We start from the raw sequence: 233,803 nt of genomic DNA, 5'->3' as shown, positions 1-233,803 counted from the left end.
TTTAAAGTGCAGATGTGGCCAGCGGCACGCTGGGCCCCTCCACGTGACGCAGGCGTGCAGGGCCCGGGGGGTCGGGGGGTGGGGGGGTGGGGGGCGGGCAGCCAAGCCTTGGCCGCCGGGGCACCCGCGAGGCCTGGCCCCTGCAGGCGGGGCGGGGGCCGGGGCACTGGGTCGGCCTCAGGCCCACCCCGCCCCTTCCCCATCCTCCAGGAGTCCAGCAGCTGCGGCCCAGGCCTCCCGGTGTCCCGCCCCAGGAGACGGGGAGAGGACAGGTGAGTCAGCCCGAGCGCCCCGCAGGCGGGGCGTGCTGCATATGTCACATCAAAACCTCCCTAAAACTAAGAGCTGATGTTGTGAAGCTGGCGGGTGGGAAGCTCGAGGTGGAAGCGCAGAAAGAAAGAGCAAAGCCCTGTGAGAGGTCTTCACCCCTAACCGCTCGGGGGGGCATGGAAGAACCAAGTCCACGGCAACGGTGCCCTTCAACTTTAGGGATACCCTGAAATGCCTACTTTCCAGTGACAATTATCCAGCAGGAGACTTGTTCAAACTACGTTTCTTCCAGCTTGAAGTCCAGCATAAGCGGGTCCCTTCTCCCGGCCACACACCTTCCCTCCTCCTGCTGGGGCTCCCCCCTCCCCCACCCCCGCCCCCAGGGCTTTGGACTTCGGGACAGTCGGACAGTCAGTCACCAGAGCTGCTCCCGAGCCCCCTTCCTCCTGGCGAGCCAGCTGGGCTGTCATCATCCACACGGTTCTCACAGACGCTGCCCAGTGAGGACAGAGGAAAGGGCCCCAAGTGACGGTGACGGAGGCCTGTCCCCCCGTGGGATCAGCGCCCAGGGAGAAGCTTCTGGTGGGCAAAGGGCCGGAACGCCAGCACTCGGAATATTTTCATTTTCTGAAAGTTAACACGCCGGCAGCTCGTAACACGGCCAAGTGGTTATGAGCTCAAAAGCTTTGCGAGAGCTTTCTGCTGAGGGCTGGTTAATGCGGTCTTTTAGCGGAGCTCTCCCGAAGCTGAATCCCTAACTGGGGCTATAAATAGGTCTGATGAGTACCTGAGAGTAAAGCAGCCCCAGCTACAGGGCCCTCCTTGCCCAGGGGCTCCGCCTGCAAAGCCCACCGCAGGGGGTGGGGCGGGGAGGAGGGGGACAATAGGACAGTTTTGGGAAATGCGTTCCTCCGCAGGGGCGCAGGGCAGGGATAGTGCCATATCCCGAGGGGGCCCCGCGGAGTGGTTCCAAGCTCGTTCCAATTAACAGGCACCACGGAGCTGCCTCCCGCGCCGCTCACACCACCGCCACCCAAATCCAAGGCCCGAGGCTCTCAGGCGCGCTTGCCTGGTGACTCACGGTGGCCTCGCTGGCCTCCACCCTCCTGCCTATAGCCCTGCTTTGGGCGGCCTTCCTGAATGAAATATATATAGTTGAGGCAACTTGTAGGGATATTTTGGGGAGACAGCTGTTGGTGATTCTGGCCGAGAGTTATGGGTGGCACTGGCGGAGAGGGCTGGCCCGGGCAGCTGGAGCTGGGGAGTGTGGGCTGGGGAGCGGGAGATGCGGCGTCCCCAGCAGGATGCTGCCTAGAAGCCACTGAGGGAAGGGATGCATGAGCAAGTGAAGGATGGAGTCCCTACTGCCTTGGAGGGTGGAGCTGAGGTCAAGCGGATCCTAGTCAGATATTTCCTAGAGGAAATTTCAGACGCTAAATGAGGCATTCCTCTTCCCAGTGTTCAGTTATTCGCAAAGCAGCACGTGGGAGCTGCAGAGAGCGTGCCCAATGCAGGAACCACTGTTCTCATCTGTAAGATCTTGAAGCAACACCTGGAACCTTTGTCAGACGTGAACCTTCTTCCCAGTTTGGCTAAAGCATGTTTCCCACTTTATCCTGAAATGTTCATCAGTTTTACACACACACACACACACACACACACACACACACACACACAAACCCCAATGGGTAGAATCTTTGGTCAAACAAGGTTGGGAAATACTACGTACTAAATTTCTCTCTTGGGCTCTATAATGTACGTTAGGACATTAAAAACTCCAAAAATCCTGCAATAAAGAAACCTATTTAACTTTACTTAACCCAACATTTCCCAAATTTATTTGTTAAGAAAGAACATTTTTCATAGTGTAGACAGAACAATACCCTCTCAAGGATGTCCACATCCTAATTCCCAGAACCTGTGAATATGTAACCTCATGTGGAAAAAGGGATTTTGCTGAGACGATAAAGTTAAGGGTCTTGAGATGGGAAGATTTTCCTGGACTCTCCTGGTGGGCCTAATCTGATCACAAGGGTTTTTATGAGAGAGAGGAAGAAGGTCAAAGTCGAAAGGAGAAGGACCCTGGAAGCAGAAGCTGGGGGGATGCATTTGGAGATGGAGGAAGGGTACAAGTCAAGGAGTGTGGGCACCTCTGGAGGCTGGAAAAATCAGGCAAATGAATCTCCCCAGAACCTCCAGAGAGGACACAGCCCTGCCCATACTTTGAGTTTAGGACCCACGTTAGGGTTCTGACCTCCAGAACTGCAAGCAAATAAATTCGTGTTAAGCCACTGATTCTGTGGCAACTTGTTACAGCAGCAATAGGAAACCGATACACGGAGTATTAGTATCTCACGGTCGACTCGCAGAATTCGGGAAGCTGAGGACATCAGCTTGATTGTCGAGGACATCAGCTTGATTGTCAAGCACATCAGACCTCCCACCACATGCCCCCCAGGCCCTCCCTCCCTCTGCCACTTGGCTTCAGGTCCTCCTCAGTCTCGGTCTTGCGATGTGGTAGCAGCTATTGAAGGATCACATCCTCTGGTAAATCAGTACATGGGATTATCCATTTTTTTCAAACACTGACGATAGAACAGGTCCGAAGGGGTTGAGGTCTTGTTTCAGGGACTGGTCCAACACTGAGCTGCGAGAGGTCTGTCCGCCGGGAGCACATGCAAACGTTCTGCACACGAGCGATGACTCTTCGCAGCCAAGGATGCTGACATCCTTGCACTTCTTTCTGTTTCTCCAGCAGATCTCATTAAAGAGACTCTGTTCAACTTCTCAGGCTCCTCCATGAATACTCTGGGAAAGGGCCCGGTCAAGAAACCTTCAAAGTTTCCTTCCAGAACCAGTTCTAAGTCAGTGTTTGTTCGGGGCTAAGAGTCCAAATGCCTGAGATGCTGTGTAACGCGGCGCTACCGGATGTTTTGGTGTAAAGACAGGTCAGAGGGCTGGAAACAAAGTAAAAAAGCGTAAAACCACCCGGCTGAAAGTTTTGTGAAGGAGAACCAGATCAAAAATGAAATTACTGAAAGAGAAGAAGGCCTCCAATGCTTTGTTTTTCATACGGTGGGGCTTCAGGGCAGGAATTCAGTAGCGTGGCTGAAGCCTGGAGTTCAGTCACCGCCCCTCCCACCACAATGCGTCGCTGTTCCCGGGGGCCGTCCCGCCCCGGCAGCCAAGTGAAAGCGTCTGCAGTCCGGCTGCACACGGGCCCCAGGTGCGCCCACCGCCAAGGCCCCCGCACTCCTGGTTCCTCTGGAAGGCTCTCCCCGGCTCCGTGCAGACAAGTCCTAGTCTTCAAGGCGCCTCCATCCGGCCTGCCCCGACTCACCAGCCAGAAACAACCGTTCAGTCCCTGGGACAAGCAGTGTCACTGCCTACCTGCAGCTTTCTGATGGCCCTCCACCTCGTCCCGTGCCAGACGCGCATGCATGTCTCCTTCATGGGACCACAAGTTAGTTCATTGAGGGTCTGTCCTCGCCAGGGCTCCTTGCATGGAGGAAGGAGGAAGCAGAGGGGGAAGCCGCACCCCCTGGCTTGGTCAGTAAAGGAAATGAATTGTGAGAATGTTGCTGTATCTCGTGGAACGTGTCATCTGCCCCGTGTCCCTCAGCCTTATCTTGCTGGGGGATTAGTGCCCTAGGGCTGCTGTAGCAACGTGCACAGACGGGGCGAGGGGGGAGATCGAGGCATCGGCAGGGCTGCTTCCCGCTGAAAGCGTGGCGGAGCATGTGTTCCAGGCCCTCACCGGGCTCCGGTGGTGTGCCGGCCGTCTTTGTGCTGGTGCATAGCACCGTCACCGGGGTCCCTGCCTCTGTCTTCATGTGGCTTCTCCCCAAGCGTGTCTGTGTCCAAACATCCTTTTTTATTTTTTTTTTAAGATTTTTATGATGTGGACCATTTTTAAAGTCATTATTGAATTTGTTACAATATTGCTTCTGTTTTATGTTTTGGTTTTATGGCTACGAGGCATGTGGGATCTTAGCTCCCCCACCAGGGATCGAACCCACACCCCCTGCGTTGGAAGGCGAAGTCTTAACCACTGGACCGCCAGGGAAGTCCCCAAACGTCCTTTTTTATAAGGACACTGGCTATATCACATTAAGGGCCCACCCAAGGACCTCATTTTAGCTGAGTACACCTGCAACGGCTCTATTTCCAATAAGGTCACATTGGGAGGGGCTAGGGGTTAGGGCTTAGCATATGAACTGGAACTGGGGCGACTCAACTCAACCCCTAACACTTAGCGACAGAATCCTTGTTTTGACTGACATGGCAACGTGGCCAGTGAAAAATACTTCTCTCTCCACAAGTCCCTTTATCTGGAGGTGGCCACAACGCGACACCCAGCTCTGGCCAATGTAATGCAAATACAATTCTTTGGGGAGGGTTTCTGCAAAAGCCAGAGCAGTTCTTGTCCCTGTCCCCTCCTTCCTTCCTGAGCATGAGGTGACACAGCCATCCTGCTGCAGCCACGATAAAAGCCACGTACGGAAACGGTGGGCAAGGCTCAGAAAGAGCTGGGGTCCATGGTGGCTTTCCTGAGCCTCCACGCTCTCTCTGGATGCACTACTTGTCATATGAGAAGATAACTTCTCCTTGTTTAAGTAAGTCAGTGGTTCTCAACCAGGAGCAGTCTCCCTCCATCCGGGAGACGTATGGAGACATTTCTGGCTATCGTAGCTGGGAGAGTCCTACTAGCACCAGGGATGCTGCCGAACAGCCTGCAGTGCACAGGGCAGCCCCTGCCCCGCAGGAGGGCATTACCTGCCCCAGATGTCCCAGGGCGGAGATTTGAGAAAGCCTCGTTTAGGACACGGTAGGAGAGACAGGAAGAAGTTTCCCTAAAAAAAAAAGAAACGGGGCCACTGATTGGGAAGACTCGTCGGGTGTCCCCTTGGAAGGGGGGACACATCTTTCTCAGTTTTGCATCTTTCCTACCACGCAGCACAGTGCCTGCTTGCAGAAAATGCTCGATGGTCACGTAAGGAATGCTTCCCATTACCCAGAAACAGCAAGATGCTCTGTGACTAAGGACCCTTGTCACTATACTGTGTATGTAGGAGTCTCAGCACACAGCTGGGTGTTTAGGAAAGAACCTCTTCCCATTGATACACAAAAGATTAAAAGTAATGCCCTCCATCCACACTACCCCAGATATATTTACAAAACTTTTTTTTCCGGGTTTCCAGAATCCTTTGACACCGATAGTATGTATAGTGTACTTTTTTCAGGTTAACATTTGGACCCATCGCTTTAAATTTAAAGGTTCTTCACCTGGAGAAGTATCGAGGTTTGAATAACAATATAGTGATCATATCATCTGAAAACAACTAATATACTGTTTAAAAATAAAGGCGTCCTAACTAAGCCTCACAACCATTTGGACACTTCGTAATTCGTTCTTTAGGCCCCTCCCCCAGCCGCCATCGTCCAACTCAGCTCCTTTCTTCCTTCCCATACCCTGAACCATTGGCTCAGCTGTCCCCCTCCAGGGTCAGGACTCTTCCCTCGTTCCCTAAGGCCATTCTCACGCCACCCCTCCAAACTGGTCTGCCATTTGTCCAACTGTCAGGGCCCTGCTCATTAACTGACTGGTTAACCTAATGATCTCAGTTCAAACAAAGGTGTTTCCAGCTGGGAATGGGTTCCTTTCCCAGCCCCCTCCCCCCAGCCCCTGGAGTACGGTTTGTGTTTAAACAGGAGCCTTCAAAGGACACAGTCTCTCCCTGCAGTGGTGGCAGGAGTTTCATTCAGTGACACAGGTCAGTGAGGAAGATGATTCTGATTGAGGGGCCTTTTCCAGGACCCACCAAACCTTAATGACACCCCCATGTGTTAAGCACCTCAAAGTGCCAGACCCCAGGCCAGGCATTAACATGCAGTATCGCCTCCTCACACAGACCAGGAAGGGAGGACTGTGAGTGTCTGCATTTTGCAAATTTGGGGAAGAAGGTCACAGCGATTGACGCATTTTCTTTCGCAACAAACCCAGGTCTGTCTTTTACCCCATGTGACCACTCCAGCCTGCCTTGTGTACAGCTGGCTTCTTGGTGGGTTCTACAACAGCCCCTTTAGAAGTAAACAGGTATGTCCCCGTCCAGCCATCCAGCTGTCCAGCCGTCCAGCCCAGGCGGGGGTCACAGCATCTACTTCCGAGTTACAGAGGAGGCCTTGCTCAGCGGTGAGTCTTCTGTGGCGTCTCCCTGCTTGTGCCCCTCTGACCTGACCTCCGCTGCCGTCCTTCCCAGCTCTGCAGCTACTACGTGAAGACTTGTGAGATATTCAGGGGAGAAAGGAACAGATTCACCAGGGCCACGTCTCTTCTCCTAGGTCTACATCCTCATGTCCAAATATGAACCTGCTTCTGAGCTCTGCAGCCCAGAAAATACTCCACAAAGCTGGGGGCCACTGGGCCTGCAGGTTCCTGTTCTGTCACCACCACTCAGCCCTTCTAAGGAATTCCACACAGAGGGCATCCTCCAGCAATTGCATCAGCTAGCCCTTGCCCCCAGGGGGACCGTCAGAATCAAAACCCATGGTCAGGCTGAAATACCGCACTTCACCTTCTCCAGAAATACCTACCTTGAAAGAACTTTTACAAATCAAATCATAAGCGCATTAGAGTTAATTATAGACTATTAAATTCACTGCTGTGGCAAAGCCTTGGAAAATGAAGACTCTTTTTCTAATTAAACAAATGTCAGTTCACCTCTTTGCTTTACTTTTCTGTAACACCTTCTGAGTGAAAATGAGGCATGTTCACATACCAAAACATGTTGCCAAACAAAAGTAATAAATCTACGAAACATTTGGAAAGCCAGAACTCCTGACCCCTTTTAAACATCTTCAGTAATGAATTTCAGCCTGTACTTTTCCTATGGAAGAGCACAGTGTTTGGGGAGCAGGGGGCGGGGAGGACACAGAAAAGAGCTCACAACACACTCTCAGTCCTGGGGTTGGAACCATGGCAATAGTCGGAATATCTGAAGCGAGAATGAACCGAAGTCTTCACTGAGTCCAGTGGTGACAGGCTTGATAATAAAGCCTGCCCATTCAATTCTGCAACCGCGCATGCTTTTTATGCAATTTGCATAGGAATTTCGAGAATGTGAGGGTGTGAACTGTTAGCAACTCTGTCTATAATTATTGAGGGATTTTTTCTTTCAGAGTAAAAAATTGTTATGGAGCTTAAATACAAGCTGAGAGGAACACTGCATTAGTTTTGCTTTAAATTTCTTTCAGACCAGTGGGAATCAAAATTGATAATGATGGAGCTCCTCTTTGGTAAAGAATGATAAGGCTGAGGTTTCTGATTATAGCTGCAAATGCTTTAAATAGCTATCAAAATTAATTATTAAGAGAAGTAACGCTCTTTTACTCGTAGAAGACTAAACCTGTGAGAAAGGGGAAACTAGGAGATGTCAGTAGAGGATCTTTTAGGGCAGCAGGAACTTTAAACGAGATTCACATCTGTCAGCATTTCAGGACTGGAGATGTTACTTATGAGGAAGTGTCTCCAGGAGACATTTTGGGCCTCAGAAAGTCGTGAGAAAGAAAATGCTGTTCTTTCTTTCAACTGGGGCTGTTCAGCTCTGGAGGACAGGAGGGAAATCAGACCCTCGCTCTTGTGTTTCCTCCCTGTGGTTCTGAGACAACGATCTGCCTTACAGAAAACACATGCCAGACACAGGACCACTTGTCTGTCAGCCACATGGAAGGGTCTAGACGGTGCCCGGGGAGGGGGGTGGCACTCCAATGTGTGAAGGGGAGAAGAAAGCAACACAGCTAGCTAGATTCATTTCCTTTTTTGATTCTTGGAGGCCAGCTTTCATTTCCCCAAAGTACACGCCGAGTTGGCATGGAGCTCCCAGCCTGGCCACCCCTGGCAGAAGCTGTGGACAAAACCCCAAGATTTGGGACTAAGCCTTCAGAAGCACAAAATTCTGCAGACTCCTGCAGACGCGATGGCATTGCTGCCTTGTGGCCACACTTCCAGAAACGTGGCCGGACAGCGGAATCTGGGTGGGGCAGAGCTAGGGAAGCAGGTGTCCCAGGGCTTGGGTGTGTGCACGCACGTGTGCTGCTCTGCACATCCGTGTATGGCACGTGTGGTCTGGGCTTTGTTAGCAAGAATAAAAATCATGAAGGTATTCAGGGTCCCTTGGGCTTGAAGTGCAGCTCTTTTTTTTTTTTCCTGCTTGGCTACAGATGTGCAGAGGAAGTGAATCTCCACTACCAATGACCTCATTTCCACTGTTTCTCAACGAGGCGCTGGGCTGTCAGGAGGATGCTTACTCAGCCGGTCACTGGGCCAAGGGGAGTGGAGGGGCTGCAGGCACAGACGGTGGTGATGCTGCCCTGCGCTCTGCTGACCCCGGCCCGGCAGGCCCCTCCCCCCATGAGGGCAGTTGGCGGTCATTCCTGAGATGAAGAGTTGAAGGCCTAGCCGTTGCCAAATATCAAGAGCCCAGGTGGACAGGATCCAGCAGCCGGGGACGGAGCATTAGTTCTATGCAGAGAGACCAGAGCTGTGACGGTAACAGAGGTTTCCTGTGATTATGCCATGGAAATTAATCACCCAACAGAACCAGCCAAACATCCATTATTGATGACGTTGGCCAAACTGGAGATAAACTGAGTGCTTTATCCCGACCCAGTGACAAGGATAAATGACTTTTATTAAATCAATAGATCAATTCAAAGCCAATAAATCAAGACATCCAGAGGTCGATCAAAGCAAGGTTCTAGCGCAGGGAGCCCAGAGGTCAGCTCCGCACGAAACTGGAACTTTCCAACACACCAGGACAGCCTACAGGCGAGCAGAGAGTTAAAAACAACACCCTCCTAAATCAACTATATTTCAATAAAAATTTTTTAAATCAACTATATTTCAATAAAATTTTTTTTAAAAAAGCACTTTTTGCTTCTCTGCTTATTTCTTCAATTTTGAATTAAAATAGAAACAGGCACTATTTGCAGTTAGAGACGTTGTACACGCGATGCAAAGAGGTGATGTACACCGCAGAGCCCCAGGGAGAGAAATTCCCCGTGATGTTTCAGTGCTTTCCGCCAGCAAAGCCCCTTCCCTCACGCTCTGCATCTCCTCCAGTCCTCACTTAGCTTGTGCTCAGTTTGCAGTTGGTATTGTTGCCACTTCACATGTGAGAAAGTCACGGGTACTGGTGGGGTTAGGAGGCCCTGCCAGAGACGGGAGGGAGGGGGCGAGGCTCAGAATGTTGGATGTGGAGGCCAGATTCCCAGGCGGAAGGCCTCCGAGTGCAGAGCTGCCCCTGCTGCAGCCCAAGTCGGAGGAGGTCTGGACTCAGGACCGCAACCCCTCCCTTGGCCACGCCCCTGCCACGTGCCTCTGGGGCCTCCACAAAGCCGGTGGGTGAGTCTCTACACACCCACACACACACGGCCTCACACACATACACACACACACGGACAGGCACGCACACACTCACACGGCCTTACACACATACACACACACAGACAGGCACGCACACACTCACTCACACGTCCTCACACACGGACAGGCACGCACACACTCACATGGTCTCACACACATATGTACACCCAGACAGGCACACACACACACTCACACACATATACACACACATGGACAGGCACACAGACGCACACACACTCACACGGTCTCACACACATACACACACACAGGCACACACACACGCACTCACACACACACGCACTCACACGGTCTCATACACACACACACGCACACACACACATACACTCACACGGTCTCACACACATGCCCACATACTTACAAATGTGGACACACACACACAAGCACATGTACACCATTAAAACACACACTGTCACACCCCACATACACAAACACGTCCACGCTCTGTCACACAAACCAGGACACCAGGGCCGTCCAGTGAGGCCGGGAGGTGCTTTTCCCTTTTCTTCCCTCTCCCCCAACACTGACCTGCATTGTAGGCTCAGATGACAGGCAGAAGATTGAGAAATACCATTACTTTCTCACACAAACACTCAGAAAGAAAGAGATAATGCTGGCAGAGGCTCTACAGGGGCGATATTGAAATAAGAAGAAGGGACTGGATCCTGAGAAGAGCCCTTCGGTAAATTAAAGGGAGACAGATGTGTGCTGCAGGTTGGTGGAGCTTGGAGAGCTTGGTGACGGGCTGATCAAGAAAATGCTATGACAATTTCCTTTAAAGCTTACATCTGAGAAGAGCAGGTGTTTGAAGTACGGGTTGGGTTTTCCAAGTACAAACTGTGCTTGGGAAACTTAAAAGCTTTTTGGAGAATGTTAAGGAGCTCACATATCAGGCAGCAGTGTCTATGCGATGCTGTATTTTATATAGCAAAGCCTCTCACGAGGGGCTTTCTGGATCTCTATTTGCACACTTGATTCAAACCCTCCTGGGTAAGCCTCAGGCTGATGGATTAGGCCTTGGACGAGGCAGTGAGACGGAAGCCACGCGGTAAAGGAGAAGCCTCAACAAAGATTAGAGCAAAGGGGTCCTGTTGCAGGGAAAGGGCGGCGGGGGAGGCTTGAAACTGTTACCCATGTAAAGTTAAACTGCAGAAACTAACGTTGTTCTTTATTGGACACTCATATGTTCAATCAATACTTCACCAAGCTACACATACAGGGAAAAAGTTGCCCAAATACACTTTACCAAACCCATGTATGTAAGTAAAATAAGAAGTCCTCAAAGGACACAGAGCCTGAACCCAAAAAGCTTACACTCAAATAAAGTCCAGAAAACAAGAATTACAGAGACAGAAGAATACATATGTTCTTTATAGCTGTTCATAAATGTCAAGGACTCGCTGAAATAGCTGGAGTGTCTTGGAGTCCTGAGTCCCCTGAAGGGAATTTGGTTCCAAAGCTTCTTCAGGGAGTGTGATGAGATGTGGGATGAATGTGGGGGTTGGTGTCAGGGCGAGGCGGAAGGGCAGGCGTGCCCAGGAGAACACGCAGCACAGCATGAAGCAAGCCGGGAGGGAAAAGCGGCCGAATCCCAGGGATGGGCGAACCTGGGGAGGATCTAGAAGAGCTGGGTGGAGCCTCCTCTGTACCTTAGGTACAAGGGAACACCTGGGAAGATCATAATTAAGGAAAAAATAATGGCTGGTCTTGGGCTGGATAAACAGTGTGGAATGCAACAACCTTGGAAGTATAAGGTTCTGGAACTAGATACACCCAAATACTGTGGGGGAAAAGACCCAGCTTCAGGGACTGGAGGAAGTCCAGTTGGGCAACCATCAAACCCACGAGGAGGGAGCTTTGTGGCCATCCTGATGCAGTAGAAGAATGCTGATTACCAAACCGATACCAACCAGCAAGAGGTCACTGATGGAATATCCCAGACTCCTTGTTCTTCCTACTGAACATTATTTTAAAGTTCTGTATTTTCCTTTATTTTTATTTTAATAATTTGGAGGAGAAACCTTTTTAGACACAGAAAAGTTGTGTAGATGGTACATTTTGTTGTCGTATTTCCTTAGCCTCCTCTGCTCTGTGACAATTTCCCAGTCTTTCCTTGTTCTTGATGGCCTGACAATTTTGAAGTCATCTATTTTGTAGACTGTCCCTCAATTTTGTTTTTTTCTGATGTTTTCCTCATGGATAGACTGCAGTTAATGGATCTGGGGGAGAAGACCGCAGAGGTGAAGAGCCATTGTCATCACATCATGTCAGGAGTGCACGCTACCTACCTCACGTATAAATGATGACAGTAACGCGGTCACCTAACCACGGGAGCATTTGTCAGGCTTGTCCAGTGGGGAGTTACTTCGCCCCCTCTTGCAGACTCTGTTCTTTGGACGTCCTGCCATATTCAGGGGCAGAGAGCTGGGGAGGGGGGCATCTGCATAAATTATTTGGAGTTCTTCCGTAAGGATATGTGTCCCTTCCCTCCCATTTGCATATGTATTCAGTCATTTATTTGTGTCAGCACAGACTCGTGTAGATTTCTTTCGGACTTGGAGTTATAATACAGTACCATGTTATTTACTTTTGCGCCAGTCATGACAGCTTTGGCCATTCGAATGTCTTCAGGTTGGCGCTTGTATCCCTTTGGCATGCCCCCACCTTGGGGTTATTTGAGCACTTCCTCACTTTTTTGCTACGACAGGACGCTCAGGCTCATCTTATGTTTTCCCTGATCCAGTCTTGGAATGTGCCGTGTCTCCAAGAAGCCCTGGTGCCTTTTATTGGAGAACTGCGTTTAGAAACCAAGACACGGACCCTGCACTTGCTTCACGCTCCTGGAATGTTCCTGCTTCTAGGCCCCCTCAGCTGACAGAGCTAGGAAACGTGTGTACGGATGCTAATTCGCGTGTACACACAAATCTATCGTTACTCTGGTATCCGTCCGCCTGCATCTATACGACGCTAAACCTGAGTGCTCCCGGATGTCTCTGACCCTAGTCTAGCCTATCGCCTTGTGCATCCAAAACCTCCCCCTCCAGCAGGGGAAACATGCCTCCGTCATCCACCACCCATTACTTACTTGCTTGATACAAGTGCACATGTGAAACTGCGTCAGAGCTGTGAACCTGCACCCCTACTGAACACTTTCATCTATGCTTTTGAAGCAAACAATGTTCACATTTTAAGCTCGCGCACAATGAAAGCTTGGAAATGCAAAAGCACATGAAAGAATCGGGATTCACAAAGATATCAGGCAGCTAGAAGAAGGAATCCAAGTAAAATATGAATTAACAAAACGCACAAGAGTCTGAAAATAGATAAGCGAGGTAAGTAGAGAATAACAGGGACCAAGCTCACTGGCAGTTCGGATGAGACGGGAAGGGGTGGAAGTATTTGGCTGACTGCAAGCTCAGGGTGTGACGGTGCAGCTAAACAAAAGTCATGGCAAGAGTCGGCACTCGATGAAACAGCCTGTTCCAGCCAAGGCAGGAAAGCGCCCCTGGTCTGAGCTCAGGTCAGACACCATCTCTACACATGCAGGCGTTTATATCCACCCTTTAAAGAGTGCACAGGAGAGCGAGCAGAGCCACGCAAGGGGGGATGGGATCATGCTCCTAAAATACTAGCAGGGATTAGATGTACCCGGTGCCACTCCAGAGGACAGAACTGAGACCCGCGGGCCTGAGGATCGCTCCCAAACCGATGGCGCCCAACAGTGGTGGGGGGAGCCATCCACCGCATGCGCTCCTGACCTGGAGGGCAGCAAACTCAGCACCCTCGAGATCCAGGAGGCTGGGGGGCAAGGCTAGAGGACGTGTGCTAGAGAAAGGGTCCAGAAAAAGCTAGAAGGACAGTCCAACTGGGTTGTTGGCGACAAAGCTTCAGTGAAAAATGAAAATGGAACGAGGAATCACAGTGAGGGAGGTCGGGGGACAGGACAGCCAAGATCAAGGAGCAGGGGGAAGAGGGGCTGCGAAAGACTCCCAAGGGTCAGATCCCACCTTTGGTTCAGTCGCAGCCTACTGCCAGCTAGCAAAGTCTGCTCGGAGGCTACGGAGGAAGGTGGACCCAGTGAGGACAGTAGGAGGAAGACAGAGCTTGTGCGATTAGACAGAAACCTTTCCAACAATTAGAGTTGTCCAAAAATAAAACATAGTCCCCATCAAGAGAGTGATCCAAACAGACTCAGTCAGGCAGCATTAGCGAGCACGGCTGCCAATGAGAAACCACTGCAGACGCACCGTAATCGCGAGAGCTTAACAGATGCTGGGAAGAGAGACCCGGGTTCTACCGGGCTTGGAGGGCAGCTGAACCAGGGTGAGCTGGTGGGCTCCCCAGGAATCAAGCAATGCTCCTCAGAGGTTCAAGGTGCCTGGGATGAACAGCACATTAGGGGCCGCAGGGCACTGGAAATGCGTTTGAGTTGTGTGGTCTTGGGAGTGGCTTCTGTTCCTCCTTTTACATATATATCTTTGATTTTAAAAAGACAGTATTTAAAAGGGAACCCCGCAGACACGGAAATGAGTCAGGAGGCCAGGATTCTAATCCTGACTCAGCACACACTCCCCAAGGATGCTTGGGATTGGATGCGGTTTCTCAGGTCTCACCCAGCTCTAAACTTTTTACAAAAGAGATTCTGTCATTTAAGACAAGACTATCTAAATTGTTACTTCCCTAGAATGTAATTGAGCCTCTTTTCCAAGCCTGGGTATTGTTTCTTTAACATCTTTGTTAGCAGAAGGAAAATGGATTGAAAAACAAGCATCTGACTTCCTACCAGGGAAAAAATTCAAATCGTGGTGAGGAGAAAACATGTGAATGGATTCAAAGCTTACACATAAAGAAGCCAAAAAAATCAAACTTAGATCTATAACAGCACCTCACGATGTGTGCCAGAAAGTGACCAAAATGTGCAAGAGGCGAGACCAGACAGTATGTCAGGACAAGTTTAGAAAGGAATACAGCCGCACAAGAGCCAGTGCTATTTCGGTTTGCATATGGAGAGACCTCCTGTCATGGGGTATTATATTCTCTGTGGGCATCTCAGAGCGCAGTAACAAGAAGGACTCCCGAGAGATGAAAAGGAAGATGGAAAGCTGGGAATCAGCACACGCGCTAAGAGGCCTGTGGGGTTTAGCCCAGAGCCTGGCGCCTTGGAGGAGCTCGGCACATGTTAGTTGAATGAATAACTCACAACTCATGGTAGAATGGAGGGGTGGGCACGGGAGGAGATATTTTCTTTGTAAAATGTGAATAAATAAGCACATGTCCAGGGTGAGACTAACCCAATCGGATATTGATATTTATATCCATATGTGTTTGCAAGTCACTTGGGCAAAGGTCAGCACCTGAACCATGATCCTGAGCAAAAAAATGTGGATAAAAGTTAATGTAGGCAGAATCACAAACAGGAAATACACACTGGTTCCCAGAGAACAGAGAAGCTATTTCCCGAAAAGATTAGGGGCAGCCCAGAGCACACCGGAAAACCATCCTGGGGAATCAGCAGACCCACACGGTGGGCATCTGTCCTCACAGGAGGGTGCCCACAAGTCGGGCAGAGCGACTTCCTGGGTCATGTCTGCATCTCCATCAGTCGACATTTTCCTCTAGCCTTGATCATCCCTGTGGCCCTCCCAGACCTCGGAGGTCTCACCTGACCCTGCAATGCTGGGGTTTGGGGAAGACAGTGTGAGTAATTGAAGATGAAAGAGAAAGCTTGGATTTGGGATGTTCTGATCATTCTGTTAGTCTGTCAGCAAGCTTCCTGAGCTTCTAAGGTAGATGAAATATGGAACTGATAAGAGAGCTTGAAAAAGAAATACATGTCCTTTGGAAACTCAAATCACAATATAAGGGGAAAAAAAACAATACAAACAGAAAATTGATTACAAAAATTGGCAGCTTTAATAATTGTTTAAATAACAAGACAAAACAATAAAATGTTAAGAGAAAACAATAGAGAGATACACAAAATGTTTTGTGAATAAGATAAATGATTATTGGGCATTTGGGGATGACGAAGGTGAGATCAAACACAACTTGGGAGGAAGTTTGGAAGGCTGAGCGTGGAGGTGGCCTTGGGTGAACACCTCCCAGGACCCAACGCTCTGGGCTTGATCACCTCTAACCGCGATCTCCTGGGATCTGAGGTGGAGAGGCCACCTCTAGGGTTGCCCATGAGGAAACTGAGCCTCACATAAATGAGGTCACTCGCCCAAGTTCCCATGGCTACTAAGTGGAGGAGAGAGATTCAGCCCTACGTTGCCCTCACAGTGCACACCCTTCCCTCTCATCTCCAGGGCCATGTGATGGGCGAAATGATGGGGTAGGACAGAAATCATTTTTAACAGGTGTCAGCTTTGGTAACAACAAACGAGAGTGTGGGAGAGCCAGCCTTTGAGAGCTCTCCAGGGGAGATTACAAAGGCCATGCTTCCTCTGGGAATTCTGTTCATAGAGCCTGGATCCCTGTCAGTTCAGGGCCGATTTTTATTTTTATTATTTATTTATTTATTTTTGAAGTAGTTGATTTACAATGTTGCGTTAGTTTCTGGTGTAGTGATTCAGTTATACATACACACATACATATTCTTTTTCATATTCTTTTCCATTAGGGTTTATTACAAGACGTTGAATATAGTTCCCCATGTTATACAGTAGGTCCTTGTTTTTTTATCTATTTTATGTCAGGGTGTGTATCTGTTAATCCCCAACCCCTCATTTATCCCCCCCACTCCCTTCCACCTTTGGTAACCATAAATTTGTTTTCTATGCCTACGTGTCTGTTTCTGTTTTGTAAATAAGTTCAGTTTTTAGATTCCACATATGAGTGATATCATATATTTGTCTTTGTCTGACTTACTTAGTATAATCTCTAGGTCCATCCATGTTGCTGCAAATGGCATCTGTCATTCTTCTCTATGGCTGAGTAATAGTCCGCTGTATATATGTACCACATCTTCTTTATCCATTCATCTGAGGATGGACATTTAGGTTGCTTCCATGTCTTGGGCATTGTAAATAGTGCTACTATGAACACTGGGGAGCATGTATCTCTTTTTTTTTTAATTTTCAATAATTTTATTTTTTGTTTTTTCTCTTAAGTTTTTATTTACAAATGTTAACATTTTACCATGTGTGTTTTATCATATTCTGTTTGAGAGCAAGTTTTATACAAGATGTCCCTTTGTCCCTAAATTCTTTACTGCATATTTCCTAAAAAACAAAGGCATTCTCTTACATAATCACAGAATATCAAAACTCAGGCATTAGCTTTTTCTTAAATATTTATTTTGGCTGTGCCGGGTCTTAGTTGCGGCATGCAGACTCTTTGTTGTGGCATGCATGTGGGATCTAGTTCCCTGATCAGGGATCGAACCCATTTCCCCTGCATTGGGAGCTTGGGGTCTTACCTGCTGGACCACCAGGGAAGTCCTGAGGCATTAGTACTGATACAACACTGTTATCTGATTTATAGACCTTAGATAATTTTGCCAATTTTTTTTTTCTTTGCCACACTGCGGGGCATGCAGGATCTTAGTTCCCCGACCAGGGATCGAACCCAGGGCCCCTGCAGTGGAAGCGTGGAGTCTTAACCACTGGACCACCAGGGAAGTCCCACATGTATCTTTTTGAACTAGAGTCTTCTGCAGATATATATCAAGGCTAATTTTTAAAGAGCTTGCCTCTATCTTTCACACACTTCTCTTTCACTGCAACGTCGTGCTTAAGCAAGATCAGCCTTAGGATTCAGGGAAAGCCTCGTGTGAAATACCATAGGTGCTTCTGTCAGGCTGTGAATCAGTACATGGTGGACAGCATGCCTGTCACCCTAGATTCTACCTGCTGTGCTTTCCAAAGATTTGGCCTATAAATCAGAGACTGGGAGCCCGTGAGTAAAAATTTAAGAAAGGATTGTTTTTGTAAATTGTATGTAAATTGCTTTTTCTTTGTTGATTTAGGACGAAAAATGTCATCAGACCCCATGGACTACTTGAGCAGTATTCCCACTCACAGAGAGAGAAAAAGCGGGGCTGCTGGTAGGAGCTGTTTCCTCTCTCAGACTCCGTTGCCTTTCCTCTGTTCCCCATGGAGAACAGGGCCGCAGGGATGATTAATCCTAAAGATGGAAATTTTATCTTCTCCAAGTGGGAATTTGCTGCACGCCTAGGGTTGAGCTGAAGTCAGTTCTGAATGGGAATATCACGCTGAAGAGCCTCTCTGGTTCTGATAATACTATATACAATTTCTCCCTTGAAATACCAAGTTCTGAAAGTCAGAAGTAGGTCAAAATGCAGGTCTCCGTTACCACGGTTCCCAGGGTGATTCTACGCTTTAGGCCCTCAAACCTTCCAGACTCACTGGTCAGAGGCCTGGCCTGGGGAGTCAGATCCTATTTCCAGTCTTGACCACAGGAGGCAATGTCCCGGGGGACAAGTCACAGCTTCTCTCTGCCTCAGTTTCAGCTCTAAAACCTAGAAATTCCATGACTCAACCTCCAGGGGACTGACTACAGTACTCTAAATATCGCCCTTCTGCAGGAAACTTGGACACCGGCAATTAACTATCACCTGAAATATCTGTCAAATGAATGAATGATTGGACAAAACGAGTGCCACTCAGGGCTCTGAAACCATTTTCTTGAAAACTTTGAAGGAACCATCAAAGGCAAAGTTCAGCAACCAAAACCTGGAGACTGATTTATTGTCACCAAACAAGTTGAAAAATCTTAGTAAGAGACACTTGAACCTTTTAAGTATCATCTTATGGTAATAATGACCTCTCATGCATATTTATGCACTTAGCTCTATAATAACCACTTCAAAGTCTAGGTTGTTTTTTCCCCCTGGGGAATGAAGCTATGCGAAACATGACAAAATATTCCAAGTTCAAAGGTCCAAATATGTAACATACAAAAATGTTGGAATTTCTCCCACAGGTAGAAAACACCTGAGTGTTTATTGACTCAGGGAGCATTTGAACACTCAGCCCATCCTTGAAAATCCTCAGAAGCTTGCCTCTCCCTGCTCAGCATTCTTCCTGAGAACACAGGCTGACATCATTGAAGTGTAGGTAGGTTAGTCTGGGTCGAGACAGGTAAAGTTTGGAGATGGAGAAAACTGGTCAGCCGTCAGGTATTGAACAAAAATTCCAAAAGATCCCCACAGCCAGAGTTGCTTTGCAAAACCTTATTACCGTTACTCAATGTCATTCATTACCCTCGGAAAGTAAAATCATATGATGCCGTTTCCTCAGTAAGTTAATTATTCTGTTTCTTTGTATGAAGCAAAACACTACTTTTACTGTTAATTAATATGCTAAAATTAGGTTATACCATTCTGGACATGCGAAATTGAATTTAGTACTTTCAAACATGTTTTTTTAAAAGCCGGTCCAAAATAAATGCCTTCAACGTCTTTTCTTTTTCCAACTGAGCATAAATTTCCTTCCTATGAAATTTCATTTCTTCCTGCTATTCTAAATGACATAATGCCACTTATTTTCCAAAGGGAGGGAAAAAGAATAATAATGAGACATTCAGTTAGCATTTCGAAATTCAGATATTTAATAATAGAGCAAAAAAAAAAAAAAGAAAAAGAAAGAGAAGAAAAGCAAAAATACAACAAAAGAGATACAATCATCCATGAGTTTCGGGACCAAAATAATTAAATGGAAAAATGAGAAGCATTATTTATTTTTGGACTAATTTTGGGCACTTAAGATTTTTCTTTTCCCCATTGATTAAAATGAAGATAGGAAATTCAGAAATTTCTTTTCTTGCAGAGGAGCAGAAGTAACACGTCCACCCCAGAGAAAGGCAGCCTGAAAGTTCCATCGGATGCTGGGACACAAAGTGACTTGGTTACCTCCGTTCTTCTGCTTTAATGAAATTCCCTCTGATATATCTGCCATCACGCACTGTTAATTACTTTTCTATTTATTTAGTAGACTTACAAGTGGAAAGCAATCTATTGCCAGGGAATTGTTTGACTCCTATTCTAAGTAGACAGCATTCCGATCCAGTGAGGTTGACAGCAGCCACAGCAGACTTTTATCTCATCGCCACATTAAATTAGCACCCAGCAGGCCCTAGATACAAGAAGAGGTTTTTTTTTTTTTTTTTTCCTTCTCTGCAAAAGGTTAATAGTTCTTAGAAGTCAATAAACGGATCCTGGGCATTCTCTGTGGTCAGACCCTGCTTCCTTTTCCCTGGAAATGATAGGAAGGATTAAACGAAGAGTTTACATGGCTGGGGGTGGGGTGTTGTGGAGGATTCATGGGAAGGGTCTAACGGAGCACGTAGCCCTTTACATGCATCAGGTGAAATGACTCCGAGAGATGCACGGAAGAGCGGGTTCACGTCTAAAGAACAGGGATGCTCACAAGTCCACGATGTGGCTTTGTTCCTTTGCACCAGGTTTCACCAAGCAGATGTGTGAATTATGGGCGCATTAACATGGGCCTGACCTTCCTTCTTCACACCGTGGTCATCTGGTGGTCAGTTAAGGGGAAACAGAGGCAGAGATAAGACTAAGAGAGGAGCACAAACCCCATGAACAAATGGTGCATCCCGACTTCTCTCCAACAGCCGAGAGGTCCTCCCCATGCACGAGCAGGACATGAAGCCTCTCTCCAATTCAGTCTCCTCTCACTGCGTGCTCTGCTTGGCTTGTTTTGCTTCGTTTTGTTCTGTTTCAGTAAGACCGCAAGGGGCCTGGCCTCCTTCTGGAACATTAAAATAGTCAAAGGAGAGGCACAGTGAGGGAGAGCAGAAGTAGGATGAGCTAGCAATTAGAATTCCACTTCCTGTTTCCATCTTTTAGTGAGACTTCCTTCCTTCATTCAAGTCACCACTAAGTGGCTGACTGTTCTATTCCAATGACCGCCTATGCTTGAGGGACTGCATCACTTGGAGTCTAGACCTTGGAGTGTGTGACCTGAGAGGCTGACCCCATCCTGGCTGCTCCCAGGCTGCCTGGTCCAGGCACGTGTCCTTCCACGCAGGCGCGTCAGCTCTCCAGCCCCTGAGGCTGGCTCCAGCCTCCCCTCCGTGTCACGGCAGCTTCCTCCCCTGCCGCTCACCCAAGACCTTCATTTCCTTCGAGCTTCAACTCCAAGAAGCACTTCCTGACTCTGCGGGGCCCACACTGGTGACATCCTGGCTCTGAGACTTGGGAAGACTTGCCTTGTCATCCTCACCAACTTGTAGTTGCCTTGAAAGCGGGATTCCCGTGTCCTACAGGAAGGGTCCTTTCTACAGGTCCTGGGACCCCAGAAAGGAGCAAGAAGCTGCAGACATCCTTCTCCCTTAGGGCTCCACTGGCACCAGACTGGAAGCCCCAGGCGGTCCCCTGTGGATAGGCTGCCCTTTCCTTCCACTGCCTTCCTTGTTGGGACCCATCCTCCCTGGTGCCGCCTCCCAGCCCAGGCTGGGCCCCCTGCGGCAGCGCTGGCTCCGTTCCACGGGCTCTGCGATGAAGGCTATTTTCCACGATGTCCAATCAAGCCTCTATGAACAGGGAGCACCTGTGGACTCTTCCAGACCACCCTCCCCAGAGCAACCCTGCCCACCGGCATCCTTCCCCAGCCCCGGCCGACGTGGGTACAGACACCACCTCCTGATGGGAGGGCTACTTTCGTGAGGGTAGGATTGGATGCTCTCTCTTTTCTTCTCTGGTGGGAAAGTCAATTATGCATCAGAGTCTATTAATCTTATAAAGAGTTATGGAGCTGAAGAGGCTGAATCGAACAGCTGAGGTTTTAAAGAAGTTGGAGCACCGTAGCCATTATTATAATGAAGTTCTGTGATGTATAATCATGTCTCTGAGTGACCAGGCACAATTCTTTAAGTCTAAGAAATTGTAAGTGATGTGTAAGGGGTTTTTTATGTATACCAAGCAGCCTCCCAAAAGCTTGTGCTCACAGCCAACCGTCTTCAGGTCTTCCGTCTGGGGGGGACACCTACTCTTAGCCTGATCATCGGATTTTCAGCACCTTCTTTCCAAAGCTGGCAAGAAGGGACCTCCTCCTCCTGTCATCTGTGCACAGGCAAGAAGGGACCTCCTCCTCCTGTCGTCTGTGCACAGGGCCCAGGGAAGTGGACAGCTGGAAAGAGGAAGAGGGATGTGCAGCTGCCCCCTTCTATCAAGACCTGTTTGTTTGTCTGTCTCTTACATTTGGTTCAGTGGCATAAAAAAAAATAAAAAAAAGGAATTTATCTTTCTCCCCAGATGAAACAAACAGATGCTGGGGACCAGAGACCTTGCAGAGTCAATAAAAGATAAGTTATAAAATCCATAAAAGTGCTAAAAGGAATCAGAATTGCAGCAAATTCCAGGGTTTTTTTCAGACTGCTCTGTTTGATCAGCTATGGGGAGAGGGGGAAAAGCCAGCCGTGCATAAATTCCATCTGTTATCTCGCATGGGATACCTGTGGGTGGAAAAGGAGCAGAGGAGAGAGTGATACTGGAGCTGTGAAACTGACCAAGTGGGAATGGAGAATGGTGCTAGTGGTAAAGACAAAGCTGTCCTAATCAATTAGCATTTAACTTTTGTAAAGATCTTGGAGGAGATGGATTCTTTAGATTTTAATGTGCGTCTTCAAAGTAATTTTGTAAGCTATTTAAATGATGCTTCCCTTCTTTTTTTTTTTTACACGGGCCTCTCACTGCTGTGGCCTCTCCCGTTGCGGAGCACAGGCTCCGGACGCGCAGGCTCAGCGGCCATGGATCACGGGCCCAGCCGCTCCACGGCATGTGGGATCTTCCCGGACCGGGGCACGAACCCATGTCCCCTGCACCAGCAGGCGAACTCTCAACCACTGCGCCACCAGGGAAGCCCGATGCTCCCTTTCTACAACTCTACATAATTTGATTATACAAACCATCCTCCAATCCTTGGATATGCAAATGCAACATCAAAATGATTTTTTCCATATTTTGATAGAATTTGATGCTGGTTGCAGTGATAAGAAGCGACATAGGTTGCAGCAGGGCATGGGTAAGCTGCTCACCGGGCACACTGAGGCCGTTCAGATTTTAAGCAACCACTTCTTGAGAATCAGCCTTAAGAATAAAACTTTGAAAACCAAGCACAGGACAGTGATTGGGGTTTGGAGTCAAACTGCCTTATATCTAATCCCAGAGCCACCAGGATGCTGAATTTGTGAATTCAACTCTCAGACCCTCAGTTTTACCACCTATAACTTGGGGATAATAAGATGTAGCTCACAGAAATGTTATAAGGATTAGCAATTAGAGTGAAAACACCTAGCAGAACACAGAGAAGACACTCATGACACAGCTGCTGTCATTACTCTATTATTACTATGACTAGGAATATGGGTTATTCCTTCAGCAAAGTTAGTTTTCAAGCAGGCATCAAGTGATATAGTGATGCTGAGATTATGTCCATGGCTGGGCTATGCGGTGATCCTAGATGAGAGGATAATTGTGCTTCTTGGAGGGGTCCTCACCAAGGAGCACTAGCCTGGAATGGCAGATCACCCGTTCACTCAGCATTTCTTCAATTCCTTCTGTGGATCAGATTGTGCTAAATGTTGAGGATTGAAGCATATAGATTTGGAGCCATAATCCTCCTAAGCCATAAGCCAGCTAAGGATGCTGCTGCACTGTAGGGACAGCCCCTGCAGCAAAGAATCATCTAGCCCCAAACATCAAGAGTGCCCAGGGTGAGACACCCGGAGCTGAGAGCCCCACGTGAGCAAGCATTTGGGGCTGCAAGAGACACAGAGCATCTGGGGAGGCCAAGCGATTCAGCGTAGCCGCCCTTGGGGTGGAGGGAGGGCAGTTGGGATGTGCAGACAGGGGTCCAGTCAGGAAGGACCTGGCAGCCATCGTGAGCTAAGGTTTGCTCCTGTTTCTGTGCTCCTTGAACTTACCCTGAAGTAGCTCCCGCATTAGAGGAAAGTAAACTCAGTCCACCATATTGGAAAGCAACGGCCCAAAAGAGCCAGACTTCCTGTATTGTCCTGCAAAGTCGAGGAAACTTTGCTTCTTTTCACCATTAACATAAAAATGAATGACATGGTCTTTTTCTCTTACAAGTTTAACATCAGTGCTTCAGGAAGCCCAGCGCTGATGTGTAATCCAGGATGAGAAGTTTGAATGGGCAGGACAGGCCCTGGAGAATTTTGAACAAGGGAGTGACATGAGCAGATGCGTGGGTTAGGGTCCTTTCCTCACACAGGGCTGCACCAGAGCAGGCCAATTCAGCAGTGCTGACAAAACCCACCTCCCCAAAGGACCGATTCATGATCTCATGCCACTGAGATCTGAGGCCACACCTTGTTTTGAGCTGCCAGCAGCAGTGGGATGAGAGTCACAGGGTCCATTAACAGAAAGAACACTGCGCTGAGACCCTAAGAGCACCTGAAGGCTCTGGCTCTGCCACTCATTAGCTGTGTGACCTGAAGAAAACCACTTCCCCTCTCTGGCCGCAGGTGACAAGAGTAACCCGGGTGAGAAGAGCTTGCAGGCTCCCAGCCCTCACATCCCGGGCCTCTTAGCTGTGAGATGCGCCTTTCTGCCAGGTGCCCCCAGCATGGTGTGGTCTGGGAGGCCAGCTGAGACCTGGCTGACCCTTGCACGCCGGCAGCACCGTTACAGGCTTGGGGAAGGCCCCGTGGCATTTAGCAGCAGTGAGTTTAATTTTCCACTTTCATAACTTCATTCCTTTGAGTCTTGAGAACTCTTTGGCCTTCAAGAGTCCCTTATTATTATACAAATCTCCCGAATCCCTTATCAGCTGACTTCTTAGGCTGCAGAGAACCCTTCAGCAAGTATTAACAGGAACGAAACTTAGGAGAATGGGAGGGAGAAGCCAGCTTGCGTTACAAGAGTATAAATACCGTTAATGTTTTTTCAAACGCATTTCCTTCCCTGTTCATTTAGGTAAGGGTCTTTCTCTCTGGAGTCGCAAAGCAATTCACAAAACCAGAGATGGATGCTTTCCACCTGCCCAGCGGGCCATATTTGGACCGAAGGCATGTAGAGAGAGAGAGGAGAGTCGTGGAACCAGGGACCTTTGTCCGCACGTCCAGGCAGGTGGTCACGGGCTCGGAATACATCCTTAACTCCTCCAGTGCATCGCCTCATCTGTAAAATGAGTTGAAAGAGATGTCTCTGCAACTCTGGCAAGCTCTGCTCTCTTATGGCCATGAGCGGGGAGCCCGTAGCTCCAAGCTGGCTCTATGGGGCAAACTGGAAATGTAACCCTGCTGACAAAGAATGGCCTGGAGAGGCAGGGACGTGAAAGTGGGGGCTGCTCCGTGGGCACCTCTGGGTTGAAGCCGCTGCTTCTGCTCAATAAATATCGATAAGGAAGAAGAATGGCCCCCAATTAAAAGTTTCCCCATTGAAGGGAGGAAACCAGAGAGTGGGAGTGGGCATGACAGGGTCCCAGGAAGGGAGGAGGGGAGGAGGGGGCTGAAATGGGGGGTGGGGGTGGCACTGGGACCCCAGGCAGTGCATCCCCGTGTGGTTTGGGAAAACAAACTAATAACGGAGGGATTGCCCCTGGACTCACAAGCTCGAGCGAAACGCGTTCGTCCCTCTCATCCTCACTCTAAAAGTAAAGATCACACGGTCACAGTGCCAGGCAGTTTCCAAGGACAGTCCAGGAGCCTGAGCCCGCAGCTTTCGTGCCATCTGTGTGTGTGTCTCCTCCCGGCATCACCTCCTAGCCCCCTTCTTCCATCGGATCCATTCCCTGGTTTGTCCTGCATCCCCCTCCCAGAGTCACTCTCAATGGATGGTCCAGGAGCCTGGTTCTCGCTGGAAAGAAGCTGGAGTCCTGTATCCAGGGTGAGCAGGTCTGGAGGTGATGCAGGCACAGCCCATGGCAGAAGCCGCCTCCGAGGCCGGGCTCCAGCTGAGCTGACACCCTGAGAAGGACTCGGGAGGTCGGAGGCGTACTGACAGACTTTTTATCATTTTGAGGATTAAAACCCTAGGTTTGTTATATATAAAATATTCATAAATGGGCCCAATTTCACATTTTATTGATTGACGCAGAGAAATGCGGGTCTCAGCAACACAAGTCATGGAAACCATAAGAAAGAGATTTTTTGAGACTTGCCTTTGCTGGGGTATCAGGACACACCCAGCCAGGGCTGAGCCTCCTCTCGGGGTGGGAGCCTGGCACCAGAACCCCTCACAGAGCAGGCGCCCCAAGGCCAGTCCTCAGACCTGAGATCTGCTGCCCCATCAGAGCCACTGGCTGAGCCCACGTGCTGGCGCTGTGGACGCTCCCGGGAGCGCTGGGCGGGAGGCCCTGTGGTTCCCCAGCTTCAGAAGCGGACATGGAGCCCTGAGTGGGTGAGAAACTTGCCGAATCAGCCACAGCAGAGCCAAGATCCAAACTCGGGCAGGCTTGCTCTGGGACCCACATCCTGAACCACTAGGCCAGCCGTTCCCCAAGTGCGGAGGGGACTGAGCAGACTCCGGGGCCCTTTCAGAGCATCCCTGAGGTCAGAGCATCCCTGAGGTCAGAGCATCCCTGAGGTCAGAGCCAATTTCATAATGACACTAGGATGTCACTGACCGTCCTCCCTCTTACTCTCAGGAGTAGATAGTCAAGGCTTCCAGAGGCTGCCTGAGACGTGGTGATATCATCACTCTGACAAGTAACGTCCCGCGAGATTTTGTCCTTGTGTCTGAAAAACGTTTAATTTCTAATAAGGCCAATGTTGATAGATATTATAGCCCACCTATGTCTCTTTGGGATTCTCAATGATTTTTAAGACTGTAAAGTGGTCCTGAGACAACTCCTAAAGGGCACCTGCTCCAGGCCCCACCCAACCCACCCAGGCCCTGTACCCTGTGGCCATCGGCTGCCCACCTGTCCCAGACCCCAGCTGCGGTGACCTCCCCAGCCCACAGCCACCATGCTTACACCATGGCTGGTTGTTCTCACACTTCCTTGGGGCCACATTCTCCTTGGCGAAACTGAAACTTGAAAGTGGAGCGATCCTGGACGTTATCAGAGGAGCAGCAGCAATGACAGATTCTAGAAAATGGCAGCTCGATGATACCACCTGTGCTGGATTCCGTGTAGGTTCCTGAAGTGGACTGTTGGGCTGCTGTGTTCATTCCCCAAGCTACCCCAGGAGCTGTCAAATATCTTTTTCTCACTTAAGGTTGCTTGAAAAAAACAGAAGATTAACTAATAGGAAAAATTTACTATACCCTTCCTGGACTCCCCAGTCCCCCTGCTTATTATAATGTGCTAGTTTCCCTTTGGGCTCAGTCAACTGGCAGGTCTCTCACCTGCTGCCTGAAACTGCAGTGGGCCTTCCTTGCTGCGGACCACCCCCAGCCAGCCTCAGCACCACGTTCCTTGTCTGCCTCACAGCCCCTTGAAGGAAACACCATGCCTCCAGCTTCTGCGTTCAGATGGGACAAATGAGACCTGGGGTCTGACTGGCCTAGGCACCCTTTACGAGAATAAGACAAGAAGACCACATCTTATTCTCTGGGCTCAAAGCCCCACTGAGAAACTGGGTACCTTTTTCCCCTGAGCAACCCAATTGATGGGCGTAAAATCTTCCCCTAAATATAAACTGGCCAGTAGGTAGCAAGAGAAAATTCAACTAAAAGAAAATTAACAAACATTAACTATGATCTAACAGGAAAGATCTGTGAATTCCCTGTTCCACAGTGAGTTTTCCTTCTCTGCTCTTCACCATCGGTGGTTTGTTGAATAGCTCCCCCCCAAAAGACATGTCCACGCCCTAATCCCAGGAACCTGTGCATGTGACCTTATTGGGAAAAAGCGTCTTTCCAGATGCAATTAAATTAAGGATCTTGAGATGAGATCATCCTGGAATACACAGGTGGGCCCTAAATCCAATGACAAGTGTTCTTATAAGAGACACACAGAGGGGAGACAGAGAGAAGAGGGAAAGGCCATGTAAAGACGGAGGCAGAGATTGGAGTGATGTGGCCATAAGCCAACGACTGCCTGCAGCCCCCAGAAGCTGGAAGAGGCAAGGGACAGAATCTCTTTAGAGCCTCTGGAGGGAGTACAGCCCCGTCGATGCCTTGACTCTGGACTTCTGCCCTCCAGATCTGTGAGAGACTAGATTCCTGTTGTTTTAAGCCACGAAGATGTGGTAATTTGTTACAGCAGCCCCAGAAAATGAATCCATCACCTTAGATGAAAAGCCTCGTGATTTCAGGGACTCCCACCTCTGATTCTAGGAGGTGCCCCCGAGTGCTCCCGGCAGCCCTGGCTATTCCACCCTTGTATTCGTTCTCACCCTGTTCCCTACCTTCCCCCCAGCTTCTAGGTAGAGAAATGTCCTATGTGGTTGAGTCATCTTGTGTTGATGAACTTACATTCTGGAGTTGCCAGTGATGTCCACAGCTCTCCTTGGTTATTATGACTAGTAAACGTGTTTTATTGGTACATAGATCTTGACCCATATGAGTTTCAGCATAAAACAAAGAGGAGTTTCTTCTTTAGATAAACAGTGCCCAAGGGCCAGAAGCATAGTCAAGCCTTGCAAAGACCAAGAGCAGATGCTGATATGCCTTGAGACCCCAGGCAGTCACTGGATCACTTAAGTTTTTCCATCCTCTTCATTTTTCTCCCAGTAACCCAGCTCTCCTTGCCTTGGTCAGCTAACGATGGCCACCCACCCGAGTAACATCCATTCCAACTTCCTGATTTCCCTCACCTGAGTCCAAGTAAGCAGCAGAGAGATGACGCCACTAAATGCCAATTCCAAACGCTTGGGAGGAAGAAGCTGAATGGGAGAGACCCCTGGCTGAGACCAAGTGGGCAGAATCACGTAGTATAAGCACGGCTACTAGGGCCCATTGCGGGGAGAGATGGGTTCTCGGAGAAGGGGCCCATAGGTTTGTTCAACATAGCAAAGAAGCCCAAAAGGGACTGGCCAGCGATGGCCGCTCCTGGCAGAAGGCACAGCCCTTGAAATAAGGGGCCGTCTCAAGGGGGCAGCCTTGTCCGGCCCCTCTGCCCACACAGAAGGTTATCGTGCGGCTCTGCAACTTTCTTCCTACCTGTCCCCTAAATGGATTTATACGTTAGAACGTATTGTTAAAGGAACGACCTTGGCTTATTCAGCTCCCTCTGTCCCTGTGTGCTTCCAGCACCCCCGGCTGGATAGAGCATCTTTTAGGAAGAGTCTCCACTTGGTATTTGCCACACACCCTCCCTCCTGCCCCACTACCTTCTTCCCCATCTGTGCCCCATCAGACACAGGGACAAATGGGCACAATGCAAGTTGCTGCGCCTACCCCCGCACGCCTCTCTCATTGGGGTGCGGGGGTCATTCTAGGGTGAAGTCCAGGTATACATGCGTGGACGCTCACTTTCATATTTCCTCCATGTGCCACGAAGGAGGTCAGAACTCAGGTCTGTGCCCTAGCTGACCAGACGGGACATTCCGTGATGCCTGGGGACCCTTAAGAGAAACCATATCCGGTTTTGTGTATGGGCATATGTGTGTGGCTAAACATGAAGCAAGAAAATGAAATTCCAAGTTTCCAAGGAAGTGAGCGAAGCAAAAATAGTAAATGGGGAAAATGGGGAATATTGTGGCCGTGGCAGCTCAGGTGGGTCTTTGATTTCCTCTCTGCCCCCGCTGGCTTCATGGTTGGTTGCCCCTGGATAATAGAATTTGAAAGTGCCTCCCAAGCAAAGGGCAGAGGACCCTGTTAGGTCTGAAAATGAATGATGAACCCCAGGCTTAGTCGTGGTTGGATAAGGATAAATAAAATTTAAAATTGGAAATTTGTCTTAAATGGGTTGTTAATTGCCATTGAGCTTCAAATATTTGAGTTTATTAATTTCTCCCTCACCCCCTGAATTGTATTTCAGCAATATTCCCCTGTTATTAGGCTATTAAATCAGACATATCAAAAAGGAAGCATTTATTTATATCTTCAGAGACATGTACATCTAATAGTGTTACTGTACATATTTTATATTAGGCAAATGCCGCCTGTGATTTGTCTCATCAGCTCTGAAGGGCCTTATTTTAATAAGTGTTTGGAAGATTTGACTTGAGCCAAAAGAGGAAGATGCCCTATATCTGTTTGAGCAGTGATTTCTTAAGAACCTTCACCCTGAAAGAACTAGCTGTTTTTAGACGTTGTAAAATCCTTTCTTAAAGAACCCAAAATGGATAAATTAGGAGCTTGGAATTAACATAAACACGGACCTTGGGCTTCCCTGGTGGCGCAGCGGTTGAGAGTCACCTGCCAATGCAGGGGACGCGGGTTCGTGCCCCGGTCCGGGAAGATCCCACATGCTGCGGAGCGGCTGGGCCCGTGATCCATGGCCGCTGAGCCTGCGCGTCCGGAGCCTGTGCTCCGCAACGGGAGAGGCCACGGCAGTGAGAAGTCCGCGTACCGCAAAAAAACCCCAAACAAACAAACAAACAAAACCACGGACCTACGGTACAGCACAGGGAACTATACTCAATGTCTTGTAATAACCTATAATGGAAAAGAATCTGGAAAAGAATATATATATGTATACATATATGTATATATATACATATAACTGAATCACTTTGCTGTACACCTGAAGCTTACACAACATTGTAAATTAACTAAACTTCAAGTTTTAAAAAATGGTTATTGAAAATAAAAAAAAAGAATCCAAAATGGTAACCTCTAGAAAACAAGAGATTTGAAAATTGGCTGCAATGCCAGAATATCTCCACGTTAATAAATGTAATGAAACCAGTCAGCATCTGGAGAGCACCTAGTGCATGCCACAAGCTCTTTATGAATGCTCATCACCTCATGAAATCCTCACAACGACCCGAAGGGATGGAATATTTTTATCCCCATTTTACAGATGAGCAAAACAGAGGCTTAATGAGATGAAGTAATTTGCCCAAGAGGCAGAGCCAAGACTAAAACTAAAGCCTACCTGACTGGAGCCCATGCCTTTTCCACTTCGCCTCTCTTTGTTGCCAAGAAGAGTTAGTCCACTCTAGAACATCCTCAACCAAGGTGATATCACCCCTTCCCCCTACAAGATGATGGAAATTGACTCTTGGGGTGCAAGAAACCACATTCTTTTTACAGAAAAGCACAGATATCCATACAGCACATCATCAGGTAAACAGTACACCTGTGGAACTAAAACTTCACGGGAGAGGGCAAATAGGAAAAGAGATCTGAAAAGGCACCTTGGAGAGATGAAGATGAAAAAGGTAGAGAAAAGGCTGTTTTCAAGCATCTGCAGTAATTCACTGCCCCACTTGTCGTCCTTGTGCACAGCGATGGCTTGTCACTGTCCTGCATTCTGATTACTCCTGCTGTTTTGTTTTCACAGCTCAGATAAACCGGACATAAGCTAACTGTTAGCTCACTGTAATAGGAGGGCCCAAGCGCCAGTGTTGCACTGCAAATTCCCTTTGGCTGTGATAACTTTCTTATCTGATGAACTTTTGTTAAAAGACCACGAATTCCCATTTCTAAAGGAGGATCAAGTTTTCACGTGAAGCCCTCCCAAATCGCAGGAACGATACTTTGATGTCCCCATTTGTTTATGTTTTGGGGCTTCTTTAGCCCAAGATTCCTGATTCTTTTTTCTATAATGTACAGGAAGGTGGTGGAGAAAATATGAGTTTGGACTATATCAGAAAAACTCAGAATTGAATCATGGTCTACTCCTTCCAATTCATGAGTCCTTGGGCAAGATATTTAATCTCAAAGAGTCTCCCTTTTCTCATTAGTCATGTGTGGTCATTTAAAATTAAATTCATTAAAATTAAATAAAATGTAATATTTGGCTCTTCAGCCACACTGGCCACATTTCAAGGGCTCAGTAGCCACAGGTGGTTTACCAACTGGACAATGCAGATAAAGAACATTTCTATCCAACAGAAAGTTCTGTGGGACAGCCCTGCCCTAAAGACAGGAAACAGGTCGTTTCAGGCAACAAATTTTCATTGAGAACCAACTTTGTGCTGGCCCTTTTCTAATCACAAGAGATGATCAACCCAAAGCCCCTACACTTAAAGAAGTGTTGCTATTATTCTTACTACAGGCTTTTGTGGTTTCCTAAGGGGTGGGCAGTGGAGGTGTTTAAGAATACTAGTATAGCAGGGCAACATGGCCTTGAGTCTGAGCCGAGCGATATGGATACATTTACTAATTCTCTCAGTTTCATCATCCATAAAATGGGTCTACTAGTAACTCACAGGATTGTTGTGAAGATTAAATGAGGAAATGGATGTCTGGCACAGCCGGTGCTCACTACGTTACTGCTCCCCTAATTAAGATAAAAATCAGTCGGTTCCCCTAATGGCTAACTGGTTCATATAATAGGATATTTCTCCTGCTGTCTGGGATTTATTGGTTTGTTATGAAGGCCCTATCTCAGTATATTCCTAGAGGTTACTTGAGAAAATAATACTACAGTCATGCTTAAGTTGCCACAGGAATCCATCCTTTGATTCACATTCGAGAATTCATTACTTACATAATAATCTCAACAACGTTCTTGCTGGTATTGGTTGCTGTAATTACAGAAGGTTGGAACTTGAAGAGATATCAGAAAAAATAGCACGGAATTCACCTGTTGTAAAGGCAAGTGAAACCCAGGGGAAGGAGTGAGGTGCCCAAAGTCACAGCTATTTAGCGGGAAAACAAGGACAAGAAGGTAGGCGTCTAATCTTCCAAGACAGTGTGCTTAGCATTTCAGCACATTTCCTTCGCTCCCTATCGTTTTGGCAGGGCTCCACTCCCCAAAGAAAATTACAGTAACCTCTTGATCATCTGTCAGGCGAATAAGTCCTCCTCAGCTCTGGACACAGAAGTGGGTGTCCGGCCTTCAAAGCTGAGAGTACCGGGGTGTCCGTGGTGATCGGGGTAGCACAGCCCATGACAGCCAGGGTGGCCAGTGGCCGAGGGACCATTTGCCTCCCCTGTGTTAGGCGTCACCTCTCCACCACCTCTCCTGCAGACGACCAGCCTGGGAGGGGACTTGCTTTTCCCCCTTGATGTTTATTTTGTCCAGAGAGTGCTAGTTATCATCTAAAAGAAGACGTGCCGTTGTTACTCTTCTTTGCTGGTCACTGGATAGAAAAGAATCCTGTGCTTTTGAGCATTTTTTGTGACACACTCAAATTTTGATAGAAAGAGAATTAAATGTTAAGAGAAACTGCACATATAAATCGTTAGGCACAAAGAAGGGGCTATAACCCTCAGCCAGGTTTGCACTTTCCTACCAGAAAATGAAATGTTTTACAAAAGTGATCAATGTCACTCCATGGGCAGTGAGGTTGTGAATAAAGAAGGCTTTTTTTTTTTTTTAAATAAAAATGGCTTTTTCTTGTTTTCTTGTCCTCCAGAGTTCAGAACTTTTTTATATTCCCATCAGAAAGCCCCGAGGATGAACACTTCAGTCGACTCTGGATTATTCATGGGCCACCTGGATTGTTTCCATCTCCTACCACTGAGGTAGGTCTCCATCCAATTACACAGTCCAGGCAGTGAGGGAGGTGGGCTCCCCCTTCTCTTTCCTTCCTTCCCCTCCGGCAGTGAGAGAAAAGGAGGAAGAAAGAGCAGAGTAGAGAGACACACTTTCCCCTCAACTGGTGGAGAAGGGGATGCATCAGCATTTCAAAGCAGAATAACATAGGAAGAATAATTCAATCACCAAACAATTGGAATTGCTAATGCCTGCAAACTTCAGATAGCTATATGTATTGTTTGATTTTTTTTTTTTTTTGTCGTCAGAAATGTTTTTTAAAGAATTCAGCAATTTAATGTCTAAATAACAGGGACCAACATAGTTTTGCCTTTGTATGAGAAAAGTATGTAGTTATAACTCAATAGCAATGTAGAAGCAATTAGATTAGTCTTGGGGTTTGAAAAGCTTTCTTTTTTTAAGGCCTGTGGTTAGTTTTTATGATATGATTGAATTTGTAACAGAAAGCCTGGCCTTGCAATTGGACTCTGATTTAGACTATCATAAAGGGCTTGTATTTCCTTTGGAATCTTATGGCATTGGGCATGTATGAAAATGTCCCAACAGGAAGAGGAGGGAAGAGGAGGAAGTGTATGGATAGTTAGATAAAGTGTGGAAACTGTCACAAAACAGCGTCCATCCTGTCCCCTCCATACAGGCATGGAGCAAGCTAGCAATCACAGACTCATCTGTACAATGAGGTGCATTGGCTGTATAGCTGCCCCAGCTCCTTTGCACTAAAGGCCCCAGTATTCTGGATGCTCTGCAGGGCTACACAACAATGGGGATTGATTTCTATTTGGATGAAGGTAACGTGATTAAACCTGAAATTGGCTCTGCGTGTATCACGGCTTGTTTGGGATTAGAATAACAGGGAGAGTAGAATTTCCCACCCATCTGTGAAGAGCTTTAAATTAGAGATCAGAATTAACTTGGGGTCCCCGGGAGCACACGGAATGATCCAGTAACTGAGTAAGCAGGCCCTTGCCTGCCACGTCTGGGGGCCTGGAACCCTCCTGGACCCAGTGGGCCAGGGCAGAGACCCCTAACTGACCTTCCCCAGGGGGTCATGTCACCTTCTTCCCTCTCTTCATTCCTGGCTGCTCTGTGGCTCCGCACCACTCATTTTGGCTCCGTTAATTCAGCACCAGTTTTCCAACAGTTAGTTTAATTTATGATATGGTCTGGACATACTCGCTGGTCCTGACCTTGGCCCTCACCCCAGAATATTATTTTCAGCATTCGCCCTCTGGCTCTCCCACTGCAGCCATGGGCAGGAGGTGATCCATCCTGTCTGGTCCCACATCCCAGGCCCAGAGGGACAAAGGCCCAGGCAAAGGAGTCCAGTTCCCACCCTCAGCTCCCAGTCAGGTGGGGGGCCCACGCAGGGATGGGGCAGAGAGATGAAGTTGGCTATGCTTGTCTGCTGTGCTCCTACTTTGAGGACGACACGCGGAACACTTTTTTTCTGGCAGCACCAACGGTCGTTGCACTCCTCCTACGAACCTGGCATTCACTCGGGTCCCACCTTTGGAGGGACAAAACCCGCACACGAAGCTCTGCCTGAGAAGTCCCAATGGATACGCTCAGATCACACATTCACCCAAAGTAAAGCAGAGCTCCTAAAGAGAGAGGGTCAACAGAACAGGTGTCCATCCTGGAGTATGAAGTTTGCCCCAATCTTAAAGGATATGGTGGACATAGCCCATGACGGGCAGTGGGAAATAAACAGATGTACAACCCAGGTAGACAGTACCTACGTGACCCAACGCGGAGAAGCTGGGTCCAGCTGACACACCAAGTAACTGAGTATGGGATGGAAGTCCCCCAGGACAGGGCCACAAATAACTTCATACAATGGGCACAACTATTGCCAATCAGAACAGATTCCAGGGAATTCCCTGGTGGTCCAGTGGTTAGGGCTCTGCGCTTCCGCTGCAGGGGGCTCGGGTTTGATCCCTGGTTGGGGAACTATTGATAAAATCCCTTGTGCCATGCATCGCGGCCAAAAAATAAAGAGAGAGAACAGGTTCCACGGTAGACAAGAGTCACCAGAGAAAAACTGCTCAGGAATGGAAAAGCTCTACCGATAGATGTAAAAGGAACAGGAAGATCATTTAAGCCAGTGTGATATCAAAGAATCTATATTTGTGTTGTCATCCTACTGCTGTTTTCTCAGGTGATTCTCTAAAACATAGTCAACTACGTATAACATCATAAATAATGTATTTGTAATTTACATTTTTCTAATTGAAAAAATTTCAGCCATAGCCCCAAGTTACATGCATGATTTAACAGGAGATGAATAACATTTTAACTATGAAAAAAACCTCTGAAATAGTGCTGTTTCCTAACAAAATAGTGGTTTTAATCCTTGGTCCTGTACTTTCATAAGATTACAAACTGGAATGGTTTAGGTTACAGGCACCAGAATAAGTTAGTTGACTTTTTATTGCTATAGCACTTTCAACTTGGAAGGCACCTTTCAATCTATCCTGGCATTTGTTCCTCACGTCAGCCACAGAAGGCAGGCGTGGGTTTGACCGAGAGCTTCATCCTTTAGCCTAAGGTCCCCCTCACTGGGGAGCTGAGAAAGAAGGCTGACCCTCCGTGCTTTGACTGCCTCTGACCCTTACTCATATCTGGGGACACCCCTCTCTTCTTGGAGAAAACTGCTTCTCTCTCACTGCAACCATCTTCTTCCAGTAGGGACGAGACAATCAAGGACTTGCCCCCATCCAGGGCCCCTCACCCAACCTGAGCGCACGAGAGGCTTTTCCTGGGACTTTTCAACTGGCGTCAGGCTTGGGGCGAGGAGGTGGGAGACTTTAGTCACGTTTTGTTTTTCTTCTTGTAGCAAAATTGTGAGATGCGGGGCGCAGGAGTTGCTGGTGGCAGTGTGTCCAACCACGTGTAGGAAGTCTGTCTGAGAATAGAAAAACAATATTCAGTGAGAAAAGAGAGAGTCTTGCTAGCATTCAGATTTCTGGTTCCAGTGGCTTTTGAGGCTCAGTTGCTTCTTTTCCATGGTTACTTGAGACTGTCAGTAAACACTTTTTTTTTTTTTGCTTAAACTATTTCCAGTTGAATTTATGTTCCTTAAAAGACCAAAGGAGTCATAACTAATGTATCTGCCCACAACATTACACTGCATGAGTTTATCATAATCCACTCTCATATCTGAAGGAAAAGGACTCAGTGAAGTTAAATAACTTATCCCAAATCTTACATTGAGGTGTTGATATAATTATGTCACTCCCCAGTATATGCTATTAGGACCCTATACGTGTAATTAATAAAGGTTCACATACACCATCTCCCTTGTCTTCTATGACAAGCCCTTGAAATGGATTGGACTTGGATAAGCATTGTTAGCCTTAATTTTGGATGAGAAAACTGAGGTTCAGAGACAGTAGGTGATTCCTCTCCTGTCAAACAATCAGCAAGCGACGGACCCACGTCTTCTGACCTGATGTCCAATGGTCCCTCCAACCACACCTCATGGTACATCTGCACATGCATACAAAACACACATAGACAGGCATGCACACCCAGGTTCATTTCAATCAAAAATGAAAATCGAATTCAGCAAAATAACTGTTCTTCTTAGGAATATTTTAAAGTGTTTTAAGATATTGCTGCTCAAAATTATTTGTACTTTTATTTCCTGCCGAAACGTTGGTTTAGGAACCACCTAACTCTTCTGCAGATCTAACTGTGATAAAATATTTTCCATTATCTTGAGTCTTGATAACATATAAATAGCTTGTACTTTGTCTCTTTTGGTTTTGATACCTAATGAAATGTGAAAAAGCAAGATGACACATAAAAGAAAAGCAGGGACTTCCCTGGTGGCGCAGTGGTTAAGAATCCGCCTGCCAATGCAGGGGACACGGGTTTGATCCCTGGTCCGGGAGGATCCCACATGCCGCGGAGCAACTAAGCCCATGCGCCACAACTTCTGAGCCTGTGCTCTAGAGCTCGCAAGCCACAGCTACGGAAGCCTGTGCACCACAACTACTGATGCCTTTGTGCCTAGAGCCCATACTCCGCAACAAGAGAAGCCACCACAGTGAGAAGCCAACGGACCGCAACGTAGAGTGGCTCCCGCTCGCCACAACTAGAGAAAGCCCGCACGCAGCAATGAAGACCCATGGCAGCCAAAAAATAAATAAATATAAATAAATAAATTTATAAAAAAAAAAAGAAAAGCAAAAGATAACTAATTCAGAGATTAACTTTGGAAAAGCTCCAAAATTGGATCATGTAATTAGTTCACAGGCTTTGGTGGAATTAGATTTATTCAAACAAATTCCATTCACATAGTTTAGGAAGACTGAATGATTTGGTAGGTGAATTCTGCTTAAAATTAAGGATTCATAAGTCTTATTCCTCATTTTCTCTATATATCAACTGGTTTTAACAATCAAGAAAACCCAAGAACTGGCACTAAATTATTCACTGGAAAAACTGATGGTGGACACAAAAATGGTGGAAAAAAGGCCACAACAAAGCTAAATCACAGCCACTCTTCAAAAGACATGAACATTCCACGAAGGCAAGTAGCCAAGGATGGTAGGCTCCAAACTTGATCGCTTTGGTTGTCGTATCTTTGTGCAACACTGTACAGGGGTGAAATGAGCAAAAGGCTAGATAGGACCACTGGTTTTTACATTGTATTTTTTTGTTGTTGCAGGAAATCTAACATACAGAACCATCGAAGGTGAGATTGCTGTCATTGTAGGGGCGCGGGAAGGAGGCACAGAAGCCCAGGGCTCTGTCAGCCATTGGGCAAGACAAACTCTATGGGGCTTTCCCATTTGAAGCATTTATTCCTCAATATCAGCTGCATTTAACCATATGTTTAAACATTGATTACAGTAATTTGACCATATCTTAAGACATTACTCAATGGAAATTCTTCCTTAGATGATGAAAATTCAGACCTAAGATTCAACAATGTAGATAACAACTAATCAATATAAACAAACCATCCAGTTGGGTAAGTCACCTAATCAAATGTTAAAAAGAAAATGTTTGGGTTTTTTTTTTTCACTGAATTGACTGGTTGTCTGTCTATATGGACAAAATAAAATGATTGTTTCATTGTGCAAATATTTCTTGGACAGTTTCCCCCCTGTTTACAAACCAGCTATTTTCAGACTCGTCAGTACATGTACACACTTTCAGAGAACAGAGGGAGACAGGTCAGGGAAGTTTTGAATTTGGCATTTAGCCAGAACACTTTTAAATTCAATTTGGATTTAGGCTCAGCTGTGAAGTGTGTGCCTCCGTGTAGGGCAGTAACAGTTTTAGATTGGAAAAATATCATGATGTGTAACAGCTGCCACTCCCAGCGCTTCCATGAAAACAGACTGGGCTGGTCTGCCAGTTCACATAATGTTTGAGAACTGTGTGCAAACATTCTGAAACAGGCAGTGTCATTAAACTTTGCAATGAGTTGGGTGAAGGTTTCAAGGATCAAATATTTGAGAAACAAAAATCATACCATGAGATAAACCCTTGTGAAAAATGAAACTGAATGCAAAATTGTTGTTTTTAATATTTCAGCTCTGAGTTAAGACTTCATAGAGATATTTTCATTTATTCCTTGCTGTTTTAATACAAATTCAGATCAGTTCTGGTTTGAGAAAAGATGATGTTCTGCTATGCTTTTCTATTTGCATGAAACTCCATGGTAATGAAGCTGAACTAGAGAAAAACAGAGGTTGGATGAAAGAGGAGGTCTCCAAGGTTTTGAGAGTGTAATTGCTGAGTTGCCTGTATTTTGTGCGTATTTAGTTGTGTTTCAAAAAAGCAAATTAAAAATTATAAACTGTTTTCAAAATATATATACATATATATTTGAACTAATAAAAAATTCAAATGTTGTCTATATTTCTCCAAACATGACCATTTCTCTGACATTTTGCATGTTTTACTCTGATGTCAGGAGAGGTAGTGTCTCAAGACGATTTGCACACAGGTTTTCCATCCTTCCTTGGGCCTGAGCATTTCTGTGACCTTGGAGTAGTTTCCATGAAGTTCCTGTCAATCAGTAGACACCAAAGGACCTCCCTGACCAGGGACAAACTATTTTTCTTAACAGATTTTATTGCTGATTTCTTATTACATAATTAATTAATTTTATCATAGAAAATATAGCTCAGCAAAAATAATAAAGAAATAAATAATAACAAATAAAAATTCTTTCTTCTTAATCTTCCACACTAGAAATAATATTACTTTATCTTTGCCCATTTACGATTATTTATACAAAATAAATTCCCAGAAATTATAGCCCAAAGGCAAACAAAATTCTAAATCTCTCGAATATCTATTATTAAATGGCCTTGCAGAAATCTTCTATCAATTTATAGTATTATCATTAGATTATGAGACTGTTTCCTCGCTTTGATAACAGTGGCTTATATCATTAAGACATAGTTTTCAATTTTATAGCCAAAAAATAGTTTTTCTTTTCCTGGACAAACTTCTACACTGTACAGAGTTTGTCTTTGGCTTTCTCTACCCTGTTAGATGTTTCCTTTATGTGTTAGTGTCCTCTGCCACTGCAAAAATGTATCTCTGTTTCCCAGGGAACCCTGTTCTAGAACATTCTAGTGTATTCTAGTGTGTTCCTCTACAGGACACTGTTGCAAGGGCCTGAACAATAATTTCAGTCAGGACTTAACAACTGATAGCATCCTGCCATAATACATACATGTTTTTTAAAGGCTATAACCAATAGGAATTTTAAGAAGTAAAGTAGACTTGTGAGGAATGTATTTTTAGTCAAGGGAATCTTTCTTGGAGACCCTCAACTTACTGCAAGCAGCACATGGCCTTCTATGGTGGTTATATAAATGGCTGGCTCTCCTGTTTCCTGTTAAAGTGTTACTTAGATGCCAGTCTCAGCCTAGACCAGGTGCTGAGTGCCGGCCGGCTCCTTACACAAGGTCTCCCCAGAGCCTCTAGCAGCTTGAAGTATGGGCATTAGTTGGGCTTGAACCACATGCCATCAATAGGGGTAATAGTTCTGTATTTATTTATGCATAAATTGATGATGAAATTGATGTGTGTGTTTAACTTTTTTGATCAAAGCCATGCAGCATTCATTTTAAAACACTTACTGAATACTTACACTGCTTTCCTGAGCTTTATACAAAATGTCCTTCTGAAATACTTTCCAAGCAATGCTTTTTTCCCCCAGGGGGAATTTGGAACAATTTTGTGAACCTTTCACTAAATTTTTCTTTAAAACCTAGATACAGTTTCTTTAAACTTAGATATAGCCAAGTGCCTATTCATTCAGACAAGTAAGTAATAAATGACTATGAAATAATGCTGAGCTAATGCAATTCCCTGTCTTTGCATCAGGTGAAAGACAGTTAACAATTCCTGTGTGAACATTTTGTCTTCGTTTTTATTGATGAAACTGATTTAAAGACACTCTGGTTGTAAGCTAAGAATATGTAATGCTTAGATCATAACAATAGTTACATAAATAGACTACAGTCAATTATTATCTCGGCTTCTAATAACTAAGAATCAAGTAACTGGAGTTTTTTTTTTTTGGTATGGGAAATAGGAGACTATGTTCTGTAATTTACTCTAATGTGAAATAAACAGATAAATATTAACAATTAACAACTTGTTTTCAGTGTCAAAAAAAGGTGTAGGGAAGTCTCCTCTGTGTCGAAAGGGGAGCTGGAGATCCACACTCTGCTCTCTGTCCCTTCGGCTAGAGCCGCAGCGAGGGCTGTGAGGGGCCTGAGGTGGGATTTCTCAACCTTTTTTATACCCTATGAAGATAGGTGACAAGAGCCAGGCCGAGTATTTCTTGAATTTATCAAGAATTTTCAAAAATGGCAAACATGATCTTAATCTTTTTGTATATTATGACTTACAAATGAAAATAAATACCAGGTGAGGGGTAATATTCTTTAAAAAAGAAAAAAGAACACTTTTAAGCCTAATACCCTGATGTCATTAGCAGGGCTTTGACCCACTGCTCTGGCATCCTGTGTTCACAGGAGAACAGAACAGAAGAGGAGTAAAAATTGGAAAGATGACCGTTTCTGGCAGTGTGATATTAAGGCCATTAATATGTCTGCATTTCAGTTCCAGTGTGCCCATATATTTATCTATTAAAATATCATAAGGATTACCTATAATTAAAGACGATTTAGAGTCTAAGCCATAACTAGATATAATTTCATGCAAACACATTTAGTGTGAATTCCCTTTAAAGTGGACTTAGCTAGCCTAATGAAAACATTATCTACCAGGCACTGAAAAGACAAGGAAAAAAAAAAAAAAGACGCTATATATGGGCAATACAATAAAAACGGTGACAATCTTCTCATGGATTCATACCCAGATAATCTGTATTGAAGGAATAGGTATAGAGCACTGCCTAAAAGAAAATGTTGGCCAGTTCTTTGTTTTCTAATAAACGGTTTATTTCCAATATTGAAACTCTGTCCTTAATTTTCTTCATCGCTGGGAAGAGCCGGGCGAGACCGTTCTCATTTTTCAATCATGTTTGATTTCACATTTGTACCGACTTGACACATAGCTACATTTGCAACTCCAGACAGCAAAGATGAAACTTTGTTCCTGCTTTTGTGTTGAGCTGTACAATTTATTTCTCTGGCAACAGATCTTAAATCTCTCTTCCTCCCCCTCTCTCTTTTCTTCCTTTTCATGGGAACTGTTTGGTGAGCGCCGACAAAGCGCTGTGTGTGTTTTTTTCCCCTTTGCCTGGTTTCTGTGTCGGTGTGTGCAGGCACGCATTCATTAACGTAATGCCTCAACATCCAACAAGAGCGCATCATAAACCCGGGAGAAAAAGCCTCATAAATATTTAGATGCTCCTTCTACCTTCCAAACGAGAGTGAAAAAGAGTATTTCGTGAGGAGTTGGTCTGGGTTAATCTGCATGTGAATCAAGAAGAGGGACAAAAGGATGAAAAGGTGATGGAAACTCGAATACAAACCCTCTGGTCTCCAGGGGGTCATTCATCTTGTTCGTGTCAATACCACGGCGGGGCTTGGCTTTTTTCTGCGCATGAGCAAACAGAGCAGTTTCCAAAGACAGCGGGCAACGGCTGTGTGTGCTTTGTTCTACCTTGTAGTTTTCTAAGGAACGAAGTTGCTTTACACTTTATATTTGACTGATTTCTTCATTCTTCTTAGTTGCTGCTATACATAGGAACGATGCATCTCTATTTAGTGATGTATACAAATATACAAGACAGGAAGTATGGACAAGATTTTTTTGTGTGGCAAAATATACATAAAGCTTACCATTGTAACCATTTTTAAGTGTGCAAGCCAATGGCATTAACCACAATCACAGTGTTGTGTAACCGCCACCACTGTCTACTTCTAGAACTTTTTCAACACCCCAAACAGAAGTTCTGTACACATTAAACAACTCCAGACTCTCCCCTCCCCCAACATGAACAAGATTTTTTTTTCTTTTTAAATCCATCCCTAAAGTCCCACCGTGGCGTTAGAACTCCTGCCACTTGATTTTGGAAGGACTGGGGTGTGCACAGCAAGGGAGAGTGAAGGAAGGTAAAGATAAAGAAGTGAGATAAAGCTGGAAAAGTCTTTTCTTTTAAGTGAGATTTCACTGAGCCAATGAACTCAAAGCCTGGGAATGAAATGGGGAAAGAAAACTTGGTTGCCAAATGGCTAGTCTGGTTTTCACCAGAATGAAAGAAAATGACAGGGAAAAGTTTAGCAGCTTTTGAAAACTCTCCATTTTTATAAGGAATTGGTTTAAGTAAAATTTTCAAAATAAAATTTAAAGATAAAACCTCGTACTACCTGATATTATTCAAGACAAAAAAGTGGATTTTATATTTTATAGAACTATTCCACCAAATATTGGGGAATATACTGTATGTGACCAAAAAACTGAAGTGAAGGCCAGGAGGATAACCAAAAATTAATTTATATTGTTATTTCTCATTTTGCAAATCTCTGGGGTTGCAACTATGTTTTTTTAAATGAAAAACATATTTAGGTATTATTGGTCAAATTCCACTACAAGGCAACATATTATGCAGGAAATTTGCAATCCCAACCCCCAAATTCTCCACTTTAAGAAATTTTTAATATAACTTCAGTGCAATTTAAAAAATACAGTATCTTGTAATAACATATAATGGAAAAGAATCTGAAAAAGAATCTGTGTGTGTGTGTGTGTGTGTGTGTGTGTGTGTGTGTAAACTGAATCACTTTGCTCTACACCTGAAACTAACACAACATTGTAAGTCAACTATACGTCACTTAAAAAAAAAAAATTGGGCAGTCCTGTTGAGACCATATGTGAGTGACTAATATTCTTTCCTCAGTGGGCTCATGCCTGCTACTCTCACTGATTATTTAAGGAATTTTAATATTTGATATAATGTGAAGATAGGATTATCAAGAGGACTTCAAGGCAGGTGTTGGGGGAGGGGAGAAAGCCTGTAGAGCCAGCGGCCCAAGGGAACTGGGGGAAGGGGCAAAGCTGGTAAACTGGGAACTCTCAGTCATTCTTACTATTTAATGGCAAAACGGTTTCTAATTAGCCTAACCAAAAAGGAGGTTCACTGACCAAGGTGACTGGGAAATATAAATCAGACATTAGCGAATGCAGGAGCTCAAACGATGTAGTAAGGAGGCATGCTGCCGTACTGGCTCTGCTCTCCTCTGTGCGGGCATCTTTCTTCTGCGAGCTCTCTCCATGTAGCAATTACCACCATGACCACTGCATCCCTAAAATATCTTCACCAACAACCCACCAAGAAGAGAGATCCTGTTTTCCTGAAGTTTCGGTGGGCATGGTGGCAATGATTGATTAGCCTGCCTAGGGTCAGGTGGGTCTGTGGGAAGGGCGGGGAGTCCGGTGTGTCCTGCCCATGATGGCGGAGGTATTAAGCCACACCAAAATCACACTACATTTCCCACATAGTGAGAGGTTCTTTAGGGAAAAGAGGAGGGGGGAAGGGGAAATATGCTGAGTAGACAACTATAGCTCCAAGTGTTCACTACAAAATCGATCCTTCACTGAGCTCACTGTATCTGAGTTGTATTGGTAAGGACTAGTTAGGCTGCCAGCCAAATGCATATTAATTTAAATACAATAAAACTGTTTTTTTTTTTTTTTGCGGTACACGGGCCTCTCATTGTCGTGGCCTCTCCCGTTGCGGAGCACAGGCTCGGGACGCGCAGGCTCAGCGGTCAAGGCTCACGGGCCCAGCCGCTCCGCTGCATGCGGGATCTTCCCGGACCGGGGCACGAACCCGTGTCCCCTTCATTGGCAGGCGGACTCTCAACCATCGCGCCACCAGGGAAGCCCTGTTTCTTTTTTAGGTAACAGAATTGTGCAGGTGAAGAGGACCGTGACACGGCCTTTCTCCAGGCAGTGCTTTTGGGACCCACATCTTCAAGTCTCCATTCCTGCAGGCCCCAATGGGACAGATGATGGTGCAGGACATCCCTCAGCTCACATTCCAGCCACTAGAACTCAGTCATGGGGCCACACCTAACTTCAACAGTGGTGGGAAGTGTAGATTATCTGTGTGCCCAGGAAGAAGAGGAAATCATTTTAATGAACCACTACTGATCTTTGCCTCATCAGTCACCACCATCCTGCAAATGGGGTGCAAACCAGAGGCACTTGTAACGGCCTCATAATAGCAGTTATTTAGTTCTTACTACGTGCTCGGGGTTGTGTCAAGGGCTTTGCATATATCAACTCACACAGTCCCTCTCATCAACCTGAGAGTTGGGATGAGAATCCTGTTTGGAAGATGAAGAAGCAGAGGCACAGAGAGGTTGCAAAACTAGAAAGTGCTGGAGCCAAGATGTGATACAAACAGGTTAACGACCCAGGGGTGTTGGGGAGACTAACTGAGATGATGTTTGTAAAAGTCACACCCCGCACACAGGAAACAATCAGTGGAAGTCGTGAGGCTCCAGAAGGCTCTTTCCTACTGAGTCCACAGGACCTCTGCGGGGGCCTGGATCCCTTCATTAAATCAGAGCAATTGTTGAACCAACCAGGCTCGTGCCAGGGTGGGACCAGCCATCAAGGCTGCCTGCACACATCATCTTCCCAGCGGGACAGCCTCTCCCCAGTATCTGCACACCCTGCCCCTGTCCTTGGCCTCAGGCTGAGTTAGTAGCTCCCAGCTCCACATCCTGAAGGACTTCAAGCATAATCCCACTAAAAGCCCGTTACTTTGTAATTTTTAGTTTACTTGATCATTTTGCTACGGTGCAAACTTCTTGAATGCAGAGACAATCGCTCACTTTGTCTCAGAGACAATGCCTCACATCAATGCATGAAACAGAGTAAGGTGCCTACAAGTGGTAACTGGATATTGACAGTAATTCTAACTGCCAATGTGTATTGAGAAACTGCTATCTTCCCAGCATATTTTAAGGGCTTTATAATCATTGCCTCATTTTATCCTCACAGTAACACTCTAAAGTGGGTATTGTCAGGATCCCCGTTTCGCAGCCGAGGAGACTAAGCATTGCTTAGTCATGGTGTCTGCCCAGCTTCACAGCAGAGCTGGAGCATTCTATCACTGTATCACCTCACTGGGCCAGCTTTAATTTGGTGACGAAGAGACCCACAGCCTGCTCTATGCCAGAGTCGTGGAGACACCTGGGAGAAGCAGAGAAGCAATTGAAGAAGGTCGGGCAGGGAGTCCGGGGTGTGAGGGACAGTAAGGACAGACCCCAGGGCCTCAACCATGAGATGCTCCATTAGGGACTGTGGTGGCAAGTTGAAGGTCAGAACGAGCAGCCTCCAGCCTGGGAGAGAAGCTTTGGAGGGGAAGGAAGACAGGGCACCTTTGTCAGGGGGTCAGAGATCGGGCCTGGCCTCCCCAAGCGCTAGGGTAGCACCTCCACAACAGAGAAGGAGTCCCAGGGACCTGCACTTACCGGAGAGATTGATAAGAATGTTCGGGAAATATTCCAAATGGCTGACCCAGGTCTCCAGTGAAATGTAAATGAGGTCAGGCTCTGAATCCCTGCTGGATTTTTCTGAGATTCTCTGGCAACCTGTTAATTTTCAAAAATGACCTTTTGATAACGAAAACTCCTTTGTCCTTTTCCTAATTTGTGTTTGTTTTGGACGCAGCGGGTTTGAGAAGAGGTTGAGGGCTGCGCCATGCTGTGTGGCCCATGGGGGACAGGGTTGGTGGAGAACCACGGGAGGAGCTGGAGAGGAGAAGTGAGCAGCCTTAGTTCAGGGGCTTCCAAGGGGGAGGAAGGCAGGGGCTGGGGCTGAGGGGCTGCGGCCGGGCCGCTGGCTTGGGAGGCAGGGGGACGGAGGGAGCTGACAGTTCTTTGGCTACTTCTAGAACTTAACTCTCAGCCCAAGAAGCATCTGTGTGTCACACCCAACTTCACTTTGGCATTAGGGGAAACCAGTGCACACAACCTCTTTAGTACAAGTGCAGTTTACATTAAATCAGGAAGGAAAGACTATAAGCTTTGCAAATCTCCTTTGTGAGGATTTCGGGATCAGAGACACCCAACAGCTGGAATCACCTGAGGCTTAGCATCGCAAAGGGGGAGCACTGGCCCCTGGACTATTTGGTCAGAACTGTTGGGCCTTGGAAGCTTCTGGTTGCTGTGCAGATGAGGCACAGGTAGAATAAGGTGTGAGGTTTAATTAGCACGAAGATCTTCTCCCCAGATCCGGGGCTTCCTTTTGACTCTCAGGAGGGAAAACAGATAGTGAATGACAGACTTTTTTAGTCTTGTGAGGTTGGCCACGAATTTAATTAGATTCCCATAAGAAATGACAGGTCTGAGGATCCTTTTATTTTTTCTTCTCTGAAATGCTTTCTAGTATTTTCCTATGGTTAACGTTACATGGAAACCAGGACCTTTTCTTCAACAATGTAGATTTTGCAAACAGTTGCAATAACAGCACAAAATCTGAAAGCCCTCTTGAGCCACCTCCAACCAGCCTGAACTTGAGGGCACAGGGGAAGAGCAGAGCCACGTAAGCACTCTGGGGTTGAGAGAGAGCTGAGCTAAAGGCTGAGCTAGCAGGCGAGGAGTGGTACTTTTGTGTTTAGAACTTGAAAAATAGTGAGCTATTAAACTCACTTCCTAGGAAACTTGCCTTTTGGAAATTGTTTCCTTGTACTCTTTTCTTTCTTGTGCAATTCCCCTTTACTGCTTATAGAATGACATCGTTAATGAATGCTGTGCAAGCAAAGCTGAGACGACTGAAGACTGTCAAATGAAGGATAAATGACAATGACAAGTCTTATGTTAAGTATTTTTTTAAAAAGCTATATTTGCTGGAAACCCAGCAAAGTTTCCCATCCAGAAAGTGCAATGATAGACATTAAGGACAAAGTTATGGGATATGTGCATCATGGTGCTAATATGCATACATTATGTTATGAATAAAAAATTCTGTCACTTCGAACAAGCAAGTTTCAAGATTAAAGTAACTCATGGCACCTCCTAGACTCTGTGTGGAGAGGCTGTTGGGGGCATAGGAAGTGACCCTCTGACCAAGATGACAGAGAAAATGGGAGAAGGCAGAGGCAGAGAGGCAAGCTATTGAACTGGAGACTGAATGGGGGAGGGGAAACACCAGAGAGAGCCCCAAGCCCTGAGCCCAGATTTGTGTCATTTGCACGACAGCTCAGTGATATGGCCAAGGTTTTGCTTTGGGAGAATCTGGCCTGAATATAGGTGACTTAAGTTTTTTGCTGTGGTTTACAGCATGACCCTCACTTAGTGCATAATTGTTGTATACAAGTTACAACAAGCCAGTTTTGTAAAAATAGATATCCAGAGGAAAATTCTTATCAAGCCCTTATAACGTCAGGGATCCAGTTATAGTTCAGGTTGAATCACACCCCCTAGGAATCTATTGATAACTCTGGCCCTCTTGGTAACAAGAAAACATATGATGCAAATGTAAATTGTGTTCAACATTAGTATTACAACGGGTATGTGATTCACTGTGAAGCTAGACTCATAAAACTGTTTATTTGAAAGATTCTTTTTTCCTTTCAGCTGCCTTGATTTAATTGTGTGTCCTGGCCTTCACTCTGAAATGAGGTACTGAAAATCATTTGGCTACCTTGAAAACCTCTAAGAGAAAGTGTTGGCTCCATTGGTAAATTTTCTGGAGGCTATACACACAGCCTGGGGCTGGGTGGTGGTGACAGATCCCAGGGCAGTGGTCTCAGAGATCTAGGCTTGCTGAAGCTGAGGCTTCTGGGGGTTCCCTTGGAGAGATCAAGTTCACCTCAGGGAAGGCCCTGGGAACCCAGAGCTGTCACTGTCTTCTAGTTGCTTCATATGTGACCTAATAAACTGACTTGCAGGAGCCACTTGTGAGTATCCGAACACTGGACTCCTCCCACCCCACTTGGTGATTTTAAGTTCCTCAAAACATGAGCTATTTTTTCCCATGGTATCTGACTTTAAAAAAAAAAAAAAAAAAGGTGGGGGGATGTTCATTGCTTTTCTTACCAATGTCTGCTGGGACATAAGAAAGCATGGTTTTAGAAGAAGATATAACAATTATAAATATATATGCACCCAACATAGGAGCACCTCAATACATAAGGCAACTGCTAACAGCTCTAAAAGAGGAAATCGACAGTAACACAATAATAGTGGGGGACTTTAACACCTCACTTACACTAATGGACAGATCATCCAAAATGAAAATAAATAAACAGAAGCTTTAAATGACACAAGAGACCAGATAGATTTAATTGATATTTATAACACATTCCATCCAAAAACAGCAGATTACACTTTCTTCTCAAGGGCACATGGAACATTCTCCATGATAGATCACATCTTGGGTCACAAATCAAGCCTCAGTAAATTTAAGAAAACTGAAATCATATCAAGCATCTTTTCTGACCACAACGCTATGAGATTAGAAATCAATTACAGGGAAAAAAACGTAAAAAACACAAACACATGGAGGCTAAACAATACATTACTAAATAACGAAGAGATCACTGAAGAAATCAAAGAGGAAATCAAAAAATACCTAGAGACAAATGACAATGAAAACATGACGATCCGAAACCTATGGGATGCAGCAAAAGCAGTTCTAAGAGGGAAGTTTATAGCTATACAAACCTACCTCAAGAAACAAGAAAAATCTCAAATAAACAATCTAACCTTACACCTAAAGGAACCAGAGAAAGAAGAACAAACAAAACTCAATGTAAGCAGACGGAAAGAAATCATAAAGATCAGAGCAGAAATAAATGAAATAGAAACAAAGAAAACAATAGCAAAGATCAATAAAACTAAAAGCTGGTTCTTTGAGAAGATAAACAAAATTGATAAAGCTTTAGCCAGACTCATCAAGAAAAAGAGGGAGAGGACTCAAATCAATAAAATTAGAAATGAAAAAGGAGAAGTTACAACAGACACCACAGAAATACAAAGCATCATAAGACTCTACTACAAGCAACTCTATGCCAATAAAATGGACAACCTGGAAGAAATGGACAAATTCTTAGAAAGGTATAACCTTCCAAGAAGGAACCAGGAAGAAATAGAAAATATGAACAGACCAATCACAAGTAATGAAATTGAAACTGTGATTAAAAATATTCCAACAGGGGCTTCCCGGGTGGCACAGTGGTTGAGAGTCCACCTGCCGATGCAGGGGACACGGGTTCGTGCCCAGGTCCGGGAGGATCCCACATGCTGCGGAGTGGCTGGGCCCGTGAGCCATGGCCGCTGGGACTGTGCGTACGGAGCCTGTGCTCCGCAACGGGAGAGGCCACAGCAGTGAGAGGCCCGCATGCTGCAAAAAACAAAACAAAACAAACAAACAAACAAAAATATTCCAACAAACAAAAGTCCAGGACCAGATGGCTTCACAGGTGAATTCTATCAAACATTTAGAGAAGAGCTAACACCCATCTTTCTCAAACTCTTCCAAAAAATGGCAGAAGAAGGAACACTCTCAAACTCATTCTATGAGGCCACCGTCACCCTGATACCAAACCAGACAAAGATACTACAAAAAAAGAAAATTACATACCAATATCACTGATGAATATAGATGCAAAAATCCTCAACAAAATACTAGCAAACAGAATCCAACAACACATGAAAAGGATCATACACCGTGATCAAGTGGGATTTATCCCAGGGATGCAAGGATTCTTCAATATACGCAAATCAATCAATGTGATACACCATATTAAGAAATTGAAGAATAAAAACCATATGATCATCTCAATAGATGCAGAGAAAGATTTTGACAAAATTCAACACTGGTTTATGATAAAAACTCTCCAGAAAGTGGGCATAGAGGGAACCTACCTCAACATAATAAAGGCCATATACGACAAACCCACAGCAAACATCATTCTCAATGGTGAAAAACTGAAAGCATTTCCTCTAAGATCAGGAACAAGACAAGGATGTCCACTCTCACCACTATTATTCAACATAGTTTTGGAAGTCCTAGCCACAGCAATCAGAGAAGAAAAAGAAATAAAAGGAATACAAATTGGAAAAGAAGAAGTAAAACTGTCACTGTTTGCAGATGACATGATACTATACATAGAGAATCCTAAAAATGCCACCAGAAAACTACTAGAGCTAATCAATGAATTTGGTAAAGTTGCAGGATACAAAATTAATGCACAGAAATCTCTAGCATTCCTATACACTAATGATGGAAAATCTGAAAGAGAAATTAAGGAAACACTCCCATTTAACACTGCAACAAAAAGAATAAAATACCTAGAAATAAACCTACCTAGGGAGACAAAAGACTTGTATGCAGAAAACTATAAGACACTGATGGAAGAAATTAAAGATGATACCAACAGATGGAGAGATATACCATGTTCTTGGATTGGAAGAATCAATACTGTGAAAATGACTATACTACCCAAAGCAATGTACAGATTCAATGCAATCTCTATCAAATTACCAACGGCTATTTTTACGGAACCAGAACAAAAAATCTTAAAATTTGTATGGAGACACAAAAGACCCCAAATAGCCAAAGCAATCTTGAGGGAAAAAAATGGAGCTGGAGGAATCAGACTCCCTGACTTCAGACTATACTACAAAGCCACAGTATAATCGAGACAATATGGTACTGGCACAAAAACAGAAACATAGATCAATGGAACAAGATAGAAAGCCCAGAGATAAACCTACACACCTATGGTCAACTAATCTATGACAAAGGAGTCAAGGATATACAATGGAGAAAAGACAGTCTCTTCAATAAGTGGTGCTGGGAAAACTGGACAGCTACAGGTAAAAGAATGAAATTAGAACACTCCCTAACACCATATACAAAAATAAACTCAAAATGGATTAGAGACCTAAATATAAGACTGGACACTATAAAACTCTTAGAGGAAAACATAGGAAGAACACTCTTTGACATAAATCACAGCAAGATCTTTTTTGACCCACCTCCTAGAGTAATGGAAATAAAAACAAAAATGAACAACTGGGACCTAACGAAACTTAAAAGCTTTTGCACAGCAAAGGAAACCATAAACAAGATGAAAAGACAACCCTCAGGATGGGAGAAAATAGTTGCAAACGAATCAACGGACAAAGGGTTAATCTCCAAAATATATAAACAGTTCATGTAGCTCAGTATTAAAGAAACAAACAACCCAATCCAAAAATGGGCAGAAGACCTAAATAGACATTTCTCCCAAGAAGACATACAGATGGCCAAGAGGCACATGGAAAGCTGCTCAACATCACTAATTATTAGAGAAATGCAAATCAAAACTACAGTGAGGTATCACCTCACACCAGTTAGCATGGGCATCACCATAAAATCTACAAACAACAAATGCTGGAGAGGGTGTGGAGAATAGGGAACCCTTCTGCACTGTTGGTGGGAATGTAAACTGATTACAGCCACTATGGAGAACAGTATGGAGGTTCCTTAAAAAACTAAAAATAGAATTACCATATGATCCAGCAATCCCACTACTGGGTATATACCCAGAGAAAACCATAATTCAAAAAGACATATGCACCCCAATGTTCATTGCAGCACTATTTACAATAGCCAGGTCATGGAAGCAACCTAAATGCCTGTCGACAGACGAATGGATAAAGAAGTTGTGGTACATATATACAATGGACTATTACTCAGCCATAGAAAAGAACGAAATTGAGTCATTTGTTGAGATGGATCTAGAGACTGTAGGTGAAGTAAGTCAGAAAGAGAAAAACAAATACTGTATATTAACGCATGTATGTGGAACCTAGAAAAATGGTACAGATGAACCGGTTTGCAGGGCAGAAGTTGAGACACAGATGTAGAGAACCAACATATGGACACCAAGGGGGGAAAGCCGCGGTGGGGTGGGGATGGTGGTGTGCTGAATTGGGCAATTGGTATTGACATGTGTACACTGATGTGTATAAAACTGATGACTAATAAGAACTGCTGTATAAAAAAATAAATAAAATAAAATTCAAAAATTTTTTAAAAAATTAATAAACTGGCAAAAAAAACCAAGCATGGTTTTGCTGAGCAGGCAGGTGGGGCAGACGCCCCTGTCCCTTCACTCAGCTGTGCCTGCTGGTTGAGCCTCCCATGCTGGGGGCTGGAGAAAGCCCCTTACCTGGCATACCGCAGCCCAACAGCTGCCCAGACCTCACGTTTTAAACCCTGGGTCAGCCCTTAACTGTCAGTGTGAGAACGACGCAGGGAATCGTGGGAGCTCCTGCAGGTCTGGGAAGGCGGTGCCTGTCTGCCCCAGGCCTGGCCCCTCCAGAAGGCAGGATCTTCCCAGCTCCCTCCACTAACTGCTAGCTCAGGTGTTTATGAGACAGGGATGGGAGGGAGGCCGCCTCTCCTTTTCCACATTTGCCCCACTACTACAGAGCTGTTTCTACCGTCCGGCCGCTGAAAACTGGGTCTTGGAGAGCATGGAGGCCCCGCGCCAGCTTTGGATCAGCCGTTGCAGCTGACACCCCAGCCAGCCTGGGATCAAGGCTCCTTTTCATCAAGTTATTTGTCCTTTTACTTCCTAGTGTCAGCAGTCCTGGGAACAGGAAATGGTTTTGTGCAATAGGAAGTGGCAGGAAACTGATGACTAACTACTTTTGAGCATTGTGGATACAATTTCAACGTAAAGAGAGATATTTACACACATTCCAAGACACACGTGCATTGAAATGAGAGCTATATCCAGGCCTTACTCTTTTCAGTTTTTAAAATGATACTGTTTACTGACAGCTTACTGTGCTCCAGGGATTTTGCTAGGCACTTCATATTCATTCAGTCACATAATCGTGACCACATCCTTAGGTTGCATTGTCCCATTTTATAGCGGAGAAGAGAGAGTCAGAGGTAGTTGAAGTAGTTTCTGGTAACTGCCAGGTCTAGACTCTTGTGCTCAGCTGCCTCCTCTAAGGACCAGCAAACTCTTCAGGGTGAATATTTTAGGGCTTGTTTCATTGCTTGGGGTTTAAAGATAATTCATCTATGTCACCCGTGAGAAAAGCATTCCTATGGCTTGGCAGGTCGTAACGTAGCTGGGCAAGGTATTATGATTTCATATCTTCACTGTGCAGAGGGAAATACTTCTCAGACCCCCGTTGTCTGAGCCTAGAGATGAAAGGCCTCCTTCCCACACTAGGCTCAGCGCTAGCATCCCTGACAGCGACATGGCCAGCCCCTCCCATCCCACTTGGTATCCGCTCTGTGCTCTAGACTGGTTGATTAAGTGAAAGTGTGCCTTCATGAAATCAGGCACCGGACCAGCTGAAATGCTGAAACCTGAGGGAGAGGAGAAAGTCAGGTCTGGCTATTAGTCCCTAGAGGTAAAGGAACCTGGAGCAGAGAAGGGCCTGTTGCTTCTGCCCACCAGCAGCCAGGCCGCTGGAGAGGAAGCTGGTACTGGAGGGGGAGGTGGATTATTGCTGGCATGTCAGCTGATGGGACGGCTTACAAGACCACCTCTGAACTCCGTGAGCCCAAGTCTTTCTTCTCTTTCCTCATTTCACAATTTAACAGTTTAGTGTTCTTGATTCCCTCCTTATATTCTTTCTTCTCTTTTAATAGCTTTACCTGGACAGAGAGATGACACTAGCAGGAGAAAAGCCCCATCCCACTGTCTGCCACAGTGCCAGCATGCAACTTCCCACTACTACTTAATTCCAGGCTCACACTATAAATACAGGGCACCCGTTTTAGAACCACTGAACAAAAAGTGTTACTCATTTCACTATGCTACATTTTACTTCCACCTAAAAATGATGCTTACTGCCAACGGATATGGAGAAAATGTCAGTGTAATTAATGCTAGTTAATCAAGTTGGTGGCCCTTGAAGATCTATAAAAGGTAACTGTAACACATTTTTACAGATGGGCTTGGACAGAGTATTTAGGAAATAGTAAATGCTGGCATCATCAGTATGACCTGGACAGTTCAGCCAGGGAACGTGAATGGCTATATAGGACTGGGGAGAAAGCTGAGCAGGGGTACTTCTTCGATGTGAAATATAAAGAGTTTACCATAGAGAGGATGATTAATTATTTTTCAGTTCTGGCAACAACCTGTTTATTAAAACATTATTTGGTGGAAAATAGAAAGTAAAACTGAAGACTTTAGTATTTCACTGTAATCTGGTAAACATGATTTTCATAAAGCTTCCTTCTAAATTTGCATATGTGCTCAAAGAACTTATACATACTTTAGACAAAAAATTATCCACTTTAGCTGCAGTTAGTAAAAACTAGTAAACTCAAGTTTAAAATATGAAATAACCAACCTCCTAATACATAACTAAGCTGACACAAATAGAGGTAATATTGAAAATGTTAACAACTGGTATGGCAGATGCACAAATGACCCGAGAGCGTGCTGGCCGGGTGCGAACAGGATGCCAGGTGCCATGCCTTTGGTTGCTGGGTCAGGGGATTCTTGGGGGCTCTGGAGAAAGGGCTGGGAGGTGTGGCTAAGAGCTAACAGCGGTAACTATGCCCTAAGGGGTGTAGAGTATCAGTGCTGTGAATAAATTGCTTCTTTTTTAGTGTACTTAGAAAAATTTTTTTACTAATAATTGCTTTTACTCTTATGTCTAAATAAATAATAAAGTTAAAGTGATTCTGATCAAATATCATTGCTATACAAGCCCCTTCAATAGTAAATTAAGAGGTACTCATTTTCTGACCTGTTATAGATGCAGGGGACTACGGACGCTCTGGACCCATTGCCCCAAATAGTATGTTTCCTGCAGAGTAAGACCTATCTCACACTCCAGGAACCACTGCGTCACACTGCAAAAGCTCTTCACACAGGGACAGACACTGAGGCCCCTCCCTCCACTCCTGTTTTCCTGGTCACTGAGGGCAAGGATTTTCAGATGATACTATTTACTCAGGTTAGTATTCCAGGCTGTGAGGCGCTTACACAGCTGCCTGCCATGTCTAGAACCCAAATATGTCTGTGTTTCTTTTTTCTTTCATTCATTCAAACAAGTAATTATTGAAAGTAGATCACTTGTAAAGCATTTAAAGAGCAGAAAGAACAACAGGCCTGGATTCTACCCTCCAGGAATTTTTATGTTCTCCTAGTATAAGTTTTTCCACTGGGAACTCTAGATGCAATTTTTTAGTGCTCCACTTTTATTAAATTGTAATATGTTTTAAAAAAGGGACAAGATTTGGTTTTAACACTTTAGAAATTATGAAAATAAGATTTTCAAATGTATTATATTGTCTACGGGAAACAAAAATTCATATACAATTTTTTTTATTTTAATAAGGAGTGCAAAATTGGACACCTACGATTTTAGAATACATTTCTTATTGCCATTGCATGACCACCCATCTGTACACAGGGTTATCCTAAGCACAGAAATTAAATTCCAACAAAGTATTTGCAGATGTGGATGAAAACATTTTATTCAGAGTCACGGAATTTTAGAACTTCTAAAGACTTCCAAGATCACTCGGTTCAAATCTCAGAGACTGAGCTCCTTACTCAGTGTCACACAGCTCCTTAGGCTACAACTAATAAAGCTTTTCTATACCCAGCACAGCATTCTTTTCTCTACATGACACCAGCAGTGTTTCAATTAGATATGAGAGCTTAATGTTTGAAAAGATTCAACAACATCACTGGTTAGAAAAAGACAGACTTACAGATGACAGTATTTTAGCCATGAAAGGACACAGATCTCAGAGCACCCAAATTTAACTTACAGAGGGGCCAGCAGGGCTCCGTAAGTCACCCAGGACTTGGAAGGACTGGTCTGAACGTTGTCCCCAGCATTTACTAGCTGTGTGATGAGTCATGTCATTCTGTTAACTCTCTGAGCCTTCGGTTCTTCGCTGTGAAACGGGAATAAAAATGAACTCAGAGCTGCAGTGTACTCAGTGAGATAGTAACTGAAGTGCTTGACAGTTCCTAGGGGCTCGGTAAGTGTCAGTCCTCTGTCCCCCTGGTCCCACTGGGAACTTGGTTTAGAAAGCGTGAATAGAGAGAAAATGCTGGAAAAACAGAACATTTAGGCTATCAGTTGAATTTCAATAAAGGATAATGGCATTTGACTAAATGGCTGGGACATGGGTAGGCACTTCTCTTGCTCATAAATTGTTTACTCACATTAGTTATTTAAAAATAACGCATAGATTATGAATCAAACAGTATCTGTTTAATATGTCAAAAAAATCTAATCACAGACTCATCCTGAAGGAACCAGATCCTAAAGGAAAACAAACAAACAACAAATGAACCCAATCCAGGGAAACACTATGGAAACTGTTTTGCAATCCTAAAACCATGAATGTCTGCAAGGTGATCAAAACAAAATGCATATTTACTTGTCTCATATTCCTATAATTAACAGACAATTTTTTTAAGTTAAAGTTTCTGTTTAAATAAGGAATGAAGATTGGATTACATGGCACAGGGGCCTGCATCCTGGCTGAGAATGTTTTTGCCTCTAAAGGTTCATTTAGGGCCAAATGAGTAGAAACCTGACACCCTCGGTTAACATTTCACCCCAAGCAGTGGTTTAAACTCAATGTTAGTATTACATCTGCAACCATCATGTTAGTGGTTTAAAAAGGCAGCACAGTTACCATTAGATGCGAGCAGTGCCTTTCATTTTACAAATGCTGTATTTACACTAAGAGACATAGATATAGCCTCACGGAGGGGAATCCATGGTACTATTTTATTGATGCATTTCTTTGTATTAAAAACAATTCCCAAGGCTCTTCTCTATGAACACGTTAGCTTGACATTCAAGGCCAACCACAATCTGGCACCTCCTACTCTTTATGGAAACTCCTACCCTAAAGCCTATACTTTCCCACTTTCCAAGCTTTCCTTGGTGTCCTCCCTCAGCTCTGTTGCTCTTCCTCAAGCAGGAGAGCCGAGCCAGCTCTCCGTGCGGTCTTGCTTTGCTTTCCAGGCCTGGAAGCTAGTGCTCATTTCCATTCTTAAGGTCTTTTGTCTTAAGCATCTACTTTTATTAGTTAACTTTTCATATGTATGTGATATTAACTCCCAGCTTAGTCTGTATGTGCGTTAGGGTTAATGACAGGTATTTAGATATAACAGGGACTCAAGTATTTGTTGATTAAAATAGTCACACTTAAAATGTGTCATTTTCAACCTTTTAAACAGTACCTGATAAGCCATCTCACCAATTCAAAAGGGTACTCAAGAAATCTTTTCAGACAATAAACAAACATTTACTTCACAAGGATAACGGGAAAGGCCCATTCCCTTTCAGGAAAATCTAAGGATTAAGACTTTTAAAAAGAACATTTGGGACAAAAAGCCATCAAAGACTGATGCTTAAGTCCAAGAAATATTTTAGTTCCCGTAAGAACTCCATGGTGCTGAAGAAAAACATGTTTGGAATACTATAATTTTCTATTTTTAAATGTCAAGAATGGCAATAAACAAATGAAGCCAATCAAATTTAAGAGAACAGAAAGTGTATTTCCACTCGTGGTTAATTACTGATATTCGACATGGAACCATTTTTAGTGTAATATATTAGATGACAATTTCTCACAGTGAAAAAAGTTCTAAGGATCTTCAAATGGGAGCTAACCCATACATATATTGTAAGTCACTATGTAACTTATGAATACATTGTAACTTATGAATATCATAAAAATGACTTTTTTGTAATAATGTAAAGTCTTTCCACATTAATTTTTAGGTTTTTAAGCTCCTGGAAGGCAAGTGATGTATCCCAAGAATTTCTGTGTTCCTCACTGCACTTGTCATTTGTTGGGTAATTAATGGTGTGATATATGCCTAAAATGACCAAGGTAGGAGTTTGAGAGAGAAAAGGGAGAGATATTGTGGATACCTGCAGACAGGTGAGAAGCCTCGCCCTGTGCGGATCCAGTTCTGCCCTGTATAGGACCAGCTACTTACTATTCTCAAGCATCAGCCATCTCTCTTCTGAAATCTGGCTATTCATGCCCACCTCAAATGTTTGCTGTACAGATTAGAAGAAATAATGTAGGTAAGGGTTTTGCACAGTTCAAGTACTTAATACTTTTTTTGGAACATTTTTTTAACGTGCCTATATGTACCACGCACTCTTCTAGGTGTTGGGAATTCTAGATAGAACAAATTAAAGTATTTCCTCTCATGGAGCTTACAGTGTAGGGGGAGGGGACAGACAAATTTACCCATAGGTAGAACATGTCAGGTGGAAATACAAGCTATGAAAAAAAATTAAAAGCGGGGGTGGGTAAGCAGATAGAATATGGAAGGTGTGTGTTTCTACATACATGCATATGCTATTTTATACAGACGGTGGTTAGGGAAGCCTTCTCTGATTAAGACCTGAGAAAGAGTGGGAGCGGGCTTGCAGATGTGTGGGAAAAACTCAGCAAGGAGAGGCATCACCAAGGCAAAGTCCTGGAATAGAAGGCCTGCTTGGCCTGTCTAAGGGAAGGGAAGGGGGCGGGACGGGGGGGGGGCAGGGTGGGAAGAGCCCAGGCTAAGGTCATCCAGGCAGCACGGGCCAGAGCACCTGGGACCCACAGGCCTCTGTAGGGGTAAACCACTGAAGAACTGTGAGCAGAGAAGTTATCTATGTATATTTGAAAAGGCAAAAGATAGTAGCTATCATCAAATGCTATAACTGTAAGTGATTTAATACATGGGAAATGAATACTGTCTATCACTGTTCTTTATCTTTTACTTGGTTCACCTAGATTTTAAGAACCGGTGAGCCATATGAAACTGCAGTTTCTATGGGTCAAAAATGGTGGAACATCATCATAAGTTCCAACCTTACAGGATACGGTTAGTAAAGGGGCACAGAACATGGATTTTAGAATAAAATATAAGTGGATTTGAATCCCAGATCCAGGCCTCATGAGCTACAGTCTTGGGCAAGTTACTTAACCTCCTTCTCCTTGGGTTTCCCCTTATGTAAAATGGGAATAAAAGCATAAGGTTAAAGCCACAAGGTTGAACTAACAATTAAATGAGATATACATGTAAAGCACTTAGCACAGGGCTTAGGAGCTTAATAAACAAGTGAACAGATTAAGAAGGGAAACTGAATATTTTAAACTAGAGTCAAAAGAATCACTTAGTACCAAACCCCTTTACAACTACCTATCATTTAGCTAGGTAGGGAGGTAGCATACCTTACACTAGTTTTCGAAATGACAACAGCTTTTTGGTCAAATTACTATTCCCTGCATTTACAAAATTCACCCTTTAACAGGTAATTAGGTGAATACTCTATACCTCTGCTAACAGTGATGGATTTTGGTGAACTTAAAATATTTGAGTTAAATGTTTTTAACTTTGTCTAACAAAGCAATTCCATTTCCTCTATCAAAGCAGCTTAATTTTAAAAGCGAACTCACTTTCTGCTTTTTAAACGGACAGGCCAGTAGTTACTTGCCAGAGTTTTTGTTTGAAATTCATTTCGTAGTTTCAATACAACTCAAACTTAGAAGTGTTCTTCAGAATTTGTTTGAAGCAAAATTTCCGCCCCCCGCAAAAAACCCACTAAGTTCTCACTTAAGTTAAAACACAGTTGACATGATTATAGACATGAAATAGATATTTCAGCCACGTGTCACGCTTACAAGGGTCAGTTTGATGTTAAATAATTTTGTCTACATTAATTGAACATGTCATAAAGGGCTTGCAATAAAATACAGATACAGACTTGGTGGTTGACATTACATAACCCAAATTTTCTGAACTGCAACTGCATTGTTGCAGTTCAGAAAATTTCCCCAAGCAAACCTAAATGTTTGAAATCGATTGTATTGCATGAAAAACCTCGTGCCCAACGTATGATTACTTCTGCAAGTTTGCAAATATGAGTGTTGACTTTCGCTTTTCCAACTAGGTACATGCTCGGTGTTTCGTCTCTTTATCGCGGCTTCATTTTGTTGCTGGATACTGATGCCGTCACGAAGCGCTACATCACAAACAGCGTGCACGTTCCGCTCCCGACTTGGTACCGCCGGTGCTCACTCCTCACCGCAGCCTGGAAGAGCTGGATGCCGCAACAGAGCGGACCCGGGCCCGGAGCGCGCCCCCCAGCCCGGACCCACGACGCACGGCCACCGCCACAGCCACGCAGTCGGGGCGGCAAGGGGCGCCCACGCGAACCCGCTGCTCCTCCGGTTCCTTCCCGCCGCGTGGCTCTCGAAGCAGGACGAGACCGCTGGGACAGCGGGGGTCGTCGTGCGGGCCCACCAACGACACAGCGGCAGTCGGAGCCCATCGTGAACACGTCCTGCGCAGGAGGACCCAGGGCCGCAGACACGTTACAGCGCAGGGCCGAGAGCCAAGACTCCGCTACTTCCCGCCCCCCGGGGTTCGATGGCCCGGCCACCTCGCGCGGGGGTCCCCGCACCAGGACCCCTGCGCTCGGAACGCCCCTCCCCGTCCCCCGCCCGGGGCCGCGCCCCCTCCCCGGCCCCGCCCCACGCAGGCGCGCGCAGGCCCCGCACCTCCCCCTCTGCTCCCGGGGCCCCGGCGGGGGCGGAGCGACCCTCGGAAGGGGCGTGGCCTCCGGCCCCCACGCACGCACGCGCTCTCAGGCCTTACGGCTACGTGTCGGGCCACGTGACGCCCAGCCCGAAAGTCCCCCGTGAAGCAACAGGACGATAAAAAAATTTGTTTGGGTGGGGGCGGCGGGGAGGGTGGTGGAGAGGCTTTTAAAGAACTATAGTAACGGGGGTGAGGATAGGGCTGTGCGGCGGCGAGCGCAGCCCTGGCGCGCAGTAGCTCGTCCCGCTGGGAATCCCTCTCCCGTAACACTACAGCCAGACCGCGCCCGCCACATGAGCCGGCCCGGCGGCGGGGAGCGAGAGGCGGCGCCCCCCGCGCCCCCGCCCCAGTGGAAAGCACAGCCACCCAGCCCCCTCCCTCGTCTTTCGGCCCAGCACCGGCCCCTCCCTCCGCTCTCGCTCGCCCGGGGCGGCGACCCCGGCCCGGCGCCCAGGCCGGGCTCCTCGTGCGCCGCCTCCGTCACGCCGTGCGCCGCCGACCCTTCAGGCCGCCCACCCCGCCGGAGGGAGACGGCGCGGCGGCGACGGCGGCGGCGCCTGGGCCGGGGGGCTGCGGGGGGCAGCGGCGGCGGCGGCGGCGGCGGGAGGGGGAGGAGCGCGCCGGCCGGGCCCAGCTAACGGCCGCCCTGCTTGGCCCCGCCTGCCGCCCGCCCCCCGCCCCCGGCCCTCCCCGCGTCGCCGCCCCTCCCCCCGCGCCGCCGCCGCCGCCGCCGCCGTTGGCAGCGCCGCCTGAACTGAGGCGAACTCCGCCGCCAAGTGAGTGAGGAGGAGGAGGAGGCGGCGAGGAGGAGGAGGAAGAGGAGGAGCGGAGTCAGAGCGCGGCGGCAGCGGCAGAGGCGGCCGCGGCGGAGACCAGCCCAGAGAGACCCCGAGCCCGCGGCAGAGGCGGCGGCTGAACGGGCGCGACCAGCCGAGCGAGAGGCGGCGGCCCGGCTCCTCTTCGTCCGGCGCCGAGCGGCCCGCGCCCGCACTCGGCCCGCGGAGACCCGCCTCCCGCCCGCCGGCCTCGTGAGCGACGCGCCGAGCCGGCGGCCGAGGAGCGGCGGCGGGTCGGGAGCGCGTCGGGCCGCGGGCGGAAAGTGCCTGCGGGGGCGGGGAGAGCGCGGTGAGCGCGCGGTCCGGCCGCCCCGGCGCCCGGCGCGGGAGCGGAGCGGAGCGGGACGCCGAGTCCGGAGCGGCCGGCTGCCGGGGCTCCCCGCCCCTCCCTCCTCTCCGGCGGCGGCGGCGGCGGGCGGAGTGAGCTGAGGAGCCTGGAATATGGTCGGGGAAATGGAAACGAAGGAGAAGCCGAAGCCCACCCCAGATTACCTGATGCAGCTGATGAACGACAAGAAGCTCATGAGCAGCCTGCCCAACTTCTGCGGGATCTTCAACCACCTCGAGCGGCTGCTGGACGAAGGTGAGTCGCCTCGCCGGCCCCTCGCGGCCCGCGCCGGGGCGGCGGCCCCTCTTCCCGGGACCCGACGCCCGCCGGAGTATGGGGAGGGCGGGAAGGTGGCCGGTGGGGACCGTGCGCCTGGGGACGGCGAGGCCCGGGCGGGGCGCGAGGAGGCGGCGCCGAGCTGGGCTCGCGGGGTGCGGCGGGCGGGCCCCGCCGGCGGGACGCCCCCCCGGACGCGGGGCCCCGGCTCCGGGACCCCTCACCGCCGGCGCCCAAGCGGGTGCGCTGGGGGAGGCTGCAGGGCCCCCGGCTCCCGGCCCGGCCTCTAGCACCGCGACGGCCCCGAGCTGCGCGGGCCTCCCGGGGAGCAGCCCGGCCTCGCCCGCCCTGCGCCCCGGGGGCGCCTGAAGGACACCGGCCTCGGGGTCGCTCCCTGAGGGGGCCCTCCCAGAGGTCGCCGGCGGCTCCCGGAGTGGGAAGTCCAGTGTGGCTTGTGGTTTTTTTTGAAGTTTGTGTAGCTTGGAGTACTCGAGGGGAGTAGTGTGGGGCTGGTTAATTTAAAGGAATTTCAGAGCATACCGAAAGTACTGCTGATGCAGCCGAAGGCGAGGACAAAATGACAGCGGAAAGCACTTTTTATCCTTTTGTTTGGGGAAGCGAGAAGTGTTCGGGAGTTGAACTTCACTTTTGGGGGTGGGGGTGTGAACGCGAAATACCGCGAGGACACATGTAAACGTAATCCCGCGTCCGAAAGAACTTCGGCGGAGAGCCTTCTCCCGAGGGCGCCGCCGCCTCGGCTGCTAGGACGGGAAGCCAAGACGTTTGAAAGGGCCAAGATAAAAACGAGTAGAAGTTCGCAGCAAAGCTTTGTTGGCGGAGAGCTGTGGCGAGCGAAGAATGACGAGAAGATTAATTTTGGCCAACTTTGGGATTACTTTAACAAGGTCTTAAGCAGTGACCAGGACGATTCGCGTCTGGTGGCTGTGCATTTCGGGGGACGCCTAGGAAAAAACATGACCAACAAAAATGTTTATTTTGAAAATCAAGTAGCGAGGAGTTTCTTCTGCTTAGAAGCATCACCGGAGGACTGCTTAAAGAAAACGGAAAACTGTCCTTTATAGCGATGAGCAGGGGATTTTAGATTTTTTCGTAAGAATTTTGAGAGAGTTTTTACAATAGAGCTGGGGGAAAGGAATCTGCAGGTTAGAGTTGGAATGTCAGGAAAGAACAAAAGACCGGAAATGTCTCCGTGTTAAAAGGTGGTTCAAGAAGAATCCCAGAAGCTTTTGTTGTCAAGAAAGTCATAGAAACAACTTTAAAAGTACAAAACTGTTAGCTATTACTGCGTACTTGTTTTTTTGCCTACATATGTTAGAACATACAGCAGTAGCCCATATTGAAATGGACTTTTTCCGTAGTTGAAACGGCAAATCTGCTAACACGAAATTGTTCCGGAGAAAATCTGAGCTGTCCCTTTAAGGGGTTCTGCTTTTCCTATTTGTGTTGGCATTTGAAAGATTGTGGAGGCAGAAAACTTTCTGGAATGTCAAAAAAAAAAAAATTGCTGGAACTCTTAAATTGAGTATTTCCAAATGTGGGCGCTAAGGGGCGCCAGTTATTTTTTTTAAACGAGAAATGTTTGGAGCAAAATATGTAACATACTCAATTACCTGACCTATATTAAATTTAGTTGAAACTTAAATCATAGGTCATTTGTCGTTTTGTGTCCATATACGTATTTGAAAACTTTGAAAACACTTCCTTTCAAATTATTGGAACAATTTTATTACATTGCAGAAGTAATACGTTATATTTTCTTCTTGGCGTATTTTGGTGCAGTTAAAGTTTTGGTAGTATTAGCAAAAATTTTTGTTTTTTCTTTAAGCACAGTTGTACAGAAGGAATCCTTTATAACCATTAAAATGAAAACAGGTTTTGACAATATTAGGGTTAAAGTTAAATTGCATTCTTTGAATTAAAATGTTGAATTCAAACAGCGTAGGAGATTATTAAAAAGTTTGGAAATATTTTCTCATTTGCACTATTTGAAGTAAATAATTTGAGTTTCTCTGATTAGTTCTGAAAGGGTTCTCATTTGTACTTTTATGTTGGTCTGAAATCTCTCAATGATAATTTGGAGTTGGTTCTGTTAAAAAGTTTCTAACCTTTGATTTGGTAATTTTTAATCTTCTGAATTTAGAATTCCAGTTATGTCATTATTTCTAACAAAGGTTTGTTCGTTTCTCTTCGCCTGGAAATAGTAACCATTTGAGTTTTAAATGTTGGAGACCACTGGTTGAGGATGATATATTCTAAATAACATCTATTTTTTCCCTTTCATTATGGTTTACTCCATCTCTTGTCTCAGTTCTGTCTTGAGTTTTAGCCTTTTCAACTCCCCAGCGTAAAGATTGCTTCTGTATAATAGCTAGGATGTTTAAAAAGGGGCAGCATAATGACTAGGAAGTTTGATTGTTTTTTATCAGACCAGTACAAACACACAGGAAAAGGGGTTATTCCTTAGTGTGGAATAAGCTGCTTCCTGTAATTGTTAGCCTTATTATAAACGTATTTTGACTTAAGAAGAATATTGGTTTCTGAAGTGCATCACGTTTTATCCATGCTGGGTGACTTAATTCTGAAATTTGGCAAGTTGTGCTTTACCTCTTTGTGGCCTGTCATTGTCCCAAATAAATTAATCATGACTTCTGTTTGTGGTTAGGAATTCTAATTTCCTTTGTCCATATGATTGGCTGAAAAATTGTTTTTAAATTTAGTTAAAACTGTGAATTTTACTTTAGTGATTAGTTTAATCGAGTTAAGATACTGTACTTGGATACAGTAGATGCGTCTTCTGATAATTAGAAGTTTTGAATGAGTAGCAATTTTGAAATATTTTTCAAAAGTAAGCTTTTGAAAAATTTCCTTGTCAGTTTGAGAGTTTTTATTTGGCTGGTTACCCATTTGGGATTTCTGTGCTCTGGATTTTTTTGGTTGATTAAAACTTGAATGCTTTAGACTGAACATTTTAATTTTATGCCAAGTTAACCTTTAGCCTATATTTTAACTATGGACTGTGAACAATCTTTCTTTGTTTTCTGTTTTTTTGCGGGGTGGGGGAGGAGTTGTCAGCTTTTCTCCCAAGTAGCGTCAACCTGGTTGATTTTTTAGGTTGTGAATGCATTCTAGGTTGGGCCAGTCATATGAATGACATAAATTCAGTTTATAATTCCGATACTTAATCCTTCGTTGACAATAGAGACGATTACAGATAAAACCAAGGTTTAAAAGTGTTAAACTGCTCTGCCTTTAAAGAGGAGTTTTCCACTGAACCCTGGGACCATCCATCCATGGGAAAGAATAGCTATTACTAGGGTTTTTTTTTTTTTGGAAACCTTTCTTTGTCGTGAAAATGAAACTTAAGCAGGAACACAGGAACAGTATTTGAATGCAAATTGTTTAAATAAAGTATTGCAGTTTAGAATTGAGATGGTGTAAAAGTAAAAATAAAATCAGTTTGACTTAAAAATTCCAAATGGGGGAAATGGAGATCTAGGGATATTAAAATTAGATTCTGATTTTTCAGTCTTAGATACGAAAATTAACGAATATATAGTGTGGTTTATGAGGAAGGCTAGCCTAAATCTTTTTATTGTGAATAACTGAAAAATCAGTGTGTGGCTCAGAAAAAGTGAGCAAACGTGTTAGATTAGAGTCTGCATTACTGATTTGAAAAATTCACTTTTTCATGGTCTTTTTTGGAGTGAGGGAGGATGTAAGTTTTCTTTTTGACCTCAATTTATTTTCTCTCCCTGTTCCCTCTCCCTTGAAAATGAGGGCAAAAAGTATTTTAAATTAAAATTTGCTTTACTAGTGAACATTTTTCCATGTTAATTTCCATTTGTTATGCATTCATTATTGAATGTATCATTCTCAGTTTTCTTGCACTTCAATTTTCTTTCTTTTCTTTTTTTCTTTAGAAATGTTGATCAGTCTAAAAATTATATGGTTATTTCTTGGTATTGAGAGGAATTTTGCTGTATAAGTTTACTATAGTTTTGTGTCCCCCCCCCCCCCCCCGAAGAAGCCTTGTTGACAGTAACCAATATCTGTGACAAACAGATTTTATTTAAGTTGAAGTAATTAATCTGTTGTTTAGGAGCAAAAGGTTGTGTTTTTGTACACACAGTGCTTTGACTTATTAGTGATAAGAAGGAAGCCAGTATTTGTAATCAGTTCTTTACATTTTCCTTTTTGCTCCTCACCCAGGAGGTGTCAGCAGCTATAGTAAGGTAATAATGGAAATGAGAATTTGTATCACGGGTCATTTATTCAACATTTATTCTGAATTTTCGAAACTCTACTCCTGTGGGCCGGCTGTGTATTCAAAATGCATGTACATACTATGATGTAGGTGACTTCTCTTTCTTAACTTTATCTAGTTTACATGCTTTGTAGTAAATCTGTACTACCAAGGATATAACGTAATTGATTTAATGGAAATAGGTCTCTGCTAATCACATTTGCTACTGTGCTTGGTATGAGCACCTTTTCTTAAATGGCTTTGAGAAAATCAAGTGAAAACAAGTTAATTTTGCCTTTTCAGTGCTTTGTACGTATCTTATTTCTGTGATTATCCCCCTAGTAGTCACAGTCCTGAAGCTGATTGAAGTGCATCAGTTTCCATAAGAACAAATGGCTTTTGGTTTACTTCTTAAGAGAAATAGATTCCTGCAACAAAAGACATGAAGTGGATCCCTCCTTGCCTTTCCTGAGCATGATTCAGATGCTCGTTTTTTGAGGCCAGTGTAAGGTTTTTAATTTGTTTTTTGACTCTTTTGGTATTAAGAGAATTACACCAGTGTGATTATAAGGGCAGCTTTTTATAATCTGACTGGAACTACGTTTAAATTTACTTGAGAATTCAGTGCTGTTAATACACTGTTTGATTTATAGTGGTGCAGTTATAAGTAAGACTTGCTTTATTCAGTTGGAGATGTTGGAAGTGCTATGCCATTGTTGGGATTTATTTTTTGATTAAGGAGCCTACTGAGCGATTTTCTGTTACTTATATGTCAGCTGTTGTGAAGATATGCAAGGATCTATTTTAGGGTCAAGGGAAGGGGATAGTGCATGGGCCCATGCCAAGAAGTCATAATTAGAATTAGGTACCAATTTTTTATTTACATGATTGACAGGACTTAGTCATTTTCTCCAGCCCCTCCTTTTTTGACATTAAGACAGTTCAGTGTGAATTTTAAGTGCAATAATGTATTTTTTTTCTTAATGAGAACTTTTAGGAAATGCTTATATCCCTTTTATTTGAATTAGCATTTCAGTTTTAGGACTCAAAATAGCTAGATTGTTTGATGTCCAAGTAAGATTTTTACAGCTTTATTTTCATTTAACAGAAAGCAAAAATAGCATTAAACTTTTCATAGTGAGTACAGTTTGTTTTGTTAGTGTGGTTGTGTTACAAAATTTGACTATAAATATAGCCCCGGCCTGTGTTAGGTACTACTCTTTATGTAGTTACCATCATACTTAACATTGTAATATTATTATCTCTTTTTGTGTCTGTCTTCCCTGTTAGAATTAGTTCATTGAAGGTGGCCACCTTATAGCCTGGCACATGTATGATCTCAGATGTTTGTTGAATTAATAAATAGGTTCACACTTTAAATCCTTTTCTCATTTCTAATTTCTCTAAAACGTGGGATTAAGCAGATAGTTTTGGCAATTAGAAAAAAGGTACGTGTATTTTTTTCTTAAAGGTGGTATTTTTTAGAAATCTTACAATATTTTTTGCAGTACTTGCCCTCAAGGAGCCTAATCTTAATTTTACTTGACTACCATCGATATGACTGAGAATTAGAAAGATAAAATTGCTTTACTTACGCAGTAGTTTCTAGCCAGTCCTTATACAAAGTATATCAGTCCATAAGTATATCAGTGCTCGTCTCAGCTCTTGAAAGTTTTGGCATTTATGGAATTATATAGGTGAACCTTCCCCTAGTCAATTACCTATAAAAGTCAACATTCAATGGATATGTAGTTCTTGTACTCTGCAAAAAGCACAATAAATATGAAAGATTCCTTGTCCCTTAAGTGCTGCTTTGATGTGCTCAGGATAAATAAGGACTGTTTGAATTGTTTTCATTTAGAGGAAAGCTGAGTATAAACATAGGTGGCTGTTACAGTAATTTAACACAAATAGCAATTTTTAAACACAGGTGTTTCTTAAAGCTAATTTGAAACTGTGCCTTTACTTAGAAGACTGAAAAATTGACATTTTCAGTTAACTGAAATTTAACGCTCTTAAAAGTTTACTTTTCTGTTTTAGCCTTAACAGCCTTAACAGTGTTTTAAAATAAATCTGTCAAGAGTTTTTAACAAATATATAGCTTGTCGAAGTTAAGTGATTTATCCAGAATTCTTGTAATTAACGAGGCAGTGACTGTATTTAATGTATTCAACATTTCCTCAGTTTTCTAAAGCAGAAACTCTTAGTTTGAAAACCCAGCAATCCTATCAAGTCTAATAAAATAAACAAAATTGTGTTTATGTTCATAATGTTGCTTTATGTATTGATTCTAACCTACATATTTTATTAAACTAAATATTGAGACTGGTGAATCAGTTTACTGTAACATTTCTATCACATTACCTGTAAAACAGAATTTGTCAATTTGGATGCTTTTCAAGGGTGTTGAAGTCTCAGAAAAACATCAAAATGCCATTAAATCCATGAAGTGGTCCTATGCTGTATGGCCATGGTAATAAGGAAAGAGTGTGTGTGATCACATGTGTGCAAGCATGCATGTGTATAAAGGGAGCCATGCAGTGAATGTGAGCTGGCCTTGAAATCCTTGGGGGTTGGGTGCTAGGGATGGTGAAGTTCAGAGCAAGGAAGGTTTTCAAAGTAACATCTGCCTGGCCTCAGGATTGAAATGATTATATATCAACAGTGGAAAATGGAGTGGGTCTTAAATAAAACCCTGGCTTTTGGCTTTTGTGAAGGATGAGTTGTAAAGATTGGGCATGATCACCTGGTCAGTTGCAGATTATTGGAGGAACCCGTGGCTTTTAAGCTCATTTAATAGTTTAAAATATATAGGAGAAATTAAAAATGTATAACATACATATATTTATTACATTAAAGAGAAAGGAAAGCACTGGTAAAAAGCAAACTTTTAGGCAGATTTTATTTGGAACCTTGTTTTCGTTACTTCAGTGTCATACTATTTTACAGGGTCTCAAAATTCTTTTACAGAGAGTGTTTGAAGAGGTGTGTATGTGAAAAGAACTAGAAGAAATACAAAACATTTCTTCTTAGATGCAGTTGAGTATAAGGCATATTAAAGTAATACCAGAAGTTCATGGACTTTCAGAGCTACCCAGGGACCTGAGAGTTTGGGGGATGAGGTCTTCATTTTATAGGTGCAGAGACCGAGGTATGGAGAGGTTGTGACTTGTCCAGATCACAAAGCAAGGTGATCTGTTTGGTAAATGTGCCACTCCCTGAGCGGTACTAGAGAAGAAAAACGCAGCCAAGTACTAGAAAACTGCTGCTGTTGCCTCAGGTTGTGAACATGAAGGGGGAAAAAAAGCAAATGGGGGTTTTGCTAATTCTGTGATATGTTGGAGTTGAACAAAATGCTGGTCAAATTTTTGGAGCTAATATAAATATATATATACACACACATTTTTTACTGGTAAATCTTTATGATAGTTAAAGGGCTAAAAATAAGAAAGTAAAGGCGTTTTAAGAGACTTTCAACTCATTCACTTAAACTTCTTAGTAACCAAAAGATAGAGCTTTAGCTCTTAAAATAACATGGTACAAATAAATCTAGTGAATATTTAGTATTGTTGGTGTTCTTTTTATTACTATTTTTAATAACTACTCAAGAGGAAATATCATTTCTGACTGGAAGGTTTTATTTAGAGGTTTAATATTGCTAGGTGGTTGGAGTCAGGAATGTATACACTTGTATCAGTTTTAGATTAGCATAGGGCGGTTAAAAGCATAGGTAGGCAACTAAATAAAGCCAGCCAAGAGGTGGATGATGATGAATTGAATGGAAATAGTGCTGCACTGGGTAGCTCCTACATCCCATTCCCGATGCCCACATCTGGAGCATCCACTGTTTCTTTCAAGTATGTGCAAAAGAATTAAGTATAAACCACAGTTAACTTGTTTGCTGGGTTACAGTAATTGTATCATTCTGATAGAATTGATTAGAAGAAATAAAAAATTTCAAACCAAGGCCAAATATAAATTACTCTGAAATTAACTGCCCCTAATTCTTTATTAGTGTTGCTGCTGTCACCACTGTTGCAGTGATGCTTCCATTGTTATGACGTATTCAAGTGTTGACTCTGTGTGTGTGCATGTGTACACAAGTGAGCCAGCATAAAGATGAAAATTAATTCCAGTTTCTGTCCATATGCTAATGAGACTGTGTTGCAAAGTAGTAACAGTTCATTGACAAATAGGCATGGGATTTAATCATGACTTGCAGTTAACTGATTAGTGGTCTTGGACATATAGGTAACCTTTCTGAACCTCAGCTTCTTCATCTGTAAATTGAGTTATCAACTGCCTTGCCAAACTTTAAATCAAAATACTCAGAGGCTGGAGAATATTATATGCAAAAGAGCTTCGTAGACTCTAAGGCTGCATCATCTAACTTCTGTCAACATTTTAAGGTTGTTTTTGATAGGATGGACAAGCAGATAAGCAAAGCAGTTTGTAGAGTATGAGAGAAGAAGAGAAAAACGGAGAAAGGTAATTTATCCACATGTGCATCACCTAATTTTTGTGTGCAGGAGAATCATTCACTAGTAACATTCTGAAAGTTCAGAAGAAGTCACTTTGAGCTGAAGTGTCTAGTAAGGTTGTTTTGAGAAGTGGAACCTGGGTTGGTATTCATAGGTGAATGGTATTATTAATCGGTATTTAATGAGGTGAATGAGGGGGTGAAGGATGTTCCAGCAGAAGAGAAAAGTGCAGTGGTGTCAGAACAGTAGTGATGGGAGATTGAAAGACTTTCACAAAGTGTGTTTAGATGAAGTTACTTGGAATGGCAAATGCATATAGAGAACTAGTGAGAATTAGAAGAGCAGAGCCAGAAGACTAATTCAGGGCTATATTGTGATGGACCTTGAATGCCAGGGTGAATAGTTCAGCTTGTTTGGTAAGGAACCATCGATGGCTTGGGTTATATCAGGTTGCCATAATGAAATCTTTGGGGGTAAACTAAGAAGAGTGTATAGAATATATGGATTTAAGGAAGTAGAATTTGGATATAATGTGGAGAGTTAAGAGTTTAGGGAATTTTAAGAAATTGTTATATTTTCTCGAAATATTTAACAAAAATATATTTTGATCTTTCTGCATTTTAGATTTAAACTCTAGAGTTTTAAAAAAAAATGGTGTTTATCTAAAAATAAACATGCATACAAATTATTTTTTCTTTACCCATAAGGCCCTAGGTATCTCTTTAAAAACTAGCAGTATTCTACATAGTGACTTCACACTGAACAAAATGGATTAATCCTACAACTAATATAATAACCAGTCCACATTCAGATCTCTGTAGTTGTCCCCCAGATATTCTTTGTGACCGAACTGGCTTGTGCAAATCAGAATCTGACTCAGGACCATTCATTGAATCTGGTTGTTAGGACTTGAAGTCTTTTAAATCTAGAACCATCCCTTTTTTTTTTTATGACATTAATGTAACTTTCTTGTCACTGGGCTTGTTCCTTTATGTCATCGGTATCTATTACTTTGGCAGTTAGATCTAAAGAATTGGACAGGTTCCAGTATAATGTCATAGGGGATACTGTGTATTTAATGTTGCATTGCTCTGGGGGCACAGTTCTGGTTCTACTGTTAGTGAACCTAAAATTGATAATCTGGGTTAGAGTGGAGATAGACTGATCCTTCCACTGTAAAGTTAGGTGTTCTTTAAAAGGTAAAGCTTTCTTTCATCAGCAGGGAATATGACTATTATAAAATAAGTTCCTAATGGAAAAGTCAGATCGGTGATTATTCTTATTAATTATTGGTTGGTTGTCAAAGTAAAGTGTTGGTTTCCTAGCTGGCTCAAATGGTGACTAATGAATTTTTTCTGTTTCATGATAATCATTATGGGCTCATGGATCTTCATAGACTCACTGCAATTAATATTCTTTTTGATATTCAGGTTTTCACAATTTTGGCCTGTGATAATCTAACTGGCTCTTGTGTCTTTTGAAATCTTCCTTGCTTTTTGGGACAGTTTGATGCCCCAAGCTCACCTGCCCCACAGCTAGAATTAACCCTTTCTCCAAGGTCCTTTTTAATGGAAATGGTATTAGAGATGTGAATTTAGGCATTAAACATGTTGATTGCTGTCAGGGTGAGGTTACTTCCAGGCCATTGGCCATTTTCTGAGCTAGACAGTATCGTTTTTAAATTAATGAATTCATGTTTGTATTTTCAATTCTATTTTAACATTATATTTACTTTTATAATGATATCTTTCTTTTTCTGCCAACACCAAAATATCATGGTTTCTGACAATGACAGAATTACTTATTTACTTTATCCTACAATGTAGAGAACATACTTTCAAAATAATATTACTAATAATAGTAAAACTACTGAACATGTTTAAATGTTTTTTATACATTTTAGACACGTTACAGATGATAGGTAGAACCAGTAACCTCTTGTTCTTCTGATTGTGATTTTCTTCCTTCTTTCTTTGGCTTTATTCTATCTATAGGGTTTTTCTTTTTCCTACCAAATCTTGTTTTTGACCTTTTGATGATGTCATTTATTAGCTAAGTTCTTTTGTTGTTATACTGACTGTTTCTATTAGCTTTTACCCCATGTCTAGCAGAAATTAGAGGAGAATATATTTTATAATCAGGGGTTAGTGAGTATGTATATTTATGGAGGTAAGATCCAGAGAGATAGTTAACTTAAAAGGAGAAGGTTGTGCTGTTCAGGCTAGTGATTTGTATCTTAAGCCTGAAGGGCAGGAAGAGAAGAGAACATAGCAGGCAAAGTGTTTTAATTTAGTAAATTCTTCTGAATAATATCAGTAAAAGAATAAGGATAGCTCTTTAGGCTTTAAAGTTCCTGTGAGTTAGAGAAAACCCCTAGGTAGAACTTAAGTATTAAAATTCTATTTCTAAGTAGTTGCAAAATCTCTACTGTAAAGTTTTTGTCCTTAAGAACTTTTGGTAGTAAGGAAGTTATGTTCCAGCAGATGGAGATACTAGTACACAAAAGACAGTGTTTAGTGATTAAAATGTGTTGAGAAATAACCCTCTTGCCAGAATAGGCAATTTTTCTCCTTTAAATTGTAAGAGAAGAGTTGCTGAGGAATGTAACAAATATTGGTTATTGACTTTAATATTTGGGGTGGTATGTAAATCAGTTGTGGTATTTCTTTAAAGAATTTGTCTTTTTAAGAGACCGTGTGTTAGCTATAGAAAATATATAAAATATGACTGGTGTAGGACATTGGATTGATTACAGCAATTTTCTGAAATACAGTTTTTACCTTTACAGCTTCGTTGTTTGAAGAGTTTTTGTTTGTTTTGGAAGGGGACTAAGTCTGTTTAAAGGTATTCTGTTTGTATACTATCTTTGCAATTCTAAAATCTTTAACCAGGTAATTGATTCCTGTTTATTAATCTAAGTAAGAAAAAAAAAGTGTGCCATAGTTTACCATTGCATGATAAAGTTCTTTTGGAGATTATAGTTTTACTATAGTAATAAAAAATTATCAGCAGTAAAAAGGTAATCTTATCTCAGTTTATTATAGTTTATAGCATTCCTTGTCAGGTTTTTTTTTTTTTTTTTTGGTTAGGTAAATATTATATAATTTTGCTTTAAAAATGCCTTGCAATTGTTAAATAAATATTGCTTATTCAAGTTCCTTCTTATGAACTTTCTGATTTGTGGAAGTATGTGTTTCATTAATAATTAATGCATTTAAATTATATTTTTCTAGTTGCTATACTGAGGTATTTTTAAATTGCCAAGTCAATCGTAAAATACCATTTTTCCTTCCATCACTTGAAGTTGAAGTCAGACATGAGAGAAGAATAGATAATTATCTTTGTTTATATGTAGAGGACCAGGGAAGAAGAGATCTACTGTGGTACCTTTGTAGAACTGTTAATAACTTGCATTTTCCCCAGACTGCTCTTTCTCTCCATTTTGTTATTCTTGAAATGTAGAGAATTGAAGATGCCGACTTTTTTTTTTTTTGGCCACACTACATGGCTTGCAGGATCTTAGTTCCCTGACCAGGGATCGAACCCGGCAGTGAAAGCGCCTGGTCCTAACCACTGGGCGGCCGGGGATTCCCTGAAGATGCAAACATTCTAAATTTACCTTTCACAACAGGGTGGTTTGTGGTCTCTGAATCCTGGGAAACGTGGTGGTGTGAGGGCAGAGAGTTATCATAGCATACTGTCTTTGAATCTTAATGTGAATTTTTATTTTTCAGGGGAAGATTTTGTGCATACATTTTTCAGACAGTTTCTTATAGTCATTTGAGAGTTTATGAGACTCTTAAATATCTTCCTCCTAGTAATCATTAAAAATGTATTGTTATAAGGAATTAGACACATGTATTCTTATCATAACAAATAATCTTCATCTCATGGAAAAAAACCTAAAATGTATCAATGAAAAAATGAAAATCACCCATAAATCAGTGATAGTGACTCTTAACATTTTTGGTGAATTTCCTTCCATTCTTTTATTCCCCCCCCCTCATTTATGGATATGACAACATTGGGATCCTATTTTAGTAGTATCACTGAGTGTGTTTTTTTAAAAATAAATTACATCATGAGCATTTTCCCCTGCCATTTTATATCCTTTAACAATATAATTTTTATGGTAACATAGTCCGTCTTATAGAGGTCTGTTAAATTTATTAACTCTTCTCTATTGGACATATCATTTTGCTTTCAGGAAGTTGTGTGGTGATAATATCAGTGGTTTCAGAAGTTTATTACTTACTGTTTAAAAAGCCTTAAGTTACTGAGTGTTGTAACTGGGCCCTGTGAATACCTATTTCTGTAATGTGGTAATTGGAAATCAGCATTTGATGCTGCATTCCAGTAAAGTGATTGCTCTTATGTGACATGCAATTTTTGAGTAATGTCAGAGTTGCATATTTCACATATTAGCTTTTAATGACAACATATTTATTTGAAATTTTTTATTCTATTTGCAAATATTTGAATGCATACTATGTGTGGGATGTTAGGAGGAATACAACAGGGCTTCAGATTCATTCCATACCTTCAAGTTGTCTGAGTAGGGTAGATAGCATGAAATAAAAGTAATATAAACTAGAGGGGACTAAAGACTTGCTAAAGAGGTCACTTTAGGGTAGGGAGATTATGGAATGTTGCAGGAAAAGAGGTAAAAAACTTCACCTGGCTCTTGAAAGATAAGATTGAAGTGGTGAAAAGGTAAGGGAGTAGTGCTGTAGACAAAGGGAACGCTATCCTTGAATGTGAGAACATTTCGTAGGAGAAAGAAAGTAATTCTCTACTGTAGAAAAGCTTAAATGCCTGGATTTTAGATTCTGTCCTTTTGATAATGGGAGACCCATTTAAGGTTTTTCCTTTTATATCTTTCTCTTAGTTGATTTTTTCATTTATCTGCCTCCATATTTATGCTTAGTGTATATTAATGTGATGGATTGCTATGCTTGCTACAGATTTTCGTGACTTATTTACCGCCCCCCCCCCCCCCCCCCCCCAGTATTTTGCCACTTCAGTACTTCTTCTAATCTACACATACCTACTTTGGCTGGCTTTCTGTTCTGTTTTACTCGTACATTTGGATTTACTTAGCCCTTTATTACGATGCCTTTTGTTTTATTTTTTTTCTGTATTGTCTGTTGGTGATTGTGTTGGGTTTAGGTGCATGGGGGAAGAGGTACATCTGGATTAGTGAGTGTGATTTCTGGAATGGTGAGTCTAAGCTGTGTACTAAAGGTGAGTTGCTGGCATATCTTGGTCTGTATGTGTGGTATGGGTCTTTGTCTTATGCTTGCCTTTCATCATCCTCTCCATTTGCTTTTGCTCTAATGGCTTGAAAGACTGTGCTCTTAGGTTGGAGGGGAGAGATTGAAGATCTGCTAATTTAACTGTGGTTTGAGGGAGGCTTTAGGGAAGTGTTTTTGAAACTCATTCCATGTGATACTGGCTTCTTGAAGTGGTCTGAGAACAGAAGCGTTCTGTAGTCAAAGAAGTGCTGCGTATTCTTTTGTGTTGATACGTTAAATATCCAGGACCTGCAGTCAAGAATTTTCTGAAATTGCTTGGTAAAGGAATTCCTTTTTTTCTTTCCTTCTTGGAACTAGTGGTGTGAGGATATATTATGGGACATATTAGAGAGATGATTATAAAGACCTGTGGATCTAGAGAGAGGAAGGTTTAAATAATAATTGGGAATCTTAATTTTGAATGAGAATGCTGGTTCAAGTCAGTTCAAAGTACCCTTTGAAAAGATAGTTAAATTTCTTTTAGTTTGGGACTATTTCAAATTCCATCTTGAAGGAAGCAAGAAAAGTGTCCTTTCTGGCTTTATATTTAAGCAATTGACGCAAAGGGTTTCAATAGTGAACTTTATTTCAATTAGTGTATGTTATTTAAATAAAAATGTAGATGTGCTATTTTAAAAAGTATAATTCTCTAAGTAAAAACAGAATCTTCACAATTTAAACGTTAGAGTGAAACATGCTTTGAAATAGATAAGCACATAGAAATATGTTGATGTTCTAATATATGCCTGGTTTAAGTGTAAAATTTTTAAATTTGGGAACTGATGAATTGTAAGGCGAAGAGGAATTGTTAAATTTTGAAAAGAAAAATATTTGTCTTTGTTAGAGTGTTTAATAAACATTGAGATGCAGTGATGTAGTTTTGTGAGGTCTGTAAATCAGTAACCAGTTGAGTGTTTTCTGTGAACTTCTGTTTTAATCTATGCACATAAGATGTTAGCTCTCTTTGTTGTTACAGCAGTTATGCAGTCTTAATCATAAAATGAAATTTTGATGACGTTTATAATTTGCAGCAGCCTTTCAAAAGGGGGGGAGTACAAGGGTTGGATGGTAGAGTAGCATTTCACCTGGAAGGCCCAAAGGATTTTTATTAAAAATTTTGTCCTTGTTCAAAGAAAAACTCTGTAATTCAGATTTTAAAGCTGGAATGGATCTTAGAGATCACAGTTCCATCCTTTAATTGAATAGTATGTAAATGAAGTTCATTTACATGAAGTTTCATTTTCATGAAGTTTTACAGATTAGAAACTGCTGCTTTCAGAAATGGTAGCTCATTTGGCTCTTGTGACAGAAGTATATCTGTAAGTTATATTATTGGCCAGAGGGTACCTTTGGGCCTGATCCCCTCTTTGGAGAATTATGTCATGACTGATAATTTGCATAGTGTGACTACCTTCTGATATGAGTGGTCTTAATTATTTTAAATTTTATTTCATTGCTTGAAATATCTACCTAGGGTATTTTAACTTTTCCTCTAAATAAGAATAAAATTAAGCATTTAATTCACACAGTGATATTGTCATTAAACTGATGTTTCAGGTCAAAGACAGAGAAGGTTCTCCTAGGTTCTTGGTAGTCTCCATTAGCATTTTCCTGCAGGCTGAATCTAGGTCTAGGAACAACTTAGTGTATATTTGGATAAGAACTTTGACTGCCCATGTTCTATACAAATATTTTAAAGTCACTTGTTAGAGTAAACTATTCCTCTCCTCCTCCCCCCCACCAGCCTTTCCTTATATATCTAGGTCATGTGTCCTAGAACAATGTGATAAAAGTCCAAGATGAAGATAAGGGAAAGTGAGAAAGCCACTTGGTATCTTTTGAATACTCAGTTCAGATTCTCTGTTGTTGCTAGACTAATATTTAGACATGTTTATGTTTTGTACAGGTTTTAGTTTCATAGGCCAGATAGAGTAGACTTATCTAAAATTTGAAGGATGATTAATTTAGGAGAGGTGTCTTTAGAAAACACTATGTTCTTTTTTAAGTCTTGAATAAAAGAAAATATGAAAAGGGGAAGAGAGTAGAGGGATGGATAAATGGATCAGTTAGAGAAGGACGGTAATGAGGGAAGGTGAGAGTAAGATCTGAGTTAGAAAAATCCTAGGTTTGTTTTTAGGTTATAGGAAAATGTACAATTGACCCTTGAACAACACGGGTTTGAATTCCAGGGGTCCACTTATACGTGGACATTTTTCTTTTCTTTTTTTTTAAAAATAAATTTAGGGCTTCCCTGGTGGCGCAGTGGTTGAGAGTCCGCCTGCCGATGCAGGGGACGTAGGTTCGTGCCCCGGCCCCGGTCCGGGAAGATCCCACATGCCGTGGAGCGGCTGGGCCCGTGAGCCATGGCCGCTGGGCCTGCGCGTCCGGATCCACAACGGGAGAGGCCACAACAGTGAGAGGCCCACGTACCGCAAAAAAAAAAAAAATGTAAAAATAAATTTATTTTTTGGCTGCGTTGGGTCTTCGTTGCTGCGCGCGGGCTTTCTCTAGTTGCAGCGAGCGGGGGCTGCTCTTGGTTTCGGTGCGCGGGATTCTCATTGTGGTGGCTTCTTGTCTTGTTGCGGGGCATGGGCTCTAGGCACGAGGGCTTCTTCAGTAGTTGTGGCTCGCGGGCTTTAGAGCTCAGGCTCAGTAGTTGGTGGTGCATGGGCTTAGTTGTTCCTGCGGCATGTGGGATCTTCCCAGACCCAGTGCTTGAACCTGTGTCCCCTGCATTGGCAGGCGGATTCTTAACCACTGTGCCACCAGGGAAGTCCATACGTGGACATTTTTCAACAGTAATAAAACATGGACTACAAGGTCCATGTTTGGCTGGATCCATGGTTGCAGAGGAACTGTGGATGCGGAGGGTCGACATAAGTTATACCCGGATTATCTACCTCTTTGTTCAAGGGTCAATTTTGTTTATTTTACATGTGGTAAGGGATGTGAGAAGTGGAAGTCTTTCATTTTGTAAGTCAAGAATCTCCTTGATTGTTAACATTATTTATTGAATAACAAATATTTATTGGGTTGGCCAAATGGCCAAAAAGTTTGAACTTTTTGGCCAACCCATATATGCTGACAGTATAAAAGTGAATGAGAAAAATGGTATAAACATGAACCAGAAAGGTATATATCTTAAATTTTTAAATGCTACCTAAAAAGAGAAATACTTTGTTATGTACACATACATATATACTTATATAACAGCTGAAATGAAAGTTTCATGAAATAATAATTTGTATTACCTCTGATGTAATGTAGTATTTTTCTGTTCTATTCCATTTAAAAAATACTGGTTGTGACTAATACTATAGATTGAATGGATTGTGACCTGTGTGGTTTTAGGAAAACTGATGTTGACTCCTGCTATAATTTAGTTTTCAATAAAATTAAAAAAAAAAATCCAGCACTTTGCTGGGTGATGGAGTTACAAAGATGAATAAGGCATAGTCCAGTTTTTAAGGAGACATACAATGGAGTGGATAGAAATGAAATAAAAAACGCAGTACGGTGCTTATATTGCTGTGACAGAGGCATGCACAGGTTAAGATGGGAAGGGATCACATCATTTGCTAGCAGGAAAATGAAAATTTATTCCAGGTTCACATTGTATGATCTGATAATTCATCTTAATGTGAAATTTAAGTTCTCTTTTTTCCCCTGTAAATTCTAAAATGAATACAGTGAAGTTTACTTGAAAATAAGAGATATCTGAATTTTTGGTCTACAGACCAAGTTTGTAAAAGTAAATGTTAACTTTATAGATAATCTTTAAAAAAATCTAAATCTCACAAGTGAGTAGTATTGTCCTAAATACGACATGGTGACTAGCTTTAATGCCATTATTTGGGAAATATTTTTATTTCTTTTCTGACTTTTTTTCCTTTGAAGTTTATATTGTGACTTACTAAGACAGTAAAGTTAGATAGAAGTGTTATATAAACACATATATCTTTTAAAATTATCTTTGACCATTGGCTGTTTGCCCAGATAGTAAAAGTTAAGGTACAGTACAAACTGTGAACTTTTGAATGATAGGACAAAGGTGGATACTTAATTATCCAACACTGAAACATTATGTCTCTGTATTGGAATTTGGAAATATTCTGTATATTGACTTTTGTGGTTAACTGATTTGTTTGCAGTAACACTGAATGTGAAAATTAGGAAATTGGTTGCATTTTATCCTAAAAAAACTTAAAGCATGGCATTTCTATAGAATCTAATTTCATTTCTGTGGGTTACACAATTGTTACAGGTTTTTCCTGTGAGTGATAGGCTACTGCATCAGGTTGAGGAAGCTAATATCTGAGTGGATGTGGTGGTTGCCTTAGAATGATTTTGCTGTTAGCAGTGAAAAATGTTTTCCTTATAGTTCTTGTTCAGCAGGCCATGGAGTAAAGCACATTTTTATAATAAAGGTGATGAATTTAATCGCAAACTGGCAGCCAAATGGAAATTGCAGACCTTGATACTGGGAGAAAATTGCCAGTAAAGCAACTCTTGAGAGAACAAGCTTTAAATTTACCCACCCATTTCGACATTGAGGAGAACTTGGGGATCACAGGATATTTTGCTTGGTCTGTTTAGTTCAGATGAATAACACCTGAGTGTTCTATTTAAGAGTTAGAGATAGTTGGTTTAAAATTGCTTCTGCTTTGTACATAAAGCCTTTAACACATACATTTTTGTATTTTATTAAAATTCTAAAATACTGCTGCCTTTTTGTATTTCAGCACATTGGTATGCCTAATGAATTGAAATCCATTTACCACACTTAACGTTCATCTGCTATGTAATTCATGTTTCTGCCACTTATATGATGGACTACAATCTTAAAGGATGCAGAATAATCTGGGTTTATAAGCAACATTGAATTGATAGAATGTCATATAAACTATCAGTTTTTGCTGTTTTATATTTAAACAGTTTATATTATAAAATTTAAACAGAATAGTAGAATTTCTATTATGGGAAATCTGGACTTTGTCACTTTTTACTCTAAGTAACTAATGCTTGTTGTTGTTTATGAATAACTTAACCCTTGATCCAACATGCGGCATTTAGGGTGTTTAACCCTGAATCTTGGTTATATTGCTGCATGTATTTTGAGGTGTACTTTCCCCCCATGATATACGTATTTGTTAACAGATATGTGTCCAAGTTTAGAGAATTATTTGTGACTATTGGAAAGTGAGGCCTTTCGGAGGATGGTAAATGTTTAGAATGTAAAAAGACCAATGAAGGAGATAAAAATATTTCTTAGTATACTTACTGAAACTACTGGGTTCCAAAGGGAAATAAGGATTTCTTCTAGGAGGTTATCAGATTTTGTTTGGATATACAACCCTGATCTGATAGATTTTATTTTCTGGGCAGTATGGTACATTTTTAGAGTAGAGCTGTGACAAGTGTGTGTTCTCTTTAAGTATAGGATTATAGAAGTGTTTAGTTTTAAAATATGGGAATTTAAATTTGATGGTTGAGAAAGCAAGAATAGAAGGAAGAAAAAAGGCTTACAAATTAATTCTCTGTTTTTAGGAAACAGTTTATTGAGGTTGTGCACGTGAGAGTGAAGGTAAGAAATTAAGAAATAGGAGTATTAGTTTTTCTTATTAAAACAAGTACCAGCAATTGTATCTTTGCCATTGAAAGTGGTTTCATTTAAATTACTTTTAAGTGCCAGATTGTAATAACATCCATATGAGAAGTAAGCTTCTATGTAATGTTGGAGATAAATTAGAACGTTTAGCCATCTCTGAAATTTGCAGAGTTTAAAGTAAATCAACTTCTTTATTCTTTTGTCAGTGATACGTGCTTGGTCATTTGGTTTATTTGGCTTAAGTAAGCTGTGGCAAGTTTAGAATTCAGAGATAGACCCTAAAGATAATATTCTTTATGCTCGACCTTTGTGAGGGAAGTGAAGTATAATCATTTTAACTGAGGCTCCTGGTCCAGTAAATTAGTACGTTGAAAGCTTTATTTTCAGTTTCAGAAAAAACTAAAATTTCACGCACTTAACATACAAGATGAAGTTAGAATAAGGCATATGGAATCTATATAAATTGTATACATACATAATATGTATGTTAATAGATTTCAACAATATTTAATATATTTTATATGATATGCTTAGTATTTGTATATGCACACATACAATGTATATAACTTATATATAACTTTAATGATATGTAAGTATTGTGCGTGTATGTGTTTGCATGCATGTGTATATATGTGTACACATCTGTATACATATAGTACTTCATTAAAACTGTACTGCTTTTCTTTAGTAGGCTGAGTATAATTAGTTGTTTATAGGCTGATACTGAATTCAGTTTCCATAGATATTGGTGGTGGTTTACTTTTTAAAAAGGTTTTTTTTGTTTGTTTTAGTGATATGCTTCCATTCACATCCAAATTTATTATTGTGATAAAGGTGGCCACGATTTAGTTCAAGATTGTTTATGTCGGAGCCCGAAACACCTGATGCACCTAAGATTCTGAGTTCTGAAAGGGTTTTAGAATTACCTGTTTGAAAAGTCACATCACTGAATTAGCTCAAAATTACAGGATTGTCAGTGGAGTGAAGTAAGGGGAGTGTTCACAGTAATATTGCAGTTTCAAGGTGACAGTGTAAGATGTGATCCTTTTGTTTTGTTTGTTTTTGTTTAGATAACTATTTTAAGGTATTAAGTTGTAGTTACGTAAAGATATATTACAAGCCAGAATGTCTTCTCAACTTTCCTTCCCCCAAATGACTCATTTGAGGTTAAAATAATCTTAAAACTCCTGAAAAGTGGTTAAACCAAAACAGGTCAGATCCTGGAGCAAACACTTTAAAGAAGGTGTTGTGGGAAAGGTGCCAGAGAACATTTGCTCCAAGTATTTAAGAGTCATTTTTAATAAGCTGAGTGTACTGAGGGGTTTCTATTTGAGTAGTTTGTAAGGTTTTCTGGATTATATGTTTGAATATTTGAGGAAGAGCTTAGTAAAAATGAGTTGGAAAAATTAAGCTGTATCTTTATTACTTTCTGCCTCCTTTTGTCATTTATAGTGAATTTGTAAGGAGTCAATTGCAAACAGTATTTGGTAGGTGCCTTTTCTGAGTATCTTTTATGTCTATAGATTCTGCAAAAAGACTGATTATAGATTTTATGTAAGAGATATTCATCCGATCAGCAAATATTATCTTTCAGACCCACCTGTCAGTATACATAATTTTACAGAGTATATAATTTTACATCACAGTCATCATTAGTGATGATGATATGGACATAACTAATGTATCAGGCGCACACTCGCTCTCTCCATTATCTTGTTTAATCTTTCTATCAATCCCGTGAGCTGGAAATAACTCCATTTTATAGATGAAGAAATGGAGGCTGACTGAGACACTATAATGGGTTTTTTTCCAAAGACTGCACTTTCAACAGTTTATTCTTTATCACAGATTATTATTTACAGTTTTTCAGTCACCTGTAAATTTCTTAAAAAGTAAAATTGTACCTAACTTGTGAACTGATAGTTTATGTTAGTTCTGGACAAAGACCTGGAGAGGCAAAGTTTTTCTTTAAAGTTGTCTTCCGTTATATGCACAGTACATTAAATTAGCTACTGTAACCACCACTCTAAGGAAGGTGGTGGTGTGTTGACTGTGTAAATAGCTTGCTTGACTTGGAAGGGTCATTCTTTTCATAAGAGAAAAGATAGCACAGCATGTTCAGAATGTAGGAAGTATATTAAGTTTAATTCAAAACTTGTTCCATTTAATATTGACCTTCTGAAAGTGGGTTCACTTTTTCTTAAGTCTTGATACTCTGATGTCTTTCTGAAGGTTCCTGCTAATGCCCCCAGCCACCTATGAATTGGCCTGGCGTTGAACACTTTTATGGCCTTTTCCACTTAGCTGCTTTAAAAAAAGTATACTGAGGGGTTCTAATGTACATCTTATCCTTTTCTTGCCTATGAAATTATCTGACTAAAGCTGGCAGATCTTGCTATACTTAGTCTTCCTAGGGGTTTGGTTTCAAACTACTATTAGGGAGGGCCTCTAATGACTGGATTTCACTCATTTTTCAGTGTGATAAGGTTAGTACAGTGTTGTTTGAAATAAGGTTGTTTTTTAGATTTTGGTGTTTAAATCAGTAATTTTCTACTTGTCTTTATCAAGGCAGGCTTTGGTGAAGACAGAACTTTGTTCTTAGAAATTCTGTTTGTTACGAACTTTCCACTGGGAAAAATACATAACCGTTTTCAAGGAACAAATACCCAGTTTGAATGGTAACCTGAATGTCTTCAAACCTTAGCATGGCTGCTGTAAAATATTTGAGAAGTTTTTGAGTAAATGAAGAAATACCTTGAGCAAGAAAAACAGAACCACTTGCCTGGATAATCATAGACATTACTAAAAATAGACGGGATTAGAAGTCAGAAAACTAAGGTCTGGAAAAAAAATCCTTGAGTGGGACAGAAGAATATATTTTAAGCTTTTTTTCCCCATGTATCGGATCTATCAACATAATTATGTATCATAAGAGTGATAAATATATGTCTATGTTTTTCCATTTTTATTCTCCTTTTCTTCATCATAATTAAAGTGAGGGTTTATGTATCTAGAATCCAATTTTTCCCTAGCTTGGTCTTTTCCCACTATAGAACCAAATGAAACCATAGAGCTCTGGCTTACTCTTTAAAAATTGCTTTGTCTAGGGCTTCCCTGGTGGCGCAGTGGTTAAGAGTCCGCCTGCCGATGCAGGGGACACGGGTTCGTGCCCCTGTCCGGGAAGATCCCACATGCCGCGCGGCTGGGCCCGTGAGCCATGGCCGCTGAGCCTGCGCGTCCGGAGCCTGTGCTCCGCAACGGGAGAGGCCACAACAGTGAGAGGCTCGCGTACTGCAAAAAATAAAATTGCTTTGTTTAGTGTTCAGGCCCAGGTATTTATATCCCAGGACGCTCAGTCTCATCTGTCAATCACTTCTAGCACTCTGATCTATTTACATAGAAACCACTTCTCACTGCTAGAAGAATTATGATGGCAAGAACCATGTAGCTTACCAGTGTGTCCCTAGCACAGTGCCTGATACTGTAGAAAGATGGGTTGTTTTCAGTCAATAATAAGAGCTTTTTGAGCATCTGTTATGTGCCAGACACTACAGATATTTGTTAAGTGAAGTAATTTTTTCTGTATAACTCAGAAGCTTATTAGGTCTTGAGTTATCTTAGATGTGCTTGTAAATGAGAGTAGTCATAGACCGGCAGTCCCCAACCTTTTTTGGCACCAGGGACCGGTTTCATGGAAGACAGTTTTTCCACGGATGGGGCAGTGGTTCAGGTGGTAATGTGAGTGATGGGGAGCGACAGGGAGTGACAGATGAAGCTTCGCTCGATTCCTTGCCTGCCGCTCACCTCCTGCTGTGCAGCTCGGTTCCTAACAGGCTGCGGATTGGCACCGGGGGTTGGGGACCCCTGTCATACACCTTAAACGATTTGTTGAAGGATATGCAGCTAGTCCCTGGCAGAGCTTAAATGAGAATCTCTTCTTTGACTTTCATTCTACTTTTAATTTGGGTTGTACCATTCTTTCTTTCCTTCATTATTATTGTATATATATTATATATACAATAATATGTTTCCCTCTACTTTTCCCTCCTTTTTTCTTTATCCATATCTCCGATTTTTACCCTCTTCCCCATCTTTATTTCCTTTTCTGTCTGACTCTTAACTGTCTGCCATCACTGCTTTTCCCATCATCAGGACCACTTGTTCTCGTAGCAACCAAATTTAATTTTGGGAGTCGGAACAATAAAGTATGGAGTCAGACCTAGATTGGGATTCTGACTTTTTCACTTTCAAGTTATGTGATCTTTGGTGAAAGTACTTAATCCCCAAATTCCAGTCTTCTAACTATAAAGTGGCGATGAGAGTAGTACTTATCTGTACGGAAATCCATCTAAGCAGACTGTAATAATGAAGTGCTGTCCTCCAAGGCGGACTTTGAAGGGAGACTCATACCTTGGAAAGAAGTTTGACCTCGTTCGTCTAATCTGAGTTTAAGAGATACTTCTCCTCCTCACTGATTGTGTGGTACCCTCCCCACCATCAGTCAACTCTGTTTCATTCCCAGGACTTGCCATTTTGTGAGATCAGGAGGAAAAAGTTTGGGGTGGGGGCAGTTAAGGAGTGATTTTGAATGTGTCAGTGTTACATGTTTAAAAGGCAGTTGGATACAGGTGTTTGGAGTTCAAGGAGAGGGTTCATCTGGAATGTCCTTAACCAGGGTTCTTGTTGGATGGTATTGGTAAAACTTTTATGATAGCGCTTTAGTTTCCATTACAATGAGTTAAAGTTTTATGACCTCAAAAAGACTGCTGTATTCTGCATTTTAAAAGCTCACATTAAAAATGCTTTCCAAGAATATTAAGTGATAATAGAATTGAGTCAGTAAAAATATAGTACGTGTAGTTCTGCCAGTAGCATATGTAACATTAGATTTTCTGAATCCAGTTCTTTGTAAAGTAAAACGGCTTTGGTTTAATTAAAGAGAATCGTATTGTTTACCATATTAAAATAATGTTTTCAATACCCATTATGTTGACATCTGAGGGTACTGTATATGCTGTTCTTGTTACAGAGATGGAAGTTTTATTCTTTCCTAATTTCAGTTTTGATACTTGCTATAAAAGGACCTTTTTGAACGTGTGTGTAGTAGATTTTTTTTTATTATGCCTTAAAAAACTCTCCTTAACTTTTTCATAGTGTGAAAGATTTCTCTTGTATATGGGCTGCTGTAACACCTGTGAATGTCATTTGACGTTCATTTGCTTTAGTTCGTGGAATTAAGGTAATGTGCAGATGAACATGCTGCATGATTACAGATTTTAGGCTTTTCCTACATTGAGCTTAGATGGAGTTTGGAATACAATTAAAAAGGATAATTAAAAATCAAAGAAATTAATTGTTACCTAGGAAAAGCAATTCACCTCTCCCCCTTACACAGACATAATTCCTTCAGAATTTGGGGGTGTTCTGTTTCCTTTTCACTTTGGTTTACCAAGTTCCTTTTAAACCCCCCGGGGATTTGAAGTTTGAAGAGGATAAAATACATAGGGACAGACCCCTTCTCACCTCCCCAAATACAACTGTGTAGAGCCTGGTCACACAAGGATTTGGTGCTTTACAAGAGTGTCATTTAAACTGAGTCCTGGTGCCCAGCAGTTTAAGACATTTTGGAATGTGTAATTCTGACAAGAGTAGGGCGGTCTGTGCTTATCATTTGGTCATTGAGTTTATATTAGCCCTTTTTTTGTGGGGTATTGAAACAGAGTGGGCACAGACTGGGATTCTCTGAAGCAACAGGAGGGTGCACTCCTAATTGATAAAATTTTAGAGCTGCAAGAAACTATGCATGTGATCTGGTCTAACCTCATTTCACAGAGGAGGAAACAGGCCCATAGGGTTAAGTTCAGAGCCGCACAGCTAAATCTTGTAGAGAATCAAGTAAAATCCAGGTTGTATAAACTCAAGGCTGGTGCTTTTTTCCCTACTGCATGTAGTTCTTAGAAAGATTCCCTTTCTACACAGAAAGGTCATTGTTTATGGATTGTAGTGTTTTTCCTTGTTCTTAAGGAAGATATAAAAGTGCATGTGTTTTTTAAGCAGTACCTGTTAAAGAAAATTAAAGAGATTGTTGAAAATTTTTTTATTATTTTAAATTAAAGATTATTTTGAATGATTTTGACATCCTCAGTTTAATTGCTAAGCAGGCATTTTCTTTTTATTTTTTTTAAACACTAGAAAAGTAAGACATTTGCATGGCTTTCATTCTCTCCCACAACTATCCCCCTACTCCATTAGAATAAGTAACTCTGAAGGCTAAAGCAAACACTTCTGGTTTTTGTTTTTTTAAATGAATTTAGACTTATAGAGAAATTGCAAAAGTAGTGCCGAGGTTAGTGTTAACAACTCATCTGATTAGGAAATTAACATTGATTCAGTATTATTTACTCACTTGCCTATATCTATTCAGATTTCACTAGTGTTTCTACAAACATAGTTTTCCTGGTTCAGGATCCAATCCAAAATCCCACATTGCGTTTAGTGGTGATGTCTCTTTAGTTTCCTCCAGTCTGTGGCAGTGTCGCATTCGTTCATCATACTTTTCTTGACACTTTTGAAGATAACTGGTAGTTGTTGCATAGTGTAGAACATTCTTCAGTTTGGGTTTGTCTGATGTTTTCTCAGTATTAGATTGAGGTTAGGCGTTTCGGCAAGAAAACCACAGAAGTGCTGTTGGACCCTTCTCAGTGCATCATACCAGAGTACATGTCTTATTATTCTTAATATTAACTATCACGTGGTTAAGGTGGTATCTGCCAGCTTTTCTACTGTACAGTATTTTTTTCCTTTGTAATTAATAAATATCTTATGGGAAGATACTCTGAAACTGTACAGATATTCTGTTTCTCTTCATACTTTCGAATGGTTCTTAGCTTGCAGTAATTATTACTCTGGTGGTTTTCTAATGATGATTTTATTTATCCATTTTTCCTTCTATATTTATTTATTGGAATTCTACAAGGAAAGTCTGTCTTTTCTCTCATATGTATTTATTCAATTATATCATTATAGTCTCATGGATTATAATCCATTACTGTCATCGTATTGTAAGTAAAAGCTTCTTAAAAATGTATTTTTGAAAAGTTAATACATTGAGATGATTAAAAATTCAAAGGCCTGTTAGGAGCCTATATGGTGAAAAATCTCTTCCACTCCTATAACCTGGTTAGCCATTTTTATTCTTCCAGAGATATTAAAAGGGTTGGGAAAAGAGTCGTTAGTAAAAGTTGCTAGATTCTCAAGTGTTACTTTTTAGCTGGATTCTGGTGATATCTACCGTTTTACCGTTACATATTCTTCAGATATACATTGACAGATATGTCTTAACCAGATTTCTTAACCTTCAGATTTAAATTTTAATACAGCAGGTATTATATAGAGATAAGGACTGGTTTCCCCTGAGTATTCTAAAAAATTAAATGACCAGAAGGCAACATTTTATTAAATAATACTTGATACATAATATGTAAAGCTAACCAGGTTTAAAAGTAACCTCCAAACAAAATCCAATTTAAATGAGAAAGGATGCCTATTTCAATTAAATAATTAATTTTTATTCACCTAAAAAAAATGCTTTCCTCCACTCTGTTCTGTTTTTTCTAATAGCCTATTTTGCCATCTTTAGGAACCAAGGCCTAGATTTCTTCCCCCAAACTGCTTTCTGTTAGCATGGAGTGAAAGAGGAGGGCTGCAAAGACTTTTTTGGTAGTCACTAGTAACAGTACTGGACTGTACTTGTTACAGCATGGCTAGCAATAAACCAAAAGTTGGATTGTTCCACTTTTTTTTAAATTTAATTTTTATTGGAGTACAGTTGCTTTACAATGTTGTGTTAGTTTCTGCTGTACAGCAAAATGAATTAGTTACATATATACATATATCCCCTCTTCTTTTGATTTCCTTCCCATTTAGGTCACCACAGTGTGTTAAGTAGAGTTCTCTGTGCTATACAGCATGTTCTCATTAGTTATCTATTTTATACATAGTATCAATAGTGTATATGTGTCAATCCTAATCCCCAATCCCCCCCACCCCCTGTTGGTATCCGTACATTTGTTCTCTGCCTCTGTGTCTCTGTTTCTGCTTTGCAAATGAGATCATCTATACCATTTTTCTAGATTCCACGTGTATGTGTTAACATACGATACTTGTTTTTCTCTTTCTGACTCTTCACTCTGTATGACACTCTCTAGGTCCATCCACATATCTACAAATGACCCAGTTTCGTTCCTCTCTATGGCTGAGTAATATTCCATTGTATATATGTACCACATCTTCTTTATCCATTCCTCTGTTGATGGACATTTAGGTTGCTTCCATGTCCTGGCTATTGTAAATAGTGCTGCGGTGAACATTGGGGTGCATGTGTCTTTTTGAATTATGGTTTTCTCTGGGTATATGCCCAGTAGTGGGGTTGCTGGGTCATATTGTTCCACTTTCTTATTTTCCATCTCTAATTACCATCTCTTAAAGTGAGTTTCAAGGACTTCTTATTCCAGAATTCCTTTATGAAACCCTAAATGAAAGCTGGTTGCACTAGCTATGACCTTGGACAAATTCTTTACTCTCTGAACATTTCCTTCCTTCCTGCCTTCCTTCTTTTTGTAAAATGGGTATTATATACTACCTCACATTCTGTGAGGATCACATGAAAATTCATATACAGTATTTTTAGCATGGTGGAGGTCCTCATTTAAAAAAAATGATTAGATAGGTCTTTGTAGTTTGTTTTTAGACCTGAGAGTGAGTGATTTAGCCTTCATTATAGTTTTATATGGGAAATCCAATATTATATTCTGCATTTTGACTAGAATTCTTTCTACCATCCTAATGAGGATAACTTAATTAATTTTCTAAGTGTTATTATTGTAAAAAAAAAATATATTTCGTAATGTGAAAGCTAAACTGTCCTTGTAAATCCATCTCCCAGAGATGATTACTCTTAATAGTTGTTACATCCTTTTTTTTTGACTTCTCTGTGTCTATCTAAAAATTCACATAGTATAAGTTAGATCACATAATAGACATTCTTTTCTGTAACCTTTGAAAGAGCCTTTCCAGGGAAGTGCAGCTACTATTAAATACCTTTCATGTTACAAAACTGCTGCTGAGAACAGTCTTGGAACTAGGATGGACTATATCATATTTTTTATGTGAAATTTACCAACAACTTTGAAAAAATGTTAATTTTGGCAGTTTAAAGGAGGGCTGTTGAATTTAATTTTGTAGTTTTTCTTTTTGTGCTTATAGTCCTAAAATACAAAACGCAGTTTAACTGGAAAAAAAAAAAAAAGATCCTGTGTAGAGAATTGGCAGTAGCTTGATTTTTTTTTTTTTTTTCTTGCGAGTTTCAGTGTAGTTGCCTCAAAATTAAATCAGATTTCTTTGGTCAAGTAAGCAAAATATATTCCATTAAATAGTGCATATTCTCTAGTAACCTGCTTTTTAATTCATTGTTTTCTGTACCTTGTGGATGTGGCTTTTAAAAATGAGCACAATGAAGTTATATTATTCTGTGGGTTTTGCTCAGCTCAAAATATCTTTAAAACTTTCCCTGTATTTAGTAAACCCTGAGTTAGAGGTTCTTTTTTCAGAAGAGATCTTTGTTGCCCCTAAGTACATAAGGGCACATAACAGCCACCTCTTTGTATAGTAGCAGTTGTCCTTTGGTTATAAGTAGACTTAATGGTATTGCTATAAGATGTAATGAACTTCATGTAAATAGAGACTGGTGATTTGTTAATTAAGACCTAAAACAACTAAAATCTTACTTTGCTTTTTGTGTTAGTATACCAGGTTAGCGTTCAGTAAGAGATGGCCTGCAGATAGTGAGGAAATAATAGATCCCATTGAAATTCATTTAGAATGATGAAAGCTGTCATTTTAACTTTGTTTATAAAATGTATACTGTGTACATCAAAGCATATGTACATATTTATAAAGAGTTGGCTCTTTACTGAACAAATTAATGGAAAATGTTAAATTAAAAAAACGAGGCATTTATGGTCAAATGACACTGTAACCTTTTCACTTCTTCCTGTATTTTAGCTCCAGCTGTATTACAATGATAAGGTAATTTTTTTGATGAATTTAAATGTAAGGCTCGAAGAAAAGCCAGATAGATGCCCAAATAAAATGTATATGTCTATCATATCCGCATAGCTGGTTGAGCAGTTGGAATTAGCTACCACAACACTGAGTGTAAGGTGTGGTTTGCATGAAATTTTCTTCAGTGTTTTGAAAAGCCATCTTTTAATTTGCATTGTTACAAATTCTGAAAATAATTCTTTCATGCATTATTTTTAATATTACTTGTGTATCATTAGGTTTTTTTTGTTTACTACTGAGCTGGTAAATATTTTTTATATTTTATTTCCTAATTTTTATTTTCTTGGTTTTAATTTGTTGAAAAATTCTAAACCAGAAAGTAAAATAGGGCTATATTTTATTCTTTATCTAGCCTTCCAACTTTGCAGCATTAAATTTATACACAGGCATTTATCTATCTTCTGAAATGACTACTTAATTTTGTAAGTTAGATTTCTCAGCCTGTATTTTTCTGTTCTCCAGTATTTCCTCATGTTGTCCTAATTCTGACATTGTACTCTTCCACAGAGTGGTTGGTCTATTAGTTAATCTAATAGTTCAGATTTTAAACGAATGTGCAAAATTTTAAGGTGGCAGAGGATGGGATGCACATACAGTATAGTTCAGATATAGTAAAAGTGGTGGTAATGAAAAAGCTAAAAACCAAAGTGAGTTAAAGCTTATGAAACATAAGAATGAATTTAAAACAAACTTTTAGTTACATCCATAGTTAGGTGAATTAAGGGAAAAGACTTAAGGCTGTTGATGTAATATTAATAGGTTTCATAAAACAGAACTGTGCAATGATTGTTTTCCCTCTTAGGAGCAGAATTTACTGACTGATAATTGAGCTTTAGTTTGGAAAAGGAAAAAAATCAAGATAATTAAAGCAGAGAAGTGTGAGGAGACAAAGTAGCATAACCAAAGCAAATTTTCAGACCTAGACAAAAATGGTTTTCAGGGTATTGAAATTTGAAAAAAATGTGATCACTGAATATCAATTCAAGAAAACGTGGAAAATGAGAGGAGCCTGAATGCTGGAAAGGTTAATACTCTCAGAAGCTGAAAAGCTTACATTCTCAACTTGATGGCACAACTTGTAGATTCCAGAAGTGATTATTTCCTCTTTAACTCTGGTGGATCCAGAGGAAGGTTCCAGTTCTAGTGTAGCTTGAGATGTCATCAAATAGTTGATACGGTATGCTTGAATTTTATTATCCAGGTTAGAGAAACGTGTGTGCTATGAAATTGCAGTTAGTTGGATCCTTGACTCACAGAATAGTCATCCCTAAAGAATGTCAACTGATAGATTCACATCAGTCTGAAGGTATTAGTCTAGTAGAAAACAACCATGAAAAGAATTTTAATTTTCCACTGGAAGTATGGAATGGTGGAAGGTTGGCCTACTACCTCTACCATGTCAGCAGTGCACTGTGCTCATCAGAGAAGTAAGGGGATATTCTTAAACGTGCAGTGGAAGTGGAGTGTTTGGGACCGGAGGTAGGCAGCCTCAGTCTGCATACTCATAGGTGGTCAGGGAAGGATGTGTGTGCTACAGGGTTTTCCATTTTAAGAGAGACATAGACAAATGGATTATGTCTAAGTGAGTGGGAGGGTATAAAACTATGTCATATAGTTTAGAGAAGAGGACACTTAGATTACAGAACTTTTCAAGTATTTGTAGGACTGTCACATGAAGGAGGCATTTAACCTCTTTGATGAGCTTTGCAGTGTTGAGAGGGGGTGAGTGGGAGAAATTTCAGGGAAGGTAAAATTCAGTAAAATTTGTAACGTTTGAGAACAGTTCAGAGATGTCTAAAACAAATTGTGTTGATATTGGGGGTATTTTGGGGTTATTGTAATAGGAATTTGTCACTATGTGATTAAGCAAATGGTTCTGAACTTGTAGTTCTCTGAACCACTGCTGTAATTTGATGAAGGTAGTGTGGAGATGGGGACATTAGAGCATTATCATGTAATGTTTGATGCAACAAAAGAATATGTAAAACATACTAGTTTTGAAGCGCTCCTATGTTTCATAAACACACACCTGTGAGCCCCCACTCATGAAGGAATTGAGAGCATTGTGCGTGCCCATGCCTGTGACAGGTTTCTGTAATATTTTGGCTAGGATAACGTTAACAAAAGCTCTGATTGCCAGGCCTTAAAGAATAAAAAGCTTTGGAGACAAAACTTTCAAAAAACATTGGAGTTATGGGGAAAACAATAAATGAGTCTTTGCCTCCTAAGATTGGAAACCAGTGGATTCAGTGAAGTCATTCAGTAAGCAACCTTCAATCATATGAGGTTCAGGCACAGGGCGGGTAAATAGGAGACTTGTCTGAAATCACACAGTTACTGTTAGAACTGTAATCAGAACTTGTCCTGACTTTAGTGTCGTAAGTAACGTGCCAGGAAGTGCTAACGATTTGTTGGCTAGAAAGATGCTGTTGATAAAGGTAGTACTCAGCTGGTTAGAGTTTACAGTGAAAATTGTAAATTCCTTGAGAACTCAAACTGTCTTAGTCACCTTTTCATTCCCATCAGTACTGTCTTGTATGTAATTTGTTTTCTGTTATTAAATTGAGTGATATCTTAGAGACTGAAAGAAACACGGTAGAAGGATTTTTAAATTTTAAGTGGAATATATAATTACATTGTAATTTTACTTCACATACTCCTGTCATTAGAAAACAGGTCAGAGTTCCTGTCCTCTTGACTTTAATACCCTATCTGTGGCAGAGTTGATGATGCCTGCTTTCACATCTCTAATCCATACCTCTTACTGTTCTTCTGCCTTAGAGTAGCTAAGCTCATTCCTCTCTTCATTCACCCATCCATCTGTCCAATTTACTGAGTATTAGTTGAGGACCCACTGTATTCCCGGCACTATTGTAAGAGCTGGGGATACAGCAGGTAACAGAATTTCATGGAACTCTAAGCTACTAAGTAATCACAAAAATGTTTAGAGAAATACCACTTAAGTGGTAAATGTATCTTTTCTTCCATTATATCATCTAATTGGTTATATGAAGTTGTTGGGTTTTGTATATTATTATTATTATTATTTTTTTGCGGTACACGGGCCTCTCACTGTTGTGGCCTCTCCTGCTGCGGAGCACAGGCTCCAGACGTGCAGGCCCAGCGGCCATGGCTCACGGGCCCAGTCGCTCCACGGCATGTGGGATCCTCCTGGACTGGGACACGAACCCGTGTCCCCTGCATCGGCAGGCGGACTCCCAACCACTGCGCCACCAGGGAAGCCCTGTATATTATTTTTAAATCTAGTCATCTTACCTGAATTTTCTTATTTATAATGGATTTTCTTGGTTTTTCTAAGTTTGATAACTTTGTTTACCTGAAAATCATTTTTTCCTCTTCAACCTACTGTATTACTATGTTTAAAGATTTTTTTAAAATATTGAATTATTCTTGCATTCATGCTGTAAATTCCACTTTGTCTTGGTGCATTATTCTTTTAATGTGCTGATAGTGGAGCTTGTTCACTTAGGATATTTGCATCTCTATCTACAAGCAAATTTTATCTGTGGTTTTCTTTTATGCTATTGTCAGGTTTTTATATGAGTGTTATTAACTTCATAATAAGAATTGGGCAGTTTTTGAGGAGGAAATTTTAATGTAATAAACTAATGTTGAAAGTGCCTTTACATAGAGACCTTGACTAAAGGATATATGTGCAATTTTAATTAGATTAAATTTTTCTAATGCCCTCTGGTTAACTACTTGCTGTAATTACTTAATTATGTAAACAATCATTTATATTTAAATTGTAGGTCATTGGAAATTTGATTTGAGAATTGCTGTCATATGCTAATTTAAGATAAACACTAATTTGATACTGGACATCTTTGAGAAAGATTTTATTATGAGAGTAGAAGTATAAAAAAGAACTTAAAGAATCAACTCTTGTCCTTATAATGTAGTTAAATACAAGGTACCTTCTTTCGATTTTTTTAAAAAAGTTCACTTGCTATACAGAGATAAACATTTGGTAAACTTTGACAAGCAAATTGTTAGTTAGGAGATAAGATTCGTTATAACATGAGTATTGCCATCACTGAAGCAGAAAATGTAGTGCAGTATTTTCATTGACAGTCTTTATAACTGGGTGAGAACACCTTTGATCATGCCTTTTTACTGCAGTGGATTTTATTTAACTGAAAGTGATTTAGATAACTAGTTAAGAAAATTAAAGTGTGAAATTTGATAGTTCCTTAACAGCGATAAATTGAAATTCTGTGTTTGGAAGGCATACAAATACAACTTAAGTGGTAAATGTATCTTTTCTTCCATATGAAATTACTGGTTTTTGTATATTTATATATTCTTTAACCTAGTCATCTTACCTGAATTTTATTTATAATTAAATCTTCTGGAATTTTATTATTTGTTTATTTTAAAAATTAATTAATTAATTCATTTTTGGGCTGCATTGGGTCTTCGTTGCTGCATGCAGGCTTTTCTGTAGTTGCGGCCAGCGGGGACTACTCTTCGTTGTGGTTCACAGACTTCTTGTTGCAGTGGCTTCTCTTGTTGCAGAGCACGGGCTCTAGGCGTACGGGCTTCAGTAGTTGTGGCACGCGGGCTCAGTACTTGTGGCTTGTGGACTCTAGAGCGCAGGCTCAGTAGTTGTGGCACATGGGCTTAGTTGCTCCACGGCATGTGGGATCTTCCTGGACCAGGGATCAAATCCGTGTCCCCTGCATTGGCAGGCGGATTCTTAGCCGCTACGCCACCAGGGAAACCTGGAATTTTGTTTTTAAATACTAATGGACACAAGCTTTTTCCCCAAGGAGGACGTAATCCATAACATGGAGAGACGGTTACAGATACATTCAGCTAAATTAATAATGACAACCCTTATTAGACAGTGTATTCCTTTGGGCAAGGGCCTATCCTCTAGCACATCGTGGAAGCTTAATAAAGAACTCTTGAAGAATTAATTGATATCTTTGTATAGGACTTGATCAATTAAGATAGATTTCTCATAATTTTTTTTTTTAGAAGTGATATTCATACCTGGGAACTGTCAAAATTGTTTTAAAAGGTCATTGACTTTAGGTATCTCTGCTTTCATTAACTCATAGTTTGATCTCCATACCATCTTTTCCTCAAAACTTCTGGATCACCAATGGCTTAGTGGTCACATCCTAGGTACCCTCTTTTGCTCTTTACCTTACGGTACTTTTGTGGTATTTGACACTGTTGATCACCCTGTCCTTGAATCTGTCGTTTTTAGCTTCTTTGATGCTTCTCTTCCCTGGTTCTCCTGTCTACCTCCATTTCTTCTTATTTTGAATCTTCTTTTCCTCATCCCTTAAATGGTGCTTTTCCTATAGGGTCATTCAGTTCTTCCTTCTCCGTATACCCCCTCTAAGACATCTCTTCTATTCCTATAGCTTTAACCTATACATTTGGGTATCAGACTCAGACTTCTGCTGAACTTAAATTTTGTGTATCTCTTGGACATCTCTGTTTGGATATTCCAAAGATACCTAAAATATCTAAGGAAGTGGTCTGGTTTAAATCTCATTCAGTTAGGTTAGTTCTGAAGTATAAAGGAAGCCTTGGTATTAGTTTTGTCTTATAGGCATTCTTAGGATAGTTATTTGGCTGAAGCTATCATTTGGAATGACTGGGTTTTTTTAGGTATGGAGAAATTAGGTAAAATAACTGGTCTGTAACATAGTGAATAAAAGCTTGGGCTCTGAAGTTATTTTGGGGACTTCCTTGGCGGTCTAGTGGTTAAGACTCGGTGCTTCCAATGAAGTTATTTTTAATAAAATATATTATTTGGTATAAATTTGATTTCTGGTAGAAATTAATTAAGACTGTAGTTCTGTTAAATGTAGACTTAATCCAGAGAATGACAGACTAGGTCAACAGCTCTTCTTTGAGTTTTAACACTTTATCAATGAAATCCTCCCCTACCCTCTTATTTTTTTTTTTTTCCTGGGCTAGTAAGAATATTTTTTTGTCTAACACATTTAAAATTTTTACTTTTAACAGAAATTAGCAGAGTACGGAAAGACATGTACAATGACACATTAAATGGCAGTACAGAGAAAAGGAGTGCAGAATTGCCTGATGCTGTGGGACCTATTGTTCAGTTACAAGAGAAACTTTATGTGCCTGTAAAAGAATACCCAGATGTAAGTATATTTTGTTTATATTCAATGTTTTTTTCCTGCTTCACATACTTTGGGAAGAGATATATCTGATGGTAAATACTTAAGCATTGTCAGCTGCTTTTAAAAAAAATTTCATGTGAGGGACTAGAGGCATGAATACTTGGTGTGGATAATTTAATAAAAATTTTTTTTAAAAAATATGTTTTTATTTGAATGCTGCTGTGTCACTTTGGAAGTCTAGAACCAAGTAAAGACTTGGTTCTAGATTTCAAATTGAGGCAGGAATTATGGAAAGAGCTTTGGCCTGAATGTCAGAGAGCATCAGGTACAACTTTGTGCTTGTCTTTGATCTGACCTCAGCGAAGCTGTGTCATCCTTTCAGTAAAATGAGAGGCTAGACTTTATGACAGCTAAGGTTCCTTGCAGTGCTAAAATTTTTATCATAACCACTATTTATAATATTTTTTTCATCTTAGTTCCTTGTTCAGCTATTCTCCGCGTATCTTGTTGCAGATAGCCTCCTTATACTATACAATTAATTTATAAAAGGCTCCAACTCTTTGCCTTTTGTTACAAAGCCCTACATGATATGGTCTTTTTTATTTCTGACCTCATCTTAAATGATTTTCCCTCTTCCTCTACATACTGCAGTTAAATTGGCTGTTAAGTTAAGTCTGTTCCCAGCCCAGGTACCTTTATGTTTGCTGTGCATTGATCTTAACTGGCTGGCTTCTTCTTGTCATTAAGTTTTTAGCTTAAGTGTCACTTCAGAGAGGACTCCTGACCATTTTATCTAAAAGCAATCTGGTTACTCATTATTTCACTTAAGTCTCTTTATTTCTCTGCAACAGCACTTATTATTTGGTATTTTTCTTTTTTATTTTCTTATCTCTCCACAGCACAATATAAGGTACTTAAAACAAGAACCTGTTTTTGTTATTTACTGCTATATTCCCAGTGCACATAATATTGGCACATAATAGGTATCCAGTACCTACTGAATGTATAAAGGCAAATTGATGGCTTTTTGCTGTGTTTCAGAGGACTTTTCTGAAAGGAAATACAAGAAGGGGTTGGTATTGTAAGGTCAAAAATGTGATGTGTACTCTAAGTTGCATTGATTGTATGGATAGTATTATAGTTTGGAGATGGGAAGTAAATGGGGAAGTAAATGGGGAAAAAGATGGGAGTTAATGGGGAAAAAGTGTTGCTATTTCACAAGATGCGTTTCTAATATAGTTTTCTTACAAGCTAATACATTTACTCTTTTTATTAGTAAGTATTTTTGATTGCAAATATGTAAACAGTTCTGGATAACATAGGCAGAGAAAGAGTTTGTTGGAAGATAATTGGGTGTGGTACAGAGTGTTAAAGGAATAGCTGGAGAGCAAAGCTTCATATAAGACAGGAACCAGGGCAGTTCTGAGAGTCTCAGCAGTGGGAGTTTAGACCTTCCCTGTTGAGAGCCTTGCTCTTAACATAATTTGGCATCAGTGCCTCTCAGATTTTATCTTCAAACTTCAGATTCTTAGGAGAGAGAATGTATTTTGGACCAGTGTGCCACGAGTAAGGCCTGGGGTTAACTGACATAACCTAGACGTGACCACCCTGGACCTATTCTGGGTATTGGATGATTCCTTGGTGTGGTAAATTGTGATTTGGGCAGCTGTCCCAATTGGAGTCTACTACTTTTTGGTGTTTCATATCTCCTAAAAGATACCAGCCTTCTCATCTGCTTGTTTGAACTCTAAAGGATAAGGATTCAGCACAAGCCATTAACATAGAATAGGTAAGAGCATGAGACTGTGTTAGAGAATATAACCTTAATCTGCCTGGTCCCCATTCTTTAAAAAAAAATGCTATTCAGGAATGATGTTTATATTGCATTACTTAAAAGACACATGTTCTGTATAATCCTCTAAGTCAGAAGAGATGTCTTTTATATTGTGGGTCCAGGGGGAGGCACCTTTTTACTCTATTCCTGTCCTTTTTCCACCAGTTGAGATTCACTGTCATGGTCAACTACAGTTGTTGACACGTGTGTTGGAGCGAAACAGTGTCTACTTCAGTGGTTGTCAAAATGTGGTCCCAGGACTATAGTATCCACACCTCCTAGGAACTTGTAAAATGTTCAAGCCCCACCTCAGACTAGATGAGTCAGCAGCTCTGGGGCTAAAGCCCAGCAGTCTGCCTTCCAAGCCCTGTAGATGATATTGATGCATGCTAAAGTTTGAGAAGCACTGCTGTCGTTTGTTTACGTTGTCATCATAAGCTGGGCTAACAGGTAATCACGTAGGGTCCTTTTACCAGGCATTGTTTCAGAAGGCAGGTGGGGGTGGTGAACTGAATGTCTCTGCTCTTATGGAGCAGGCATTGCAATAGCAGAGACAGACAATAAACAAATGAATATTTTCTTTAGGATCAGTCAGTGCTGTGGGAAAAAAGGTGGAGTAAGCAGATAAACAGTAGCTATGTGTTTATAGTCAAGGAATCTCTTATAAGATGAAGGGAATGCAGAGACATGAATGGAGTGATGGGGAGGAAGAACATTCCAGGCAGAGTGGTCAGCAGTGCAGTGATTCTGAGGCATGAGCATGCTTGGGAAGTGTAGTAAGATGCGAGGTTAGAAAGTTAGCAGAGGGGCCCTATCCTCAAGGGGCTGTGGGTCCCGGTAGGGATTTCTGATATTGTTGAGTGAAATGGAAAGCCAGGGAGTGCTGTGGGCTCAGTTGGGTTTTAATAGATTCATTCTGGCTTCTGTGTGGAGAAAGGCTGTGGGTGATGGTGACAGCAGGGAGACCAGCTAGGGGGCAGAGGAGAAACTTGAATAAGCGGACTTAGAAATGCTTGGATCCTTCATAATTGATGACTTGGAGCCAACAGAATTTGCTGGTAGTTTGGATAATGGGGTGTGAGGGAAAATTAGGAATAGCTCAGAGGTTTCGATTGATTGGAGTAACAGAATCACCAGTTCTTGAGCTATGAAAGACTGAGGGAAGAGCAGGTTTGGGGGTGGGGCTTAGGTTCTGATTTAGAGGTGTTGAGCTTGAAGTCAGACATCCAGATGTGGGCATGTCAGATAGGCAGGTGGGTATATGAGTTGTGGATGATTCTTGGCACCCAAAAGTGTCTATTTTATCAAAGCTTTTTAAATGAGAAATTTAGTTATTCATAGGAGAGAAACAGGTATAAAGCCATTTTGGTCCTCCAGATCATTTTTTTAATACCTTGATTTTAAATTTCTGTTAAAAGAATTTGGCAAAATTGGGATCCGCATATAGTTTTTCTTTGAGGTTATCGATACATACCAAATGAATAGTAACTGTTTTGTAGTCTGTACTAGGAACTGTATCTCATCTTTAAAAAAAAAATTAAATAATGTTAAACAAAATAAAACAAGGGCATGTGTTGTGTGTCTGATTTTGGCAGTATGGAAAAGATTTTATTTCAGAATTATGAATTAGATATTGGCCACGATGAAACAAATATGCATTTTTATTACTCCCGTTTTTCTCAGTATGTCTTAGAGATCATTACGCATGCTTCTCTCTCACCTCCCCCTTTTGTATGTAGGCTCGATTTTGTGAGTGAATTCATCCTATTTGACTCAAAAATGCTTTATTAAAGCTTCAAAGGGGCAGTGTAGCACAGTGGGCAAAAGTAGGGACTCAGACTCCTGGCTGGCTCTGCTGCTTGTATTGTGACTTTGGGCAAGTCTGATCCTTAGTTTCCTCATCTCTGTAATGGAGATAGTCTCTCACAGGCTTATGAGGGGTTATAAGTGAGTTAATACATGTAAAGCACTTGGAAAATGCCATTATGCTGTGTAAGTATTACCAGAATGTAAGCTCCATGACGGTGGGGATTCTTCCCTTTTTTGTATTCTCACTGCCTAGGATAACGTCTAGTAAACAGTAGATGTATAATAAATATTTGTTGTGTGTATCTGTATGAAAGCTTCACTCTTTCAAATATTGCTGAAATTTAAAAAAAATATGTTGCCTTTTGAGTTTGCACGTAGCAACTTATTTATAAAAGTAAGTGTTAATTTGGAGGTATTGTTTTGGAGTTGGCTGTGTATAGCTCTGGGACTGATAAGAAAAGAAAGTCTTAGATCACGTGTTTGAGAAATTAGATAGTGCCGTATAGTATCCTTCGCAATGTTTTTGAATCAGTGGCTTAATGGTATGGGAATGAGAAGGTAATATGAGTAGCTTGTTGAAGATGTATTAAAAATATTACACATTTATTAATATTTATACTTATTAATAAACCAGACTTTTATTGCATCTGTACTGTGTACTAAGCACGTCCTGGAGGTGGGGATATTAATTTAGTAGAGAAAACTCTTTGACATAGTTGAGGTAATAGTGGGTTTTTGAGCCATTCAGGCCTAGGTTTTGAATCCTGGCTTAGTGCCTTCCTGGCTGTATTTGTCAACAGTCGCCACAGCAGTGCTCCATGTAAGCTATCCTAAAACTCAGTGGCATAAAATAACAAGCATTGATTTCTGTGCTCTTTATTTAGTCTACACTGTATGTTGGCTGCAGTTCTGCTGATTGGGCTTAGCCGAGGTTGGTCTAGGCCGGCTCTGGGTGGGTTTAGATTACCTTTATGTTCCTGCTGGGCTCAGCCCAAAGGGGCAGCAGCTACTTGGAGCAAGCTCTTTTCATGGCAGGTCACTGGAGTGTCAGAGCCAAGCCAAGCCAAATTGCTTAAACACATGTAAGACCTCTACCCTTCTTCCATCAGCTAACATTCCATTAGCTCAGTGGTTGTCAACTGGATGATTTTGCCCATCTGGGGCATTTGGCAATTTCTAGAGCTATTTTTGGTTGTCAAAACTTGGCGGGAGTACTAGTGGCCTCTAGTGGGTAGATGCCAGGGCTGCTTCTAAACATCCTACAATGCATAGGACAGCCCCGGCAACCAGGAATTAACCTGCTCCAAATGTCAGTAGTGCTGAGGTTGATAAACTGCATTATCAAGTCACTCCGTCCACATGAGAAGGGGACTAGAATAAATATTAGCAAAAAATAATTGAGACTATCACATTGGCTTTGAGCACATGTAAACTTTAGAATCTGTTTCCTTGCCTATAAGATCATAAGGTCTACGTCATAGAATTGTTTAGAGGAATGAAGATAACAAATATATGGTATCTGGATAGAGCACTCAGTACGGTTCTTATGATCATGACTAAGGAAAAAATTCCTATCCTTGAAGGAGCCCACAGTGTTATATGAAAGAGAAAAGCTATTGCATTATCATATAACACTATTTAAGTTTATCATACATTCATAAAATGACCGACATGGATGAAGACTAAAGTTAATGCATAGGCCATCGAAGTGTTGATTTGGCCAGTTATTAAGGACTTGTTTGAATCCATGAAGATCTTATAAACAGTATATGAATGGAGTTAACTCTGATTGATATAAGTAAAATATGTTATATTTTAATGAGTCAATAATAATTCTGTCATTAAATTTGCCTAGTTATTGTTTTTGGGTTCTGAGAAATTGTTTTATAGGATCTGCCAGAGTGGTAGAATAAGTTTCAAGTATTGGCAGGGTCTAGCTGTTAGGGATATTAGTTAGCCTGTATATACATGAACAGATTAGATTGCGAAGCTGTTAACTTGAGATATGTTAGGACTAAATTGTAGTGAGACTTTACCCAGAAATGTTATATGAAGATAACTTTGATTTTCTGATGTTTTTAAAATGGGTTTTAATTTTGAATGATTATAGTGTTAAAAGGTTTGTCTTGGGTCTAGGCTATTCGTGGTGACACATATTGTCAAAGGGTTGTACGATGGGTAAATGCCCTTTCAAATATTTTTTCCAGCTTGTAGGATTTCAACACGGCAACTATAAATAATAACGTAGATTTATAATGTTTTTCACAGTACACACTAGCTCATGATAATAGTCTATGTCAGTGGTGGAGCATGAGTTTTAAGTCACCTTTCAATTTATTTCTCTTGGGCTTGCAGATAAAATTTGGCTAGTCATAGCTTCAGAGTTAGTATGGAGTTATTCGTAAGTTTCACTTTCTCAAGATTGTCGTCTGCAGATTGCCTATTGAGCGGGCATTTGTTTTGGAGGAGTTATGAAAAGAGAAAAGGGGTCAATGCAGTTGGTTATCTTTACTTAAGCCTTTGTTCCTTTGACTCTTGTGGCTTTCTTATTGTGTTGAAAGACTGGATATAAACTACTTTCGTCTTTGATCTTCTGAGAAACAAATGGACGTTAAGTCAGAATTTAATGATCTACTAAGTCTCTCTTCTCAATACCAAGGTTAAGCCTTGATTTTTGGCAGGATATGATCTTAATTATAAGTGAAAATATTTTAAAACATCTGCACATCTCTCTTCTTTGGTAATTTATACAGGAAACTCTTAAGATAGACTGTTGATTTGAAGAAGGTTAGATACATATTTTTATTGAATGGAGTTGTGAAATGTTTCGGATTACATATTAACCTATTGGAGTTTTTAACTTAGCAGTACAATTTGATAATATAGAGCATGTCTAAGTTTCTAAGTTTTAGGTAGAGAAACTGTTATTGTTGACTTGTAACTTTAAACAGATCAATTTAGTGAAGGTCAATTTCATGACATTTGGTTTTGAAGTTTCATTTTTATTTCATTCTGCAAGGATATATTGAGGGCCTACTGTGTACCAAATATTTAATAGGCTCTTTGTGGTCTGAGATATACTAAATTTCTTAGGATGTTAATAGAAATTATTCCAAAAAGGATTTCAAGACAGTCTGAAAACGAATTTTGTTTAGTTCAGGTTTTTTCAAAATTTAATGGTTTTTAAAATAAGCCTTCTCAGAGTCTTAAAATGTGAATGCTTTCTTTTGTAAGTAATATATTTTGATATTAAAAAGGACTAGTGTCTAGAAGAACAAGTTAAAAGATGGAGTTTGTTTTTAGGGAAGAATTATTGCTTGTAAGCAAATGTTTTCCAGGCTCAGCTGAGATAGAAAGTTTTGTCTGTGATTTATCTTATCCAAAAAGAGTGTTAGGATCTGCTCTGTTAAAATTATTGTTACAAAGGACTTACGGAATTAGATGGAAACCTAATTACAGGCATCCACCTCCATATCTCTAAGATTCTCACTGAAATAATCAAAGGAATAAAATACAAAGGTTGGCGAGAAACCTGCCTCTCAGGGCTATTGGGTGTTTCTGTTAGATATTAAAGGAAAGCTCAAGGTGCTGATCTGCTCTTGGCCCATTTTGGGAAAGCAGTGTCTCCTGGAAGTGAGTGAAGCAGTCAGTAACAGAATCTTCCTAACCCTAACCCTCTCCCCTCCAAAGTTGGCAAATGAAAATGGAGTGTGGAGTAGTCCAAGGTTATACCACTTGAGCTTGGCCACCCGTTTTTGTGCCTGCTTATCATAGGTGACCTAAATTTATTTTGTGAGTAAATGAACTCATCATATGAGCAGAAAACTACTGTAGTTTTTGGTAGAACCTGCCTTAACTTTACCCCATGGACATTGAAATAGAACTTTTCAATGACTAGCCTTGGAACTAAATTTAACTATTTCATTGGGAAAGCATATTATATGTCTTAATAAACCCAGCCCTTTAGAACAAAATAGTTCATAATAAATTAAGGACTTCCTGAAATCTAATTTTTGACTTCACTAGAACACTGCTTTTCCTAAGTTCAAAAATAGTATCAGGGGCTTCCCTGGTGGCGCAGTGGTTGAGAGTCCGCCTGCCGATGCAGGGGACACGGGTTCGTGCCCTGGTCCGGGAAGATCCCACATGCTGTGGAGCGGCTGGGCCCGTGAGCCATGGCCGCTGAGCCGGCACGTCCGGAGCCTGTGCTCCGCAACGGGAGAGGCCGCAACAGTGAGAGGCCCGTGTACCGCAAAAAAAAAAAAAAAAAAAGTATCAGTAAGTAGCCTACCTAGCATGAACTTGGCCATCTCCGTGTTTCATATTGGTATGACAATTTTTTTCTTTATTGCTTGGTAAGGAATTGATTGAGTTTAAAAAATGTGTCTATGTTGTATTGTTTGGGGTTATAGAACAATGATTGATTACTTTCTTGCCTTTTTATTTGTAAGATTGTATAAAAGCAGTATAAATTTGCAGTTTTAAGGACAGACTAAAAAAAAAGAAAAACAAAATTTGAGAAGTAATTAGAAACATAAGGCCAAAGAGGAGATCTGAGTATAAACCAGTAAAATTTTGGTATCATTTCAGTAGCAAGAGCCTGAACGAAGGCAGTGGCAGTTGAAATGAACACAAGGGGACAGATTAAACAATGAAAATCTTAAGATTTCTTAGTCTGTTACATGTGGAGGATAATATTGTAGAGGAACCAAGAGTAAGAGATGATAAAAGTACTGTATTAATAGAATATAATAATTAAAAGTCACTGTAAACTGAGTTGTGCTTAACAATTTAGAAACATTGAAGCAGGGTAATATAAAAGAAGTTACCAGTAAGTCAAATGGAACTAAAATCTGTGCCAAAAAAGAGCAGGTCTCTTTAAGAGCTAAATTAGTTCTTTTGGAACAGTGTATGAGGCTGCTATTTTTTTTTTAACATCTTTATTGGGGTATAATTGCTTTACAATGGTGTGTTAGTTTCTGCTTTATAACAAAGTGAATCAGTTATGCATATACATATGTTCCCATATCTCTTCCCTCTTGCATCTCCCTCCCTCCCACCCTCCCTATCCCACCCCTCCAGGCGGTCACAAAGCACCGAGCCGATATCCCTGTGCCATGCGGCTGCTTCCCACTAGCTATCTACCTTACGTTTGGTAGTGTATATATGTCCATGACTCTCTCTCGCCCTGTCACAGCTCACCCTTCCCCCTCCCCATATCCTCAAGTCCGTTCTCCAGTAGGTCTGTGTCTTTATTCCTGTCTTACCCCTAGGTTCTTCATGACATTTTTTTTCTTAAATTCCATATATATGTGTTAGCATACGGTATTTGTCTTTCTCTTTCTGACTGACTTCACTCTGTATGACAGACTCTAGGTCTATCCACCTCATTACAAATAGCTCAATTTCGTTTCTTTTTATGGCTGAGTAATATTCCATTGTATATATGTGCCACATCTTCTTTATCCATTCATCTGATGATGGGCACTTAGGTTGTTTCCATCTCTGGGCTATTGTAAATAGAGCTGCAGTGAACATTTTGGTACATGACTCTTTTTGAATTATGGTTTTCTCAGGGTATATGCCCAGTAGTGGGATTGCTGGGTCATATGGTAGTTCTATTTGTAGTTCTTTAAGGAGGCTGCTATTTATGCAGCAAAACTTGAGAAAACAATTTCAAAGATCCTTAGACTGTATTCATAATCTGTGGTCAGAATTACTAAGTATTTGATCTCCTAGACTCATCTTCAGGGTATGAGGTAACACTTGTAAGCTCAGTCTTGACTCAAATAATCATACTCTTCTCTCTCGCTGTCTCTTTTTTGAAGTTATACGTATTTGTAGTTGAATTATGTGGATGAACTAATAATCACATAAGGGCTTTCATTCATGTAAAAGGTTTGATTAAGGTAAAAAGGATATGTATGTTGATTATTAAAGCAGTGATCCTAATCAGTAAAAGACAGATGACAATATTGAAAAGGCGAGGCCTGGTTATGTAAAAGTAGTATGGTAATTATATGCTTTGTGATGTAGGTGGAACTCATTCTGAAAGTAAATTTGAATCTGAAGAGGGTTTTTATAAACTTTGTACTAAACATTTTTTTGAATGATTAACAAGAATGAGAAAACTAAACATGAGTATCTGGTATGATCAGGGTGTATATGTTTAAGGTCTTTAGAAGAGAAGGCATTATGCCCTACTGTGTCCAAGCTCTGTAGTCAACCTAGGTGTTCTAGGATTTGGACTACTTTTGTAACCTCTCATGTATTAAATGTAGGTGATAGTGGTAACTGTCTTCTGGTGTTGTTGTGAGGATTAAGTGACTTATTGCATGTAAAGTGCCAAGCATCGAAGTTGGCTTTTACTGGAACACTCATAGTAGAACATATTTCAGCGTACTCAACACCTAAGAAATGTTGAGTGACATAATCCTAGCACTCATGATACTTCCGTATTGAAATGGAAAGTGGAAATAATAGTTGTTTTGTTTCTGTGACATCATTGACTCTGTCATTTGGAATTTATCCTTAGATCAGTCAGGCTTACCATTTAAAAAGTTTCTGAAATGTGTAAGAGTTCCTGTGCTGCCTATAACTTATTTAGTGATTTTACTGAGAGTGAAAAATCATTGTGTGATTTCTGTGAACCCTTTTAAATTGTATTATCCAACAATCTGAACAAATACTAGTTTCTTCTGAGTGCTGTATATTGTGTGAGGCACTGTGGATTAAAACACACACACGCACTGTGGATTAACACATACACACTTGTGTGAGGCACTGTGGATTAAAACACACAAACACACACACACACACACACGCCCACCCCATTGCTGGTTTCTGACTTCAAGGAATGCCCTGCGAAAGACATGCAGATCGTTGCATACTGTGTGACAGAAGGGCTGTAAGAGGTGGGTACACAGTGTTCTGAGATCCTCACTTAGGAGGAGAAAACATCTGTCTCTGGGAGTCAAAGAACACATAAGGAAATCACAGAAGGAACACTTGAGCTCAATACTATGTGATGAGGATTTGACATGTTTGGTGGGAAGGAAGGAGGAAGAAAGGTGTTAACAGGGAACAAAAATTGAACGTACCTGCTGTTTTAGAGAACAACATGTGTCTGAACAGAGGATAATAGCAAAAATAAAGGTTCAAAAAGTAGTTAGGGATCTCTTAAAGGGCCTTGTTGTACGAGTTTTGACCTTACACCGTGAAAAATATTGTCATCTATTTGTGTCGTAAAACCCTTGTTGGCTTTCATTGCCTTTATATTTTTATTTTAATTGGTTAAATAATTTTTTGTTTTTCTAAGTACTTGTTGTTTAGCTTCCACAACGACAATCATCATCTTATTCACCTGAGTTTGTTTGTATGGTTTCAGCCTCTTTCCCAATTATATCTATACTCAAGGGATAAAGATTTGACATAATTAGGATATCCAAATTTATATGCTATAGATTTCATATTTTGGTTATTATTGGTTACCGGTTTTCACTTTTACATCTGTTGGTGTAAATGCTTCTTCTTAACATAGCCCTGTGCCACTAACAGAAGATGTGTAGAAAGGCCTAATATATGAAAGGTTTTGCAAAATGGTTCCTATAGTAATTATTATATAGCTTAAGAAGACATATTTGGCTGCTCATCTAGAATTACTATGAACATAGAGAAGGGATAAGACATCTGTCTCCCCAAAAAGTACGAGGCATTTAGATACATTCATTGTTTGTTTGTTTTTTTAAACAGAAGACTTTCCTTGATATTCTTCCCCCCTGCCCCGAACTCTTGTATCCATGACCAAACTGATTTCAGTTGATGAATGAATATAGTTCTGACGTGAATATTGGTTGATATTTTCATTTACATTAATGAGTAGCTGAAAGTGAAAATCATGAACACATATGCTGAAACTTTGTTCATAAATGACAAGAGCAGTTTATTTGCTGAATTGGATAATGGTTTCAGATATTGGAAGAACATTGTGCTATTCACAATGAGTGACTTTAGATGCAGCAAACTTTTAAATTTAATCTGCATTGTTAACAGTTTCTCCTTTGTTGTTATAAGTCGAGTTAATAAAACAGTAAATCAAGTCAAACAAAATATTCTGGTACTTTTAATTAAAAACAGTTGTATTGCTAAGTAGTCACGACTCTAGTCTCATCTTACACATTTGTATAAGATGGCTTACTAGTGTTGACTACCACTTGAGGTGGTCCATTTTTGGTCATCTGCTAAGCAGAAGACTTTATCAATACATATACATTTGTGTGTGTGTGTGTGTTTGATACCTACTAACTTGCTTATGTGATCTGATGTAAGGTTTGTAAGATATATAACTAAAATCACCTTACAGATACTAGACAAAATACTTAAAAACAGATTATCAATTTATTGTATGAAAAGCAATCCAAAGAAATACATCTTCTTTTTAAAATTGTTTTTCCAAAATTTTAAGCAGAAATTACTGTTTAACACTTCTTAGAAGTGTTTCACTGAAATGCTTTTAGAAATCCATTTTTTATTCTCTCTTTTGATAGTGTGCCACAGAAGGTTTTATCTTTAATTGTACATTTTTAAAAAGGTTAATGGAAAGATTTGCTATAATACTTTATATTTTGTCATTGGGAGAACTCTGTCATGTCTATTTAAAATTAAGTCAGCAGCAACAAATAGCATTAGACATGACTGTTGTTAACCTCTTCTTTAGAAATTAACATGGCACTGGCAGAGATATAATTGGTAAGCCACAGAGAAGGTCTGTACTTAAACAGTAGAGTTAATGAATGTCTCTTTTTTCTTCTTTCAGCCTTTAAAGTTGTAGTTAGCTTAGGCTGTTTGAAATGATTTTCTTTGAATGTGTTGTGACATTGGTTTAATTGAATGAAGCTGCAAAACTAGCATGATAAATCAACACAGAATGAAGTTTAATGCAAGGCAAATGATATTAACTTGGAAATTGGTTGCAGTAGACAAAGCAGCTGCTATGATTAATTTTTTTTCATTCTCTACTTACACCACTTTGAGAAGGATGACCTTGATGGTTTCAGTTGTATTAGAACCCCAGTGGTATGCACTTTAACACATTTGAGCTGTTTTTTGCTGGTTGTGGTGCAGTAGAGATTGGTTAATTTATAAGGTTAGGAAAATTTTGTTACAGATTTAATATGTTGGTTTTGACTGGCTTTAAAACATTTTTTATTTAGTAAATAATAATTGGGAGGATTACTTAGCTATGGTAGAAGTCTTTTTCTATGTAATCTTAATGCTGTGGTTTCAGCAAAAGAGATTTAATACGTGAAAATAATAGAATGTGCCAAAGAGGGTCTTCTTTTTTTTTCTTTTTTTAAAATAAATTTATTTATTTTTATTTTTGGCTGTGTTGGGTCTTCGTTGCTGTGCACAGGATTTCTCTAGTTGTGGTGAGCAGGGCCTACTCTTCGTTATGGTGCATGGGCTTCTCATTGCGGTGGCTTCTCTTATTGCGGAGCCTGGGCTCTAGGCGTGCGGGCTTCAGTAGTTGTGGCACATGGGCTCAGTAGTTGTGGCACATGGGCTCAGTAGTTGTGGCTCGTGGGCTCTAGAGCACAGGCTCAGTAGTTGTGTCACGTGGGCTTAGTTGTTCCACGGCATGTGGGATCTTCCCGGACCAGGGCTCGAAGCCATGTCACCTGAATTGGCAGGTGGATTCTTAACCACTGTGCCACCAGGGAAGCCCCACAGAGGGTCTTCTAGGTGTTTGTATGTCATGAAGTGGAGGCTGACCACTTTGACAGAGGACACAAATATAAAACAATTACATATTAGTTATTTGAAGTGCTAAAGTACCTCCATTCGTAATGCATTTTTCCAGACATTCTTTGCCATGTTTGAGATATATAATGTATATCAACTATATGAGTTACTTTGGAAAAAGATCTGTATAGAGCACAACTATTATTGAGGAAGAGCTGGCAAAGACTACTTATTTTAAGAAGCAGTCAAGGTAGAAATAGAGTAAAGGCATTTTCACAGGTTTCTTGAGAGCAAGGAGAATTTCTCCTCTTCCTCTCCTCCCCTTCCTCCTCTTTAAAAAAAATTCCTAGCATCTATTTCACTCTTTGCCACATAGGAAGCCTTGAATACATGTTTCATTAAGTTGAATTTGAAAATGAAAGGTTGTTTCCTATTCTACTGAAAAATACTCAAACTAAACAAAATTACACATAATAAGCATAATGCTTATAAAGTCTGGGTCGATTAATTCTAATATCTAGAGACCTGGTGGATTTGTTTCTTTTGTCTTGTCGTTTCTTCAGATTTTTGTTAATGTCATTTTACGTTCTTGTGTATTTGGTTGTTTTCTAGTGTGTGCCAGATAATGTATTTACTGAATAGCTTACAAAAATAATATAAGGCCTAAGATGATGTTGTCTTCCTCCAGAGAGAATATATGTCAGCTTCTGACAGGTACCTACTGTTAACTGGCAACCCAAGATCACCTCGGTACAATTTTGCTTATTGAGGTTGAGACAGTTTTGATGTTCATATGCAGAGTCTGTAAGGGCCTGGGAAATTAGGGTTCACTTTTACCCCCAGAATGCACACCCATCAGATCCCTCCCCAAAGCAAAGACCGGGGACGGGGAGGCGCTCACATTGGTAGTTACACACTCCAGACCACGTCCCTTGAAGTTCAGGCTCTCAGCTGTCCTCTCCGGATTCAGCAAACATACCTAGAGGACAAGGAGTTCCCCAAAGCCAGGCTAACATCCTCTTGATTCTGTGTCCTCCCTACGATCCTGAATTAGCAATTCTTCACAGTCTTGCTGGATCTCTCATGCATTCAAGCAGATGTTTTTTCCTTCTGTGTCCTATTTTACTGGAATTGCTCAGCTGGTCTGAATTACCCTTAGTACTTAACAGAAAATTCCATGAAATTTTTTAAGAGGTTGCCTTTAAATCCAAGTACATCTAGAATTGACCAACTTCACGCAGTACAGAGTAAAAATATATTAAAACGAGGGTCTGAGAAAGGGAAAAAACACACATATCACAGAAAATCTATCAACAGGCCTGGCTCTCTGTTCATTTAGAGCAGACTCTTCCTACTTTTCGGCAACTTGCCAACCCCACCTTTATATGTAGTCACAGATTCTATAAAACTTCATTCCCTCTCCTCAGCTTGGGATGGAAAAACTTATATCGTAATCCCCGGAGGGAAGAGGGCTTTCTTCCATCCTTACACGTGTACTACCCGTCTTTCATTTGGGAATCACTTTTGTAAGATGTGGCGGTGCTGGTGAGCAGCTAAGGCAAAGTAAGAAGCCATTGGAGTACAGAAGATTGAAGAACTTCCCTGGCTGCTTAAGCCTTGACAGCAGTAAATTCTGGCATATTAGTGTTACTAACGATACATTAACAGTAGGATTAAAATGCAAGAAAAAAATAGGAAGCATAAGAATCAGTAACTTAATTGATTGAATAAGTTAATAGAAACCACCCATCAGTCTTTGTGGAACTGATAGTAAACCACCCATCAGTCTTTGTGGAACGTTCATTTTTTTTGTGTCTTTTATGCAGATGACATGTGAATGAGGAAAATTTACTTTTCAATATTCAGAGTCAATCTGTTCTTCCCATTGGACTTTTTAAAAAAATTAACTTCTGTGAATGAATACTTGACATTTCTGTGGAGGGATGATAATTACTTATTTATATAATTATTTTTGTCACTGTCCTATTCGTGATAAGAGTTAAGGTTCTTTGTCAAAGTAGTAATATAAGCTAAAGGTAGAAATGGAAAATAGAAAGGAAAATAAGGATGCAGAGATAAAATTGTGCAAGGAGTGTGGTGAAAAATGTAGACTCTCATGACTTAAATATTTAGTATAGGGTGGAATCCAAATTTGGCCATCAGTGTTCTGGCAGCCAACCGCAGAATACAGTTCTCTCTGAACAGTTGCTTTGGAGAAAGTATAACTTAGATAAATAAGACAGGAGTTCTCCCCCAAGGATTTCTGTAGAAAAGGCCACCACTATTTAACATAATGAACAGTTCCCTGAACCCTGTCATAAAGGATTTTGTAGAAGGGAATTGCATTCTTGGGTGGCACCTAAGATTTTGTCTAACTCTTTAATATACTCTGGTTTAGATTACATGTTGATGGGCAATTGAGTATAGTACCTGTTTTAGTTAGATACTGTTGTTCCTAATCCATAATTTGTATTAATACATACGAAAATTTCAAGCTAAACATGAGCTGCTGTAATTTCACCCCCAGACTTGTCAAGAAATTCATAAGATTTTATTTCAACTTAATATTTTTTAAAAATCTAACTGAAGGAAGTAAATTTATACTTTAAAATAACTTTAAGTGAATAATGTATGGTGATTTTTTTTTCCCCCAGTTTAATTTCGTTGGGAGAATCCTTGGACCTAGAGGACTTACTGCTAAACAGCTTGAAGCAGAAACAGGATGTAAGATAATGGTCCGAGGCAAAGGCTCAATGAGGGATAAAAAGAAGGTAAGTCCTTGAAAATGGGGCAGGTCTTTATGTGAATAATTTACTTATACTTTCGAATTTTAGTAACAAAATATCTAGACCCTAAAACACTATACATTATTTGATGTCTGAAACTTTTGAACTTTTTAAAGGTGTTGTCATGATTTTCCCTTTTTGATTATCATTTTTCATTTAGCCAGCTAATATCAGTCTATGATATTACCTTTGGTTTTTACACTTGAGAAACGCCAGTTTGGCAATTAGTCAGACTATAATGTTGTATATATAAAAGATGTAACTAAAACTTTGAAAAATCTAAAATGTTTCTTTTGATGAGATTTAAATGAGGACCAAACGAATAACTTTGGATGTATGTCATCTCATCAGGAGAGTTAGTAAACATAGGAAAAAAAGGCTTATAACTAGCCATATGAGAGTCATTTTGGTTTTTACCAACATTTTATGTTGATTTTAAGTTTTCTAGACATTTTACTTTAAAGTGTATTGTTCCTGCTTTCTGCTTTTTTCTTTTGCCACTCTTGTTTTTCTAGTATAATAAACACCTAACTACCTACTTTAAACATTGTTTTTAGGAAGGTTTTTTTGCCTTGTTTCCTTTTATCCAGTAAGAGGCAGAATACTTTTGAAATTTCTGCCTGTGTGAAAAATGTTTGACTGATTTTAAAAAATAACCTAGATTTTGATTGCCAAAGATTAGATTTATTGTTAGGAAGGGTTTGTTGTTTGTTTGTTTTTTTTAAATACATTGCCTTGAAAGGGATATCAAATGATAGATCTGTTATGTTACGTTATGTTATTGTTATGTTAGAGCGTGTGCATTGAATCACTTTGTGGAGCTTACGGAAAGACCACCAGACCGATAAGGTATTCTGACTTCATTCTGATATGCATCTTTTTGAGCTTCTCACTTCATTTCATTTAAGCTCTCCCATAAGCTGACTGGATCTCAATCATTTTCTCTCCTTACAGACAAATAATGACTTAGTAGTTAAGTTGGAGGGAGAGGCCGTCAATGATATTGATTATCTTTAGATCTTATTATAAGCTGTTCTTGTCAGCTGAGTATAAAGATACTTTGAGGCAAGCATGTGAGTTCTCCCTAAGCATATTTAGCTGTTGTATTTAAAACAACTTTTTTTAATTAGAATATTAAAAAAATTTAAGCATATTGTGAATCAGCTGAGTGGCAATCTCATATCACCATGCAGTTTTGGTTCCCCTGTTTGCACTTATGGTTGCGTTGCATTAAATAATGCTAATTTAATAGCCTAGGGACAATGAGATGAACTCTCAACAACTGAAGGACAAATAAATCTTCACCAAAAGATTAGTGTATCCATCAGTTAAACAAGTTATTAATATCGGTCAGTTAACAAAACGTGTTTTGCCCTCTCCTCAGCCTCTCTTAGTTCTGTAGTAATGGCTCTCCACTTACTCCACTCACACACTCACAGGCACTGAGGATTAGAGCTTGGAACTGTATTGAGACATGGTGAGTTCTGTTTTCAGTCAAGTTGAACTTTGTAGCCTGAAGAACATTTTTCTGCTATCATTTTTGACAGAAGATTAGAGTGGTTAAGAGAGTATGCTCTATAATCATCTTGCTTTTGTTTGAATCTTGGTTCTATCACTTAGCAGCTTTGTGATTTTAGCAAATTACTCCATCTCTTTGTGCCATATAATGTAGTGAGGGAGTAGTGATGTCACTTCTCTCTTATGATGGTTGTGAGGATTAAATCAGTTGTAAAGCACTTAGAATAGTGTTTTGACACATAGTAATCAATCAATTAATGTTAATGATTGTTCTTAATAAATTTTATATTAACATTAGTACATTTTATGTTTAAACTCATATTGTATCATGGGGGAATACTACAGTATTTTACGCTTTGGAAATGACAGTACTTTTGTTGTTGCTTTGTGACCTTTGAATATCCCATATTCTGATGGCTTTTCCGTTTTGTTTCTCTGGTGGTTGGTGTGTCCATATTCTGTCTTGTCCACTTTGTTCTTAAGCATAAATAGAAGCAGTTCGCACATTTTATTTTTGTTTTAATATGTACTGTTGTCTAATGAAATAAAAAATGTTTACAGATTAATGCATGAAAACAGTAATAAATTAAGACACCAACAAAATTTTGACTGCAGATTATATTTTTAGTTTTATTAAAGTGCTACAGATGAACATACTTAGGGGATATCAAGTTAATTTGAATGGCTGTCATATGTTTGATATTATGGTGAAGAATTTATATGTAGATATATAATGCCAAGAGTGTTTTCTGTAATCTTAATTTAAATCTGCCCATAATTGTCAACCAACTCATTTTGGTTTATGCTGTAGTAACTCTGCCCGTTGAGTTCTTAAAAGTGCTAGTAAAAGTTAGATCAAAATGGAAGGTACTATCGTTCATTGCTTGGCTGTTATTTTTATGTATTTTTTTATTTTTTGGCTGTTATTTTTAGAAAGAACATGACAAATAGATGGAGGCAAAAAGAAATATAGTAATAAGGCCGATTGAGGTATATTTCATGTATTTAAAGGAAAACTTTAAACTTTTCTGCAGAGTTGTCAGTTTATGTAAAAGCTAGAAAATAAACCTTAATTTACTGACTGTCCAAGGTATTATGACGGAATACTGTTTGCTGATTTGTATCCTTCACTGCTAGTCTGATAAACCCAGTGAGGGCATACCATGTCTGTTTTATGGAGTACTTCCCTTGTGTTTGATCAGTACCTGGCACAGAGCAGGAACTGGAAAAAATTATCTGGGAAAGGAGTGAATGTTTAGGTAATAAATGAAAGGCATAGATGCTCCCCTATCTCCGCCCCATAAAAGATTTTATAAATAGAGATAATTATAAATCCTATGTGCTTTTAATTCTTTTGGGAAGATAGGCAGTGCCGTATCATTCTAAGCTGTTGGTTTTAAGTAAGGGAATGAATGTGCCACTTTAATTTTCATTCTCTTAGATTGGTATTACTTCAGCATTATTGAAGGGCACAACAGTATTGTCATTGTATAAAAATACCCCAGGGGAATGGTACTGGGTAAACTCATGGAGCCTAAGAGCAAGAACTGCACTCAGACTTCGTAGGAGACTAAGGAGCCATGCTTGTATTTCTGCTCCCCACTCCCACCCAGAAATGTTGACCGGTGAAATGTCTACAGTTGATCAAAGCAGGGTTAGTCAAATGTTGTGTCTTCTGGAAATTTCCAGTAAGACTCAGCAATTCTAGTTAGAGCTCTTTACTTGAAATGAAGGGATGTACACTCAGGGAATCAGATGACCTTCTAGGGCTGCAAATAGCAGTGGCCAGATGGTATTAACCACTTTAATGATCTGTGCAGTGTCTTACTCAGACCATTCAACAATCTCAAAAGATAGTTTTTACTCTTCTAACAGGAATGGAGGCTTAAAGAGGTCAAATAACTTATCCAGTCCCTCATTTCTAAGTAGTAACTACACTCAGTATAAACATATATCTTGCTGGACATTGAAATTCAGCTCTGCAATTCATTCTCTTCAGAACATGGGCTTTGAATTTAAAATTAGATCAATCTGTAATAAAGTTTTAATTCAGTTTTTAACTTTGTTTCCCAAATATATTTGACCACAGCCTCTCCTTTCCAAGAGCTATCCCTGTAACTTCTTGAGGAACTGCAGTGTTGTATGGACCATGATCTATGAAATGTTATTAGAGAGGCATATTGTGTAATTGCAAACATAGGTAGAATTTCATAACTGTTTTTACATGTCACTTTTCATACACGTTATAAATTTTTCTTAAATGTCTCTTATAGTCCTATTAATTTCTTATGGTGCATATATATTTTAACTAGTTAATATGTGATATTTTTAGAAAAGTTTAAAAGTGTATATGGTCTGGGAAAAAGTATAGGTACCTGATTCTATCACTCTAGAGACTTATTGACAATTTTGGTATGTTTTCTTGTAGATTGTTCTCTCTGCAGTTATGTACACTTTTACATGTGTTATAGAAAGTGAATCTTTTACTATTCATGATGCTTTATAATTGGCATTTTCTCCTGCAACCTTGTACCCTGTCCTATGTCAGTTTAATTGGCAAGTAACTGAGCTTTATAATGTCTAAGACTTTGTGCTGGCTGATAAGAAAGCACACTTAAAAGATGTTTCAAGGCGATATTGATAGTATATGCAAAAATAAATTTGCTTGATATGTGGGGGCAGCTTAGACTTTTATTTTTATGAAAGATGTTGTTGCTCTCTCAACACTTGGAAAATAATCAGATTAATACAGTTTTTTGTTTGACATACTAAAGTGGCTGTGATAGCCAGTGATATAACATCACGTACAAACATGGTCCAAACAGCCTGCTTTATTGATCTTGTTGAGTACTAGGCTTTCTCACAACCTCGAGCGTGGGTATAGTTTATTTAAAAAAAGAAAAAAAAACACAACCAGAAAAACCACCTTTCATCGTGGCACATTTTGAACAACGTTTATTCATCACCCAGTGTCAGCATTGTCCGTCTCCTTCCATGTGTGCCCACATTCCCCGTTACCCTTCCTCCCCCTCCGCCTACCAGATGATTTGGGGAGCAAATTCCAGACATAATTTCAGCTGTAAACATTTTATTAGGTGTTTCTAAAATAGAAGGACTCTTTAATGCTATCATGTTTATGTTTTTTTTAAATCACCAAAACAATTTCTTTGTGTCGCTATGTATCTTGTCATTGTTCACAGTTCCCTTCTTGTCTCATAAATGTGCTTTGAAAAAACATTTTCATGGTATCCAAGTGAGGGCCGTATATCAATACCTTGCTTAAGAGATTGATAGATCTCTTAAGCCATTCTCACCCTCGCCCCCATTTCTCCTTGTAACTTATTTGTAAAAGGACTGAGTTATTTGTACCGAAGATTTCCCGTGGCTTGTGCTGATTGCACTTTCATGGTGGTGTTTAACACTTATCTCTGTCCCCTGTATTTTTGGTAAATTGGTGGTGAGAAAGGTTTAATCAGATTTAGATCTCCTGCCCTCCCTTCCTCATTTCCTTTCTTCCTTTTGAAAGAAACTTTCACAAGCAGTGTTGTGGTTGTGGTACCTAAAATCTAGTTTCCTCCTGATTTCAGCAGTTAACTGTTGATTGTTTTTTAGGCCCTTTATTTCAGTAGGAACTCCAAAATAGTTATTATCCTGTTTCTTTGCTGTTATTAGCTAGGTTTACTTTTTATAGGAGAGGCGGGATAAATGCTCAGTTCTTCACTTACTAGGTTTAAAATAGTGAGTTGTTTCCTAGCAATCCTCCAGAGGTGAAGAGTGAGTTTTTTTGTTTTAATTTGAGTATCATTATGAATGCATTTAAACAGTTTTAATGCATTTCAGTTCATGGCACTTAAGTGTTTTTAACTGATGATCACGTGGTTTGACCAGTGGGGGGCCTTTTCAAATTCACTTCCAAGTCCCTTTAACACAATCCTAGTAGTTTGGGGCTAGTAACTTTGTTTTCTGGTGTATATAATAGTCCATGCTCATTGTAAGATTTCCTCCCCAGACTTGAGATCAGCCACTTCTTTAAGGAACCCTGATTACTATTAGTGAAAAATAGTATTTGGAAACTGCATTATGGGCTCTAGTGTCACTCATTATTTGTAGACCTTTTCAGGACAGAGCTAGGAGATACATAGGTACACACACACACACACACACACACACACACACACTCAGGAATATAAGTATCTTTACAAAGTTCATTCTCATTTAAAATGAAAACTACAGTGTTTTATTTAATTGATCTTGTATCTATATTTTGTTTCCCACTGAAAATGCCGGTTCCTAATGACACAAAATGATTGATTTTCTTTATTCTAAAATATACAAAACAGTCTCAGAATAACAATACAAACACTACTACCAACAGTATAGTCAGTGAAAATTTTTCACCAGTTCTTACTGTTTTTAGGGTATGTTTCACTAGAGAGAGAAGTTACTTTTAAAACACTCAATAGTTTTTCAGTATATATCAGTTATGCCATCATACGGATGAACAGTTAAGGTCATTTGTTACACTTGGTTTTCTAGTTTTACGAATTTCTTATTTTTCTGTTACTTGTAAAATATTTACATGGTTCCAAAATCAAATCTACAAAGTAGGAAATTTTCAGAGAAGTCCTGCTTTTATCCCTGTCTCTTTTATCTATCCCCCATCTTGCAGTTTGGGTAAATTTTTTATTTTGGTATTTGGCTTATCCTTCCATTTCTTTGTTTTACATGAAGAGTTACATGAGCGCGCGCGTGTGTGTGTGTGTGTGTGTGTGTGTGTGTAATTTCTCACTCCCTTCATAGATAATTGTATACTCTACACTTTTCTATGCCTTGCCTTGTTTTTTTTGTTTGTTTGTTTTTTACTTAATAGTGTATCATTAAGTCACTTACTGGCAGTACATAGAGACAGTCTTTATTCCTTTTAATAACTTCATCATATTCCATTGTGTCTGTGTACCGTAAATTATTCCAGCATTCCCCTATTAATGGACATTTAGATTGCTTCTAGGCTTTTGCTGTAACACATAGGAAGAGTGCTGTATTGAATAGCTTTTATATACATCTTTACGTGTACTTGCTAGTTTATCTTTGGAATAGAATTCCAGAAGTGGTATCACAATATATAGTTTTGCTAGCTAGTGCTAAATTCTTCTCTTTAGGGATTATTGTTTTGCATTACTTCAGCAATGTATGTGAGAACCAGTTTCCCAACAGATTCACCAACAGAGTTAAACTTTCATGTAAGGCGCTGTTAAAGGAGCTGTTCCATAAGTATATATTTCTCTGTGTCTTTAAAAGGTCCTTGCTGTTATGAGCAATGCAGCCATCTCTGATTTCCCAGTTAGACAATTGTTTGAAATATATTTCTTATTTTGTCATTGAACCCATTTATGAATAATGGTTAGACATAGTTGAAATGGTATTACCATAACTGGTCTTAAGGTCCATTATATTGTAATAAACTTCTGGTTGGGCCCAAGAAACTAATTACTGTTTTAAATGTTTTCAAGAGGAAAAGTGCTGTAATTTTCTATTAGTTCACACAGCCCTTCTCAGCTAGTGCTCCTCATCTTAGAAGTTCTTCAGTTTCACTGAGAGTGGTTCATAACAAGCACCACTATAGATAGGAGAGGTTAATTATATGTAATTTATGCCTTGGGCCAGGCATTAAATACTTGATTCCCTGTGAAATCAGTTGAGAAAGGCTGTACCCTGTGAGGAATGGGTTTTTTCTCTGTACTTTATATCCCTGGCTTAATATCCCCCACCCTGACCCATGCCATTGGTACCTTTGACTCATTGCATCATAGAGTAGGAATTTTTATGCATTCTCTCTTAAAAATGTTAATTTTAGGGCTTCCCTGGCGCAGTGGTTGAGAGTCCACCTGCCGATGCAGGGGACACGGGTTCGTGCCCTGGTCCGGGAGGATCCCATGTGCCACGGAGCGGCTAGGCCCGTGAGCCATGGCCGCTGAGCCTGCACGTCCGGAGCCTGTGCTCCGCAGCAGGAGAGGCCACAACAGTGAGAGGCCCGCGTACCACCAAAAAAAAAAAAAATGTTAATTTTATAAATTACATGCTTAGAAAATTCCATGTATCTGATTTGAATAGTAGTATTTAGCTATAAAAACAGGTCAGTTGCTTTAGAAGAGTGATTATGAAAATTATAGTAAGGTATAATCTGGTTTGGAAGGAACCTTATTAAAGCCATGAAGTCTAACACTTGTTATATCTAATGCTATCATATTTTAGTTTCTGTACTGCACATGGTTGTTACTCTGTTTTCACCACCTCCTGTCATAGTTAATTTAATACCTTTTTAGGCAGCAAGTATTTTTTGAATGCCTATGAATTTTTGTCTTCAAGTGTCTTTTACCCCCAAGATACTGATAAATTTGACAGTGGGCTAATGCACAGTGTGGTAGATAACCACAACAGGTGTTATACATTGTGCTGTGGGACGCCAAGGAAGTGATGAGTTCTTTTACAGGTTGAGGGTTTCAGGGAAAGCTAGAGAAGATGGGACTGGAGTAGGAACTTACAGGGCAAATGAGTGGAATGGTATTCTAGAAATCAGAGGTAGGATCAACCAGTATGTGTCCTTACGCTAATGCTTGACATATTGCAGTGGAAGTTATAAGGTATAGTGGGAGAAGTGGTATTGGAGACAAGGTTGGGATCTGAGGATAATAGGACCTTGAATATGATTTTAAACTTTTTCTTTTTATTCTAAAAGCAGTGCATTGGCACTTATGTTTTTAAAGTAAGGAGTTATATGATATGGCAGTCGAAGGGATGGATGGAAGGGAGAAGAGACCAAAGGCCACAAACAAATAACCAAGTCTTAGAACACTTTACTTAGAAAGTTCTTCCCTATGTTCAGAAAATCTGTCTTTGGAACTTAGATCCTCTGATCCTAATTCTACTTTGAATTTAAAACAAAATAATCTCTTAACCTTAGGGCCTTTGACATACTTAATGACAGTCCTGTGTCTCAGAGGTGTCGTTCTCTAGCTATAAACTAATTCCCTAGTAACTTAAGTCCTCCTCTGCTTTTTTTCTTTCTTTCTCTCTTTTTCTTCTTTTTTAATGTCATGGGACATAGCATTGAATTCAGCCTCAAAAGTGATCGATTGGGGCTTCCCTGGTGGCGCAGTGGTTGGGAGTCCGCCTGCCGATGCGGGGGACACGGGTTCATGCCCCGGTCCGGGAGGATCCGCATGCTGCGGAGCGGCTGGGCCCGTGAGCCATGGCCGCTGAGCCTGCGCCCGGAGCCTGTGCTCCGCGACGGGAGGGGCCGCAGCGGTGAGGGGCCTGCGTAGCGCAAAAAAAAAAAAAAAAAAAAAAAAAAGTGATCGATTGGTTTCTTTTTAAAGAGAAAGGAAGGCCTGCCTTTCTGGAAGAGTTTTAAATCTACTTTTCAAATTATCTGCCACAAAAGAACATTACAACAAAATTCTAATTCGTCGTAGACCAATTCTTTTGTAAAATATAATGAAATTATTAGAGAAACAGAATTTTTAAAAGGTAATTTTAATCCTATTTAAAACTTTTTGTATCAACAGACAAAACTCTCCAGTCAGAATGCTGTAAAAGTTCCTAAACGCTTGATTTCTGTACTGGCAGGCTACCTTTGGCAGCAGCTCTGGCTGAAACACCAGCTTGCTGTATGATCCGCTGGTTTTTTCAGGACTGGAAACTAGCCCTGTGGTGTCCTCTCCTCCCCACTTTTCTTCTTTCTTCTCATACCCTCATTTTTCCTCTTGAGTGTTTTCAAAATATTCAATTTTTTAGTTCTGTTTCTGGTTACACGTTCATTTTGGAGTCAAGTGACTTAGCTTTGTTTTAAGATGGAAGAATATAAAGCAGTGCAATACAAATTAAATGTTTAATTCAGATTGGATAGTATTTCAGTACATTTTTATAGAAAAGAGTCATTGCTTTGCCTGTATTAAGTACTAAGAAAGACTGGGGAGATTTGAAATAAAAATTCTGCTACTATTTATTTAAAGTATAGTTTTTTTTTTAATTTGTAAGACACTGCAAGGGATAAAAAGATGGATCCAATGAGAATAACCTGTTTTCATTACTAAAGTAGCTCTTTGAGTAACCTGTGAAACTTAAGCTAATTACTCTGCCGTAGATCTAATAATACCAAGATGAGTTAATTGTCCACGTCTAATGAAATGAGACATGAGTTTCAGTGAAAAGGGAGAGTCCATTTTATCACTAGATGCTGTTAATGAGCCTTTTAAAATTCAGTCTTGATTGGATAGCAGTCAGTTTAGTTAAGGAATCTTTGAGCACCTTATAATGTGTTGTATATATAACAGATTTTCTTTCAGAAGGTTCAGTTCTCTGTGGACAGGATTAGTAGCGGAATGTTGCTTATGTGTTTATCATTATGCTGCATCAGTTGATTTTCTTTTTCAAAATCCTTTAACAAGAACTTCGATGGAAATTTTTTTTCTGTTATATTAGTGACAAATTATTAGACAGTTTCATAAGCCTAGTGAGCCATCCTATTCTATCCTACTACTTTTATTTTTCTCCTTCAGTTATGAAAGATAACAATTTAAAGAAATTATATTGTTGCTCTTTGAATTTTAAAACATGCTATTCTTTTATTTTAAATCATGTATAATTGTTAACTCTTTGACTTTTAAAGACATGTATAGTTATTTTTTTAAATCAGGAATTGTCATAGGACCGGGATGATATCACAGTCTTTGGGTCCAAAAAAGTCAAAACTGTGATTCTTCATTTTGTAAATTATATGTTACTTAGAAAAGAGCAAATAGAAATTATAGCAGGTTAGGACTGCTCCTAACAACTTGGCCAGTTGATTAATTAAGACCTTAAAAGGTCTTAATAAGTTTTCAACTTAAGCTTTTGCTGAATTCAGATACCTATAAAGTATTCTAAATATAGATTACTAATCACTTCACATAGAAAATACTATTATTTTTCATATTCTGATGTGAAGGAAGTTCTGTATCATTTCACCTTTGTAACTAATAAGATTAATTTCTGACTAGTAACTTGTTTTCGTTCTTGCATTTTTGGCAAGGATTTTTTGTTTTGTTCGTTGGGGGGTTTTTTGTTTGTTTTTTTAAATGTTGTGTCCTCAGCACATAATATTAGTTTGCCCCATATTGATGATATTAAGTTTCATCCTTTGGTTAAAATGGCATCAATCATATTTTTTCATTGTAGAGATACTTTTCCCCCATTTAAATTAATAACTAATCTAAGGGGAATACTTTGCAACTTTGTAAATATCCTGTTGCCAACAAAATTTTGCCCCCCCCCCCCCCATACTCTTCCCCACTACTCCCCGTGTGGAGTTAGGCTAAACTCTCCACTGAATTCCCGACTGCCTACTTACCATTTGGACTGGGTTGAATGGGCCGGGGTGGCTGGTGACAGCAGTGCTGAGTTGGTGGTGGTGGTGAGGGTGCAGCACGCTGAGCACCTATGGTGACTTAGGTCTGCTCTTTCATCGCTCCTCGGGAATTCACTCATTAATTCCTAAACAGCCCTATGAGGTAGCTACTGTTGTTTTTCTAATTTTATCGGCGAGGAAGTGGAGACATAGAGGACGTTCTCTTCACCTCCATAGTGAGTTGCTTACTCAGGATTTGAACCCAGGCTGAGTGCAAGAGTTTCATTATTACATTGTGATTTTCCTCAATAGTCTTTTGATCTCCTTATCTCCACTCTTCCTCTCTGGCTCCCTCTGGCAACCAGAGTGATTTTTAAAGAATAATCCTGCAATATATGTTTATGTGTTCAGTAAGAGTCAGCTCTTTACTGTGGCTAACAAGGCCCTGCTTGGTCTTGTGTCTAGCTGCCTTACAGGCTTCTTTTTGCCACCTCTGTGACTGAGGTCCCACCTTTCCATTCCTTCAGCATACTGATGCTCTCCTTGTAGGGCTTTGGTCTTGCTGGTCCCTCACCTGGAATCCACTTCCCCTGGTATCTTTTTGTAACTCAGTCTCCACTTTTCAGATTTCTGTTCAATTTCACATTTTCAGAGAAACCTTCGGTAGTCACTCTGCCCCCAAACAGCAAACCCTGATGCCTTGCCACACTGCTCTCTTACCCTTTTGCTCCTTGTATCCATTATCACTCCGGACATGCTTTACCTGTTTATTATTATTTATCTTCCCCCATTAAGGGTGTGTGTGTTTGGTGATGAGAGCAGAGAGCTGTCTGTTTTGTTCACTGCCCTGTCCTCAGTTTGTTCACTGCCCTGTCCTCAGTGGTAGAGCTGTAAGTGTCTGCCACGTAGTTGGTACCAAGAAAATATGTGTTGAAGGAAGGAATGGTCTGCCTTTTAATTTTGCTTATAATTATTTTACATAAAGAAATTATGACCTGAACAGTCAAACTATATTTTATGGTTTTTTGGATTCTTCTTTAGTATCAGAGGCGTTTACATTCCTCAGTAGTTTGTATAGATATTTGCTATTTTCTGTTATCATTATGGTTTTATTTATTCAGTTAAATCTTACATTCTTTTATAAATTATTTCATTCTGCAGGGTAAGATTGCAAATTCCACATTTTCAGTTATTTTGCTTTTAAAATAATTTTAATGACTTACATTTTAATCGCTTTTGACAGTTGTCTGTTTTTTTTCAATATGTGAAAAACGTAAAATTAGAATTTTTGAAGTTCTTAATTGAGTAGCAAATATTCTTTTTAACTTTCTGAGGAATTTTTTTGTCCAGTGGTTTAGTTTTTGGAAGAATTTGCTCCGATTGTATAGGTAAGAATTTGCCTAGGCAATTAGTTCTGATTTGTCCAGGTGTGCTATATTTGTTACCAAATGATCTAGGAAAAGTAAGAGTAAATAATGTTTGTTTTGCTAAGAAAAGGTACAGTGTTTCTAAACCATAATTACCTTCATATTTTGAAGTTTTTCTTCTCAGTATAGCTCTTTGGAAGGGCGACACTAAGGTTTGGTTTGCCCAGTACAGTTTCAGCTGTACTTACTGTCTAGGCATAATTATTAGTATATCCTTTCACTTTCAAATTATCCTGATTTGGATGACAAATTACATAGTCCCCCTTAGTTTTGGGGCATTGTTTTGGTGTTTGTTCAGCTTTCTTCCACAAAGCATTAGCACTGTTCTTAAATCTCCTTGTATGCTGGCTGTCTGAGATTTGTTGTTATGGAATGATACTGTGGCCTTATGAAAATTTTGATAGAAAATTAAAATGTTGCTTTTAGTATGTCTGTTTCAAAGTGCTGCCCTTAGAGTGAGAAGTGATTTATGTTTATTTGGAGAAAATAAATTGTGGAAGATGTGTACATCAGAGGATCATTCTGTCCTCTGGTACTTGATCCCTTGCTTGTTTATAGGATTTGATTCTTGTTCTTTATTAGTTTACTCTTACCAGCAGCTGTGGTTAAAAGAAACAAAACAAAACCACTTGGGAGATATCCTTGAGTCCTTTCTACCCTCAGTCAATCATTTAACAGATTTGCACAATTGTGCAGCTCAGTATCTTCTGAGTTCCCACAGGGCCTCCCCACCACCATTGTCTAAATCTGTGCTCTCATTATTTTTTGCCTAGACCTCTGCAGTCATCTCTTAACTGTTCTTTTTCCCCTCAGGTAATATGCATAATATCTACTAAAGTCAATTTTTTTGTTGTTACTGATATCTTGTTAGTATGTTTATATATATGTGTGTCTTTCCGTCTAGGTATATGCAAGGTTGTAGTACTCTTTGTCACGAAATAAGATAAAGTTCTTCTCACCCATTGCCAAGCAGTTAAATGTCCTGTTTCCATTCCTGATTTACCTTTAGTTACTATAAACTTTTTTATTTGATTATTTAAGCTGTGTAGATAATTTATACAAAAAAATAATTTTACCTATTAACTTTTAGAATTCCCATTGTGTACAGGGCACTTTTCTTTTTGCTTGTTGATAAAAGAGAGCATAAGATTTTTGTGTCGAGGCTGTCTTAAGCATTTGTTCAGATTTTTCGTATATCTTAAAAACCTCAGGAGGTAATCGTAGTTGTTCAGAAGCATCTCACATCACAAATGTGATGGTTTAGGACTTAAGGTTTTTAAAAATGTAGTTTTTATAGCAAGTTATAATTATCACAAGAAAATAATGAAGTCACCATGGAAAACAGTACATGAATTTTTGTTTAGAACATTATACATGTGTAGAACTAACTGGTAGAAGAGTTCTAAATTAAAAAAAAAACAAAAACATTTTATATGTTTGGCATGAGGGCAGAAATCATTTGGCAGGAAATAAATGTTATCCTGATCAGATCTCTCTGATAGAGGCTTTTTTCACAGTGGAGTGTTTTGTTGTAGTCAAGGTTGAGGTGCATGGAAATACCCCAAGATGATCTTTCACGTCCTCCGTCACCACCAGGTAGAGGATACCTTACGGGAGTTTCTGTGATTGAGTTTAGGATGCTTGCCATCCCTAATCTCCCTTGCTTGCCCCAGGCTTGTTTAATTAGAACTTGCTTTAAGGTATAACCAAAAGTATATCATCATTTCTCACTAAACTAGCCTTAGTCTGTACATTTCTTTTCAAGTGAAATGCCTAGACCTGTGCTCTGTCCAGTAGGGTAGCCATTGGCTGTATACGGAGATTGAAATGAAAACTGAACAAGAGAGCAGTTGAGCTGCTTAGTCACACAGTCACGTTGAAGTGCTCAGGAGGGCCTGTGACAAGTGGCCCCCCTTTTGGACAGCGGATGCAAGCCACTGTTATTGTTACTCAGAGTTCTGTCGGGTAATGCTGCCTTAGGCAGAGCAAACTTATATAGAAAATGTGGAGAAGTAAGCAGTTAGGAACAAATTATTCCTGTTTCTAGCTTTGTATTTTGCAGTAACTAAATTTACAGAAGAACTGCAAAAAGAATATAAAGAACCCTCCCCACACCCCATGTGCCTTTCACCTCATTTGCCAATTTTTGACATTTACCACTTTAGTGCTCTCGGTCTTCTTTGTTTCTGTCCAACACTTCCCTTCCCTCTTTTCCCCTTTTAATTTGGAATACTTCTTTTTTTGTTTTTTCCTGTCATTGATTTTTGGGGGAAATAAATTTCCATTATTAAAAGTACTTAAGAGATGATTGTGAATGTTTGGCAGGTTTTGTACATTTATCTCTTGGAACATAAACCAGATTCTAAGGGTGCTCATTTTGTTTTTTTAGGTCTTTCCTTCCATTGCCATTGATACAGCATGTATTTAGTTATACTCATTCACTCAGGAGTCACTGATTTCAGTGCTTTTCCCCTTTCTGAAAAACTCTTTAAACTCATTATAGGAAGAATTAAAAATAATCTAGAAATGTGCTAGTGACCAAGCTCTTAACTTTTTCCCATGGTACCTAGATACATGATTTATTTTGGACCAATTTGCAGTATATGAATAGGCCAATAATAAGTAAAACCTAATCTGGACATAGAAAGTGAGTTTTATTGGCAGTAAAGATATGAATACTGTCAGTGACCATTTTTGAGCAATTCTCCTTTGATGGAGTGATTATATGAAAAACAATTCAAGCTCTCAAGGAAGACCAGGACCCATTGTGACATAAGTGCCAGGCTTGATGAAAAGTCTGAGAAGCAGTGGTAGTGGCATCACCAAGCTCAAACATATGGTCTTGTTTCATTACCATCACCAACAGTGTACATTTAATTTAACCTTAAATGGCAGTGTAATACAACCAAGTCCATTAACTCCTTCACACAATGTTATTTTCCAGTCTCTTCTATGTTTTCAGTTCCATCCCTTAACCTTCTGAACAACCAGACCATTCCTAATTGCCCCTACATAACATTTATTCACATGTTTTTTTCTGTCTAGAATATTATTTCTTCTACCTTTCAAAATTTATAACATAATTTAATAAGTATTTTTTGATTCCCTACTCTGGGCCACACACAAAACTGGGAGGTTGTTCCCGTGGAGCACAACTAGAGAGGAAGACAGAAAATAAACAAGTAAGTAAATGAACACTACAGTATGAGATGGTGATAACTGCCATGAGGAGAATAGCATCAAATGGTGTAATAAGTATGATCAGTGTGGAATGCTTCTAACTTGGGCGTCCAAGTCAGGGCTGTGGGCAGAGGTGACATCTATCGTGTGACAAGAGGGTAAAATGAGAGGAAGTGTAAAGCACTCAGAGAGGAACGACGTTAGATTGTCTGAGGAATAGCAAGATCAGCATGGTGGAAAAGAGTGGGAGATATCCTTCCATGCAGGCAGGGGAAGGAGTCTGGATTTTATTGCAAGAGCAGCTGGAAGGCAATGGAGGGTTTTAAGCAGACTGGCATGACCTGAAGCCGTTAGAGAGTGGGTTGTAAAGGGATGTGATAAGAGTTGAAGCAAGGAACTCGAAGGTGGGCTACTGCAGTTATATTTCTGATTTCCTCAGTGAAGTGTGGACATAATTAATGCCCATTAAAAAATTATGTTGTTCTGGGCTTCCCTGGTGGCGCAGTAGTTGAGAGTCCGCCTGCCGATGCAGGGGACGCTGGTTCGTGCCCCGGTCTGGGTAGATCCCACATGCCGCGGAGCGGCTGGGCCCGTAAGCCGTGGCTGCTGAGCCTGCGCGTCTGGAGCCTGTGCTCCGCAACGGGAGAGGCCACAGCACTGAGAGGCCCGCATACCGCAAAAAAAAAAAAAAAAATTATTTTGTTCTTACCACAGAATTTTAGTCAGCCAGTTTCTTGAAATTTCCGAAGTACAGGAGCATCAAATAGAAAATGCAGAAGAAACACTTAAAAAATTTACTTAAATATAAACAACTGACACATGACTTAAATTACAAAATAGAGAAAAAAAGAGAAAGACAGCCAACAAGCACTTTATGTTAGTTAAATAGGACTTAAGGTTAAGAAGCAAAATAGTAGTTTAAAACCTGTAAGTAAAATTAATTGCCTGGGTAGAGAGAATATGTGAGTATATTTTGCAAGAACATCAGTGGCCATTTTACTTTTTCAAGTCACACCGAGACATAGGTAACAATTTCTGATCTTCTTGAGGTGTAAATGTTTCCCCTCTCCCCAATATACATGATTCTTCTCCATACTAACACTTGCGTATAGCTTATAATGTAAACCTACTAAGTAAGATGAAAATAGTTTCTCAATCAAGTGGTTGGAATATTTAGGAATAATAGGTGTCATTTAACAGAAAGTTTTAAATTGTATATTCGAAAATTTTTCTTGACAAGTCTTGAAGTAACTGTAAACAGACAATGTGAATTAGGGTATGTTCTTTCCTTTGGTCACTTACCGTGCTTTCCCACCCAGCTCTGGCATATATACACACGAATTACGTTGCCGAGAGAGATTTATTCCAAGGATATGTTTTGAATGATTTTAACATTAAAAAAAAAACAAACCCCAAGGCATTTGAGGCAGAGATGTTTTTTAGACAATAGTTGTTTAATGAGCTGCTTGTATATACAAGGGAAGAGAATAGGCCTGATTGCTCACAATCTGATGTTTGAAGAAGTATTTTCCTGGATCTTATGTATTTGCATATCTAATTGCTATGTAATCAAAACCAAGTGAACTGTAGCTACTTGAAACTCTAAAATGAAAGGCAATCATCTGTATGGGGAGTGGGGGGGAACCCCTAACATGCAGGCTAGCCTGAATATTAGCATTATAGGCTTCTTGTGTTTAATTATAGGTGTCTCACTGAGCAGTAAATGTATGCTTGTGTAATAAAAAAGCGAATATGACCCCGAAACACCAGCTCTGCTTTTTGGTAACAGAGCATTGACTTTGAGAGAATTTAGCATCCTTTGTGTATTTTGGTGATAAGGGATTGTGCCAGAATGGCTGTTAATTACTTGCTTTGTTTGATATGGAAAGCACTGGTTCCACACTTTTCTTCCTACCAGTGACAGCACCCAATTAAAATGTGTATTAAAGCAGCTATAATGCCCTCGGTTATCTGTTGGGAAGACACGAGGTAAAGAAAATTAATTTGACTTTTTCTAGCTGCTTGTTGGCAGCTTTGTGTTTGGTAAATGGAAAATAAATAGAATAAAAAACTATTTACTCCAAGATGTACCGTATATCCTTTTATAGACTTTAACATCTTATTTTATGATTTCTTGCTGCCTCATAAATGGATTATTAAATTAAGAGAGATGTTCTTAATATTCTTAATTTGGAAGTTTAGTAGCCACTGATTATCAGTTAAAGCTCTCTGTATATTTTAACTTGTTTGAACTTCTAAATCTAACACAAGTTTAAAACTCTGTTTTTTTTTTAGTTTCCTTATCATCAGATCAGTAAATTACCTGTTAGTTTGGTATCAATTCACGTTCCTAACTTGAGTTAGGAACTCTTGAGTTAGGAACTCTTTGATCAGTGTAATTTGGATAATTAATAACTACTAAGGACCGCTGTAGGGAGATTACAGGTAATGCATGTAAAGGATGTGCAAGCCTGTGTACATCCTGTGTATGCTGTTTGATGCTGCTCTACTCAGTGTCATTTCTTTTAATGTTGTTTGTCTCTGAAATATTTTTCTTTTAAAAAATTATTTATAAATATATTACAGTAAACTTCCAGTTTATGTTTTTCTGTGCTCTGCCTGCTGTCATGTACTCTCAGCCAATGAATGCTAGTATGGTGGAACACACGCTTACATATGCCTTTCTCAATTATCATAACACTGTATCGAAGTACTCTCAGCCAGTTGAGTGTTCTACATTATATGTGGTTCACTCTTCTGTGAGAAGGAATCCCAAATTCTAGCTGACCCCTGAAACACACATGTGCAAAACAGACTTAAAGGATCTCAGCTAAAGATCTGAACTGGGACCAGACTTGGCACCTAAGAAAGTTTGCAGTTCTGAATTATCAGCCACCTTGGCCTCATTGGTGTTTATAAAACACTACCCGTGACAACTGAAGAATTCACATTTTTTTTTCAAGTGCACATGTGCATTCACCAGCATAAAACATATGGTAAGCCATAAGGTGGAAAAGATTGAAATTATATAGGGGATGAGCTCTGACCAAAATGGAATTAAATCCCAAATATTTGGATATTGAAAGCATGTCTTTATATTCCATTGGTCAAGAGATGTCACAAGAGAAACTAGAAAAAATTTTTAACTAAATGATAATGAAAATACAACATAAAATTTGTGATATAAAACTAAAGCAGTGTTTACAGGGAATTTATATCTATAAAAGTTTGTATTTTAAAAACTTCAGTTATCTCATTTTCTACCTCATTAAAATTTAAAAAATACAGCAAACTAAACCCAAGGTAGGTAAAAGAAGACAATAAAAGTAAGAAGATAAATTACTGAAATAGAAAATTGGCAATAGAGAAAAACAAACTAAAACATGTGTTTTTTAAAAATAAAATGAAGATTGATAAAATAGAACTATAGCTAGACTGATCCAGAACAAAAGAGAAGACACTAACTACCAGTGTCTGTAATAAAACAGGGGATATCACTAAAGATCCTACAAATATTAGGAAACTTTTAAGGGAATATTATGAGCAACTTTCAGCCAATAAATTTGACAACTGAAACGAAAAGTCTTTGAAAAACACAAATTATTACCAAGAAGTGACAGAAATTTGGATAGCCCTATACTGATTAAAGAGGCTGAATTTATAATTTAAAATTTCCCCACAAAGAAAATGTAAAGCCTAGGTACTCACACAAATGAATTTTATCAAACTTTAAGAAAGAAATAGTATTAATCCTATATGAAGTCTTTTCATAAAAGATATGAGAAGGGAATACTTCATTTTAACTTTACCATAAATTGGTAATTACTAGCGTACTATGATACCACCACAAAAAGAAAATAAAGATCAATATTCCTCATAGACGCAGAAATTCTAAATAAAATTTTAGCATGTTGAATTCAGTGATATATGGGGTATATCTTGGCAATGCAAGATTAGTTTAACATCTGTGAATAACATCTGTGAATTGATCAGTGTAATTCATCGTATCAGTAAATATAGTAAAAAGCTATATGATTATTTCAAGAGATGCATTAAAAATATTGAACAAAAGTCAATACACTTTCATGATAAAACCACATAGCAAACTAAAAATAGAAGGGAACTTCCTCAATTTGATAAAGACCAAATGTGAAAATACTTATAGCAACATCATACTCAACATGAAGACTCAATGCATTTCTCCTAAGATCATAGACAAGGCAAAGATGTTTGCTCTCATTACTTCTATTCCAGGTTGTAAAGAAGGATGGTCTTAGCAAGTGCAGTAAGACAAGAAAAAGAAATTAAAAGACAGACTGGGAAGAGAGATGTGAAACTCTGTGTCCATTACTTTCTGATTGCTTATATAGAAAATTTTAAGTTATATGAAAGGTGAGTCTAACAAGAAGAGATCGTGATCTTAAATTTGCATATACCAAGTAGCATAGCTTGAAAATATATAAAGTAAAAATGACCAGAACTGAAAGAAAAACACAAACCCACAATCATAATTTTAGCATAACTCTAAATAACTGATAGAATAAGGAAACTCAATTAAGAATATAGAGGATCTGAACAACACAGCTAGCAGACTTGACCTAATTAACAAAAAAAGAACATTGCCCCCAACAGTGCCATAATTCATTCCTTTAAAGTGCATGTGGAACATTTTGCCGAATAACTGTGTGTTGGGCCAATAAAGAAAGCCTCAGCAAAGTTTGGAAGTCTGAAGTTATTCACAGTATGTTCTTTAATCACAGTGGAATTGAGCCCTGGGAATCAGCCAGAAATTAAAACTAAGGGTTGGCCGTAGATATGAGGTACATTTAGACTTAAGGATCTAGAAGTAACAGTGAAGTGGGTCAAAGCAAAATTTAATAAATAGAAAATGTACTGAATATTACTTTGATGATTAAAATAAAAGACGTTTCTTTGAAAATTCATGGGAGATTGGCTCAAGATGGCGGAGTAGAAGGACGTGTGCTCACTCCCTCTTGCGAGAGCACCAAATCACAACTAACTGCTGAATGATCATTGACAGGAAGACACTGGAACTCACCAGAAAACTCACTGGCACATCCAGAGACAAAGGAGAAGCCACAATGAGATGGTAGGAGGGGTGCAATCACAGTAAAAATCAAATCCCGTAACTGCTGGGTGGGTGACTCACAAACTGGAGAACACTTACACCACAGAAGTCCACCCACTAGAGTGAAGGTTCTGAGCCCGTCAGGCTTCCCAACCTGGGGGTCTGGCAATGGGAGGAGGAATTCCTAGAGAATCAGACTTTGAAGGCTAGTGGGATTTGATTGCAAGACTTCGACAGGACTTGGGGGAAACGGAGACTCCACTCTTGGAGGGCACACACAAAGTAGCGCGCGCATCGGAACCCAGGGGAAGGAGCAGTGACCCCATAGGAGACTGAAGCAGACCTACCTGCTAGTGTTGGAGGGTTTCCTGCAGAGGCAGGGGGTGGCTGTGGCTCACTGTGGGGACATGGACACTGGCAGCAGAAGTTCTGGGAGGTACTCCTTGGTGTGAGCCCTCCCAGAGTCCACCATTAGCCCCACCAAAGAGCCCAGGTAGGCTTCAGTGTTGGGTCTTCTCAGGCCAAACAACCAACAGGGAGGGAACACAGCCCCACCCATCAGCAGACAAGAGGATTAAAGTTTTACTGAGCTCTGCCCACCAGGGAAACACCCAGCTCTGCCCACCTCCAGTCCCTCCCATCAGGAAGCTTGCACAAGCCTCTTAGATAGCCTCATCCACCAGAGGGCAGACAGCAGAAGCAAGAAAAACTACAGTCTTGTATCATGTGGAAGGAAAACCACATTCACAGAAAGATAGACAAAAAGAAAAGTCAGAGGACTATGTACCAGATGAAGGAACAAGATAAAACCCCAGAAAAACAACTAAATGAAGTGGAAGTAGGCAACCTTCCAGAAAAAGAACTCAGAATAATGATACTGAAGATGATCTAGGACCTCGGAAAAGGAATGGAGGCAAAGATCGAGAAGATGCAAGAAATGTTTAACAAAGACCTAGAAGAACTAAAGAACAAACACCTAGATGAATTAAAGAACAAAGAAACAGAGATGAACAATACAGTAACTGAAATGAAAAATATGTAGAAGGAATCAATAGCAGAATAACTGAGTCAGAAGAACGGATAAGTGACCTGGAAGAATGGTGGAATTCACTGCTGGGGAACAGAATAAAGAAAGAAGAATGAAAAGAAATGAAGACAGACTAAGAGACCTCTGGGACAACATTAAATGCAACAACTTTAGCATTACAGGGCTCCCAGAAGGAAAAGAGAGAGAAAGGACCCAAGAAAATATTTGAAGAGATTAGAGTCGAAACTTCCCTAACATGGGAAAGGAAATAGACACCCAAGTCCAGGAAGCGCAGAGAGTCGCAGGCAGGAGAAACCGAAGGAGAAACATGCTGGGACACATACCAATCAAAATGACAAAAATTAAAGTCAAAGAAAAATTATTGAAAGGAATGAGGGAAAAATGACAAATAACATACAAGGGAACTCCCATAAGTTTCACAGCTGATTTCTCAGCAGAAACTCTATAAGCCAGAAGGGAGTGGCATGATATATTTAAAGCAATGAAAGGGAAGAATCTACAACCAAGATTATTCTACCTGGCAAGGATCTCATTTAGATTTGATGAAGAAATCAAAAGCTTTACAGACAAGCAAAAGCTAAGAGAATTCAGCACCACCAACCCAGCTCTACAGCAAATGCTAAAGGAACTTCTCTAAGTGGGAAACACAAGAGAAGAAAAGGACCTACCAAAAAAAACCCCATAACAATTAAGAAAATGGTCATAGGAACATACATATTGATAATTACCTTAAATGTGAATGGATTAAATGCTCCAACCAAAAGACACAGGCTCACTGAATGGATACAAAAGCAAGACCCATATATATGCTGTCTGTAAGAGACCCATTTCAGACCTAGGAACACATACAGACTGAAAGTGAGGGGATGGAAAAAGATATTCCATGCAAATGGAAATCAAAAGAAAGCTGGAGTAGCAGTACTTATATCAGATAAAATAGACTTTAAATAAAGAATGTTACAAGAGACAAGGAAGGATACTACATAATGATCAAGGGATCAATCCAAGAAGAAGACATAACAATTATATATGCACCCAACATAGAAGCACTTCAATACATAAGGCAACTGCTAATAGCTCTAAGAGAGGAAATGGACAGTAACACAGTAATAGTGGGGGAGTTTAACACCTTACTTACAGCAATGGACAGATCATCCAAACAGAAAATTAATAAGGAAACACAAGCTTTAAATGACACAGTAGACCAGATAGATTTAATTGATATTTGTAGGACATTCCATCCGAAAACAGCAGATTGCACTTTCTTCTCAAGTGCGCATGAAACATTCTCCAGGATAGATCACATCTTGGGTCACAAATCAAGCCTCAGTAAATTTAAGAAAATTGAAGTCATATCAAGCATCTTTTCTGACCACAACGCTATGAGATTAGAAATCAATTACAGGGAAAAAAACGTAAAAAACACAAACACATGGAGGCTAAACAACACGTTACTAAATAACCAAGAGATCACTGAAGAAATCAAACAGGAAATCAAAAAATACCTAGAGACAAATGACAATGAAAACACGACAATCCAAAGCCTATGGGATGCAGCAAAAGCAGTTCTAAGAGGGAAGTTTATAGCTATACAAACCTACCTCAAGAAACAAGAAAAATCTCAAGTAAACAATCTAACTTACACCTAAAGGCACTAGAGAAAGAAGAACAAACAAAACCCAAAGTTAGCAGAAGGAAAGAAATCATAAAGGTCAGAGCAGAAATAAATGAAATAGAAACAAAGAAAACAATAGCAAAGATCAATAAAACTAAAAGCTGGTTCTCTGAAAAAATAAACAAAATTGATAAACCATTAGCCAGACTCATCAAGAAAAAGAGGGAGAGGACTCAAATCAATAAAATTAGAAATGAAACAGGAGAAGTTACAATGGACACTGCAGAAATACAAAGCATCCTAAGAGACTACTACAAGCAACTCTATGCCCATAAAATGGACAACCTGGAAGCAATGGACAGATTCTTAGAATGGTATAATCTTAGAATGGTATAACCTTCCAAGACTGAACCAGGAAAAATAGAAAATATGAACAGACCAATCACAAGTAATGAAATTGAAACTGTGATTATAAATCTTCCAACAAAAGTCCAGGACCAGATGGCTTCATAGGTGAATACTATGAAACATTTAGAGAAGAGCCAACACCAATCCTTCTCAAACTCTGTTCCAAAAAATTGCAGAGGAAGGAACACTCCCAAACTCATTGTATGAGGCCACCATCACCCTGGTACCAAAACCAGACAGATATACTACAAAAAATGAAAACTACAGACCCAATGTCACTGATGAATATAGATGCAGAAATCCTCAACAGAATATTAGCAAACAGAATCCAGCAACACATTAAAAGGATGATACACCATGATCGAGTGGGATTTATCCCAGGGATGCAAGGATTCTTAAGTATACGCATATCAGTGTGATAGAGCACATTAACAAAGTGAAGAATAAAAGCCATATGATCATCTCAATAGATGCAGAAAAAGCTTTCAACAAAATTCAACACCGATTTATGATAAAAACTCTCCAGAAAGTTGGCATAGAGGCAGCCTGCCTCAACATAACAAAGGCCATATACGACAAACCCATAGCAAACATTATTCTCCGTGTTGAAAAACTGAAGGCATTTCCGCTAAGGTCAGGAACAAGACAAGGATGTCCACTCTTGCCACCGTTATTTGACATAGTTTTGGAAGTCCTAGCCACGGCAATCAGAAGAAAAAGAAATAAAAGGAATACAAATTGGAAAAAGGAAAACTGTCACTGTTTGCCCATGACATGATACTATACATAGAGAATCCTAAAGATGCCACCAGAAAACTACTAGAGCTCATCAACGATTTGGGTAAAGTTGCAGGATACAAAATTAATGCACAGAAATCTCTTGTATTCCTATACAGTAACAACGAAAGATCAGAAAGAGAAATTAAGGAAAAAAATCCCATTCACTTGCAACAAAAAGAATAAAATACCTAGGAATAAACCTACCTAAGGAGGTAAAAGACTTGTACTCAGAACACTATAAGCCGCTGATGAAACAAATCAAAGATGACACAAACAGATGGAGAGATATACCATGTTCTTGGATTGGAAGAATCAATATTGTGAAAATGACTGTACTACCCAATGCAGTGTACAGATTCAGTGCAATCCCTATCAAATTACCAGGGGCATTTTTTATAGAACTAGAATAAAAATTCTTAAAAAAATTTGTATGGAGACACAAAAGACCCCGAATAGCCAAAGCAGTCTTGAGGGGAACAAACTGAGCTGGAGGAATCAGACTCCCTGACTTCAGACTGTACTACAAAGCTACAGTATAATCGAGACAACATGGTACTGGCACAAAAACAGAAACACAGATCAATGGAACAAGATAGAAAGCCCAGAGATAAACCCACACACCTATGGTCAACTAATGTATGACAAAGGAGTGAAGGATATACAATGGAAAAAAGACAGTCTGCTGCTGGGAAAACTGGACAGCTACATTTAAAAGAATGAAACTAGAACACTCCCTAACACCATACACAAAAATAAACTCAAAATGGATTAGAGAGCTAGTAAGGCCAGCCACCATAAAACTCTTAGTGGAAAACATAGGCAGAACACTCTATGACTTAAATCACAGCAAGATCCTTTTTGACCCACCTCCTAGAGAAATGGAAATAAAATAAAAAATAAACAAGTGAGACCCAATGAAACTTAAAAGCTTTTGCACAGCAAAGGAAACCATAAATAAGACGAAGAGACAACCCTCAGAATGGGAGAAAATATTTGCAAACACAGCAACTGACAAAGAATTAATCTCCAAAATATACAAACAGTTAGTTCATGCAGTTCAATATCAAAAAAACCCAAACAACCCAATCCAGAAACGGGCAGAAGACCTAAGTAGACGTTTCTCCAAAGAAGATACACAGATTGCCAACAAACACATGAAAGGATGCTCAACATCACTAATCATTAGAGAAATGCAAATCCAAACTACAATGAGGTTATCACCTCTCACTGGTCGGAATGGCCATCATGAAAAAATCTACAAACAGTAAATGTTGGAGAGCGTGTGGAGAAAAGGGAACCCTCTTGCACTGTTGGTGGGAATGTAAATTGATACAGCTCTATGGAGAACAGTATGGAGGTTCCTGAAAAACCAAAAACAGAACTACCATATGACCCAGCAATCCCACTACTGGGCATATGCCCTGAGAAAACCATAATTCAAAGAGTCATATACCACAATGTTCACTGCAGCACTATTTACAATAGCCAGAACATGGTAGCAACCATGTTGATGTCTATCAACAGATGAATGGATAAAGAAGATGTGGCACATGTATACAATGGAGTATTACTCAACCATAAAAACTAATAAGAGCCTGCTGTATGAAAAATAAATAAAATTAAAAAATTTAAAAAAATTCATGAAGTAGATAAACTTGTATAAAACTGATTAAGAAAAAAAAAAGCAGAACTACATTTGATGTCATTAACTGTAGCACTGTTATTTTCTGTACCAGCAAGGGAAAAAAGGCAACCAAATAACCTGAAAGAAAGCTTGTTGTTCATGTAGAAGTTGTTTTGTGTAGACTTACTTAGTCCTGTCTTTTTAATTATATTCGTTGGTATATCTTAAAAGGAAAGTATAAGTGAAATTATTTAATACTTTTCTAAGACCATCTCAGAGAGTTCTATTTCACCTTTTTACTCAGTCATACTGTATAGCAGGCTAGTCCAGGAATGTTGATGATGCAGCCTTTTTAAAGGAGTGCTTCATTATTCTTCCTTATAGTTTTCCCCATACTATTGCAAGTTTTAATACACGTTCTTGTCAAGAGAAGTAAGGGGTCTGAGGTTTTTATCCTACTTGTAAGCTAATAAGTTAACTTGCTGCCATGTTTTTGAGGATTCTGGCAGAAGAACAAGACTCCTGAATCAGAGACCAGACTTTATTACTCACAGCAAAAGCAGTAACAGGCTATCGGCTTATCTGCACTGATTCCCTGAGCCTCAGTTCCCAGCCTGACATCTGTACACTTAGTGTGCTGCATTGCTGAAGAGGAACCAAGGCCAAGGTCCCAGCACTTGTGAACAAGCAGCAGACCATAGTCTCCTATGCCAGTATTCTCAAGATGGGGTCTCCTTGTCTTGCTTAGTTATCTATGTGACTACAGAAACTGCTCAGTTTGAGGAGATAGTTAAGCTTGCACACCCTGTTAGAACATACAGGGATGCTCCAGGCTTGTGGGAAACTGCCTCTCCCACGAGTGATCAGGCAGGGACAGATGTGTCCTACTGCTTCCGGTATTAGTAAGACACTACAGGTTTCAAAGATGTTAAAATATTTTTAAAAGAAATTTCTTACTATGGGTGATTTGCTGTAAATAAATATTAATAATGGAAGTGAGGGTCCAATTGGAAATATTGGAGATATTTTTTAAATCATGGAAAATCCAGTGAACAACTTCAGAGTTATAAATTTGAAAACTCATTAACGGGAATTCTATATTTTATAGATCTGTTTCTGAATCAATTTTAATAGTAAAATCTAATAAATTCTTTTTGCTTATTAGAAAATATTGTAACATTTTGTATGTGTGTGGGACTGAATTGAGTGGTTTCAAAGTTCTGAAGATACAGTCAAACTGACTGTTGGTAATTGGGATAATTCTAAAAGTAAAACGAAATGGAGGAGTGCGTTGAGTACGTTTCATTCTCACCATTTTATTAATTGTGTATATTACTGAGGGACAGTGGGTAGGCCAGTGGAATTAGAATAAAAACTATTTTAGTGTAATATATAATGTGTATATTGTGGAAAGGAGGAGTAGATGCAGAGGAATGGCAATTGAGAAGTGGAGACGTGGTTATTCAACAAATGATGTTAGGAGAGTTGGGTTTGCATAGGCAAAAAGAAGTTCCAGATGAATTAAACACAAAGTTTAAGAGCAAAATGGTTAACTCTTGCATGAAACTGTAGGAGAATGTATTTGTGACTTCAAAGTACGGAAGGGTTACTGAGAAGAAAACTCATAAAGGAAGATGGATAGATACGACTACATTGGCAAAAAAAAAAAAAACCTTGTTATGCAAAAGACATAAGGAACCATTAAAGGACAGCTACAAAAGTATTTATATTCAGAGTATATGAAGAATTCATTCAAAAACAAAAATAAGACCACAAATCCAGTAGAAAACTGGGTACAGTATGTGAAAGGACAACACAAAGAACAGGAAACTAGAATAAACAATGAACACATGGAAATATGTTTTACTTTATTAATACTCAGAGGAATGCACATTTTAACGAGAGTGATATACCATTTGATACCCACTGGGTTGTCAAAAATAAAAATACTACCTGGGTCTGGAATGTGGAGAAACATAAACTCCCATGCAGTGAGGGAGTGTGGGGAGTGTATATTGATACTGCCACCTTGGATAGCAATTTGGCAGTGTCTGTTAATAGTAGGTGTTTATTTTTAAGACCTTGTCTGTGGAAATTCCACTATTTATCAGTTCCTTAAGAAAATCCTGCACATGTATTCTGGAAGGTGGATATGAGGGTGTTTACTGCAGCATTTTTTATAATAATAAAAAATTGGAAACAGCATAAATGGCCGTTAATGGGGAGATGGAAATACCGGTCTCTTCATGTAATAGAATATTACATGGTAATGAAAAGGATCAAATACACTTGATTTGACATATACTCAGTCTTGAAATTGTGATGTTTAAGAAAAGGGCAGAGTTTAAAATTTTTATTCTAGGTACTTTTCTGTTTAGTGTTAGAAGTATATATTGATGTGTTCTTTATGCATTGAACAATTCGGAAAGGGAACCATATCACATGGTGATATGATAACATGTTATTCCATATGTGAGATGGAATTGCGAGAGAGTTTATGTCTCATTTATTAAACTATTAAGAGATACTTTATTGAATACTTGACATGTTTTTGTGGGTGGGGGCGGATAGGTAATTAGCTACTGTTTCTATTTAAGATATAAAATTAGTCTAGCAATTGATGGTTAATAAGTGACCAAAGCTTGTCACTTTTCTTTTTAATCTCTCTCAAATCTGTTACCTCATTGCAACATAATCTGTGCATTTATGTAGGAAATTATTTTCAAAGACTATCTTCTCATGATTAAATACCAGCAAACTAAATTCAGCATATTCAGGGATGTTAAGGTAAAAATGAGATTAGTATCTCTCTGTGGGTTATTAATGTCTTGAGTACAGGCTCTTTGTAGAAAGTTAAAAATATGTATGCATATACACATACAGTCTACTCTTTCTGTTGCTTGAAGGTCTTTTTTGGGTAAAGTGGAGAATTTCTAAAAATTCATCTTAAATTGTTATATTTAGTTAAAAGGGGGAGGAGGTTGTGGCCTTTTCAATATGCCTTTAATGCCTTGATAACTTACTTCAAGAAGTCTTTTCATTTTCCCTGTCTTAACTCCTCTCTATCATGTTTATTGAGTAAAGATTAATCCAACATGTTTAGTAAAGAAATTACTTTTTCACACCAAAAATAATTCTTTTTTTCGTAGCAGTGTGGGTTACCAAACACAAGTTCGTGTGGCTGTTGCACACGGAGGCCAGATAAACTGAAACGTCAGAGTTTGGAGCAGAGAAAGGTTTATTGCAGGGCCAAGCAAGGAGAATGGGTGGGTCGTGCTCAAAAACCCCGAACTCCCTGATGGTTTTGGGGGAGAAGTTTTATAGGCAAATTTTGGGGTTGTGTGACTTTCTTCTGGTTGGTTGGTGGTGAGGTAACAGGGCGGGGCTCCAGCAGTCTTCTGCTTAGCCTGGAGTTGGCATCCCCCACCTGGATGGGGGCCTTAGTTCCTGAAGAGGACCTCAAAGATATTGTTATGTATACTCCTTAAGGAGGAATCAGGATGCTGCCCCAAGGCTGCACTGTTGTTCCTTGACTGCTCCTGCCTTGTCTCTGCATCACCTCTGCTCCCTGAGTAATTGTTTGAACCTGCCATTTGGAACGCTTGGAAAGTCAAGGAGGCTGATTGAAGCCTGTTTCCTACAGGCAAGAAACAGGGGACATGGAAAGGCTTTTGTGCCCAGGAGGGACCCCTCAGGGTCCTGCTAGGTTTCAGGTTTGGTCCAGATTCTAGAATAGACTTCAATTTTTTCAGCTTAAAAATACTTCTTAAACATATTTTGACTGCTGTGAAACACATGTTGACAAATGGTTAGCCTCTTTCCATTCATGCCATAATTATGGCCTTGGTCGCTTAATGGGGTACTTTAAATTTTATTGTATAATTTTTATGAAGGTGAAACTTTAATGATAAGAGTATAAGTTAGGGGTTAACCAGAGAAGCAGCAGGACACACACACACACACACACACACACACACACTCACACACACACACACACACACACACACACACACTTATTATGAGGAGTTGGCATATACACCTGTGTTGGTTCCTAGTCGAGGGTCCAGAGCAGGCAATCAGGAAGGACGATCCATGGGGAAGGGAGAACAATTGTAGACCCATTTGGTGTTTGGAGTAGCTTGAGCTTAGAAAAGGCCTAATCCCAAAACGTTTCCAACTGAAAAACGTAGGCCCACCCAGGATAATCTCCCTTTTGAATAAAGTCAACTGGCTAGTGACTTAAATTACATGTACAAAATTCTTTCACAGCAGCGCAGATTAATGCTTGGTTGAATAGCTGAGAGGAGATGTATATATTCTACAAAATGGCCATTGCCTCACTTTTGTCCTCCATGCTCTTGGGAAGGAATACACTTTATTGCTCACCCTAACTGGAAACACACTAGAATGGAATTCTGGCAACTGTAGTTCACACATCCAGATAACTTAACTATTCTTAAATAGTAGCTTTCTTTATTTAGTTATTGATATTAAAGATTAGTTTCATAAATGAGCAAGGGATATAAATTTAGATGTTATTAGAAGATATGTAGAAGATACACAGCTATTTCTAGGTAGCTACTATCAATCAGGAGTCACCTGGTCCACTTTTGGCCTGTATTTAGGTTATACTTAATAGATGGGTTTACTGGCCCCTGCTAACTTTTTTCCTCCCTGGCATTGATTTTATATGTTCAATGTACAGGCTCCTTTTAATATTTAATGTGAAGGAAAGTGGTAATTCAGAAGGTTTTTATCTAAGCAAGATTTCAGTTTATTAGAATTCAAGTAATCTAGAAAGATGTCTGATTCTTACCTTAAATCGAAATAGAACTATAGAAGCTGACTAGGAAAATCCCATTTCCAGGAAAACAGGTCACATCAACTGAAAATTAATTAATTCATTTCTTGATTCCTTTATTTAACAGACTTAATAATTTTGTGTGTGTGTTTGTGGTAGGCTGTATGCTAAGTGCCGAAGATACACAAGATACAGTGCCTGTCCTTTTATAGGCAGGATGGACAAGTATAGCTTTTAATTAGAAGGGGCTCAGAGAAGCATGGTTGGAAAATAATGTTTTACATAGAAATAATTTTCCATTGGTCGTAGTTTTTTAGTTTTAGTCCAGTAGTGGGCATAACTGAGGGGAGCTACAGACTTACGAAGTCTTCGGGTTTCCTGGGTATATTTTTCAAAATGGTTTCAAACTACTTGAATATGTTAAGGAAGAGAGTATTTTATACTTTATTGGGAGGAAGGCCTTTGTTATTGTTGTTGGCATTAAAGCATATGAGCAAGGGATATAAATTTAGGTTGTTAACTGTTAACATTAAGGTTAAATTTGTACATGTAGATAAATTGTTTGCAATTTATGAGCTGCAGACTCAGACTTTGAAGGTTAGGGTTCCATTTGTTGTGTAGTAGTTTCTGTTATCTGCTGAAAATAAAATCAGTTGTTCTTGTAACATGGAACAATTAGGAAAAAACACTCTGTTTTTCAAGGAAAATCGAGTTAAATCGATTTGTAAATCATTTTGTCTTCATAGAATGTTAATTTTGTACTTTGGCAAGAAGACCCAACGAGGTAAGCCTGGGGAGGCCACAACAATTCAGCCATTTCCAGCTCTCCAAAATACAATAGGTGTTTACAGAGGCTTGCATTTTTAATGGCTGTGTAAATTTATTTATTTATTTAGTATTTAGTATTTATTTTTAGAGTAGCATGAAAGTAGTCATCGGATTGTCTGTTCAGTGTGAAGATCTATTGGTACGTGTTCTGCTCTGTAGATAAACTTAGCTGAACTAGCATTGTTATATAGAGTTGGCGTTTACTGAACTTCATATTTTCTGTCCCATTTCCCACCAGATTAATTTTTATTTCAGTAACTAAACATTTGAATGTGAAGAATATTCTTAAGACGTGTCAGGCAGGAATCCTAATCCTAAGTAGAATCCTCACCCATAGTAGAAATAAAAAGATGAGATACATAGAGATATGGAGTTGCCTTATCAAAATGTGTCAGTAATAAGAATCAGATGACTAGGACAGCTAGAGGACTGCTAGAGAAGTTCAGATGAAAGAGTTCTTGAGACAGCTTGACAAAAAGGGGGCCTTGGAGATAATGTCACATTTCATGTGGACCTAAGAAGAGAATGGGTTCAGTGATGATGCTTCCAGTATGGCACAGTGGAGAGGGGACATGAGAGAAAGAGTCAGATTTGTGTTCAGTTTTGGGTCTTTTACTTACTTCTGTGGTCATTTTCAAAAACATGTTTTCTCTGGTTGTAATGATTACTATTAGTATTATTTAAGTTGAACTTTGTTCTCAAACTTAACCATAGTAATTGTTAATGGTAAGCTTAATTCATAAGCTTTACAGTGATTCATATGGTTGTTACAAAGTTTGTCTTAGACCTGAGCAAGTGTTTTCCACTGCATTCATATTTCACTTAGATGGTGAATAACATTTGTTACATCTGTTCCTTAATTAAGAGGAACTGGAGCCAAGGATATTCTGAAAGAGAGTGGACTTGGGTGTCCTGTGCAAGCACATCTTACTGTCTTTAATCACTAGTGGACAAGTAATGTATTCTTCCTTGGTCACTGAAAAATATTTGCTTGGTCACTGATGAAACACACACACACACACACATATATATTCTTTTTAATTGAAGTATAGTTGATTTACAATGTTGTGTTAGTTTCAGGTGTACAGCAAAGTGCTCAGTTATAATTATTCTTTTTCACATTCTTTTCCATTATAGGTTATTACAAGATATTGAATATAGTTCTCTGTGCTATACAGTCAGTCCTTGTTGTTTATTTTATATACAGTAATGTGTATCTGTTTGTCCCTCCCCCACCCCTTTCCCCTTTGGTAACCATAAGTTTGTTTTCTATGTCTGTGAGTCTGTTTCTGTTTTGTAAGTAAGTTCGTTTGTATCTTTTTTTAGATTTCACAAGTGATATCATACTATATTTATCTTTCTCCGACTTACTTCATTTAGTATGATAATCTCTACATCCATCCATGTTGCTTCAAATGGCAATATATCATTCTTTTTTATGGCTGAGTAATATTCCATTGTGTGTGTGTGTCCCACATCGTCTTTATCCATTCATCTGTCGATGGACACTTAGGTTGCTTCCACGTCTTGGGTATTGTAAATAGTGCTTCTGTGAACATTGGGGTGCATGTATCTTTTCAAATTAGAGTTTTCATCTTTTCCAGATATATGCCCAGGAGTGGGGTTGCTTGATAAATATTGATAGTAACTCTATTTTTAGTTTTTAAGGAACCTCCATACTGTCATCCATAGTGGCTGCTCCAATTTACATTCCCACTAGCAGTATAGGAGGGTTCCCTTTTCTCCACACCCTCTCTAGTATTTATTATACGTATTCTTTTTGATAATGGCCATTCTGACCGGTGTGAGGTGATATCTCCTTGTGGTTTTTGATTTGCGTTTCTCTAATAATTAGTAATGTTGAGCATCTTTTCATGTGCCTGTCGGCCATCTGGATGTCTTTTTTGGAGAAATGTCTATTTTGATCTTCTGCCCATCTTTTGATTGGGTTGTTCGGTTTTTTTTATTTTGAGCTATATGAGCTGTCTGTATATTTTGGAAATTAAGCTCTTGTTGGTTGCATCATTTGCAAATATTTTCTCCCATTCCGTAGGTTATCTTTTCATTTTGTTTATGGTTTCCTTTGCGGAGCAAAAGCTTATAGGTTTGGTTAGGTCCCATTTGTTTATTTTTGCTTTTATTCCACTGGAGCATTTTTAAGCTGTTATTAAGACTTTGAAGCAAATAGTTTCTGATTATACACTTACATGGATGTCAGTTGATAACAAGGAGAGGAATTTAAGAATTTCACTTTAGTTCCATATCTCTGAAACTTGAGCATGCTTGAAATGATTTCTAATAAGAAAATAAAACATCTGAAGTTTTATTTTTTATTCTGCTGAGAGATTATTCCTTTCTTGGCTGATATAGTTGAATTTTCAGGTAATTAGCTCAAATTGTAAAAATAGCAATAAAATCGTTAACCTTTAACTTGAGCATTAACTGTTATAACATTGGATAATTTATAAAATATATAAAAAGTGACAGTTTGTAACAATAAAAAGTCTTAAGTGTAACAGGCCAGGTTTTAGTTGGCAAAAGTTTAGGATTTTTTTAAAAACAGGGTTTAGGGAAATTATAAATGTTCGATGCATAACTGTAATTCATGAAGGAAAGCATTCATTTAGTTATTTTTGCCTATTAAAATCCCTGTAGAGTGGGGAAAAAAGGTAAGAGACAATTCTAAAAGCTACCCTCTTTTAGCTTGACTACCAGCTATTAGATGCAAGTGTTTGAAATGGTACTCTTAGTTGTGTTCATACTTGCTTGTATTCAGACTCTGTTGAAACCCATTCAAGTCATGCTAACAACATCATTGAAGAGTAATCTTGATATTTTTCAATTTATTAACATCTTTGACATGTCAGAGTCTTACTCTGGATTGGTTATATTTCAGAAGTACCCACAGGAAGTGAAAGTATTTGGTATCTTTAAAAGGAAAATTGCATTACATAACATACTGTTCTGCATTAATTAACCATATGACTTTTATGCTTATGTCTTGCTAATAGAATTATACTGAAGGGTTATAAGAAAGATATCATTTCTTATATCTTGGTAGCCAAATTTTAATAAAAGAAGAAAAGTCTTGGATTTTTATAGGTTTTGGATGATAGGCAGTATGATATAGGAAAAACATGAAACCCTGGATTCACCTAGTTCTTCCAGTTAAGTAAAGTTATCTTTGCTTTTTATCCACTGAGAAGTATGGATATGTGAAATATGTATTAACACTTCGGAATATTAGGAGAAGAAAGAACTTTGCTCATAATACATTAACCATTTGGATAATTCAGAATTGAATTTTTGCTCACCGTCAGACATTGTATCATCCAAATTGCTATCCAAGAAGTGTAGAGGTATGCTATTCACAGTAATTATACCTACTGCTATCTGGCGGTGTATTAGAACTCTTTGTAGAGCTTTTTAAAATGTGGATGTTTCCGACACATCCCTCCTATAATTTCTGGGGTGTGTGGTGGGTTCCCATCTACATCTATTTTAGTTGAAATAGGATAAACTTAAGATACTTAAATATGCCAGATAATTTTAAATGTTACAGATATTTTAGATAAACACACAAAGACTGTTAACCATGGGTTTTATTTACTTTTATCATTCTAATCTTAATTCTAAAACTTCTCAAGGTTGATGGTCACTACCAAGAAAAGAATTATGACATTCCAGGTATTTGGGGGTGGGTACCTGTATTTTTTAATCTAGAGGAATTGTTGATTAATTCCTAATTTATTTTATCTTATTATTATAATTTTTTCTGTTTTTTACTGTGGCTTTAATTTTGAGGCTCTGTATTTGAGGAACTGTGACTTTCCTGATGGTTATTTATGTTAACATAATATCAGGAAGGAAGTCCCGCAGTGGATTTAAGGGAAATCCCTGTTAGCTGGAAAGCCATCTTTTAAGAAGACTTAGGAAAGGAGTAGGGGTAGTAGGAGTTACACAGCTTACACAGCAGAAGTATTAGGTACTGTGAGATAGTCACTGTCTTAAACACCCTTTCATTCATTTAATCCTTGCAACCCTGTAAGCTTTACAAATGAGGAAATAGAATTTCATGAGATATCATCAGTCAGGCTTAGTATGCTGTTTTATAGCACAGTGAACTTTGATGTCTGTCACTCATCTCAAGTGTAAGTAGTTACTCTGTTATTACTTATTTTATGTTTGTCTTCCTTCCTAGTCTCTAAGCTCTTCAAGAGCTTTCATGTTTGTCCGTTACCTGTCATAAACCTTGTTCACTAGGAAAGTATCTTCTGTATAGTAGAAAAAGTTGATAAATATTTATTGAAAAAATCAATATATGAATGAGTTAGTCAAGGTTATTACTGAGATAACTGAAATATGGTACTGAAATAAGGCTGGCATTCAAGTTTGTGTTCTTTCCTCACTATATTATGTACCTTGTTCACTTTTGGGGGGTAGGGAATATTTAATTCCAGATATTTCTGTGGTGCTTACTATATACAAAACATTTTGCCAGATAAGTTAGGGAAATGGTTTCTAACATATAAGGACAGTAGTTTACCATGTGTTGAGTAAAGAAAATGCATAATGATGTTAAAAAAGCCTACTGTGGGGACTTCCCTGCTAGCGCAGTGGTTAAGAATCCGCCTGCCAGTGCAGGGGACATGGGTTCGAGCGCTGGTCCGGGAAGATCCCACCGGAGCAACTAAGCCCATGAGCCACAACTACTGAGCTCGAGTGTCACAAATACTGGAGCCTGTGCTCTGCAACAGGAGAAGCCACTGCAGTGAGAAGCACGCACACTGCAACGAAGAGTAGCCCCCACTCGCTGCAACTAGAGAAAGCCTGCGCACAGCGATGGAGACCCAACACAGCCAAAAACAAATAACTTTATTAAAAATAAAAAGCCTACTATGAATTTAATAATGCATTTTAAATGACTTTGTACTGTGTTTATTATGGTAGCATGCATATATGTTGAGAAACTAATAGTATGTTTGTATATGACACAGCATTTAGTTTATAGAATATATACATATAAAATAAGACAAATACACAGATAAATATTTGAAAGAAACTGATAAAAATATCATAAAAGAAGTGCAAGTCCGGATCTGTGTAGGGTGGAAGAACAGAAGAATATTAAGCTACTGGTTAGATACCAAACTCTTACTTAGGCACTTTTAAATGCATTGTGAGTAATTCAGAAAAGAAAAAGAACTGTCTTGCTGTCTTGAGGCTTATTATTCTATATCGGATGCAGAAGACTATATTATAGTATTAAGTATATTATAAAGCCATAAAATTCTATGGAAGGAAGCAAAGTGGGGGAGAGATGAATTCTCATAGAGGGGGTGACTTGGGAAAATATTATGGAAGAAGTATTTGAACTTTTCAATTTCATTAAATTTTTATAAATTCTTTTTACTACCCTTAGTCTGTTTTCTGTAGAGCTCGTGGAATAATCATGGCTTATTCCTCTTTCTGGGAAGCTGTGGTCATCCTTCTTTACATGTTGTTTCAATTCCAAACCCTATATAGAAGGCAGTCCAGTGCTTTGATCAGCTGAGTTCTTCAGTCTGAAACCTCAGAGATTACAGGTGGATCTTTATTAAGCTTCTGTATCCTAAAAATTATATTTTGAAATAATTTTGTTTTAATATGTTTAATATATTTTTATTGACTAAGTTAATTTAAAAAATAGATTTCTTAAGCTAGTACTCTTTATCCCCAAAGTACTTTTCCAATTTTTTTCTAAATTACAACTTCTAGTCATGTTATTTTATTTGCTATTGTTCAGTCTTCCTTTTCCCATATTCCTACTTATGTCATTTCCTGTAATCTTCTATTACTCTTTGATTTTAAATAGAAGCCTGTTCAAACCATGCTGACATCAATTATGAGATGGTAGCTACTCTTCTGTGTGCTATACAAACATAACACTTTTAGAACTTCTGTTTTACAGATGAGGAGACCAAGGTTCAGATACTTTGCCTGAGATTAAACAGCTAGTAAGTGGCTAGTAAGTGTAATATCATAAATTCCTTAGACTATCATCAAATGGATGTTAAAAATCATATTTAAAAATGGTATTCTAGGGCTTCCCGGGTGGCGCAGTTGTTAAGAATCCGCCTGCCAATGCAAGGGACACAGGTTTGAGCCCTGGTCCAGGAAGATCCCACATGCCGCGGAGCAACTAAGCCTGTGCGCCACAGCTACTGAGCCTGCGCTCTAGATCCCGCGAGCCACAACTACTGAGCCTGCGCTCTAGAGCCCGCGAGCCACAACTACTGAAGCCCGTGCACCTAGAGCCTGTGCTTTGCAACAAGAGAAGCCACCGTAATGAGAAGCCTGCGCATTGGAACCAAGAGCAGCCCCCACTTGCCGCAACTAGAGAAAGCCCGTGTGCAGCAACGAAGACCCAACACAGCCAAAAATAAATAGATAAGAAAATAGATTTTTTAAAAAAGGTGTTCTAAAACAAATAATTGTTTTGTTTTGGATATCTATAGATTTTACTTTCTGAATAAATTCCCTCAGGAGAAAGTTTGTGACAGTGAACTACGCGCTGCCATTCACTTACTGTCTCCTTAAAGTTACCATGCCTAGACCTGGTGATGATTTTTGCTCGAGGCAGCAAGTTACCCTGTAGGTAGATTTGTCAAAATGTTCATCTTGTTTCTTGTTACGGTTTTGAGTGAAATAATTGTAATCTTTTTGGGTTTTTTGTTTTTTAAATATTTAACCTTTCTTGTCTTCTTAACATACTGTTAGTTGTAAAGTCTTTAAGGCAGAAGTGTATAATCTGAAGTCAGTATAGCTGAGTGACATTGAGTAAGTCAGGTTTCTGCCCATTAGTTTGTCATTTTTGAATGAGAAATAGGTATTATAATAATATCTACCTCTAAGGTTTAAAAAGGATTAACTTTATGGATATAAAATGCTGAGTACAAAGCCCTATATATGTTCTTTTTTGTTAATAATAATATTAGCTGTGGCTTCATTTTTGTATCTCATGCTGTACTCTATCTAGTAAATATTGAATAGTTATGGGGAACTTATTGTGGTCAGTGCAAAGAGAGGGGAGGTGAGTGATTCCAGACTTCTTGGAGCTTTTTAGATAGTAATGTACATAAGACTTAAGTCAAAAGAACAAATGATAGAATGGGAATCTAGGAAACATCCTGTCTGAGAGAACCTGGAGAAATTTTCATTGAGGTGATTTCTGAAATTGGATTTTTGATGACTTGGGAAAGAAAACGGGCACAAGTAGAAATGGTAGTCCTTTTTATTTTTAATCTTCTTTCCTAAGTGTGCTGTCAACAAGTAAATGTTTCAATTTAATACTTTAAAACATCACATTTTAAAACAAATGGTTGTTTTTCTATGCCTTTAATAATTTTTATGTCTGCTAGATGGGGGAATGAATAAGATCCAGTACAAGGTTTCACATATGAATAGTGAAATGATTCTATTAATGCTATATGTGGAAGCATTTCATGCTTCCATGGACAGTAACTGCTTTTATATGAGTGATGGTTAGCGACAGAAACGCAGCCCAGAGTTGCCAGAGGATTTCATGCCAGTTCTTCTTACTCTCGCTCTTTTTCTTTTTTTTTTTTTAACATCTTTATTGGGGTATAATTGCTTTACAATGGTGTGTTAGTTTCTGCTTCATAACAAAGTGAATCAGTTGTACATATACATATGTTCCCATATCTCTTCCCTCTTGCATCTCCCTCCCTCCCACCCTCCCTATCCCACCCCTCCAGGTGGTCACAAAGCACCGAGCCGATATCCCTGTGCCATGCGGCTGCTTCCCACTAACTATCTACCTTACGTTTGGTAGTGTATATATGTCCATGACTCTCTCTCGCCCTGTCACAGCTCACCCTTCCCCCTCCCCATATCCTCAAGTCCGTTCTCCAGTAGGTCTGTGTCTTTATTCCTGTCTTACCCCTAGGTTCTTCATGACATTTTTTTCCTTAAATTCCATATATATGTGTTAGCATACGGTATTTGTCTTTCTCTTTCTGACTGACTTCACTCTGTATGACAGACTCTAGGTCTATCCACCTCATTACAAATAGCTCAATTTCATCTCTTTTTATGGCTGAATAATATTCCATTGTATATATGTGCCACATCTTCTTTATCCATTCATCTGATGATGGGCACTTAGGTTGTTTCCATCTCTGGGCTATTGTAAATAGAGCTGCAGTGAACATTTTGGTACATGACTCTTTGAATTTTGGTTTTCTCAGGGTATATGCCCAGTAGTGGGATTGCTGGGTCATATGGTAGTTCTATTTGTCGTTTTTTAAGGAACCTCCATACTGTTCTCCATAGTGGCTGAACCAATTCACATTCCCACCAGCAGTGCAAGAGTGTTCCCTTTTCTCCACACCCTCTCCAGCATTTACTGTTTCTAGATTTTTTGATGATGGCCATTCTGACTGGTGTGAGATGATATCTCATTGTAGTTTTGATTTGCATTTCTCTAATGATTAATGATGTTGAGCTTTCTTTCATGTGTTTGTTGGCAGTCTGTATATCTTCTTTGGAGAAATGTCTATTCAGGTCTTCTGCCCATTTTTGGATTGGGTTGTTTGTTTTTTTGTTATTGAGCTGCATGAGCTGCTTGTAAATTTTGGAGATTAATCCTTTGTCAGTTGCTTCATTTGCAAATATTTTCTCCCATTCTGAGGGTTGTCTTTTGGTCTTGTTTATGGTTTCCTTTGCTGTGCAAAAGCTTTGAAGTTTCATTAGGTTCCATTTGTTTATTTTTGTTTTTATTTCCATTTCTCTAGGAGGTGGGTCAGAAAGGATCTTGCTGTGATTTATGTCACAGAGTGTTCACTCTTTTTCTTTTTAAGCATTAGGCAGCCATTGGTATTTGAACTTGCTGGGAAATGCAATTAGAAATCACTTGATCATTTTTGTCCTTTTATGGGAAACTGTTTGCATATATTTAGTTCAGTCTTTTCAGCCTTAACTATGGCATTATGAAGATCATATTTAGCTTCCCAAATGGTCATGGGTACTGTAAGTGGCTCTGCTCTAGTGAAAGTTTACTAATTTTGGTCATGATTGGGACAGACCAATATTATTTGGCCATAGTTTGGCCATAACTTGTGATACATAAGTTGAGTTTCAAAATACAGTAATTATAATTAAATTAGTGGAATTAATATATGAAAATTGGAATGAGGACTTAACGTGACAGTTTTTCAATATTTGTAGGAGTTAGGTGTTTCTTATGAAGGAAGAATATTGAGAATAGTCCTTTTGTTATTAACTTGGAAAATGTTTGACATAAAACTTTAAAAGTTCTTTGAATTTAGCAAATATTTCATTGTGCTAATAAGCATTTGTTGAATGCTTGCTGCCTATAAAGACATTCCTAGATGATGATTTCCACAAACTGAATGTAAAAGTGTTCTAATTTTTATATATTATTAGAAAATAACTTGCTCTGAAAACATGATGGTTGACGGACTCAAGTTCAAGTTGAAATTTTTTCTGAAGTCAACTTTATAACTAGAGTCAGTGAGCAATTTAATTATGTATAATCTCTTTTAAGAAATGTTCCTCAATGTACGTTTCTTAAACTAATTTAAGATTGTATGTACAACTGGGGATAGTTATATGTTAGGCTTTATCACTTGGCTTAAGATGTATATATTCATAAGTGTGTTATTGGAACCTTGGTTTGCTTAAATATATAACACTTTAGAATTCCTTTCTAGGTGGTTTTGGATTATGAACTTTCACATTAAGAGCACAGTAGGGGAAGAAGTCTTGTGCTCATTTGCCTGACTACAAATGTATAATTAAAAGAGTCTGTCAGCAGGGGTTGGGGCAATCAGTGTGCTCTGATGCTTCATGTTATAATTACTTTGTTGTTCAAACAGATATTGTAATGAGAGCATAATTTTAAATTTCAGAGGTCAGTGACTCGAGGTTTTTGTTGTTGTTTTGGTTTTAATCAAAAACAAAGGTAGTTTCTCAAATTTTGAGAATTTTTTTTACTTAATATTTGTATATCGCTGTGTACAGCAAATGAAATGGATGTTTTTTTTTTAAGGTTTATTATTATTATTTTTTTGGCTGCATTGGGTTTTCGTTGCTGCACGCGGGCTTTCTCTAGTTGCGGCGAGCAGGGGCTACTCTTCGTTGCTGTGCACGGGCTTCTCATTGCGGTGGCTTCTCATTGCAGAGCACGGGCTCTAGGCACGTGGGCTTCAGTAGTTGTGGTGCACGAGCTTAGTTGCTCCGCGACATGTGGGATCTTCCCAGACCAAGGCTCGAACCTGTGTCCCCTGCACTGGCAGGCTGATTCTTAACCACTGTGCCACCGGCGAAGTCCCCTGAAATGGATGTATGTATTGTGTATTAAGACAAGATTTTCGTTTTCCCCTATTGAAAATTTTAGTGAGTGGAGGAATTGTGTATTAAGTGGCCACAGGTTTATCATTTTTGTGTCATTGACATTTGATAGGCATTTCTCTCATTTAGGGTAAAAAGTGTATTTGTAGGTGTGAGAAATCTGTTTTACCAGGTACTTCTCTGCCAGTTGTTGATACTGTTCTTCATGTGACTTTATCAGGAATTCATTGACAGAGAAAGAGAACATGACGTGGAATTAGGGGAAAAAAACCACTAAATAAATTTACCAGATAATTAATCTGTTTCTTTATCTGCATCCAAATTCCCTACCAGCTCTAAAATTCTATGAGAACAAGATGTGCTTAAAATTCCACATAAAAAAATGTTTAAAGGTAAAATGGTGAAGTAGAAAAACTTCTAGAGAGTCAAGACTTCAGTGTTCTGTTTCTGGCCCTTTCACTAATTTATTATGCTATTTTAAGGCAATTTACTTAATTTTAGGGCTCTCATGTAGGTGATGTCATGTTTTAGGAATTGGTTGTTGAGAGTTGCAGGCTCTAATGTTCTCCCTGATAGAACACTTCCTGTCTGTATGACTTAGGCAAACCTTATGGGCCTTAACCTCCTCATTAACATGTTAGTGAGAATTATAGGACCTCAGTCTTATGGCTGTTAGGATGACTGAGTGAGGTGATGTGTTTATATTGCTTAGTGTGGTACTCGACAAACAGTAAGTGTTTAATGAAAGCTTGGGTAGTATCAGCATCATTTTCATTTCTGAATTTCTTTATCATCACGTGAGAGACTAAGAGCTACTTGACATTTATTTCTCTATAGTACATTTGCCAAGAATATAGACCATAATAAAGTATTATTGGTAAATGTGTCTATCTGTTTCATAATCAGTTATGAATGGTATTATAGAGCTGTTTTATATGCTACTAAACTTTAACTTATTATATAAATAAAGATACATTCCATTTCCTTGAATGCTGTCTTGTCATTTCAGACTCCCTTAAATAAAAAAAACACCAAGGTCATCAGTTTTGAGCTTTGAACTTTTTTTAAACACAGGAATTATTTATGAATAACTTGTCTTTGCTATCATTTTGCTATATTATATCATTTGTTATATTAAGATACAACTTTAGTCTTGCAGTTTTAAAAAGACTGACCCTTATTTACTCCGTTCTTCTGATATATTGAAACAAGGTAATATTGAGCTGATAGAATAAAGGAACAGCACTGTCTTGTGGGATATGAAAATCAGCGCTCATGAGCATTATGCTAGAGAGTCTGAGTGAGTTGACTAGAGGAGAAGTAAGAGAACAAGAATAAAAGATAAGGGGTAAGGATTTTCAAATGTAACTGGCAACTTAAATAGGAGGTCAAAAAGAAGCAGGCCCAGAAACAAGGATAAATGATCAAGGGAGACTGGAGGCTTATATAGGCAGACACAGTAATAATGAATACAGGAGAGCACTGTGGGGAAACAGTTTGGTGTTTGATTTCAGTGATGCTCCCCAATAATAAAAGCACAGTCGTTCAATTCAGTAAATCTGATAGCTAAAGACAATGCACAGATAGCTATCAGTTATAGTATGACACACTTAGAGCAAAGGATAAATAAAAGTAAATATTAAAGAAAGCATTCTGGACGTAAGTGATAAATTGCATGAAGTTGTGGGTATCAGGATCCATGTTTGTGAATAGGCCGATTTATTGACAGCGTGGAGTGAATGTAAGCGAGAAATGGCACCTGAAGTTAGTATGGATTGAAATGAATGGGTGAATGTACAGCAGCCTCTCTGTCAAGGCAAAAGAAAGCTGATAACTGTATTTCAGACTTTCTTCAAAACCAATTGGTCTTTGTCCTCAAGTATTAAAACTTCACACTGACTCAGAAAACTCATTCAGGGTCAATAATAGCTGAGACATAATTGGGGACTAGTTTGCAGAAGGGAGGTAATGAGCTGAACATGGTGAGTTGAGAGTGCTTTGGAGACAGTGACACACACATGTCAAGTTGGCAGTTGAATTTGGAGGTCTAGAAATAAGGACTGTGCTGGAAATGTAAATTTGCGAATAAGTGGATACAAAAAAACCCGTATTATTATTTATTGCTGAAGATTTGGTGGCACATTATATAAAATGCTTTTGGTGACTGTAAAACAGAAATTAAAATAATTTGTAATGAGCTGTTTTTTCCACATCAGTTTCTCAGCTGTTTATTCCTGAAATACTATTTGAAATATGACAGTAAAAATAAATTAATGCCTCAACCACAGTTTCTAGGAGATAGACCATATTTGGTGTATCTCCATTTTGCCGTCAGTCCTCTCTGCTTCATTTCATCCTTTTCTTTGTCCCAAATTATTTATTAAAGTGAGAAATTTGGGGAGTAGATTCTTACTGCAGGTATTCTGGGATATAGAAGTAGACACCCTATAATCTTACTCTATCTCTTGTTTGTTTATAGCTGAAAGAGAACCTTTATGGATATGTTTTATTGATTTCTGTAGTGTTTGCCAATTCCAGGTTGCCTTTATTATCTGTTTAAGAAACAGAAAGAAAATACAGGGAGAACTTATGTTTGTAGTGAATAATTACTAGGCTCAAACTCACTGTTAAAGGCATTAACTCTTCCTGAGTTAGAATGGTCCACAGTTGTATAAAAGTGGCTTCTGAGTGGAATGATCTTAAAACCTTTTTTAAAATGAAGTTTAATATGCTCATAGATTAAAAATATGTAATTCTGTAGAGCCTGATGTAGAAAGCATCCTCTGCTAACAGCCAGCACCACCCACAGTCACTTCTTACTCTTGAAGAGATTCTTTAGGTATTTATTCTCTATTGCTGCATTTTGTGCTTACCTTGCTACTAGTTAACTTTTAGTTTTCATCTCACTCTTTCATTGTGTGAGAACTCATGGGGCCCTTTCCATTTGGAAGCTCTTATCATTCAGTTTTGTTTTAAAAGTATGTGATACGTTGATGATTTTTCTCCTATCTGCTTCCTTTTTCTTGGTGAGACATCAGTAATTCAGTTTTTGGACCTCTTGGACTAGTTCTTCAATTTTTATACTCTTTCTCCCTGTTTTCCATCTCTGTCTTTGCTGCTACGTGGAGGGAGAATTCAGTTTTTATCTTCAAACCCCTCTATCAACGTTTTTTATTTTTACTATCATATTTAAGTTTCAAGAGTTCCTTTTTATGTTTTGAATTCTTTTCATAGCATTTTTTACTTGTTTCAGGGATGCAGTATCTTCTCTTAACTCTCTGAGTCTTTTTGAGTTTTTCTTCTCACTGCCCAGTGATTGTTTTCTTCAGGTGGTTTCCTGTTGTTGGGTTGGCCAGGCTTTCCAGAGAAAGGTCTTCCAGTTTCTTGCCCCCAGTGTGTGGGCTGGCTGTCCTCATTCTGGGTGTGGAGTGGGAGAAAAGACTGGATACCTCAGCCTTCACTGTGTAAATGATCCTGTCAGCTGCCCATCAAAACCCAGTTCTAGAAAGTGGAACTCTTTAGGAATACATTTCTAGCCTTTTGCTAGAAATTAGGGAGTGCTAGATAGCCAGCTTTAGTTTAAGGATAGGGGATGCGGAGATTCAGCTGTTCCTTCAGTTTTCCAGTCTTAGCCCCACCCTCACCCCCAGACTTTTACTGCTGCCAATTTCCTAAGCCTTTATGGAGGCTCTAAGTATAAGTTGGTTTCTTCTTGCCTGGGTTAGCTAAGTCCCTGACTACTTAGCCATCTGCTTTCTAGTTTCCAAATTGTTTCCTTTCCCATTTTCTTCTTCCTTATGATTTTGTGCATTTTAAACTGTACAGTGTTTTAGAAGAATTTTAGGAAGGAGTGAAAATTACATTAGATACATTATTAGTTATACTAGATACTACATTAGTAGTATCTATACTAGATACTACATTAGATATTAGTGATACTAGATACTAGATACTATTAGATACTACGTTAGTTTCACCTTTTTTGTCTATAAGTGTTTTCGAAACCATAAGCAAAACTGTTTGTTTTGAAGCAAACATTAGGGTAGGTATAATTTTCTTCTATTTTTGTATTTTTAACAGGCACCTAAGTTGATGAATTTATTAAGAGTATCATTTACTAAGGTGTTGTACAACTCAAAAATTTATTCCTCCGATAAAGCACAATTCAAATTATACTGCAGCTTTATTCTTTGTTCCTGTCATGCAAATAATATCCGTTCCTTTTTAAATCCTCTGACTTTTGTCTTCCCCATGTATAAAAATTTCTGTGGCAAGTCACTTAAGATTTTAATTTTCATTCTTAGGCCTTTCTAAAATATTTTGGATTATAAATGTTCCTCAGTTGTCCTTGTATTAGTATCTGTATGCATTAATAATACCACAAACACATGCTTTTTAGTGTCTTTGTCTACTAATTATAACATCTGTGTCAGTTTTAGGTTGATTTCGATTGATTGATTTTTCTTATATGTGTTTCATTTTTCTCCTCCTTTGCCTGTTAATTTTTTTTTAAGTTTTTTTTTTTTTTTTTGATGAGGACCATTTTTAAAGTCTTATTGAATTTGATACAATATTGCTTCTGTTTTATGTTTTGGTATTTTGGCCCCTAGGCATGTGGGATCTTAGCTACCCAACCAGGGATTGAACCTGCACCCTGGGCATTGGAAGGCAAAGTCTTAACCACTGGACCGCCAGGGAAGTCCCTGCCTGTTAATTTCTGATTAGATGCCAGATAGTGTGAATTTTACCTTGTTGGGGGGACATATTCCTGTAGTTATTCTTGGGCTTTGTTCTGGGACACAGTTAAATTGGAAACAGTTTGATCCTTTTAGATCTTGCTTTTAAGATTTATTTAGGCAGTATTTGGAACAGTGTTCGGACTACTGACTAATTATTTTCCACTACTGAGGCAAGACCTCTGTGCACTTTACCCAGTGTCTGTATATCATGAAGTCTTTCCCGTCTGGATCTGTGTGAGAACCTGGCACTTTTACCTTGAATCCTTTGGCTAGTTGTTTCTCTGGCCTCTGGTATTTCTTCCCACATAGGCGCTGATCAGTGTTCAGTTGAATACTTGAGTCAACTTTGTGCAGATCTCCAGAGTTTTCTTTCTGTGCAGCTCTTTCCAGTATTCTTTTTGGTGAGCTCTAGCTGCTTTGGTCTCCCAAGACGCTAAGCTTAGTCGTCTCAACTCAGAGAGGCAGCCTGGCACTGTTCCCATGGCTGCAGCCTAGAGATTCCCAGGCCAGGGAGCTGGGACAGTAATGGGTCTTACTTCATTGATTTCCCATCTCTCAGCCTCACTGTCCTATTGCCTGAGGTCCAGAGACTTGAGGACTGATGTTTCTTTTGTTTTGCCTGGTTTATTTTTTTTGATTGTTTCAGGCAAGAGAGTCTTGTTCGTGTCACTTTATCTTGGCCTGAAGCAGACGTCCCTTATTTGTACAGATGTAGAGACACTTATAGGTTCATTAAAATACAAACATACACACACAAGGAACTTTATAAAATTTATCTATAAAAAATTGATAAAATACAAATTTTAGTGAGAAAATATCGTCAACAGTTTTCAACATAAAAATTAAACTCTGGATTTTAAAATTGGTTTTTACAGCCACAGTAGAGGTACATCTACACATTTTATATTTGGCACACAGATAACCCTGACTGACGTTCCCAGTTTCTTGACTCATTGACTCCTCAGGTCTGTCAGTTTTTTATGGTGTCCCCTAGGTGAAAAGAAATACTTCGTAGTTTTTCTTGTTATTATTAAATAGTTACTTCCAAACAACTTAGTTTATCAAAACAACTTAAACTGAAAAAATTTATTTTATTTATAAATAGCCACATTATTTATTAATGGGATTTGTTTTCCCTTGGGCACTGTTCACATTCTCAAACCTGGGAATCAGATTGGACACTACCACCCTGTTTTCCTGTTCCACATTGAGTTTTGCATGGACTTGGCTTTTTATTACAGCAACCACTGAAAACCTAGCATCACAAAGATAAGACATCATCACAAGGAATATAGCGTGATCTAATATTGATAAAGTCCAGTATTTTGAGCTAGAAGTTTGCATGGTATCTGACAGACATCAACTATTGCTGTTTCCCTTGAAATTTCAAGTACCCCCGTGGTACCCCTGTGAGCATACTGTGGTATCTCTGAGTTTACTCCTTGGGAACACATAGATGGCCTACCATAGGTTGGTGTGCTTTGTTTTGTTTCTCGTTTCCCCTCACAACATTTGGGTGCATTTTCATACTAATGATATTAACAGAAAATAGAGGCAGAAGCGTATACTTTAAGAACTTATTTCTATCCCTATTGGCTGAGTTCCATAGATTTTTTCCTAGTATGGCATCTGCAAATATATGAGTTGTAGTAGAAAGCTGTTTTTTTATACCAGTTTTATTTTCTTTGATTGGAATCTCACCGTTCAGTAAATAGTAATCTTTAAAGATGAAAGTTCAACAACAGGTATTGTTTATGTATGGTACCTGGCACTGAACCATATGCATTTATTTATACTATTCTTATATTTATTTATAAATTTATATTGTTTTTAATTTTTAAAGAATTCATATTTGTGAAATATTTATAAATATATTTGTATATTATCTCTAAAGCTTAAAGCAAAAAATGGTTCTGAAGTTATTATATCTTAGGTGAAAGGGAAGTATGGCCAACTCTACTTCTAAACCTCCCTTGGCAGTGTTTTCAGCCTGGGGCTCACTAAGTCAGTTGAAGATACCAAGGAAATGAAACGTAGATGTTCTCTACTAAAACTAGTATTTAAGATGGTATGGTTAAAGAGTAACTGTACAGTTCACTGTTTTCAAAGTAAGGTCTGTTAGAAATACAGTTAAGACTATTCTCGCATTTATTCCTTGTTGTGATTATTTTTACAATGAAATGGTTCTATGATTACTACTTGAAATGCTTAAAACAAATGGCATCTGTCTTATACAGTAGTGTCTGTTGGCAAAATACTTTTCCTAATCTTGAGTTCAGCCAGTGTTATTAAAAGTAGTTGTAACGATATGGAAAAATTGGTGAATTTTAGAATGAAAATATTGGTTCAGTTCCTGAATTGGCAAGGTGTTCGTCAGTTGACCTTGACAGGTGACTTGCTTAAATTAGCCTCGATGACCTTGTATTTACTCATAAGTAAAATATAGGAATGATAACACGCTTTTCATGATAACCTGAGGATGACACTATACATAAGTTTCTTGGTACATAAGAGCACTGCAGGGGTTGTGATTGCCTTGTTCACTCTTATACTCTTAGTATCTGGCTCCATGCTTTTGGTACATAGTAGGTGCTCAACAAATATTTGTTGAATTAGCTATCAATACCCAGTAGTCTCACACTCAGGCTTTTTGCCAAGAGAAGAATTTAAAAGGTTTATAATGTCATAGCAAAACAATGCGAGCATAGCTTAATAATTGCAACAGGTTATTATCATGAAAGATGTGCTCTCTCTTTGAAAAGAAAAATTTGTAATAGTATGCTTTGTAAATTTTTTAGGAGGAGCAAAATCGAGGCAAGCCTAATTGGGAGCATCTCAATGAAGATTTACATGTACTGATCACTGTGGAAGATGCTCAAAACAGAGCAGAGATCAAACTGAAGAGAGCCGTTGAGGAGGTGAAGAAATTACTGGTACCTGCAGTAAGTAATAATTTCCAAATCATTTACTATAGAATAATAGACAAACAGACATTGCTCCAGTCCTTAAATGGGAAAATCTGTTCCCTGTTTATTTTTTGTGAAGGGAATCTTGTGAGGGGAGCAAACTCAATTAGTGGCCTGTTTTTTCAAAAGTATTATTACCTTTGCATCACTCTATTATAGGGTAGGAATGTAGGTGCGTCATCAGTAAGTAGGGTGATGAAAGCTTTCTCTCTTTTTTTGGATCAGTTTCTCATTGCAAGCAAGTAATGGGTGTACAGAAGTCTGTACAAATTAATACTTATGTTGGGTGAGCTGTGTTAGTGGGAGCACATTATTTGAGTTGTCTGTGGGTTCCACGTACTCTCCTGGCATATATCATTGTTTACCACATAAAGGCTAATGTTTCATAGTGAAATTTTCCCATAATATGGTAAGATTTTCTTTTAGAAAAATAAGAGCTAACTTTTACTAATGTACCAAGCACCATTCTGAGCACTTTTCACACTGTTAACTCACTTAATATTTCTAAGATAATAAAAACTATTGAAGTTCATACTTAGGGATTGTAGATAAGACACCAAAAGGAATTTTGGAGGGTGACATAAGAAAAGACCCCAAGGAGAGGAGTCACTGAGGCTGGAGAAAAACCAGGAGTGTGGAGTCCTGGAAGCCAAGAGAAGTTTGTTGCTGAAGATTGTTCAATTAAGATAAGAATGGGGAGTTAACCATTGGATTTAGCAAGTAGTAGTCATTGGTGACCTTGCCAAACAGATTTTTGGATGGTGGATTTAAAAGCCTGATTAGCTCAAGTTCAAGAAAGAATGGGACGACAGAAAAAGGAGTTGAAATTTTTTCCCCTAAGATTTCATTATTTATGTAAATGATCCTTTCAGTACTCTTGGCCTCTCAGTTCTTTTATTGCTTCATCTTCAGTGATCTTATCCTCCACTCCATATAAAGTGCATTTTAAATTTTAGTACTTTACTCATATTAAAGTTTCTAAGTTGCCTTCCAGAAAATTTGTACCAATTTGTAGTCCTGCCAGTGTTATCTGAAAATACCTGTTTCTCAACACAGTCTCAAACCCTGGGTGTTACTAAATTTTTTAATCTTTAATCACAAAAATGTGAATATAATAATTCTCATGGTTCTTAAAAATATTTATATTAGATGAGTTTTTACATTAGCTTTTTGTAACAAAAATTCTAAATCTTCATGATCACATTTTGAACAGGTACACAATCCCTGGTTTCATATTGTTTCTGTGGGGAATATTGATTCAGTTTACATATCATTTACAGAATGAATTTATAGCTGAAGTATGGGATTACCTTTGTATTATTTCAGTATAAATGTTTCTTACCTATCCATGTAGAATAAATTCTTTTCTGGAAAGAGGTAGAAAGAGAGTCATGTGTAGTTTAATGTTTTTGTGCCTATTATGTTTAATGTTATATAGCAAAAGATCTAATCCTGGCTTAAGGGACCTGGGGGTGTGGAGGGGAGAGTTGGTAGACTTTGTGCTTGATTTAAAATTTTATAATTAAATGTAATAAATATTCCATTTTGTATTTTACATCTGGAGATAAGGCTAATCTCGGTTAAGGTTGTAGCTGTGCTCCTTGTGACATAATTCTAATTTTTCTAATAATTTTGATGATTTGAATGTGTCTCCATCAGTTTACGTAACACCACACATAACTTAATGTTTAGAGTTCAAACTTTTAAAATTCAAATTAGGCTTTCAAAACAACCTTACAAAGTAAGTTCTTTTCCCCCCATTTTTCCAGCAAGCACAAGAACTCAGAGAAACCTTAGCATTTTCTAATTTCACTGCAAAAGTAATAGGGATTTTGAGATGATCACACTTCATTCATTTGTAGAGTCATAATGTTTTACCTAATGAACTTGTTTACCCTGGATAATACCATTTTTATTTCAGATGTTTCTTTGATTTCAGTAATCCGTTTATTTTAATCTCTTTTGTTTCTTAAATCACAGAATAAACCATGCATAACTAGAGAAGAGTCATTTCTTTAGTTACATATAGTATAACTAGTCTGGCAAGTCTAAATCTGTTACCATCAAGTATCTACTAAAAATATCCTTTTCATTGTAGGTACAGTTAATCAGTTGTTTAATCTCATTTCCATAAATCTGAACCATACCTCCTTACATTCTTGAGATCTTCAATATACTCTCATAAGTACAGTGAAACATTTTGTGAAAATCAAATCATACTCACTGATAGAAAAGGACTATTGAGCAGTGCCCTGATTTTGCTCATCTTTGGGGACTTAGGTCATCCTTGGCAGAGACCAACTGCTGAGGTATTGATAAGTCTATCTCCAAAAGTATTTCTTGAAGACATATATTCTTGCCAACCCAGTTAAAATAACCTGTCTTTTCACTTTTAGTCTTAACCCATTCAGTTCATTCTCTCATAAGTTAGTACGAGTGATTTTTTTTTTTCTTTAAATAAATCATATAAAGATTATCAGTGACTTGCCATTTCACTCCTCTGGAAGTGGGGTAACAAGTGAGTTATCTGCTCTGAAATTCCTTATTGTATATTGAAGAAATGGCTCTTAATTGTAAACAAAGTATGGGTAGTTGTAAAAATTTTAAAGTCAGAGAAGGAAAATGTTTATGAAATAATTAATTTTAGGACTTTTGATGGCTTCATATAAGTATAAAGTAAAATTTCACATGTTTTGTAAGTATTGGTTCTCTCCAAGTTAGCTTATAAATGGGAGAAAGACTTTTGAAGTACTGGGATGCAGTATAAGGAAATGAGTGAAAAAACATTATTCCTCCTAAAAAGATTATGGGGAAATCCTCAAACTGGTAGAATTTTACTGAGTATATAGGTAGAACATTAAGCAAAGGTTATATAGGAAGAAACAATCATGTCAAGATTTGATACGGTAATAGCCTTCTCATTTTAAGTGAACCCCATAAGGAAATTAGTGTTACTTGGAATTATTAGGGATTTGTGATTCTGCATTTGTGATTTCTGGTTTTATGTAACTGCTTTGTTCTAAAAGTTAATTGGGTGGAAAAACTAGCTTTTATGATATTTATGGAGTTTTACAATATCGACTATTTCCTAATTTTAGCTAAATATTTAAGACAGGATATGTTGATCATTTTTGTTTGTTATTAGGCCGAATTGCAATGTGCTGCTATATGCTTTCCTATAAATTTTTGTTTCTTTAATTAAACTTATATGATGCAGTTACTAATTTTATATAACCCTATGATAAATTACTTCATAATTAGACAAATGGTATTTTTAGTAGATTATTTAATTACTAATTTTATATATCTAAACCTTAGGCTTTTAGACATGTGTGTTGAACTGGTTTATTATAATTAGAAAACTTCCTTCAGATGACATTTTAATGCTTGTTCTTATTCACATCATAATTCTCACACTTTTCCTGTGAGCCTTTCAAAATAAACTGGGCTGTTAAATTTCTTGGCTGAACTTCTTACAGTCTTTGCTTAGCATTTACCTAATGTGCTTACAAATATACAGAATTTTGGGAAATTATGACTTCTTATCTTTGTATATTCAAATCACTTTAACATAGATTTGATCCGTACAGAGAGCTTGTATATTAAATTAATTTACTCATTTGCCAATTCTGTCATCAGATGTTTTTGTTTCCTTTATTCTTGCTATACTGATACTGTAATATGCTATAAATTCCCATTTCTTTTGCCTTTTGTAACAGAGTATCTAAATCTGCTTTTAATTAATTTGGTCTTAATATTCTCATGTACATATTAGGACAATTGATTAGTTATTGTGCAGGCCCTTGTTAACCATTTTAAGGACTTCAGCTTTTAGTCTAGAATGGGTGAAACCATTGGAGTGCTTAAGGAGAGGGGAATGAATGACATAATCTGATTAATATTCTATAAGGATTGCTGGCCTGCTCTGTTTAAAACAGAATAAAGAACACAAGGTGAAAGAAAGGAAGCTCTTGTAGGAGTCTGCAAATTATGGCCCATGGGCCAAATCCAGCCTCCCACCTGTGTTTGAATAGCCCATGAGCTAAGAATGGTTTTTACATTTTTTAATGGCTGGGGAAAAAAATCAGAAGAATAATATTTGGAGAAGAAGAATATATCATGAAATGTGAAAATTATATGAAATTCAAATTGCATTGTCTGACAAGTTTTATTGAAACACAGCCATGCTTATGCTTATTCATTTACGTGTTGTCTGTGGCTGCTTCTGCGCTCCAGTGGTGAGTTGAGTAACTGCCACAGAGACCATATGCCCAGAAAAGCCATTTACTGTCTGGCTTATTACAGAAGAAGTTTGCCAATTCCTGGACCATTGCATTAATTCAGACGAGAGGTGATGATGGGTTGGGCCAGTGTAGCCATAGCGGTGAGTCATGGTCTGGTTGTGAGCATATTTTTACAGTGAAACTGGCAGGTTTTGCTAATGGATTGTCTGTGGGATGTTAGAAAGCAAGGCATCAAGGATGACACCAAGATTTTTAGCCTGAACAACTGGAAGGATATAATTGCTGTTACCTTGATGAAGGATATGTTAGGAACAGATTTTGAAGAGATTACTTGGAACTCAGTTTTGGACCTAGTAAATTTGAGATGCCTGTTGGCTATCCAAGTGTAGCTATTCTAGTGTTCTGTTCAGATTAACAAATACTTATTCCAGGTTGGCTGTATTTTAGAACACTAGGGATACAGAAAATTATTTACGGCAAGATCTTTAATATTTAGGCAATGACATTTCCCTAACTGTATTTCATGAGATACTTTTCATAGGTATTTGGGGTAAAGGAAGCCTTTAATATGCTAGTAAGTATTGTGAACCTCTGGTAGAAACCATTTCCAAATTTAATTGACCATCAGAATTTTTGTTCTGAGAGTGTATTCACATCTAGCGTTATAGAGATACCTGTTTGAGAAATAATCTGGAAACTCATGATTTAAATACATAGGAGCTGTCTTTTTAATGCTGAAGAATAGTCATTTGAAGACAAGAAGGAAGAAGAGGTGCTTCTTGAGGAATTTTTTCCTTTTTTTTTACACATAAAATAAAAACTCATTCATTTGAAATGTACAGTTTGGCCCTTGACAACTGTATACACTAACAGCCACTTCCACAGTCAAGATTTCCATCATGCCAAAAAGTTTTCTCTTACCCCTTTGCTATCAATTAACTACCCCCCCCACGCCCCCAGGCAACAACTGGGGTTAGTTTTGCCTTTTTTTCTATTATGATCTAAAAACTTTGTTTTTTCCCCCCAGCCTTATTGGTATAAGATTGACAAATAAAAATTGTTTATATTTAGGATGTACAAGTGCTTTTTTTTAAGGTGTACAATGTGATGATTTGATATACATCTATACATTGTGAAATGATTATCACAATCAAGTTAAACACATTCATCATCCCACAGTTAGTTTTTTTATTTGTATGATCTATTCTCTTAGTAAATTTCAAGTGTACAGTGTTATTAACTGTAACCACCACGCTGTACCTTTGACCCCCAGAACTTACTCATCTCATAACTGAGAGTTTGTACCTTTTTATGGACATCACCCCATTTCCCCTACCGCCCCTCCCTTCCCCCAGCACCTGACAACCACCATTCTACTCTCTGGTTTTATGAATTTACCTATTTTAGATGAGTTTGCCTTTTCTAGATTTCATTTTTTGTGCCTGTCTTTCATGTGGCGTGGCTTTTTTGAGGTTCCTCCATGCTGTTATATGTGTCAGTGAGTTGTTCCTTTTTATTGATAATTAGTATTCCATTTGAATACATAAGCCACAGTTTGTTTATCCTTTCACCTGTTGAAGTTTTAATTTTTATTTCTCTGAATACAAGTGATGTCGAGCATCTTTTCATGTGCTGCTTGAGAAATCATATATCTTCTTTGATGAAGTATCTTTAAATCTTTCTATCATTCTTTATTGTCTTTTCTTTTTTTTTTTTACTATTAAAACAGTTCTTTATATATATTGGGAATACATCCATTATTGGACAGATATTCTAATCTGTGGCTTGCCTTTGTCTTGTGGTTTTGTGGGAAGGCTTTTAATTACAAATCCCATTTCATTCATAAATATAGAACTTAAATTTTTTTCTTTTTTTTGTATTTTTCAAGGAATTTGTCTTTGTCATCTAAGTTAAACTTTTTATCATGAAGTTGATCATAATATTCCCTTTTTATCTTTTTAAGGTATGTAGGATCTGTAGTAGTGTCCTTGCTTTCATTCATTATGTTAGTAATTTGTGACTTCCTTTTTTTTTTTGATCAGTCCAGCTCTAGAGCTTTATTAATTTTAATCATCTTTTACTGCTACATACCAGTTTTTGGTTTTGTTGATTTTTCTCTATTTATTCCTTTTCTGTTTCATTGATTTCTGCTTTTATATATTCTTTCTTTAGGGTTTAACCTTATTTTCGCAGCTTCTTAAAGGTGGAAGATTAGTGACTTAAGACCTTTTGTTTATACTAAAAATTTTCTCTCTGAATAATGCTTTACCTGCATCTCAAATATAATATTATGCTGTATTTTTATTACTATTCACTTCACAGTATTTTCTAATTTTTTTCATGATTTCTTCTTTGACCTATGGGTTATTTCCAGATGTTTCCAAATATTTGGGACTTTTAAATTTATCTTATTGTGACTGATTTCTAACTTAATTCTGTTCTTCTCAGAAAATGTTTTCTATAAGATTTCACTCTCTTTGCATCTAATTAGGACTTTTTATATTGCATCACATTGTCTGTTTTGGTGAATATCCCTTTTACACTTAAAAGCACATGTATTCTACAGTAGTTGGATATGTGTTTTATAAATGTCATTTAGATGAAGGTGGTTGAAAATGTTCAGTTCTTCTGTCCTTATCCATTTTCCCCCTATTTTTGTTAATTACTGAAAGAGATGTGTAAAGATCTCCATTCATTCGTTGTAATAATATTTATGCATACTAGTGTGTTCTCCTTGAAGGCACTGAAATGGCAGACTAATTTGATGTGTGCACATGTGTACATGTATGTATGTATAGCTTACATAACCTATATGAACAGTTTGGCATCATTAAAAGATTTCACTCTTCATTTTATGTAATGGCAACTTTCCCCTTGTTTTAATTTTGAAGTCTTTGTCTCCCCCTCCCCCCCAAATGCCAATTATTTAATGCAGCACATTTTCTAGAGCGATAGTAACAAGCAGTATATAGGTGGCAATCAGTGTTCAAGAAGATGTTATAGAGGTTTACAGGAAGATGTCACAGTGGACTGGGGTATTTAGGGGAGAAGATTTCACATAGGTGGGTGAGACTTGAGCTGGAACTTCAAGGTACAAAGTTCCTAGAGACAGAGGGGATTAGTGTATATGCATTTTAGAGGTGGAGAGTTGTGCATTTCAAGTCATTAGAGTGGTAACAAATGCAGTAGGATTGCACAAATCATGCATGGTCAGGGACTGTCACTTAAACTTAGAACTTTTATTTCCTTATATGTAAAATTGGGTTATTGTTGCTTACTTGCCTTAGAAGGACTTTGTAAAGGTAAAAATTATTATCTTAGTTATGTGAAAGTGCAAGACACATGTTCCCTCATTTCTTCTCTTTTTCTTTATGTTGTATGGATTGATTACCTTAGCTACATCATTGGCCATGCCAGTTACAAGCTCATTCCTGGTCACAGGAGGCACCATGCCAAAAGAAAGTGATTCTGTCCCTAACTGCAAAAGGCGCCCTAATTGCTAGTCCATGATCTCACCAATATACCTTTTTGCTTACAGCGGCATAATAAATAAGAAAATCGTAAACCACTTAATGTTACTTAAAAAAATAACGTGTATACAAGTATCTCCGTCCCCCCACCCCCCCTCACTCACTCACTGTGGGAGTACATCTACCGTCTCCGGTATCAGGTGCCATCCCTCTTTCAATTAATTCTCATTCTGTTTCGTTGGAAAAGAATACTGTTTCATCATTAACTAAGACATATAGATGCATATCCTATGATCTTTTCTAATCTTCTCTGAAGGGACATAAAAAACACTAGAACAGGGGCTTCCCTGGTGGCTCAGTGGTTAAGAGTCCGCCTGCCGATGCAGGGGACCACGGGTTCGTGCCCCGGTCGGGGAAGATCCCACGTGCTGCGGAGTGGCTGCGCCCGTGAGCCATGGCCGCTGAGCCTGCGGGTCCGGAGCCTGTGCTGCGCAGCGGCAGAGGCCACAGCAGTGAGAGGCCCGCATACCGCAAAAACAAAACAAAACACTAGAACAGTGGAAGTTGGGGAATATTACTGATATAAAGACTGGGAAAGTAGAAGTGAGGGATACCTGCTCAAATGTCTTCTTTCTCACTATAATTTTTCCTTTCTTTCAATAAGAATGGGGGTAAAAGATTTCTGTTGGGGAGATGGAATACTAAACTGAAAAGACGAAATGAGTCACCATAGCCTGTATTAGAGAAATGAAGTGATTTCAGGCAGTTGAAGTTTACACTGTCTGATAATTTAAGACCAGCTTTGGTACACAAGATGCCACTAGTCCCAGACAATTCATAAAGTGTTTGTTTCACTTTCTTACTTTATGGGGGGAATAAGCGTGTCTTTTTTTTTTTTTTTTTTTGCCTCTTTAAGTTTGTTTAATAGGTATTTGAGGAGTTGAACGTGAGTTGGTTTTGAGTATATAGCTGATCTCTTTATGAAAGCATTTATAAACATAGAGCTCAGTAATATTAACCTAAGTAATTGATCTAGTAGATTCTGAGGAATTTCCAGCTGAGGATTTTTAAAGTTGCCAGTTATTTCAAGAATATTATGAAATTTGAAAAAGATGATTAAAAAAAAGTAACTTAAATTCACTTCTTAAAAAAAACTATAGGTGTCAATGTCATCATTATTTGGGAGAGTAGTGAAAAGTGAAGGGTCCTTCACAAAATAATTTTTTATTAAGTTTGCTTTTCATGTTTCCCAGAGATTTGTTTCTTCTAGTACTATCACCGTTTGACTCATAGGTAACTGTGTATTAATTATCACCAGAAAATAAATGAAAAGAATTAAAGAGTAAGATAGGAAGAGAGGTAATGACTCTGGAGATAGTGTAGTCTCATCTTGGAGTTCAAGTATTAAACTGGATTGTTAATGAACTGATGGCCCTGCATTTAGTTCTTGACCAAGGGATCAGTAATTGAAATCTGTGGTATGATTTCCCTCCTTTTCATGTTATTGGGAAAGAAGGTAAGGTATTAAAAGATACATTAAAAGACATCTAGCTGTAATGCACTTGCCCCTTGATAGAGCTGTAATGTGAGAGAGCATCTCTCTTATGTAAAGAGGGTGTTGCTACCATTTTCTGCCTTGCACAACTATTTTAATCTGGATGGGAGAACTGTCTAGGGACCCAGAGTACAGTAATTAGCAGTCTCTTCAGAGTGTCAGAGCAGAATTACCATTGTAATGGTTTAGCTGCAGGATAAAAGGATTGAATTTGGGTCTTCCTGTCTGCCAAACTAAATGAGTTGCCATGGGAATTTTTAAATGTGAGAGGCGTTTACGTAAAGCAATTTGGCGGGTTTGAATAAACTCATAAATTACAGGTTTGAAAGCAGCCAGTCCTTGCTTCCTCTCATACAGGCAGGACTGTATAGAAGGCTGATAGCTTCTTACATTCTTCATGTGAATAAGCTGATCCATGCTTCCACGCAGATGATCCGATTACTATGGCTTGTCTTTTCACTAAATATAGTACAGTAAGCACATTTAAGAAAAGACATATTCTTCCAGATCTCTGGAGGAAAAAAAGTGACAACTCTAGACATAAATTTGCCTTCCTAAATTAAGTGTATCTTCAAATAATGCTATTAAAGTGATTGTTTTGTTTTAATAAACATTAACTTAAGATTAATTTTGCTTAGTGCACATAATATATATCTTACACTTGTCACATTTGTCTCACAGAGGTGAACATTTAAAGCTTTTTGGAAAACAAGTAAGGTACTTATACTCGTAAACTGGATTATTCAGGTTGCATGTAAATACTTGGCAGAGAGAGCTTCGGCTTTCCCTGTCTCTCAGAAGAACTGGGTTTTTAGTGGAATGACTTTTTAGTGAGAAAATGCTGCTGTAAATGCCTCCGGTGATGAACATCACTTATGCTTCCTCAAGTTATCAGTAATAATAATAGTTCTTGCATTGGCGGTTTATATCCACCCTCCAGAAAAAACTTAGTGAAATTTAGGTATTAAAATTTTTGAGACTGTAAAATATTCTCACGTAATGAATAAGTTCTTTGGGGGGAAGTCTGTTAACATTTTCAAGTCACTAGATTAAAGTTTTGTAAGGAAAGTGAAAAATTGGTTGTTGCTAACCTTAGTAGCCTGTAAATGTAGATGAATTTTTCAAAAATGTTTCACAAGGAGATGCAGGAATGCGGAATGATTGTTCAATTCCGATGAGAAAGTATAAAATAAATATTTTTAAAGTACAATAAATAAATTTTAATGTATTACTACTTAAGGTATAATTATCAAAGTAGTAGTCTGATTCAAATTCTGTATTTCTAAGATTATTGTTGAACCTTAATAAATCAATAAAACTAGACCCAGTGACAGGGAAGACTTTGTAAAAATCACATTTAAATTTAGAATACAAAGACCATCATAGAAGTCCAGAACTCCTGGAATCAAAATGGCGTTAGCATGTTACATGCTTAAGTGTAAGGTACTCTGATGGGAGTGGGTGTATACTGCTTGATAAACATGATGAGAAAGAAAAGTATTTGCAGAAATTGAAATGTGCCGATTAATTTTTTCTTCCAGAGTGGGACAATTTAATTCAATTTTACATCAGTTTCTTTGTATACCTCACCAGAATTGTAGCTGTGTCATTTATTCTGCATTAGGCCAGTCACAGGAACATTGTTCCAACTAGAATTTTCACAAATAACTAAAAGCGCTGTATCTTTGGATAGACAGCAATCCATACAGACAGGTTAAATTAAGAAAGTGTGACAAAGTGTAGATTTTAAGACTTCACTCACTATCAAACCAAAATTTTGTGAATCACTGAGCAGCTCTATGAGCTCTCTTTACTACCGTTCAGCCATAATGTTGTCTGGAGGTGGGTCAGGCTTTTTAAAACGATCAGAGAGGCTTTTCCCCAAACTTGAGGCTTCAGTTTAATGAAGTTTCTTGGTGATAATAATAAAATATGTCTTATCTACAAGTTCTCATAAATAAAGGCTTTGAGAAACATCTTCCTTTTTGTTCGTATAAGGATTCATTGAGGGGTAGCTTTTCTAAATACAGTATTTTGTGGGGGTCGGCAGTGTAGATGGCTTACAACTCGGAATGTGAGGTGTTGCAAACATAAAACAGGGGATCTGGGCTTAGAATAATAGGGCAACGTATGTTTATTCCTGAAGAAATATTTTTGCAGTTTATATAGGAAGTTCTTCCATTTTAATCTTGTATTCCATGCATCCCTCAGAATTTGCATGTTGAATTTGTTATATAACATTTTATTCTTGCTTGTACCTGTTTGTTCTTAAATATTAATGTTTCTATTCCATGATCAAATATGCTGCTCACTGGCTGGGATAATGCAGTTTAGTTTTTTCTCTATTTCCCTATTAAGTGTATGGTATTCTACACAAATCTCTAAAATTAATTTAAAATATAAATATTTTTATTAAAGAATTCAAGTTGTTTAATAGAAAAAAATAGGTGGGTGATTGCTCAGTGTGTCTTCTTCAGTTCAATTATTTTCATGCACCCCTTTAATTTGTTTGCATGCCCTTCTGATGGTTGGTAAGTAGCATCATGTTCCTTCTATATAGGTGAAACATTTGTAATCCATTCACTTTGTATTAATGTACTTTGAAATTGGATTGACAAAAAAAGTTAAGAAAACCAAATGCCCCATATTTTATTTAACTTGCTCTTATTTTTTGACCCTTATACTCAATTTTTCTTGACATTTCAAATGTTTTAGTGTTACATTTATAAGTAGAATTCAGATTAACTACCACTATGAGATTTTAGTAGTATATTAATGATTCAGATGAGCATTTTAGTATTAAGACTGTCTCAGGTAAACTTATTTGGTAGCTCATCTCATGGCTTGAATTTTCTTCTGTATTTTTGATAGCTGAATTTTGAACATTTAATTTCAAAAGTGATACTTATTAATAATAAGACTTCTCCTTTATGGGAATTACTCTGAAGCCTATATTGCAGGATTATGTAAGTAGATGTCTTTTGTTTTTTATTCTCTTAACCTTTAATGCCTTTGTGGAGAAAAAATAATCTTTAATGTATAAATTAAATATAAATTGATTTGTTTTTAAAGTTATGCCATTAAACTGTCATGGCATCAGTATTTTTGCTCAACTTCTTTGTAGAATATAATATCTCCGAGCAAGTTATCAGATTCATGAATTCACTTACTTTGTGGTATTATTTTATGAATTCTGTGAATGGTGGCAATATGCTCTGTTTAAATAAAATACCTTGATTACTGAGTGTAGCACCTGTGGAATTATAACGTACGTGTAGAAATTAAAAGACGCACTTAGTGACTGTCAGAAGCAGTTCAGTTCCCAAACTTCTACTGAGAAACTGCTGTTTACCAGGCTAGAAACCAAGACTTCAATACACAGAAAGATTTAGATTTAGTAATATAAATGAGAATAGGACAAAACTAATGAGTTTCCCTATTACTTATTTGATCACTTGATACTTGTTCTTCAGAAATGTCATGCTCTCACTAAAGGTGGATACTTCCCAGAGTGATCTCTCTAATTTGTTTTTCTTGGGCAGTCTCATCAGTAACCATACCTCCAAGGACCACTGCCATAGTGATCATTTTTTATTATGCTTTTAATCTTGAACTCCAGATCACCAGTCTTTTCAGCACCTCCCTATGGATGACATATAGGCATCTCAAACATAACATTTCCAAAAGTAAAATCACATCCTTCCCTGTCTTCCTCATACAGTGATTGCTACATTGTGTTCTCTGTGTGGATGACATTAGTTGCCTGGAAGTCATATGTCCTTCATTCCACCTCTGCTTTCCCCCAGGCCCCCACTCCTTTCCACATACTTCCTCATCAAGTTCGGCTTCTGCCTCTTAATAGCACGTGACTCTTAACCTTTTCTGTTTTCACTATTGGGCTAGATCCACTGGTACTCCCTCCTAGTTGCAGCTAGAGCTCACTCTCTTTTTTCCTGTCCTTTTCTTCTTCTTTCAGTTTTGTTGAGATATAATTGACATACAGCACTGTAAGGTGTACACATAATGATTTGACTTACATCATGAAATGATTATCACAATAAGTTTAGTGAACACCCATTGTCTCATACGGATACAGAATTAAATAAACAGGAAAATATATTTCCTTGTGATGAAGAACTCTTAGGATTTTCTCTTTTAACAATTTTCATATATAACATACAGCAGTATTTATATTTTTCATGTTGTACATTACATCCCTAGTACTTATTTATCTTATAGCAGGAGGTTTGTACCTTTTGACTGCCTTCATCCAGTTCCCCCTTCCCCTACACCCCGCCTCTGATCTCTTTTTCCATGAGTTTTTTTTTTTTTATGAGTTTGTTTTTTGAAGTATAAGTGACCTACCATCTTATATTAGTTCCTGTTACACGACATAATGATTTGATATTTCTATACATTTCGAAATGTTCACCACAATAAGTCTAGTTACCATCTGTCACCACACAAAGACATTACATAGTTATTGACTGTATTCCCCATACTGTACATTTCATACCTGGGACTCATTTATTTTGCAGCTCAAAGTTTGTACCTCTTAATCGCCCTCACCTATTTCTTTCTGCCACTGCATCGCCTGTTTGTTCTCAGTATCTGTAACTCTCTTTCTGTTTTGTTATGTTTGTTCATTTGTTTTGTTTTTTAGATTCCACAGAGCTCTCTTTTTAATATATAGAAGCACCGTCACACTCCCTGTTACACGTTTGCAGTGGCTTTCTGTCACTGCATGGTAAAAATGAAAACTGTTTAGCATGGCATTCATAGCTCATCTCCAGCTGGTGTGTACCTAACTTTGTTTCATGTTGTTTCTCCTTTACCCACTTATAGTCCCCCCTATATTAAATAACTTAAAGGTCCCAGAACATTCTTTGTTTATTTGGTGTATTATAGTGATCTCTGGATTGGAAGTGGAGGAAGTGGATAGTAGGTTTCATAGTAGAAACTACGATGGGAAAAGGCTCAGGAAAAAACCACAAGAAAGTTTTCTCTTAAATACTCCACGATTTAAAACTTCCAGTGAAAGACCAGCAAATAGGAAACTTTTTCCCTGAAAACACTACACAGTACTTGTCAGGTTTTTTAAACAAGTACATATTAATATGCAATAGTAGTAGTGTTTCGCTTTGTTATTCATAACCTCTTAAAGAAAAAGTTCTATTCTTCTTTAATCTCTAACACATTACTGTTTTGACAGGTGTGTTAAGCATCTGCTTATGTTCATTGAACAAATGTTTATTAGTATTATAGATACTAGGAACCTAATAATATAGTTGTTTTTTGAAATTAAGGTATGCAGTCTAGTCTGTTCTGCAACAAATGAAGAGGTGTGCTCCAAATAATAAACAATCAAAACTTTGGTTATAAAAAAAACCTTTGATTTATAAAGGGTTTTTCATGGGAAATTAGGAGAATTTCAAACTTGCAATAACAAAGTTATTTTTTCCTGTGAGAATTTCAGTAATCAAAAGATTTTTGAAAAAGCTATAAATCTGGTACTGTAGACCCAAATTATAACAGGACAGATCCAGAGTTGATTTACTTCTAACTCTGGAACCAGAGCCATTGCCTTTTTACAATTAGCAAATTATTCCTTAAGTATTTATACCAAATATTTAAAGCATTGAGCATCCCAACATAAAGTTCCTTTTGCCTATGGAACGTCGATCAAATTTTTACCAATAGCGGCTTTGTCTGTATGTATGTTATTCTCTAATTCATTGCTTTCTATTTTCATTTCTTATCATGAAAACTCATGTTAGAAAAAATACCATTTTCTGTCTGTATATTAATACCAGTGGTAAGAATTGTGCCATCCCTCAAAATAATCATACAAAACTGAAGCACTAGAGCTTGTTGAGGAGAAGAAATACTTCTGTAGTTTAAAAACCAAGTAAAGCAGTGATTCTTAGATTTGATCATGACTATAGTTACAAGCCAATTAAAGTGTATTTGAACCACTCAGTCCTTTGTGGGTATTCCTAAATTAAAGAAATGCATTACAGCAAATTCTTTATAAAGCATACATCTTTTACATGAACCCAATTTTAGGTACTGATTTTTGTAAATTAGAAGTATTTGAAATATAAAATCTGCTAATGGAATCTAACATATTTAAGAGTATACTAATTTTATATATGTCTGGTATTTTCCATACTAAAAGAAAGAAAACTTAAAGTACAAGTAACTTTTAAGAACTATATATTGTACATACATGTGATACATACATATATATTTTACATGCACATGCGCGCACACACACACACATATACACACACAAAAGCAATCAAAACAAGCAATATTCGTACTCCCTCATCTTTCTTTGTTGTTACTGGGCTAGCTTGTCAGGTGAATGCTGCCAGGCACAGAAAAAGTGATCATCAAGTTTACCTTATACATAACCTTTTTAGTGAACTGCAATATTTTTGTAACAATCTTAGCAGATGGTCAGTTTTCATGGGAAAAAAAGTGGGGAAATCACAGCTCTCTAATGCCTGAGAAAAAGCCCAATTTGAAGGAATTGTTCAAGGAACTCAGTGGCATTATTCCCATTTGGTTAGCAGTTGTTTTGTTTAGATATTCTAAAAAATAAAACCAGGTTATTGAAGGTTCCATAAAATGAATACCCATACCTTTGTGTAACCATGTACATTAGAAAAGCCTTTTTAGGACATAGTTTAACGTTGTGTGCATCTTCTGGAATGAAGAGGGGATTAAATAAATGCAATTCATCTTCATGGTATTTATTCAAAAGAAGTAGTCCCCCATCAGGAGAGCAATTTATAACAGTTTTCTTTTTTTCTTTTTGAATTTTATTTTTTTATATACAGCAGGTTCTTATTAGTTATCTATTTTATTATAACAGAATTCTTTATAAAACAGAAGGTTAATGTTGAGCGCTAGGGAACCGTTAAACACCACCTGACCACACATACAGTTGGTTTTACCCTCTCACCATCTCTCACTTCTGTTCTTGTCTCTCCATCCCCGCTGGAATTACCTCAGTTCAGATAGCGTTATGTGTTGCCTGGATTAGGAACCTATAATTGCCTCTTAATCTTGATGATCTTGCTGTATTTTTCCAAATATTCTCCTTATTGAAGCTAGGGTGATGCTTCTAAAATAGAAATCTAATCATGATTCTCCTTAGGTTAAAACACTTGGATGACTTCTAATTACTCCCAAGAAGTACGTCCAGTTGCTTGAGCATGACTTATTACCTTACTAGGTTTACTATTTATTTCATACTCTTGATTCTAAATTTTTGAACATGTTCTTTTTTTCAGAACCAACTTCATTCTTTCTCCCCTCTAACTCTCACTCATCATTTAGGTCTCAAATTGTTATATTATTATGTAACGATACCCCAAAGCCTTCCCTCCCTGTTCATCACCAGCCCAAACTTCATTCAGCACCGTTGCAGTGTGTTTCTGGAAGGTCCTTATTGTCAGTCAGTTCTCACTGCTTAATATTCTGCTTCCAGTTCCTTTCCCCAGTCCCCCTGCCCCCGCGCCCACCACCAGTTTCCAAGAGGGCAAACTATTCGTTAGTTAATAAAACCTGTCCAAGAGATAGTGTTTCAGTAAACATTTATATAATGAATATAATGTTTTAGAATTTCAAGGACTATAATACAAAAAATGTTGGTAGAATATTTCATAAAAGTAGTAAGATATAAAATTGAATAACAAATATTAAAGGAAAAATTCCATTCATAATAAGACATGTGGGAATAAAAATGCTGTTTTCCTAGAGCGGTAGATTATGGGTAATTTTAAAATACAATTTTAAAGCAACATAGAAGCACCTAGATTTGAAAAGACAATACCTAAGTCAATTTGTTTGTAAGTCCCAGTGACTTCAGTGTTTTCTGCTTTCAGTTCCTGGGTATATCCTACTAAACAGTTTAGACTAATGATTCTGTCCTTGGTAGCTTAAGATGGTACTGTTTTCTCCCTCCTTGGTGGTATATCATTGGTACCTTTTACAAAATAGATCAGTTTAGTGTGTTTGGAAAGAAATCTATTGAGGCAGGTGCCTCCCTTCCCTGTTTTTTTGTGTGTTTTTTTTTCCTCTTTTCTTTTCTTTTTTTTTTTTTTTTTTTTGGCTACACCGTGCCACATATAGGATCTTAGTTCCCTGACCAGGGATGGAACCCATGCCCCCCTGCATTGGAAGCACAGAGTCTTAACCACTGAACCAACAGGGAAGTCAGTGCCTCCCTTCCTTGATGAACTCATCAGGTGTTACAGGGAATTCCTTGGCAGCCTGAACATACCTGTTCCATTCCCAGCACATCTGTTGACACTATGTACATTTAAACATTCAGCCAAGACTGGAGGTCGCAGCACACAACTGTCATCTATGACTTACAGTAAGTTCCATCTGCTCTTTGAAGAAAGAACTCTTGGGTTTTTTACAATGCTTTCTGGCATTTATATTTTTTTCACCACTTTTCAGTTTTGTTTCTATTGATAATTTTATGTTACTAAACGTTTATGGGTTCATTATTGGATACGGTGTGATTTTTACTGTTCATAAAACGCCTCAAAATACAGGGTAAACATAGCAGCCACAAAGAATACAGGAAGAGCCCAAACCCAAAATGACCATGCATAATCAGCTTGCTTAAGGAGAGTGGTTTTATTGGTTTACTGTAAAAGTTAATAAGGTTCAAATCTCTTAAGTAGAGGAACTTCCTAGATTGCTTTCCTCTAAGGTATGGTGTACTCTAGCACAACAGCTGTTCCACTCACAATTGGTCTTGCTATAGAAGAAAAGTTTTCTAAGGCAAGTTCAGTCAACTGCTGTACTTAACTTTCCCTGATTTATTTTATGCCTGCTTTAAAATGAGGTTTTTAGATTGCTATGTAGATAGCTTCCCACTTAAGAAATAGGAGAGTATTTGCAATTTACTTCAGAGGTAAAATATTTTTCATCCCTAAAGGAATGTGTTGTTTACATTCCAAATTCTATTTATTGTTATTTGGTTCTTCAAGTGTGACTAAAGCGAACATGGCTTTCTCACTCTCACGGGATGGCTGAGCATAAGAAGTATTCAAGTGCTTTTTTCACATGGCAGCTGAATTCCTATCTGTTGTTTAATTTTACCCTAAAGTGCAGCCAGTGGAAGAGATAATACTTGTGTTATATACCTTACAGAGTTATCAAGAGGATTAAATGAGATAAGGAAGGTTAAATTCTTTATAAACAGATAAAATAGAAACTGTTACTCAAATCCCAGGGGGAAAAAAGTCTTTTAAAAAATGACTTAATTAGCTTAATTATTTTTTTCCGACCAAGGAAAACTGATAAATGTCTCGACAATCTGCAACAAAAATTATAGTGCAAAAGACAGTCTGATCTGCCTTCACTGCCTTTGCTGCTCCTGTGCGTCAGAGAGGTCAGATGCTGCCAGCTGGCATTTGAAGAAATTACCAACCTTTCTGCCTTCCCTGCTTTGTTTTCCCTTGGCCTTAATTTAGTTCAAAGTTTTAGTCAACTATTTATAATGAAGGTATACCTTTAGATAGCTTATGAAGCAACAAAGAAAAAAAGTTAAGGTGGGAGTCGACCAAAATTAAAGGCCTCAGGTGTGTCACCATAATGATTATATCCAAAAATAGTTTGAATATAAGGAAAACTGGCAGCGGTGACTTCAGATTGCTCTAAGGACCAAGTAGCTTTCTGCCTCTGCTCTCCTTTGAGGTCATTAGACTGTGCTTGATGGCTCAGAAATATAATGAATATCTCCTAGTGAAAAATGGGTTACTTTAAAGAGTCCCTGTAGAAGATTGACATTATACTGGAAGTCTTTCAAGACCATTTGGGGTGAATTAGTAGTTCTAACACAGATACTCATAGGTGAGTTTAGTTCTCATGGTTAACCCCCTACAATTGTGCATCACATTTTGTCTGTATACCATTGTATGTATTCTAGACAGTCCGTGGTTATCATCAGATCCTTAAAGTGATTTGTGATTCTCTCCCCATACTTTTTCATCTGGTCTTCCACTACACCCTGTGTCAGCTTCTGTCATAGTATATTTTTGCCTACTCCTCTTGTATACCTCTCACAGCAAATAGATTTTTAGACCCTGTCTTCAGGTTCTCACTCTTCATCTTCTGCTATAGGATAAGGCTCTCTTAAGCTCACAATTTGTAGATATCCTTTCTTCTATTGCCCCAGCCATACAGTTTGATAAAGTCCACCTACAATACAGTCAACTTTAGAGGTCTTTTGTTTTTTCCTATAAAATAATGATGTGGCTCTATCATTATTTATGTTTATTTTTATATCTGCTATCATTATTTATATCTACTATCATTATTTATTTATTACTAATACTAGTATGTAGCCTGAGTTGTGGATCATAGAAATCTTTCAAAAGTTTGTCATTTCTATTAAGCTTACTATAGAAAATATTTCAAATTGTATCATACTATATTTCACATAGAAAGGAATAAATGCTTTCTAGTAGACGTGGCTTTTCTTTTCCGAGATCATCACTGCTTTGAGATGAATCTGTTTATAGCTTGTCAAAAAAAGACAGAATGTATTACCCTAAGGTAAAAGTGTTTGTTAGTTTTATAAAATGTAGTTTATGTAGTGTATGGAGCTTTGTATATGTGTTTGTCAGTGAGTGTGTGTGTTTGAGTGTTTTAAGCTTTTCTGATTAAATAAAATGCCTCATGCTTTTTCTCTGCGTTACCTTGCTTTATCTGTGTTAAGTTGTTGCTGCTGAACCAGGTATTGTGATTAAATCGGAGTATATTGCATAGTGTAATTAATGGGAAATAGAAAAATACGTGACAAGATTTCTTTCCCCTTTACTGTGTCTCTAACATTTTGACCCACGGATTTTTCAGTGAAACGGCCTTTTTTGCATACTATTTGAACTAAGGGCTTGCTTTGTAAAAGATGAGCAGGCTCGATTGCCCAAGTGAAGTAATGACGTTAATTTGACTTTGCCTCTCCACCTAAGTATAGCAGTTCCGATACATCTTTTCGATATTGAATTTCTGTAACGATTCTGGGAATTTCTCTAATGTACTTCGATCTGTGAATATCAGTTTTTTGGTGTGTTGGACTCATTAGCAGAGTATCTGCATCATAGTAGGTGCTCATTAGCCTCTGTTAACTGAACAGTGAAGACTGGGAAAAGGAAGGAACATGAATCAAGGAAACTTTAAATAATCTAAAGAAATAACAGATCATCATAGAGTGTACTTAGATTTTTGACACAGAATGAAGTTGGTGATATAAAAGGAGAGGAAGCTGATGTGGCCATAAATGCCAGGCGGGGAAATTCAGATTCTGATGAAGCAGTGCTGGGGAGCCAATTCTTTATCAGGAAAACAGAAACCACACTAGGTATTTCAACAGAGAATTAATAAAGTTATTGGTTAAGTGGGTGTTGAGAACTAAAAACGGAGAAAGGAGATAAGAGTGTAATTCAGATTTAGAAACTCCGGGAAGCAGCTATTATACCAGGGCTGGGAGATAAGAGAGAAAATGGTACTGTTATTAGATCTTAAGACATTTTGAGAAAGTTCTGTGCAGAGGGAGAACCTCTGACAAAGTGGTGCCACTTGGCTGGTGATAGAATCTCAGTAGCTCAGAAGAGTGGCTACACTGGTTGTGGCTGAGGGCTGGGGATGCTCGGCGAAGCTGGTTCTAGAAGCACCGGGAGAGGAGTGTGGGGCCTGCAAACAGCTGCCCCTGGCAAGGTAGGTGCAGAGCTGAGAACAGCTGGTGCCGGAGGGAGCGGCGTTCCTTCTCCCCTCAGCCAGCTCTTCATTCTCACTTTAATGCCCCTCACTTGGATAGAGCCTAACAAACCAGCTGGCCTAGAAGATATAGAACTATATAGAGTTCTAGACCCAGCATTTGAAAGCATATAGCAGGTCAGCTTGAAATTTAATAATTGCTGTATCATCTTGGAGAAAAATGTTCTGAAAATGGTGTGGGAGATAATTTTTCTACTCGCTTTTTATAGGCTAAGTTGAAAAGTAGACCTCAGATTCTTATTCAGCTGTCTCCCTGACATCTCCACTGGGGTGTTTAAAATAAGCATTTCAAGCATAATATTTTCAACCAGAACTTTTGGAAGTTCACTCAGCCTTTGTCTTCTCATTAAATGGAGTCACTATCTCCTTTATTGCTTGATCCAAAAATCTCATCATTCTTTAATGTCTCCTTTTTCCTCGCCCCCTATATCTAGTCAGTCATCAGGTCCTGTCAAGTTAACTTACTTTTTCTGTCTGTGTTACTTCCACCCCAGTCCAGTTCTTCTTCTGTCACCTGGACTGGATTAAAGCTTGTGACTGGGTCTCTTTAATCATACTTGAGCCCCCAACAGTCCATTCACAAAATACCAGAATAAGCCTTTAAAGACATGCTGTTATGTCACTGTCCTGTATAAAACCCTGTATTTAAGTGTAAGTCCTTAAGTTCTTTGTCAGAGTTTTCTTTAGTTGACAGGGCAGATGCAGGCGATGATTGGTATTAAAACTGTTTATAAACTGTGGTCACTCTTTGTTTTCTCTTTACTGTTTGCTCAGCCCTGTTCTCCAAGTGAATTAAGTCATGTACTTTAATGTTGGAAAACCTTTTCTACTCATTACTTCAAATTTATAGAAAAGTAAGAATCCATTTTTTTTAAATGTATTGAGTAAGTTCATGTTTGCAAGGTATTGGAGGCAAAAAGAAGACTGGTGTATTGGTTATTAGTTGATTCATGCCTACAGGTCACGTAAGAAATTTCCTAAAAACAACATGAAAAAATAGAAAAGAAGAGATAACACATGGCTCTATATGATTGATTTCCCCAAAAGGAGTAGCATAAATTTAGGAAAGTGATATCATTATCTGTGGGAATGATTAGCAAAGGCTACTCTGGAGAGGCCAGTGATCTATCTCTGGGCTCTCAAAAGAGGCATACGCAGCATGCTGCTAGAAAAGATCTTGTCTAACTTAGAGGCAGAAAAGCACAAAGTATATATTCTAGGGGACAGTGGACAGATGATTTTGACTAGTGCAAAACATTTGCAAATAGGGCTGCATAGGAGTTGTTCAGCACCTTGAATGCTAAGCTGGAAAGTTTGGGCTTTTATTACAGGCAGTGGTTCAGATTATTGTGTTAGTTGACATTTTAATTATTTGGAAATAAACATTTGTTTTAGCTCCGTTGTACTTAATTACACTGTTGTAGTGGGGTTTTTTTTAATGTGTACTTTATAGATTTTAAAATACCAAATAAACGTAATTTTCTTCATTTCTTACGTGAATTCTTTGATGAATTCAAAAAGTGCTTCCACTTTAAGTCACCGTGCATGACATTCGAGAAGGTAATGAGGACTTTGGATCAGGTACTCTGGTTTGAAAGCTGGTTTTGCATTGTGACCTTGTATAACCTTGGGTGAGCTACCTAATCTTTTTGAGCCTCCGAGATAATAAAGTACCAATGCCATAGATCTGTTATGCAGTATAAATGCTTAAATGATGAAGATCTAATATCTAATTCTAATAAGGTAGTAGAACAGTATATAAATTGTTCTACTTTAAAACATTAAAACCATGTTACTCTGATCCAATATTAACCATGATCTATTTCTATCACTTTTAACATAGCTGTTAAATATAGCTGATAACATAGCTGTATATTAAGTAATACATGCATAAATTATATATATTTATACAGATCCATAATTTGTCATCCATAATTGCAAACCCCAAAAAGTCCAGAAAAGTGTGTTTACAGTCTTTTTAATCGCACTTAGTTTAAGTACTTTTATGTTTGTTATAGTTTGGATTACTGAAGTATTCCACCAGACCCATTGGGAATGTTATGTAATCATTGGTATATTATTTTTCTACAAATCTGAAAAGTTCTCAAAACACTTCTGATGTCACAGGTTTTAGGTGCAGGGCAGTGGACCTGTAGAGACGTTATCAATGTTTGTTATATTTTTAAACTTATATTTCAAAGATAAATGTGTTACAGTGTTTTGATAATCTTCACGTAATGTTTTCCATGCAAAATACATTTACCTCATGACCCAGCAGTTCCACCGCTAGGTAATTATCCAAGAAAAATAAAAACTTATGTTCACAAAAAAAGCCTTGTAGGAGAATTTTCATAGCAGCATTATTCACAATATCCCAAAACTAGAGCCACCCAAATGTCCATAGTTGTCTCTTGAGACACATAACGTCATGCCCTGTGAGTGCAGAGTGGGTAGGAGTGGTGAGGATGGAAGAGAGAAGCTTGTTCTGGAGTGAGACCACCAGGTTCAAATTCCAGCTTTGCCGACTAAATTCTGTGTTCTGCTAGGAGATACTAGTATAGCCTGCCATAATGTGATATAATTCAGTGTACATACTGTAATTCGTAACTTGTAAGTCTTGGTGGCCTCCAGCAACTGTGTCATTATGACACACTTCACTGACACCACCTAGTGAAAGCTGTGCTGCTCTGGTTTTTATCCTCCTCTGTTGATGTCACTAGATCAGTTTTTCATTTCCTGTACCCTGCAAAAGGCACACACATGTATGCACAGGCCCTGCACATGCACACATGTATTTCTTCCATCATCTTCTTTGCCTTCCTCCCAAGTTTTACTGCATCACCAGCTAATGAGTGTGGTTATTTTGTTATCCGAAAGAAGCTGTTCAGTGAAAACGTGTTCTAGCTCCTCTTCTTTGTACAGCACTGTGTATGAGGCATTGTGTCACCTCACTTCTTCTTTCATCTTTATTTCTTCTTACTTTTCTGACGTTTTCAAATGTGTACCACTTTCTTGTGGAAGGTGACTGAAGGTATACCTGTTGCTTTTCTTTCTGTTTATATAGAGTATAGTTTATATACTTACTTTGGTATTCTGTTACACATAGATTTGGGTTTGAAACGATGTGGCAAATTTTAATTTTTAGTATCACTAGTTTTCAGTGGACAAGTTTATGCAGTTTTATCCTAATAGATTTCTTTTTATAAATTTATTTTATTTATTTTTGGCTGCATTGGGTCTTTGTTGCTGCACACAGGCTTTCTCTAGTTGCAGCGAGCGGGGGCTACTCTTCGTTGAGGTGCGCGGGCTTCTCATTGCGGTGGCTTCTCTTGTTGCAGAGCACGGGCTCTAGGCACATGGGCTTCAGTAGTTGCAGCATGCAGGCTCAGTAGTTGTGGCTCACGGGCTTAGTTGTTCCGCAGCATGTGGGATCTTCCCGGACCAGGGCTCGAACCCGTGTCCCCTGCATTGGCAGGCGGATTCTTAACCACTGCACCACCAGGGAAGCCCCATAATAGATTTCTAATTCTTCTCTTCCAGTGACATTGCTTACTTATTTTTATCATTAGCAAGTAATGTGTCTTTCAAATAAATAATATTACTTCTTTTTTTTTCATTCATCTGTACATGTTCATAGGGATCAAGGAATAGCAATTCCACAGAGTGCGAGTATCTTCTCCATTTTCTGCTACTGCAGAGTAGGTTACCGAAAAGTCGGCAGTGGAACATGCCGACAGTGGCACATCAGCCTTCATGATGTTTTCACTTACCTTAAAAAAAATTCTTTGTAGTTAGTTAGAAGTCCACTTCGCAGTTCTCTTTGTTACAAACTGTAGTGCCCCATGTGCTGTTACAGTGCCAGGGATAGAGTTTTGTGTAATAGGAAAGGACTGAGAAGTTTGTCACCTGCTCCTTTCTTGAATCAAGAAGGACCAATGTTATATCAGAAAAATGTATTATTGGGTTACTTTCCTTTGAAATATTAAGTCCCGAGGCTTAGATAATGCATAAAATATGTGAACAGCACATAGTTCCATTTCTGCCACCGTCTTCAGGGATGAACCTCATCTTTCTGTTCCTGAAGTTTATCCTGCAGGATTTAGACATTTGAGATTTGTAAATACAGTTAAAGATTTCTCATACCAGTCATTTAAAAACTAAATCCTAGCAAATGACTTGGGGAGATGGGATGAGTGGGAAGATAGGCAGTGATAAATAGGAAATAGGCTCTGTTCTCTAGGAGCTTGTTCTTTGCTTGGTAGTTGTGATATACAACAAACTAATTCAGGGCAGAAAAATACGATCTAGGGATAGCCCTTTGAGAAGGTAGCACTTAGGTTGAAGTCTGCAGGGATGAAGTAGGATTTGGAAAGAAGGATGAAGGGTAGAATGGAGTGCAGAGAAGCATTCAAGATGGAGGAAATAGGAATATGCACAGAGATGAATAACGGAGTGATTTGGCTTGATTTATAATATAAGATATGTGTAAAGAACATAGATTGATTTAACTTGAGAAGATAGTTTGGGGCCAGGCCATAGGTAATTTAAATGTATTATTATTTTTTTAGATGGCAAGAGACCATGAAGGGTTTTAAGACATGAGAATGTTAAGAAACATTAAGATGAAAGTTTTGTTTTGGGCAGTTAATCTGGCCATTGTGCATAGATTGATTGGAGAACAGATACTATTAACACATTATTGTAGTAGTTTTGGTAATATACCAATAATGACAAGAGCAAGGGTGACAACAGTAAATGGAGAGGGTGTGGGGCAAATCCAAGGTAAATGAAATGGCCATTTTGATGATCAGAGGCATCCCTGGGTTTTGCCTGTTGCATAATTACTAATAGTGCCCCATTTCACTACTAAGTTTTTCTTGGCTTGGACAGTGTATCAGATGCCCCTAAAGATGGATTTGCTTTAGAATTGATAGCATTTGCTAATTGAGGGGAGAGCGGGATGTTGGCATAAGAAACGAGAATATATACACAAATTATAGAAATTCTTATGATTATGATTTTATTAAATTTTCCTTTTTGGGAGAATTAAACAAATTTCCTTACCTGCATACCACAGTCAAATCTTACATGTTTAAAATCCCAGTTTGTTTTTTGTCTTTTAATGAATACATTTGAGTTTTAGACTCTTCAACAGAGTGATAGGTACTGTAGAGACTATACTGTATTTAATTTACCTAATATTTCCATTGATTCCATTTAAAAGTAAAGCTTTTTAGAAGAACATTAATAAATCAGTGTAGCTTACCTTAGGAATGTAGCTGGTAGCAGTTGAGAGTATCCTGTGTATCAACATCCCATTACTGAGAATGGGCTTCAGCATGTAGCACCTTTTGGTTCCCTGATCTTTCTTCCCTGATTGAAACAGATGGCTATAGTCACATGATACCTATTTTAAGGTTTGTGCATAGATATGGCTGTGATGTGTATGGACCATTTCAAGTGCTTAGTGCTCTTGTATTTTCCATGTATAGGCGGAGGGAGAAGACAGCCTGAAGAAGATGCAGCTGATGGAGCTTGCGATTCTCAATGGCACCTACAGAGATGCCAACATTAAATCACGTAAGAATGAGACTGAGGCTCAGAGCTACAGCTGTTTCAGCTGTTTTGTCCCCAGACCTCTCCCCTTTTGGCAGCACAATACGTGAACAGTTAAAGTGAAGAGTTGAAATAACTGTCACTTGATATGGGACTAACTGTCCCATTTTTACTGCTTTCAAGAATTGAGGGCACTCTCTTGATTTTTATTTTATGCCAGCATGCCTAAGTTTTGAGTTTACAAACTTTTCTTTTATTCTTTTGATGAAATTTCAACTTCTAAATTCAAGAGTTTCGGGAAATTTTCTGTTAACTTACAGATTTAAGACTTCTAGTTTGTTACATTTATGCAAAGGACGAAATTTTTAAAAAAATAAAAGCTAATTTGGAATATATCTGAATGCAGTGTTGTTACATTTATGCAAAGGACAAAATTTAAAAAAAAATAAAAGCTAATTTGGAATATATCTGAATGCAGTGATTCTTCTGTTGATTTCTATTCTTTCCCCTTGCTTGCACATTTTTCCTCCAGTATTTTTTTCTCTGTTGATTTTATGTGTGAGTTCACAGAGAGCAGTAGATGATACTATTTTTTAATCCTATTTTCCCCTTTATATGTATTGTGCATGCTTTCATAAACTGTAAGAGGATTGCTTTTTTATATTTAAAAATGAAATAATGTGAAATTTATATTTTGAGACAATCTGAGTTTTACACATCATTCATATGAACATGATGTCATTTAAATTACTAATTTTTTTTAAAGAAATAGAATTTTAAAGACATAGCCAACTTTCCCAAATATAGGCACCCTAGTGTGTTTAGAGTGGTTACTTTTACAAATGGTTGGCTTTAATTTACTCATGAAACGGAGTATATCATTAATAGTCATGTGTTTAGGAATGTAACATTTTTTTGTATTGTTTTTTCTATAAAGAAGTTAATTCCTACAGATGCAGGAAATTAATAACTGTTGGTTATTTGACTAAGTTAATACAATGAAAATTATGCTTTCCTTCATTTGTAACTGAAGCTACTCTTTAGAAATATACCAAAACTGTATTTCTGTGGACTCCAATTACCAAGTATTTTTTAACATCTTTTAATGCAAGTGTTTTTTTGTGCTTCTGCATGCACCATTAGGCTCATGAAATCTTAAAAACATAGATATATCCGATATATGAAGTAAATATAACCTGTTTTAATGGTCTCATTCTTTTTTTCCCCAGTGGCTTTTTAATGTTTGCACATTTATTCTCAATCACGTTGGGGAAGGGGAAGCTGTTTTGCATTTGGTTGGTGTGCTTTGGCATTTCTGTGTGACCAGCGCATGTACTAACGATTTCCTTTTATTTTTCTTCTTCTCTGCTCTCTCCTTCCCTTCCCTGCCCTCTCGTTTCCCACGTCTCGCCTTCGGCTGTCCCTGTGCCTCCTTCTCAATCTCTTCGCTTTCACTGTAGCAGCCCTTGCCTTTTCTCTTGCAGCCACAGCCCAGGCCGCTCCAAGGGTTATCACGGGGCCTGCGCCCGTTCTCCCGCCAGCTGCCCTGCGCACCCCTACGCCAGCTGGCCCTACCATAATGCCTTTGATCAGACAGATACAGACCGCTGTCATGCCAAACGGAACTCCTCACCCAGCTGCTGCGATAGTCCCTCCAGGGCCCGAAGCTGGTTTAATCTACACGCCCTACGAATACCCCTACACGTTGGCGCCAGCTACATCGATCCTTGAGTACCCTATTGAACCTAGCGGTGTATTAGGTAAGTTGTTCTCCCTGTATGGTTAATGACATTTTTCTTCATAACTTCTGCTGCCCCAGACTTTGAAATGATATATCCATTTTAGAGAGACAAGTTTACATTAGAAAGACTGAAAACTAAATTTTGTTCTATTTCAGCCTCTTATAAGGGTTTCCTCCTGTAAATAATTGTACCTTAAATTTATTCAGATTCACTTTGGTGCCTGAAATTCACTTTGGTTGGGTAAATTTGAGATGAACATTTTAAACAGAAAATACTTTTCACATTTTTGACATCATTGCAGTCAATTCTGAGTTTTAGATCCCACCTATTGGCCTATCCTCTTCATCAGCTCCACCACCCAGTTTTTAGATTCCTTTTGTGTCGGAGATTTATTTGTCAGCTAAATTTTAAACTTCTATGTGAAAGTTTTTTGAGATATTTTTAAAACTGATGTGTGTTTTCTAATATTTGTGATCACTTAAAATATGAAAGGGACCAATAGTTGCATTCTTCAGTTTTCTTCAGCTTTTCTCTTTTGAAGTCCTAGTTAATATTAAACATAAGAGACACTCTTAATTTCAGTAGTACAGTATGGAATGAAGTAAATACCAAGTCACTGAATTAGAATCACATTTGAGACGAAAATTAAGATCATGCTATAAATGCTCGGTTTTACATGAACAAAAAGTGGTGTGCTTGAAAAAGACATTACTGATGCCTTTTTTTTATAGAGTGGATTGAAATGCCAGTCATGCCTGATATTTCAGCCCATTGACTTGCTGGATGAAGGACTAGAGTACAGCAGCTGTTCTAACACGACCAGTCAATGTGGAACAAACTGTTTCCGGGCTGCCCCTTTGTTTTACCAGACAGAATTTGAATTCTTTTTTCTTGAATTGTATATGACCTTGGTGCTGCATGCATGTTGTTGACTTTTAGGACTTTGATCTTTTAAGTTCTTTTTTTCCCAGCATTAATATTGATTTCTAAAAATATGAAAGTCTTTAATGAACCCGGACACTAAGATTTAAACTTGAAAATTCATTGTTCAATTAAAAAAAGCCACGATGCTCTGTATGTTATCTGTGTGTGTGCATGCACTCAGGTGCCTTTTGTTTCATGAGCAGATACATTTTATTGTACATGTTTTCTGTTTATCTCTAAATCATTGTAAAAAGTATTATAGGTCAGAATTATACAATAGAACTGTTTATGAGAGGCCTGTTTCTGTTGCATATTTCTCAAAGCATTTTTAAAATAACATGTAACCTATAACCCCTTTACGTTTTCCTTTCTGTTAACGCTCTGTCCTGTGGCCCCATGCCTGCTCCTTTCCCCCAGAGCTCCTCTCTGCTGCACGCACAGCGTCTGTTCGAGGAGTTTGACTGTTGCTTCCTGCAGGGCTGGCACTCTTAGCCACCAGCTGCTGTTCCAGCACTCTGAATGCAAGATCTCACTGATTTTGCCTCGTGGAATTATACTTACATAAGATTAGTTTTTCTAAAATGAAAAAAGGGGTGATGGACCAGTTTACTGCTTAGAAACAGCAAGAGGCACTGCAGTAAAATTTCTCATTTTAAAGCAATGTGCTTTTGTTGTGTTGGAAAATTTTTATTTATAATACTTAATTATTAGACTGACAAAATTGAAAGCAAAATATACAGATACCTATTGACATTCATAAGATGAATAATAATGAGTACTAAATGACAAGATTCCATTATCAATTTTATTTCTCGCTTTGCCACCTAAGCAGTAAAACATGATATTGACCACTTGGAGAACTGAGAAAATATTTCAAATTGCTGTGTTATAATAAATTTGCACACAGATAACATGCATGCTATATATCAAGTCTCATCATATTATTTTAAAATGAGCAGTGCCCTTCAAAACGGATGCAGACATGTGTGTTGGTGGTAGTGAGGAGATTGGTATTAGCATCAGATCTTCATTGATGACTAATTTTTAATTCCCTTCCTTTTATCTTTAGGTATGGCTTTCCCAACGAAAGGCTAAGAATTCAAGAACGGTCTTAACTGAACCCTCATCAGATCTGAATTTAACAAATGCTTAGTCTCAGCAGCCTCCAGGGGGTGGGAGGGACGCTTAGCCTAGCAGTCAGTGACTGACTTGCACTTTTGCACACTGATAGAAAGGAAAAGTATGTTATTAATTGGTTTAGGCTGTAATCTTACAAAGTAACGGTAATTTATAAAGGAGTGTATAGTAGTATACTGACTGCTAAGTGTACTATACTGTTTGCTTTACTAATCACCTAATTCATTGCAGTTCATACTTATTGACTCAAAGTTTAGAACCACAATCTGTAGGCTTTAAGAATTGCTTTTAAACCTTCTTAAGTGATAGACTCTGGAAGTGGTCTTAAGGTTAGCAAATAATTGTCAGTATTAAACATGGCATTATTTAAGTAGTCCTGCTGCAAGAAAGGCACTTCAGTGAATATGTGACTAGTAAAGCTTAACTATGTTTGGATCTAATAGAGTTCATGAAATCTGTAACTTGGGATTGTAAATGAATGGATAAAATAGGTTAAGGCCAAGATTATTGAAATGAATGCAATATTAATAGATGCATATATACGCAACATATTATGGTTAATTTTAAGACTACTGTGCCTTAACATGTTTCCTAAAAGAAAACTTTTGTAGTAAACAAACATTTGAAATCCATTTTGATAAACCTGCTGTTAATGTTTGTTATCTTTTCCCTTGTGAATGTTCTCTAACTTTGTCTTGGTAATTGCAATTTAACTAGGTGCGGTGGCTACTAAAGTTCGAAGGCACGATATGCGTGTCCATCCTTACCAAAGGATTGTGACCGCAGACCGAGGTTAGTTTAGTTCTGCAGTTCTTGTTTATGAGAAATGCGTTGGGTGTCCATAAGATTTGTTACACCACACCTGATGGAAGAGATATCACTGCTTGCCTGCACATCGTTTCTTTTCTTTTTCTAAATTAATTTGTAATAATTGACAGGTTTAAGGGTTGGGTTTTTTGGGGTGTTTTTTTTCCTCCCTTCATATTTTAACTTATTAAATTCTATATTAGTATGTACAATGATTTATTTCTACTAAAACGTAAATTAGTCCCTTTGGGGAGCTATTAAATTTTCATGTTGCCTTAGTTATTTTTCAGGAATAATTTTTGCTAAAATTTACCTTTTAATTGTTCTGAAATTTTGGGTTGGTTTTGCAAAATGAACTAAGCGGATGGTGCTTTAACGAGAGAAGTAAAGGAGTATATGCCTCCTGTGTCCTTTTGGAGAAAACTGAAGATTTAGTTTCCATTTTCCTTTTTAATAAGATACTTGAACCACTGTATACACAAGGGTATACATGTCAAGTACTTAGCTGAAATCAACAAAGTAAGGACTGTGAAGATAACTTTGATGAAGTTGGATTTTTTTTATAAATCAGAAAATCAGTTCCCTTTTATTCTTACATTCTCTTACCAAAATGGATCCTTTGATTTTTGTTATTTGCTGCTAAAATATATTATCTGAACGTAAACTATCTCTTGAAGCTCTGTGGTGACATGAATCCAGCTGTTTGAAAATCCTTTTTGACTAACCTGTGACTGGGAAATAAGTCTTCATTTTTCTCCTTTTCAACATTTGTAATTTGTGTCCTATATATGCCCTTGGACCCTTTTATAAAATTATTTATGTTTATTGAGGAGTGACGGTTTCGGTTTATTGACATTGTTTTCTAAGTTTGTCATTACAAGGTAGGAATCCAAAGCAAGATAAAAAAGGATTTTTCACAAGCTTCTATTATGGTACATCTATTACCTACTAATTAATTTGATCAGAGTCTCTAATATTAGTGGTGGAAGGTGATGTATTTATACCCCAATCCTACATTTTCTATGAACTTAAGAAAGACCTACCTGTTCTACATGGTTATCTTGAATACTGATGATAAATATTGGATACAGGTGTTGTCCACATGAGAATAAAATCTTCCCAGAGACACTGATGATAGCATCATACATAATTAGTTTGAAGACTTTTAACTAATACATATATTACTTGTAGAGATTATTCAATAAATAGACCCCCAAGCTCAATGATTATTTATGAAGATAATGTTAAGTGTCAGTGTGTCATGCACAAGTAAACCACCCTTTGTGTATCAGAAAAAGTCTCCTAGTGAAGGAGGAAATTTTTTAAAAAATGTTTTTTTTAAGTAACTTGCCATTTAAGGAAACCAAATAATTCCTTGAATAATCAGAGCTTTTTTCCCCCCACATTGTTCATGTCTAAAACAGTTCTAAAGAGTATTTAAAAGTAGTTTTTCTTCTGTTAACCTTTCCCTACATGCCCCTTTTAGGAGATTTCTCATAATTTTGTTTTAACACAATAATTACTGGTCTACTTAATACTCCAGTGCCTTGAGATAGTTGAAAATATTAGGAAGATTTTACTGTATTTGGAAATGACAGCACATTCCATGTGAGGCTCTTTTGTAGTTATATGTGTTTGGATTAGTCCTGTCACTGTTTTTATTAAAAATGCAATGTCAGCAAACCGAAATGCTACCTTTTTTTTTTTTTTTTTTTTTAAATAACAAATACTCATATACTGCTGTTACTATCACTGTATGCACTCACTGGGTCTAAGGGAGAGGTCTGAAATCCTTAACTTAAATTATTTTATGATACTACTGTTTTCTCTATTTTTGAGGTTTTTTTTTTAATTATTATTTTTTAATCTTTTGAAGGGAAGATTAGTGTAAGTATTCATTTAATGCAAGGAAACTCAGCCCTTAGACATATAACCATGTAATTCTATATGAGCATTTAGAGTACTACATGGTTGAGAAATACCTAGTTCTTTACTAAAAGTAAACCCACCTCTACACATAATTTGAAAACTGAATTTGAAGCCTATAAAAGACCAACTGACTTTGTAGTTGTGATGAACCATAAGTGCTTTTGCACGGTTGATACACCTGTGTGTACTGTAGGAGGCCAGGACTTGGCAGAGGATATAGTCTAGGTTTACTGGTATATATGTAAATGGTAGTTTGTTTATGTATTCCACACGCAAAAAAACATAATCAGAATTTTTCTAAATAATTTTACAAAAACCATCATTTATATAATTTGTTATAAGAAACTTAATACAATTTTAATCAAAATTTTAAGTGATTTCAAAAATGCTTTAAGATTCTATATTTCTGGAGTACCTATGAAGTGGTATGACTACATCATGTTAAATATTTATTTTCTTCTTTGATTTTGGAATAGCAGTTTTTAAATAAAATTCCACTTATTTTTAAGAAATTCAGGGAAGATTTGGTCACACTGAAGATACAGTATTTTTGTAGTATTTATAAGGTATCCTAAATGATAGACTATAGAAAGCATTTTTGTTATATGAAGGTAAACCAGTCCATTATATAGATCATTTACACTCTGTGAAATTACACCTACTGGGTTTTGATTTATGAAGTGGCACAGAATCTGCCTTTGCACTGAATATCTTTTCATTTACATCTCCTCTGCCTTAGTCACAGTGGCAACAGTACAGAAAATTCTCTCAAACCTCAGAATATAGTAGAAATAATTAAGCTATTGAATGAGTCTTAAAAATCATACTACTGTTAAGTGGACCAAGTTTGGTGAAGCAGAATGTGACAGAGGTTGATTAAGGAAGGAGCAACTCAAGGACATTGGGAATGATAACTTTTCCACTTGAGAACTACTTTATGTTTTACTGTAATTTTTTTAATTTTTTTTGTTCTGTTTGTTACTTTGCAAAAGAAAATAGTATTTACAGGTGGCTTCTTTTAAAATATAAAATATAAAGCAGGAATGTATATGAAATGTCAGATTTTATTGTTATTTGCAGAGTATTAGCTTTGAAATTGAATAAAGAAAGCTGTTTGTAGTTTTAAAATGCCTTATTGGTATCAATTAGAAATTTCTTCTATTTTTTGATGTACTTAGAGCTTTTTGAGTATAGAATTTTAAATGGCAGGATTTTACAGTGTTTACATGCAAGTGCATTTTATAAGTGTTCTATATGTGTAAAATAGTATTTTCAACTGGAAAGTGTTGGCTAGTGCAGAAGGCCTGGCCTTTTTCTGGTTCCCATGTTTCCTACACTGCTAGACTACAGTTTAGTATTGCATTGTGTCATGAGGCCAAGAAATTCCATGTTGTTTGTAAATAGAATAATTGAAAAAGCAATAAACATTTATTGAACAAAAGAAACCTTGTTTGGCCCAGAGTTTATGTTGAACCAAATTATTCATAAAAATTTAAATTTCTTTAGATTCATTTCTGTTGATCATCAGTTATTAATAATCACATCCATCATTAATAGTTGCTTTAATGCTTGCATCTGAGAGAATACTAATGCTTAATAGCAGTCAGATACTGATAACTGCACTGACTGTTTCAGAATTCTGTATACCAAACCTATTCATTGTTGTTGTTTTCCAGTTTTCTTCATTGACTGCTACTAACTATTAGTTGTTAGTTGTATTTTATTTCTATTTTTTCCTGTTAACAGTTTTTGGTTTTTTTTTATTTTGTTTTTTTGTGGGAGTGGGCTCTCCTTCATTTGTTCAAATCATGATATGAAATTGTCATGATTTTTATTGTATTCTGTAGATGGTGTCAATCAGTTTGTCAGAATTAAACATGCTTTTTTTTATTAGTTGTGATTAGTTTTTCATGTTGTCATTAAGCCGTCACTAGCTGAAACTAATCTCTTCTCTATCTTTTCTTTTCTTTTTTTTTTTTTGTTTTTTGTTTTTTGTTTCTAACCACCCAGCCGCCACCGGCAACTAACCTATGACCTTCTGACCTCTGAACTCTTCACCCAATGATGACCTGACCATGCCTGCCTGCTGATCAGTTAACTGGTAATCGCCTTTGCTTGCCTGTCGTCAGTGCAGCGAGCTGAGGCACTTGTCCGTTCGTCTTACCATCTAACCAAACAAAAGACAAAGAAATTGTCCTCCAACTCAGCTTTTGTTCTTTTTCGGTTTTTTTTTTTTTTTTCTTTTTTCTGTTTGGGTGAAAGTGGTTCTAGAACCTGCACTGAATAGTAGTAAAGCAATAAGGCCCAATTCATCCCACAGCACTGATCATCTTTTAATGTCCCACCCTAAGCGAACGGTAAGAAGGCCTCACTTCAGAAGGGGAGACAGATGGCCCTTAACTACTCAGTGACAGAGGCAGTTACTGTGAGAGACTTCTAGGAATCTTTTCTTCTCATAGCGAGTCAAAGCTCTCTGAATGTACTGTGTGATGATGCATCATGCATGAACCTTTGGTCAGGGATGTCATTGGTGAAGTGATTTCAAAAAGTATTCAAAATTTGATATGCTCTTTAGTCACTACAGTGCCCTCAAAGGGCAGAAGTTGCAGCCTTTTTTATATTGCCTGCCAAAATTTGAAGTATTAGAAGTGTGCCATGAGAGAAAAACTTAAGGAATTTTGAAAAGTAATGCAAAGAACAAAACTGCAACACTATTTTTAAAAAGATAAATATCTGAGTTAAAATGACTGAACCTTTATTTTACACCTCCTTTAAAAAATACACAAGAACAAGGTACATGCATTATGTGTCACATTACTGGGCAAACTGTTCAAATATTTTTTTTAAACCTCCCTGTATAGAAAAAAATCATTAAGGATGTAAAAGCCATGCTTGCCTATTTGCTGTATACATGTAATGAAATTGTAGATAAAGTGTAGTGCATTGAAACAAATGAACAAAAAGTAGATACTTTTACTATACAAGGGTGCTGGTGCAGAAAAAAATATATATTTTTGGAAATGTAGCATTTTATACTTTCAAGTGTTATAAAAAAAAAAAGAACAAAGAAACCCTTTATTTCATGAAATGATTTTTTCTGGTGGTTGTCAAGAAACAAAAGACCAAAAGAGCCTTTTTGTCTTTTTTTTATTTTTTAAGTATTGGAATAAGTCAGTCTAAAGAAAAGAAAGTGCCTTATTTTCCTTCATGGTCATTTAGTCAACTGTCCTGTAAGATCAGCTCCTCCCTCAGAATACAAGTTAATGCATGTTACTCAGTCGCCCAGTATGTGAAAGAAGATGTGAGGGGAGACAAATGAGTTGATGGTTTGAATTATATGATTTTTGCCACGTTACCTTGATATAAATTTGCCAAATCTGATACTGTGAAAAAATTTGATAACTTTTCTGATGCCTAGCAAGTAAGGTTTAAAGCATTCTTTTAAAATCATAATTGCGTGCTTTTGGTTATTGCGATATTTAATGTTAGTCCAAAGGATTCTGAAATAAAAATTATGTGTGATCTGAACACCACTTTACAGACAAAATTAGAGCTCTATTTTGTTGGGGGGGAGGGGTATTGGATTTTGTATTATTAATTGGAGGCAATAATATTATATTAGCAACCTTTTTCACAAAAACGAATCTTTCTGCTTTTCACTCTGGAAAACAAGGTTTTTAAATGAACCAAATTTAATCGGACTTGTTTCTACCAAAGCAGATCACTGGGTAGTCCATCTCTGCTGGTTTTAGTAACCTAAGCCAACAACGCCCCCTTTTTAACTTTAAAAGAATGTGAAAAACTAGCATCATTGTGCATATAATACTCAACTACATGTGAGTTTAAACTTCCAGTTTCTTACGAAGTTCAGTTTTGTAGTTGAAGCGATTTGTGCACAAAGCCGACATCTAAACTCTTAAGTAATCATTAACTGCTCAGTACCAGACGTGGCAGATATCAGGTGGCGGTGGCTCCCCAGCTCGTCAGCTCCTTCCCTCTTACACACCTTCACAGCTTCACAGTCAAAGGTCAGCAGTAAGCTCAGTAAGCACCTTTGTGGTGACCTCCTCCATCATCTTGTCTCACTTGGAAACCGTTTTCAGTTTATTTACTATGCAATAGACATTCATTGTTCTGTATTCAGCTAGCTTTAGTTTAACATGCCACTGCTTTGTCTTTCTGTTACACATACAGTTGTTTTGATTTATTTACAATATATGCTGTGCCATTTTGATTTTTATTTTGTTTGGTTGGTTGAATAAATTTGCGACACTCAAACACTTGAGGTGATAGTTTAAAAATGATACCAGTATTTGATCTAGTTTCATCTCAACTATGTTATTATACCTGGACATTTTAGATGTTTATCAAAGGTCTTTTATGGGGAAGAAAGTAAATGTTTGAAATAAACGTGTGACATTTATGAGTAATGTTGGCTCTGAACAAACGTTTGAAAACTTAGTTGACAAAATTTTGGATCAACTGAAAAAAAGCATGACTTTTGAAATCTCTGAATGCCTTGGTTCTCAGTATTATCATTCTTTATTGAATTTATTTCTTATTAAAATATGTAGTTTTTAAGACTTTTTTTTTCTGACAGTATTATGTAATTTTTTAGTGCGGGTAGATGGGAGTGTCGCTTGTATGTTACCGTACAGCTGACATGTATTTTTGTCTATTCTTTATTATCTCAGTAGTTTCATGCTATCTATGTATCATAACCAACCTATTGCCTATGAGAAACATGTAAGATAATGTATTTACAGCCATTGTTACAAGTTTATAATGTATTTTTCTATCTTGTTTTATATGTATGTTATATAACATTCAAAAAGAATTTTTTTCTTGATTGAGAAAAGGATACAAAAATGCAAAATCCACAATTTTGATAACTGAAAATTGCCAATTGTTTTGCAGTACTTTATTATATTGGGTGTCTTGTCTTTCTTGGGCTTTTAGTTAGCTAATGAATGAATACATTAGACACTTTCGGGTTTTAGTTGGGATTTTACATAGCTTGCATTTTAATTCTTTGGTTCTTTGCTGTTTCTATTAACCCATAGCATTATTTTAATAAATGTTATAATACCAACCTACTAACTCTGGACTATGTCTGTTTATTAACCTTTACGTGTTTAATTAAAATAAACAAATAAAGACAAAGGAATGTAAAGTCTTGAATTCCTGGACTAACCCTGAAGAACGTGACCACAGATAACATAGTCATAACGTGACTTGTTTTTATGTTGTTTGTCAGCTGACAATTCCGCACACTACTGTTAAAATGGCTTTGGTTATTCTGGGCTTTTACTTCGGGGTGGGGGGGTAGGTAGGTGCCAATAGAGATGGGAACAAAGTAGTGTTGGTTTGAGGCGTTCTTCTAGTCTTGCCACTTGCCTTTCAACCTCTGCATTACTAATTCCACAATTTCTTATTTTTCCTTCTCCAAAATAATCACTGTCTGCTCACAGCATAAAGAGTAAAGAGATTCGTCATAATGATATACCCAAGAAACCAGTTTGATTCTTTGTTGAACCATTTTTTGAAATTTCTATAAGTAGATAATTTTATGGTCACATAAAGCAAGGAATCTGATGTCTTACCTTTATTCAGATTTGTGTTTTAATTGGACATTTTTCCTTTATAAAGACGTTTTGAACTGTTTTAGCCAGCTGCTCCTGTTAGAGGGGCTAAACACAGGTAAAGCCAAAGGTAGAGTGGCTCTGTGTCTCAGGACAGTCCAGAGTAAGCCGTTCACAACAACCACAAACCCGCCTCTCCTCGTGGAACCCTCAGCAGGAGGTCAAACAGCGTCACTCAGCTTTATGTCTCACCCTGTTAAAAATACAGTCAGAATACATTAATATAAGAAGTTTAAGGGAGAAGAAATAGCATTTGAAAAGTTATATATATCATGATTTTGCATGCAGGTCAATTTAAGAAGATCTATTAAATATCTTCATGCTTTCCTTGGCTGCAACCTAGGTAAATTGACCTCTACTTATCAATTCTTTAGTGTAACTCTTGAGGTGCATTTTTATTTCACAGATATTGGTATTTCCTGTTCTGTGAAATAGTTCTCCTGGATAATAAAATTTCTCAGGATGAATTTTTGCATTTGTAAATAATGCTTATTTTTGTAAATTACATTTTATTTATTTTAAAGTTCTAAAATTTGGGGCTAAAATGAGTCACATGTTACAGAAGACATAACACCAATATGCTATTAACCAATCAAAGTACTACCATAGTATATATACATACATGAAATACATAGAATAGCGAGAGCATCTGATTTAATCATAGTTGAGATGGTTCTTTGGATCAAACAAATATATTGTTTCTCCAGTGGGGGGGGGGATGCATTATTATTAGGTAGAGCTTTACTATGCTACTCTGTAAAAGTTCACATTGCCATACAGCTAATATATATTCTGTAAAAATCTGAAGATGTCATTCAAGCTGCTAATATGCAAGTCATCATGGCACCATGTCACTGAAATTGAAGAAGAATTTCTATACAGTTTATTCCACATTTTCTGAAGCCTGTGAATGCAGTCTCATCTCATTTTCAGTTAAGAGTACTACTTTTATGTATAATTATGTCACATTGCCACCTTTTATGTTGTAAAAGTCCATTTTTAAAAGACAGAAATAACATTACAAAACCCACTTTTATACAGGCTGTAATAGTATAAAAAATGGAATCACCGAGTTGTTAGAATGATAAAATGCCAGAGGCAGTTTATTGTTTTATGCTACTAGTACTTGACGAAGCAATTGAAAGTTAAGCTTTCAGTCGAGAAGTTGGTGAAATTAATGTACTTAGTAGTCAAGCATTTTTTTCTTAGGCAAAATGTCAGGAAAAATGTAGTATGAAAGTCGATATTCACATACACCTACTCTGTAGGGCAGAGTCCACCTAAAAGGGCAGTTGAAGCACCCTGTCCATAAAGCCAAGATGTGCATATGTTTACACAAGATAGGAGGTGGTTAAGTTTCTAAAATACTGGATAAATATGAAGGATCTAAATTTTCTAGTACACCAAAAGCGGACAACAGGTTTAAATTGCTCATTACCAAATCAATCTTTTTTTTTTTACCAGCTAAGTCTAACACTTTTATAAATGGCAGTCTAAGGCTTCTCCAGTTTGGGGGGAGGGGGAGGGGTTTGTTTGTGTGTTTGGAATAAGATGTCTGTCATTCCTTGATAACAATTAGCAATTGTAGCATTTCCAGCAAGTCATTTTTAGTAGAAAGAAATGTATTGCTAAATTACAATCCATTATTTAATAGCAGAAATCACCCAGAAAACTTTTTGGACTCAAACTTTCTAAGTACATAAGGTAATTGTTAAACATTGTCACAAGTTTCTTAATACCTTTATTTAAAATGGAAAAATAATTCATATTATAGACAATTTTACTTTTAGAAATATTCATTTGGTACACACATGTAATTTTATCTGTGGTTTTTTTTAACATAACATTATCTAAGTTGAACTGCCTTTGCTATGAAGAGATGTAACAAAATTATATGCCTACCTGGTACTCAATGCTGAATCAAACTGGTTCACCTAAGCGTAGTACTCTCCTTTCTGTGTTTCTGCTGCACTAATTGCAGGGGGTGGGAGAGGAGGAGGAAGAATTAATTCTCAGGAGAAGTAGTTGGTAGGTGCAGCAGATAGCAACACAACGTGGATTTCTCATTGCTTACAGTTTTGCTGTCCCTTCGTGGCAAAAGACACCACATTGTGGGGAAAAGCACAGCTCCCATGGTAAAAAATTTATACCTTTTTTAAAAATGCTATTATCGAGAAATTTTGATTACCAAATATATCTTTTGTGGTTTATATTGTAGTGGTGTGTATAAAACACTTAGAATTTTATTTGTGGAAATTGTACATAGAAAAGTTGAAATAGGTCTTCCCAAATCCTATGTGAATGGAGAACCACGTTAAGACTGTACATGACGTGCAATAAACCAACTGGAAAAAGTGCATGTGCTTCATCCTCTCAAGCCAGCTGCAGCTGAAAATGCTGCTTATGCCTACCCCCCCCCAAAAAACCCCCACACACACCACACTTATAAACATCAGAATAAAGAATGTACATTTCACTTTCAGTTTCTATTGGTGCTTTTAACACTGTTTAAAAGAAAGCAGAAGAATGTGACATCCTGGAGCTCTAATTCACTTCACTACAAGCTGATCATAACATTTTCCCTGATTTCCAGTGATTAGAAAAGGAAATCAGTAAACAGACTCACTACAATGTTTCTCAGTTGGATGTGCATCCCAAATACTTGTTTCTAATTAGGAAACTTCAGGTACAATTCTCATATAGTTTTTAGATGTAAGAAAAAAGAAAGGAGTGCTGACCAAATTTTGATCCAGTAGGCTATGTGAAAAGGAGTAGTGTCATCAATTTTTTGAACAAAGAAGAATTGGTAAAAATACCAGTGGTTTGAAACCTTTTCTCAAAGATTTTATCTTGACATCTAAGTTTTAGGGCTCCTTTGCACCTGAAATTCCCCAGTCCTTACTTAGTCATAAATCCATTCTCCAGGTTTCTTTTCCTCCTTTCTGATCATGCACTAGAACCTTTGTTTTCCTGAGCAGTATTCTCCCCACATGCTTCTAAAAGCCGACAGAAGCTGGGTCCAGAGCATGGGTACAAGCTAGCTGCCCACAGATGGCGTTTGGTTTGGCCTCTACAGTATTGCTGTTGCTTTAATTACCTGCCAGCATTTAAAGTCTCAGTAGACTTTTTAAAATCTATTCATAAAGTCTACACTTCTTCAAAGAGCAAGTTATCTAGAAAACCAGCCTGCATGTGCCTGAGGTAGCCGTCAGCTGAAACCGATGAATTCCACTATCCCTTTTAAACCAAGAGCTCCCAGTTACACACTGCCCCACTACTCCTTACTGCCCCAGTATCACACCTGGATTGTTGATTTCCATTCTTCTAACTTGGTTTCGTTTTTTCGTCCCCTCCCTGGTTCCTGTAGACATCTGTGCTTGCCTCTTCAGATTCAGAATGGTGATTTTGACTCTTCAGACACCAAACTAGCTTCTCAAAGGGTATAATGTAAAACAGGTTTTAATGTTTCTCCTTCTGAAAAATCAGATGAGTATCATTTCTATATAAAAATTAGTCTGATAATTCATACATTTCTTAATATTTAGGGAGGAATTTCTGTTGTATGGAAGGATTGGATGACATTTGGGTTTCCTTCCAAATGTCATTTTTTTATAATTATCTGCTCCTTCTTTGTAGGAGCTCTTTGTGGTCTTGTTAGAAAGCAGTTAAGCTAATTGAACATTTAAAAAATATCCCACATCTAAAAATATATATATATTAGTGATAGTAAGTTGGGGATCATGTTTTTCCAGAAAATGTACATTAAAATTAGATTCTCCAGTTAAGTACTATTTTGTGAAGTACAGAGGGAGTGCTTATTTTTATGTGCTGTACAGCAGTTCCAGTTTGAGAGCGCATCTCAAAATTAGGATGAAAATTTAACTCCTGTGGTTCTGCTTTCTTAATGTATGCACTGGTTACTTAACCGAATACTAAGAAAAACTAGGGGGAAGTGGTTAAAAGTAAAATATTAGGAAAACATTTGCGAATTAATCCACAAGTATTTTCTTATGGAACTATTTGAGTTGATACTAAAAATTCCATAAGCACTCATTTAACTTCAAACTTTATCAAGGTCAAGAATGAATAAGGTACCTTGCCTAAGCTTGAAACCTGAATTTTAAAACCCCTTGTCACAGTGTTTTAAGTGATTTGGCCTATAAAATTAGAATAGACTAATAGTGCAGGTGAGAAGCCATCTTGAACACATTTTAATTATTTATGTTAATGATGCTTTTGCCCATTGTTTTCTCACTGAGGTAAAAGAGCACTGAAAAATTGTTCAGAGGTTAAACTTATTCTAGATTTCTAGATGGTGGGAAAATGGAAAACTTAAAGTTAGTGGATGGAGCATATGAAAACACCAAAGCTAAGAATCTGAGAAGCTAAGATCTAAACTGGTATGCCAGGGAAGAAAACTAGATCAACAAATCAAACGTACGAATGCCCCACCTTAAACTATTATTCAAGCATCAGTCTGTGGGGCTATTAGCAGGAAAATCGGTTTTGAAGTCAAAGGAAAAAATTAAGAAAACTGGGAAAGTTTGATATCACATCTGAGAGCAGTCAGTCTGTCATCACTAAGTATCCGTGTTGGTTTTAAAATGAATTAAGTCTCTCTCATTGTTCTTGGAGCTTATAATAAAAGCAACCTGGCGTGGCGGGACACAAAAGAAAAAAATGCCATATAAGTTTTACTTCCATGTCTTCCAAAGGGCATTGCATTTTCACTGAATTCTACATGAGTCTATTTGACAAAGAGATTTTGTGCTCTTCAAGGAAGACATCACAGATGTGAACTCGGTCAATTACCTGTACTAATAAATACCAAGAAAGCCTTGTCAATACCTTGACTCCTTCAAAGAGGTGTTAACCCAAACTTTTCTTTTTTTTATAAGTTTAATTAATTAATTTATTTTTGGCTGTGTTGGGTCTTTGTTGCTGCGCGCCGGCTTTCTCTAGTTGCGGCCAGCAGGGGCTACTCTTCGTTGCGGTGCGCAGGCTTCTCATTGCGGTGGCTTCTCTTGTTGCGGAGCACGGGCTCTAGAGCGCATGGGCTTCAGTAGTTGTGGCTCGTGGACTCTAGAGCGCAGGCTCAGTAGTTGTGGCTCACGGGCTCAGTTGCTCCGCGGCATGTGGGATCTTCCCAGACCAGGGCTTGAACCCGTGTCCCCTGCATTGGCAGGTGGATTCTTAACCACTGTGCCACCAGGGAAGCCCCCAAATTTTTCTAAATTGCTTGTTATCCTCTACTAAAGATTCTCCACCTCCAGCCTTAAACTCCATCCTAGAGAATTTATAGCAAAAAAAAGTTATTGAATCAAAGTATAGATTGTATCTGAACTAAAACTAATGAGAAGTCATAGCCAGGAGGTATAACTTGTTTTAATTATTGAAATACACATGTAATATTTTTATGTACGGAACTCCACATGTGAGTAAATGTGCAACGAGTTGTGGCCAGAAAGAGTATTATTAAGGGCAATATTGGGAAGTTCATTCTTTCCTTACCACTGTATCCTCTAAATTCAAAGAGAAGTACTACTTTCTTCAAGACCCCATTGGACAGAGCTAATGGAAAGGAAAAATAGGACAGAAAAATGTAAACTTAACTAAATAATACAAACTTGAAAAATGGAGTTGGTTACCACACCAACTCCCATTTCTTAAGTATTTTTTCATATGTGATCCTACTAGACCCAAAGGTGATGATGAGAACAACGCACACTGTGAGATCTATATCCTAGCAGGTTCCTAGCTGAGAATTTGGTAGTAGTGTCAAAATGAGCCACCTGGCAGACAGTCTTCAGCAGGTGGTGGGGAACGCCTCACGTTTTGATGCACAATAGGCCCTTCTGCCTCTCCTTTTCCATCTGAATTACCACCTACCCTCCCTATGAACATTTCTTAAGAGTAGGATCTCTTTGTAGAATTGCTGTAATGAAATTAAAATACAGAAATAGCGGGGTGGGGTAAGCTGTCGGGCTACGTGTTAGAAAGGGGTTGTTGCAGTACCAAATCGTCTACCGATGGCTTTAAAAAGTAACTGTCAGATAAAAGACACTAGGAAGTATCCCATCAGGAATCAGTCATGTCTGTCTTGTACTTGGTGTTACTCATTGATGAATTATGAGCACCACAGTCAACTTTTGAGCCCTTAACTGGATTGGACGCATGGTGTTAAATCAGAGGCAACAATCAGTACATGATTCACTAAACTCAGTAACATACAATGAATAAAAATAACCATTTCTCTGTATATCGAAATGCATTAAAACCAAATGGCTGTGTATCCAACTTATGTTGCCCAAATATGGTAAAGCCATGTAATAAGACAGACTAATGGTTTAAAGTCAAACCAAGAGGAACTCACCCACTTCGGGATCCATGTCCTTTCAAAAATGCTCCTTGGTGACCAGTATGGGAGATTTTGCTATTGGTATTCTTGTTACTCAGAGGCCTCGAATATGTGGTCTGCGTAGACAACAAAAATAGGAAGTTTCAATAGAAGACATCATTTATTGCACAAGTAATTTTCAGCCTCTTTTTGAAACAAAAGTTATCGATTTTTTCTACCACCCTTAAGTTACACTCTTCAAACAAAGCAGCTCTAAGAAATTTTTAAAATATTTATGAAGCCACAAATTAAAAACCATAGAGTATACACTGATGTGTATAAAATGGATGACTAATAAGAAAATAAATATTTTTTAAAAAGAGACAAATGTATAATGTGTATATTGTGCATTTACTTTTTGTTTCTCAGAGCTATATAAGCTTGCTTTCCACAGTTGCACTGTGGACTTATTTTGCCGAAAGCATCCAAATATCTAAAAACCTGGTGTACTGCAAAGCCAATTAGAAACGTGTAACCGGCTCCTCAGGAGTTTGTGTGCTTTGTCAAAAGGAATATAAAAACTGCATGTCCATTATCCAAATAAAGATTTCAATTCTACATGTACATTATAATACGCCAAGTTAATTTGGAATATGTGTGTTTACAGAGATAATTAACTATCTTTATTGAGGCTGCTTGATCATAGTTATTTTTTCATGGTTTCTTCCATCACAGAAAATGTCACAAATAGACGTATTTTATTTTGTTAATTTAATGCCCCGGTGATTCTGGCAAAGGTTTTGTTTTTTAGAGCAGGCTTTAGCTTCACAGCAAAATTGTGCAGACGGTTCAGAGGTTTCCCAAATCCCCCCTGCCCCTCACGTGCACAGCCTACCCCACTACCAACATCTTGCACCACAGGAAGCATTCGTTACAACCGGTGAACCTACGACGACACATCTTAATCACCCAAAGTCCATGGCTTACACTACAGTTTACTCTTGTTTGGACAAATGTTTCAGGGCATGTATAAATCATTAAGGTATCGCGCAGAGTAGTTTCACTGCCTTAAAAGTCTTCTGTGCTCCATCTATTCACCCCTCCCCCTGGCAACCCCTGATGTTTTACTGTCTCTATAGTTTTCCCTTATCCATATAGTTGGAATCATACAGTGCGTAGCCTTTTCAGACTGGCTTCCTTCACTCAGTGACGTGCATTTAGTTCTTCCAGGTCTTTTCATGACTTGATAGCTCATTTCTTTTCAGCGCTGAATAACATTCCATTGTCTGAATGGACCACAGTTTATTCATTAAGTTACTGAAGGACATCTCGGTTGCTTCCATGTTTTGGCAATTATGAATAAAACTGCTATCAACATGTGTGTGCAGGGTTCTGTGTGGACATATTTTTCAATTCCGTTGGGTAAATACCAAACAGCATAATTACTGGGTCATACGGTAAGAGTATGTTTAGCTTTGTAATAAATTGCCAAACTGTCTTCCAAAGTAGCTGTATCATTTTGCATTCAGAATTTAACAGGAGGATGATGATTAAGGAGGTAAATATATATATATATATTTATATATATATATATATACACACACACACATATATATGTATATATATGAATTTCAAGACTGAACTGGTCAAGTTACATTGTTTCAATAGACAAATCCAATTTGGAATTCATGCAGATTTATTAAAACTATAAATATAAGTGAAAGAAAAACTCCCAAAATTACTAAGCCATTTTATGCACACAAGAAAACATTTGTGTGCTGAGAAAATTGTGCTGAATACTCTTCCTGTCCTCTGAGACAAGAGTGAAAAAACAGCTCTTGCTTTAAAACAGCTCACAGCCTAGGGCTGGGGAAGACAAATTCACGTAATATAAAAATAGTATGTTAATTATCCAGTCTACAGAACTACGGCATTCTAAGCCCCGATTCTTTGCAGAACATCTAGTAAATTTTAAGATTCTCTTGTGAAGAGGGAAGCAAAGCATATGTTTATGGTAAAGATGGTTAGATTTTAAGAGAAAGTCTTGCTTCTTGATGTAGTCATATCTGAAGTAACCCCATTTCCTAAAAGCCCATCTTGTTGAATTATTATTCAACAAAAATACCTGTATAAAAATACCTGTATAAAGACTTTGGTTTGGCCGTTCAGTCTTCAGGGAAATAACCCGTTTGTCCTCCTCCTTCTCTGGTTCCCTGTTGGGAAAGGCGTTTCTCAGGCCCAGGCCCCCGGCAGCTCAGCTCCTAACTCTCCATGTCCTAGGGAACTAGGGGTCTCCTTTGCATTCAAAGCCAAGCCCTAGTGTGATGTAGCCCCCCCCCCGCCCCCGCCCCAGGGTAGGAAGGCTTATGGCCCTCTTCCTACTAGCCGTGTTACTGAGCTCAGAAATCTTTCTTACTCCTGTGGGATACATTAATAATAGCATCAAAATTAAATAGGTCTCCCTGAATCCTTTTACTATGGTCCTTGTCTGAGAAGAGCAATTTTATCTAATGGCAGCATGGCATTTAATCTTAGTAGTCTATATACTACTAGAATAAGATTCTTCCTTTTTAAGATTGGGAGTCCTTTTGCTAGCTCTGTTCTGTGAAAGCAGCCTCAGATCTGAGTGAAAATACATCTAGTGTGGCCTTAGGGATGGGGCCCCAAGTAGGGTGTACCTTCAGTTTCATCTCTCTTTGCATTTAACTGTGATTGGAACCTAAGTGCTAATAAATATCTGCTGAGTGAATAAATGCCACCATATGCCCCCCCACCTTTCCAAAGCTGTGCCCAGAGAACTGTAAATTCAAGGGGTAGGCTTAGGCCTTGAAATTGGTGTGGAAACCAGTGGACCAGCTGGCTGGACCCACAGTGAAGGCCTTGAAGCAGGAAGAAGGAGGTGGGCGATCACTGGGTTCTAGAACAACCTGAGCCTGTGTGTGCGTTTGATGGTGCCAGTGCCGGGACCATCCTGCCCTGTCTCTTCCATCTACAAAGCAGACTGTGCCACTCATGCATATTCCAATGTTCAGGACTATCTTTGATCATCACTTTAAGCACACACTTAAGTCACTGAGGGATGGGCAGCATCCAGAAAGCAGTTTATCCAAGCGTCCATATCTCAGAGGTGGCCTAGCCTCTTTTTATAAGCATCAGAAATAAGAATTAGAGAACAAAAAAATCGTCGAACCCCTTAGAAGTAACAGTAACTTTGTGATCGTGCAGACTCACACCCTACTGCTTACAGATGAGGAAGCAGATGCCCAGAGAGAGACCCAGAAACGGTATTCCTAAATTCATACACATGGGCGACAGACCTGGGAGTGGTTGGTTCAAACCTCTGCAATACGCTGAGAAGTGGCACTTTCAGAGCAGAGCAACTCAAATTTATAAGGCACAATTTTCTCACGGGGCTTCACTGACACAAAGATCTATACTGTAAGTGAACCCCACTCTGCAGCCTATTTACCGCTTCAGGTGGCATTTGCTAAAAACAAAACTGAGAACCAAGAGAGTCACGTTTTCTAGATGTGTGTCTGATGGAATTGCATTGTGACAGGCGACCTACAGCGTGTGTCTCAGTGCTGAGGCGTGAAGGGGGAAGGAGTCATGTATCTGGGCAATTCCAGCCACTCGCTCTCTCCCGTTTCCCCAGCGTGCTTGGCATGCGAGGACCTTTGCTAGTGGCATCTGAATGAGTGGTCCCGTGCCTCAGAACCCCCATCCCCTCGGCTTTGGAATCCTGAACTAGCGTCTTCCCCCCCATCCCTACCTCTCGCTTATCCCAGAGTGCACCCAACTTTATGCTTTCTACCAAACTATTCCAAACTTTTCTGTCACTTTATGGCCCAACCTAGATACCATACCCACCTCTCTCCACAAAGGTGAGGGAGAAGGAGAAAGTGGTATGTCAGGAGGCCTGGCTTTTGCTCCAGAACCCTGGGGGTCAGGTTGGCTCCCCAGAACAGGGCTTCCCAAAGTTTTTCCAGTTGTGGTACATTTAGAAAATAATGGAATAGGTGACGGGGAGCAACGGATGAAGCTACTAATAGCATGAACCAGAGACCCCGGTTCAGGAGTTACTAGCTGAGCGGATAATATTTTGGATGGACTTAAAATCCATTCCCTTTATACCAGGGGTGGGGTAAAGCAGAACCTGTCACTCTGGGGAAAGTCACAACGTGATATTAAATGTGATAGCTCCAAGGTGAAACAAGTTCAGAGTTAAATACAACAAACAGAAAACTAGGGTTGTTCACTTACCTATTATCTCCTATTTAGAACATGGCAGGTGTCACGTTTCACAATTTGAAATTTATCTTGACTTTCTATTACCAAAAATTGTTATAATCTGTTTACTCTTCCTACCAAAACATAAGGTATTATCTACAAGACATGACTTTTGGTCCTCCTGGGATCCAGTACGTAAGTTCTATTCATAAATGATTGGTCGCTTACTTCTAATGTTCAGTAGGCTGTAGCAGTTTATTTCTTAAGGAGATATTCACACTAATGTTTTCATCAGAAAGCTGTCTGCTGGTAGGGCCTGTGCACTTATAAAGCTCTTACATCTGATGTGGGTTTTTCCAAACTGTACAGTTGGCCATTTAAGCAGAACTGAAATATCTACTATTAAAATAGTATACCTCATCTAAATTGAGCCCTAGTCTATAAACTCTTGTTTATTTAACCTAAAAGTCATTTTTACCAATAATTACCAGTGAGTACAAAGGCCTCATTCTCTATAACAAAAGCTTAAAAAAATCACCTACTGCTAATATTTGAAATGATACACAGAAGACTAAAAAGCACTCGCCAAACACGTGTCTGACAACTGTTGCCTTAAAGTGTGAGTGTTTGGGCTTCTAAAGGGAGTTCCGCAACGTGTTCACAACAGAAATCAATTGGTCTTGACTTACTTTCATTAATAAATCCTTGGAAAGTACAGACTTAGATTAGGACTCAGGGAATGGAAATTACCGAATTTTAACCACTTTTCAGTAATCAAGGAGCACACAGCCTAGCTTGAAATGCACCGGCCAGCACGGGGCGTCCAATGAGAAGCAGCAGGGAGGATGCTCAGGGCGGCTCTGCTGTCCGGCCCGCGTGGCCGCACCATCGGGCACTCAGCAAACCCTGGGCAAGAGCAACTAGGATTTTGGAGAAGAGCTCATTCTCATGCTTCCTTTTGGGAGGTGTGTAACAATTTGCAAACCTATTTCTCCACATGACGTTTGATTTCTCCTTTGGACCGAGGAGAGCGAAAAGTGCCCGAGTCTCTTCGAGTTCTCGATTCACAGGTTTCTTCGCCTGGGATTCTGTCCTATATGGTGGTGTGCTTTTTAGCAATTTGTATTTTCCCAAATATTAGCAGTAACGTGACTTTCCGCCGCCCCCCCCCCATTTCAAGGAATGAGGCATTTGTTGCCCTTGTCATTATTGCCATAAACAGATTTTAGGTTGAGTAATAGTTTGCCATCTATGATGACGGCACCAATATCCTGTGTGTGTCACAGACCTGCCCCAAGAGCATCTGGGAACAGACCTTGGAAACCACTGCCTTGCAGACCTGAGGTATCACCCCAGTGTTCTCCCCAGTTTTGTACATAGACACAGTAACGCCAGATAGTGATACGAACCACAGCCAGGTAGAGATATGAAGCAGGGTTTTCTTCTGTGGCCCAGTAGCAGCCCCTTCTGCCATCCAGCAGAACAGGGTTGAGCTCTTACTCTCCCCAAAAAAATCACATCTGTTTTTTTTTAAAGAGTTAAAAGTACTTGTCCATCACTCAGAATTTCCAGTTAGAATCCTTCATCTCTAAGGTTTTATATTAATATCTTTCCCACAACACAGTATCTCCATTTGTCAGCGTAACATAGGTTATCTGGGTTTATGGCGACTTTTTACATCTGGTGATTCTGAACAGGTTATTTAAACCTCAAATCTCAGATTTCTCATCTACAAAATGGGCAGACAGTGCCCACCTCCTAGGGCCCTTCAGAGGATTAAATGAGCTAATAATGAATGTAAGCTTCTTAGCACATTAGACTGGGACTGGTATATTTTCAGCGAGTGTTTGCCATTATTGTCTTGTGTTTTTCCTGGTGCTGCATTTATTTAAATATAAATAAACATACCTTTAAACTATTTGGAGTCAATGGTCAGGGGGCATTTCCTACCTTATTAAAGTCCTGAAAGGACATAACACGCCTTCCTAAGAAATGCATGCACTTAAAGTCGGGCACCCAGGCGCTCTTGGAAGTGTTAAGCAACATCTTTTGCACATTTTCTACATGATTAAAATAATTGACGCATTTTATAACAAACCAAAGTTTTCAAATAAAATCAAGCTAGACTCCTCCCCCAACTATAACAGGCACATACGATTGTGATTGCTGGATGTGTCTCTCTTAAGCAATGCTACTTAAACCCTATATATCCTTAGAATAAATTCTACTTTGTACATTAAACTTCAGTTTATGTGACTTGAAAATTTCAAAGATCAACAATACCTGCACATACCCCCAACAATTAGATTAGGACGTATATTCCCCGCTGTTTTTCTATCGTATGAACATTCAGATGAGACACATGCGTGTAAACGATTCGGTTGGTGACCAAGAGGAGGCACACAGATGCCAGCCTAGTGCCAACAGCCTCCAACCCTTCGCTGAGAAACCTGCCCAGAAACCCCTGTCCTCTGCTCACTGATGTCAAGGCACCAGGGGCATGGCCTACGGTGACCAGACACCCTAATGCCCTTTTTCATGGACCACAGAACTTGCAGAAACGTTATTCTTTTAAACCCTAATGTTGAAGAAATACAACCAAAGAACTAACAAGCAAATGAAGACGAAGGAGGCTCTGCTGGTCATCATTTTGTCCGTGTTCCTGCAAAGGAAGCCCCACTGTCACTTTACCAGTTCCTCCAAGACACATCTGTGACTTTCCCAGGAAGTGATTGGCTTTGCTGTCATTGTCAGACGAGTGAGCAGTGCAGAGAGAACCCTCTCCTGCGAACAACGTGGGTGACTGGAGCGAGGTCTGCCAGGCCCACTGCCCTTTGTTGTCAAGGGAAGGTGTAGAATAAGCAACCCCATCTGTGCACTACCTACGTGCCTGCTGTTTCCTGACATGCTTCCTGTAGTACAGATTTTGCTTCACTATTTCCACGGGGACCAGGCCAGAATGCAGACAGTAGAAGCCGGCTGCAGCCTTTGAAAGAGCCATCGACTTGGTTCCGAGGGGTGATCAGACATCGAGCACGATTACACTCTTGAATATCTTAGGCTCTTACGCTGCCTGTGTGAGGACAGCTTTGCTTTGCCAGAAACCTAGCCCCTCTGAAAGGCATGATAGAAAATGCAGTAATAATAAAATCACTCAGTGGAATGTGACATAGATCTGCTCTTAAAGAACTCAGAGAGAAAAAGCCAGAGTGAGGGGGAGGTGAGACTAGAACTGGGACTGGGCCCCTCAGGTGGTCAGAGGAGAATCCCGTGAGAACTGATGATGAGAATGGTCAAAGCACTCTCCTAATCGGGCAGCTGGCGAAAAATGGCGGGGAAAGGAGGTGGCGAGATCACCAGTGTCAGTGTTGCTGTTGTTTTCTAAACTTGTAAACTCTTACATTCTTGGGTTTTATCTACCACACTTCCACAGTAAAGCACATGCTAGAAATTTTGTTTTCTTGGAGCAGATCAGAATGCTTGTCAGAAAGCAAGAGCCTTGTAATTGGCATTAGAGCAGCTTTCCAAGCTCCAGACTGCAAAAGAAAGTCAGGATGGGAGCTGAGTTGTGGAGTAGAGGAGAAAGCTTTGTACAAACATGGAACCACAGTAGCAGTTGTTCAAGTAAATGGATTTTTGAGGTTGGAAGCCCCGTTTTTAAAATAACACAGGTATGAGAATGATGCCATTGGTCAACTGACTAGAATAAGGAAATTGAGTTGGTAATAAAGCTGGGAAAAATATAGACGGTCAGCAATGTAATCATGCTGGGAACCTCATTTTTCACTCAGAATCTTAAGGAAGTTTCATCTACATGCCATGTAGATTTAAAAGCACTGCATGTTACATGACAGCTTCCTCCATCTGGTCACGTAAGAAACCTCTGGGATGGGAATGAACTGAACTTAGTGGGCATGAACTTAAATTGTGGACACTGTTTACAGTCATACGGCATTTTACCAAAGGCTATTTCCATTTTAAGTTCTTCCCCACTATTTAGAATCAAATTCAATATATTCTCCCCCCTTGTGGTGGAGGTACCTGCAAAGCTATGGAAAAGGATGCTTGAGACCCAACAAATCCAACATGGAACCCACCATCTTCCCTTTCAGAGATTTCTATCTCACCATCCACTTGTTGCCCATGAACCTGGAAGTCAGCCTTGACTCCTTTCTCTCAGGACCTCCCGCTTCTGGTGACCACCCTGTTAGTTTCATTCTCCATCATCTTCCTGTCCAGGCGCGGCCGCCATGTTGATGCTGGACCACTGCAGTCACCCCATCACCCTTGGACAGCACCTCTGCTTCTGACTTACTGTCTCTAGCTAATCCTCCACCCGGCTCAGACGCCCTTCCAAACTAGAGAACATGCCTGGGCTTTCCCACTCCCATCCCTCATTTTTTTCGGAGTCTAGAGCCCAGACAGATTCTGTGTTTTGTATTATCCTCCTTTCTGCAAGCCCCTGACATGCCAATTACAATTTAACCTTGTGGACAAGCTATTGTTACTGAGGTTGTGTTATGCTCAAAGCAGTGATTCCTGCAGACATCTCCTTTGAGATATTTGTCACTTTCACACAACATTCATATCCCTTTAGCATCTGCTTTAGTCCCCTTCACCCCCACTCTATGCCTCTGTCTATTCCAGCCTCTCCAGTCACCAGAATCCAGCACCCCTTCCCCAAAAACCCACCTTTGTAAAACAGTCGCCTCCAAACCACCTCACACGCCTGCCTTCCTCTGCAAAGCAAAAGCCCGCTAGTGGGACGAACCATGCCTATTGTTGTTCCCGAAACACGTTCTTGAGGGGCTTCAAGTCAACCTGTTCCCGAACCACGCTCTTGGGGGGCTTCAAGTCAACCTGTTCTTTAAACACGCTCTTTGGGGGCTCAAGTCAACCTGTTCCTGAAACACGCTCTTGGGGGGCTTCAAGTCAACGTGTTTCCAAAACACGCTCCTGGGGGACTTCAAGTCAACGTGTTCCCGAAACACGCTCTTGGGGGGCTTCAAGTCAACGTGTTTCTGAAACACGCTCTTGGGAGGCTTCAAGTCAACCTGTTCCCAAAACATGCTCTTGGGGGGGCTTCAAATCAACCTGTTCTTTAAACATGCTCTTGGGGGGCTCAAGTCAACCTGTTCCTGAAACACGCTCTTGGGGGGCTTCAAGTCAACCAAACACACAGCTGATGATCTTACTCAAGAATCCTGGCAACACTTGCACACCCTTCATGCTCAGCTCCCCAGCAGCATCTCTCCCCATCCTCTCTGCCCCTCACGCTCTGAATGCCAGTCCTATTTGAATGATTGTTATTCCAACAGATGTGCTCTTTCACCTCTCCAAGCTTTAACCATGCCACTTGCTATTTCCTCTGAACACCATTATTTGCTTCCTAATTTTGCTGGCTAACTGATCCTTGTTTTTCAACACTGAAGTCAGAAAGTCTCTGCTGAACTGCCAAATGGTTAGTCAACCCTTCCAAGTATCTGAGAACTCCCGTAAAGCACTCTGGAAATGTCTGTAGTACCTTCTCACACTCCTCTGTGTCTATCACCAGCTCATGATAACCTTGAGATGGGAACCTTGTGTTACGCATCTAGCACCTAGAATCGGTTCTAACACTTGAAGGATAACCAGTGAATGACTGTTCTAAACTGAATGATAGATTTCTGTGTCTGGTAATACATCAGACTGAGTATTCAAATATGTGCTCCCACTGAAAACAGCAAAACATTGTATAAAATATATTATCAAAAACTTTTAAGCCGACAAAGTAGCAAGAAAGTCAGGAATCCTCTAGTCAAAGTTTAGATGATGGCATGAACCTAGAGAAGTAACTGGAGCATGGAGACTGGCTCTTGCTAAGGGTATATTTGCTAGGCCAGGAAACCTGTGTCTCAATTTCATTATTTTGTGAGGTATGCAGTACAGTATGCAAGACTTGGTGCCAGCCCAAGGTGGGGAGTCCAGTAGGAGCCTGCACCCCAAACAGCTGGGACTCCTTAGTACAAGGGTATATTAGAAAGGACTTGCCCACACAGACATACAAAGGACCATACGGAGAAGTGCCCACTTACAGCTCTGAGTCTGCCTGGTGGAGGAAGAGAAAAGCAGGCTGTCCCTGAGAAGTTTAACCACAAGGTGTCTTCACACCAACTTGCAGCCTGAATTCAAGCCTCCTTGATGGACTAAAAACCATCTCAAGCCAAAGATCTGGTTTAAACCTTCCAGAAACAAAGCATAAATCTTCTCTGGAAAAATATTCCTTCACCGCAGGCCTCAGACTTTTCCAACAAATACAATTCCAAGAAAAATGAATGAATAAGCAAACAAGGAAATAAGGCACCAGCAGTGAAAACTCATATATGTGTGTAAGGATATAAATACAGATACAGATGCAGCAGAAATAGAGTCACAAAGACTTAAAGGTATGAGAGGTACCAAGAACAGACTACAAAATTTCTATGTCTAATACATTGAAGAAAATAAAAGACAAAGTTGGAAATATGTGTGAAAAATAAGAAACTTATTAGAACAACCAAGGACATATAAGAGACAAATAGAATGCCTGTAAGTGAAAAATATAATAATTGAAAGTGAAATCCTAATGCTTAGGTTTGAAAGGAGATTAGATACATTTGAAAAGAAAATTAAGAAAATAACCAGATGTAGCACAGACAATGTGAATGAGATACTGAAAAATATGAAAGACAGAGTGATTTCCAATATACATGTACTCAGGGTTCTAGAAGGAAAGGGAGATCACTAGGCAAGGCCAATAAGTGAAGAAACTATGAGAAGTTTCCAGATCTAATGAAAAACACCAAATCATAAATTCAATAAGATTAATGAATAAAAAGAAATCCATATCTAGACTTTCTAAATTTCATACTTAGTGAAAATATTTCAAGAATAAGTGCAAAATATATTTTCAGATTAACCGAAAGTAAGAGTTTGCCAGCAGACCTATGCTAAAGGGAATTCTAAAAGATGTATTTTAGGCAGAAGAAAAGTGATCCTTGATGAAATATCTGACATGCAAATAGAAGTAAAGATCACAAGTCATAAATATGTGCATAAGTCTAAACTTTGTATAAAATAATATTTTGAGGTTTATCAAAAACAATATAAAATTAAATGTCTATCAATAGTATATACATTAGAAAGGGGTAAATGGAGTTAAAATATTGGATCATTCAGGGCAGGTGCAAGATGCTAAGGTAGAAAGCCCCTGAGCCCACCTCCTCTCACTAGCGCACCAAAATCACAAATGTCTGCAGAATCACCATTGATGAAAAAGACTGGAACCTACCAGAAAAAACTCTTCTACAACTAAAGATATAAAGAGGGAACCATGGTGAGATGAGTAGGAGGGGTGGGGTCACAATACAGTCAAATCCCATATCCCCCAGGCCAGTGGGGCTTACTTTTGGGAGTCTCAGAGGGCTAGTGGAAATAAGAGACTCCTCACTTAAAGGGCTCACACAAAATCTCACATGCTCTGAAACCCAGGGCAGATGCAGTAATCTGATAGGAGCTTGGGTTAGACATACCTGCTGATCCTGAAGAGTTTCTTGGAGAGGCAGGAGGCAACTTCAGCTCACCCTGGGGACTTAGACAATGGAAGCAACCATTTCTTGGAGCTCCTTCCACCACGTGGACAGTCGTGGTGGCAAGTGCCATTTTGGAATCTTCCCTCTAGCTTATTAGTCCCAGGACCCAAGGCTACCCTTGCCCAAAAGCCTGCAGGCACCAGTGCTGGGACTCCTCATGCCAAGCAACTAACTGGGCATGGACACAGCCCCACCCACCAGCGGACAGGTTGCCTTAAGACCCCCTGAGCCCACAGCTACCTCTGGGCATAGCCCTACCCGCCAGAGGACCCAGGACTTCGCCACACACACCATGCAGGCACTAGACCCAAGATACCCATGGCCCTCCAGCCAGAGAACCCAGGACCCAGTTTCACGCACCAGTGGGCAGGTACCAGGCTCAGAATCCCTGGGTGCTCTGACACCTGCTCTGGATCCCTGGGTCCTAAACCCAGATCTAAGGACCTCTCTTTACCCACCAGTGGGCAGGAAACAGCTCAGGGGTCTCTTGGACCCTGACTCTACCCACCAGTAACTCAGCACTAGCTCCAGGGCCCCCCAGGGTTCTGCAGTCAGCTGCCTCATGATCTAGTCCCCCCAACCAGCAGCCAACAGCCTCCACACTAGGCAGGACTTGGCAACCAAACGGACCAGAGGCCAATCAAGCCAACAAGACTGCCCACGTAGGCAGTCTGCAGCAACAGAAAGACTCACACAGCCATCACGGGGGAACCCCAGAGCATAATAGCTCTGGTGATGAGAGGGGAGCACACCGCTGGTATACATAGGATGTCTCCTATGAAAGGCCACTTCTTCAAGTTTGGGAAACATAACCAACCTACCAGATACATAAAACAGCAAGTTAGGCAAAATGAGATGACAGTGGAACATATTCTAAATAAAGGAACAAGATAAAACCCCAGAAGAAGAACTAAGTGAAGTGGAGAGAGGCAATCTACCCAAGAAAAAGTCCAGGGTAGTGACCATAAAGATGATCAAAGAACTCAGGAAAAGAATGGATGCACAGAGTGAGAAGTTAGAATTTTCTAAATAAAGAGTTAAAAAATATAAAGGACAACCAAACAGAGATGAAGAATACAATAACTGAAATGAAAAATACACTAGAAGGGATCAACAGTAGACTAAATGATACAGAGGAATGGATCAGCAAGCTGGAAGACAGAGTAGAAGAAACCACTGATGCTGAACAGAAAGAAAAAGAAATCAGGAAAGTTTAAGAGACCCCCTGGGACAAAATCAAGAGCACTAATATTCACAGTATAGGGATCCCAGAAAGAGAAGAGAGAGAAATGCGCTGAGAACATAATTAAAGACATAACGGCTGAAAACTTCCCTAATCTCGAAAAAGAAACAGACATTCAAGTAAGGATAGGAAATGATCCACAAACAAAGCTAATAGGAAGGTTAAGACAAAAGTAGTAAAATAATCTGTATCCAAAATAAGCAGTTAAGGATACATGATATCAAAAACAGTAATTGTGAGGGGAGAAGAGTACCAATGCTGGTTGTTAAAATGCATTTGAAATTAAGAAATCAACAACTTAAAGCTATCAAGCATATATATAGTTTGTTGTATATAAACCTCATAGTAATGACAAACCAAAAATCTATAGAAGATACACATACACAAAATAAAAAGGAATCCAAACAACACTAAAGATAGTCATCAAATCCCAAAAGAAGAGAACAACAGAAGGGAATAAAAAGACCTACAAAATAACCCCCAAACAATTCACAAAATGGCAATAAGAACATACATATCAATAATTACTTTAAAGCAAATGGACTAAATGCTCCACCTAAAAGACAGAGTAGCTGAATGGATACGAAAACAAGACCTATATATATGCTGACTACAAGAGACTCATTTAAGACACACACAGAATGAAAGTGAGAGCATGGAAAAAGGTATGCCATGCAAATGGAAATCAAAAGAAAGCCAGGGCAAAAATACTTATATCAGACAAAACAGACTAAAATAAAGACTGTAACAAGAGACAAAAAATGGCATTACATAGTGAAAAAGGGATCAATCCAAGAAGATATAACAATTGTAAATATATATGCACCCAACATAGGAGTACCTAAATACATAAAGCAAATATTAACAGACATAAAGGGAAAAAATTAACAGTAACACAATAACAGTAGGGGATTTTAATGTCCTACTTACATCAATGGACAGATCATCCAGACAGAAAAAAAAGAAAAAATCAATAAGGAAACACTGGCCTTAAATGACAGATCAGATGGACTCAGTAGATATAATATATAGATATATAATATAAATATATTACATACACGTTATATCTAATACATAAATATATTACATGTAGGTATAACATATATACACATATATATATATAAATATATATATTATATATATATAATATATTCTGGTACCAGGTGGCGATCCCTGAGCACCTGGTGCCCTTCAGTGGCCTCATCTGGGTTGTGCTGGCCTCCAATGGGCAGGATGGGCATGAGGTGGCCAAGGATGCTGTGTCTGCACGGCTGCTGGAGGCACTGCGTGAGTCTGGGGTCAGCCTCCCCCGGTTTGCTGGGGTTTGAGGCAGGAGGTACCATGGTTCAGCAGTGACCTAATCCTCTCCACATGCAGCCTGAATGAGAAGGTGGAGCCTGTGTCAGTCCCTGGCCCAGCAGGTCTGGGCAGCTGCTATCTGATCCCAAGAAGGAGAGGAGCAATAATAATATTATATAATATAAATATATATTTATATTATGTTTATATTTATTATATTTATCATTTTTTGTTATATTTATATAAATATAATATATAAATATATATAATATAAATACATATATAAAACACTCCACCCAAGAGCAGCAGAATACACATTCAAGTTCACATAGAACATTCTCCAGGATCACATGCTAGGCCACAAAACAAGCCTCAGTAAATTTAGGAAAACTGAAATCATATCAAACATCTTTCCTGATCACAACACTACAAGACTAGTTATCAACTACCAAAAAAACCTGCAAAAAACACAAACATGTGGAGGCTAAACAATGTGCTACTAAACAATCAATAGATCACTGAAGAACTCGAAGAGGATATCAAATAATACCTGGACACAAATGAAAACAGAAACACAATGATCCAAAATCTACTGTGGAAACAGCAAAAGCAGTTCTAAGAGGGCAGTATATAGTGATACAAGCTTACCATAGGAAACAAGAAAAATCTCAAATAAACAACCTAACCTTATACCTAACAGGAGTTAGAAAAAGAATAAACAAAACCCAAACTTAGAACAGATATCAAAGATCAGAGCAGAAATAAATGATTAAAATAATAGAAAAGATCAATGAAACTAAGAGCTGGCTCTTTGAAGAGATCAACAAAATTGATAAACATTTAGCCAGACTCATCAGGAAAAAAGAGAGGGCCCAAATCAATAAAATCAGAAATGAAAAAAGGGAAGTTACAGCTGACACCACAGAAATGCAAAGAATCATAAGAGACTACTATGAACACCTATATGCGAGCCAATAAAATAGACGACCTAGAAGAAGGGACAAATTTCTAGAAATGTATGCTCTCCCAATTCTGAACAAGGAATAAATAGAAAATATGAACAGACCAATTACCAGTAATGAAATTGAATCAGTAATAAACTCAAAACAAAAGTCCAGGAAGAGATGGCTTCACACTGAATTCTACCAAACATTTAGAGAAGACATTACACCTGTCTTTCTCAAGCAATTTCATAAAAAAAATTTCAGGGGAAGGAACACTTCCAAACTCATTCTATAACACCAGCACCACCCTGATATTAAAACTAGACAAAGAAGTCACAGAAAAGAAAACTACAGGCCAATATCACTGATGAACATAGATGCAAAAATCCTCAATAAAATATGCAAACTGAATCCAACAATACATCAAAAGGATCATACACCATGATCAAGTGGGTTTGTCCTAGGGATGCAAGGATTTTTCAATATCTGCAAAAATCAATGTGATACACCACACTCACAAACTGAAGAATAAAAACCATATGATCATCTCAATAGATGCAGAAAAAATTTTTTCACAAAATTCAACATCTATTTAAGATCAAATCTTTCCAGAATGTGGACATAGAGGGAACATACATCAACATAATAAAGGTCATACATGACAAGCCCACAGCTATCATCATACTCAATGGTGAAAAGCTGAAAGCTTTTCCACTAAGATCAGAAACAAGAAAAGGATGTCCACTCTCACCACTTTTATTCAATGTGGTATTGAGGTCCAGCCACAGCAATCAGACAAGGAAAAGAAAAAGAATCCAAATTGGTAAGGAAGAGGTAAAACTGTTATGCAGATTACATGATACTATTCATAGAAAATTCTGAAGATGTCACCAAAAAATTACAAGAACTCAATGAATTTGGTAAAGTTGCGGTATACAAAATTAATATACAGAAATCTGTTGCATTTCTCTACACTAACAAGCTATCAGAAAGATAAATTAAGGAAGCAATCCCATTTACAACTGCATCAGAAAGATTAAAATACCTAGGAATAAACCTTCCTCAGGAGGTAAAATACCTATACTTGGAAAATTATAAGACACTGATGAAAGAAATTAAAGATGACACAGAGAGATGGAAATATATATTGTGTTCACAGATTGGAAGAATTAATCTTGTTTAAATGACCATACTATCCAAGGCAATCTACAGATTCAAAGCAGTCCCTATCAAAATACCAAAGGTGTTTTTCATAGAACTAGAACAGATAATACTAAAACTTATATGGAACCACAAAAGATCCTGGATTGCCAAAACAATCCTGAGAAAAAAGAACAAATCTGGAGGTATAACCCTCCCAGACTTCAGACTATACTACAAAGCTATAATAATTAAAACAGCATGGTATTGGCACAAAACCAGATACATAGATCAATGGAACAGAATGAGAGCCCAGAAATAAACTCATGCACTTACGGTCAATTAATCTATGACAAAGGAGGCAAGAATATACAATGGAGAAATTACAGTCTCTTCAATAAGTGGTGCTAGGAAAACTGGACAGCTACATGCAACAGAATGAAATTAGAACATTCTCTAATACCGTATACAAAAGTAAACTCAAAAATGGATTAAAGACCTAAATGTAAGGCTGGACACCATAAAACTAGAAGAAAACAGGCAGAACACTTTTTGACATAAATCATAGCAATTTTTCTTTCTCCTAAAGCAAAGGAAATAAAAGCAAAAGTAAACAAATGGGACCTATTTAAACTTAAAAGCTTTTGCCCAGCAAGGGAAACCACTGACAAAACAAAAAGACAACCTACTGAATGGGAGGAAATACTTGCAAATCATATGATTGATAAGGGGTTAATATCCAAAATATATATACAGCTCATTAAACTCAACAGTAAAAAAGCAAACAACCCAATTACAAAATGGATAGAAGACCTGAGTAGACATTTTTCCAAAGCAGACATACAGGTGGCCAACAGGAATATGAAAAGATGCTCATCATTGTTAATTAGAGAAATACAAATTAAAACCACAATAAGACGTCACCTCACACCTGTGGGAATGGCTATCATCAAAAAGACCACAAAAAATGAATGTTGGCAAGGGTGTGGAGAAAAGGAAACCCTCATACACTGTTGGTAGGAATGTAAATTGGTACAGCCACTATGGAAAACAGTACGGAGGTTTCTCAAAAACTTCTACCATATGACCCAGCAACTCCACTCCTGTGTATGTATACGAAAAAAACAAAAACACTAATTCAAAAAGATACATGCACCCTAACGTCGCAGCATTATTTACAATGGCTGAGATATGGAAGCAGCCTAAGTGTTCATCAGCAGATGAATACATAGAGAAGATATGGTATGTGTATGTATACACACACACACACACACACACACACACACACACACACACACACAGAGGAATACTATTCAGCCATAAAAAAGAATTAATTTTTGCCATTTGTAACAACATAGATGGACTTGGAGGGTATTATGCTAAGTAAATTAAGTCAGATAAAAAAAGACAAATACTGTATGATATCCCTTATATGTGGAATCTAAAAAAATAAGACTAGTGAATATAACAAGAAAAGGGAAGGAGGAGGGGCAAGATAGAGATAGGGGATTAATAGGTACAGACTACCATGTTTAAAATAGATAAGCAACAAGGATATATAGTACAACACAGGGAATATAGCAAATATTTTATAATAACTATAAATGGAATATAACCTTTAAAAATTGTGAATCACTATGTTATACACCTGTAACTTATGCAATATTATACATCAACTGGACTTCAGTAAAAATGTTCAAAAAATATTGAATCATTCAGGTTAGGCTGGGTTTTCCTACAGTAACAAGCAGTCCTCAAATGTCAGTGACAGAATACAATAAAGCTTTATTTTCCCTTACACCACTTAGCCACATGCAGGTCAGTACGTGCTCAATCACAAGCCCTCAAGGACCCAGGGGAAATGAGTTTCCATGTTGACACATCTTTCCATATTCATAACAGCAGGTGGAAAAGAATAAAGAGAATCACTCATTGCTTCTTAACCACATATGACCTCCTTTACCTCTTCTTAGCCAAAGCAAGTCACGTGGCCACATATACATTCAAGGCATGGGGTGTGGGAGGGCAATCCTAGCATGAGATTAAAAGGAAGAGTGCTGGGCACAGTCCTGTCTCTGTTAGAGCAGGAGAACAGGGTTTCTTCAGAAAAGATTGGTGTTTGTTTCTGCAGACATTACAGCACATGATGGGGCAACCACTAAGAAGAGTTACAAAGTATTTAACTTCCATTCTGTGGAGGAAAAACATGGGCAGAAAAATAATCCATACAAATAAGACCAAAAAAAAAAAAAGAGGAAAATAAAAAGTCAGGAAAAGTAAAAGCTACAAAATAAGAAAGAAGATATAAATGTAAACTTAACAGTTGTAACAAATTATAAATGAACTAAAAGCTCCAGTGGAAACACAGAAGATTATTATACTGGATTTTTAAAAAAATCTAGCTACATGTTGTTTACAACAGACATATCCAAAGTATAGGAGACAAAGAGACTGAAAGTTAGAGGATGGAAAAAAATATATACGAGCAAAATTCCAGGCAAAAGAAAGCAGGCGTTTCTATATAAGACAAAATCAACCTAAGAAAAAAGATACATTAGAGATAATTATAAGACATTTGTCGGGGGGTTGAGGGGAAGATGGCGGAAGAATAAGATGTGGAGATCACCTTCCTCCCCACAGACACACCAGAAATACATCTACACGTGGAACAACTCCTACAGAACACCTACTGAAAGCTGGCAGAAGACCTCAGACCTCCCAAAAGGCAAGAAACTCCCCACGTACCTGGGTAGGGCAAAAGAAAAAAAGAAAAAACAGAGACAAAAGGATAGGGACGGGACCTGCACCAGTGGGAGGGAGCTGTGAAGGAGGAAAGGTTTCCACCCACTAGGAAGCCCCTTCGTGGGCAGAGACTGCAAGTGGCGGAGGGGGAAGCTTCGGAGCCGCGGAGAGACCGCAGCCACAGGGGTGCGGAGGACAAAGCGGAGAGATTCCTGCACAGAGGATCGGTGCCAACCAGCACTCACCAGCCCGAGAGGCTCGTCTACTCACCCGCCGGGGTGGGCGGGGCTGCGAGCTGAGGCTCGGGATTTGGTCGGAGCGCAGGGAGAGGACTGGGGTTGGCGGCATGAACACAGTCTGCAGGGAGTTAGTGCACCACGGCTGGCTGGGAGGGAGTCCGGGAAAAGGTCTGGAGCTGCCGAAGAGGCAAGAGACTTTGTCTTCCCTCTTTTTTTCCTGGTGCGCGAGGAGAGGGGATTAAGAGCGCTGCTTAAAGGAGCTCCAGAGATGGGTGCAAGCCGCGGCTAAAAGCGTGGACCCCAGAGACGGGCAGAAGACGCTAAGGCTGCTGCCGCCACCACCAAGAAGCCTGTGTGCGAGCACAGGTCACTGTCCACAACCCCCTTCCGGGGAGCCTGTGCAGGCCACCACTGCCAGGGTCCTGGGATCCAGGGACAACTTCCCAGGGAGAACGCACGGCGAGCCTCAGGCTGGGCTGGTGCAACGTCACGCTGGCCTCTGCCGCCGCAGGCTCGCCCCACGTCCGCACCCCTCCCTCCCCCCGGCCTCAGTGAGCCAGAGCCCCCGAATCAGTGGCTCCTTTAACCCCGTCCTGTCTGAGCGAGGAACAGAGACCCTCAGGCGACCTACATGCAGAGGCGGGGCCAAATCCAAAGCTGAACCCCGGGAGCTGTGAGAACAAAGAAGAGAAAGGGAGATCTCTCCCAGCAGCCTCAGGAGCAGCGGATTAAAGCTCCACAAACAACGTGATGTACCTGCATCTGTGAAATACATGAATAGACAACGAATCATCCCAAATTGAGGAGGTGGACTTTGAGAGCAAGATTTATGATTTTTTCCCCTTTTCCTCTTTTTGTGTGTATGTGTATGCTTCTATGTGAGATTTTGTCTGTATAGCTTTGCTTCCACCATTTGTCCTAAGGTTCTATCTGTCCGTTGTTTTTTAATTTTTTTCTTAATAATATTTTTAATTTAATAACTTTATTATATTTTACTTTATCTTCTTTCTTTCTTTCCTTTTTCCTTCCTTCCCTCCTTCCTTCCTTCCTTCCTCCCATCATCCCTCCCTCCCTCCTTTCTTTCTTTCCTTCTTTCTTTCTTGCTTCCTTCCTTCCTTCCTTTCTTTCTTTCTTCCTACTTCTACTAATTCTTTCTCTCTACTTTTTCCTCCCTTTTATTCTGAGCTGGGTGGACGAAAGGCTCTTGGTGCTGCAGCCAGGAGTCAGTGCTGTGCCTCTGAGGTGGGAGAGCCAAGTTCAAGACACTGGTCAACAAGAGACCTCCCAGCTCCACATAATATCAAACGGCAAAAATCTCCCAGAGATCTCCATCTCAGCACCAGCACCCAGCTTCACTCAACGACCAGCAAGCTACAGTGCTGGACACCCTATGCCAAACAAGTAGCAAAACAGGAACACAACCCCACCCATTAGCAGAGAGGCTGCCTAAAATCATAATAAGGCCAAAGACACCCCAAAACACACCACCAGACGTGGACCTGCCCACCAGAAAGACAAGATCCAGCCTCATACACCAGAACACAGGCACTAGGCCCCTCCACCAGAAAGCCTACAAAACCCACTGAACCAACCTTAGCCACTGGGGACAGACACCAAAAACAACGTGAACTACGAACCTGCAGCCTGCAAAAAGGAGACCCCAAACACAGTAAGATAAGCAAAATGAGAAGACAGAAAACCACACAGCAGACGAAGGAGCAAGATAAAAACCCACCAGACCTAACAAATGAAGAGGAAATAGGCAGTCTACCTGAAAAGAATTCAGAATAATTGATAGTAAAGATGATCCAAAATCTTGGAAATAGAATAGAGAAAATGCAAGAAACATTTACCAAGGACCTAGAAGAACTAAAAATGAAACAAACAATGATGAACAACACAATAAATGAAATGAAAAATACTCTAGATGGGATCAATAGCAGAATAACTGAGGCAAAAGAACGGATAAGTGACCTGGAAGATAAACTAGTGGAAATAACTACTGCAGAGCAGAATAAAGAAAAAAGAATGAAAAGAACTGAGGACAGTCTCAGAGACCTCTGGGACAACATTAAACACACCAACATTCAAATTATAGGGGTTCCAGAAGAAGAAGAGAAAAAGAAAGGGACTGAGAAAATATTTGAAGAGATTACAGTTGAAAACTTCCCTAATATGGTAAAGGAAATAGTTAATCAAGTCCAGGAAGCACAGAAAGTCCCATACAGGATAAATCCAAGGAGAAATACGCCAAGACACATATTAATCAAACTATCAAGAATTAAATACAAAGAAAACATATTAAAAGCAGCAAGGGAAAAACAACACATAACACACAAGGGAATCCCCATAAGGTTAACAGCTGATCTTTCAGCAGAAACTCTGCAAGCCAGAAGGGAGTGGCAGGACATATTTAAAGTGATGAAGGAAAAAAACCTGCAACCAAGATTACTCTCCCCAGCAAGAATCTCATTCAGATTTGATGGAGAAATTAAAACCTTTACAGACAAGCAAAAGCTGAGAGAGTTCAGCACCACCAAACCAGCTTTACAACAAATGCTAAAGGAACTTCTCTAGGCAAGAAACACAAAAGAAGGAAACGACCTACAGTAACGAACCCAAAACAATTAAGAAAATGGGAATAGGAATATACATATCGATAATTACCTTAAATGTAAACAGACTAAATGCTCCCACCAAAAGACACAGATTGGCTGAATGGATACAAAAACAAGACTCATATATATGCTGTCTGCAAGAGACCCACTTCAGACCTAGAGACACATACAGACTGAAAGTAAGGGGATGGAAAAAGATATTCCATGCAAATGGAAACCAAAAGAAAGCTGGAGTAGCAATTCTCATATCAGACAAAATAGACTTTAAAATAAAGACTATTAGAAGAGACAAAGAAGGACACTACATAATGATCAAGGGATCGATCCAAGAAGAAGATATAACAATTGTACCCAACATAGGAGCACCTCAATACATAAGGCAAATACTAACAGCCATAAAAGGGGAAATCGACAGTAACACATTCATAGTAGGGGACTTTAACAGCCCACTCTCACCAATGGACAGATCATCCAAAACGAAAATAAATAAGGAAGCACAAGCTTTAAATGATACATTAAACAAGATGGACTTAATTGATATTTATAGGACATTCCATCCAAAAACAACAGAATACACATTTTTCTCAAGTGCTCATGGAACATTCTCCAGGATAGAGTATATCTTGGGTCACAAATCAAGCCTTGGTAAATTTAAGAAAATTGAAATTGTATCAAGTATCTTTTCCGACCACAACACTATGAGACTAGATATCAATTACAGGAAAAGATCTGTAAAAAATACAAACAAATGGAGGCTAAACAAAACACTACTTAATAACGAAGTGATCACTGAAGAAATCAAAGAGGAAATCAAAAAATACCTAGAAACAAATGACAATGGAGACACGATGACCCAAAACCTATGAGATGCAGCAAAAGCAGTCCTAAGAGGGAAGTTTATAGCAATACAAGCCCACCTTAAGAAACAGGAAAAAACTCGAATAAACAACCTAACCTTGCACCTAAAGCAATTAGAGAAAGAAGAACAAAAAAGCCCCAAAGTTAGCAAAAGGAAAGAAATCATAAAAATCAGATCAGAAATAAATGAAAAAGAAATGAAGGAAATGATAGCAAAGATCAATAAAACTAAAAGCTGGTTCTTTAAGAAGATAAACAAAATAGATAAACCATTAGCCAGACTCATCAAGAAAAACAGGGAGAATACTCAAATCAATAGAATTAGAAATGAAAAAGGAGAAGTAACAACTGACACTGTAGAAATACAAAGATCATGAGATATTACTACAAGCAACTCTATGCCAATAAAATGGACAACCTGGAAGAAATGGACAAATTCTAAGACATGCACAACCTGCCAAGACTGAATCAGGAAGAAATAGAAAATATCAACAGACCAATCACAAGCACTGAAATTGAAACTGTGATTAAAAGTCTCCCAACAAACAAAAGCCCAGGACCAGATGGCTTCACAGGTGAATTCTTTCAAACATTTAGAGAAGAGCTAACACCTATTCTTCTCAAACTCTTCCAAAATATAGCAGAGGAAGGAACACTAGCAAATACATTCTACGAGGCCACCATCACCTTGATACCAAAACCAGACAAGGATGTCACAAAGAAAGAAAACTACAGGCCAATATCCCTGATGAACATAGATGCAAAAATCCTCAACAAAATACTAGCAAACAGAATCCTACAGCACATTAAAAGGATCATACACCATGATCAAGTGGGGTTTATTCCAGGAATGCGAGGATTCTTCAATATACGCAAATCAATCAATGTGATAAACCATATTAACAAACTGAAGGAGAAAAACCATATGATCATCTCAATAGATGCAGAGAAAGCTTTTGACAAAATTCAACACCCATTTATGGTAAAAACCCTGCAGAAAGTAGGCATAGAGGGAACTTTCCTCAACAAAATAAAGGCCATATATGACAAACCCACAGGCAACATCATCCTCAATGGTGAAAAACTGAAAGCATTTCCACTGAGATCAGGAACAAGACAAGGTTGCCCATTCTCACTGCTCTTATTCAACATAGTTTTGGAAGTTTTAGCCACAGCAATCAGAGAAGAAAAGGAAATAAAAGG

General features: G+C 39.1%; 1 protein-coding gene across 10 annotated transcripts; it reads left to right on the top strand.

The window, feature by feature from the left end:
• Nucleotides 1-62,343: 62,343 nt before the first annotated feature.
• QKI (QKI, KH domain containing RNA binding) lies at nt 62,344-205,697 on the top strand. 10 transcript variants are annotated; one of them, XM_067701573.1, is made up of 8 exons: nt 62,345-62,656; nt 98,456-98,598; nt 114,616-114,732; nt 164,362-164,505; nt 191,096-191,183; nt 192,623-192,919; nt 195,680-195,754; nt 199,709-205,697. In XM_067701573.1, exons 1-8 carry the CDS (start codon nt 62,515-62,517, stop codon nt 199,723-199,725), a joined length of 1,023 nt encoding a protein of 340 aa, XP_067557674.1. In that variant the 5' UTR covers nt 62,345-62,514; the 3' UTR covers nt 199,726-205,697. The 10 variants fall into 10 exon arrangements, 9 of the variants coding, with proteins under 9 accessions (XP_067557680.1, XP_067557674.1, XP_067557676.1 ...); XM_067701575.1 differs by having other exon boundaries at nt 62,347-62,656; nt 192,644-192,919; XM_067701572.1 differs by having other exon boundaries at nt 62,352-62,656; nt 192,620-192,919.
• The last annotated feature ends 28,106 nt before the right edge of the window (nt 205,698-233,803 follow it).

The sequence above is a fragment of the Pseudorca crassidens genome, chromosome 13, assembly GCF_039906515.1.
Source record: "Pseudorca crassidens isolate mPseCra1 chromosome 13, mPseCra1.hap1, whole genome shotgun sequence".
NCBI lineage: Eukaryota > Metazoa > Chordata > Mammalia > Artiodactyla > Delphinidae > Pseudorca > Pseudorca crassidens.
Note: the sequence above shows the minus strand (reverse complement) of the source record. Positions and strands in the feature narration are given on the sequence as shown.

What these genes read in the sequence shown, in the direction of transcription:
- QKI (XM_067701572.1), top strand. Translation starts at nt 62,515, where the DNA reads ATGGTCGGGGAAATGGAAACGAAGGAGAAGCCGAAGCCCACCCCAGAT. An exon ending in AGAAATTACTGGTACCTGCA is followed by an intron (nt 164,506 to 191,095) that starts GTAAGTAATAAT and finishes TTCCATGTATAG; the next exon opens with GCGGAGGGAGAAGACAGCCT. An exon ending in AGATGCCAACATTAAATCAC is followed by an intron (nt 191,184 to 192,619) that starts GTAAGAATGAGA and finishes CTTTCACTGTAG; the next exon opens with CAGCCCTTGCCTTTTCTCTT.